Source organism: Mytilus trossulus, chromosome 14 (assembly GCF_036588685.1).
Source record: "Mytilus trossulus isolate FHL-02 chromosome 14, PNRI_Mtr1.1.1.hap1, whole genome shotgun sequence".
Lineage (NCBI taxonomy): Eukaryota > Metazoa > Mollusca > Bivalvia > Mytilida > Mytilidae > Mytilus > Mytilus trossulus.
In genome coordinates, this window is record NC_086386.1 from 73,219,974 (window position 1) to 73,508,331 (window position 288,358).

Consider the following 288,358-nt stretch of genomic DNA (forward strand, 5'->3'; position numbering starts at 1 on the left):
GTTTCTGGATCTTGAGTTTTACCTTGCTTTCTGGGATGGAACTTTCACAAATAAACAGAACTCTATATATTTTATGGCCAACAGGTCAAAGGTCACTGTTATTAAAAAGACAAAACAAAAGAAGACTGGTACATGGTTTCTGGGCTCTTTCTCAATTAGAATGTAAATAATTAATTTATACATATATGAAAAAGAAAGAAGCCTGTTAACTTTGGGTCAACAGTTCAAGGTCACTCTTAATAAAGTTCGATAAAACCAGTTGTTAAGGGTATGATACCAAATTATGAATTGTAACACATTTGTCAGGGTGGAAAAATAGCAATTACATGGCATAAATATAAGAAGTTGTGGTAGTAACGCCAATAAAACTACTATCCACCAGAGACAATGACGTAGATGTAAGCAACTTTAGATCACAGAACGGCATTCAACAATGAGAAAAGCATATGACTCGCAGTTAGCTAGAAATGACCCCGAAAGGACAACATATATAACTGTTCAAACTAGAAAATAAATCGTGTTTCCAAGACGATTAATTTTTTGTCAAATCATGATCAGTTTGATAAGTTTCACGGTAAATAAAAATACTTAATTTTTGAATCATTAATACCCTCTTAAAACTACAATAAATATTAGCGGAGGTTGGTGATTAACTGCATAGAATCAATGTGATTAGATATGAAGTGGACTCTTCCATACAGCTTTCATTTTGTTACTAATAACATGTGTTGCTGACCATTGTCCGACGACACCATCACCTGCCGGTGGTCATCTATCTTCTCTGTCCAGTTTTATTTATTGCACCAACGTCCCAGACGACTATCATAATGAAGATTATTGATTCGTGTTCCTTCAATGAGTCGTTATACAAATCATTCGATCGTTTAATACGTCTAATATTTTAAATAGCTTTAGTTACATTTATTGTCAAGAAAATGGCCGATATCGTCTGGACAGATAACTAATCTCTTCTTCCTCGTATCAATGAAGGAAAATATAATATTTATTTAAGACCACTTCACGTTAGGTTTTCTGATAGCGAAAGAAAGGACGTAATATACTGAACAGTATTATAAGTTGTTGGTATTTCTGCTAATCATTGGAATTTGAACTGTAGAACTTAATCATTAATTGATATTTCAACATTCATTTCACAATGTCCTTACAAGTGTAATTATTAAGTGTTTCTTCAAATTTCCTTCCTCAAATATTTGATATAATTTGTATGTAGTTCATTTATTCATCAAGTACGTATATCCTGTATATATTGTGGTGGAATAAAACTTGTCCAATATGCTTATACTTAGTTCTATAATTCTTTTAATTCTTTATTGAAAAGCACTTTACGCCCATATGGACCAATGGCTTAATATACAGTGAATCCTTGGAAATGACAGGGACATACGAGGCCCCTTTTATCAGCACACTCAATTTGAATTTCGAGGGAGTTACTGCATGAATGGTCTTACATTAATGTCTCAAATTGTCTTAATGGGTCATGGTAACTCATGATAAAGTACTCCTGAATCAGATCTGTCTTAATTGTACATGTAACTCATAATAAAGCACTCCTGAATCAGATCGGTCTTAATGGTACATGTAACTCATATTAAAGCACTCCTGAATCAGATCTGTCTTAATTGTACATGTAACTCATAATAAAGCACTCCTGAATCAGATCGGTCTTAATTGTACATGTAACTCATATTAAAGCACTCCTGAATCAGATCGGTCTTAATGGTACATGTAACTCATATTAAAGTACTCCTGAATCAGATCTGTCTTAATGGTACATGTAACTCATATTAAAGTACTCCTGAATCAGATCGGTCTTAATGGTACATGTAACTCATATTAAAGCACTCCTGAATCAGATCTGTCTTAATGGTACATGTAACTCATATTAAAGCACTCCTGAATCAGATCTGTCTTAATGGTACATGTAACTCATATTAAAGTACTCCTGAATCAGATCTGTCTTAATTGTACATGTAACTCATATTAAAGCACTCCTGAATCAGATCGGTCTTAATGGTACATGTAACTCATATTAAAGTACTCCTGAATCAGATCTGTCTTAATGGTACATGTAACTCATATTAAAGTACTCCTGAATCAGATCGGTCTTAATGGTACATGTAACTCATATTAAAGCACTCCTGAATCAGATCTGTCTTAATGGTACATGTAACTCATATTAAAGTACTCCTGAATCAGATCTGTCTTAATTGTACATGTAACTCATATTAAAGTACTCCTGAATCAGATCTGTCTTAATTGTACATGTAACTCATATTAAAGTACTCCTGAATCAGAACTGTCTTAATGGTACATGTAACTCATATTAAAGCACTCCTGAATCAGATCTGTCTTAATTGTACATGTAACTCATATTAAAGTACTCCTGAATCAGAACTGTCTTAATGGTACATGTAACTCATAATAAAGCACTCCTGAATCAGATCGGTCTTAATGGTACATGTAACTCATAATAAAGCACTCCTGAATCAGATCGGTCTTAATGGTACATGTAACTCATAATAAAGCACTCCTGAATCAGATCGGTCTTAATGGTACATGTAACTCATAATAAAGCACTCCTGAATCAGATCTGTCTTAATTGTACATGTAACTCATAATAAAGTACTCCTGAATCAGATCTGTCTTAATTGTACATGTAACTCATATTAAAGTACTCCTGAATCAGATCGGTCTTAATGGTACATGTAACTCATAATAAAGCACTCCTGAATCAGATCTGTCTTAATGGTACATGTAACTCATAATAAAGCACTCCTGAATCAGATCTGTCTTAATTGTACATGTAACTCATATTAAAGTACTCCTGAATCAGATCTGTCTTAATTGTACATGTAACTCATATTAAAGTACTCCTGAATCAGAACTGTCTTAATGGTACATGTAACTCATATTAAAGTACTCCTGAATCAGATCGGTCTTAATGGTACATGTAACTCATATTAAAGTAATCCTGAATCAGATCGGTGGTAATGTGATCGAGTGTTCAGCGGCTTCAAGTGTTGGGAGTGGATCTAGCAACTAGACTACACATTTTAGTTACCACTACGCAGATGTCCAGTCTTTGACTCACTCATTCTTTGTCACACAGGCTCTTGCAATGGGACTTGGTTCCGACCCGACTTAAGTATTAAATTGCAATGTCAAATGTTATATAGTATAGTAACTTGGGAGCAACCATAAGATAGCAGTCATTAAATTATAAGGTATTGCGAGTTATTTTTTTGCTTTTTGTAATCTTCATTTATTGATCCATTGCGTCGAATAAAATGGTGTCCAAAAAATCACATTTTTAGTTTTCAGCAGTTGGTCATTTAGCATTCATTTAAATTTCTGTTTATTTGTCTTAAACGTTTATATAAAATTATTGTTTTCTACGCGAGAAATCTTACAGCTCTTCTGTCCGTTTTCCAGATCAAAACTTACTTTAAAAGTAAACCATCGACCTTCAATATACAGATGTAACATGTAAATCTTGCTTTATTTTTCTGTAATAAATTATAAATTTATGATAAATGAATATATACTTTGGTAAGAGATTGATCGTCCGTTGGTTATCTTGTTCATATTTCCGTTATTTTTTATCCGAATGATATAAATTGTTCGCTATACGTTATCGCTTTAAACTAACGATAAACTTCCCTAATTATATTAATATTCATAAATAGGTCAACTCTGGAGGAATAATTTCGGGGAAATCTTTCTATCCATCAAAACTATTTGTTTGTGTGGGTTGGTGTGTGTGTCTTTTTGAAAGAATAGTACGTTTTCGTGTAATGCTACACGGATACAATTAATACATATGCCCAAATTATAAAGTGATTTTTTTTTTTGGAAAATCACATATTTGTTGAGATGATATATAAAATTGAGTTTTACTTTTGATATGAAATTGAAGTAGTTTTATGTGATGTAAAATCGACAAATAAATCGTAAGTGTCCTTTTCAGTTGTAGTTAAAGTATAGAGATAACACATATTGGTCTATAGTTTTGACAATCAGTAGAGAATGTCTGTCTCTATATATATTTGTCTATTTTTTTCCACCTAAATATAAGATCTGATCTGTATTAGTGTATGACAGAAACCTCAATATTTTTGACAATCAGTAGAGAATGTTCGTTTCTATATTTGTCTATTTTTTTTCACATAATTATAAGATCTGATCTGTATTCATTATAATAGTGTAAGACAGAAACCTCAATAGATTATTTAAATAGGATTATTGTATATAAACTATGTGAATTTTGTGATTCATTGATTTGTGTCTTGTTGAATTTGTTACTTTACTACAATATGTCTTTGTTCATGTTTAAAGGTTTAAAATCTACCTGAAGTTTAAAGGTTCTTATCAATAGTGACCACGTGACAATACAAACCAAATAAGATATTAAAATTGGATTTTAACTTTCACATTAGACCCTTAAATTATAGAAGTCGTCAGTGGACAAAAGAAAAGTGAAGTGCCTTTTAGACTATTTCTTGGCTAAATTCAATATACAAACTCCGCAAGGATAAAACGAAAAGGAGAGATGTATAAAGCTTTTATAAATCCTGCAAAAAAAAGTGGCACAGGGTATGAAATATTTTATTAGGTAGAAGAGTGGTAATTCTGGACAGTGAACATCAATGCAATGACACCATCACATGTATACATTTTCCTTTCTATCTCATTGATGTAACACCATGACGTCAATGAAACCGCGATTGTTTTGCTAGCAATGTATACTGACTTTGTGTCCTTTCTATTCTATTGCATTCACACTTTAATTTGAAAAAATAGATTCACCAGCATGTAAATTGAATTTGTACGATTAACAAAAAAAAAAGCTTATAATAAACCATGGTTCGTTCTAAACTTATCTTTTATTAGGTTATTCTAATTATGTAATACTATTTCAGTACACACAAATTGATGAGGTTTTGGCTCTGCGCGTTTTTGTTTCTGTGTTTTTGATTATTTTATTGTTTGTTGGTTGGATTATTGTGAAGTGAAACGGGGCTGTGGCTGGTGGTGGTGGTGTAATTCAATCGCAGCGAACTTATTAGAATTCTCCTCATAAATCAAGCATCCCCAAGGAAGAGACAATCCACATTCGTAGGAACACGTTTACATATTTTTTAATAACTATCAAGTTGTTTTTCTACTTCTGCATTTCATATAGATTATATGAGACTCTGTGTTGAAGACCGTACTTTGACCTATAATGGTTTACTTTTACAAATTGTGACTCGGATGGAGAGTTGCCGCATTGACACTAATACCACATCTTCTTATATCATCTATTTAGCTTATCTTACAACAGGTTCAAAGGTTGTCATGAGGTTAACAAACAGACAAATATCCTTTCCGGAGGTCTGCAAACAGACAACTATCCTTTCCGGAGGTCTGCAAACAGACAAATATCCTTTCAAGAGGTCTGTTAACAGACAAATATCCTTTCTGGAGGTCTGCAAACAGACAAATATCCTTTCCGGAGGTCTGCAAACAGACAAATATCCTTTCTGGAGGTCTGCAAACAGACAAATATCCTTTCCGGAGGTCTGCAAACAGACAAATATCCTTTCTGGATGTCTGCAAACAGACAAATATCCTTTCCGGAGGTCTGCAAACAGACAAATATCCTTTCTGGAAGTCTGCAAACAGACAAATATCCTTTCCGGAGGTCTCCAAACAGACAAATATCATTTCTGGAGGTCTGCAAACAGACAAATATCCTTTCCGGAGGACTGCAACCAGGAAAAAATATTCTTTCCGGAGGTCTGCAACCAGAAAAAAATATCCTTTCTGGAGGTCTGCAAACAGACACATATCCTTTCAAGAGGTCTGTTAACAGACAAATATCCTTTCTGGAGGTCTGCAAACAGACAAATATCCTTTCAAGAGGTCTGTTAACAGACAAATATCCTTTCTGGAGGTCTGCAAACAGACAAATATCCTTTCCGGAGGTCTGCAAACAGACAAATATCCTTTCTGGAGGTCTGCAAACAGACAAATATCCTTTCCGGAGGTCTGCAAACAGACAAATATCCTTTCTGGATGTCTGCAAACAGACAAATATCCTTTCTGGAGGTCTGCAAACAGACAAATATCCTTTCCGGAGGTCTGCAAACAGACAAATATCCTTTCTGGATGTCTGCAAACAGACAAATATCCTTTCCGGAGGTCTGCAAACAGACAAATATCCTTTCTGGAAGTCTGCAAACAGACAAATATCCTTTCCGGAGGTCTCCAAACAGACAAATATCCTTTCTGGAGGTCTGCAGACAGACAAATATCCTTTCCGAAGGACTGCAACCAGGAAAAAATATTCTTTCCGGAGGTCTGCAACCAGAAAAAAATATCCTTTCTGGAGGTCTGCAAACAGACACATATCCTTTCTGGAGGTATGTAAATAGACACATATCCTTTCTGGAGGTCTGCAAACAGACACATATCCTTTCTGGAGGTATGTAAATAGACACATATCCTTTCTGGAGGTCTGCAAACAGACACATATCCTTTCTGGAGGTCTTCAAACAGACAAATATCCTTTCTGGAGGTCTGCAAACAGACACATATCCTTTCTGGAGGTCTGTTAACAGACAAATATCCTCTCTGGAGGTCTGTAAACAGACACATATCCTTTCTGGAGGTCTGCAAACAGACACATATCCTTTCTGGAGGTCTGCAAACAGACACATATCCTTTCTGGAGGTCTGTTAACAGACAAATATCCTTTCTGGAGGTCTGTAAACAGACTAATATCCTTTCTGGAGGTCTGTAAACAGACAAATATCCTTTCCGGAGGTCTGCAACCAGAAAAAATATCCTTTCTAGGGATCTGCGAACAGACACATATCCTTTCTGAAGGTCTACAATAATACAAATATCCTTGACGGTTCTTATACTCTAGACTTAATAACATTAAACGCTTGACGTTTCTTATACCTTTGACGGTTCCATACTCTAGACTAAGTGACATTGGACGCCTGATAGTTCTTATACCTTTGATGGTTCCCATACTCTAGACAAAGTGACATTGGACGCCTGGCGGTTCCCATACCTCTCGACTTAGTGACATTGGACGCTTGACGGTTCTTATACTTTTGACGGTTCCCATACCTCTCGACTTAGTGACATCGGACGCTTGACGGTTCTTATACCTTTGATGGTTCCCATACTCTAGACAAAGTGACATTGGACGCCTGGCGGTTCCCATACCTCTCGACTTAGTAACATTGGAGGCTTGACGGTTCTTATACCTCTCGACTTAGTAACATTGGAGGCTTGACGGTTCCCATACCTCTCGACTTAGTAACATTGGAGGCTTGACGGTTCTTATACCTGTGATGGTTCCCATACTCTAGACAAAGTGACATTGGACGCCTGGCGGTTCCCATACCTCTCGACTTAGTGACATTGGACGCTTGACGGTTCTTATACCTTTGATGGTTCCCATACTCTAGACAAAGTGACATTGGACGCCTGGCGGTTCCCATACCTCTCGACTTAGTAACATTGGAGGCTTGACGGTTCTTATACCTCTCGACTTAGTAACATTGGAGGCTTGACGGTTCCCATACCTCTCGACTTAGTAACATTGGAGGCTTGACGGTTCTTATACCTTTGATGGTTCCCATACTCTAGACAAAGTGACATTGGACGCCTGGCGGTTCCAATACCTGTCGACTTAGTGACATCGGACGCTTGACGGTTCTTATACCTTTGATGGTTCCCATACTCTAGACAAAGTGACATTGGACGCCTGGCGGTTCCCATACCTCTCGACTTAGTAACATTGGAGGCTTGACGGTTCCCATACCTCTCGACTTAGTGACATCGGACGCTTGACGGTTCTTATACCTTTGATGGTTCCCATACTCTAGACAAAGTGACATTGGACGCCTGGCGGTTCCCATACCTCTCGACTTAGTAACATTGGAGGCTTGACGGTTCTTATACCTTTGATCGTTCCCATACTCTAGACAAAGTGACATTGGACGCCTGGCGGTTCCCATACCTCTCGACTTAGTGACAGTGGACGCTTGACGGTTCCCATACCTGTCGACTTAGTGACATCGGACGCTTGACGGTTCTTATACCTTTGATGGTTCCCATACTCTAGACAAAGTGACATTGGACGCCTGGCGGTTCCCATACCTCTCGACTTAGTAACAGTGGACGCGTGACGGTTCCCATACCTCTCGACTTAGTGACATCGGACGCTTGACTGTTCTTATACCTTTGATGGTTCCCATACTCTAGACAAAGTGACATTGGATGCCTGGCGGTTCCCATACCTCTCGACTTAGTGACATTGGACGCTTGACGGTTCTTATACCTTTGATGGTTCCCATACTCTAGACAAAGTGATATTGGACGCCTGGCGGTTCCCATACCTCTCGACTTAGTAACATTGGAGGCTTGACGGTTCTGATACCTCTAGACTTAGTAACATTGGAGGCTTGACGGTTCCCATACCTCTCGACTTAGAAACATTGGAGGCTTGACGGTTCTTATACCTTTGATGGTTCCCATACTCTAGACAAAGTGACATTGGACGCCTGGCGGTTCCCATACCTCTCGACTTAGTAACATTGGAGGCTTGACGGTTCCCATACCTCTCGACTTAGTGACATCGGACGCTTGACGGTTCTTATACCTTTGATGGTTCCCATACTCTAGACAAAGTGACATTGGACGCCTGGCGGTTCCCATACCTCTCGACTTAGTAACATTGGAGGCTTGACGGTTCTTATACCTTTGATCGTTCCCATACTCTAGACAAAGTGACATTGGACGCCTGGCGGTTCCCATACCTCTCGACTTAGTGACAGTGGACGCTTGACGGTTCCCATACCTGTCGACTTAGTGACATCGGACGCTTGACGGTTCTTATACCTTTGATGGTTCCCATACTCTAGACAAAGTGACATTGGACGCCTGGCGGTTCCCATACCTCTCGACTTAGTGACAGTGGACGCTTGACGGTTCCCATACCTCTCGACTTAGTGACATCGGACGCTTGACGGTTCTTATACCTTTGATGGTTCCCATACTCTAGACAAAGTGACATTGGACGCCTGGCGGTTCCCATACCTCTCGACTTAGTGACATTGGACGCTTGACGGTTCTTATACCTTTGATGGTTCCCATACTGTAGACAAAGTGACATTGGACGCCTGGCGGTTCCCATACCTCTCGACTTAGTGACATCGGACGCTTGACGGTTCCCATACCTCTCGACTTAGTGACATTGGACGCTTGACGGTTCTTATACCTTTGATGGTTCCCATACTCTAGACAAAGAGACATTGGACGCCTGGCGGTTCCCATACCTCTCGACTTAGTAACATTGGAGGCTTGACGGTTCTTATACTTTTGACGGTTCCCACACCACTAGACTTAGTGACGTCGGACGCTTGACGGTTCTTATACCTTTGACGGTTCCAATACCTCTCGACTTAGTGACGTCGGACGCTTGACGATTCTTATACCTTTGACGGTTCCAATACCTCTCGACTTAGTGACGTCGGACGCTTGACGGTTCTTATACTTTTGACGGTTCCAATACCTCTCGACTTAGTGACGTCGGACGCTTGACGGTTCCAATACCTCTCGACTTAGTGACGTTTGTACTGACGTTTACTTCAGACACCTGTGTGCATTATAGAAAGTGTATCAATCAAACCTCTTGCTTAAAAATAATCAGAAATAACAAATGTACGACGTAAACAGTGTTTTTTCAAAGGGATATATAACTCCGTTTGATTAAAATCATATTTACAACCAGAACATTTTCAGAATCTTTTATAGATTTGAGAAGATTTTATTAAAACTGACGACAGTGATTTTATGCTAATAAACATATCAGATACAGCTATTAATACCAGTTTTAAGCACAGGTAAATGATTCGCTAATAAAACATTTTCAATACACAATTCAAAATACATATTTGGTTTGTAAAGATTTAAATTGAATCAATTTACCTTTAAGATAAGGCTAACCAAGTGAAACTTAAATTGTTGAGAAACTGTAACAATTGAAAATCTACCTTAGATGTTTAACTTGTACATAATTTGACAATGAGTCAGGATTAGAAAGTCAACGGGAATCTTTGTATGACCAATACCATCAGAATGACAATCTAGGTCAACAAGTATAACTTATACATACGGTTATATATATTGAAACTATCTTTTGTCGGGGACAGTGGTTTATTCAGGACAATCTAACACAATAAAAAAAAATGGTACCAATTGTATGTTTGCACACTATCTTTTAATCAATGTTGTTTTGAGCTTTTCTATTAACAAGAACAACCCTTTTCACTACCTTTCTGAAAAAAAATTCATTAAGAAATTTAAAATATATAATTTTACACACCACCCAGCTTGGTTAATTTATATCAGAGAAATGAGCACGACAAGGACAACGAATAGGAAATGAGTTAGACAGAAACAAAGGTTGTTAATTCGAAGCATTTCAAACTTTAAATAACCATGGAATTAAACTTGCACAAATAAGTTTAGAAAATATTTATTAGGGTAAAAGGGTGTGAGAGAAGATGTCCTGTGTTGTTCAAGATTTCCTATTCTTGATTGAAGGACAAATAATTGACAAGCTGGTTTCTTCTTTTTCTTACTTTTTTAAAACCAAGAGCAAGGTATCAGAAATGAAACAAAGAAGTGCTATCCTCCCCTCTTTTGCATATATTTATTTATAATACAATGACGTAATACATAAGTTTTCGTACTACATCAACAATTTCCTTACGTTGTCTTTCACATAAGTATAGTCAGGCCCATGTCATTTCATAAATTTCTGATCTTTTGCTGGTATTTTGTTTTAGCTTTCCACAAGCCTCGCCTCTATCTGTACTATAAATTGCTATGGATGTCCATAAATCCTGCTGACTTATTCTCCATAATTATGTATAAATACGACTTTTCCCGTCAAGTATCGGCGATAGCACCCTTAAGCTATTTCCAATGTCACTAAATCGCTTTACATTTAAGTAATGGAAACACTTTATAGATCAAGATTTCGTAATCCGATAAATAACACGTGTTGTGAAAATTGTAAATTTTTCTAACAGCTCTAATAAACATTCATAATTTTAGGAAATTATAATTAAAAGATCGCTAAAATAAATGTTCACATTATTCTAGCATAACAAGACTTGACAGATACTACTCTAGGAAGATTAGTCTTCATAGGTATACTGTTTTGGCAACCAAGACTTAGTGCTCCCGGAATATAAGACTCAAAAGATACAGTTCTAGCAACACAAGTCTTGACAAATACTTCCTTAGAAAGATAAGACTCCATGTTTACTGCTCTTGCAACACAAGACTCCAGAGATACTGTTATGACAAAACAATACATTAAATATTGATCTTGCAACGAAAGATTCAAAAGACATTGATCTGGCAACACAAGACTTGACAGACATTGTTCTGGTAACACAAGACTTGACAGACATTGTTCTGGCAACACAAGACTTAACAGATACTGTTTTTGGCAACACAAGACTTGAAAGACACTGTTCTGGCAACACAAGACTTGACAGATACTGTTTTGGCAACACAAGACTTGAAAGGCATTGTTCTGGCAACACAAGACTTGACAGATACTGTTTTGGCAACACAAGACTTGAAAGACATTGTTCTGGCAACAGAAGACATGAAAGACATTGTTCTGGCAACCCAAACCTGACAAAAACATTGTGATGTCAACACAAGACTACAGAGACATTGATCTGGCAACGCCATACTTGTCATTGATATGGCAACACCATACTTGACATTGATCTGGCAACGCCATACTTGACATTGATCTGGCAACACCATACTTGACATTGATCTGGCAACGCCATACTTGACATTGATCTGGATACACAAGACTCAACTGACATTGTTCTGGTAACACAAGACTCCACAGACATTGTTCTGGCAACACAAGACTTGACAAACATTGTTCTGCAATTGTTCTAGCAACAGAAGACTTAACAAACATTGTTCTTGAAACACCAGACTTGACATTGATCTCGCAACACCAGACTTGACATTGATCTGGCAACGCCATACTTGACATTGATCTGGCAACGCCATACTTGACATTGGTCTGGCAACGCCATACTTGACATATCTGGCAACGCCATGCTTGACATTGATCTGGCAACGCCATACTTGACATTGATCTGGAACACCATACTTGACATTGATCTGGCAACGCCATACTTGACATTGATCTGGCAACGCCACACTTGACATTGATCTGGCAACGCCATACTTGACATTGATCTGGTAACGCCATACTTGCCATTAATCTGGCAATGCCATACTTGACATTGATCTTGCAACACCATACTTGCCATTGATCTGGCAACACCATACTTGCCATTGATCTGGCAACGCTATACTTGACATTGATCTGGCAACGCCATGCTTGACATTGATCTGGCAACGCCATACTTGACATTGATCTGGCAACGCCATACTTGCCATTGATCTGACAATGCCATTCTTGACATTGATCTAGCAACGCCATACTTGACATTGATCTGGCAACGTCATACTTGACATTGATCTGGCAACGCCATACTTGCCATTGATCTGACAATGCCATACTTGACATTGATCTAACAACGCCATACTTGACATTGATCTGGCAACGCCATACTTGACATTGATCTGGCAACGCCATACTTGACATTGATCTGCCATACTTGACATTGATCTGGATACACAAAACTAAACAGACAAGGTTCTGGCAGCACATGACTTCACATCCAAGCCAACATAGACCCCCCTAAAGATAGTTTTGAAATTGACATATTTTAGTTTTTTAGTTTTCTTTGACCGTTCCGTTATTGTTTTCTTTTCTATTATTGTTAAAAAAAATAACGCATATTCTTAGTCTAATGTGCTTATCCTTTCAAAATGATTTTTAACCTTTTTTTTTATGTTGGGTTGCTACGCAACTTTCATATAGATACAAGGAGGGTTGGACTATCACAGGAATATTTCCTCCAAGACATTCTTGAAGTTGTTATCTGTTTCCGCCAAGACATTCTTATATAGTTATAAACCTCCTAGGATAGGAGTTTTTTAATCAGGGATTGTCGTACGTTTGTTTATGTCTGCTTTTATACTTTTTTGCTTATTGTTGTAGTATAAATTATGCCGCTGATTTTTCTTTTGACTAGTTTCCAATTGTATTACTCCGATGCCTTTTATAGCTATATTGTTTGTTAATTTTGGAAGGCCACACGGTGACCTATGATTTGCTACATCTTTGTAATTTGGTCGTTTGTGGATGGTTATCTTACGGGAGTAAACAAGATTGATTCTCCAATGGATGGTTATAAATGTAACTGTTTCAATCAACACTTAATCAGAATCTGGTATCAGATTCTCCTAAATTAGTACAAAAATGTGGATGTTTAGACTACACTGATGGACGTAAGGACAGAACGCCCTGGAGATCATTACCCCACACTGCTACTGCGCTGAACAAACGTTACAATATTATTCCTACTTACATGGTAGTTTAAACTTAACATGCCGAAAGGAAAAATATTGCATTTGATGAAAAGAATATTTACTGCAATAGTTTTTTTCTTCTAAAATTAAACATCTGAATTATGTCGTTTACGTGAAAGTTTGGTAAATATTTATAAACAGACGCTGCATGACGATGTTATTACTGTCACGACAGATATTTGTCATCATTAACAGCTAGGTATTTATTTAATAGGAATTAAATGACTCAAACCGCCATTTGTCATCAGTAACTGAAAGTTGGTGTTACAAGCAGAGAATGTATACAGCACGCAGAAAAAAATGTATCATAGAAGAAAATGTGGTAAAATTATGTGTCCTACAATAATGAGAGGAAATAGTGTTTTTATATCGCAGATAAGTAGAAGAAAGATGTGGCCCGATGGTCCCTCATAATACGTCAGAAGGCACATAGTGGCACGATATCGTTTAACGAATACAATATAACGAATAGCGAAAAGTGAGCAAAAACCATAAAGAATAGAGAAAAATGGGTTTGCAAAATTTATAGAATTATTGTGAAAACATTAGGTAATGCAGTATTCGTTAAATACAGAAAAAAAGGAAAATCGTTTTCCTGAGAATTGCGATTTTAAGAGTATTAAAAAATAAAATAATCTTAAAATCTAAAGAATGCAACAATTTAGTCCGGACCCTATACCCTTATATATGGTGTGAGATACAATATTTGTACAGTGTAGGAAAAAAATATTTGACATGCTTTAGAAACAGGGAGAAAAGCGAGGCTCACCGAGTAATTATACCAGTGTACTTTTTCACCATTTCAATCTTAAAGTTTGTTGAAAACGAAAAACAGAAGAAAAAAAAATGAATAAGGGAATTATCTTAGTCCTTTTAAGTAAAGCAAATATATGAACTGTGGAAATTAATTATTATACCTAAATTTGTTTGCTTTGTGATTCTGTGTTGTTTTTTTTCCTCTACGTCTCCTTGATTTTAACTCAAGGCGAGTATGTAAAAGTCGAGTTACATTCCCCGTCGATTAACAAGACGTGTATGTAAAAGTCGAGACACTTTCCCTATCGATTAACAAGACGTTTATGCAAAAGTCGAGACACTTTCCCTATCGATTAACAAGACGTTTATGCAAAAGTCGAGACACGTTCCCTGTCGAGTAACAAGACGTGTATGTAAAAGTCGAGACACTTTCCCTATCGATTAACAAGACGTTTATGCAAAAGTCGAGTTACGTTCCCCGTCGATCAACAGGACGTGTAGGCAAAAGTCGAGACACTTTCCCTATCGATTAACAAGACGTTTATGCAAAAGTCGAGTTACGTTCCCCGTCGATCAACAGGACGTGTAGGCAAAAGTCGAGACACTTTCCCTATCGATTAACAAGACGTTTATGCAAAAGTCGAGACATGTTCCCTGTCGATTAACAATACGTTTATGCAAAAGTCAATACACTTTCCCTATCGATTAACAAGACGTTTATGCAAAAGTCGAGTTACGTTCCCCGTCGATCAACAGGACGTGTAGGCAAAAGTCGAGACACTTTCCCTATCGATTAACAAGACGTTTATGCAAAAGCCGAGACACTTTCCCTATCGATTAACAAGACGTTTATGCAAAAGTCGAGACACTTTCCCTGTCGATTAACAAGACGTTTATGCAAAAGTCTAGACACGTTCCCTGTCGATTAACAAGACGTGTAGGCAAAAGTCGAGACACTTTCCCTGTCGATTAACAAGACGTTAATGCAAAAGTCGAAACACTTTCCCTATCGATTAACAAGACGTTTATGCAAAGGTCGAGACACTTTCACTGTCGATTAACAAGACGTATATGCAAAAGTCGAGACACGTTCCCTGTCGATTAACAAGACGTGTAGGCAAAAGTCGAGACCTTTCCCTATCGATTAACAAGACGTGTAGGCAAAAGTCGAGACACGTTCCCTATCGATTAACAAGACGTTTATGCTAAAGTCGAGACACTTTCCCTATCGATTAACAAGACGTGTAGGCAAAAGTCGAGACACGTTCCCTATCGATTAACAAGACGTGTAGGCAAAAGTCGAGACACTTTCCCTGTCGATTAACAAGATGTTTATGCAAAAGTCGAGACACGTTCACTGTCGATTAACAAGACGTGTATGCAAAAGTCGATACACTTTCCCTATCGATTAACAAGACGTTTATGCAAAAGTCGAGACACGTTCACTGTCGATTAACAAGACGTGTAGGCAAAAGTCGATACACTTTCCCTATCGATTAACAAGACGTTTATGCAAAAGTCGAGACACTTTCCCTATCGATTAACAAGACGTGTAGGCAAAAGTCGAGACACTTTCCCTGTCGATTCAGCGATCGATCAGCAGTTCGCTTTGGTGATATATCTAATAATATGAGTTATCGGTAAACTTCTGTTGCTTGGTATTTATTCAATATTTGTCGATGTTTGTTTACTAAACATTCTGAAAAAGAAGTTCAAAGACAGGAAACCTTGTTGATTTAATGTATTCATGTACTTTTCATTCAGCATCATTAGAATGTTTGAGACAATGGTAGTTGTACCTTTAGATAATTAATCTGTAAAAGAAAGTCGATATGTCTGGATTTCAAACATCATTAGTTAAAACGTGGAAAATAACGAGCAAATTCAAAGAACAACAGTTTTTTTCACTGCAATATATTTACACTAATTTAAAAGTCTGGAAACAACTATTCGTGTTCTATTTTGAACTTTTAAGCATTAAATTCGTTGTCGTTACTTTTTCAGTTATATGTTCTTATTTTGAGATACATTATCATATATGAAAAATCATATTGACAACAGTCAGATATAAGAAAGGAAGTGACTGGTCGATTGGTTGGTGTTTAACGCCACTTCCAACACTGTTGTGTTAGTTTGTGGAGTCGAGTGCGCCACAATCATATTATAAATTGATTAACAAAAATCATATGCTTGAACAATTGATTGATAAAAATCATATATAATAAATCGATTGATAAAAATCATATGTAATAAATCGATTGATAATATTTATATGTAATAAATCGTTTGAAAACGATCATAAAAAACCTGAAAATAAATCGATTGGTAACAATTCTATAATATGATAGATTGATTAACTGCCAGCTTGAGTCTGGTACATCCTTATACCAACGTAATTAAATGCCTCCCCCCCTCCATCAAAGAAATATCCTTATACCAACGTAATCAAATGCCTTCCCCTCCCCCTCCATCAAAGAAATATCCTTATACCAACGTAATCAAATGCCTTCCCCTCCTCCTCCATCAAAGAAATATCCTTATACCAACGTAATCAAATGTCTTCCCCTCCCCCTCCATCAAAGAAATATCCTTATACCAACATAATCAAATGCCTTCCCCTCCCCCTCCATCAAAGAAATATCCTTATACCAACGTAATCAAATGCCTTCCCCTCCCCTCCATCAAAGGAATATCCTTATACCAACGTAATTAAATGCCTTCCCCTCCCCCTCCATCAAAGAAATATCCTTATACCAACGTAATCAAATGCCTTCCCCTTCCCCTCCATCAAAGAGATATCCTTATACCAACGTAATTAAATGCCTTCCCCTCCTCTCCCCTCCACCAACAAAAACGATTACACCCCCCCCCCCCCCCCCCCCCCCCGCCTTCCATCAAAGAAAAGATGACCCCTCCTACTCCACCAAAGAAAAACCTGACCCCTCCACCTCCACCAAAGAAAAAGATTACCCTCCCCCTCCACTAAAGAAAAAGAAGATCGATAATAACACGTACATAAACATCATAAATAAAAGATTTTTGCCAAAGCGAATCATTTTAAAATCTTGACAAATAAATATTAAACAGACTAATAACATCTCTTAAAAAGATAAATAAATAAAAAGGAAGTAACATTAAACGTTGTAATCATTTCCTAATATTGAATTAGGAGTTACTACTTTCCATTTTTTTTTTATTATTATTATTATTCATGTATCTTGTGTTATAAAAAGTTGCACATCATTTCAATTTATTGTCATATGACTGTATTTTTTTCCGCATTGTACGTTTATTTTCAAATGTTTTAACTTTGCAGAGTTGCATACTGTTATTTGAATAACATGTTTTCAGTAGTCTTGGAATATCATTCCACTTAATTCCTTTGCCGTAATTGTTTTTTCTATAAGATGGCTAACGCACCAAGAAATTAGATTTTTAATATGCAATACTGAAATATAATACATCATGGCCCATAAAATCCGGGAAATTGATTAAGTACATGAAAACAATAAATATCTTGATATTAGAGAGCCATATCATTTTGTTTATCCGCTTCTGTGGTTCAGCATATCAATCTAATTATAAAAATCATTTGTTTTAAACGTCAACTGATTTCATCAATTATGAAATCGACAGGCTTGCATAACAATGAAAAATCTAGATACAGCTAAATACCGCAATTTCTCAAATCTGTCTCTATTTGTGTTACGTGAATCTGTGTGTTTAATTTACATAATATAAGATAGTGAAATATTTGATTTTTTATAAGACAAGTTATCCAATTAAGATATAAATATAGGAGAGGGGACATGATGTACTTATATGGGTCACCGTACTGCATTGTGACTCAGAGATCTCAATAAAATGCACCAAGAAAGAAAAACTTTCTAAAACGCATACTGTATATTACGCTAAGCATAACATAAACGTTCTAGATAATTTTGATCTGGAACAGGATTTCAGAAATAATTTTGACACAAAAATTAAGAAAAACACTTATTTCGAGGATGATGATAACATTAAAAAGAATATCAATATTCAATTATTATATAAAAAAAAACAAAAAAAACTGATGCTTCAACAAAAGCTAACATGAATTACAGAGACAATATAGTGAATGTATATAGAGGGGTAACTATTTATGGTCAATATCAAAGTATATTAGGTAAATTCTTTTCAAAGACCACAGTTAACTGAAAATGATTAATTGGGAGATAATATTATTGATTACTAATTATTGACAGATGAATAATATGCTACAACTATTTGCGTTAGTCAGTTGCGACTATAGTAAACTGCTGTACAGTGACAATACTCCCCGCCAATACTATATGACGGTCTGACAGTGACAATACTCCCCGCCAATACTATATGACGGTCTGACAGTGAAAATACTCCCCGCCAATACTATATGACGTTCTGACAGTGACAATACTCCCCGCCAATACTATATGACGGTCTGACAGTGACAATACTCCCCTCCAATACTATATGACGGTCTGACATTGACAATACTTCCCGCCAATACTATATGACGGTCTGACAGTGACAATACTCCCCGCCAATACTATATGACGGTCTGACAGTGAAAATACTCCCCGCCAATACTATATGACGTTCTGACAGTGACAATACTCCCCGCCTATACTATATGACGGTCTGACAGTGACAATACTCCCCGCCAATACTATATGACGGCCTGACAGTGACAATACCAACCGCCAATAGTATATGACGGTCTGCATAGTACCATCAACCAATTACACAGTGACTATACCATCATCGAATACTATACGACGGTCTGAAAAGTACCATCAACCAATACTATATGACGGTCTGAATAGTACCATCAACCAATACTATATGACGGTCTGAATAGTACCATCAACAAATACTATATGACTGTCTGAATAGTACTATCATCCAATACTATATGACGGTCTGAATAGTACCATCAACCAATACTATATATGACGGTCTGAATAGTACCATCAACCAATACTATATGACTGTCTGAATAGTACCACCAACCAATACTATATGACGGTCTGAATAGTACCATCAACCAACACTATATGACGGTCTGAATAGTACCATCAACCAATACTATATGACGGTCTGAATAGTACCATCAACCAATACTATATATGACGGTCTGAAAAGTACCATCAACAAATAATATATGACGGTCTGAATAGTACCATTAACCAATTATATATGACGGTCTGAATAGTACCATCAACCAATACTATATGACGGTCTGAATAGTACCATCAACCAATACTATATGACGGTCTGAATAGTACCACCAACCAATACTGTATGACTGTCTGAATAGTACCATCAACCAATACTATATGATGGTCTGAATAGTACCACCTGCCAATACTTTATGATGGTCTGAATAGTACCACCTGCCAATACTTTATGACTGTCTGAATAGTACTATCAACCAATACTATATGACTGTCTGAATAGTACCATCAACCAATACTATATGACGGTCTGAATAGTACCACCAACCAATACTATATGACGGTCTGAATAGTACCACCTGCCAATACTATATGACGGTCTGAATAGTACCATCATCCAATACTATATGATGTTCTGAATAGTACCATCAACCAATACTATATGATGGTCTGAATAGTACATCCAACCAATATTATATGACGGTCTGAATAGTACCATCAACCAATACTATATAACGGTCTGAATAATACCACCTGCCAATACTATATGACGGTCTGAATGGTACCACCTGCCAATACTTTATGACGGTCTGAATAGTACCACCAACCAATACTATATGACGGTCTGAATAGTACCACCTGCCAATACTTTATGACGGTCTGAATAGTACCATCAACCAATTCACACATCAAGTAAACGAAGGCTTGGGTGTTTAAGCCAAATGAATTCAAGATGCGATGTATACATTTTACATAGAACTCGTCTTGCTTAATATATGTCACATCAATTGATTTATTATCGCTTAAAATGATTATTATAAATTAAAGGAAATGACATTTTATGATAGTTATAAAAGTAACCCTATGGTCGAATTGTATATGTATTAATCGTATACCATTATATTTGTATATGTATTAATCGTATACCATTGTATTTGTATATGTATTAATCGTATACCATTATATTTGTATATGTATTAATCGCATACCATTATATTTGTATATATATTAATCGTATACCATTATATTTTTTGTATATGTATTAATCGTATACCATTATATTTGTATATGTATTAATCGTATACCATTATATTTGTATATGTATTAATCGCATACCATTATATTTGTATATTTATTAATCGTATACCATTATATTTTTTGTATATGTATTAATCGTATACCATTATATTTGTATATGTATTAATCGTATACCATTATATTTGTATATGTACTAATCGTATACCATTACATTTTTACATATCCTATTGTTAGTTGAACTTCGAACATTAGTTGATCTAAAAACAGAAGCGTAAGTTTCTAGAATAAATGGACGTTATTGCACTCAGTTGTATTAGGATCGTAATTCTTCTTCAGACAGATTCCATAGATCACTCAAGGAAAAGCAATTTAAGTATTGCATTTGACAAAGTTATTGCAGCATATTAATAAAAGATATGAATTACATGCCTCATATATGGTCAAATCTCATTAATGAAGAAAAATAGTAATTTGTAAATGACTGTTCGTTTTATGTTCAGTCTAAAGAAATTTATCACGGCTACGTCACTGGGCTACGTGTTGAAAATAATGCAAAATTATGCTTTATGCTGGCGAGTTTGAGTTTTTTTTTTATTTCAATTAACTATTTGTCTTTCTTTGTGTATTTTTTATACCAAATATAAAACGAGGAGATGTGGTGTGATGGCTAATGAGACAACTATTCAACATAGACCAAATGAAGCAGATTTAAGCAACTAAAGGTCATCGTACAAACTTCAACAATGACCAAAATCAATATTATATAGACATCTATAAAAGCCTCAATATGGTAGACGGCAACCAACATATAAAGTTCAAATATAATTGTTAACTTCTGTGTCATTTTGGTCTCTTGGGAAGAGTTGTCTTATCGGCAATCATACCACATCTTCTTTTTTATATTAACAAAAAAAAAATCTATGTATCGCTTCACCAACTTATATATAACTATGAGTTATATCTACTAACAAAAACCTTTGAAAAAGGAGGAACAATATTTCAATGTTCAGATGATATATTTTACAAGTTGTAGTCATTATAGGAAACTGGTTAATAAACAGTCCGTATGGTTGTTACTAATGGCTTTATACGCTCTGATAACAACGGCAATATATCATCAAGCTAGGTGTTTGTTTAAAGCTTTTGGTAAAGATACAGATTAATTGGTAGCTCTTTGTGATATAAATGGTTCTTATAGTTTTCAAGGCTTTTTATCTGTGTTTGAGAACATTATAATGCGATTTTTTTTCAAACATTTACAAAAGCGAAATAAGGAAATAATATTGTGCTTATAGTAGTCCGTTTGGTTCAATAAGGTCATAAATACCGAAACCTCGCAAATGTATAGTTTGCTTCCAGGTCAATAATCCAACCTCATTTAAATCTGTGTTCATGTAACCCTAAGGCAGCAACCATTTGATTTTCTGTGGGAGGGTAGAAAAAAATAATTTGTTTTTGACCCTGAGAAAAAAAAAATGTTTGTTTCACCCTCAGCTGCCACTATATGTAAAAAAAGTTTGTCCGGAAAAAAATCCATAGCCCCCCCCCCCCCCCCCCCCCACGAAAATCAAATGGTTGCTGCCTAACATGACCGTTACCTGAAGATGGGTTACACATGCCCTAAGCGTATTCAGTTATTAAAAAAAGATATTTCCGTAATAATGATATTACAGGGGATGTTTACTTATTAGTGATATGTAACTGGATATTCCCTAACTAATGATATTATATACACGGGATGTTTCCTTATTTATATTGATATCTACTTACAAGTCACATTTCGCTGTTATAGATTGTAGGATGTCACTCTTTATAGGAGTGACTGTCCAGACCCCAAAATTATGGTTTTATTTTGTGTTTTGAGTAAAAACTTTAAAAAGAAGATAGCGAGAAACACCCAAGTGAGCGACACTGGCTCTTTAGAGCCTCTAGTTGTATTTCTGTATATTAATTTGCAAACATTTTATTTGAAAATCTATAAAACATTGTTACTGACCAAGAAACAGATAGCGACAATATTATATAATATATTACTGTTTAAGAAGTATTAAATATATGTTCTCTTTTTTAGTTCCACAGATTAACCCATACTGGTATCGATTTGTACTTGGTTATTGGTATAGATTTGTACTTGGTTACCGGTATTTGGTTATTGATATATGTTTGTTCTATCTATTCATTGTGTTGTTTTTTTTTATCATGCATTTGGTTTTGCTGTCATACCATTTCAAATTTAATTATTACAAAATTTTCAACAATAGAATGACAATCAAAGGTCCTAGAGGTTTCTACATCTGAAAATGCTTGTACCAAGTCAGGAATATGACAGTTGTTGTCCATCCATGATGTGTTTTGTCATTTGATTTTGTCATTTGATTTTGAACTTTCCGTTATGAATTTTCCTCGGAGTTCAGTATTTTTGGGACTTTACTTTTACCAATATAATTAAATGTTGCTTGTCCATTATCAAGCCTGAAGGTTCCGAAAGGTATAAAACCTAGAGTATTTTCTTCTGTTAGCATCATTACGAACACCTGGGATTAATAGTCGAAATAACCTTATTCCATTAAGTACTAGTACTAACACTTTTACATGGTGGACACTTTTTTGTGACGTTTATTGTTGTCTTAGTGTTGTATGACTAATATTACTGTCTTGTTCATCATGTTTCACACTTTGTAATGCAATCAATCATTCCAACAATGAAATTGTTTATTTTTAAAGAAGAAATGCTGAATGTCCAGTCAAAAACTACCGATAATATATAACTATATTTTTGTTACTTTTAGGACTTTTTACATTCGAAATGAGAGTATGCTATCCGTATTGTCTGTCCAATTGTTGTCTCGAGTTTAGAGGTCTTTAGTGCAATCACTGGATAGATTCAACCACAGACTTGGAAGTTTGTATTTTATGCTTTTTCACTTACAAATCATCATTTATGAGTAAAAACTGAGACTCGAAGGAAGAAGAAAATTGTGTTTCCATGCATGTAAGGTGACATATCATCCGGTGGACTTACTTGGTCAGACATCAGCGTAATCCCTGATATGAATGTCACATCAACGTAATATCGTCCTAAAGGAGTATGTTCGGTAAGGGCCATATTTGGCCCCAATTATAAAGTTCATAGTTACAAGACAATAAATGTTTTAAGTTGCCTTAAAGACACGTTAGAAAGTTAAACAGAACTGTTTTTGTCAAAGTTTAATTCTAACACGTTGATTTTTACATCCAAAAAAGGTCAAAATAAGGGATTTTGGTGAAATTTGACAAAATCAGCTAGATTTCAACCAAATGAAGGACCAGGAAACATAGAGCGTAGGCGTCGACAAGCTTAAGATTCAAATAAGACATGTGAAATGTCTTCACAAACATTATTTCAAAAGATCTTTGTTGTCGACGCATGCGCTCTATGTTTCCTGTCCAATTATCTATGGAAATTTACCCATTTTCATTGATTTTTTCGTGAAAAATCAATATGAGTACAACTAGTGACGTCATAATGAAACGCAGAAACGTAAAATTTTCAACAAAATGGTTTATATCCTAGCTAGTCAATGTATTAGCTGTAATTTATCGTGATATTGGTCGATAAATCTGAATTTGAAATTTTCGCTAAAAAAGGGGGCCATTTTAGGACCTTATCGAACATACTCAATGACAATAATCAAATCATACCAGGACGATATTACGTTAATGTGATATGAAAATTCTAGAAAATACTGCTGGAGTCTGACCAAGTCCACAGTAAGATGTGTCACCATACCTCCATTGAAACATAATTTTCTTCTTCAATAGAGTCTAATGATTAGACAAAGTATTTTTAGCAAAAACGAAAGATAAGAATACAAAACATATCCTAGAATAATGTCCGGATGTATAGGTACAGAGCCATGTCATTGTTATAATGAAACACTAAAAGACATTTAGGCAATGTATATTAGCAAATATTAAAGACAAGTATACACAACTTATCATAGAACAATAACAAAATGACGGGATGTATAAGTACACAGTCACGTCAAATGGATACAACAAAAGTAATATTCATAAAGACAAAACAATGATTAATATAACATATAATTAAGATGATAAACATTGACAGAACCAAGAAACTATACTCTAAGACCATCGTGAATTATTTGTAAACGGAATATTTATCAACAAGGTCTTGGTATTTTCCGATGAACCTTTTAAGAAAAAGGACGAGGAAACGATTTTTGGCATACCTCTGGTTCATGAACTTTCTGCTCAGACACTTGTGATGTTTCAAAAAGTCTGTAATCCATCCTTAACAGACCGATATATCCTTTCCATGTTAACATTATTTTTATCAACGCAGTAATTCTTCAGAACTCTGTGCTGATATTTCTTATTTAAGAAATCACTTCATCATCCATCATCATCATGTTGAATTGTTTTTGTCATCTGATTTGTCATCCTCTTCTTGTTGGGGATATTTCTAAAAAGAGTGTTAACATTCATAATCGTAACGTATTAACAAGGATATGTAAACGCGATAAGACAGATAAGACGGTATGTAACTGCTGAGATATGGGAAATTGACAATTTGAAAGTTGAACTCATCACGTTTGTCATATGTTTATAGTAAAGTTTGAAGTCATCCATATGTTTGAGTATCGATGAAAGATCGAGATTATGAATAAGACTTTTAACGTTCAGTGTATTCCAATATATCAAGTTCCTGGAATATATGAGATGTACGCGCTCATTGAAATATGGGTCTTTGATTCTCATCTAAAACATGTATCAAAGTGCAGAGGAGTGCTCCACAAACAGGTTATCATAAAAAAAAGTGCCACATTTTGATAATATCATATTCTGTGCATTAGTTGTAGAAATCAGTGTGGTTCTTCAAAAAGGAAGATCATTCATGACTCAAAGGAATTGCATCTACATTTTCCTTTTTTGTATATAAACCTGACAAGTAGGAAAACCAGAACACATTAAACTGATTATATAATGTCCAGAGCAGACAAACCAGAAAAAAATACACTTATCTATCAACAGATGGATCGATCAGACAAACAAGAACTCGCTGAACATACCAACCAGTGGACATAGAAGACACAATGAGCATATCAACTGAAGGACACATAGTACAAGCGGAAAACACTGAGCATAGGCATACCAACTAGTAGTCAGAGAAAACAAGCGAGAACACAGTCAATATATCAATTGATGATCACATTACATATTAATTGATAAATAGTGAAGACAAAACGAGAAAATAATGAATATATCAACTAATGGACAGAGAAGATAATCAGAATAACATTTAACATATCAAATGATGGACAACGCAAAATATCGGGAAGACATTTAATATATCAACTTATTAAGAGAGCAGAAAAACGAGAAAACATAAACTTATCAATTAATGGAGAGAGTAGCGGACGATATAAATAGTTTTAAATTCATCAACTGACTGAGAGACCACAAACAAAATGATAAAAAAACGATTGATGGACATAATAGACAAATTAGTAAACATTCAACTTATCAACCAACGATCAAAGCAGAAAAAATTGTTAACACTGAACGTTTTAACTTAAAGATATATTGGAGAGTAAGATTTCTTCATTTGTGGATAAAACGGATTACACGGAGAGAGAAAAACTACAATCATATTTTTAAAAATAGAGAATAAAAGGGCTGTTCTGACTTTGCTCAAACATTTCAAATAAAAGTACATTTTTATTAAAATAAATGGTCAATCTTCTACTAGATTTTTCAATCAATCAAAGTGATGACGAACAATAAAGCAAATAGAAAGGCAACTGACGGAATTCCTGGCATCTTATTTCTGTATAATGTCTGCTACTGTGACATATAGCATGTTGTCAGAATTGTTTACCAGGAAAAAAATTAAGAAAAAAATCGATGGAGACATTTAATTAGGCGGATGATAAGTCCATTTAAAAAGACGACTAGTAACTAACTGGTACGATTACTTGTTTATAAAATATATCAACATGTTGACCCTCAGTTCCACCTCATCAGTAATCCAGACTAATTGGCCAGAATGTGTTCTAATAGGTAAACATGTATTGGGAATAGAAATGAATTGAAAATCAAACGAGTGATCAATCTTTGAGCGAAAATTGAAAACCAGGTTCTTAATTTCCCACAGGGTTTAAATAATCAAACATTCACTGAACTCGTGGGGAAAGAAATTGGGCAATTGGTTTTTTAATACATCTGTAACTTTCGAGTATAGATCTTATTATATGATTTTCAATTTACTCAACATTTTTTGTATTTGAATACAGGAGACACAATTCATTGTAAGATAGGGATTTATTTTTTTATCATCTGATTAGACTGTGAATATGAATCATTTTAAAGCATTAACAACCTGATTTTTTTACTGAATATGTGAACCAAGTTACCAACTTTTTTTTTGCTACAATCACTCATTAAAAGTACCATTATCAATTAGGAAAAACTGCTTGAAAAGTAAAGTTTTTACTTGGTCAGTATATGCAACAACTGGTGTGATGCTGTTATACCAATTCCTGTGTCAGAAAAGTAAAAAATACAAAAACATACGGTGCATTGCATTTGGGGCAATACACGCAACAGAAAAGTAAAGATTTTTTACTTGGTTAGAAATGAAACAAGCGGTGTGTATATGTAGCTTTTGTGACACTTGGGTCAAGTATTGCGTCAGAACAGTTTGTGTATTAAATTATTTTCACGACTGATAGTTTAATTCATGAACAAATATTATTATTGGTACCTTTTGTTAGCTATTATTCGTGTGATTCCCTGTCCTATATGTTCTCCCATTCATTTGTATTGTAGTCCTGTCATGTAATGTTGTCATTTTAATGTTATATTTAACATTGCCATAAAAGCGGGAGGTTTGGTATGCCACAAAACCAGGATCAACCCACCATTTTTATTTTAAAATGCCCTGTACCAAGTCAGGGAAATGACCATAGTTATATTATAGTTTGTTTCTCTGTGTGCTACATTTTTATGTTGTGTTTCTGTTGTGTCGTAGTTCTCTTATATTTGATGCGTTTCCCTCAGTTTTAGTTTGTAACCCGGATTTGTTTTTTTCTCTATCGAATTTATTAATTTCGAACAGCGGTATACTACTGTTGTCTTTATTTGTTACAGACGTTTAGATAAAATTATAAAAAAAGCCTCATGTGTAAAACAAAAACCAAAACAACAACAGATGTTAAAATCCAAACTCTATTTGGTTTTTTTTTCTAAAAAATATAATATTGATTGAATGTGGATAACTCAAATTATAATAAGCTTTCACAAAAGTTTGCAATATAATTATTTAGATTTAAAAAAAAACAAAAACAATTGGCAGTCATCGATTGTAACTTAATTCGTCGTATTCTAATTTCATTAAAATCCTTTGAATAAAACTTGTGCTGTTTTATTTACATTTTTTTTCCTTTATGTAGATAATGAAAAATAAGAACGCCAAGAATTTTTTAATGTTATATTTCATTTTGTCACATTAGATCTATGTGGTCATGTCCATTTTGAATAGTTTATGTGGACACGAATATAATTATTGTCTCATAAAAATAAAACCTTCTACTTTAACAAGATATATATTGTATTTAGCTTAAGGTGAATTATAAAATATATAGTGAAAGATATTAATTTTACTAGCAATTTGTCACATGTAACAACTTTGGAATGTTTTGTAATTATTACATTGTTGTTAATTTACAGAATGCTGACTTACGAAAATATTCTTTTTTTCCTCTCAAATGAACAGCAAATTTAATAATAATAATAATAATAATAATAATAATAATAATAATAATAATAATAATAATAATAATAATAATAATAATGTTTCGATTATTATTACATGGTTTCGGTAATAAAAATATTAATATTGATAATGTTTCAATTATTAATGATCTTTCAATATTGCTAATTAATATAACTGTTTGAAATGACCTTGTCAGATTGAAATGACCTTGTCAGATAAATCAAATACATGAAATTATTGGTGGTCTGTTTTGATAATGTCACAAAAAAAACTGAACTCCGAGGAAAATTTAAAACGGAAACGACAAAATCAAGACCTCAAACACATCAAAATATTGAAATTGTGTTTGTTATTTTAAATAAAAAGATACTGAGATAAAAACACTATCTCACTATTTAGGTTATGCTGAGACATCAAAGGAATGTAGCGTTTAAATTAAATTATACATTCTAAATTTCGATCTTAAGAAAAGAGAGGTAAATGAGTGCAGTAATTCCTTTGAATGTCACATGACTAAATAAGTTATACAGTGATGTTTAGTAAACCTGCTAATGATACCCTGGTCCATCACTGGCGTATACAAAGTTACCAGAGACTTCTAGGGTTTCATTTTAATGATTTAATTACATCATATATAATAGCATGCTATAATTACGTGGTTATTTTGAAATTAGCTCTATCTTTAATAAATCTTCACACACAAAATCAATGCATTGCACTCTAGTCTGTACAGAAGTGATAAAAATATGGATTGAATGAAGTTTACAGAATATAGTACAATGGACCATAAACATAAAGAACCGAGAAAAAGCCTTAAAATACCCTACATAATCCAGACCCTTCGACAGACCCTTTGTTTTAAGAGGAAGCATGCACATATTTTACATTGTTATTTGACTGTATTCGTGAATAAACTCATCATAGATACCAGTACTTAATTTAGTAAATACGCCAGACGCGGGTTTCGTCTTAAAAAGATGCATCAGTGACGCTCGAATCCACAAAAAAAAAGCCAAATAAAGTACGAAGTTGAAAAGCATTGAGGACCGAAATGGACAAAGCAATTTAGTAAAACAACAGGACACACGACCCTTTTAATTTTTGTTCATTATAGATAACTCCTGGCTTCTTTTCCATTTTCTATCTTTTTATCTAATTGGTGGATAAGGGTGTATGTTTTTTCTTTTAATTTCATTTTTCTAGCTCAAATACTAGATCACTTTCATTTCATAACAGTACTTTAGTTTTTTTTATTAAGTTCCAAGTTCGGTATTTTTTTCTACCAAATATGCTGTAGGCTTGTTATTATTAAAAAAAATAAAATAAAACACACTTTGAAAATAATCAGGCGTGTAAAATAAATGTATAAAATCATTACATAAGACATGTATTACTGGGATAATTTCATAAACGTGGTCATATCGTGAGTTAGAAAATAAAAAGCCTATGACTACAAAAACACGCCCAATGATAAGTTAATAAATTCCAACACTTGTGATTCGTTTACTTGTTTCATCGTATTAAAACTGTCATACTTTATAAACAATTTAACCATATATAGTATAGCTAGCAACTATTAACTGCTGTACCCTATTTTTTACATTTTACATATCTTTTTTCTGTTTTTTCCTGCTTACACATTGTTGTCAATATCTTATAATTCAATACAACTGTCATACAAGTGAGATGTTTAGCTAGTTATAAAACCTGGTTTTAACCATAATTTTCGACATAATAAAATGTCTGCTCCAGTTATAACCTATTAGTTTGATGTGTTTGAGATGTGTTTGAGCTTTGATTTTGCTATTTGATTAGGGTATTCCGTTTTGGAATTTTCTTGCGAATTCGGTATTTTGTTATTTTACTTGTCAATAATGAACACAAAGTTAAGGTCTTCTGTCATATTTTTCAGTTTCTCCTTATAAGATACTCGTAGGAATATGACAGTTGTTTTCCATTCGTTTGATGTGTTTAAGGTTTTGCAGTTTTATAAATGACATTCCGTTAGAAATTCTCCTTTGAGTTTGGTATTTTATTATTGTACTTTTTACAATACTCAATAGTTATGTTACAATGAGACCACTGCCTTCCAATCATTCTAAAATTTCAATAGTCATGTTACAATGAGACCTCTGCCTTCCAATAATTCTAACATTTCAATAGTCATGTTACAATGTGACCTCTGCCTTCCAATCATTCTAACATTTCAATAGTCATGTATCAATGAGACCTCTGCCTTCCAATAATTCTAACATTTCAATAGTCATGTTACAATGAGACCTCTGCCTTCCAATAATTCTAACATTTCAAAAAAAAGCGGGCTCAAAATTTTTTTCGTCTGGGAAATGAATGTAATGTTCACCTTCTAATTGTAAATTATTTTAAAACAGATTTATTATGGTTCACCTTGCAATTCGGAATATTTGGCTGTAATTAGATGTTCAACTGGAAGTCTACCTAGTTCCAATCTATTGAGGTCTTCTTAGTTCCAATCTAACACCTGTATCTGATGAGGTCATCTTGGTTCTAAGATGGGTCATTTTCAATATTTTAATAGGCAACCTAAATGAAATAATTATAAATGTCCATGCGATATTATGTCGTAATGAGGTATTAGTGATACCAAAAGAATATGTTAGGGAGGAACTATATGTAATAAATTCGGGTCTGTGTTCTTATTCCAGGACCAGATTACCTTAGCCGTATTTGGCACAACTTTTTGGAATTTTAGATCCTCAATGCTCTTCAACTTTGTACTTGTTTTGCTTTATAAATATTTTGATATGAGCGTCACTGATTAGTCTTTTGTGTAGACGAAACGCGCGTCTGGCGTACTTAATTATAATCCTGGAACCTTTGATAACTATTCTTAATAGAATCTGAAAAAATCGGATTGTTTAAATAATAAGTTGTTGTATTATGTTATTTATAAACAAATTCTTCAAAGAAAATTAATCTGTTTCAGATAAGAAAGGGAAAATAGTTTCTATTCAAAATTAAATCAAAAAGTGAATACAAAATTGAGTTTCAAAGAATACTCTTATTCTTGTTTATCTAGTCTAACATTCAAGTAATTTTTTTGAAAAGTCATGTCTGGGTTGCTTTTATCCATAATTTTTGGCCTTTCCTTTGGTAAATTTAATTCTCAAATAGTGTTACATGTTCGTGGAGGTTTTTATTGTTATTTGGGATGAAGAATTTCCTGAGTGTATACTTTTTCTAAACTTCCATCCTGTAAAATTGTTGTGTTATTCGTGGAAGAGAATTTCACGTGAATGATTCCTTTTATATGTTTAGTTGTAGACGCTTTAACTGTTGTAAATCATCAGTTAGAATTTGATTAACTTAAAATATGTATTTTATAAAAATATGACAAGACAAAGTGTTTGAGTCAGATAATCAAGTAAATTTACAGAAACAATATATCTACAACGTTACAGATGCTATATTTCATCCAAATTTACAAGCATGATGGATACCGATAATAGTCATGAAAATATAATAAAAAAAATAGATAAGTAGTGCATATCATCATTTAAACAGGTATGAGGGATATTAATCAGTGAACACCTGTATAAAATAATAAATATTTAGTACTTAATTTTTCACTCTTATAATGTAAGCTATAATCCATGAATTATTTTATAATTATTTAGTTTCTACAATTCAACTTCTTGTCTGTGTTATTTTTATAAGATTTACTGCAAAACAATATTTTTAAATGATTAATGTTCAAATTTCGTTAAAAAGTATGTAGATGAGAAACTACCAATTTTCAGACATAATATAGAAAAAATGCCTTTAATTTCGTATTATCCAAAATAAAAGATTTTTGACAAAATGAAGATGAAACACTTTAAACATAGAAAAAACAGAAGCCTTAAACTGACATAGGAAAATATATGACAGTTGTTGTCCATTCGTTTGATGTGTTTGAGCTTTTGATAGGGACTTTTCGTTTTGAAATTTCCTCGGACTTCCATATTTTTTGTGATTTTACTTTTTTTTTTAAGCAAAACATGTACTTAGACACGGTATCAATAAATAGACTACCCCGTCCTCAGTTCTAATAATCAAATCAATTCTACTACTTGTGATGTTGGTGGGGCGGAAGAAGACTTTATTTTCTCATTTTCTTTTCATGTATCAACCCCTAGCTGTTATATGTTATATTTTGTAAATAGAATATATTTCACTCTCCAATGTTTAAGGTGGTACCTAACACTACAGGGAGATAACTCTGTTAAGTCACCTCAACGTTTTAGTTACGCTGTGTTGTAAAGGAATATTAAGCTTCTCAATGATCAAAATTGGTGTTCGCCAAACTACTATATAACCAGTGTAATTTTTCTGACAAAACGGTTGGTTCAAAATTTTTGAAATTTTTTTATATTTGTTAAAGGGTCAAGGTAAATACTTTGAAAAAAATTTATGAAAATTAAACGAGCCAAATTAATTTTAGTGAAAGTGTTGGGTACCACCTTAATAGAATAAACCATATTCGTTTCTCTCTACGAAAAATCTGGGTTTCGCTTACCATAATATCTTATATCAATGTATTGTTACTATAACTTGTCAAACATGCGTTTTAAGGATAATTGTATCAATGTAACAATGCGATAATGGACTCTTGATTAAAAGATAAAAATATGTTTAACAAACTTCCAGATTGTAAAAGAGGGACGAAAGATACCAAAGGGACAGTCAAACTCGTAAATCTAAAACAAACTGACAACGCCATGGCTAAAAATGAAAAAGACAAACAGAAAAACAATAGTACACATGACACAACATAGAACAGTGGTGTATCCGGGATTGTTACAATGGAGGATACGGTATGAACAAAAGAACAGGGGCGACAATCAAAATCAGTATACATGGTATAGTAATAATCAAATATACCAATTTATTGTTATAATGGAGGATACGGTATGAACAAAAGAACAGGGGCGACAATCAAAATCAGTATAGTAATAATCAAATTTACCAATTTATTGTTATAATGGAGGATACGATATGGACAAAAGAACAGGGGCGACAATCAAAATCAGTATAGTAATAATCAAATATACAAATTTAGAACCATGAGGAGTTACTGTATATTGTACGAACGAATACCTAGGTCATGTTCTGAATTAACGAAAACGAATCACCTTTTTTTTCATTAACGATGTATGCGGACTAATATACATGTTTCGAAATCAATTTATTCACTATCAAAATAATACAATTTAGTGGTCTATAATGGTCAAGTCAAATACAAGTATGTGATCAATCATTGGTTATCTTTATGATCTACTGTCAACAACAGTATCTTTAAAGATAAAAATAGATTCTTCTCCAAAATGCTTGAAAACAAGTTTTTTTCTACTGAATAAACGCATTATCCTAAACCTTTGGCAGTCAGTGATGTAAAAGTACTACGAAGTTTCTAAAGAATAAGATCAGAGCTAAAAAGGACATACAAGAATGGTCAAATTCATCTAAGGTCAGTTTTAAATAGAATACAAAGAAAAGTTGTACTCCAATACAAGAAACTGAATCGTAGTATTAATCTGTCATAAAAAAACATTTTGAATTTAGAAAAACCGTAACATGATTTAAACGAATCACGAGGAAATGAAAACATTGTGATTCTGGGCCGTGGCATTGATTAATAATAATAATAAATAAATACAATATTTATAGAGCGTATTATATAATAACAAAAATTACTCTAAGCGCTTCACATTAAAAAATATATAAAATACAAAAATACATAAATCATAGATTACAAAGCACTATCTTAAAAGAACCAAACAAGCAAATAAAAATGTATAAGATACTTATAAAAGAAATGAAAAATGCATGTACTCTAAAATATATAAAACTGTCTAAAACTAATGCAGTCGATTAAAAGTATATAAAAACTACAAGAAATTCTTAAAAGCAGTCTGAAATATATGAGTCTTGAGTTGCTTTTTAAAAACATCTAAGGAATTTACACTCCGTAAAGACGATGGCAAATTGTCCCAGAGTGTAGGCACAGCCTTGTCAAAACGCCTTTCACCGTAGCTTTTCGTTCGAACGTCATTTGGAAGATGTAGGAGCATACTATTTTCCGACCTAAGGGATCTACTTGGCTTGAATGGCGTAATTAAATTTTGAAGGTAACTAGGAGCCTTGCCATGCTGTGCTTTGCACACATATAAAATAAGTTTGTATTGGCAACGGTAATGTATGGGTAGCCAGTGTAACGAAATTAAAACAGGCGTAATTGAGTCAAATTTCCTTTTTGTTATCAAACGTGCTGCTGTGTTTTGTACCCGCTGCAATTTACTGATAATGTTGGTGTTAGTACCGTACAACAATGCATTGCCATAGTCCAGCCTTGATGTTACTAGGGAGCATACTAGTGTCTTACAGGCTTCAACTGAAATAAGAGATCGAATTCTACCAATATTCCGAATTTGGTAAAAACAGGCCTTAGTGATCGCACTGGCTTGATGTTCCATACTGATGGTTTTATCAAAGTACATTCCCAGATTTTTCACACAAGAAACGTCGCTCAACACTGTTCCATCAAATGTCAGACGAAAATCTGAAAGATGCTTCAATTGATGTTTTGGTGCAAAGATAATTAATTCTGTCTTGTCTTCATTAAGTTTAAGCATATTGGCACTCATCCAATCACCAATGTCAGACAAACATTTTTCTAGGCGTTTGGACAGATCGCTCCAGTCTCCTTTCGGTCTTATAATTTGATACACCTGAGTATCGTCTGCGTACGAATGGTATGACATTCCGTGGCGCCTACAAATTTCGCCTACTGGTTTTGAAAAATACAATATAGTTTCGGCCCCAAGACCGAGCCCTGCGGTACACCAAAGTCGAGTTTGATATCGTCAGATTGTACTGATCCTATAGCAACACGTTGAGTTCTGTTTATAAGATACGATTTTAACCATAGCAAAGCATCTCCAGTAACGCCAAAAGAATATTCCAAACGATCAAAAAGAATCTGATGGTCGATGGCATTAAAAGCGGCCGATAGATCGAGCATGAGCAAAACGGCACAACAGTTATTATCTAATGCATAGGCAATATCGTGATGAACACGTAAGAGTGCAGTTTCCGTGGAATGACATGTACGGTAGGCTGACAGAACACTATCATGTAGAGAATGTGAACTCATTTGATTTTCTAGTCGAATGTCGACAACCTTCTCCAGGGTCTTTGAAATGAAAGGTAAGTTGGAGACTGGTCTGTAGTTTTTGAGTACCTCTTTATCTAGATTTGGTTTCTTAAGTAATGGTCTCACAACAGCTTGTTTGAACGACAAAGGTACACATTGTTCTGATAGGGACTTGTTGACTATATCTGTGATTGACGGCAACAAATGATCCACACAAGGCTTAAGAAGTTTTGTTGGTTACGGATTAAGTTCGCAAGACTTTGTAGGAGCAGCCAAGAAAATTTTACGAAGTTCGTCATTTGAAACTGGCGATAACGATCTTAATGGTTTACCTTCGAATTTTATATCAGCTCTCATTGGATCACGGTTGTAATTTGCAGGTAAAAAGTAAAATAACAAAAATACCGAACTCCGAGGAGCATTCAAATCGGAAGGTCCCTCATCAAATGGCAAAATCAAAAACTCAAACACTTGAGACGATTTACTCGGTAAACATTACACTTATACAGTTATGATATAGTTACAGGAGAACATCTAGTTGTTTATTGGTGTTCTCATCAATCATGTATCGATTCTATAAAAGACAGCTTAATTTGTCGTCTTAATCATTCTGTATAATGATTTATCTCCAGTATAGGAATTCAATATAAGTAGTCACATCAGTCTGTTAATAGATAATGCGGTTACCCACAAAGTAAAGATTATTATGAAATATGATAGTGTGAACAAACAAATAGAAGTATGTCGCAAGGCTAGAATGTTGGAAAATGTAACCCTAACAAATAGAAGTATGTCGCAAGGCTAGAATGTTGGAAAATGTTACCCTAACAAATAGAAGTATGTGGCAAGGCTCGAATGTTGGGAAATGTTACCCTAACATATAGAAGTATGTCGCAAGGCTAGAATGTTGGGAAATGTTACCCTAACAAATAGAAGTATGTCGCAAGGCTCGAATGTTGGAAAATGTTACCCTAACAAATAGAAGTATGTGGCAAGGCTCGAATGTTGGAAAATGTTACCCTAACAAATAGAAGTATGTGGCAAGGCTCGAATGTTGGGAAATGTTACCCTAACATATAGAAGTATGTCGCAAGGCTAGAATGTTGTCAATGTTCCCCAAATAAATAGAAGTATGTCGCAAGGCTCGAATGTTGGAAAATGTTACCCTAACAAACAGAAGTATGTCGCAAGGCTAGAATGTTGGGAAATGTTACCCTAACAAATAGAAGTATGTCGCAAGGCTCGAATGTTGGAAAATGTTACCCTAACAAATAGAAGTATGTCGCAAGGCTAGAATGTTGGGAAATGTTACCCTAACAAATAGAAGTATGTCGCAAGGCTCGAATGTTGGAAAATGTTACCCTAACAAATAAAAGTATGTCGCAAGGCTAGAATGTTGGAAAATGTTACCCTAACAAACAGAAGTATGTCGCAAGGCTAGAATGTTGTCAATGTTACCCTAACAAACAGAAGTATGTCGCAAGGCTAGAATGTTGGAAAATGTTCCCCAAACAAATAAAAGTATGTCGCAAGGCTAGAATGTTGGAAAATGTTACCCTAACAAACAGAAGTATGTGGCAAGACTAGAATGTTGGAAAATGTTACCCTAACAAATAGAAGTATGTCGCAAGACTAGAATGTTGTCAATGTTACCCTAACAAACAGAAGTATGTCGCAAGGCTAGAATGTTGGAAAATGTTCCCCAAACAAATAAAAGTATGTCGCAAGGCTAGAATGTTGGAAAATGTTCCCCAAACAAATAGAAGTATGTCGCAAGGCTAGAATGTTGGAAAATGTTACCCTAACAAACAGAAGTATGTGGCAAGACTAGAATGTTGGAAAATGTTACCCTAACAAATAGAAGTATGTCGCAAGACTAGAATGTTGGAAAATGTTACCCTAACAAATAGAAGTATGTCGCAAGGCTCGAATGTTGGAAAATGTTACCCTAACAAACAGAAGTATGTCGCAAGACTAGAATGTTGGAAAATGTTACCCTAACAAATAGAAGTATGTCGCAAGGCTAGAATGTTGGAAAATGTTACCCTAACAAATAGAAGTATGTCGCAAGGCTAGAATGTTGGAAAATGTTACCCTAACAAATAGAAGTATGTCGCAAGGCTAGAATGTTGGAAAATGATACCCTAACAAATAGAAGTATGTCGCAAGGCTAGAATGTTGGAAAATGTTACCCTAACAAATAGAAGTATGTCGCAAGGCTAGAATGTTGGAAAATGATACCCTAACAAATAGAAGTATGTTGCAAGGCTAGAATGTTGGAAAATGTTACCCTTACAAATAGAAGTATGTCGCAAGGCTAGAATGTTGGAAAATGTTACCCTTACAAATAGAAGTATGTCGCAAGGCTAGAATGTTGGAAAATGTTACCCTAACAAATAGAAGTATGTCGCAAGGCTAGAATGTTGGAAAATGATACCCTAACAAATAGAAGTATGTCACAAGGCTAGAATGTTGGAAAATGTTACCCAAACAAATAGAAGTATGTCGCAAGGCTAGAATGTTGGAAAATGTTACCCTAACAAATAGAAGTATGTCGCAAGGCTAGAATGTTGGAAAATGTTACCCTAACAAATAGAAGTATGTCACAAGGCTAGAATGTTGGAAAATGTTACCCTAACAAATAGAAGTATGTCGCAAGGCTAGAATGTTGGAAAATGTTACCCAAACAAATAGAAGTATGTCGCAAGGCTAGAATGTTGGAAAATGTTACCCTAACAAATAGAAGTATGTCGCAAGGCTAGAATGTTGGAAAATGTTACCCTAACAAATAGAAGTATGTCACAAGGCTAGAATGTTGGAAAATGTTACCCAAACAAATAGAAGTATGTCGCAAGGCTAGAATGTTGGAAAATGTTACCCTAACAAATAGAAGTATGTCGCAAGGCTAGAATGTTGGAAAATGTTACCCTAACAAATAGAAGTATGTCACAAGGCTAGAATGTTGGAAAATGTTACCCTAACAAATAGAAGTATGTCGCAAGGCTAGAATGTTGGAAAATGTTACCCAAACAAATAGAAGTATGTCGCAAGGCTAGAATGTTGGAAAATGTTACCCTAACAAATAGAAGTATGTCGCAAGGCTAGAATGTTGGAAAATGTTACCCTAACAAATAGAAGTATGTCACAAGGCTAGAATGTTGGAAAATGTTACCCTAACAAATAGAAGTATGTCGCAAGGCTCGAATGTTGGAAAATGTTACCCTAACAAATAGAAGTATGTCACAAGGCTCGAATGTTGGAAAATGTTACCCTAACAAATAGAAGTATGTCACAAGGCTAGAATGTTGGAAAATGTTACCCTAACAAATAGAAGTATGTCGCAAGGCTCGAATGTTGGAAAATGTTACCCTAACAAATAGAAGTATGTCGCAAGGCTCGAATGTTGGAAAATGTTACCCTAACAAATAGAAGTATGTCGCAAGGCAAGAATGTTTGAAAATGTTACCCTAACAAATAGAAGTATGTCGCAAGGCTAGAATGTTTGAAAATGTTACCCTAACAAATAGAAGTATGTCGCAAGGCTAGAATGTTGGAAAATGTTACCCTAACAAATAGAAGTATGTCGCAAGGCAAGAATGTTTGAAAATGTTACCCTAACAAATAGAAGTATGTCGCAAGGCTAGAATGTTTGAAAATGTTACCCTAACAAATAGAAGTATGTCGCAAGGCTCGAATGTTTGAAAATGTTACCCTAACAAATAGAAGTATGTCGCAAGGCTAGAATGTTGGAAAATGATACCCTAACAAATAGAAGTATGTCACAAGGCTAGAATGTTGGAAAATGTTACCCTAACAAATAGAAGTATGTCGCAAGGCAAGAATGTTTGAAAATGTTACCCTAACAAATAGAAGTATGTCGCAAGGCTAGAATGTTTGAAAATGTTACCCTAACAAATAGAAGTATGTCGCAAGGCTAGAATGTTGGAAAATGATACCCTAACAAATAGAAGTATGTTGCAAGGCTCGAATGTTGGAAAATGATACCCTAACAAATAGAAGTATGTCGCAAGGCTCGAATGTTGGAAAATGTTACCCTAACAAATAGAAGTATGTCACAAGGCTAGAATGTTGGAAAATGTTACCCTAACAAATAGAAGTATGTCGCAAGGCTCGAATGTTGGAAAATGTTACCCTAACAAATAGAAGTATGTCACAAGGCTCGAATGTTGGAAAATGTTACCCTAACAAATAGAAGTATGTCACAAGGCTAGAATGTTGGAAAATGTTACCCTAACAAATAGAAGTATGTCGCAAGGCTCGAATGTTGGAAAATGTTACCCTAACAAATAGAAGTATGTCGCAAGGCTCGAATGTTGGAAAATGTTACCCTAACAAATAGAAGTATGTCAAGGCTAGAATGTTGGAAAATGTTACCCTAACAAATAGAAGTATGTCGCAAGGGTCGAATGTTGGAAAATGTTACCCTAACAAATAGAAGTATGTCAAGGCTAGAATGTTGGAAAATGTTACCCTAACAAATAGAAGTATGTCGCAAGGGTCGAATGTTGGAAAATGTTACCCTAACAAATAGAAGTATGTCGCAAGGCTCGAATGTTGGAAAATGTTACCCTAACAAATAGAAGTATGTCACAAGGCTCGAATGTTGTCAATGTTACCCAAACAAATAGAAGTATGTCACAAGGCTAGAATGTTGTCAATGTTACCCTAACAAATAGAAGTATGTCGCAAGGCTAGAATGTTGGAAAATGTTACCCTAACAAATAGAAGTATGTCGCAGGGCTGGTTGTTTGAAAATGTTACCCTAACAAATAGAAGTATGTCGCAGGGCTGGTTGTTTGAAAATGTTACCCTAACAAATAGAAGTATGTCGCAAGGCTAGAATGTTGGAAAATGTTACCCTAACAAATAGAAGTATGTCGCAAGGCTCGAATGTTGGAAAATGTTACCCTAACAAATAGAAGTATGTCACAAGGCTAGAATGTTGGAAAATGTTACCCTAACAAATAGAAGTATGTCGCAAGGCTCGAATGTTGGAAAATGTTACCCTAACAAATAGAAGTATGTCGCAAGGCTCGAATGTTGGAAAATGTTACCCTAACAAATAGAAGTATGTCAAGGCTAGAATGTTGGAAAATGTTACCCTAACAAATAGAAGTATGTCGCAAGGGTCGAATGTTGGAAAATGTTACCCTAACAAATAGAAGTATGTCAAGGCTAGAATGTTGGAAAATGTTACCCTAACAAATAGAAGTATGTCGCAAGGGTCGAATGTTGGAAAATGTTACCCTAACAAATAGAAGTATGTCGCAAGGCTCGAATGTTGGAAAATGTTACCCTAACAAATAGAAGTATGTCACAAGGCTCGAATGTTGTCAATGTTACCCAAACAAATAGAAGTATGTCACAAGGCTAGAATGTTGTCAATGTTACCCTAACAAATAGAAGTATGTCGCAAGGCTAGAATGTTGGAAAATGTTACCCTAACAAATAGAAGTATGTCGCAGGGCTGGTTGTTTGAAAATGTTACCCTAACAAATAGAAGTATGTCGCAGGGCTGGTTGTTTGAAAATGTTACCCTAACAAATAGAAGTATGTCGCAAGGCTAGAATGTTGGAAAATGTTACCCTAACAAATAGAAGTATGTCGCAAGGCTCGAATGTTGGAAAATGTTACCCTAACAAATAGAAGTATGTCGCAAGGCTCGAATGTTGGAAAATGTTACCCTAACAAATAGAAGTATGTCGCAAGGCTCGAATGTTGGAAAATGTTACCCTAACAAATAGAAGTATGTCAAGGCTAGAATGTTGGAAAATGTTACCCTAACAAATAGAAGTATGTCGCAAGGGTCGAATGTTGGAAAATGTTACCCTAACAAATAGAAGTATGTCAAGGCTAGAATGTTGGAAAATGTTACCCTAACAAATAGAAGTATGTCGCAAGGGTCGAATGTTGGAAAATGTTACCCTAACAAATAGAAGTATGTCGCAAGGCTCGAATGTTGGAAAATGTTACCCTAACAAATAGAAGTATGTCACAAGGCTCGAATGTTGTCAATGTTACCCAAACAAATAGAAGTATGTCACAAGGCTAGAATGTTGTCAATGTTACCCTAACAAATAGAAGTATGTCGCAAGGCTAGAATGTTGGAAAATGTAACCCTAACAAATAGAAGTATGTCGCAGGGCTGGTTGTTTGAAAATGTTACCCTAACAAATAGAAGTATGTCGCAGGGCTGGTTGTTTGAAAATGTTACCCTAACAAATAGAAGTATGTCGCAAGGGTCGAATGTTGGAAAATGTTACCCTAACAAATAGAAGTATGTCGCAAGGCTAGAATGTTGGAAAATGTTACCCTAACAAATAGAAGTATGTCGCAAGGCTAGAATGTTGGAAAATGTTACCCTAACAAATAGAAGTATGTCGCAAGGCTCGAATGTTGGAAAATGTTACCCTAACAAATAGAAGTATGTCGCAAGGCTAGAATGTTGGAAAATGTTACCCAAACAAATAGAAGTATGTCGCAAGGCTAGAATGTTGGAAATGTTACCCAAACAAATAGAAGTATGTCACAAGGCTAGAATGTTGGAAAATGTTACCCTAACAAACAGAAGTATGTCGCAAGGGTCGAATGTTGGAAAAGGTTACCCTAACAAATAAAAGTATGTCGCAAGGCTAGAATGTTGGGAAATGTTACCCTAACAAATAGAAGTATGTCGCAAGGCTAGAATGTTGGAAAATGTTACCCAAACAAATAGAAGTATGTCGCAAGGCTAGAATGTTGGAAAATGTTACCCTAACAAATAGAAGTATGTCGCAAGGCTAGAATGTTGGAAAGTGTTACCCTAACATATAGAAGTATGTCGTAAGGCTAGAATGTTGGAAAATGTTACCCAAACAAATAGAAGTATGTCGCAAGGCTAGAATGTTGGAAAATGTTACCCAAACAAATAGAAGTATGTCGCAAGGCTAGAATGTTGGAAAATGTTACCCAAACAAATAGAAGTATGTCACAAGGCTAGAATGTTGGAAAGTGTTACCGTAACAAATAGAAGCATGTCGCAAGGCTAGAATGTTGGAAAATATTACCCAAACAAATAGAAGTATGTCGCAAGGCTCGAATTTTGTCAATTTTCCCCAAACAAATAGAAGTATGTCGCAAGGCTAGAATGTTGGGAAATGTCACCCAAATAAGTAGAAGTATGTCGCAAGGCTCGAATTTTGTCAATTTTCCCCAAACAAATAGAAGTATGTCGCAAGGCTAGAATGTTGGGAAATGTCACCCAAATAAGTAGAAGTATGTTGCAAGGCTAGAATGTTGTCAATGTTCCCCAAGTAAGTAGAAGTATGTCGCAAGGCTCGAATGTTGTCAATGTTCCCCCAAGTAAGTAGAAGTATGTCGCAAGGCTCGAATTTTGTCAATTTTCCCCAAACAAATAGAAGTATGTCGCAAGGCTAGAATGTTGGGAAATGTCACCCAAATAAGTAGAAGTATGTCGCAAGGCTAGAATGTTGTCAATGTTCCCCCAAGTAAGTAGAAGTATGTCGCAAGGCTAGAATGTTGTCAATGTTCCCCAAGTAAGTAGAAGTATGTCACAAGGCTCGAATGTTGTCAATGTTCCCCAAATAAATTGAAGTATGTCGCAAGGCTAGAATGTTGGAAAATGTTCCCCAAATGAGTAGAAGTATGTCGCAAGGCTAGAATGTTTGAAAATGGTATCCAAATAAGTAGAAGTATGTCGCAAGGCTCGAATGTTGTAAAATGTTATCAAAATAAATTGATTATAAAAGAACAGACATATCTGTTTAATGTCAATAACTAAAAAAAATGTTGTTTTCAACATAAAAAAATAGATGTGGTATGATTGCAAATAAAGTAACTCTCTTCACACAGAAAAAAAACAGCTTTTGGTCACTGTAAGCTTATACAATGTAGTCAGTTATAAAAGACCCCAAAATCACAATTGTAAAACAAACGATCGTGCTAGAGCTGTAAAGTCAGCCAAGGTCGTTAAACACTTTCATCATCATGTAAATCAATTCAAACGACAACCAGTTGCTTCGCAGGGCGCAGCATTATACGACCGCAGATGTAGAACCCTGAACAGATGGGACAAGTATGGACACAACTTTTAAGTTTGATACAGCTTTAAATGTGGATTGTGATTAAAAAGTTGACACAACATAGGTTTATGTCACATTATGATTTTGGACCCTTTGGACCTTAATGTAGACCAATTTGAAAACTGGACCAAAAATTAATAAATAGTTGACACAGCATAGGTTTCTGACACAGAATAAATGTATTCAAATGAACTTAAAATTTTTGTTTTCTCTTAGAGCAATTCACTATGCTGTTGAATATTAATCCTCTCAAAAAAATGTTTGAAGAAATTTTCTTTTTATTTATGAAATTTCAAATGAGAAAAATTTAACCCAATTTTTTAATCACATCCCCCTTTCCCTTATTCCAAAACTAATTTCAATTAAAATATTCTAATGGAGTTTGCAACAATTACTACTCATTTAAATACATCATAAAATATTACGATGTAAAAAAACTGCTTGTTATCACTGAATGGTAAAGATTATTTAAATTTATCAGTTGGTAGTAAAAAGTGAATATACATTGTATATTGTATATAACAAAGATTTAAGTTGATTCTGGACAAAGAAAGATAACTCCAATTAAAAAAAGTTCTTGCAGATATTTCTTGCTTACTATACTGGACAAAGAAAGATAACTCTTAATTAAAAACAATTTGCTATTTCACAATATTGTGAAATTAGATATTTCTTGCCATTGCACAATACTGTGCAATTGAAAAGACTTGCTATTGCACAATACTTAATATAATAATTTTAGATCCTGATTTGGACCAACTTGAAAACTGGGCCCATAATCAAAAATCTAAGTACATGTTTAGATTCAGCATATCAAAGAGGCCCAAGAATTTAATTTTTGTTAAAATCAAACTTAGTTTAATTTTGGACCCTTTGCACTTTAATTTAGACCAATTTTAAAACTGGACCAAAAATTAAGAATCTACATACACAGTTAGATTTCGCATATCAAAGAATCCCAATTATTCAATTTTTGATGAAATCAAACAATGTTTAATTTTGGACCTCAATTTGGGCCAACTTGAAAACTGGGCCAATAATCAAAAATCTAAGTACATTTTTAGATTCAGCATATCAAAGAAACCCAAGGTTTCAATTTTTGTTCAAATCAAACTAAGTTTAATTTTGGACCCTTTGGACCTTAATGTAGACCAATTTGAAAACGGGACCAAAAATTAAGAATCTACATACACAGTTAGATTCGGCATATTAAAGAACCCCAATTATTCAATTTTGATGAAATCAAACAAAGTTTAATTTTGGACCCTTTGGGCCCCTTTTTCCTTAACTGTTGGAACCAAAACTCCCAAAATCCATACCAACCTTCTTTTTATAGTCATAAACCTTGTGTTTAAATTTCATAGATTTCTATTTACTTATTCTAACGCTATGGTGCGAAAACCAAGAAAAATGCTTATTTGGGTCCCTTTTTGGCCCCTAATTCCTAAACTGTTGGGACCGAAACTCCCAAAATCAATACCAACCTTCCTTTTGTGGTCATAAACCTTGTGTTTAAATTTCATTGATTTCTATATACTTTAACTAAAGTTATTGTGCGAAAACCAAGAATAATGCTTATTTGTGCCCTTTTTTGGCCCCTAATTCCTAAACTGTTGAAACCAAAACTCCCAAAATCAATCCCAACCTTTCTTTTGTGGTCATAAACCTTGTGTCAAAATTTCATAGATTTCTATTAACTTAAACTAAAGTTATAGTGCGAAAACCAAGAAAATGCTTATTTGGGCCCTTTTTGGCCCCTAATTCCTAAAATGTTGGGACCAAAACTCCCAAAATCAATACCAGCCTTCCTTTTATGGTCATAAACCTTGTGTTAAAATTTCATAGATTTCTATTCACTTTTACTAAAGTTAGAGTGCGAAAACTAAAAGTATTCGGACGACGACGACGACGACGACGACGACGACGCCAACGTGATAGCAATATACGACGAAATTTTTTTCAAAATTTGCGGTCGTATAAAAAGTAACGACCTTATTGAGTTTATCTTAAGAGTTGAAGACTTGAAAACACTTTCTGATATATTCAATATTTCAAGGGGCATATCTCATAAAAAAAATATTTGCTGGGCAATTATTTTCGAAATGGTCAGTGAAATTCCTGATTTTAACCTTTGATATGACTTTGATAAAAAAAAAAATGGCAGAAATTGAACATGTGAGACAGCTTACAATGCATATTTCCATATAATTGATATTTATAGGTGCATTATCCTTTTTCAAATAATTAATAGGCACTGGTTTCCAAATTCGTCCGTGATATTGCTGATAAAAACGTACAATATAAGTTACTATAAAAAAATCTGGCAAGAATTATACACATGAGACCCTTTCCATAAAAATTCCCATACACTAAATATTTCCCAGAGGTATCAGTCTTAAACCTTATAAAAAAGCATTGACACTGAATTCCGAACTCACCTGAGTTTTCTGTAATTAGTTAATACTTCAGTTTCATTATGTTATCTGTTTTATATTCATTTGATAAAATTTACTGTTTGCAATAGCTGTAATTGTTCTAAATAATAAGGATGTTCTTATCCCAAGCATAAAAACACATTTGACACAACCTTTTTCAACTTTTGATCTTCAGTGCTGTACAACTTTGTACTTTTTTTCAATTTCGATATTTTATATCTGGGCGTCTTGTGTCGTCTAGTCTTGTGTGGACGAGGCGCGTTTTTTGGCGTATTGAATTTTAAACCTGATGCTTTTTGTTATCTTTTAATCATGTGTTTCTTTGTCTAATATGTTCTTCTTTTCATTTGTATTGTAGTCCTGTTATATTATGTTGTCATTTCAATGTTATATTTAACATTGCCATTAAAGTGCGAGGTTTGGCATGCCACAAAATCAGGTTCAACCCACCATTGTTTCCTTTAAAAATGTCCTGTACCAAGTCAGGAAGATAGCCATTGTTAAATTATTGTTCGTTTCTGTGTGTGTTACATTTTAACGTTGCGTCGTTTGTTTTCTCTTATTTTTGAGTGTAAATTCACATTGCGAGTGTCACGGTACTTGTCTATCCCAAATTCATGTATTTGGTTTTGATGTTATATTTGTTATTCTCGTGGGATTTTGTCTGATGCTTTGTCCGTTTCTGTGTGTGTTACATTTCAGTGTTGTGTCGTTGTTCTCCTCTTATATTTAATGCGTTTCCCTCGGTTTTAGTGTGTTACCCCGATTTTGTTTTTTGTCCATGGATTTATGAGTTTTGAACAGCGGTATACTACTGTTGCCTTTATCTGAGATACTTTTAATATAAACCTTTAATATGTTTCATAAAGATTTGGCAGTAAATGCATACTTGAATGCACTATAACAATACAATTTTCCATATATTCAATGTTTCCGATGGACATAACTCTTTATAAAATATTGAACGGCACTGGTTGTATAAATCGTCCGAGATACTGCTGGTATATACATATAATATGGAAATTTTGACAAGAACTGTACATGTGAGAGCGCTAATAATATGGGACCTACAGACGTAATGACGAACAGACGGACATAGGGATGAAGGGAGGGAGGAAGGGACGTTTTTCATGTCCCCTGCAAGTTTGATTTGAATTTGTTTTCTTTTGTAGTGCTTATTAATGTTTGTTACCTTCATGAAGACTTTTTTTATTAATCTAAAGTGTATTTCATTCTACGCAATGTTTCCCTATAACCCCTACCCTAATTACTATGTGTGAACGGTATCTGATTTGCATGTCTCTTTACCTTTGACTGTATTGTTTTTTTCTTTTTAGAGATTACAGTATTTTTGTCCATTGTAATGTTTCTAGATAACATATCTGGATCCTAATAAAGTCTTTTAAAAAGCCTTAAATATAATAGAAAAAATGTAAGTAGATGTTGTCTGATCAAATTGAGACAACTATTCGTCAGATACCAAATGGAAAATCGACAATATTTGTTGGTTATATAAAAGCATAAAATTAAACAAATATCTTGTGTACGAAAACTTTCCTCGTATACACTATTAGAAAGTATGAGTATGGGTCTGTTTTGTCAAGTTTTTCAGGCCTTTTCATACGATAAAGAATAAAATTAAGACAAGAATTAATATAAACTTTTTAAACAAAATAATAACTTATAAAATTATTGCCAAATAAAAACCGCAATTTAAAAAAAAACATATTTTAAAATATGGTAATTGTCCTTCAAACCTTTAATATCCTTTAAGAAGTCAGTCAAATCGCGTTTGTAGTACAAATTGTAGGTTTCAGATTCACTCTTAACAATTTAAACTTGTTATTTGGCAATAAAGTTACGTTGATACGTAAATGCTTCTGCCGACAACGAATCAAAACCATAAAGAGGCAAAAATAAATGTTCCCGTTACAAAAGGTGATACAAGCACTAGACATAGATTGTTGTATTGAGGATCAGTTTACAATAATTATCTATAATTAGATCACAAATAAGATTAGACATTTTTTTGTGAAATGTGATATAACAATAAGTTTATTGATTGTTAAACATGCAACACAAAATATATTATTACATACTATGAAACCAATCAAAGGTTCAGAAACACAAGATTATTAATTATCATATACTGTGAAACCTATGTAAAGTTAAGAGTTTTGACAGCATGTACACTCCATATACAATTGTAACTGAGGTTCACTTTGGTATGTGGTCAATTATTACCCATCACTCCTTTGTTCATAAAAAGTCGTCCAAGATATTTACAACATATTTTATAATATTTTGAGAGTCACCAACTTAGCAATCTTTGTGAAATGCAGACCTTACAATCAATCAATCTAGAAAAGGCGTACGAACAAGTAAGGAAGACTTGTCAAACAACGACCAACTTAAAATGACTACATTGGTTACTTAAATGCTATCCTGCAGAAGGGTATATATCGATAAAACTACTACTTTCGGTAACTTTGTCATTTATGTTATGCTGTGTTACGAACGGGAACATATATTCGACACACATGATTTTACTGCGTTTTTCTGAATAAACATGATAAATCATAAATAAATGCCTACTCAATTAAGATCGACTTTTAGAATTTCAATTTGAACAAACTTATTAAGACAGAACAACTCATTGCATGTGTAGTTTTCTATTTCAAATATGAACGTATGACAAATTTGATGGTTTTTTTCTAACATTTCACAGCGGTTTTATACATTTACTTTAATTATTTGAAAAATAGGTCTGTATCATTTAATTCCTTTTACGAACGTTGATGTTCATTCGGTCTTTATCTCAGGCTAACTCGTTTGCTATGCCCGTGACGGTGTCTGTGAATTAAAATAAAACCGAAAGATATTTTTCACAAACAATGAAAAACATGGCAATATTTCCTGCCGTTACAGTATATCTATATGGTGATTTGACACTCCTGTTAACTTCATAGAGTTTATACATCTTATTATATTATGTACTTAAACATAAAAAGATGTGGTATGATTTCCAAATAGACAACTCTCCACAAGAGACCATATGACAGAAAGTAACAACTATAGGTCACTGTAAATCCTTTAATAATGAGTAAAATATTGAAAACAACACGTTATTAATTTCTTGCGTCCGAAGCGCTTTTCTGGATTTACCTTCATCAGGAACGCTCAAAGCCAAACATTTGAAATCCGAAGATGTATAAGTACCGAAACCGTTGAAGAGCTGTATGTCAAAAAATACCGAAAATAAATAGCCAAATTCATCTAAAGCCAACTTTGCCTGAGGGAGTTGAAACATTAGTTTCTTAATAATTTATAAATTTATAAACAGACAATTTAAGTAAAGTTTGTTAAATCATGTCAGTACCGAAATACTGACTACCGAGCTGATGATACCCTCGGTAAAACCTATACTGCATATTCAGCTAGTAATATGCCCCGAAAAGACAAATATGAAACAATTCAAACTAGATACATTTTGTTTTGTAACTAACGTCCTGATCTATATAAAAAAAAACAAGAATGTGTCCACAGTGCACGGATGCCCCACTCGCACTATCATTTTCTATGTTTAGTGGACCCTGAAATTGGAATAAATTCTCTAATTTGGCATTTAAATTAGAATGGTCTTATCAAAGGGAACATGTATACTAGTAGTATACATATAGTTTCAAGTTGATTGGACTTCAACTTCATCAAAAACTACCTAACCAAAACTTTAACCTAAAGCGGGACAGACGGACGAACGAACAGACGAACGGACACACAGACCAGAAAACAAAATGCCCCTCTACTATCGTAGGTGGGGCATAATAATGAACGAAAAACAAACAAGTATCATAGCAGCAAACGACAACCACTGAATTACAGGATACATACTATATTTCTATTTAGTCATGTTTAATGATCCAACAAGGACAACCACTGAATTACAGGCGACTGACTATATTTCTATTTAGTCATGTTTAATGATCCAACAAGGACAACCACTGAATTACAGGCGACTGACTATATTTCTATTTAGTCATGTTTAATGATCCAACAAGGACAACCACTGAATTACAGGCGACTGACTATATTTCTATTTAGTCATGTTTAATGATCCAACAATTTAACGGTAAAATTTATTAATTTACTGTTTCTTGGTTAAAGTCCATTGTTTAATCATTAAAAAGACATACTATTTTATGGTTTTAATATGTTGATATATTATTGTATTTGCTTGTTTTTCTTTCTTTTTTATAATTTATAAAACTCGACAGGCAAAGAGCAAATTTATTCTTTAAATAGACTTTTACTTCGATCAGCAGGTAAAGAAAGATAACTTTGATTTGCTCTCATTCCTAACCTTAGATGAACATATATCTGGGTTTTTATATTTGTTAAATTAAATCTCGACACCATTTAAATAATATATTTGGAGATATAACACTAGTTTATTATTTAATTAAAGCATTAAGATATGCAATTAATTTTTCCTGGAAACCTGTATACATTTATTAATACCATTTTCTTGCGACATACACTGAAACTTTATAGAGGAACTTTCACACCAGTTTCTTGTGACATACACTGAAACTTTATAGAGGAGCTTTTACACCAGTTTCTTGTGACATACACTGAAACTTTATAGAGGAACTTTCACACCAGTTTCTTGTGACATACACTGAAACTTTATAGAGGAGCTTTTACACCAGTTTCTTGTGACATACACTGAAACTTTATAGAGGAACTTTCACACCAGTTTCTTGTGACATACACTGAAACTTTATAGAGGAGCTTTTACACCAGTTTCTTGTGACATACACTGAAACTTTATAGAGGAGCTTTTACACCAGTTTCTTGTGACATACACTGAAACTTTATAGAGGAGCTTTTACACCAGTTTCTTGTGACATACACTGAAACTTTATAGAGGAGCTTTTACACCAGTTTCTTGTGACATACACTGAAACTTTATAGAGGAGCTTTTACACCAGTTTCTTGTGACATACACTGAAACTTTATAGAGGAGCTTTCACACCAGTTTCTTGTGACATACACTGAAACTTTATAGAGATTCTTTTATAACAAGTTCTTGTGGCATACACTGTAACTTTATAGAGGAGCTTTTACACCAGTTTCTTGTGACATACTGAAACTTTATAGAGGAGCTTTTACACCAGTTTCTTGTGACATACACTGAAACTTTATAGAGGAGCTTTTACACCAGTTTCTTGTGACATACTGAAACTTTATAGAGGAGCTTTTACACCAGTTTCTTGTGACATACACTGAAACTTTATAGAGGAGCTTTTAAACCAGTTTCTTGTGACATACACCGAAACTTTATAGAGGAGCTTTCACACCAGTTTCTTGTGACATACACTGAAACTTTATAGAGATTCCTTTATAACAAGTTCTTGTGGCATACACTGTAACTTTATAGAGGAGCTTTTACACCAGTTTCTTGTGACATACACTGAATCTTTATAGAGGAGCTTTTAAACCAGTTTCTTGTGACATACACTGAAACTTTATAGAGGAGCTTTCACACCAGTTTCTTGTGACATACACTGAAACTTTATAGAGATTCCTTTATAACAAGTTCTTGTGGCATACACTGTAACTTTATAGAGGAGCTTTTACACCAGTTTCTTGTGACATACACTGTAACTCTATAGAGGAGCTTTTATACCAGTTTCTTGTGGCATACACTGTAACTTTATAGAGGAGCTTTTACACCAGTTTCTTGTGACATACATTGAAACTTTATAGAGGAGCTTTTACACCAGTTTCTTGTGGCATACACTGAAACTTTATAGAGGAGCTTTTATACCAGTTTCTTGTGGCATACACTGAAACTTTATAGAGGAGCTTTTACACCAGTTTCTTGTGACATACACTGAAACTTTATAGAGGAGCTTTTATACCAGTTTCTTTAATCCATTTCCCCTTTGCAGGCACTGGAACCTGATAGAGGTGTTTTTTTTACCAGTTTCTTGTGACATACACTGAAACTTTAAAATGATGATTTTATTCTAGTTTCTCGTGACATACACGGAAATTTAAGAGGTGATTTTATACCAGTTTCTTGAGACATACACTGTTGCTTTATAGAAACGCTTTTGTGATATACACTGAAACATTTAAGAGACCTGTGCTTTTATACTAGTTTGTTGTGATATACACTATAACATTTAAGAGACCTGTGCTTTTATACCAGTTTTTTGTGACATACACCGAAACTTTATAGAGGTGCTTTCACACCAGTTTCTTGTGACATACACCGAAACTTTATAGAGATTCCTTTATAACAAGTTCTTGTGGCATACACTGTAACTTTATAGAGCAGCTTTTACACCAGTTTCTTGTGACATACACTGAATCTTTATAGAGGAGCTTTTAAACCAGTTTCTTGTGACATACACTGAAACTTTATAGAGGAGCTTTCACACCAGTTTCTTGTGACATACACTGAAACTTTATAGAGGAGCTTTTACACCAGTTTCTTGTGGCATACACTGTAACTTTATAGAGGAGCTTTTACACCAGTTTCTTGTGGCATACACTGTAACTTTATAGAGGAGCTTTTACACCAGTTTCTTGTGGCATACACTGTAACTTTATAGAGGAGCTTTTACACCAGTTTCTTGTGGCATACACTGTAACTTTATAGAGGAGCTTTTACACCAGTTTCTTGTGACATACATTGAAACTTTATAGAGGAGCTTTTACACCAGTTTCTTGTGGCATACACTGAAACTTTATAGAGGAGCTTTTATACCAGTTTCTTGTGGCATACACTGAAACTTTATAGAGGAGCTTTTACACCAGTTTCTTGTGACATACACTGAAACTTTATAGAGGAGCTTTTATACCAGTTTCTTTAATCCATTTCCCCTTTGCAGGTACTGGAACCTGATAGAGGTGTTTTTCTACCAGTTTCTTGTGACATACACCGAAACTTTATAGAGATTCCTTTATAACAAGTTCTTGTGGCATACACTGTAACTTTATAGAGGAGCTTTTACACCAGTTTCTTGTGACATACACTGTAACTTTATAGAGGAGCTTTTACACCAGTTTCTTGTGGCATACACTGTAACTTTATAGAGGAGCTTTTACACCAGTTTCTTGTGACATACATTGAAACTTTATAGAGGAGCTTTTACACCAGTTTCTTGTGGCATACACTGAAACTTTATAGAGGAGCTTTTATACCAGTTTCTTGTGGCATACACTGAAACTTTATAGAGGAGCTTTTACACCAGTTTCTTGTGACATACACTGAAACTTTATAGAGGAGCTTTTATACCAGTTTCTTTAATCCATTTCCCCTTTGCAGGCACTGGAACCTGATAGAGGTGTTTTTTTACCAGTTTCTTGTGACATACACTGAAACTTTAAAATGATGATTTTATTCTAGTTTCTCGTGACATACACGGAAATTTAAGAGGTGATTTTATACCAGTTTCTTGAGACATACACTGTTGCTTTATAGAAACGCTTTTGTGATATACACTGAAACATTTAAGAGACCTGTGCTTTTACACCAGTTTCTTGTGATATACACTGAAACTTTAAAGTGATGCTTTTACACTAGTTTTAAAAATACCAATGAGATTTATACTTGTGTGCATAAACAACAGGAACCTGACAAGCTCATTTATGAATAAACAAGCATCCTTAGAGAACTGCATGGCAAATACATAGTACCCTAACTGTTAAAAATTCACTGTACTGGAACAGAATGCCAATTTGCTCTATTACTTGTCATGGTATAAACTATATATCAAATATCAAATCAATATCTTCAAGCATGACGAAAAAAAGTGTGGAAAACGGATTATCTGAGTGAACTTTCAGTACAAGGACCAATTATCTGCACAAACTCAGCAGATCATTTCCAAATTCAAATTTGATCTGCAATTTGCTATGATAAATATATTTATACCCAAATTTTAAATCAATATCTTCATGCACGAAGAAAAAATAAGTATAGAAAACTGATTTGACAGACCGACGGGTGGACTAAGACAGACAGAAGCAGAGCAAACCTAAATTCCCCTTTGACTTTGTCCAACAAGAAACATATATAAATCATCATAATTATCCTGGTGATAAATAACACTCTTAACTCAAAGCAAAATCTTTCCCCCAAAAAAATCATCCAAATTTTAACAATATTAACATTATTTTACAGTATTTGTACAATAAACCATAAAGTTTATGCACACTTTCCTCATTCTTATTCGCACTAAACAAACAACATATTCACTGTGCTTAAACGGCCGTGGGTAACTTAAGTTACCCACAGCCCAAGATGGCGGACTCTTAACTTGTTGAGATGATAGTTGATACGAAATCTACTTTTTGCAACGTTTTTTATGATCTATGTAAATATTGATAGGACTTTTGAATAAAGAAATCACTTACCATCACTTCAAATTTGTTAATGTTGACTTCATTTTAGCGCAAGGCCAACTTTTGAAAAATGCATAAGATGTCCGTAACTTATAAGTAAAAAATAATCAGACTGTCCGTAACTTTATTTTCGGATGTGGGTAACTTTTTTTCAAAATTATAAAAATTAACAATTTCAACACTTGAAGGACAATAAACACTATCAAACCCCTTATATTATTACATAGATTTATACAATAACAATATGCTTCAAACTAAACAAGAGAAAAAGCATAACAGAGTGTCATGGATTTTCCGTTAAATTTTTAAAAAAATATTCCCGGGATAAAATGGAATCTTACGGTACGGCGAAATTTATCTAAAATTCTTCTAGCTTCATAGATTGTTCACTGATGAGTCCTTGGTCGGTATAGCCGCGGAAAAATTGATATCCTTTCCTTTAAATAATTTCTGAATTGTTAGCCAAAATAGTATGGTCTCTTCACTACTGTATATCTAGTGTGATGTGTTGTTGATTGTGAGAAAAAAAAGTGCCAATATCTAGGAATAGATGGAAAGCTATATTGCTGAACAGGATTCAGTTTATTATAGCAATAAAAGTAGATTTAAAATATTAATAAAGTTTCATTGACCTCAGGGATTTAATAAGATCGGGTATCAAATCATACACATCTTCTTGAGAGGTTTGGACTGATTCATCTAGATCTATGTATTTCTGCTAAGGATTGACCTCCGAACTTGTTCTCCTAAGGTCATTTTCATATGTTCACTATTAATGTAATTTCTACAGTTGGAAATGGTGAGATTTATAACCTGTCATGATTTACCATCTAAAACTTAAGCAGTTAACAATCTATAAAGCCAGTAGAATGTAAGATGCATTAATTTTGCTGTACACTTTTCTTCATAAGAAAATGCCTGTACCAAGTCAGGAAAATGGCAGTTGTTATCCATTCGGTTGAGCTTTGGATTTTTCCATTTTATAAGGGACTTTCCTTTATGAATTTTCTTCAGTGTTCAGTATTTTTGTAATTTTACTTTTTAATGCCTGTACCAAGGCAGGAATATGACCGTTGTTTTCCATTCGTTTGGTGTGTTAACTTGAGGTTTTGGCTTTGCCATTCTATAAAGGACTTCCCGTTTGAATATTCCTAGGAGTTCGTCTTTTTTTATAATTACATCTACGAATAAAGATTCTTTGAAAGTTTCCGACATCATGCTAAAGTTACGGACATCCCTATTAGTACAAGGAAAAAAGTTACGGACAAATTGTTTTGAAGTTACGGACATCATAAGTGTTTTGGAAAATCGTGCTGTAATCGTTTATTTTGTAGTAACAAACCACGTTTTACATTGCAAAGTTTCCCTAAAAGATTTATATAACTTTTTAATTACTGAACATTTCTTTTGTATGCATGGTATTGTAATTATATAGGAGCAAACTTCCTAACCGTAGCCAGGTGGCTCCATCTTGGGCTGTGGGTAACTTAAGTTACCCACGGTCGTTTAAGCACAGTGATCTTGACTAAGTCATAGACTTTTAAAAAGACAACAGAAAAGTATTCACATCTATCAAATATCATAAATTATGTCTGAGAATTGGAATAGAATAACTAATCCATGAAAATATAAAATGATTAAGAACAGGTATTTCATATCAACTTGAAATAAGATGACTGTCTTGTACTTATTAAGAAAACATTAGGATAAAGTGCCTTTAATAAAAAAATGTTCATATACAAAATAAATGATTACACACATAGATATTTAAACAAATAATTGTCAATAGCTCTATCCTGAAAGTCATTTATTTGTATTCTATTTAAATTCAAGTGTAATGTGTTCTAAAATTAATAGTGGTATTGTTACAGGTATTCCTTAGTCAAGAGGACTATGTTCTTGGATCAAAATGGTTTTCCAAACAGTCTAGTCTTATCATCCGTGATTCAAATTGCATCCTTTTCCTGACACTGAATGTGGATTTGGATGGAGGTTGATGGGTGCATAGCATGAGATGCATATCCTGTCAACAAAACCTCTTTCGTTCCTTTTACGGTTCATGAAATTCCTAAGTCTCTAATTGGAATATCAAAATATAGTATAAGCTTCTCAGCAACACAGATTATTAAATTCTATTTCACATGAGTGCTTAAAGAGTATTGATGATACCAACTATAACAAACACATCACTGATTAAAATAATAAACCTAACAAACATTAACAGGGCCCAGCTTAATATCTCAAAAAGTCACAATTGCAATAAGTCGACACATCCTCCTCTGAAGAATGTGATTTGATGATTAGGGTATTGAAAATTAAATTAAGGATGAGATGTCCTGTACAGTCTAAATAAGCTATAATTATAAATATATAATAAAGTTATTGTAATATCATTGTAATAATACACAGATAATTCCCCCATGTCCATCTCTCATGTAGATCCTCCATCCTGCCTTCCCATGGTCAGGGTCACTGAAGTCATGTTCACTATTCTCAGGTAGATAAACGGTCAGAAATGACCTTGGTCCACGTCCTAAACACAGGAGAACCTGTTTAAGCTGACCTTCATGGAGGTAGTGATACAAGTTTTCTCTGTAATTGTGGTTTGTTTGAAAGTGTTGGGTTACTGTCAGTAAAAATCCAACTACATATAAAAAGAGAAAACAATTATACTGTGAGTCTTATTTTGACAAAAATAAATGGGGAATGTGTTCCTAGGGACATAGATGATGCCCCTGCTAGCATGTAACGTTATAAAGGGACATAACTCAAGAACTGTAAAGCTGCCAGAACTTGAACTTAAACTGAGTTTAGGGGTAATAAGCATTATATTATTATACATTTTATTAAATTAAGTTGAGACAAACATAACTTTAGAGAACAGAAATGAAAACAAATCAACTATTTTCCCATTTGTAAAGGGGCATAACCCTAGAATGGTAATCAAACTGCTTGTAAGCACTAAATTTTAAATATTGCTTTAATTTATCAGTTGGTAGTAAAATGTATGAAGCATTGGTTTTTGATTCAACTACTATTCTCGACAAAGAAAGATAACTCTAATTTAAAAAATATTCATCAATTTTTTTATTTGTAAAGGGCATAAACCTAGAACAGTAAAAGTGACGGCAGAAAAATTCAATCTTTAACTGTATATTGTAGAAATAAGCATTGTGTATAAGTTTCATAAAATTTGGTTGAAGCAAACTTAAGTTAGAGAACAGAAACAAAAAAAATCGTAATTTTACAATTTGTTAAGGGGCATAACTCTTGAATGGTAAAAGTGACACCACCAAAATTTAAACCTGATCTGTATTTAGGGTAACAAGCATTATGTACAAGTTTCATAACATTTGGTCGAGGCAAACTAAAGTCACAGAACAGAAACCAACTTTGGGATGTATGTGCATCTGTACACAAGGGTGAAGTCAAATGCCCCCTTCACTCAAGCAAGGGCATACAAAAGGAATAAATACATATTAATATTTACTCTTAACACTGCTCAATACTATTTAATTATTTCATGATTCTTAAAGGAGCATTAGTTGTCAAATTCCTAGTCATTGACTTGACTCAAATTCTCATATTTGATTGATAATTTAAAAAAGGTTTATCTTCATGATAAAATGTATTCAATAAACCATTTACACTGCATAGGGGTTGATAATATGTATCAACATTTCATCAGTAATACACCTGATATAAAAATAAAATATATATAAAGATAGAGAACACATGCAATTGATTTTTTCTAGATCTGTTTGATTTCATATTATAGCTTAACCAGGTGCTCCACAGTGGTTGAACAGTTGGGGAAAATTTGGTCACAATATTCAAGCTTGATTCTTTGAATTTTGAAAAAAAGAGGAAGCCCTTCAAAAATTGGTCAACTAAAAATCCTCCCCCCCCTACTTTTTGAAACCCCCTTGGAGCAATAACCATTAAACTCAATCCCATACTTTCAAATGCAGTATTGAACCTTGTGGTAAAATTTCAGAGAGATCCATACACTTAAACACAAGTTATTGTCATGATTGTTTGGAAACTAGAAACATGCTTCTTTTTTTGCCCCTGATTCCTACATATTTTGGTCAATTAACCCAAAACTTAATCCCAGCCTCCCCTTTGTTATATGGTACATTGTGGTAAAATTTCAGAGAGATCCATACAATTACACATAAGTTAATGTCTTGAAACTAGAAAAATGCTTGTTTTGACCCTTATTGGCCCTTAATTTCTCAACTTTGGCCCAAAAACCCCTAAAATGAATTCAAACCTTCTAATTGTGGTTTTAAACATTTCGGTATGATTTCAGAGCAATTGAAATACTTCTACACAAGTGATTATCCTGAAACTAGAAAAATGCTTGTTTTGGACCCCTTTTTGGTCCTTCCTTTTGTGGTATTGAACCTTCTGAAAAAATTTCATGAAGATCTATTTACTTAAACTAAAGTTATTTTCCGAAAAAAAATGTGTCTTCCGACGACGACATCATACCATTATACAATCCCAAAAAAATTTTGAGGTTGTATAAAAATGTATGTTAATCAACTTATTTACCTGTATAAGAATGAGTTTTTATGAATCAAAAAAGTCAATCAAATGATTAACCCTTGTTTCAATACCAATGTGGACATCCTTATATTTAATAACTGAAAATTTCTAATTTATGTAAAACCCAAATCTAGCAAAGGGTTTAAATTGACGGTCACAGGAATAAGGATTCAATGAGGTAGAATCATCAGCAATTTTTCTAAGCTTATTTTGACAAAATTGAACCAAACTGGCTGCTAAATGCAAATTATCATTTCCCTTCTTTCATTAATGATTAAACAAGTAAAAAAATCATAATTGTTTTTTAATATCTCATAGCTTATGCCCCTGTAAAGGGGGGGGGGGGGGGGGGGGGGGGGGGGTCTGATATATTTTTTGCACTCTCAATCAATCAGTAATATTGCATTATTTGAAAAAAGAAATTAAAATATTTCTTGTTGTCCCACCAGTGTACATACCTGTTTCGTTGATAAAGTGTATTTCTTTAGGATGTCCTGCCAGTGTTATTGACTGTGTTATAGTGACCACTGCATCAGAATCTATTGTCTCCCTGTAATAATAGGATTTGTATAATTTTAAACCACATGGAATATTTTCCTGACCCTTTAGGGAAAGCAATATTTTATTATGAATTATACAAATTACATAATATATATGAACATTTACAAATAGGATTAACAAACAAGTATCAAGTGATTATGTTAATCTTTCTTCTTACAGATTATTTGCTTTGGCCTGTATCACATTAATAACATTAACGGTACCAATTTTCCTGCAACAGATGTGCATTTTTACAATACATGTAACTTCATGATACTCTTGGCAAAAAATATTTGAAATCCAAAGCTTATATAAAAGATGAAGAGCTATAATCCTAAAAAAAAGGTCAAAAATCCGTGAAAGGAATCAGAGCTTTGCATGAGGGAGATACATTCCTTAATTTATAATAATTTTTAACTTTGAAACTTGAATGATGATAAGGTACCTGTGAATCTTTAAAACAAGCAGTAGATTATCCACAGCAATGGCAGCTCTTGTATAGGTCCTGCCAATGTCATCAGTGAAACTGCCTTCTCCAACAACTTTAAATGTCGTGAATTTTATTTTGTCTAGAATTTTTAAGTCGTCTTTCTCCCAAAAGTTGTTATCAAGAGGCCTAAAATGTAAAAAAGATGTTTTAATAATAAGATTTTTCAAGCCCCATATATTTTAAAAAGATTTTAAGGATTTTTTTGTCCTTAATTTTATTTCTATAAGCTTGGGCACAGGCCCCATATGCTCAAGGTCAGGGAATAAAACTTCACTCGCCCAAAGTTTATAATGACATTTTACTAGTCCAACAGGTACAAGTGCTTGCCTGATACTTTTAGGCTTCACAGATCAGAGTATGCTGATTCATAGTGTCTTTTATTTTAAATCGGCCAATACTTATTACCAACAATGTTTAACATACGGGTAGCCAGCATAATCACTTATTGATAAATATTAAAATGCTACAATAAATATTGCAGTGTAAGCAAACTCAGAGGCCAGATATATTAAAGTTTTATCATGGTATTTATTGTAACACATTTAAGTGAGGAAATTATTGGAAATGCTTTGGGTTGATAAACTTAATGGTAGTAATGAGGGGCGATCACAAATTTAACCTCCCCTGAGGTTGTCAGGAGAACCAATACTTACTTGTTCAGTATAGGACTTAATGGTAGTGAAGAAGGAAGATCAACAAAGGAGTAAGTTTGGTAAGGGCCATATTTGGCCCCAATTATAAAGTTCATAGTTACAAGGTAATAAATGTTTAAAGTTGCCTTAAAGACATGTTAGAAAGTTAAACAGAACTATTTTTGTCAAAGTTTAATTCTAACACGTTGATTTTTACATCCAAAAAAGGTCAAGCTAAGGGATTTTTGTGAAATGTGACAAAATCAGCTAGATTTCAACCAAATAAAGGACCAGGAAACAAAGAGCACAGGCGTCAACAAGCTTAAGATTCCAATAAGACATGTGAAATGTCTTCACAAACATTATTTTAAAAGATCTTTGTTGTCGAAGTAAGCGCTCTATGTTTCCTGTCCAATAATCTATGGAATTTCGACCATTTTCGTTGATTTTTTCGAAAATAATCAATTTGAATACAACTTGTGACGTCATAATGAAACGCAGAAACGTAAAATTTTCAACAAAATGGGTTATATCCTAGCTAGTCAATGTATTAGCTATAATTTATCGTGATATTGGTTGATAAATACTAATTTTAAATTTACGCTAAAAAAGGGGGCCATTTTGGGACCTTATCGAACATACTCCTTTAACCTTCCCTGAGGTTGTCAAGATAATCAATACTTACTTGTTCAGTATAGGACTTAGTGGTAGTAACGAGGGAAGATCAACAAATTTAACCTCCCCTGAGGTTGTCAGGAGAACCAATATATCTGCCACAGAACCCATGCTGAAAATTTCTCCTAAGTAATCTACTTCATTCTGGAAACCATTGCAAGAACTTAACAACCTGTATAATAAAAAATAACACTTACAATGTATGCTGTTTTTAGAGTTATCATGTGATATCAACATGACTAAAGACTAACTGTGTGTGTGTGTTGTCCAGTATTTAGGTCAATCAGTAAAAGTTTCCAACTGATAAATTGATAACAAGCAACCCTTTTTTTTCACAAAATTTCTACTTATGGGGAAAAAAATTTGGTTTGTGTTAATGTGGAAGTTGATCTGTATTTTATAAGCAAATTACACGCTACATTGATTAAAATTAATATTCTAATAGTTTCTAATAGTTTGCTCATAAAACAATAAGGTTTTTGGGTATTAAGAATATAATTTAATCAAAGTACTGACACACTGTTTACTCAGAAGACTATGAGATATGTATGTATTTTTTTTTATCTAAACCAAAGTACTGACACAACTAAGAATCTTATTATCCTCTATTGGAAGAAAACTTACATATTACTCATGGTCAGACTATACATTGTACTCTCATGAGTTATAGGATCAAACTTACATATTACTCATGGTCAGACTATACATTGTACTCTCATGAGTTATAGGATCAAACTTACATATTACTCATGGTCAGACTATACATTGTACTCTCATGAGTTATAGGATCCATCTGTTTTGTATCAGTCAGAAGTTTGGTATGTAACTTATCATTAATCATTTCACCATGTCTGTCATATGTAATATACATCCTGTAAATAACATCAAACATGCAATACAAATAACAATTATACATCATAAAAGAACAGTTCAAAAGATTTCCTAGTTTATGAAAAAGCTAATTTTTTCAATAGATTAAATAAAAAATTATCAGCTCAATTTTTAAGGACTCATTGTCATTAAAACTATGCATACAAATTCTAAGCCATACGTTGACAGCAGAGTGGATTTAAAGTCTTATAGAACTTTATATTTCATTTCTTTACTTTAATGCCTTGACTTAGACTTATGTCCCTTTGGTATCTCCAACTTCTCTTTTACAGTTTCATTCCTTTACTTTGCAGTTGGTAAACATTTCTTATAAGTTTGATAAAACAATTAAGAATTGGGTCAGAATTTTGAATGACATGTAATGGTGGAGAAAAAAACTTCTATATCAAGTCTCAGTAAAAATGTAATTCCTGAATGATATGTTTAACATATAAAACCAACTAACCCATCTGCAGACCCAGTAACATTGGCACTATAGATACAGAAACAATCTGATCTCTTCATCATCATTGGTGTTTGTTTGGCAAAATGTATAAATTGATGGCTCAGATTTACAAAGGATGGTTTCATAAATAATTCTCTCGTTGTTGTATTCAATATCTGAAATATAAAACTTAATTTCAGACTGTTCTGCAACAAACCCTGAGTATATTGTACACAGTTTCAACACAAAAAGGCCTTAAAGAGTCATGTAAACACTATTCAAGTAAACGATAGTTACAATATAAAGAGTCATGTAAACACTATACATGTAAACGATAGTTACAATATAAAGAGTCATGTAAACACTATACATGTAAACGATAGTTACAATATAAAGAGTCATGTAAATACTATACAAGTAAACGATAGTTACAATATAAAGAGTCATGTAAACACTATACATGTAAACGATAGTTACAATATAAAGAGTCATGTAAACACCATACATGTAAACGATAGTTACAATATAAAGAGTCATGTAAACACTATACATGTAAACGATAGTTACAATATAAAGAGTCATGTAAACACCATACATGTAAATGATAGTTACAATATAAAGAATAACATTCTGCTTGATACGACTGCAGAGGTCGAACTCTGAACAATTGGGGCCAATATGGACACAACATTATCTTACCTCCTATGCATTTCTAGGAGTATGATTGGTTAAAAGCGTCCACGTGGAGACCCTGTATATTCAATATTAGGTTAGTAGGGAGGTAGGGCTTAATTCACTACACGGATAGTACTGGAGTTACGGCTTTGGCACTGTTTGATTATTTAAAAGTATTGAAAGGTCTGTTTAATATTGTTATATCAAGGTTTTTGATAATAAATAGTTATTGTTTGCATTATTCTTTTTATAGCAGACCAATTGAAGAAGCTTCTTAAAATTGAACACTTTAATATAGAAATAAGAAGATGTGTTATGATAGCAAATGAGACAAATCTAGTCTAAATTCAACAAATAAAGATAGTTGGTAAGATAAATTCGTTATATAGTGTGCTAGTGTGGAATTTAATGACCCCGTATATATCATATTAACACACTATCTTACTAATATTATTTCAAGCTTCATACAGCTCTGAATTTGGATTGTGATTAAATATTCAAGACAGCATAGGTTTCTGACACAGAATGAATGTGGTCTAATGAACTTATTTTTTCTTAATTTACCTATTATGGTCCAATATCCAAAATCTAAATACATGCATTGATTCAGCATATCAAAGAATCCCACGCAATCAATTTTTGATAAAATCAAACAAAGTTTAGTTTTGGACCCCAATTTGGACCAACTTGAAAACTTGACATAATCCAAAATCTAAATATGTGCTTAGATTCAGCATATCAAAGAACTCCAAGAATTCAATTTTTTGTCAAAATCAAACACTTATTCTGGTCTCTTGTGGACAGTTGTCTCATTGGCAATCATACCACATCTTCTTTTTTATGAGTAGATGTTGATTGTCATAACTCAAAGCTAACACAAGTCCTCTATTAAATACACAGACATCGATGACAGAGAACCCATCAAATGATAACAGTGGTTTATTTTCTTTATATTTACCATGAGTAGATGTTGATTGTCATAACTCAAAGCCAACACAAGTCCTCTATTAAATACACAGACATCGATGACAGAGAACACATCGAATGATGACAGAGGTTTATTTTCTTTCTTTATTTGTTTCTTCTTGCCTTTTTTATCAGTCTGCTTTTTGTCCTTTTGTTTTTTCTGGAGTTTATATTTAATATACTGCTCCAGGTTACCAGTAGATGTTAGGTCTCCAGTCTGTAAATATATAAAACAATGAGCACACTGTCTGATCTCACAATTGTTGACAGGGACCCAGAATAACAATGAGCACACTGTCTGATCTCACAATTGTTGACAGGGACCCAGAATAACAATGAGCACACTGTCTGATCTCACAATTGTTGACAGGGACCCAGAATAACAATCAGTATTGAAAATATCATGGCAGCATCATACTACGTCTACTTTTGGAAGATCTTGATGATAAAGATACATTTGATAAAAGTTTCAAATAAGTTCAGAGTGCTAAGAAACAAAGTTATTTAATTTACATTTCAAAGGGACATAATTCCTGTTAAAATAGTTGAAAGGGACTGAATTTGCCTTGTACATGTTGTATTCAGGTATTTTTGGTAAACTTTTTAGAATTGGCCTTGTAATTGGGTATTTTTGTTATATATATTTGAATTTGCCTTGTAATTGGGTATTTATGTTATAATTACACCTTATGTAAGAATCTTGGATTTTGATTGGTTGATAGCCAGTGTATTTGTCACCAATTTGCTGTTATCAAATGAATATCATTATTTTTTTAACGCTGCCCGGGTATTTGTCAAAATGATATGACTTTTTTTCCCTCTCTGCCGTGGTATTTGCCAAGAAATACTCTATCCCACTGGACCATTGTGATATCATGATCATCAATGTGGTTTTGAACATTAACATTCAGGGTAATTAAACAGATATAGCATGTTCTTGAGGGGTATTCACGAAATTTAACATTCTCTCGACTGGTATTTTTCGCAAATACCCCCCCTTAACATGATATATCTGTTTATAATTTTTTGAATTTGCCTTATAATTGGGTATTTTTGTTATTGAATTTGCTTTGTAATTGGGTATTTTTGTAATTGAATTTTGAATTTGCCTTGTAATTAGGTATTTTTGTTATTGAATTGCTTTGTAATTGGGTATTTTTGTAATTGAATTTGCCTTGCATTTGGGTATTTTTGTTATTGAATATGCCTTGTAATTGGGTATTTTTGTTATTGAATTTGCCTTGTAATTGGGTATTTTTGTCATTGAAAATGCCTTGTAATTGGATACTATTGAACAGATTGTTACCAGAGGATGAAAAGCTGGTTCAGTAAACGACCATCCTCTGTTGATAAACTTTCTCATTGCTCTCAGAACCTCAGCTTTCTGATCCTTATCCATACTGGTGAACTCTTTCAACTTGGTTTGTACATTCTGTAACAGTGGAAATAACAAAAACTTTAAAAAGGTTTATTCATATGTTCATAATTCTATGGTAATATAACATATGTTTATAATTCTATGGTAATATATCATATGTTTATAATTCTATGGTAATATAACATATGTTTATAATTCTATGGTAATATAACATATGTTTATAATTCTATGGTAATATAACATATGTTTATAATTCTACGGTAATATAACCTATGTTTATAATTCTACGGTAATATAACATATGTTTATAATTCTACGGTAATATAACATATGTTTATAATTCTACGGTAATATAACATATGTTTATAATTCTATGGTAATATAACATATGTAACATATGTTTATAATTCTATGGTAATATAACATATGTTTATAATTCTATGGTAATATAACATATGTTTATAATTCTATGGTAATATAACATATGTTTATAATTCTACGGTAATATAACATATGTTTATAATTCTACGGTAATATAACATATGTTTATAATTCTATGGTAATATAACATATGTTTATAATTCTATGGTAATATAACATATGTTTATTATAATTCTATTGTATATAACATATGTTTATAATTCTATGGTAATATAACATATGTTTATAATTCTATGGTTATATAACATATGTTTATAATTCTAGGGTAATATAACATATGTTTATAATTCTAGGGTAATATAACATATGTTTATAATTCTAGGGTAATATAACATATGTTTATAATTCTAGGGTAATATAACATATGTTTATAATTCTAGGGTAATATAACATATGTTTATAATTCTATGGTAATATAACATATGTTTATAATTCTATGGTAATATAACATATGTTTATAATTCTATGTTAATATAACATATGTTTATAATTCTATGTTAATATAACATATGTTCATATATCTATGGTTATATAACATATGTTTATAATTCTATGGTAATATAACATATGTTTATAATTCTATGGTAATATAACATATGTTTATTATTCTATGGTAATATAACATATGTTTATAATTCTATGTTAATATAACATATGTTTATAATTCTATGGTTATATAACATATGTTTATAATTCTATGTTAATATAACATATGTTTATAATTCTATGGTAATATAACATATGTTTATAATTCTATGTTAATATAACATATGTTTATAATTCTATGGTAATATAACATATGTTTATAATTCTATGTTAATATAACATATGTTTATAATTCTATGTTAATATAACATATGTTCATATATCTATGGTTATATAACATATGTTTATAATTCTATGGTAATATAACATATGTTTATAATTCTATGGTAATATAACATATGTTTATAATTCTATGTTAATATAACATATGTTTATAATTCTATGGTTATATAACATATGTTTATAATTCTATGGTTATATAACATATGTTTATAATTCTATGTTAATATAACATATGTTTATAATTCTATGTTAATATAACATATGTTTATAATTCTATGTTAATATAACATATGTTCATATATCTATGGTTATATAACATATGTTTATAATTCTATGTTAATATAACATATGTTTATAATTCTATGGTAATATAACATATGTTTATAATTCTATGGTAATATAACATATGTTTATAATTCTATGGTAATATAACATATGTTTATAATTCTATGGTAATATAACATGTTTATAATTCTATGGTAATATAACATATGTTTTCCTATGGTAATATAACATATGTTTATAATTCTATGTTAATATAACATATGTTTATAATTCTATGGTAATATAACATATGTTTATAATTCTATGTTAATATAACATATGTTCATATATCTATGGTTATATAACATATGTTTATAATTCTATGGTAATATAACATATGTTTATAATTCTATGGTAATATAACATATGTTTATAATTCTATGGTAATATAACATATGTTTATAATTCTATGGTAATATAACATATGTTTATAATTCTATGGTAATATAACATATGTTTATAATTCTATGGTAATATAACATATGTTTATAATTCTATGGTAATATAACATATGTTTATAATTCTATGGTAATATAAATTCTATGGTAATATAACATATGTTTATAATTGTTAATATAACATATATTTATAATTCTATGGTAATATAACATATGTTTATAATTCTATGGTAATATAACATATGTTCAGAATTCTATGGTAATATAACATATGTTCAGAATTCTATGGTAATATAACATATGTTCATAATTCTATGGATAAATAACATATGTTCATAATTCTATGTTAATATAACATATATTTATAATTCTATGGTAATATAACATATGTTCAGAATTCTATGGTAATATAACATATGTTTACAATTCTATGTTAATATAACATATGTTTATAATTCTATGTTAATATAACATATGTTTATAATTCTATGTTAATATAACATATGTTTATAATTCTATGGTAATATAACATATGTTTATAATTCTATGTTAATATAACATATGTTTATAATTATATGGTAATATAACATATATTTATAATTCTATGTTAATATAACATATATTTATAATTCTATGGTAATATAACATATGTTCAGAATTCTATGGTAATATAACATATGTTCAGAATTCTATGGTAATATAACATATGTTCATAATTCTATGGTAATATAACATATGTTTATAATTCTATGTTAATATAACATATGTTCATAATTCTATGTTAATATAACATATATTTATAATTCTATGGTAATATAACATATGCTCATAATTCTATAGTATAACATATGTTTATAATTCTATGGTAATATAACATATGTTCATAATTCTATGGTAATATAACATATGTTTACAATTCTATGGTAATATAACATATGTTTACAATTCTATGGTAATATAACATATGTATATAATTCTATGGTAATATAACATATGTTTATAATTCTATGGTAATATAACATATGTTTATAATTCTATGTTAATATAACATATGTTCATAATTCTATTGTAATACATGTATAACATATGTTTATAATTCTATGGTAATACATGTATAACATATGTTTATAATTCTATGGTAACATAACATATGTTTATTATTCTTTAGTAATATAACATATATTTATAATTCTATGGTAATATAACATATGTTCATAATTCTATGGTAATATAACATATGTTTAAAATTCTATGGTAATATAACATATGTTTATTATTCTATGGTAATATAACATATGTTCATAATTCTATGTTAATATAACATATGTTTATAATTCTATGTTAATATAACATATGTTTATTATTCTATGGTAATATAACATATGTTCATAATTCTATGTTAATATAACATATGTTTATTATTCTATGGTAATATAACATATGTTCATAATTCTATGGTAATATAACATATGTTTAAAATTCTATGGTAATATAACATATGTTTATTATTCTATGGTAATATAACATATGTTCATAATTCTATGTTAATATAACATATGTTTATAATTCTATGGTAATATAACATATGTTTATAATTCTATGTTAATATAACATATGTTTATTATTCTATGGTAATATAACTTATGTTTATAATTCCAGGTTAATATAACATATGTTTATAATTCTATGGTATAACATATGTTTATAATTCTATGTTAATATAACATATGTTTAAAATTCTATGGTAATATAACATATGTTTATTATTCTATGGTAATATAACATATGTTCATAATTCTATGTTAATATAACATATGTTTATTATTCTATGGTAATATAACTTATGTTTATAATTCCAGGTTAATATAACATATGTTTATAATTCTATGGTATAACATATGTTTATAATTCTATGGTATAACATATGTTTATAATTCTATGTTAATATAACATATGTTTAAAATTCTATGGTAATATAACATATGTTTATTATTCTATGGTAATATAACATATGTTCATAATTCTATGTTAATATAACATATGTTTATTATTCTATGGTAATATAACTTATGTTTATAATTCCAGGTTAATATAACATATGTTTATAATTCTATGGTAATATAACATATGTTTATTATTCTATGTTAATATAACATATGTTTATTATTCTATGGTAATATAACTTATGTTTATAATTCCAGGTTAATATAACATATGTTTATAATTCTATGGTAATATAACATATGTTTATTATTCTATGTTAATATAACATATGTTTATTATTCTATGGTAATATAACTTATGTTTATAATTCCAGGTTAATATAACATATGTTTATAATTCTATGGTAATATAACATATGTTTATTATTCTATGTTAATATAACATATGTTTATAATTCTATGTTAATATAACACATGTTTATAGTTCTATGGTAATATAAAATATGTTTATAATTCTATGTTAATATAACACATGTTTATAGTTCTATGGTAATATAACATATGTTTATAATTCTATGGTAATATAACATATGTTAATAATTCTATGGTAATATAACATATGTTTATAATTCTATGGTAATATAACATATGTTTATAATTCTATGGTAATATAACATATGTTTATAATTCTATGGTAATATAACTTATGTTTATAATTCCAGGTTAATATAACATATGTTTATAATTCTATGGTAATATAACATATGTTTATTATTCTATGTTAATATAACATATGTTTATAATTCTATGTTAATATAACATATGTTTATTATTCTATGGTAATATAACATATGTTTATAATTCTATGGTAATATAACATATGTTAATAATTCTATGGTAATATAACTTATGTTTATAATTCCAGGTTAATATAACATATGTTTATAATTCTATGGTAATATAACATATGTTTATAATTCTATGGTAATATAACATATGTTTACAATTCTATGGTAATATAACATATGTTCATAATTCTATGTTAATATAACATATGTTTATAATTCTATGTTAATATAACACATGTTTATAGTTCTATGGTAATATAACATATGTTTATAATTCTATGGTAATATAACATATGTTAATAATTCTATGGTAATATAACATATGTTTATAATTCTATGTTAATATAACATATGTTTATAGTTCTATGGTAATATAACATATGTTAATAATTCTATGGTAATATAACATATGTTCATATATCTATGGTTATATAACATATGTTCATAATTCTATGGTAATATTACATATATTTATAATTCTATGGTAATATAACATATGTTTATAATTCTATGTTATATAGTAATAAACCATATGTTCATAATTCTAGTACAGACAGTCTACAAAAGATTCATCAATGACGCTCGAATCCAAAAAAGTTAAAAAGGCCAATAAAGTACGAAGTTGAAGAGCATTGAGGACCAAAATTCCTAAAAGTTTTGCCACATACAGCTAAGGTAATCTATGCCTGAAGTAGAAAAGCCTTAGTTTTTTAAAAATATTTCAAAATTTTGGAAAGGGGACTAGACCATAACCCTTGGTTAGCTAAATGAGATGCAGCATGACATGATAATGACAAAAAATACCCTGTAAATATTGTAATCGTTAAAAGTTAAAGGTTAAATGATAGTACCTCACATTTGAACCACCTTAGTCGATGGTAAACATTCATTTTTGTTTTTTGTCCATCTGTACCTGTCCACACAAGATGACAAAGGTTTGGGTTACTGCTAAAATCACTTGGTATCCTTGATACACATCCATACATGTTGGTATGAATCAGGTGAACAGTTTCACCAAAAGGCCCTCTGTACACCTCTGTCATGGTTGGTAGGAGTGATGTTGTAGCTGAAAAATAAAATAAATCTTGAACTGTATACAGTATAACTCTGTCAGGGTCAGTAGGAGTGATGTTGTAGCTGAAAAGTTAAAAAAATCTTGAACTGTATACAGTATAACTCTATCATGGTCAGTAGGATTGATGCTGTAGCTGAAAGTAAAATAAATCTTGAACTGTATACAGTTTAACTCTATCAAGGTCAGTAGGATTGATGCTGTAGCTGAAGGTAAAATAAATCTTGAACTGTATACAGTATAACTCTATCATGGTCAGTAGGATTGATGCTGTAGCTGAAAGTAAAATAAATCTTGAACTGTATACAGTTTAACTCTATCATGGTCAGTAGGATTGATGCTGTAGCTGAAAGTAAAATAAATCTTGAACTGTATACAGTATAACTCTATCATGGTCAGTAGGATTGATGCTGTAGCTGAAAGTAAAATAAATCTTGAACTGTATACAGTTTAACTTTATCATGGTCAGTAGGATTGATGTTGTAGCTGAAAGTAAAATAAATCTTGAACTGTATACAGGTTAACTCTATCATGGTCAGTAGAATTTATGTTGTAACTGCATGTTAAATAGACAATAATTGTTTAGTGTCTTTAAATATCAGATGTGTTTGTACGAGGCTAGGAAACAAGGTGTATGCGAGCTTTTAGCAAGCTTCTACACCTGTTTCGCGCCAAGTACAAATACAGCTGATATTTAAAGACACTAAACAGTTATTGTCTTAATCATGCAATTAATTTTGCATATTATTTGTGTTTTGAAAGACACAAAAACACATGTTTTGCATTTATTTTCGATTTGAAATCCCTTGAGGCCCATGTAGTAATATGATACAGTAATCACACATTCAGCTGAAGACAGGTTCGCCAAAAAAGAATCTCAAATGGTCAACAATAATACATCGCTCAAGGTGAATAATTATCTATTTTAACATAACAACTAATTTCAACAGTAAAAACAAATAACAATGTCCAATTTGAAACACTCAGGAGTGTACGAGTTTTCCTACGCTTCAGACTCTACACTAAACATGCATGCTGAAATTGACATGGTTGTTTTTGTTACACAATCATACACAATCAAGTAATGAAATCAATAGTTGTCATCTTAGAAAAGACTGCTGTTCATGTGTGTATGTTATCAGAAAATTGGAGTGATTCTTATTGCTCTTCAGAAATGATTGAAAACAAACAGTACATATAAAAGTAATCATAAATTCGCAAAATAAAACGTCATTGGAATGCGACTGCCATACACATTCTGAGGTCACGCAGGTTCATACAATACTCAGTCCGGCAATGGGCGGAGCTTTAAATCGATATCTGTATAGTATAGAGATACAGCATAGTGATATCTGTAGGGCTGTATCTGTATAGTAGAATACCCAATTGCAGGATAAATAAATATATATTGTAAATGACATTTTGCTTGAAATAAGGGAGATAAATCTGTACTTCAGTAGCTATTTAAACAAAAACTGGAATTTGAAAGTTATTTTGATATTTTAGAAACCAACGAAAAAGTAGAACTCTGCAAGTTTAGGACAACAAATCATCTATTGAACAAGCTAAATGGCAAAATATACAACATGAAAAATGAATGTGCACATATGCGACTTGAATGAAATTAGTGATGAATTTTATTACATTATTTCAAGCAGGATTTGCCAACATCCGAAATTTATTTATTCAAGAAAATTTTTCAAAACTTCCAAATACACTTCAATTTAGTAATCTTATGACCTGCAAAAGAAAATCGATACTTCCAAGAAACTCTGCAAATTTATAAAAATTGTTAATAAAGGGTTGTGTGATCTGGGATGACATCTCTCTCATACATGTTGATTTGTTATTGATGTTATGTGTTCTCTGTACCATTCAAATGTAAATGATTTATTGAGGAATAAAGATATATAGTGTCCTTATTAATTTGCTTTAAGCTGATTTCAAAAAAATAATGCTTACTATGTACTTTTTATGAAATAAGCTCTGAATTTGAATTGTGATTAAATAGTTGACACAATGAATATGGTCTAAGAACTTTGAAAAATTAAATAGGACATTTACCTATTTATATTATGGTCCAATATCCAAAATCTAAATACATGGTTAGATTCAGCATATCAAAGAACCCCAAGAATTAAATTTTCGATGAAATCAAATAAAGTTCAATTTTGTACCCTTTAGGACTCAATGTGGATCAATTTGATAAAGGGACCCAAAAAAATCTAAATGCAAAGTTAGATTCAGCATATCAAAGAACCCCATACATTCATTTTTTTACATATCACTCAAAAAGTTTTATTTTGGACCCTGATTTGGACCAACTTGAAAACTGGGCCCATAATCCAAAATCTAGGTACATGTTTAGATTCAGCATATCTAAGAACCCCAAGAATTCAATTTTTTGTTAAACTCAAACTCAAGTTTAATTTTGGACTTTTTGGACCTTAATGTAGACCAATTTGAAAACTCAGAATCTAAATACACAGTTAGATTCAGCATATCAAAGAACCCCAATATTTCAATTTTTGATGAAATCAAACAAAGTTTAATTTTGGACCCACTTTGCCCCTGATTCCTATACTATTGGGAACAAAACCCTCAAAATCAATCCCCACCTTCCTGCAGTGATTATAAACCTTGTGTTGAAGTTTTATTGATTTCTGTCCACCTAGACTAAAGTTATTACCAGGAAATCATCCATCTTCGGATGACACTGACGACAACGACAAAGACGACAAAAATGTGATACCAATATACAACAATTTTATTTAAATTTTTGTGGTCCTATAAAAATTGCTTCCTCTGGTTAACAGTAATGCAAAATGACCTCATGGCTTTATCCAATTTCAGTATAAAGCTATAACCAATAAAAGAACAGTGCCCTGCCCAGCACATTATTTATCCATCCAAGGGAAATAACTATAAAAACTTTTTTCTTTTAGTTTTATCATATCTAACAAAATACTATTGTATCAATCTAAATAACACATATCTAACCTTGTATTAACTGAGGATTATCATGTTTATTTAAGTAACACATCTTAAATGTCTGGTACTGTCATCTAAATAACACATATCTAACCTTGTATTAACTGAGGATTATCCTGTTTATTTAAGTAACACATCTTAAATGTCTGGTACTGTCATCTAAATAACACATATCTAACCTTGTATTAACTGAGGATTATCGTGTTTATTTAAGTAACACATCTTAAATGTCTGGTACTGTCATCTAAATAACACATATCTAACCTTGTATTAACTGAGGATTATCGTGTTTATTTAAGTAACACATCTTAAATGGCTGGTACTGTCATCTAAATAACACATATCTAACCTTGTATTAACTGAGGATTATCGTGTTTATTTAAGTAGCACATCTTAAATGTCTGGTACTGTCATCTAAATAACACATATCTAACCTTGTATTAACTGAGGATTATCGTGTTTATTTAAGTAACACATATCTAACCTTGTATTAACTGAGGATTAACGTGTTTATTTAAGTAACACATATTAAATGTCTGGTACTGTCATCTAAATAACACATATCTAACCTTGTATTAACTGAGGATTATCGTGTTTATTTAAGTAACACATATCTAACCTTGTATTAACTGAGGATTATCGTGTTTATTTAAGTAACACATATTAAATGTCTGGTACTGTCATCTAAATAACACATATCTAACCTTGTATTAACTGAGGATTATCGTGTTTATTTAAGTAACACATATTAAATGTCTGGTACTGTCATCTAAATAACACATATCTAACCTTGTATTAACTGAGGATTATCGTGTTTATTTAAGTAACACATATTAAATGTCTGGTACTGTCATCTAAATAACACATATCTAACCTTGTATTAACTGAGGATTATCGTGTTTATTTAAGTAACACATCTTAAATGTCTGGTACTGTCATCTAATTAACACATATCTAACCTTGTATTAACTGAGGATTATCGTGTTTATTTAAGTAGCACATCTTAAATGTCTGGTACTGTCATCTAAATAACACATATCTAACCTTGTATTAACTGAGGATTATCGTGTTTATTTAAGTAACACATCTTAAATGTCTGGTACTGTCATCTAAATACCACATATCTAACCTTGTATTAACTGAGGATTATCGTGTTTATTTAAGTAGCACATCTTAAATGTCTGGTACTGTCATCTAAATAACACATATCTAACCTTGTATTAACTGAGGATTATCGTGTTTATTTAAGTAACACATCTTAAATGTCTGGTACTGTCATCTAAATAACACATATCTAACCTTGTATTAACTGAGGATTATGGTGTTTATTAAGTAGCACATCTTAAATGTCTGGTACTGTCATCTAAATAACACATATCTAACCTTGTATTAACTGAGGATTATCGTGTTTATTTAAGTAGCACATCTTAAATGTCTGGTACTGTCATCTAAATAACACATATCTAACCTTGTATTAACTGAGGATTATCGTGTTTATTTAAGTAACACATCTTAAATGGCTGGTACTGTCATCTAAATAACACATATCTAACCTTGTATTAACTGAGGATTATCGTGTTTATTTAAGTAGCACATCTTAAATGTCTGGTACTGTCATCTAAATAACACATATCTAACCTTGTATTAACTGAGGATTATCGTGTTTATTTAAGTAGCACATCTTAAATGTCTGGTACTGTCATCTAAATAACACATATCTAACCTTGTATTAACTGAGGATTATCGTGTTTATTTAAGTAACACATCTTAAATGTCTGGTACTGTCATCTAAATACCACATATCTAACCTTGTATTAACTGAGGATTATCGTGTTTATTTAAGTAGCACATCTTAAATGTCTGGTACTGTCATCTAAATAACACATATCTAACCTTGTATTAACTGAGGATTATCGTGTTTATTTAAGTAGCACATCTTAAATGTCTGGTACTGTCATCTAAATAACACATATCTAACCTTGTATTAACTGAGGATTATCGTGTTTATTTAAGTAACACATATTAAATGTCTGGCACTGTCATCTAAATAACACATATCTAACCTTGTATTAACTGAGGATTATCGTGTTTATTTAAGTAGCACATCTTAAATGTCTGGTACTGTCATCTAAATAACACATATCTAACCTTGTATTAACTGAGGATTATCGTGTTTATTTAAGTAACACATATTAAATGTCTGGTACTGTCATCTAAATAACACATATCTAACCTTGTATTAACTGAGGATTATCGTGTTTATTTAAGTAACACATCTTAAATGTCTGGTACTGTCATCTAAATAACACATATCTAACCTTGTATTAACTGAGGATTATCGTGTTTATTTAAGTAACACATCTTAAATGTCTGGTACTGTCATCTAAATAACACATATCTAACCTTGTATTAACTGAGGATTATCGTGTTTATTTAAGTAACACATATTAAATGTCTGGTACTGTCATCTAATTAACACATATCTAACCTTGTATTAACTGAGGATTATCGTGTTTATTTAAGTAACACATATTAAATGTCTGGTACTGTCATCTAAATACCACATATCTAACCTTGTATTAACTGAGGATTATCGTGTTTATTTAAGTAGCACATCTTAAATGTCTGGAACTGTCATCTAAATAACACATATCTAACCTTGTATTAACTGAGGATTATCGTGTTTATTTAAGTAACACATCTTAAATGTCTGGTACTGTCATCTAAATAACACATATCTAACCTTGTATTAACTGAGGATTATCGTGTTTATTTAAGTAGCACATCTTAAATGTCTGGTACTGTCATCTAAATAACACATATCTAACCTTGTATTAACTGAGGATTATCGTGTTTATTTAAGTAACACATCTTAAATGTCTGGTACTGTCATCTAAATAACACATATCTAACCTTGTATTAACTGAGGATTATCGTGTTTATTTAAGTAACACATATTAAATGTCTGGTACTGTCATCTAAATAACACATATCTAACCTTGTATTAACTGAGGATTATCGTGTTTATTTAAGTAACACATCTTAAATGTCTGGTACTGTCATCTAAATAACACATATCTAACCTTGTATTAACTGAGGATTATCGTGTTTATTTAAGTAGCACATCTTAAATGTCTGGTACTGTCATCTAAATAACACATATCTAACCTTGTATTAACTGAGGATTATCGTGTTTATTTAAGTAACACATATCTAACCTTGTATTAACTGAGGATTATCGTGTTTATTTAAGTAACACATCTTAAATGTCTGGTACTGTCATCTAAATAACACATATCTAACCTTGTATTAACTGAGGATTATCGTGTTTATTTAAGTAACACATATCTAACCTTGTATTAACTGAGGATTATCGTGTTTATTTAAGTAGCACATCTTAAATGTCTGGTACTGTCATCTAAATAACACATATCTAACCTTGTATTAACTGAGGATTATCGTGTTTATTTAAGTAACACATGTTAAATGTCTGGTACTGTCATCTAAATAACACATATCTAACCTTGTATTAACTGAGGATTATCGTGTTTATTTAAGTAGCACATCTTAAATGTCTGGTACTGTCATCTAAATAACACATATCTAACCTTGTATTAACTGAGGATTATCGTGTTTATTTAAGTAACACATATTAAATGTCTGGTACTGTCATCTAAATAACACATATCTAACCTTGTATTAACTGAGGATTATCGTGTTTATTTAAGTAACACATCTTAAATGTCTGGTACTGTCATCTAAATAACACATATCTAACCTTGTATTAACTGAGGATTATCGTGTTTATTTAAGTAACACATCTTAAATGTCTGGTACTGTCATCTAAATAACACATATCTAACCTTGTATTAACTGAGGATTATCGTGTTTATTTAAGTAACACATATCTAACCTTGTATTAACTGAGGATTATCGTGTTTATTTAAGTAACACATCTTAAATGTCTGGTACTGTCATCTAATTAACACATATCTAACCTTGTATTAACTGAGGATTATCGTGTTTATTTAAGTAACACATCTTAAATGTCTGGTACTGTCATCTAAATAACACATATCTAACCTTGTATTAACTGAGGATTATCGTGTTTATTTAAGTAACACATCTTAAATGTCTGGTACTGTCATCTAAGTAACACATATCTAACCTTGTATTAACTGAGGATTATCGTGTTTATTTAAGTAACACATATTAAATGTCTGGTACTGTCATCTAAGTAACACATATCTAACCTTGTATTAACTGAGGATTATCGTGTTTATTTAAGTAACACATATTAAATGTCTGGTACTGTCTCCAAACTTCTGTTGAGGATGGAATTGAAGTCAGATGTATTTTTCTACAAAATAAATAACATATTAATAAATAATAAACCACACATTCATTTTCTCGGTATAAAATCTAACAAAGGAGAAGGTCCAGTAAGACCCCTTTTTGGCCCCAAATTATAGCAGTTTTAGAAAATTGTTCAAATTAAACTTTTAGTTATTTAATGGACAGTAGAATGCTTCTGCTTCATAAATATGGGCTGTTTTTGACAATACAATGTACATATATCAATAAGTCATGTTAAATTTTTTAAATCTTCATAATTATAGCATTTTAGTAAAATTTAGATGGTTTCCATGTAAAACTAAAGTGGCTGCATTCATGTTCATCCTAAATATTGAAATGTAAGTTGTATTTGATGATAATACATAACATATATAAAGGTTGAAGATGAATATGGATGCGGCGTGGCCACTTTCATTTTTGAAAAAAACATCTGAAAAGTGACATTTTTCAGCATATTTGGTAGATTTTTAATATTTGAGCTTGAATCGGTACCTTTTTAATGACTAAATTAGTTAAAATCTTTCACATAAATTAATTAAATCAAATGAAATAGACACTTAAGTGTTTAAAAAGTGGTCAAAATCTTTCGTCAGATGAATCTGAAATTTTAGGCCAAAATCAGTCCTTCCTGGACCTACTCCTTTTCAAAGGTTAATAATAACTAAACTTGAACTATACAAACTATTCAAAACTATGAACAATGATGAGGGGGCAGGGCCATACTATTCCTAAATAATTCAATTTTCAATTAATGTGATTGGCTGACATTGCTTTGCCTATCAGCTCATAGACATAATTTTGTCATGTGACTGTGACATCATCAATGTTTTTTCATAATTTACTACCGCTTATGGTGGATCCGGACTATTCGACTGCGCATAATTTCACGCATGATTACCATGCACATGAAAATTTTTTGTCGTACATTCATTATACTTTTTTTAAACCCCGCCGCATTTTAGCGCTTTTTATTTGGTCCGGTTGTTGTCTCTTTGACACATTCTCAATTTTATTTTTTACAGAGTTTGTCTTTAGTGCCGTGTGGAGGCAGTAGAGTGCCTCCCCTTGCTTCAGGTTTATGCTCTTATAATATACTAGATTATGGAATGTGTGTCCGAGCGAGAACTGCTCTAGTTCATTACTTGAGGAATATTTATCAAAAAGTAGTATTTCAATATTTAGCCCCATTCTACTATTTAGTCAGCCAACAGTCCTACCCTGATATACCCTATCTTTTTTGGGGTAATTAATACTGGTAGCGTTTGACATTTTTAGCTGAACAAATTTATCAATTTTACATAACTTAAAATTATTGTATGCTGGTTCATATTCTGGACGCCAATCTTTGCTCCTTTATTATATAATTCACTAACAAAACAATTATGAAGCTTAGAAATGGAAAAATACTAAATACTAAACTTGTTCAAAGGGTATCTACACGTCTCAATCTTCAAAATTGGTTATCTAAAAATACTACCATCGGTAACATTTTTAACAATAAAAATCGTGGTTACCCTTCTATCGATAAGTGTCATGCCAAAAAATGATTTACATGTCCCCGTCTTTCCACCAACAATATGGTAAGGTCCACGTTTAATAGTCGCACATTTTCTTTAAATTTTGAAACTGATATTACTTGAAAAACAAACAGTATTATTTATTTACTCACATGAAACAATCCGGGGTGTGGTATTCAGTACGTAGGAGAAACTGGTCGATATTTATCTAAACGCACTCAAGAACATCTGTATCGTTTTAAAAGACCCAATAAATTCAAAAGTATCATTTACCAACACCTTAAGAAGCACAACCATCCTTTTAAAAATTTGGCAGTTCAACCTTTAGAAGTAGTAATTAAGCAGCCTGGTGAATCGCATTCAAAGTTTGTACGATCACGGAAAATAATTGAATTAAATTGGATTAAAAAATTACAGACAGTTTACCCTCTCGGTCTTAATGATAATATCATGGAAATTGGTAATATATCTAGAACCAATTCCGTTAACATTTTGGTTATAGTTTCTAAAACTGTTCGTAAAAACCGTTCTCACTGTCGAAGATCAAATCGCAATCATAGAAAATGTTGGGCCAATCATACCAATATTTCGGACCTAATTTCTATTTCAAAAAACAACAGCAGACATTATCTGTTAACAAAACTCTGTTCGTTACCGGTTAATAAGTTAAATAAAATTTTGGAGGATTGCAACACAATTACATATAGCAGTCCTAAGTATGAAATTGTTCAAATTATTATGGCATGTTGTTATTCTAAATTATTTCCCCAAATTGATCGCCCTGAAGATCATAAGAAACATTTTATTAAAATTAAGTATGTCAATAAAGGCTTTGATTTTGTAAATATTGCCGGTATATTTAATGACCATTCTGTTAAAGAACATATTCCTGGATATTTTGACAATACTGAGCTACCTCTTATTTGTTATATTTACAAGAAATCTACCCGGAAATTTGTGTTTAGTTATAGTCAATTGTGTAAAGATGTTAATATCAGTGAAAATACACCTAGTGACCTACTTTATGTAATTGCAGTAATTCCGAATATATTTATGGACCCATTTCCCATGTTATAACAGGAGATCTTAACATCGTTCAAGACCGAGAGTTAAAATCATCCCTCAGTAAAGGACCTAAATATCGTCTCCCGTCAATTATTAATTGGAATGAGTGTCGTAATATCATCCACGACTCACTCCATACTTACCGTATAAAATGGATAAAACGGGAAAAACCTGACAATAAATCTCTGGACTCTTTTTTTAATTCAGTAATGAAAGTAGTTGATATACGTATTCAACATTTTAAAGAACATTTTACTATTAACAATAACCACAATAAACCTATTTCTCGTATCAAACATAAACGAAAAGAACTAGCCAAGGAATTTGTTTTTGTCCCAGCCCATAAAGCTGCTAATAATATTATTATTGTTTGACGAAAATTTTACATTGAGGTTCTGAAAAAGGAAATCACCAATTCACCAACATTCCAACTGACTCCATTTTCAGAAAACAAAATCTGTAACAAACATAAACTTTTAGCTACCGCTTTACAAGCAGAGCCAAATACAATGAAAGTCCCAACTATGTATTGGCTTCCGAAGCTACACAAAACCCCTTACAAATATAGATTTATTTCGTCTTCAAGCCATTTTTCAACTACTAAATTGTCTATTCTTCTTACCAGCACACTTGGTACAATTAAAAACCTGATAATAAATTGTTCAAATAAGGCCTTCGAAAATAGTGGAATAAATTACTTTTGGAGTGTCAAGAACTCGTTGGAAGTACTTGATAAATTGCATGCTTATATTGGTGATTTTGAATCTGTTCAAAGTTTTGATTTTTCTACCCGGTATACCACTTTGCCTCACATTCTCATTAAGAAAAAATTCACACATCTAATTAAATGGGCATTTAGAAAATCAGAATGTGAATATATATGTTCAAACTCTTTTAGGTCATTTTTTAGTAGCAATAAACAAAAAAACTATGTTAATTGGACATGCTTTGATACTATATATGCCCTTGAATTTTTACTAGATAACATTTTTGTTCGCTTTGGGGATTCCGTGTATCTTCAAATTATCGGAATTCCAATGGGGACTAACTGTGCACCACTTATTGCGGACCTGTTTTTGTATTGTTATGAGTTACAATTAATGACAAAAATAAGCAAAGACCCATCGAAACAACATCTGATAAACAAATTTAATAATACTTTTAGATATTTGGATGATATTTTGGCTCTCAATAATGACGACTTCAGTATGTATAAATAAAGCTAATACTAACAATGACCACTGCTCTTTCCTTGATCTTGATATCTATAACACTAACGGAAAGCTGAATACTAAAATTTATGATAAAAGGGGTGATTTTTCATTTCCTATCGTTAATTATCCGTTTTTAGATGGTGACGTTCCCTTGTCACCATCTTACTGTGTTTATATATCTCAACTTGTACGATTCGCTCGTGTATGTAACAATGTTTTAGATTTTAACGAGAGAAATTTATGTATTGCTGAAAAATTATTACACCAGGGTTTTCGATATCACAAACTAGTCAAAACATTTACTAAATTTTATCATCGGTATAAAGACATCATTCGTAAATATAGCTCAACATGCAGACTTCTTATACGTTCAGGTATTTCACATCCAATTTTTTATGGAAATATTCTTTATAAAGCACAAAGGTGTCAGTATTCACCTCAGAAACTTACAAAACCTTTGAATAGACTTATTAAGAAGGGATATAATTACGATACTGTTGTAAAGTCATTAAAGATTGCATATTTTGTCGTTAATATTGAGTCACTGATAAGGTCTTTGCGTCGGAACTAAACACATTTATTCTAAAAACAGTTATTGGCATGACACGGGTTATGTTCTTCTCATATTTGTTATGATGGTATGATACTAAACCCCTAACAGGAAGGATTGTGCCTGATGTTCATATGATGAAATCATAATCTTTCAGTCAGTTTAATTGAAGTCTGGAGCTGGCATGTCAGTTAACTGCTCGTAGTCTGTTGTTATTTATGTATTATTGTCATTTTGTTATTTTCTTTGGTTACATCTTCTGACATCAGACTCGGACTTCCCTTGAACTGAATTTTAATGTACGTATTGATATGCGTTTACTTTTCTACATTGGTTAGAGGTATACGGGGAGGGTTGAGATCTCACAAACATGTTTAACCCCGCAGCATTTTAGCGCCTTTCCCAAGTCAGGAGCCTCTGGCCTTTGTTAGTCTTGTTTTATTTTAATTTTAGTTTCTTGTGTACAATTTGGAAATTAGTATGGCGTTCATTATCACTGAACTAGTATATATTTGTTTAGGTGCCAGCTGAAGGACGCCAAATTTTGGGTTTAAGGCTAAAAATTTTTTTTCATTATCAGTGACCTATGTTTTTATTTGCTCATTCTTTAAAGCTATATTTCAGCTTTTTATATTACAGCTTGCAACAAGTGTCACAGAACGTTTTTTTGATATTCTGATAAAAACATGTCATCACCTCTACTTTCCCTATCATTTCATTGAAAAACAGTTCCTTTTACATACTTATTCAAAAGTAATATTCTGAGCTTAAATGGTCTGGAGCCCCCTATTTTTTTCAACCAATTTGATTCACTCTCTATCAAGATTAAAATAACAATGAATACAGCACTTCTGACTGAAGATTGAGCCACCTTAAAATGGAATTTTATAGAATTAAATTATTAGGAATGACTGTTATATTTTTTCTGTCTATTCAAAATAACATAAACCAGATGCTCCGCAGGGCGTAGCTTTATACGACCGCAGAGGTTGAACCCTGAACAGTTGGGGCAAGTATGGACACAACATTCAAGCTGGATTCAGCTCTAAATTTGGATTGTGATTAAATAGTTGACACAGCATAGGTTTCTGACACAGAATGAATGTATTCAAATGAACTGAAAATTTTTGTTTTCTCTTAGAGCAATTCACTATGCTGTTGAATATTAATCCTTTCAAAAAAATGTTTGAAGAAATTTTCTTTTTATTTATGAAATTTCAAATGAGAAAAATTGAACCCAATTTTTTAATAAAATCCCACTTTCCCTTATTCCAAAACTAATTTCAATTAAAATATTCTAATGGAGTTTGCTACAATTACTACTCATTTAAATACATCATAAAATATTAAGATGTAAAACCAGATGCTCCGCAGGGCGTAGCTTTATACGACCGCAGAGGTTGAACCCTGAACGGTTGGGGCAAGTATGGACACAACATTCAAGCTGGATTCAACTCTAAATTTGGATTGTGATTAAATAGTTGACACAGCATAGGTTTTTGACACAGAATGAATGTGTTCTAATGAACTTAAAATTTTGGTTTTCTCTTAGAGCAATTCACTATGCTGTTGAATATTAATCCTCTCAAAAAAATGTTTGAAGAAATTTTTCTTTTTATTTATGAAATTTCAAATGAGACCAGATGCTCCGCAGGGCGTAGCTTTATACGACCGCAGAGGTTGAACCCTGAACGGTTGGGGCAAGTATGGACACAACATTCAAGCTGGATTCAGCTCTAAATTTGGATTGTGATTAAATAGTTGACACAGCATAGGTTTCTGACACAGAATGAATGTATTCAAATGAACTTAAAATTTTTGTTTTCTCTTAGAGCAATTCACTATGCTGTTGAATATTAATCCTCTCAAAAAAATGTTTGAAGAAATTTTCTTTTTATTTATGAAATTTCAAATGAGAAAAATTGAACCCAATTTTTTAATCACATCCCCCTTTCCCTTATTCCAAAACTAATTTCAATTAAAATATTCTAATGGAGTTTGCAACAATTACTACTCATTTAAATACATCATAAAATATTAAGATGTAAAAAAACTGCTTGTTATCACTGAATGGTAAAGATTATTTAAATTTATCAGTTGGTAGTAAAAAGTGAATATTTACTAAATTTTATCATCGGTATAAAGACATCATTCGTAAATATAGCTCAACATGCAGATTTTTTATACGTTCAGGTATTTCACATCCAATTTTTTATGGAAATATTCTTTATAAAGCACAAAGGTGTCAGTATTCACCTCTTAAACTTACAAAACCTTTGAATAGACTTATTAAGAAGGGATATAATTACGATACTGTTGTCAAGTCATTAAAGATTGCATATTTTGGAGTTAATATTGAGTCACTGATAAGGTCTTTGCGTCGGAACTAAACACATTTATTCTAAAAACAGTTGTTGGCATGACACGGGTTATGTTCTTCTCATATATGTTATGATGGTATGATACTAAACCCCTTACGGGAAGGATTGTGCCTGATGTTCATATGATGAAATCATAATCTTTCAGTCAGTTTAATTGAAGTCTGGAGCTGGCATGTCAGTTAACTGCTAGTAGTCTGTTGTTATTTATGTATTATTGTCATTTTATTTATTTTCTTTGGTTACATCTTCTGACATCAGACTCGGACTTCTCTTGAACTGAATTTTAATGTGCGTATTGTTATGCTTTTACTTTTCTACACTGGTTAGAGGTATAGGGGGAGGGTTGAGATCTCACAAACATGTTTAACCCCGCCGCATTTTTGCGCCTGTCCCAAGTCAGGAGCCTCTAGCCTTTGTTAGTCTTGTATTTTTTAAATTTTAGTTTCTTGTGTACAATTTGGAAATTAGTATGGCGTTCATTATCACTGAACTAGTATATATTTGTTTAGGGGCCAGCTGAAGGACGCCTCCGGGTGCGGGAATTTCTCGCTACATTGAAGACCTGTTGGTGACCTTCTGCTGTTGTGTTTTTTTATTTTGGTCGGGTTGTTGTCTCTTTGACACATTCCCCATTTCCATTCTCAATTTTATACATTGAATTTTGTATATAACAAAGATTTAAGTTGATTCTGGACAAAGAAAGATAACTCCAATTAAAAAAAATTCTTGCAGATATTTCTTGCTTACTATACTGGACAAAGAAAGATAACTCTTAATTAAAAAAAAATTTGCTATTTCACAATATTGTGAAATTAGATATTTCTTGCCATTGCACAATACTGTGCAATTGAAAAGGCTTGCTACTGAACAATACTTAATATAATAATTTTAGATCCTGATTTGGACCAACTTGAAAACTGGGCCCATAATCAAAAATCTAAGTACATGTTTAGATTCAGCATATCAAAAAGGCCCAAGAATTTAATTTTTGTTAAAATCAAACTTAGTTTAATTTTGGACCCTTTGCACTTTAATTTAGACCAATTTTAAAACTGGACCACAAATAAAGAATCTACATACACAGTTAGATTTGGCATATCAAAGAACCCCAATTATTCAATTTTTGATGAAATCAAACAATGTTTAATTTTGGACCTCGATTTGGGCCAACTTGAAAACTGGGCCAATAATAAAAAATCTAAGTACATTTTTAGATTCAGCATATCAAAGAACCCCAAGGTTTCAATTTTTGTTAAAATCAAACTAAGTTTAATTTTGGACCCTTTGGACCTTAATGTAGACCAATTTGAAAACGGGACCAAAAATTAAGAATCTACATACACAGTTAGATTCGGCATATTAAAGACCCCCAATTATTCAATTTTGATGAAATCAAACAAAGTTTAATTTTGGACCCTTTGGGCCCCTTTTTCCTTAACTGTTGGGACCAAAACTCCCAAAATCAATACCAACCTTCCTTTTATAGTCATAAACCTTGTGTTTAAATTTCATAGATTTCTATTTACTTATACTAACGCTATGGTGCGAAAACCAAGAAAAATGCTTATTTGGGTCCCTTTTTGGCCCCTAATTCCTTAACTGTTGAGACCGAAACTCCCAAAATCAATACCAACCTTCCTTTTGTGGTCATAAACATTGTGTTAAAATTTCATTGATTTCTATTTACTTTAACTAAAGTCATTGTGCGAAAACCAAGAATAATGCTTATTTGGCCCCTTTTTTGGCCCCTAATTCCTAAACTGTTTAAACCAAAACTCCCAAAATCAATCCCAACCTTTCTTTTGTGGTCATAAACCTTGTGTCAAAATTTCATAGATTTCTATTAACTTAAACTAAAGTCATAGTGCGAAAACCAAGAAAATGCTTATTTGGGCCCTTTTTGGCCCCTAATTCCTAAAATATTGGGACCAAAACTCCCAAAATCAATACCAGCCTTCCTTTTATGGTCATAAACCTTGTGTTAAAATTTCATAGATTTCTATTCATTTTTACTAAAGTTAGAGTGCGAAAACTAAAAGTATTCGGACGACGACGACGACGACGGCGCCAACGTGATAGCAATATACGAGGAAATTTTTTTCAAAATTTGCGGTCGTATAAAAATTCTTGCAGATATTTCTTGCTTACTATACTGGACAAAGAAAGATAACTCTTAATTAAAAAAAAATTTGCTATTTCACAATATTGTGAAATTAGATATTTCTTGCCATTGCACAATACTGTGCAATTGAAAAGACTTGCTATTGCACAATACTTAATATAATAATTTTAGATCCTGATTTGGACCAACTTGAAAACTGGGCCCATAATCAAAAATCTTAGTACATGTTTAGATTCAGCATATCAAAGAGGCCCAAGAATTTAATTTTTGTTAAAATCAAACTTAGTTTAATTTTGGACCCTTTGCACTTTAATTTAGACCAATTTCAAAACTGGACCAAAAATTAAGAATCTACATACACAGTTAGATTTGGCATATTAAAGAACCCCAATTATTAAATTTTTGATGAAATCAAACAATGTTTAATTTTGGACCCCGATTTGGGCCAACTTGAAAACTGGGCCAATAATCAACCAGTTGCTCCGCAGGGCGCAGCTTTATACGACCGCAGAGGTTGAACCCTGAACAGTTGGGGCAAGTATGGACACAACATTCAAGCTGGATTCAGCTATAAATTTGGATTGTGATTAAATAGTTGACACAGCATAGGTTTCTGACACAGAATGAATGTGGTCTAATGAACTTTAAAATTTTTGTTTTCTCTTAGAGCAATTCACTATGCTGTTGAATATTAATCCTCTCAAAAAAATGTTTGAAGAAATTTTCTTTTTATTTATGAAATTTCAAATGAGAAAAATTGAACCCAATTTTTTAATCACATCCCCCTTTCCCTTATTCCAAAACTAATTTCAATTAAAATATTCTAATGGAGTTTGCAACAATTACTACTCATTTAAATACATCATAAAATATTAAGATGTAAAAAAACTGCTTGTTATCACTGAATGGTAAAGATTATTTAAATTTATCAGTTGGTAGTAAAAAGTGAATATACATTGTATATTGTATATAACAAAGATTTAAGTTGATTCTGGACAAAGAAAGATAACTCCAATTAAAAAAAATTCTTGCAGATATTTCTTGCTTACTATACTGGACAAAGAAAGATAACTCTTAATTAAAAAAAAATTTGCTATTTCACAATATTGTGAAATTAGATATTTCTTGCCATTTCACAATACTGTGCAATTGAAAAGACTTGCTATTGCACAATACTTAATATAATAATTTAAGATCCTGATTTGGACCAACTTGAAAACTGGGCCATAATCAAAAATCTAAGTACATGTTTAGATTCAGCATATCAAAGAGGCCCAAGAATTTAATTTTTGTTAAAATCAAACTTAGTTTAATTTTGGACCCTTTGCACTTTAATTTAGACCAATTTTAAAACTGGACCAAAAATTAAGAATCTACATACACAGTTAGATTTGGCATATCAAAGAACCCCAATTATTCAATTTTTGATGAAATCAAACAATGTTTAATTTTGGACCTCGATTTGGGCCAACTTGAAAACTGGGCCAATAATCAAAAATCTAAATACATTTTTAGATTCAGCATATCAAAGAACTCCAAGGTTTCAATTTTTGTTAAAATCAAACTAAGTTTAATTTTGGACCCTTTGGACCTAAATGTAGACCAATTTGAAAACTGGACCAAAATTTAGGAATCTACATACACAGTTAGATTCGGCATATTAAAGAACCCCAATTATTCAATTTTGATGAAATCAAACAAAGTTTAATTTTGGACCCTTTGGGCCCCTTTTTCCTTAACTGTTGGGACCAAAACTCCCAAAATCAATACCAACCTTCCTTTTATAGTCATAAACCTTGTGTTTAAATTTCATAGATTTCTATTTACTTATACTAACGCTATGGTGCAAAAACCAAGAAAAATGCTTATTTGGGTCCCTTTTTGGCCCCTAATTCCTAAACTGTTGGGACCGAAACTCCCAAAATCAATACCAACCTTCCTTTTGTGGTCATAAACATTGTGTTTAAATTTCATTGATTGCTATTAACTTTAACTAAAGTTATTGTGCGAAAACCAAGAATAATGCTTATTTGGGCCCTTTTTTGGCCCCTAATTCCTAAACTGTTAAAACCAAAACTCCCAAAATCAATCCCAACCTTTCTTTTGTGGTCATAAACCTTGTGTCAAAATTTCATAGATTTCTATTCACTTAAACTAAAGTTATAGTGCGAAAACCAAGAAAATGCTTATTTGGGCCCTTTTTGGCCCCTAATTCCTAAAATGTTGGGACCAAAACTCCCAAAATCAATACCAGCCTTCCTTTTATGGTCATAAACCTTGTGGTAAAATTTCATAGATTTCTATTCACTTTTACTAAAGTTAGAGTGCGAAAACTAAAAGTATTCGGACGACGACGACGACGACGACGACGACGACGAAGACGACGACGACGACGACGACGCCAACGTGATAGCAATATACGACGAAAATTTTTTCAAAATTTGCGGTCGTATAAAAATCTAAGTACATTTTTAGATTCAGCATATCAAAGAACCCCAAGGTTTCAATTTTTGTTAAAATCAAACTAAGTTTAATTTTGGACCCTTTGGACCTTAATGTAGACCAATTTGAAAACAGGACCAAAAATTAAGAATCTACATACACAGTTAGATTCCGCATATTAAAGAACCCCAATTATTCAATTTTGATGAAATCAAACAAAGTTTAATTTTGGACCCTTTGGGCCCCTTTTTCCTTAACTGTTGGGACCAAAACTTCCAAAATCAATACCAACCTTCCTTTTATAGTCATAAACCTTGTGTTTAAATTTCATAGATTTCTATTTACTTATACTAACGCTATGGTGCGAAAACCAAGAAAAATGCTTATTTGGGTCCCTTTTTGGCCCCTAATTCCTAAACTGTTGGGACCTAAACTCCCAAAATCAATACCAACCTTCCTTTGTGGTCATAAACATTGTGTTTAAATTTCATTGATTTCTATTTACTTTAACTAAAGTTATTGTGCGAAAACCAAGAATAATGCTTATTTGGGCCCTTTTTTGGCCCCTTATTCCTAAACTGTTGAATATAAAACTCCCAAAATCAATCCCAACCTTTATTTTGTGGTTATAAACCTTGTGTCAAAATTTCATAGATTTCTATTAACTTAAACTAAAGTTATAGTGCGAAAACCAAGAAAATGCTTATTTGGGCCCTTTTTGGCCCCTAATTCCTAAAATATTGGGACCAAAACTCCCAAAATCAATACCAGCCTTCCTTTTATGGTCATAAACCTTGTGTTAAAATTTCATAGATTTCTATTCACTTTTACTAAAGTTAGAGTGCAAAAACAAGTATTCAGACGACGACGACGACGACACCGACGACGACGACGCCAACGTGATAGCAATATACGAAGAAAATTTTTTCAAAATTTGCGGTCGTATAAAAACTGCTTGTTATCACTGAATGGTAAAGATTATTTAAATTTATCAGTTGGTAGTAAAAAGTGAATATACATTGTATATTGTATATAACAAAGATTTAAGTTGATTCTGGACAAAGAAAGATAACTCTAATTAAAAAAAATTCTTGCAGATATTTCTTGCTTACTATACTGGACAAAGAAAGATAACTCTTAATTAAAAAAAAATTTGCTATTTCACAATATTGTGAAATTAGATATTTCTTGCTATTGCACAATACTATGCAATTGAAAGGACTTGCTATTGCACAATACTTAATATAATAATTTTAGATCCTGATTTGGAACAACTTGAAAACTGGGCCCATAATCAAAAATCTAAGTACATGTTTAGATTCAGCATATCAAAGAGGCCCAAGAATTTAATTTTTGTTAAAATCAAACTTAGTTTAATTTTGGACCCTTTGCACTTTAATTTAGACCAATTTTAAAACTGGACCAAAAATTAAGAATCTACATACACAGTTAGATTTGGCATATCAAAGAACCCCAATTATTCAATTTTTGATGAAATCAAACAATGTTTAATTTTGGACCCTCGATTTGGGCCAACTTAAAAACTGGGCCAATAATCAAAAATCTAAGTACATTTTTAGATTCAGCATATCAAAGAACCCCAAGGTTTCAATTTTTGTTAAAATCAAACTAAGTTTAATTTTGGACCCTTTGGACCTTAATGTAGACCAATTTAAAAACGGGACCAAAAATTAAGAATCTACATACTCAGTAAGATTCGGCATATTAAAGAACCCCAATTATTCAATTTTGATGAAATCAAACAAAGTTTAATTTTGGACCCTTTGGGCTCTTTTTCCTTAACTGTTGGGACCAAAACTCCCAAAATCAATACCAACCTTCCTTTTATAATCATAAACCTTGTGTTTAAATTACATAGATTTCTATTTACTTATACTAACGCTATGGTGCGAAAACCAAGAAAAATGCTTATTTGGGTCCCTTTTTGGCCCCTAATTCCTAAACTGTTGGGATCGAAACTCCCAAAATCAATACCAACCTTCCTTTTGTGGTCATAAACATTGTGTTTAAATTTCTTTGATTTCTATTTATTTTAACTAAAGTTATTGTGCGAAAACCAAGAATAATGCTTATTTAGGCCCTTTTTTGGCCCCTTATTCCTGAACTGTTGAAACCAAAACTCCCAAAATCAATCCCAACCTTTCTTTTGTGGTCATAAACCTTGTGTCAAAATTTCATAGATTTCTATGAACTTAAACTAAAGTTATAGTGCGAAAACCAAGAAAATGCTTATTTGGGCCTTTTTTGGCCCCTAATTCCTAAAATGTTGGGACCAAAACTCCCAAAATCAATACCAGCCTTCCTTTTATGGTCATAAACCTTGTGTTAAAATTTCATAGATTTCTATTCACTTTTACTAAAGTTAGAGTGCCAAAACTAAAAGTATTCGAATGATGACGACGACGACGCTACCGACGACGACGACAACGACGACGCAGACGACGACGCCAACGTGATAGCAATATACGACGAAAATTTTTTCAAAATTTGCGGTCGTATAAAAACGTGGTGCACACTTTAAAATAACGTGCTGTGTTAGGACAACAACCCCCAAAATAAATCACAACCTTGTGGAAGTACACCACTAATTCATGGTCCCATTACTTTCTATGTTAAATTCCTCCATTTCAACCAGGCACACCTCTTTCATTTTAAGTTCAAATAAAGTGGCAATCATTGCATGTCAAAGCAACACTTTATGGTGTCTTCTACTGAAAAAATCAACATACCTTACATGGCATATAAGAAAGAACTGGTTTCCGGAACTTCGGATGTACCAAAACAGGTACTTCAGATCTGACAAACAGACAAAATGTACCCTCTTTTTTAAATTTGGTGCAGTTTTTTTAATATTTAAAATTAAAAGTCCAAAAGTGTTCTACAATGATCACCAGTCCTTCAGCTTTTATTTGATACCAAAAACATCTAAATATCCTACATATTTTGAAAGTTACACTCATGTGTAGGAACTATTTTGCGTTAAATATGTACTACTTTCTGGTATGTGCTTTCTGGCCGGGCCTGAATTAGTGGTGTTACACCTATAACAGAACCAAACTTGCTATATTGACTTGAGCATTACTTTATTTCATTCTATGACCTATTTCAAGCAATAAAAAATATATAAAGCTTTACTCCAAATCCTATTTTACTAATTTTAAGCTCAAATTGGACTGGTAGTAATATATGGGTTATTCAAAGAAAACTGCATATGAATATCAGATTTTGGCCAATATATTTTTTTATTCTCAATATTATTGTTTTACTTATTAATATCTTTTAGGAAGGCTATGTGCTTACCAATAGTCATATTGTTATCAGAGATTCTTCATTAAATAAAATATATTAGTCCAAAGTTTAGACATAATTAAGAATAGTGTCCCCCCTTTTTTCTTCAAATTGGAAAAAGGCATTTTTGTGGGTATTAACCATAGTTCTGTGGTTAAACATAGATTATTAAGAGCAATTTATATATCCCTCAGCTAAATAACTTGCTAAACTAGTTCATAATTGCATGTACAGTTAGGTTTTGCAATTCTTATATGAGTATATACCATTTGCCTAGATTGTAAAAGGCTACTATAAGAAAACCAATAAAACTTAAGATATCATAGGATTTTTTTACCAAAAGCCTTTTTTTACCATACACAAGTCATAATATACATGTTTTATTGATTTCAATAAAAAAATAATGCAAAAATATGAACTTGGAGTCAAGTCTTAACTGCATGCATGTTGTATGACCATAAAAGGCTAAACTACCTTAGTATGCCAATTTAAGAGCTGAAATTTCCCTTTAACAAAATTGTTAACCAAAAAAAGATGACTGAACATGATTACTAACATCAAATTTGACTTATTTTCATTGGAATAGGTACAACTTCTAAAAAATGGATTTCTGATGATTCTCTGTAATAGGAAGTACACCACTAATTCATGGTCCCATTACTTTCTATGTTAAATTCCTCCATTTCAACCAGGCACACCTCTTTCATTTTAAGTTCAAATAAAGTGGCAATCATTGCATGTCAAAGCAACACTTTATGGTGTCTTCTACTGAAAAAATCAACATACCTTACATGGCATATAAGAAAGAACTGGTTTCCGGAACTTCGGATGTACCAAAACAGGTACTTCAGATCTGACAAACAGACAAAATGTACCCTCTTTTTTAAATTTGGTGCAGTTCTTTTAATATTTAAAATTAAAAGTCCAAAAGTGTTCTACAATGATCACCAGTCCTTCAGCTTTTATTTGATACCAAAAACATCTAAATATCCTACATATTTTGAAAGTTACACTCATGTGTAGGAACTATTTTGCGTTAAATATGTACTACTTTCTGGTATGTGCTTTCTGGCCGGGCCTGAATTAGTGGTGTTACACCTTGTGCTTTACATTAGAAATACTTTAAAAAGACTTTTGTTCAATTTATTCAACTATTTGTTGAATAAGAAAAAAAAAAGTTGTTTTTTTATTACAGTTGTTGATGATGGCTATATGTTTACCCTGTGTACAAATCAAGATAGATTCCCCTCATAGGTGGCAGCACCATCTGTAAATCACCAGTCAAGTAACCATCTCCACTAATCCGTAAGTTCAGGTCACTGCTTCTTCTATCAGCTTCGTGTGGATATCTAAGAATTATAGGACAAACTGTATCAATAAGCCTAACTCTTAGGATATCTGAGTATAAATAGTACAAACTGTAACATTTGGCCAAAATCTTGGGATACCTAAGAATAAATAGTACAAACTGTATGATTTGGCCAAAATCTTGGGAAATCTAAGAATAAATAGTAAGGAATGCATCATTTAGCCAAAATCTTGGGATATCTAAGAATAAATAGTAAGAAATGCATCATTTAGCCACAATCTTGGGAAATTTAAGAATAAATAGTACAAACGGTATCATTTGGCCAAAATCTTGGGATATCTGAGTATAAATAGTACAAACTGTATCAATTTGCCTAACTCTAAGTATATCTGAGTATAAATAGTACAAACTGTATCAATTAGCCCAACTCTGAAGGATATCTGAGTATAAATAGTACAAACTGTATCAATTAGCCTAACTCTGATGGATATCTGAGTATAAATAGTACAAACTTTATCAATTAGCCCAACTCTGAAGGATATCTGAGTATAAATAGTACAAACTGTATCAATTAGCCTAACTCTGAAGGATATCTGAGTATAAATAGGACAAACTGTATCAATTAGCGGAACTCTGAAGGATATCTGAGTATAAATAGTACAAACTGTATCAATTAGCCCAACTCTGAAGGATATCTGAGTATAAATAGTACAAACAGTATTAATTAGCAAAACTCTGAAGGATATCTGAGTATAAATAGTACAAACGGTATCAATTAGCCTAACTCTGATGGATATCTATGAATAAATAGTACAAACTGTATCAATTAGCCTAACTCTAAGTATATCTGAGTATAAATAGTACAAACTGTATCAATTAGCCGAACTCTGAAGGATATCTGAGTATAAATAGTACAATCTGTATCAATAAGCCTAACTCTAAAGGATATCTAAGAATAAATAGTACAAACTGTATTGTTTCACTAAACTCTTTGGATATCTACGTAAATACCATGCTAACTGTATCATTTAAAGTCTTATTTATTTATCAGTAGAACATATACTTTACTTACTGATCATACAACTGTGCATGCTCCTTCTGAGGCTCAGAACATTTAGGTAGTAACAGTTGTATCCTCCAGACGACCTTCAATGGTGTAAGTAGTGTCCCCTGGTCTATGACCTTATCTATCAGTGGTTGCCATGGTTTTTTAATGTTGTGTCTAAAACTGGTTGATCCTGGGTGAGGACTTTTTGATGATACACTACAAAGGAGTAGGTCCGGTAAGATCCCTTTTTGGCCCCAAAATATAGCAGTTTTACAAAATTGTTAAAATGTAAACTTTTTGTTATTTATTGGACAGTAGAATGCTTCTGCTACATAAAAATTGCCTGTTTTTGACAAAAAAATGCACACATATCGGGTACTAGCATCATTAAGTTATGCTAAATTACTGAAATATTCACTAATCTAGCATTTAAGTTAAAGTTTAGACGTTTTTTTTGTGTAAAACGAAAGTGGCCACATTTGTTTTCATCCCTAATGTTAAAATGTGAGTTGTATTTGATGATAATAAATAACTTTTATAAAGGTTGAGGATGAACACGAATGTGGCCACTCTCATTGTTGACATTTTCCAGGATATTTGGTAGATTTTTCTTATTTGAGCTTAAATGGATTGTTTCTAATTACTTTATCAGTTAAAAATCTTTCACATAAACTAATGGATTCAAATAAAATAGACACTTAAGTGTTAAAAACAGTGGTTAAAATCTAATGTCAGATGAACCTGAAATTTGAGGCAGAAAAAGGTCCTTACTGGACCTACTACTCCTTTACATTTTATATCAGAATGACATGGATGTTTCCCCTATAGCTATCTCAAAAAGTGTTGCCCAACCTGAACAAACTCAATCTGTAATCATCCTAATACCCTTAAAATACTTGATGTACTAACAACTAGAGGCTCTAAAGAGCCTGTGTCACTCACCTTGGTCTATGTGAATATTAAACAAAGGAAGCAGATGGATTCATGACAAAATTGTGTTTTGGTGATGGTGATGTGATGTACATCTTACTTTACTAAACAGTCTTGCTGCTTACAGTTATCACTATCTATAATGAACTTGGCCCAGTAGTTTCAGTGGATAATGTTAATAAAAATTTACAAATTTTATGAAGATTGTTAAAAATTGACTATAAAGAACAATAACTCCTTAGGGGGTCAAATTGACCATTTTGGTCATGTTGACTTATTTGTAAATCTTACTTTGCTGACTGAACATTATTGCTGTTTACAGTTTATCTCTATCTATAATAATATTCAAGATAATAACCAAAAACCTAAAAATTTCCTTAAAATTACCAATTCAGGGGCAGCAACCCAACAACGGGTTGTCCTATTCAACTTAAAATTTAAGGGCAGATAGATCTTCACCTGATGAACAATTTTACTCAGTCAGATTTGCTCTAAATGCTTTGGTTTTTGAGTTATAAGCCAAAAACTGCATTTTACCCCTATGTTCTATTTTTAGCTGTGGCGGCCATCTTGATTTGATGGTCGGGTCATCGGACACATTTTTTGAACTAGATACCCCAAAGATGATTGTGGATAAGTTTGGAATAATTTGGCCCAGTTTCAGAGGAGAAGATTTTTGTAAAAGATAACTAAGATTTAAGAAAAATGGTTTAAAATTTACTATAAAGGGCAATAACTCCTAAAGGGGTCAATTGACCATTTCGGTCACGTTGACTTATTGGTAAATCTTACTTTGCTGAACATTATTGCTGTTTACAGTTTATCTCTATCTATAATAATATTCAAGATAATAAGCAAAAACAGCAAAATATCCTTAAAATTACCAATTCAGGGGCAGCAACCCAACAACGGGTTGTGTGATTCATCTGAAAGTTTCAGGGCAGATAGATCTTGACCTGATAAACAACTGACCCCATAACTGACCCCATGTCAGATTTGCTCTAAAGAGGAGAAGATTTTTGTAAAAGTTAACAACGACGACGGTCGACGACGGACGACGGACGCAAAGTGATGAGCCAGGTGAGCTAAAAGATGCCCAACCTGAACAAACTCAATCTGTAATCATCCTAATACCCTTAAAATACTTGATGTACTTACAAAAAGTGGGGGACTAATCTTTAATATTTATTCAATGTTCACTTTTCTACCTTCTTAGTTCAGTCATTGGTTGCCGTCTGTTATATCTACTTTTAGTTTATTGTTTTGTTATAAATCAGTCTGTGAATTTTTTTTTTAATTGATTAACATTTTGTATATCTTCGCTAGCCAAGGGTTACAATCTACTTCCCTCCTCTCACCCTTAGCCGAGTGAAATGGAATATCCGAGACATAAGGTAATGATTTTCAATGGTTGCAGTCGTAACTCGCTGCATCCAATCAAAAAGCGAATATAACATGATCACATGTAAAGGTAGAAAGTTTATGTAAACAATTGCCACGTGCTAATATTGTGCAACAAGTCTTTACATACCTAAACATACAATTATATTTAGTGACAATTTGAATGTTTTTAATCGATTAATAGAAGTTCTTATGTATGTTTCTACCACAGTCAAATGCATGAATGTCAACGTATATTCATTTTACCAAGTGTGCAGAATCTAGAGTCCTAGACGCTACCGTGTTTTTGCCTCCAAAGAGTTCAAGTGCTACCATTGGTCAAAAATAATGTCTTCAGAATGAGTGTGACTTTAATCTACTGATAGATGGCGCAACATTGTTATCACAAATGTTGACTTAATCTGCCAAGGGTGGAGAGGAGGGAAGTGAATCATAACCCTTGGCTAGCAAAGATACATTTTGTAATGTTAGAACCTTTTATTGATTCCTACATCAAGTTTGGCTCATTGTTATAGCCTATTATCAATATTGCCTATTTATCATATGTCATCGCCTCATTAGCGTCTATGTCTGAACCATTTCTGTGTTGTTAAAAGGTATGACAAGTATCATGATTAGCCATTTCAAAATACAGATCCTAATTAAATATGCATATTATGCACAAACGACTAATTTTCCTAGGAATATAAATTCCCATTAGGGTGAAAAACTTTTATAATTAATTTTATGTATACTTGATAATTTAAAACAGGATAATGTATGAAACCTTGACACAGCGATACATCTTTGGGAAATTTATGATAGGTTAATATTTCATGTTTTCTTTAATGTTGTAAAAAAAGCAAAATTAAACACAAGCAAAAACCTGATATAGAGTATAGATACTCTTTATAAGTACAATTCTTACTCCATTAGCAATTAATCTATATGTTTCTTTTAAGGTGGTACCCAACACTTTTACTAAAATTAATTTGGCTCGTTTAATTTTCATAAAATTTTGCCAAAGTATTTACTTTGACCCTCTAACAAAAATATTAAAATGTAAAATGTTTTGAACCAACCGTTTTTTCAGAAAAATTACACTGGTTATATAGCTTTTTGACAAACACCAATTTTGATCATTGAGAAGCTTAAAATTCCTTTTACAACACAAGGTAAGATAAACGTTTAGCTGACTTTATAGAGTTATCTCCCTGTAGTGTTAGGTACCACCTTAACAAATGTTTGACTCACTTAGCAGTAAATCTGCGATACATTTTTGATGACTCCTCGGCTTTACCCTGTAATGCATACACCATGGATAGATAATAGTACAGATATTTTTCTTTCTCTGTCAGAGTCTGTAAACGTTTAATAGCCTCATCATACAGGGAACCAGTCGCCTCTGAATACAAATAAATATTTATTGTTATCTATGATATTTTCACAGGACAATAAATCACAAAATGTTATTATATCCTATAAATAAGCAGGCGAAAACCCTGTTTAAATAGAACAAAAGAATCGAAGCTCTTTGTTAGAGAAGGCGATAAATGCTCACTGAAATGTTTACTATGTTGACAAAAAATTTAAAAGTTAATAGAAACAAATAAAATGACAATTTTCTTCTCAATTAGAAGTGTTTCATTTTAAAAACACCATTTTCATAAGTTTTCAATTTATCTAGAACATAGTTAAGCAGAACAATTAGATATCAAGTTGACGACATGGGTATCTTTCAAGTCGGATGTAGAAAATGCATAACCTCCAACCTAAAAAAAAAAAATTACCACGGACAGAAAACATATCAATCTATTAGTTCAGTAATTTTTGTGTCTGCCCTTCCATTTATATGTTACTCAAGAAAAAATTCCAAAAAATGGGTAACAATTGTTTCGAAAAGAGAAAATTGAGTGCACCTTTTTATGTTGGGGTGTGTTTGAGTTGAGTCTTTCGTCTTGATATGGCACAAAGCAAGAATATTTCATACATTGTCTCGCTTCAGATTCTATCATTTTTATTATATCAAAGCTACAGGTTGACTTTATAATATAAAAAAATCACAGTTCTAAAAGATGAAATATATGGGTCAAGTGAAATACCTATCTTATGAATCACAAAAACAGAGAAGGTGTGTTCGAATAGCTATTTTTTTTACTACAAGTACTTGACAACAGTCTTTCAAGTTGGATGATGAAAATGCATATCTTCGAAAATTATAACTTTTTGTGTGTGATAACAAGGGTTTATAGTCTCCAACCACTAAGAAATTCTAGTCTGCCCTTCCACGAAATATTTAATTATAAATTTTTTAAAAGTTTATGAATTTTGAAAATTCCACCTGACAACTGATCAGACAATAGTTTTAAGTTGAATCAATGCAGACAAGATAATAAACTGATGCTCATTAGCTAGTTGATACATTTGTCTTTTAAAATATAACTGACAAATAAGGATCGTAATGGTGCAATGTGGATAAATTCATAGGTTTCCAAGAGCAAATTTGGCAGCGCATCTTCCCTACAATGGCTTCCATTTCTACAATTGTGAAAATGGACTGGCGTAATGGGGAGATAATTTTGACGAAGTAGAATCCTGACTGAAGGTTTTAAATCACATGACAGTATTCTGATAATGTTTAGGACATCTATTTAGACCAATTAGAATTAACTTGGCACTTGTTATAAAAATACTTTAATTTTAAAGATATTAAAGGTCTATACAAACCATGCCAATAACTTCCAAAATAACACAAGAATGCATCAAAAGCAGAAAGGGGACCAGCACACTCTATAGATTCTGGTAATTGTGTAGATATGGCTGACATCCAAGCTGCCAATGATCGATCTGCTTTCTGGTAACTTAATAAACTACAATATAGAGGAGTAAAAAATGAGTTTCTGGTAACTCAATAACCTACAATATAGAGGAGTACAAAATGAGTTTCTGGTCATTAAATAACCTACAATATAGAGAAGTACAAAATGAGTTTCTTGTAACTCAATGACACAGAACTATATAAAATTGGTAAGGGTTTTGCGGAACCCAGTGTCTTACCTACTTTTGCTGTTAATCGAAACTCAACAAAAATTAGGAAAAAAATTCAATAAAAATTTTCCTCTCTAAACTATTTTTTTATTTCTAGAAGCTCCTGTTCAAATTTGGTAAAAATCCAGGATGGTTTATGAAACTAGTAAATTATTAAAAACTTTAAAATAAAATGCTTCACTTAGGGAAGCCTGATATGACTGCAGGGTTGGAACCATGAATAGTTGGTGCAAGTTTGGACCCAATATTCAACTTGAAACTGTCTAATTTTGGATTGTGATCTAATTTTTGACATGGTATAGTACTGTGCAATACTATGCTAATATGCAACACTATGTAATTGGTAATTTCTTGCTATTGCGCAATATTGTTTAATTGAAGATTTCTTGCTTTTGGACAATGCTGCACTATTGCGCCATTCTGTGCAATTGAAGATTTCTTGCTAATGCACAATACTGTGCTATGGTGCAATACTATGCAACTTAAGATTTTTTGCTATTGCATAATACTGTGCTATGGTGCAATACTATGCAACTGAAGATTTCTTGCTATTGCACTATACTGTATTGTTAATAAAAGTAAAAAAGGGCCAAATAATGAAAAAAATCCCTCAAAAATATGCCCCCACAAGATTGCATCCTTAATCAAGTGTTTTACCCAACATCATTAGAGGCAGCACATAGCATCCTAGTTTGTCTGTCAATTTCTGCCACAATGTCTTGTTTGTTGTGTTTTTGTTTTGTTGCTAACGCATCTTTGGCTAAATGGAAATATCTAACAGCAGAATCACTGTCTCCAAACTGTAGAAACATCCTTCCTGCTTCAGATAGATACATTGCTTTTACCCTCACTGAAAATATAATAAATGATAAAACTATTATTCTGTGAGTATTGCATTGTAATACATAGTCCCCTATCAGTTAAAGGACCATAACTCTTCACAAAATCATCACACTGAACCAAATTTGACCTATATCTATCTATAACCTGTTATGATAAAACTATATACCTATTATCAAATTAATATCTTCAAGCATGACAAACAAGTGTTGAAAACTGATCATTTGAGTGAATTTATTCCAAGGACCATAAGTCTGCACAAAATATTTAGACCTGAACAAAATTAGAACTTGATATGAAGCTTGTTATATGTACACCTATTATCAAACTAATAACTTCAAGCATGAAGGGAACAAGAATAAGTGAATAGTACATGGATGTTCACCTCACACTATCATGTTTTATATTCCATTGACTGTGAAATTGGGGTCAAAACTGACATTAAAATTAGAAAAATCATATCATAGGGACATGTGTACTAAGTTTCAACTGTACTTCACTAACTTCTTCAACAACTACCTTGACCAAAACTTTAACCTGAAGTGGGACAGATGGACAGACACACAAACCAATGAATAAATGGACACACAGATACAAACATATAATGCCCATTACTTCAGCATAAAAAGTGTGGAAAACTTTAATAATTACTTTAATATGCTGGATTTCAGACTTAACTTTATTGATAACTTTATCATACTTGATCTCAGATGAACTTACCTTTATTAATTACATTATCATGCTGGATCTCAGATAAACCTACCTATAATGATGACTTTATCATGCTGGATCTCAGATAAACTTACCTATAATGATGACTTTATCATGCTGAATCTTAGATGAACTGACCTTTAATGATTACTTTATCATGCTGGATCTCAGATGAACTTACCTGTAATGATTACTTTATCATGCTGAATCTTAGATGAACTGACCTTTAATGATTACTTTATCATGCTGGATCTCAGATGAACTTACCTGTAATGATTACTTTATCATGCTGGATCTCAGATGAACTGACCTTTAATGATTACTTTATCATGCTGGATCTCAGATGACTTACCTGTAATGATTACTTTATCATGCTGGATCATAGACGAACTTACCTTTAATGATTACTTTATCATGCTGGATCTCAGATGACTTACCTTTAATGATTACTTTATCATGCTGGATCTCAGATGAACTTACCTGTAATGATTACTTTATCATGCTGGATCTCAGATGAACTGACCTTTAATGATTACTTTATCATGCTGGATCTCAGATGACTTACCTGTAATGATTACTTTATCATGCTGGATCATAGACGAACTTACCTTTAATGATTACTTTATCATGCTGGATCTCAGATGACTTACCTTTAATGATTACTTTATCATGCTTGATCTCAGATGACTTTCCTTTAATGATTACTTTATCATGCTGGATCATAGACGAACTTACCTTTAATGATTACTTTATCATGCTGGATCTCAGATGACTTACCTGTAATGATTACTTTATCATGCTGGATCTCAGATGACTTTCCTTTAATGATTACTTTATCATGCTGGATCATAGACGAACTTACCTATAATGATTACTTTATCATGCTGGATCTCAGATGACTTACCTTTGATGATTACTTTATCATGCTGGACCTTAGATGAACTGACCTTTAATGATTACTTTATCATGCTGGATCTCAGATGAACTTACCTGTAATGATTACTTTATCATGCTGGATCTCAGATGACTTTCCTTTAATGATTACTTTATCATGCTGGATCATAGACGAACTTACCTTTAATGATGACTTTATCATGCTGGGTCTCAGATGACTTTCCTTTAATGATTACTTTATCATGCTGGATCATAGACGAACTTACCTTTAATGATTACTTTATCATGCCTGATCTCAGATAAACTTACCTTTAACAATGACTTTATCATGCTGGATCTCAGATGAACTTACCTTTAGACTCATTGTCAACTAATTTTAGGAAGGCTTGGGAGGCCTGCCTAAGATCACCTCTTGCCCACAGCACGTAAGGAAAAACTAGGTCAAAAGATTTGTCAGCAAATACAATGTCATTTTCCTTTGAATCCCTTGAACATCTGAAAAATAAAGATAAGCGTTCTGTGAGTATAGCATGGCAATAAATAGTACCCTGTCAGTTAAAAGTTAATTGTAATGGAATGAAATTCTAACTTAATCTTTAACTTGTTATGGTGTAAACTTCATAAAAATCAAGTCGATATCTTCAGGCATGAAATACATTGCTTCACTGAGCACAGCTGGATATACCTGCAGAGGTTCAACCCTGAACAGTTGGGGCAAAAATGGACACTATATTCAACTTGATACAGGTCTGAATTTGGATTGTCATTAGATATTTGACATATTGTGGGTTAATGAATGAATGTAGTCACAGAACTTGAAATTCAGGTTATTGAATTGAATTGAATCTATATTCAATTCAACATTTCTTCCTGTTGTGCAATACACTGTGCTGTTGTGAAATACTTAGTAAATCTGTTATCAGACTATAAACAAATAAAGTTCAATTTCTTCTCTATGTCATATTTGAAATTTATGAAAATTAATAGGGAGATTACATCAATAGCTATAAATAATTCAACAAAGTTTCATGAGAACTGCTGAAAGCATTTTTGAGTTATTGTCCAAAAACTGTACATATCCCTCTTTTTTAAATGAATAAAACCCCGTAACTCAGAAGCATAAAATTTTAAAAAATACAAATTCTAAAGGAATTTTGCATCAAGAGATATGAAAAATTCACCAAGGATTCATGAGAACTGCTGAAAGCACTTTTTAGTTATTATCCAAAATATGGAAAATCCCCCTTTTTTAATAAAACCCTGCACTTCTGAAAAATATATAAAAATTGAAAAGGGAGCTCTTGTAAATAGATATAAACAATTTACCAAAATGTCTCGCAAGTTGGTGAAAGCATTCTTGAGTTGTTGTCTAAAAACTGGAAAAGCTCCCCTTTTCAAATGAAGAAAAACCCAAAACTCAGAAACAGTAAATCTGAAATTTATATTAAAACAAAAGGGAGCTTACATCAATAGATATAAACAATTCACCAAAGTTTCAAAATTATTTGTTAAATAGTTTTTTAGTTAATGTCCAACATGTTGACGACAGTAGGACAGACAGATGGATTGACAGACGGACAGACAAACAGACAGATGGATTGACAGACAGACAGACGAACAGACGGTCAACAGTATACCATAATATGTCCCGTTGATTATTCAAGTTAAATCCATCCCTCAGGATGAAATTTGAATTTCTTGGCCTAGGGCCTGTGTAAATTCCAGGAGTTATTTCTTAAATGAAATGTATATCAAGCAAGACAAACATCTTTTAAAAAAATGAGTTATTTCCCTTTTAACAGAAATTAAGTAATTAATTAGTATTTTGTCGAAACTTAATTCTAGGAATGAAAGGCTTTAACTGAACAAGGAGAAAAGCTTTTATCGTGAAAATTTAAATGTGACTTACAACCTGTCATGATAAAACAATACACAAAATATCAAATCAATATCTTCAAGCATGAAGAAACCAGATGCTCCGCAGGGCGTAGCTTTATACGACCGCAGAGGTTGAACCCTGAACGGTTGGGGCAAGTATGGACACAACATTCAAGCTGGATTCAGCTCTAAATTTGGATTGTGATTAAATAGTTGACACAGCATAGGTTTGTGACACAGAATGAATGTGTTCTAATGAATTTAAATTTTTTGTTTTCTCTCAGAGCAATTCACTATGCTGTTGAATACTAATCCTCTCAAAAAAATTGTATTGAAGAAATTTTCTTTTTATTCATGAAATTTCAAATGAGAAAATTGAACCCAATTTTTTTAATCACATCCCCTTTCCCTTATTCCAAAACTAATCTCAACTAAAATTTCTAATGGAGTTTGCAACAATAACTACTCATTTAAATACATCATAAAATATTAAGATGTAAAAAAAACTGCTTGTTATCACTGAATGGTAAAGATTATTTTAATTTATCAGTTGGTAGTAAAAAGTGAATATGCATTGTATATTGTATTTAACAAAGATTTAAGTTGATTCTGGACAAAGAAAGATAACTCCAATTAAAAAAAAATTCTTGCAATTGCACAATATTTTGCAATTAGATATTTCTTGCTTACTATTCTGGACAAAGAAAGATAACTCTAATGAAATTTTTTTTTGCTATTTCACAATATTGTGCAATGAGATATTTCTTGCTATTGTGCAATACTGTGCAATGGAAAATTTCTTGCTATTGCACAATACTTAATATAATAATTTAAGATCCTGATTTTGACCAACTTGAAAACTGGGCCCATAATCAAAAATCTAAGTACATGTTTGGATTCAGCATATCAAAGAACCCCAAGATTTCAATTTTTGTTTAAATCAAACTAAGTTTAATTTTGGACCCTTTGGACTTTAATGTAGACCAATTTGAAAACAGGACAAAAAATGTAGAATCTACATACACAGCATGCACAGTTAGATTTGGCATATCAAAGAACCCCATTTATTCAATTTTTGATGAAATCAAACAAAGTTTAATTTAGGACCCCGATTTGGACCAACTTGAAAACTGGGCCAATAATCAAGAATCTTAGTACATTTTTAGATTCAGCATATCAAAGAACCCAACCGATTCATTTTTTGTCAAAATCAAACTAAGTTTAATTTTGGACCCTTTGGACCTTAATGTAGACCAATTTGAAAACGGGACCAAAGTTAAGAATCTACATAAACAGTCAGATTCGGCATATCAAAGAACCCCAATTATTCAATTTTGATGAAATCAAACAAAGTTTAATTTTGGACCCTTTGGGCCCCTTATTCCTAAACTGTTGGGACCAAAACTCCCAAAATCAATACCAACCTTCCTTTTATGGTCATAAACCTTGTGTTTAAATTTCATAGATTTCTATTTACTTATACTAACGTTATGGTGCGAAAACAAAGAAAAATCCTTATTTGGTCCCTTTTTGGCCCCTAATTCCTAAACTGTTGGGACCTTAACTACCAAAATCAATACCAATCTTCCTTTTGTGGTCATAAACATTGTGTTCAAATTTCATAGATTTCTATTCACTTAAACTAAAGTTATTGTGCGAAAACCAAAAATAATGCTTATTTGGGCCCTTTTTTGGCCCCTAATTCCTAAACTGTTGAAACCAAAACTCCCAAAATCAATCCCAACCTTTCTTTTGTGGTCATAAACCTTGAGTTAAAATTTCATAGATTTCTATTTACTTAAACTAAAGTTATAGTGCGAAAACCAAGAAAATGCTTATTTGGGCCCTTTTTGGCCCCTTATTCCTAAAATGTTGGGACCAAAACTCCCAAATTCAATACGAACCTTTCTTTTGTGGTCATAAACCTTGTGTTAAAATTTCATAGATTTTTATTCACTTTTACTAAAGTTAGAGTGCGAAAACTAAAAGTATTCAGACGATGACGACGACAACGACGACGACGATGATGACGACGACGCCAACATGATAGCAATATACGACGAAAATTTTTTCAAATTTTGCGGTCGTATAAAAAAAGTATAAAAACTGATTTGCCCTACTGACAGACAGACAGATGGACAGAGAGACGGACAGATAAATGGACGGACAGACAGATGGAGAGCAAACTGATATAGATATGGATTATTGTGACCTGGACATACCTATTCCTGATATAGATATGGATTATTGTGACCTGGACATACCTATTCCTGATATAGATATGGATTATTGTGACCTGGACATACCTATTCCTGATATAGATATGGATTATTGTGACCTGGACATACCTATTCCTGATATAGATATGGATTATTGTGACCTGGACATACCTATTCCTGATATAGATATGGATTATTGTGACCTGGACATACCTATTCCTGATATAGATCTGGATTATTGTGACCTGGACATACCTATGGACATACCTATTCCTGATATACTGCTGGATTATTGTGACCTGGACATACCTATTCCTGATATACTGCTGGATTATTGTGACCTGGACATACCTATTCCTGATATACTGCTGGATTATTGTGACCTGGACATACCTATTCCTGATATACTGCTGGATTATTGTGACCTGGACATACCTATTCCTGATATACTGCTGGATTATTGTGACCTGGACATACCTATTCCTGATATACTGCTGGATTATTGTGACCTGGACATACCTATTCCTGATATAGATATGGATTATTGTGACCTGGACATACCTATTCCTGATATACTGCTGGATTCTTTTCAGATTTTGCTCCATTTCTGCAGACTGACAGTTTGTGTCTGATTTGTGACGTCTCCTCATATGTTTATTTCCTGCTAATCTGGCTGGCAACATCAGATCAATGATATGGGCCAATGCTAAGAAAAAATTATAAAATGTTGATACAGACATATCTAGCTTCTTAAGTGTATTGCAAATGGGGAAATTAAAACGACAAAATACATTGATATACATGTACTTCAACATGTAAACTTTACTAAATATTCAAATTCAATAAACCATGAGTGAAAGTGTAGAGCCAATTAACATTCCAATGCAAATGCAATATCAAATATCATTTAAGAAATAATTCATGGAAGCCATAGATTATTGGAAATTTACACATGGCCTCGGCCGTGATATTCAAATTTTATCCTGAGGGTTAGGGAGGGATAAAATTAACGTATATCACAGCACAGACTACATGTATGTGTAAATTTCCAATCATCTATGGCTTCCATGAATAATTTCGATTCTAATAGGACAAATACGATCATTAAAAAAACTGAAGTTAGGGTGGGTATATGCTGTGTGTGTGGCTTTTCTTTTTTACTCCCCGTTAGATAAAGCTAAAATATTCTTATAAATCAGTAGCTTGCATGGATTATTTCGTGAACAACCGTCAAAAAAAATCTTTTTCATTCTCAAAACCAACAATTGCCATTTTGATTTACATGTTTTTCTCGTAAGCTACTGAATAAAAGTGTCTTTTTTAAATTGCAATTTTTAAAATAATAAAAACTGCAAAGGGTTTGCAAATAGGTTTCAATACATGTGGATTTACATGGGAAGTTTATTGTAACAGCCATTATTATTAGTCTGCGATAAGTATAGATATATATAGAGAATTTTATTACAGTGTTGTTTACAAAGCGAAAGAAGCACTTCATATTAGAATGACTAATAACATACCAGATATCACTGACTAACAACACACCAGATATCACTGACTAACAACATATTAGATATCACTGACTTACAATATATTAGATATCATTGACTAACAACATACTAGATATCACTGACTAACAACATACCAGATATCACTGACTAACAACACACCAGATATCACTGACTAGAAACATACCAGATATCATTGACTTACAACATACCTGATATCATTGACTTACAACACACCAGATATCATTGACTTACAACACACCAGATATCACTGACTAACAACATACCAGATATCACTGACTAACAACATACCAGATATCACTGACTAACAACATACCAGATATCACTGACTAACAACATACCAGATATCACTGACTAACAACATACCAGATATCATTGACTAACAACACACCAGATATCATTGACTAACAACACACCAGATATCATTGACTAACAACACACCAGATATTATTGACTAACAACACACCAGATATCATTGACTAACAACACACCAGATATCATTGATTAACAACATACCTGATATCATTGACTTACAACATACCAGATATCATTGACTTACAACACACCAGATATCATTGACTAACAACATACCAGATATCATTGACTAACAACATACCAGATATCACTGACTAACAACATACCAGATATCACTGACTAACAACATACCAGATATCACTGACTAACAACATACCAGATATCATTGACTAACAACACACCAGATATCATTGACTAACAACACACCAGATATCATTGACTAACAACACACCAGATAGCATTGACTAACAACACACCAGATAGCATTGACTAACAACACACCAGATATCATTGACTAACAACATACCAGATATCATTGACTTACAACATACCAGATATCATTGACTTACAACATACCAGATATCATTGACTTACAACATACCAGATATCACTGACTAACAACATACCAGATATCACTGACTAACAACACACCAGATATCATTGACTAACAACACACCAGATATCATTGACTAACAACACACCAGATATCATTGACTAACAACATACCAGACATCATTGACTTACAACATACCAGATATCATTGACTTACAACATACCAGATATCACTGACTAACAACATACCAGATATCACTGACTAACAACATACCAGATATCACTGACTAGAAACATACCAGATATCACTGACTTACAACATACCAGATATCATTGACTAACAACATACCTGATATCATTGACTAACAACATACCAGATATCATTGACTAACAACATACCAGATATCACTGACTTACAACATACCAGATATCATTGACTAACAACATACCAGATATCACTGACTAACAACATACCAGATATCATTGACTAACAACACACCAGATATCACTGACTAACAACATACCAGATATCACTGACTAGAAACATACCAGATATCATTGACTTACAACATACCTGATATCATTGACTTACAACACACCAGATATCATTGACTTACAACATACCAGATATCACTGATTAGAAACATACCAGATATCATTGACTTACAACATACCTGATATCATTGACTTACAACACACCAGATATCATTGACTTACAACATTCCAGATAACATTGACTTACAACATACCAGATATCATTGATTAACAACATACCTGATATCATTGACTTACAACATACCAGATATCATTGACTTACAACATACCAGATATCACTGACTTACAACATACCAGATATCACTGACTTACAACATACCAGATATCACTGACTAACAACATACCAGATATCATTGACTAACAACATACCAGATATCAGTGATTAACAACATACCAGATATCAGTGATTAACAACATACCTGATATCATTGACTTACAACATACCAGATATCACTGACTTACAACATACCAGATATCACTGACTTACAACATACCAGATATCATTGACTTACAACATACCAGATATCATTGATTAACAACATACCTGATATCATTGACTTACAACATACCAGATATCACTGACTAACAACATACCAGATATCATTGACTAACAACATACCAGATATCATTGACTTACAACATACCAGATATCACTGACTAACAACATACCAGATATCATTGATTAACAACATACCAGATATCATTGACTAACAACATACCAGATATCATTGACTTACAACATACCAGATATCACTGACTAACAACATACCAGATATCATTGACTAACAACATACCAGATATCACTGACTTACAACATACCAGATATCATTGACTTACAACATACCAGATATCACTGACTAACAACATACCAGATATCATTGACTTATATATAATTTCTTGATTATTTTTCTATTTATTTATTCTGTACATTGTCAGGTTGCAGTCTGCGCCAAAAACTTTTTCATCTACTAGTCCGGACACTCAATAACAAGAGTTGTCCCTATATGACTATATAAAATTTTGAAATTTTTCACTAGTCCAATCGATATTTACGAGTCTGTGGCTAATGGTGCAGACTGTGGTTAGTACATATTTAAATGTTTAAACCTACTGCATCTGTTTTTGCCTGTCCTTATTCAGGAACCTTTCGGTGGTTGTCGTTTGTTGATTTGAGTCTCCTTTCTTGTTTTCTATATAAATAAGACCATAGGCTTTCCCTTTTGAATGATTATACACTAGTAATTTTTTAAGCCCTTTATAGCTTGCTGTTTGGTGTGAGCCAAGGCTCAAATGTTGGACTCTACTTTGACCTATAATCATAATCTGATAATAATGGTTTTACTTAAAATTACAAATTGTGAATTGGATGGAGAGTTGTCTCATTGGCATTCATACACTCATCATCTTATATCTAATGAAATCCTTTATGTGTTCAGTATCTTATTTTCTTTTTTCTTTTTTACAGCTACATGTATTCTTTAAATTTTAATCTAAAAAGTGGATTTTTTTTTATTGGTTCAAGTAAATTATGATTCAAATATTATGATGCTTTTCTTTCAATTTGGTCCTATATACTAATACGCACCTGAAATCTGTTTGCATCGATTGTACCTATTAAGATAGATCGTGCTCCCTGTGAAATTATTCCAGCATTGGTAGTCATAGCAACACAGGAAGTAGGATGATGATTTACTACCTTGAACTATATCATCGAAAAAAGATTCGTCTACACCACAGCCAATACTCCAAATGTTACGATGAGGCAATAGGTTTACAGACTTGTCTTTATCATAGACATGAATGATACTTGTATGTGATGCTTCTAACACATTAAATAAATAATCTAACTGAAGCTGACGGAAGGAATGAGAAGAACTGCCAAGTTGTAATATTCTCTTTATTGACTTTGGTACGTTTATAAAAGAATGTGTTTTTGCCAGGCGTTTTGAGGCTGATATACAAAGTTCTACAAGTGAAGGAACTGGTTTTAGAATATTTGTTTCAAGGTCAACTATTTCCTCTCTTAATTCACTTAGTTCTATGTCAAAGCTTTCAATATTGCAAAAGGGTAAAAAACCAAAACCTGACTGACCACCTGTAGCATTCCCTGATTGTTTTCTCTTCCGTTTTTGTTTCTTACTTGGAGCTCTTTGTCTTTCTTGAGTTGATTTGATTTGAGAATGAGGACTTTCTGCTTGAGAAAAATTTGAACTACAACTTGATTGTAAAGAGTCAAAGACAGAATCACTACTTTGATCTAAAGTCTCCACTGATTCATCGTCTGTTGAGATACTAGAGGAGGACGATGTAAACAGGAACTCTTCTTCTGCAGAATAATATTCACTACCATCAGAATCATCAGAATCCTTATCCAGATTCGCTACCATCTGGTTTGAATGACCCCTACTTCTATGTTTCTTTCTCGACTCAGATGTTTGGTGGAGTTCATTCTTACTGAACTCCATTGAAATGATACGAGCATATTTTGGTCGAGATTTTTTCTGCTTAATTAAGCTGTCTAGTCCTTCTGCATCTTCCTCCATATTTTATACCTAAAACGTAGAAAATATGAAATAATTGTAAAAATCAAAACCACCATATTAACATTATTTCTGGGATTCTGATATAGTATTTATACGATATATAACTCCAGCATTTGTCTGGTCTCATGCCCAGGCTGCCAAATAAGGAAGGTTGTATGTTGTGAGGCTAGAAACCTCAGCATGCCACTATGCCATGTATGCTAAAGGAGGAGGGTTATATGTTGTGAGGCTAGAAACCCCAGCATGCCCACTATGACATGTACGCTAAAGGAGGAGGGTTGTATGTTGTGAGACTAGAGACCTCAGCATGTCCACTATGCCATGTATGCTAAAGGAGGAGGGTTGTCTGTTGTGAGGCTAGAGACCTCAGCATGTCCACTATGCCATGTACGCTAAAGGAGGAGGGTTATATGTTGTGAGACTAGAAACCGCAGCATGCCCACTATGCCATGTACGATTAAGGAGGAGGGTTGTATGTTGTGAGACTAGAAACCTCAGCATGCCCACTATGCCATGTATGCTAAAGGAGGAGGGTTGTATGTTGTGAGGCTAGAAACCTCAGCATGCCCACTATGCCATGTATGATTAAGGAGGAGGGTTGTATGTTGTGAGACTAGAAACCTCAGCATGCCCACTATGCCATGTATGCTAAAGGAGGAGGGTTGTATGTTGTGAGGCTAGAAACCTCAGCATGCCCACTATGCCATGTACGCTAAAGGAGGAGGGTTGTATGTTGTGAGACTAGAAACCTCAGCATGCCCACTATGCCATGTATGCTAAAGGAGGAGGGTTGTATGTTGTGAGGCTAGAAACCTCAGCATGCCCACTATGCCATGTATGCTAAAGGAGGAGGGTTGTATGTTGTGAGGCTAGAAACCTCAGCATGCCCACTATGCCATGTACGCTAAAGGAGGAGGGTTGTATGTTGTGAGACTAGAAACCGCAGCATGCCCACTATGCCATGTATGCTAAAGGAGGAGGGTTGTATGTTGTGAGGCTAGAAACCTCAGCATGCCCACTATGCCATGTACGATTAAGGAGGAGGGTTGTATGTTGTGAGACTAGAAACCTCAGCATGCCCACTATGCCATGTATGCTAAAGGAGGAGGGTTGTATGTTGTGAGGCTAGAAACCTCAGCATGCCCACTATGCCATGTACGCTAAAGGAGGAGGGTTGTATGTTGTGAGACTAGAAACCTCAGCATGCCCACTATGCCATGTATGCTAAAGGAGGAGGGTTGTATGTTGTGAGGCTAGAAACCCCAGCATGCCCACTATGACATGTACGCTAAAGGAGGAGGGTTGTATGTTGTGAGACTAGAGACCTCAGCATGCCCACTATGCCATGTACGCTAAAGGAGGAGGGTTGTATGTTGTGAGACTAGAAACCGCAGCATGCCCACTATGCCATGTACGCTAAAGGAGGAGGGTTGTATGTTGTGAGACTAGAAACCTCAGCATGCCCACTATGCCATGTACGCTAAAGGAGGAGGGTTGTATGTTGTGAGACTAGAGACCTCAGCATGCCCACTATGCCATGTACGCTAAAGGAGGAGGGTTGTATGTTGTGAGACTAGAAACCGCAGCATGCCCACTATGCCATGTACGCTAAAGGAGGAGAGTTGTATGTTGTGAGACTAGAAACCTCAGCATGCCCACTATGCCATGTACGCTAAAGGAGGAGGGTTGTATGTTGTGAGACTAGAGACCTCAGCATGCCCACTATGCCATGTACGCTAAAGGAGGAGGGTTGTATGTTGTGAGACTAGAGACCTCAGCATGCCCACTATGCCATGTACGCTAAAGGAGGAGGGTTGTATGTTGTGAGACTAGAAACCGCAGCATGCCCACTATGCCATGTACGCTAAAGGAGGAGGGTTGTATGTTGTGAAACTAGAAACTGCAGCATGCCCACTATGCCATGTATGATTAAGGAGGAGGGTTTAGAAACCTCAGCATGCCCACTATGCCATGTATGCCAAATGAGGAGGGTTGTATGTTGTGAGACTAGAAACCGCAGCATGCCCACTATGCCATGTATGCTAAAGGAGGAGGGTTGTATGTTGTGAGGCTAGAAACATTAGCATGCCCACTATGCCATGTATGCTAAAGGAGGAGAGTTGTATGTTGTGAGACTAGAAACCTCAGCATGCCCACTATGCCATGTATGCCAAATGAGGAGGGTTGTATGTTGTGAGACTAGAAACCTTAGCATGCCCACTATGCCATGTATGCTAAAGGAGGAGAGTTGTATGTTGTGAGACTAGAAACCTTAGCATGCCCACTATGCCATGTATGCTAAAGGAGGAGAGTTGTATGTTGTGAGACTAGAAACCTCAGCATGCCCACTATGCCATGTACAATTAAGGAGGAGGGTTTAGAAACCTCAGCATGCCCACTATGCCATGTACGCTAAAGGAGGAGGGTTGAATGTTGTGAGGCTAGAAACCCCAGTATGCCCACTATGCAATGTACGCTAAAGGAGGAGGGTTGAATGTTGTGAGACTAGAAACCTCAGCATGCCCACTATGCCATGTACGCTAAAGGAGGAGGGTTGTTTGTTGTGAGACTAGAGACCTCAGCATGTCCACTATGCCATGTACGCTAAAGGAGGAGGGTTGTATGTTGTGAGACTAGAAACCTCAGCATGTCCACTATGCCATGTATGCTAAAGGAGGAGGGTTGTATGTTGTGAGACTAGAAACCTCAGCATGCCCACTATGCCATGTATGCTAAAGGAGGAGGGTTTTATGTTGTGAGACTAGAAACCTCAGCATGCCCACTATGCCATGTACGCTAAAGGAGGAGGGTTGTATGTTGTGAGACTAGAGACCTCAGCATGCCCACTATGCAATGTACGCTAAAGGAGGAGGGTTGTATGTTGTGAGACTAGAAACCTCAGCATGTCCACTATGCCATGTACGCTAAATGAGGAGGGTTGTATGCTGTGAGGCTAGAAACCTCAGCATGCCCACTATGCCATGTACGCTAAATGAGGAGGGTTGTATGTTGTGAGGCTAGAGACCTCAGCATGCCCACTATGCCATGTACGCTAAAGGAGGAGGGTTGTATGTTGTGAGACTAGAAACAACAGCATGCCCACTATGCCATGTACGCTAAAGGAGGAGGGTTGTATGTTGTGAGACTAGAGACCTCAGCATGCCCACTATGCCATGTACGCTAAAGGAGGAGGGTTGTATGTTGTGAGGCTAGAGACCTCAGCATGCCCACTATGCCATGTACGCTAAAGGAGGAGGGTTGTATGTTGTGAGACTAGAAACCGCAGCATGCCCACTATGCCATGTACGCTAAAGGAGGAGGGTTGTATGTCAGGAGGCTAGAAACCCCAGCATGCCCACTATGCCATGTATGCTAAAGGAGGAGGGTTGTATGTTGTGAGACTAGAGACCTCAGCATGCCCACTATGCCATGTACGCTAAAGGAGGAGGGTTGTATGTTGTGAGACTAGAGACCTCAGCATGTCCACTATGCCATGTACGCTAAAGGAGGAGGGTTGTATGTTGTGAGACTAGAAACCTCAGCATGCCCACTATGCCATGTACGCTAAAGGAGGAGGGTTGTTTGTTGTGAGACTAGAAACCTCAGCATGCCCACTATGCCATGTACGCTAAAGGAGGAGGGTTGTATGTTGTGAGGCTAGAAACCCCAGCATGCCCACTATGCCATGTACGCTAAAGGAGGAGGATTGTATGTTGTGAGGCTAGAAACCTCAGCATGCCCACTATGCCATGTACGCTAAAGGAGGAGGGTTGTATGTTGTGAGGCTAGAAACCTCAGCATGCCCACTATGCCATGTATGCTAAAGGAGGAGGGTTGTTTGTTGTGAGACTAGAGACCTCAGCATGCCCACTATGCCATGTATGCTTAAGGAGGAGGGTTGTATGTCGTGATGCTAGAAACCCCAGCATGCCCACTATGCCATGTATGCTAAAGGAGGAGGGTTGTATGTTGTGAGGCTAGAAACCTCAGCATGCCCACTATGCCATGTACGCTAAAGGAGGAGGGTTGTATGTTGTGAGACTAGAAACCACAGCATGCCCACTATGCCATGTATGCTTAAGGAGGAGGGTTGTATGTCGTGATGCTAGAAACCGCAGCATGCCCACTATGCCATGTATGCCAAATGAGGAGGGTTGTATGTCGTGATGCTAGAAACCTCAGCATGCCCACTATGCCATGTACGCTAAAGGAGGAGGGTTGTATGTTGTGAGACTAGAAACCGCAGCATGCCCACTATGCCATGTATGCTTAAGGAGGAGGGTTGTATGTCGTGATGCTAGAAACCGCAGCATGCCCACTATGCCATGTATGCCAAATGAGGAGGGTTGTATGTCGTGATGCTAGAAACCTCAGCATGCCCACTATGCCATGTACACTAAAGGAGAAGGGTTGTTTGTTGTGAGACTAGAAACCTCAGCATGCCCACTATGCCATACATGCTGAAGGAGGAGGGTTGTACATGTATGTCATGAGACTAGAAACCTCAGCATGCCAAGTATGTAAACAAATGCTACACTTAGAAACCTGACAAAGGAAACAAAAGATTGTTGGAGATGACCTCATGACTAAAATGCAATGAACTTTGCTTTAATTTCTGTTAATCACTTTAAACATGTAAAATTCACAGTGACCTCTTCAACGTGGATCAAAATGTATCCTGCATTTCTTTTAAATTCTGTTAAAATTATGAATTCCATTACAGTTAAAAGTAGAACGCCAATCTCACCTCCTAGAAATTTAAAGTGCCAGAATGTTTGAAAATATGTATTGACATTTTATAAGTATTCATTGAAAAATTATGATAAAAGTTGAAAATTGCACATAAGACATTAAATATTATGGTTTCTAAATTAGTATAGATTGATGCGACTTCTCGAAAATGAATTGATGGAATTCTCAGAAAATTGCACTTATATATTGGACCTGCTCATTTAATTTTAATCTTATTTAAGTACGGGGAGGGGTTCATACATACATGCTCCAAAACAAAAGAATTGACTTTGCCATTTTTTAAATACATTTTGTTCTACATTCATACATTCATGACATTTGTACTAGTATATTTATTGGAGAGGGTAATTAATAGACATGTCCCTTAGGAAAATCTCACGTTTTTCTCAGCAAAAAAGGTGTTCCAAAAAAGACTACAGAGGTTGTCCACTATACACCGTTTGAACCCTCAAGTTTAATTTAATAAATTTTGTAATATATAATTATTAAATATTTGGGAAATCAAAATCTAATAAGATTGTCACCCAGCTCCCTCACTCAGTCGTCCAGGATATTTCCTTACTACCACATAGAATGACGATTATTAGATTATCAATGTGCTGAAAACTTAAATAAAGCGGGGATACAGGTGCGCTTCTATCAACCTTCTATCTGGTAAATGACATCATAAAGCAGTGCAAAATTGAAGATCATTTCTAATTCTGGCGAAAGACATAATTCCAGAAATGATGTAAAGTTCAAGGTCCTATTTTAAAACATTTTTACTTTTGAATACATGAACGTCTATGTATCAAAAGAATATATATACTTCTGGCAGAGCCAGAGGCAGATTTAGGATCATTTAGGAGGGGGCAAAATTGGTTGATTATATACATGATATAGGGAATCACTGGCCCATGACAGAAGCAGGCCCCATCATAGGCAAGCAGTGGGCCCCCACTTATGAAAATTTATAGATCCGACACTGTACTTCAATGTTACACTACCAAATCACAACACATCTCATTATTGTTTATTTGACATGACTCCCCTTTTTTATACAACTAATATTTCGGGCATTTTACCTGTTTGTCACTTCAGGAAATGTTTCCTACCTTCTGAAAGATGACCTTACCTAGCGTATAGTTTGACGGTCAACTATTGATTTTATGTGGAAATAGTAAATCTAGCAAAGTTGTTGCACAACAATTCTGAAAGAGTATCTAATGACGCCTTTTCCGGGAACCGTAATTGTTTTCGATTTTCAACCTTATCTAAACTTCCGTCAAAAATCTACAATTTATTTTGCACAATGCCAAGACGATATTATTGTGATTTTTGCGATAAATCGTTTGCTGATAACCCAGTAGCAAGAAAAAATCACATGAATGGCACCACTCACCAAAGAAACAGAAAACAGCATTACGATTCATTCCGGGACCCAGAAATACTTCTGTTTGAAGAAATAAACAAGAAGCCATGTAAACATTTCTTGCAAAGTGGGACATGCACTTTCTATGACAATTGCAGATTTTCTCATCTTCGCGAAGATGAAAAGGAACAACTGAGAACTCAAGCAACAGAAATGAAAACAAAAAAATATAAGAGACAAGACACGAAGATGGATAAAAATGATGAGGATTTAAAAACTTTTCTACAGAAGATTGAGAGGGGCCAAAAGTTTGATCAAAAAGAAGGAAAAAATATACATTCAGGAGTAGTGATTCCAAAATATAGCATACCAACATTCTTACAAGCTGTTACAAACTTGCCACCATCCCTCATACCGCCCCCACCAGATAGTTTCCTAGATCTTGAACTCAAAGAATGGGGATAATCTTGTACACTATATATACATTTTGTAATATGTTTTTACATTATAATAAATTTGAAGTCTTTTTTATGTATTATTTATGTGATTTTTGATATTTAATATTTACTAGTCAAGATTGTATATACTATAATCAGATCAAAGTATCATTAGAAGTCAATGGAAGTTGGAACTAAAGAACAATACAATGTCAATGTGTTTTTGGTGCACATGTACAATATGTACATTTTACAGGACTGTAATGCCACCCAATTGCACCAAGAACCCAATGTGTACATTTTCCTAGAGAGTGACAGATATCTTTTTAAGAGACTGTTTATTCTTATCTTTTAAAGACATATATTGTCTTTCAAAAAAGATGGTGTTTTTTATTATATAGATCTAATACAAAACCGCCATATCAAATATATGCATAATCAATGTGGAGCTATTAACTTAGACATTTACCTACAGAATGTGGAGCTTTTGATTTGGACAGTTACATGTACATACATGACATACATAATGTGGATCTGCTGACTTTGGACAAGTACATACATAATGTAGACTGCTGACTTTGGACAAGTACATGGAGAATGTAGACTTGCTGACTTGGACAGGTACATAAAAAATGTTGACCTGCTGACTTGGACAGGTACATAGAGCTGCTGACTTGAACAAGTACATACAGAATGTAGACTGCTGACTTGGACACATCCATACATAATGTGGACCTATTGACCCTGACAGGCACATGCAGAATGTAGACCTGCTGACTTGGACAAGTACATTTGTACATACAGAATGTGGACCTTCTGACTTGGACAAGTACATGCAGAATGTAGACCTGCTGACTTGGACAGGAACATATGGAATGTGGAGCTGCTAACATGGAGATATATACAGAATGTAGACCTCCTGACTTGGACATGTATATAAAGAATGTGGAGCTCCTGACTTGGACAAGTATATAAAGAATGTGGAGCTCCTGACTTGGACATGTATATGTATACATAATGTAGACCTCCTGACTTGGACAGGTATATAAAAAATATGCTCCTGACATGGACAGACACAAACAAAATTCATAACAAGCATATATAGGGAATCTGGTCCATTATGTGGAGCTGTTGACAAGGTCAGGTATATCATACGTGCATAATGAGTAGCTCTTGACTTGGACAGATACACACAGAATGTGGAGCTCCTGACTTTTACAGCTAGGCACATACATAATGTTGAGCTCCTGGCTAGGACAGGCACATACATAATGTTGAGCTCCTGGCTAGGACAGGCATATACATAATGTGGAGCTCCTGGCTTGGACAGGCATAGACAGAATTTGGAGCTCCTGGCTTGGACAGGCATATACAGAACGCGGAGCTCCTGACTTGGACAGACATGAACAGAATGTGGAGCTCCTGGCTTGGACAGGCATATACAGAATGTGGAGATCTGGGCTTGGACAGCTACAAACAGAATATGAAGCACCTGTCTTGGACAGGCACATTCATAATGTTGAGCTCCTGGCTAGGACAGGCATTTACAGAATGTGGAGCTCCTGGCTTGGAACATATTCAGAATATGGAGCTCCTGGCTTGGACAGGTATATACAGAATATGGAGCTCCTGGCTTGGACAGGCATAAACAGAATGTGAAGCTCCTTGCTTGGACAGGCATAAACAGAATGTGGAGCTGAACTAGTATATATTTGTTTAGGGGCCAGCTGAAGGACGCCTCGGGTTGCGGGAATTTCTCGCTACATTGAAGACCTGTTGGTGACCTTCTGCTGTTGTTTTTTCAGGTTATTGTCGTCTCTTAGACTCATTCCCAATTTCCATTCTCAATTTAACACAATGGAATAATAGAATAATTGCTATATACATACTTGAAACTTTGTTTGTAGGTATTATAAAAAAGAAATCTTGAGTCATCATCCAGCATCCTCCTTTTTCTGCACTAATTTGTGTCAATATAAAGTATTTCTTACCTTAAGCTTAACCATAAAATTAAGACTTTTTTTATAGAGACATTTGACCATAAATCTTAGTGAGTCATGACTTGTCTCTTGTGTGGTTTCATTTCGGTCCCTAAATAATATACAGCATATTTATGGCAAAATGTTTTGGCCTTATGTTCCCTGTGGATGATTATTAATCAGTCTGTATTTTTATCTGTGCCTGTCTGAAGCCTGATTAATCAGTCTGTATTTTTATCTGTGCCTGACCCAAGCCTGATTAATCAGGCTGTATTTTTATCTGTGCCTGTCCCAAGCTTGATTAATCAGTCTGTATTTTTATCTGTGCCTGTCCCAAGCCTGATTTATCAGTCTGTATTTTTATCTGTGCCTGTCCCAAGCCTGATTCATCAGTCTGTATTGTTATCTGCGCCTGTCCCGATCCTGATTAATACAATATGTCCAAAATGTGTTAGTCCAAAATATTATCTATCAAGAAACAGGCAGTAGGAGTCTGTCAGATCTGAAAAGGGTTTTTAGGTTATATAAAGTCATCATTACTAAACTACTGATAAAATATGAGTTCATGATGTTTAGTACAGTAGTATAATACACTCTCTTTTTTGAAAGACCATTAATTATTTATAAAGATTTCCAGATTTTTATTCTTTACACAACTCAACTCAACTCCAGAATTTGGCACATTCTTTACTTTAACTTTATGCAGGAAAGGAGTCTGTATAAAGTGCTAACAATTGATCCCTATTAAAGGGGGCAGTACTTTGGGATTATGTGATCTCTGTTAAGCTGCTATCCATCTGAGAAAAGTATGACATAATTTGTTTGCTGGCGGGATCGTTTATAACTGACTATACAGTTTTATTTTTCTTATTGTTAAAGCCTGTAAGATTGATAACTTCTTTAACTATGGTGAATAGTTGTCTCATTGACAATCATACGACATCTCCTTATTTTCATAGACATAGGAAACTGATGAATGCAATATAGCCCACTACTTGTAAATTTGGTACTGTAAATTCAGATATTAATGCATACATTTATTATTGCGATTTATCAAGAATGGAAAAAAAAACCGAGTTTAATTATTGCAATTTCGAAAAAAATGCTTACGGATCTATGTTTCAGTTATCAGAATGTGAGTTCTTAACATTGCGATACCCATCCAGTCGCATTACTCGCAATAATAAAAATCTTTTTTTTGAATTTACAGTATATGATGATTACAAGAGACAATAAAAAAACTGTCAGAAATTCTTTATTATGCTTCAGTGATATAAATATCAAGTATAAAATAATGTCAAAAGTAATGGTCCCAGTATTGCAAAATAATTTCCAAAATGAAAATTGTTTATAAGTGAGAAATTTGAAGACATTAAGCTGGATTTCATAATGATTTAGTTAGAAGACAACACAACATAGAAATATAATCATTTGGCAGTGTCATAAACAATAATCACTTAACAAAATCACAATTCATTAGATCTGCTCTAAAAAACACTTGTTTTTAATTGTTAAATATATTTCAATTGTGATGTCAAATTTTACCAGAACTTGTGTAATTTTGCGTAATGTTTGATAAATTTCATACAAGTGTAAATACTTCTATTAATTAAACAAATTGAACTCAATTTATTGTATCATAGTTATATACATTGATTGTAAAAAGTTTCATCCTCTTTATAATTTGATCAGTCACATTTTTCTAGAAATAGGATATTTGTAAATATAGACATAAATACATGTGTTTGATGATGTAAATGCAATTAAAAAAAATATTAACAAAATAAACCTAACTATTAAAGAGAATGAAAGAACACATTAAAATAACATAAAAATCTTTAAAACTATACCTCCTTGTCACATTGTTAGAATTCATTTTTCAAGGATTGAAAATTAAAACACTAATACTTATATATCCAAACATTTTTAAATAATTACTTAAGGGGAAAACATTATCTCAGCATATACCATTAATTCATATCACAAAATTATGCTACTTCTTGAAAAATTAAAAAAGCTAACAATTAATTATCAAATTGCCCAACATTTCAAATATGAATGAAAAATTATGAGTAAGTTCATTTTTTATCTACCTCTATCACAGCCAACCTTCTCTATTTTTATCAGGACATTACTGCAAAACATCAAGACAGAAAATGTCACTAAAACAAGAGATTCACAAATAAAGGGAAAGTAACTTTTGTCAATTCCTTAAAATTATCTCCCTTTAACACATGGGATATAAAGTGATGATTATGTTTGAAGTATGTTAGAACTAAGTGCCTTTTACCTTGACACTTCCTCAACACTAAAAGCTTCCTAGTACAGTTTCCCACAACACTAAAACCTAGCATACAATGTAATGTTTTTTTTTTTATAAATATGAAAATGTAAAATACTGGTATAATATAAATCTATTTCTCGATAAAGCATGCCACAAAGCACTACATATCCGACATTCTTAGAATTAATAGGAAATGTTTATCTATGATTCATTACAAACAAATCTACAGTAACATTAATCAGTATGACTATTTTCTTTTCATTAAATTAGAATGTTCCTCAGTTAATTAGGTCAAATTCATTGAGTAAATAAATGCTGTACACTCTAAGGATTTCAACATGAAAACAATAAAAATATTTTACATTCATTTTGGATATTTGTTATTCATTTTCATTTGTCAGACATTTGTTTATGAACTGATTGATTCATGAAAAATCTCTGTGGTTTAAATCAAATAAATCTAAACAGAATGATAAGAAATTGAATGGTATTCAATTCTTTCAGATACATTCTCCTATTATCAAGAAATAGACCTAACTATTACCATGGTTACACAGAATGTAACAAATTTATTCATGCTTTTGATCTATCAAAATGGAAACATGATTGTCAAAATAAATTCCCTCTCAATATAAAACAACAAGATAACAACCCGACATGAACAACTATTGTGCTGGAGCTTGTGCATAAGGTCTATGAACATTTGGTCGCTGTAATCTTTTGCCGATTGTTATCACATTAAAACCTAAACCCATCAACTTCTGATGATCAAGTATGATTCTACCATCAAATAAGAAAGCTGGCTTCAACATACTGCCATAAATCTTCTCGTAATCGTAATTCTGAAAATACAAGACAAGTTCTTATTAATTATAAATGTGAGCTTAAAAGCTTTATTTGAAAATAAACAGAAAATACCAGTTTCAATGATTTAACATTATATTTATAGCTTGCTGTTTGGTGTGAAACAAAGCTCTGTGTTGAAGACATACTTTGACCTATATTGGTTTACTTTTACAAATTGTGACTTGGATGGAAAGTTTTCTCATTGGCACTCATACCACATCTTCTTAAACATATAAACAGTGATCATGACTGGACAACAGATTTAAATTGTCTTCAATTTTAACTGTTTAATTACTTAATACTTTTTACATAAGTTTTTGTTGCTTTCAGAACAAAAATAGTTTTTAAATCAGTACCTTAACTGTTTTATTTTAAGTCTCTGAATACAAGTATCTTATCACACACACACTAATTACTGCATTACATATAACCAAGCCAGTCATTAAATACAGGCCGCCGATTTCATCGATACATGTTATTTCAATTTTTTTTCTCTTATATGTAAAAGTATGAAGAAACACTCCAATTTCTGTAACTTCAAAAATATTATAATGAAAATCTCCTTAGTTTGATGTTCCCAACTTAATTATGGGAAAATATGCTGTCCTCTAAATCTGTGCCTTGTTTAATAACTTACTATGAATTCATCCCATTCTGTACAGACAACGAGAGCATGTGTATTATTGGCAGCCTCGTAAGGATCTTTATGTATGGTAACCAGTTCCTTGACTCTGCTGGGGTCGTCAGAGATAGCTGGATGTGTTAGTTCCCTGTAATTCACAAAGGACAAATTGTTCAAATGTCATATATGAATTCCATAAATTTTTTAATCAAATGTGGATATTTCCAGAGCTTTATTTTTATAATTTCAATGTACAAGTTTTTTGTGTAGGATGGTTTAAGTTTGCACATTGAACAATAAGTGTGTCCTTCAAAACAGTATAAAAACATTAACAGCACTGCCTTACGCAAAAAAAATGAATATATTCCTACTTGACAAATTACAACCATTGACGATTTCTGATACATTGCAGAGTTGATACTGTGCTTTCAGGCAATCTTTGATTTAATCAATTTAACAAGTACATGTCATCCAACACTCTTACTGAGCATGTCAAATTTTCTGATGACAACATTATTTGACAGGAGTTTCATTTGAGGATATTTCCCAGAATGCATTACATTCTCATAAATTAAAATTAACACATATATATTTTTTTTCTTTTCAGGATTTAAAGTTTATTAAAAACTAAATGTCACAAAACAGGGTAAAAGTTATCAATATCTTTCATGGGTTGACTATAAAAACTTATCAATAAAAAGTTCATTGTATTTGGAGGACAGAGTTAATACATTGAAGATACATATAAGACTTACGTAATTAACTGTTTTTCCTCCACTTTAGGATCGTAGATATGTAATTTAGCTCCTTCATCCATTAAATATTTACATATATAAATAGCAGCTGATTCTCTGTAAATATAACATAAAGGGTTTTTAAATGAAGGTAGTTTGATATACTTGAGATATTTTCAAAAGTGAAAATTGAAGTTTACAAAAAAGGAACTGTAAAAAATAACTTTTCTGTAGCTTTTATATCAAGGAACTAGTTGGTGTCTCTACTATAATTTAAAAGGCCTGTTGACTAAATTTAGTTTTCTTGTTTGAACTGTTTCACATTTTTATAGCCAACTATATGGTATGATTTTTTTTACTCATTGTTGAAAGCTGTATGCTATCATATAATTGCTTACAATAACTTCATTAGACCTCTGATCTAAGTTGGCTCATTCTCCTTATCTTTATATTTTAGAATTGAATGCTTCTTTTTGTAACTTCATTGGGAAGTAAAAGCATTGACCAAAGTACATTTTGTATGAAGCGCGGAAGCTCTTCATTCTTGAACTGTGTGCATGGTCAATGCTTTTGCATACCCTATGAAGTTACAAAAAGAAGCATTCAAAACTTACATTTTTTAGCTAGGATCATGAAAACAAGATTTGTATAAAATTTTATTTAATTTACCTGTGCACTTTATTGTGGGGCCTCATGTCATCATGAATGATAAATTTTATTGTGTAATGAAGTTGATTAACCCTTTCCTCCATAATGACGCCTTTTGACGCCTGTATATTACCTCAGTTGAAAGGCTTTGACTATACAGTGTCGGCAGTAGACTAAATAAAATTTGTATCCAATATGAAAAGGAATATCATAGGAATATTTGACTTAAATTCATTTGATGAAATATTTGTTTTTCACAATGCATTATAAACTTGAAAGCATAATTTCAGAATTTTATTGAAAAATCCTATGCAAATCAAGTATGCAAAAAAACAAATCCAATGGAGGAAAGGGTCAAGGAATAACATGAGATTGCAGTGTAGCCAATCAGAATAATGTATTATAATGAAACATACATCTAATTTAATTATTACCTTGTATCACCAGTGTCCTTCTTGAACGATTGTAATTATTACCTTGTATCACCAGTGTCCTTCTTGAACTAATGTAATTATTACCTTGTATCACCAGTGTCCTTCTTGAACTAATGTAATTATTACCTTGTATAACCAGTGTCCTTCTTGAACTAATGTAAGTATTACCTTGTATCGCCAGTGTCCTTCTTGAACTAATGTAATTATTACCTTGTATCACCAGTGTCCTTCTTGAACTAATGTAATTATTACCTTGTATCACCAGTGTCCTTCTTGAACTAATGTAATTATTACCTTGTATCACCAGTGTCCTTCTTGAACTAATGTAATTATTACCTTGTATCACCAGTGTCCTTCTTGAACTAATGTAATTATTACCTTGTATCGCAGGGTCCTTCTTGAACTAATGTAATTATTACCTTGTATCACCAGTGTCCTTCTTGAACTAATGTAATTATTACCTTGTATCACCAGTGTCCTTGAACTAATGTAATTATTACCTTGTATCACCAGTGTCCTTGAACTAATGTAATTATTACCTTGTATCACCAGTGTCCTTCTTGAACTGTTGTTATTATTACCTTGTATCACCAGTGTCCTTGAACTAATGTAATTATTACCTTGTATCACCAGTGTCCTTCTTGAAAGCAAAACCAAAGATTGCAATATTTTTGTTGGTGACTGTATTAAACAAAGATTCTATAATCTTATTGGCAAATCTTCTTCTTTGGTAGTCATTTATGTTAATCACCTGTATTGAAAGATGCATTGAATGTTAATAACCTGTGAAGAAAGATACTGTGGATTTATTATTATTTGTTGGATACCAATTTTTGTGGAGTTCATGGGTACAGGTGAACCATGAATTCAAATGTTCCAACGAATTACATATTTTCTATAGTCTTTGTACACGGAAACCAGTGCAACCATGAATTGATTATCCATGAAAGTTTTCCTCATTCCATGAAAATTGATACCCACGAAAATGAATGAATCCACAGTACATCAAATGTTAATAACCTGAGTGAAACAGAGATTCTATTATCTTATTGGCAAATCGTCTTCTCTGTGAAGGAAGATGCATCAAATGAGCTGAGACAGATAGAAATCGACCTTATTCATGTTAAGGCAAATAGTCATATATTTTATATTTTTATATGTACATGTACAATACTCTAATTTATTTTGGAGCATTCATTTATTTAATACAATGAAATAAAAGATGAAGTTTTATCCATTTTGTAGCATTCGATTAACAATTCAACTTGCAAACAGTTCCAGACCTTCCGTTGAATTTATTTTCAAAACATAAATAGGTTAACAGATGTATTGATGTCTCGCCTACTTTTGCTGTTCATCGCAGGCTCAACAAAAATGAGGAAAAAAATATATAAAAATATTCCTCTGAATAGTATCTTTAGATTATAAGAAGCTTCTGTCCAAGTTTGGTTCAAATCAAGGATAGTTTATGAATCTTGTAAATGTTTTAAAAACTTTAACTGCAGCCTGTGCAGGCTATGTAATGTTAACTGGAAGAAAAACTAAGTCCATTTATAAGTAAAATATGGGAAAAAAACACAACAAAAAATATAAAATTTACTTCTGGATACTATCTTATGATCATGATCAAGCTTCTGTACAACTTTGGTAGAAATCCAGGATAGATTAAGAAAGTCATTAAAATTTCAAAAACTTTATCCACAGAGTGAATATTTGTGGACGAAGCCAACGACGACGGAATGTAGAATCGCTATCTTTCACTTTTTCAACTAAAGTCAAAGGCTCGACAAAAATCAATAATATAGATTGCCACCAAATCAGAAATATTTGATATACAGTTGTCTTCTCTCAAAATTCATGGATTGTACTAACTTCAATAGGGAATATTTGGAAACCCCATCTGGCCATCATTTTAACAGCTTGACATATTCAGACCCATTATGTTTATTGAGCATACATACATTATATCATTAACTAATTGATAAGTAATTGTTCAGATTTCAGCACAGATTTGTTTATAAATAATTATTTATTTTTTTAGAATATTGCCCACCAGTCCTCAACTCTGCCCCTACCTGGAACACTGATATTCCACCACAAGAAAAAAATCTGTTTGAATAAGGGCTTTTTAACTTATATTGGTACACATGGGAAACAGATGGTGCCCCTCCTTGATTATAATGCTATAAAGCGACATAACTCAAGAACAATAAAAGTAACACTGTCCAAACTTGTACTTGATCTGAGTTTTATAGTGATGAGCATTATATACAAATTTCATGAGAATTGTTTGTAGCAAACTAAAGTTTAAGAACACAAAACAATTTAGGAACGTACAAGCGGACAAGGGTAGAACATATTATATGCCCCCTTGGCTACTGTAGGGCATAAAAACCTTACTTTACAGAAAGACAGAAAGATACTCTGATTAGACTTGTTACCTGTTGCCAGTATTCTGCCACCTCAGGTAAGTTGAGACATTCACACAGGTAAACAAGGTTCAGTACGTCTTTCTGGAAACAGCTGCCACCAAATCCTGAAATACCACCATAACCTGCAATTAACAACCAGCTGGTTGTCAGGAGGAGGAGCCAAAGGTTAAAGGTTAAAGACGTGCAAAAAGCAGCATAACAGGGATTCAAACATTTATATATGAACATATTTATCAGAATATATCTGTATTTTTTGAATATCTAAAAGTTCATATAATATTTTTTCCCTAAATGTCTTTAAATTGATTTTTATAGCAGTTTAACATTTTTTTTAGTATGCTGTAACATGTGTTGACAACTTATTTGTCCAATTTAATGAACTTCTATTGCATTTACTGTAAATTAAGAAATTATTGCGAGCATTTATTTTTCCAATTTGTCGTTTTAGACTAAAATGCAATTTTAATTTTTGCTATATTGTGAAAAATCTGGTTTATTTCAAATAAAAATAAAATAAAAGTTTAAATTTTTGCAATTATAACCCTGTCACATTTTGCGCAATAATTTATGAATTTAAAGTAGATGTTTTGCGTAAAATTCAAAGCCAGACTGTCATTTGTTATGTAATTTTACAAGGGACAATATTTCTTTTTATTAATAACAATTAATATATTCACATTTTTTTTTTCTGGAAATTTGCAATAATTTGTATATCAATAGGAATATCAGCTGGTTTACAGTATTTTGTAATATTCTTTTTATAAACAAAATGTTTTTTTGAATTCATTTGTAAATATTTTCAGAAATTTCTTGTATATTTTGAATCCCTGCTGAAATGGAAAAGGATAACATGCAAAGATAATCAATGGTATAATGATAATGGAGATTGAATAAAGAAAAGAAATCTATAAAAACATTCTCCTGCTTTGTAATCTTATACATATATATTGTAGATCATTAGTCATTAATAACGAAAGTGTGCAGCAGGATGAATAAATATTTCTTTTCAAAATTCAAGTTTTTTAGTTTTCAGTTTTTCAGTTTTCTAGCTCTATAATTCAGGTTTTTTTTGTTAAAACTTTCTAGCTCTAATTGTGAATATACATTTTCTAGTTCAAATCATTAATTCAGTTCTCCACATTTCTAGCTCTAATAATAAATTCAGCTCTTCACATTGTCTAGCTCTAATTATCAATTCAGTTCTTCACATTTCTATTTCTAATTATCAATTCAATTTTTCACATTTCTAGCTCTAATTGTCCATTCAGTTAACATTTTTTAGCTCTAATTATTAATACAGCTCTTCATATTTTCTAGCTCTAATGATCATTTCTGTTTTCACATTTTCTTTTTTTTTTTTTAAATAATTGTTCTTTTTTATAAAATCCAACTTTTACTTTTTGAATAGATTAAACTTTTTGAAAGAAGATATAATTTTCTGAAATCTTACATTAAAATTTACTAGGTATTTCAATGCCACTTTTAATCAGTAAAAACAAACCATCCAAGAGGAAAACTTAATGCTGGATGAGGACCAATCATCCATCTTACAGCTAATTTCCTAATGCATGTAAAGTAAACCTTTTGGTTGGCTTGCTTGCTTTGTTTGTATTGTTGTTAATACAAGCTTTGTAAATAAGATTGACATCTTTAAACAATATATATAGTCATAGTTTAACCTGTATATATAATATTTGAATTTAATTGGGTGTTATCCTAATGATTGTACAATATAAAAACAAAGCAAGCAAGCTAACTTAAGTCTTGCTCTACATGCTTTAGGAAATTAGCTGTAAAACTTTATGAATTGTTTTACTAGAAATGTGCATGATGTAAGACAATAACTGGTACTCAATTCATGCAAAAATATGGATAACAGAAAAATCAGAGGGAATTTCCGTACAATACATGCACATCTTTTGAAAATTCTGAGCAAAACCTAATTTAGGGTAGTACCAATAAATCTTTTTGATATTTATATTAAAATTTACAAATACCATAATTGGTCCACAGTACTTACCAACACTAACAAGTAACCATAATTGTTCTAATATGTAAAATATTTTACTTTTACTGCTTTTTTCTACATCAAATTTTGACATATCAACCATATTGTTAAAGGTGTGTTTATATTATTAGAAGGGTGTTCATATTATTAGAGGTATGGTTATATAAGTAGGTTGTGAAATTATTGTCACTGTGTTTCAGTCATCATGGTGAACTGTTAAATCTACAGGCCCAAAGCTCAAGAATTGAAATTTTTGAGTTAGACTCTTTTGGCCTGTAGATATGATTTTTACAGGCCTGAGGGCAATTTTACCAGCCTGGGCTGCCACTCAGGGTGAAGACTGGTGTTTTCATTTTGTTAAAGGCGTGTATTTATTACATTAGAGAGTGTTCATATCATATAGGTTCACATTGTATGGTGGTTTCATTTATGTTCGTTGGTACCAATTTTCATGGATTAAGGAAAACTTGCATGTTCGTGGATATTTTATTTTGTAGTTTTGCTCAAGTCTGCATACAAGCCTATAGAAAGTTTGTATTCATTAAACATTTAATTTCTTTGTTCACCTGTACCCTTGAAATCCACAAAAATTGGTATCCAACAAATAATAGTGAATCCACACACAGTATAATATTAGGGATAGGGTCAAATTGTATGACGGTACACGTATTTATATTATTAGGGATAGGTTCAAGTTGTATTGGGGGTGTTTATATTGTAAGGGGTATGAACATATTGTTAATGGCATGTACTTTTTGTAAAATACAGGTTTGTTCATTTTGTTTAAGTTGTGTTAATATTGCAACTTAGGGGGAACATCATATTGTTAGAGGTGTGTATGTTATGTAAGGACAGTGTTTATATTGATAGGATACTAGTGTTCACAATGTTATTGGAGTGTTCATACTGTAAGTGGGGTGTTCATACTGATAATGGGATGTTCACAATGTAAGGGGAGTGTTCACAATGTAAGGGGAGTGTTATAATGTTAGGGGTGTGTTCACATTGTAAGAGGCATGTTCATTGCCAAACCAGTGTAATATTTTATCAGAATCACCAAAAGTTACAGCAAGGTACCTAGAGAAGGATTAAAATTACCAATACTCAAGAGAGTTTAATAATACCAATACCCTTTGACTATTATATTTAAATCCCTAATGCATAATTTTATCATCAGGGAGTTTAAATGAAAAATTTGCAATGTTATTGAAAACTGAGATACTTTAAGAAAATTTAATTGCATCAAATAACATGACTGCATTCTACCTTGTGATAAATTTTAAACTTATTCTGAATTACAATAATTTGGCAATGAACAGCAACTGTGTTCTTTGTCTCAATAACAAAACAGTAAACATGCTCTCTCTCAGTGCCGTGTGTAAGGTAATGCAAGGTAGTTAACCTAACGTAACATGTAGGTTCGTCTTTATAACTTAATGTTGTGCATCTACCACCCAAGAACTTTGTTTAATCTAGTTTCCATAACAACAACATTACACTTTTAAAAGAGGTATTGTATCCATATCAACTTGCAATTGTTTTACTAACACAATTTTTCTGAATTTACTGTATTCTTGACAACGACACTTACCCACACTAGCTTTAAGGAATTTATTGCCTATTCTGGTATCCATGCCTACAGCATGTGCTACTTCTGTAACATCTGCTCCAGTTGATTCACAAATTGCTGACATGGCATTTATTGAGGAGATTCTCTGTGCTAAGAATGCATTGGCTGCCTGTAAACAAACATATCAATAAAAAAGTGTTCAAGATGTGTAACTTTAATTACCTGCCATAGTTTCACAACACTGACCGATTGAAAAAAAAATTATGATTATACGAAATTTACACGAAAAAAATGATAAATTCATGCACAGAAGACTAAGTTTATGATGTTTGTATGCATTGGTTCAAGAATTGAACTTTCACCAGCCACTTGTTTCTTATGACTTTAAGTATTAGTGGAAAAACTGATTTGTTAGCTTTCAAGTCTTTCTTTTTAAAAAAAATAATCAAGTTACAATTATTGACTGCAGTTCTTATATTTCAATTTTTTGGGTTTTTAAAGATAACCAACCATTTCATTTCTGAATACCATGTATTAATCATTGTATATATTGCTATTTTTAGGTAGTTCTTCAGTTTTCCTAGTCAAATAAACTAATTTGTTCAGATATGATTCATGGTTTATCTTTTACAAAATGAGACTTGGATGGAGAGTTATCTCATTGGCACTCATACTACATCTTTTTATATCTACAGCTATATAAACTAACCAGTTTCGACAGTTCTGAAGACCATGTGTTCATAGTTATAATTCTATCTTTAGATACCCAATGTCCATACACCCAACATAATGCCTGGATGGCCTCGTGACCTTCAGGAGTTTGGTCTCCACCAATCAAAACTCTGTCTGGTTGTAACAGATCCTTCACAGCTGTACCCTCAGCTAAGAATTCGGGGTTGGACAAAATCTGTAACAATATCAATATATAACAGAAACAATGTCACCCAAAATCAAAACTCTGTCTGGTTGTAACAGATCCTTCACAGCTGTACCCTCAGCTAAAAATTCAGGGTTGGACAAAATCTGTAACAATATCAAAATGTAACAGAAACAATGTCACCCAAAATCAACACTTGTTACACTGACTACTTTGTTAGCATGAGCCTCTACACTGATAATGATAATTGTGTTTGAAACTAACTAATGCAATCACAGCACTAAATTTATAGAGTTATCTCCCCTAACAAGGTCTTTCACTTTCTGTCAAACTTTAACTTCTCTGTTTATGTTAATATCTGACACTTGACCCTTAATTCTGCTTACTGTAAACCAACTTATTTTCACAGATACTTTATTTCCCGTTTTACCCTTTTAAGTCAACTGCGGCTATTTAATTTCGCAATTTTGGAATTTAGCTGTTGTAGTTTAATAAGGAATGATCCACCTTTAACACATTCGCGACAATTTATATTCGTGTTATTATTCTACTCGTGAAAGTCCCGAAAATAGATCGCTCACGAGAAATAAGTTGGTTTACAGTATTCACATCTAACAGCACTCACACATTGGCATCAGATATTTTCTTATGTGATCATATGTAAACATTTTCCCTTACTGTCTGTGCTATCTAATAATTAGAAAAATAAGGACAAGCTGTATAACTTTACCTTGAGAGACAATAAATGTTTCTTGGCTGTACTATATCCTTGTCCCCATACCTTAAGGTTGACCAATTTTCATGATTATCTGACTACTTTAGTATTTTTTACATTAGCTTACAAGATACTAATGATACTCTAAGCAGCTTTGACCCTTACTCAGTACTAAAATCTTTCCCTATAACCTAAGGATTGACCCCTTACCTGATATTTGACCCCAGGTATCACATTTGCCTTCAGGATTGACCCCTTACCTGATATTTGACCCCAGGTTTCACATTTGCCTTTAGGATTGGCCCCTTACCTGATATTTGACCCCAGGTTTCACATTTGACTTCAGGATTGACCCCTTACCTGATATTTGACCCCATGTTTCACATTAGCCTTCAGGATTGACCCCTTACCTGATATTTGACCCCAGGTTTCACATTTGCCTTCAGTATATTTGCTATACTCTCTGCAGCTTTGACTGGTACTGTACTTTTCTCCACCACAATTTTAGACTTGGTAGAGACAGTGGCAATCATTCTAGCAGCTGATTCTATATACTTTAAATCTGCTGCTCTTCCCTAAAACAATAATCAAACAATCAATTTAAAAAAGAACCTGAAAATCTAACAAAAGAATTCAAAATAAATGGCTTCAAATTGGTAACCTTCAAAATTGAACAGCATCATTCGTTTCAGACATATTTATTTTGTTCAATGTAACAATTTTAACTAGATCACAATTTCATGATACAATAAGTTCCAGTTTGACAGCATAATTGTCATTTTAAGTTTGAGTGTGGACACAGATCAATGACTTACTTCCCTACACCAGATGTTTAAGTGTGGACACAGATTGATGACTTACTTTCCCTACACCAGATGTTTAAGTGATGTTAGTGGGTGTATTAACACAGATAAAAATAAGGTCAGCCTCTTTGAAACTATTTCTTTTTTAATGTCTGTACTGAACACTAAGTTCTTGCCTAGAATTACCATTTTAATGCATGTTTTGACACTGAATCTTTATATGGGAGTGTTAAACAACATAAATTACGTGGGAATGTAGACACCATTAGGTAACTTAAAGTTGGAGTGTGGACACAAATGAATGACTTACTTTCCCTACACCATAATTTTTAGTTGGTGTATTAACACAGATAAATATAAGGTCAGCCTCTACTATTTCTTTTTTCACATCTGTACTGAAGAATAAGTTTTTGCCTCGACATCCTTTCACTATATCATCCAATCCAGGCTAAAAAACAAACACATCAATATATGAAGATTCTCTATCATTCAAAGGAGTTTTATCTATTATTTGTATTCATCGGTAATTCATATATTTTCCCTATGATCTTACTGCCTAATATTTTCGAGTATCAACATACTGGCTGTATCACTGAAAATATTAGGCAATACATTGTGTGACGTCATAATTTCCGATAAATAGAATAATAGGTAGTTTCGTTTTTGATACTCACTATATCATGTGGAATATCTTCTCGTCTAGATATTCCATATGATATAGTCAGTATCAAAAACAAAACTACCTATTATTCTATAGATATAAAGGCATTATCATGTCATAATCTTTGATTTGATCATATTCAGTTTTTACTGATTGTTTTAGATGAGATAATGTGACATGCTGATATAATAATGATTATTTTTATGCATTCCTACAAAAGCTTTACATTTCTCATCATTTACTATATTTATTGAGTATATGTAAGCATATGCATGATAATGCCAAATTAACAAAGCTGACAACAGACTAAAGTGTCTTCTAATTCATAATTATGTAGCTCTGTCTTTACAGCAAGACTTATTTAACACCAAGGATTTTGCCAGTCAAAAACTTTTTATGTGGCAAATAAGCTTTGACAATTTAACTATGATCTAGATCTAGAGCAAAATATAATTGATCTATCTCAAGTTATTTTTACCAACTAATATTAGTAGAAAACTTAATAATTATTGTTTGCCATCATGGCTGAAGCTTTTGCTGAAAAAAATAATCCCTTTGCCCTGCTTTCCACAACTTTTGTTTCTATGGTATATGACTCTATCAACCAGAATGGTAAAGTTTATAATGAAATAATCCATACAATATCATTTTTTCATCTTTTTAACTTGTTTTTATGTTATAGCAATAGTTCACGGACATTTGTCGTGTTATTTTTTTTTCAAGTATTAAAACATTACTTTCTTCAAACATATCAAAAATTACTTTAAGTACTATTGATTATTTTCAAGGACAAATAAGAATTTTTCACCCTTTGCCACATGTACATGATGTATGTAAACTCACTTACATATTAAACCCCGCCACATTATGTATATATGTGCCTGTCCCAAGTCAGGAGCCTGTAACTCAGTGGTTGTCGTTTGTTAATGTGTTACTTATTTGTTTTTCATTCATTTTTTGTACATAAAATAAGGCCGTTAGTTTTCTGGTTTGAATTGTTTTACATTGTCATTTCGTGGCCTTTTTGTAGCTGAATAAGTGTAAAATGATGCGGTATGGGCTTTGCTCATTATTGAAGGCCATATGGTGGGTGACCTATAGATGTTAATTTTTGTGTCATTTTGATCTATTGTGGGGAGTTGTCTCATTGGAATCATTACCAAATATTCTAAAATTTCACAGATTATGTATTAGTCATAATTAAATCTGGTCGTTGGTATAATAACCAATCAGTCTTGATTACCAATGATTACAGTTTGCAATAACAGATCTATGGCATATTATAAAAAATCACAAATCATTGCCTGCATTAAGTATTGCAATTTTGTCATTTTACAACAAACATTAACTCTGGTTCTTATCAAATATCAAATCTATTGTTGGTTAGGGGTATATATGTATGTCAATTGATGAGATAGCAACCCAAAAATTCTAGTTCTTTTTTTAATAAGTAATGTGCTGCTTGTAGTTTATCTGTGGTTCTAAAACTTTTTCTATTGTATATATCTATTTTCCCTCGGAATCCTTGTTTATGGCTTATGATATAAATATACCATCCTGTTCTTACTTTACCCATTCTAAGATGCTTCAGATGGAAAAAGATCACCAAGATTAAAGCAAAAATGAAGAAAACAGAATTTTACATGATTTTTTTCTAACCAAAGTAGCAATGACAAATTTTATGAAAATGATCAAAGATTCAAACCTCAAATATGGGTAATCTGTCTGAATTCCACTGTGCTATTCTCTCTTCACTGAGGTCCACCACTGTCACTTGGATACTGGGACAATTGTGAGCAATGATTGCACATGTCGGTCCCCCGACATAGCCGGCTCCTATACAACAAATCTTCCCGATTGTCATGTCAAGTTTGCTACAATAAAATAATTTCTCCATTGTTAAATTCTCTTTTCACAATCATGTGAGTCACTATAACACACTGAAGATCCTAGAAATCTTTATAACTATACAGGACTTCCTTCTAATATCAAACTTATTAAACTGAAGAAAATAGTTAATGTCTTGCTATCCTACGTCAAATGATGTAATTTTGTATAGCTAACAAAAATTTGTTTTTACAAATTCTGTTTTGTACACATGTTGCTTTATAAAAGATTTTGTGCTATGCTAATGTACATGTAACATGTGTTGATATATATCTATATACATGTACATCTAAGAAATGAAAATCATTTAAATTTTTATACTTAAATTCATTTTATGATCATTTACAAATCAAATTTATCTAGATCTTCAGAAAATGTAACGCACGATAAATCCCTTTAATTCTAAAAGTAAATAATTAAATAAGGAAATCCTATTTTGTGACAGTCTCAAGTAATTTGGTTTTATCTTGTTGATTATTTTACTTAAGACTCTGATGTCAATGGTCAAAATAAGGATTTATTCATTTTATAACATTGTAAATAATCATCAGGACTTATATCTTCAACTCATGTATATGTGTAACAATTAAATGGACATGTCCTATCCAAAAAGTTCATCGGTCTATTTAAATATATATATTGTGTATTGATTAAAATTGTCTGTTTATATAACCATAAAGCAAAGATTTCTCCATTATCATGATAATAAATGTAAGATTTGTCACCAATGAGAGTTATAAAACTTCATCTTGTGCAAAAGTACAATTATTTATATGAACTTTTTGGAAATCAAAAATCATGTATCATCCAAAAAAAAAGACATCATCATGGACAAAAGATAGACAGTGTCATGGCTAAAATCAAAATAGGACAAGTCTGCAAAACATATGTAAACAAAAGTTTAAGTTAATTTATATGTAAATCCAGAGTTTTAAAAGGTGAAGTGGGGGAGGACTGAGGCTTGTATTAAGACTGCATTTATCAATTCATTTATATTAAATCTTCTTCTAATTAATAAACAAAAACACAAATATATTTACATATCAAATGTTGTACAGTAATGAATTAAAAACAATTATAATTGCCCTATCAAAATAATGTATTATCAATAAATCATAATCTCAAAAGTTCCAACTGTGTTGTTTTTTAGAATCACATTTTTTCCCACATACAAGTTATTCAACATAAAAATTATTATCAGTTACTTAATGCAGATTCTCTAGCTCTTTATAAAAGTTTTCTGCAGTCATAATCACTAATTTTCTTCTTAACCTTACATATTGTTAAATTATAAAATATTTACCAAAGCTTCATTATTGTTCAATAAATCCAATCACAAAATATAAAATTCTTATCATGCAAATAGAAAATCTTTAAAATAAACTACAAATATTGTTTTTCCTATTTGTAAAACTTGACGTATTTATAATAAATTTTCACATGGCAGTCATGGCAGAATGATCTTAGATTTAAATGATTACGTAGACATAAGTGTTTCGTCATGAAATCCTACTTATATAATTCTGTTAAAGAAAGTTTCCCTACGATACTTGTAAACGTGGCTAATATAAAGGGGAAAATAGAGGACAAATTTTCAAACATCACCTCAAACACATCATGTTATTTTATTTTTTCATATGCGAAAGGCTATTGTGTTATTTATACTTGGAATTGTTTTAAATTATAGAATTTGCACAATTTCTTGTGCTTGAAATATAAAAAAAAATCCATGTTGGTTTTTTTTGTTTTCATGGTATTATAATGTTTTGATTTGCAAATTTTTTATTGGCAAATTACACTTCCCATATATATAACATGTATTTTGTATAGATTGTATTCACTCACTCTGAATGGCAGTGCACTGCATAGTACATACTATTGAAAATGTGCTTTCTCCTTTGTAATAGAACTTTGGCACAGAACAATAAAATACAGAATAAACAATGAATTTATTAAAAACTTCAAGCACAAGAAATTATGCAAATTCCATAATTAAATATATTTACAAGTTGAAATAATAAGGAAGTTTGCTACTCAGTTTCAAAGTAATTAGCTTACCATAACACTAGTATATCATGTATATATATTGATAGGGGATTAATTAAGAAAGCAAAAAAGCAAAAACATATAGAGGTCAATAGGCTTGTTTTCAAGATATTAGGCATAAAATATATTGGTGGGAAAATGTTCTTTTTTGATTTATTCATAGATTTATAAATATCATGAACATTGACTAGTTAAAGTTCTCAAAAACTATTAAAGTAAATAAGATTTTTTATGACTTTTACAAATGGCTTACAATTATACATGTTCAAGATTTATATTTTAAAGAAAAATTAACTAAATAGGCAAAACTTTTTAAGGCATTCAAATGGATAAAACCAGAGAATTTCGAAAATCTGACAAAAAATCCAAAACATGACAAGAAAACATACCTAACTATAGTGAAACAACCCACCAAAAAAAAGATCCTGCAAAAAATATAGCTCTACATCAGATGTTTTATTATTCAAATTATATATTTCTGCTTTTTGGAATTTAGAGATTTTTTTTACACTCTGAGCCTGCCTAAATTTTTCTAAAAATTCTTTAGTTTGAAAAAATCCTGTAGATACACTTATGGTACACAGAAGAAGATATAGACGTTATACACTAACACATATGCAGCAGAAATAAGCAATACATACAACAGATCATCTTTGCTAGCCAAGGGTTACGAATCACTACCGTTCTCCCTCTCCATAGAGAGAACTGGAGTGGATTGTAACCCTTGGCTAGCAAAGATGACGACAGATATGAAGAGAAGAATTGCCTCCAGTGGCTTTACTCATCAGATTAATATGAATTACAAAAAAACAAGTAAAATTAATACAAAAGACAGGAAAGTTCAAAATGTACTTCTCACAGCTGTTATCACTAAAATCAAAGTTTTTCAACTAATATTAATCTTGCTCTCTTTAAGACTTTGTTTTTTTAACTACAGACTACACATGCATAGTTGCATTTTTGTATTGCTAGTAAAAGAAATAACTCCAATATATATAAAGTCAGGGGACTTATTGAAATAAATATTTTTTTTAAGTAGCAAATTTGAAGTTTTGTCACAAATTGCGATTTTGTACATTATTTTAAACAAATAGGTTGAGATAAAATCTTTTCAATAGTTGAATTGAAAACAAACGAACCTTTTGCTTCTTTTAACATGTTTAAGTAGCAACGTCTTTAATGCAATCAGTCAATTAGATACCTACCAAAGTGACCAATTTGCCCAATCAAAGGCAACCTTGTCAAAACATGATCGCCTGACTGAAAAGGACATTCCTACCCTAAGTACCCTTTATATAACCAGATGCTCCACTGGGGCTAGTATGGACACAACATTCAAACTGGATACAGCTCTGAATATGGATTGTGATTAAATAATTGACACAGCATAGGTTTCTGACACAGAATGAATGTGGTCTTATGAACTTAAAATGTTTTTCTTTTGCTTTTGAGCAATTCAGTATGCTGTTGAATATTAATCCTTTGATAATTGAAGAAATTTACTTTTTTATTTCTGAAATCTGAAATAAGAAAAATTGAACCCAACAATTTTTTAACCTCCCCCTTTCCCTTATTCCAAAAATGATCTCAATTCAAATTTCTTATGGAATTTTCAACAATAACTACTCATTTTTTAAAAATACATCATAAAACATAAAATGTCATACAGTCAACATTAAAGTTAATTCAACTACTATTCTGGACAAAGAAAGATAACTTAAATGCAACATTTTATATTGGCAAATTTCCAATAAAGTTTATTAACCTAAAGTTTTAGGAAAATTTCCAATGGAATTTATTGATAATAAAGTTTTGGGCTAATTTCCAATATACAAAATTTAAGAACAGTTTAGGTGAGATATTATCAATTACCAACCTTACACTGCTTTAAAATTATGTTTTGTACTTAATTAATTGTCCATTAACCTGGAAACCCTTTTCCCCCTTTTTTGCACCTTATTCCTTTACAGACTTAGAGCCATAACTCCAAAAGACAATTCTTACCATCCCTTTGTGGTATTCCAATATCCAAAATCTAAATACATCACAGGTTAGATTCATCATATCAAATTAATTTTATATGAAATCAAATAAAGTTCAATTATGGACCCTTTAGTTTAAACATATTTGTTTATAGTGGATTGTAAAACAAGTTTTGCAACGTATATTAATCCCTTTCCACTTTGTGGGTGCTAGCGCTGCCTTGAAGCGGCATTAGCCTACTCTTTTTCAAATCTACAAGGGTGTCTTTAATGTGCAAGATATATGGCTCTCTCTTAACACCAGTCTGCCATATATCGTCCCCTTCCGACCGACTATCATCGTTTCCTCAAGACCATATTCGCAAATGGTGTCAAGGGAGAGCTGAAAATTGAATTCCTGAAATTTTCATCCTGAACAGGAATCAAACCAGGAATCTTTTGTGTAAGTAGTCCGATGCACTAACCACTACACCACAGCTCTCTTTTGACCTCAATGTGAATCAATTTGATTACCAGTCCTAAATGTTAACAAGAGGCTGTCACAACAACAGCAAACCGGATTTATTAGCATTTATTTGTGTCCTGGCAATATCACAAGAACCATTACTGATGATTGGTGAATGTGAAAATCGTCAATATCAAATTTGACCTCTATTTTGTCATCAGTATCAACATATTAAAATTTGAAAAGCTTAGATTGAATGGTTTCGTGAGTAAATGCAACAACGTGAATGGAAACACCATTTTACGATCTTTCAAGAACCATAACTCCTGAAAGTTAAAAGTCAAAATTGTCATTATTGAACTTGACCTCCATTTAGTCATCAGTAACAACATATTAAAACTTGGGAAGCTTTAATAGAACAGTTCATGTGTAAATGCAGGGACACGACTGGAAACGCCATTTTACGATCTTTCAAGAACCATAACTACCGAACGGTAAAAGTCAAAATCATCATTATTGAACTTGACCTCTATTTTATCATCAGTAACAACATAGTAGAATTTGAACAGCTTTGGTTGAATGGTTCATGAGAAAAAGCACAGACACGACTGGAAACATTATTTTTCAATCTTTCAAGAACCATAACTCCTGAACGGTAAAAGTCAAAATCGTCATTATTAAACTTGACCTCCATTTTGTCACAAGTAACAACATATTAAAATTTGGGCAGCTTTGGTAGAACAGTTCATGCGTAAATGCACAGACACGACTGGAAACGCCATTTTTCAAACTTATCAAGAACCATAACTCCTGAACGGTAAAAGTCAAAATCGCCATTATTAAACTTGACCTTCATTTAGTTGTCAGTAACAACATATTAAAATTTTAAAAGCTTCGGTTGAACGGTTCATGAGTTAATGCATGGACAACATTTGATTGCCGCCCGCCCGACAGCCCGACCGCCCGCCCATGCACCACCTGCTCGCCCGCCGAGCATCCCCAAATCAATAACCGACATTTTTGTCACAAAAATCCGGTTAAAAATCTAAATGCATGGTTAGATTCAGCATATTGGAGAACCCCATATATTGATTTTTTGTTGAAATCAAACAAAGTTTAATTTTGGACCAACTTGAAAACTGGGTCCATAATGGAAAAACTTTAGTACATTTGTACATGTTTAGATTCAGCATAATCAAAGAACCCCAAGAATTATTTTTTTGTTAAAATCAAACTAAGTGTAATTTTGGACCTTAATGTAGACCAATTTGAAAACGGTACCAAAAATTAATAATCTAATTACATGGTTAGATTCGGTATGTCAGAGAACCCCAATACATTTTTGTAGTTCAATTTTTGATGAAATCAAACAAAGTTTAATTTTGGCCCCTTTTTCCCCCTAATTCATTGGGACAAAAACTCCTGAAATCAATCCCAACCTTCCTCTCTTATGGTCATAAACCTTGTGTTTAAATTTCATAGATTTCTATTTACACATGTACTTATACTAAAGATATGGTGTGAAAACTAGAAAATGCTTATTTGGGACCATTTTTAGCCCCTAATTTCTAAACTGTTTGGACTTCAACTCCCAAAATCAATCTCAACCTTCCTTCTATGTCCATAAACCTTGTGTTTAAATTTCATTGATTTCAATTGACTTATACTTAAGCTATTGTGCGAAAACCAAGAATAATGCTTATTTGGACCCTTTTTTGACCCCTTATTCCTAAACTGTTGGGAAAAAAACTCCCAAAATCGATCCCAACCTTTCTTTTGTAGTCATAAACCTTGTGTCAAAATTTCATACTTTTCTATTTCTTAACACTAATTAATAAAGTAATAGTGTGAAAACCAAGAAAATGCTAATTTAGGCCCTTTTTGGCCCCTAATTCCTAAACTGTTGGGGACAAAAACTTCCAAAATCATTCCCAACCTTCCTTTTGTGGTCATAAACCTTGTGTTCAAATTTCATAAATTGCTATTGACTTAAAGTCATAAGAAACCTCAAATAAAAAAAAATAATGCATATGTTTTTTATAACTCAATGGATAGTTTTCATTATAAAACTTATGTACATATACTTTTTTCTGAAGAAATTCTTTAATTTATTCATATTTAGAAGAAGTTTACTTCATTTGAATTGCTTCCTTCCAGCAAGCTATTCCCTCCGACATATTTTCCGTATGCAAGGTGACCTCAGTGTGACCCATCTCGTAAAAATCCGGTGACCACAATACGCATGGATGTCCTTAAAATAAACTATTATCTGAATTTACATGTTAAACATGTGCTCAATTTCCATGCTGTTTTGTTTATTTTTGGTCAATTGTTGACAAACAGGTGACAATCGTTAAACTTCGGCTTCAAACACGAACTTTAATTACCTGCCATATTTTCAGTCAGAGCTCAGACATAAACAAGTCGGTTTTTGTTTTTGACTCAAAGAAGTCAAAACATGTATTTATCATTAAAATGTGTTTTCAATTTTAGATGTATCTAAGTCAGAAAATGACAGACTCGTTTAGGTCTATTTATGTTAATGAAAAAATGTAATTTCACTTGGTGGCCAAACTACTCCACCTATAACAGCAAAAACCTGTCTGAGAGTTCACAAGGACTTGAGCTATCTATATTTAATTATCTAATTGAACATCCCTACTTAACACAGATGTTTCACCTCATTTAGTGTGGTTCCAGGTGGTTGCATTGTAAGGCTAATTAACATTATCTCCGATTTTTTAGACTCTCATTCATATTTTTCTTTACAAGACTAAGCATTGTCCTTCAATGAAGTCATTATTTGATTTAGATGCATGACCTCCTTATAAATATGCGTGGGTCTTGAAGTTAACCAATTTTGATCACTTATCGACTTGTAAGAGTTGATATTTGCAACATTTTGACTCTGGTCAATTATTTCTTGCTTAACAATATTTGACTTTTTTTTTGTCTTGATTTAAAGGGAGACAAATCCTAAAACTAACAGATTTAGACTTATTTCTGTCTGAGCTCTGACTGATTTTCACAACAATACTGACCGATAGAAAAAACATTTGACGAAATTTACACGAAAAAAATGATAACTTCGAGCACAGAAGACTAAGTTTATGCTGTTTGTATTGCATTGGTTCAAGAATTGGAAGAATCTTATTTTTCACCCGTCACTCGTTTCTTATGACTTTAAACTAAAGTCAGAAAATGACAGACTCGTTTAGGTCTATTTATGTTAATGAAAAAACGTAATTTCACTTGGTGGCCAAACTACTCCACCTATAACAGCAAAAACCTGTCTGAGAGTTCACAAGGACTTGAGCTATCTATATTTAATTATCTAATTGAACATCCCTACTTAACACAGATGTTTCACCTCATTAAGTGTGGTTCCAGGTGGTTGCATTGTAAGGCTAATTAACATTATCTCCGATTTTTTAGACTCTCATTCATATTTTTCTTTACAAGACTAAGCATTGTCCTTCAATGAAGTCATTATTTGATTTAGATGCATGACCTCCTTATAAATATGCGTGGGTCTTGAAGTTAACCAATTTTGATCACTTATCGACTTGTAAGAGTTGATATTTGCAACATTTTGACTCTGGTCAATTATTTCTTGCTTAACAATATTTGACTTTTTTTTTGTCTTGATTTAAAGGGAGACAAATCATAAAACAACAGATTTAGACTTATTTCTGTCTGAGCTCTGACTGATTTTCACAACAATACTGACCGATAGAAAAAACATTTGACGAAATTTACACGAAAAAAATGATAACTTCGAGCACAGAAGACTAAGTTTATGCTGTTTGTATTGCATTGGTTCAAGAATTGGAAGAATCTTATTTTTCACCCGTCACTCGTTTCTTATGACTTTAAACTAAAGTTAGAGTGGGAAAACTAAAAGTATTTGGACAACGAAGACGATGCCAACGTGTTACCAATATTTCAATTTTCATGGTCGTATAAAAAGGGGGGGGGGGGGGGGGGGGGGGGGGGGGGGGGGGGGCAAGGGGTTTTACTGTTATGCTGTTATGGGGATATTTAATTCTTTGTTATCTGTTGTTGTGAGATTGTATTGAAAATTTGAACGTTAACATTGACTTAATGACTTAGATTGAGAGTTGTCTCATTGGCCCTCATACCACATCTTCATATATCCACAAATGTATTGGGGTCTTTTCACTGGTGATATGGAGGTCATGTATTTGCAGAAGCTTTTTAGTATAAACAAATATCAAATAAACATAAATCATTCCAGTACATATAAATATTATTATTATTCTCAAGTTGTAATAAATTCTATTTTCTGCATGTGAACATATATTTAGATGTATAACTTGGTAAACATATTATTATAATTTGTACAAAACATGTGTACAAATCTAAGTTTGTATTTCGACTTTGTACACACATGACACAGTTTTTCTACAAATTATAATTTGTATTTTGACTGTGTACATGTTTTTTGTACAAACAACAATTTCAATTTGTACTTATTGACTAAAATTCACCTTTACAATAACTTACATGTATCTAACACATACAACATGTACTTGTTTACAAAAAACAAAAATACATCTGTTGCTTTTATCATTCGCATTATTAAAGAAGTGCTACTCCTCCTCTTTGTATATACAATGTACATGAATTGATGAAAAAGAACCCTGATTAACCAAATTTTTCTAAAACTTTTTAACTGCTTCGTGGATATTCACATACATGACAAAGTGAAAGTTAAAGCTCAAAATTAGAACCATTGCTAAAATATTAATAAAGATGTGTCTTTCAATTTAATTTCTTGACAAATATATCCTTTTGAAAATCTAACAGTTGTTCCAATGCGGTACCCAAATTTTCCATATTCAATAGATGTACACAGGCATGACAGGGACTCAGTTAGTACATGTAGATAAACAAAATAATCTATGACTAATCTTTTTTCAATCTCTTTTTCATATTTCTTTTCTCTGACATACCTGCCAACTGTCACTTCATATCTTGGTAAAGTTGGTCTTTTATTAAATACACCTTTCATAAAACGACAAATTAACCCCTTCCTGTTCCCATCGGTACTCTGGTACCGATGGGCTATATTTTTGGGTAACTAACTTGCGCAAAGTATTGAATCTTTGACATTTGCTGACGTACAGAAGTGGTTGATGGCTCAAATCAATCCCCTATATCCATTGATATCACAGCTGTGTGATTAGTGGTGCCTAAAACTTCTTCCGAGTACGGTTTGGTATCAAATCGTCCCTAACGGACAACGTTTTCTCCTGTAAAAACCGTGTTGTTTTTTTTTATTTGAACTTAATATTTCCGTCGAGTATGGGAAAATAAACTGTTGATTTTAGAGGCAATATGACTTTTTTTATTAACTTCGCCGTGTATTTTTGAGGGAAACTATTCAAAGTATGATTAAAACTTGTACTTAAGTGAAAAAAGTGATTGAAAGTGTACCAACGCAATCATTTACTTGAAATGCACTCTCAATTTGTGGTCATTTCTTTCCAAATTAATTGAAAAAAAGACAAAAAAGACAAAAAGTCATGAATTTTTTTTTTCGAAGTTGAAATAGATGTAACAGAACATTGTTTCTGATGTGCCTGGTTATGGAAATGTCGAAAACACTTTTGTTCAAATAAAGAAACCGGTAAAAGTCTAGAAAAAAATGGCAGACTAAAGTATGATATCATCCTATATTTGCTCAAAATAATGGGTTTTACAACAATTATATGTTATATCGAGACTTAATTTCTAAACGAAAACAGTAAACAGGCTGATTATTTGATTACTTTCACTTCGTTGCTTTATGAAAGAGTTAAGTATTAAAATTTCGATATATTAAACTGGAACTCCCGTGGTCCAGTGGGAAGCTGCACTAGCCCATAGCAGGAAGATTGCATGTTCGAACCTCAAAGCCGGAGATGAAAAAATAATTTCCTATATTAAATGAAACTTAACTTAACTTTACTTTCAATTTCAAAAAGAGGGTCATGAATACATACAAAAGTCAACTTAAAAACAATTTTTTGTATGTTTTTAAAGAATGTGTGTCCTACATTTGTAATTGCACCCCCCCCCCCCCCCCCTTTAAACTAAAACCTCATAGGCCCAAAACACCAAAGTAATTATTGGTAATTCATTGAATCTTTACTTTCAAAGTCAAAATTCTATATGCTGCTTGGAAAAACATAATTTAAGCTAAAATTTGTGTCAAGTATAAGATTTTGACGAAAAAACGGCTGAAAACCGTTATTTTGCATGTTGCGGGCATCCACGTTTGGGGGGCATATAGCACGTATTTCCTCCAACTATACCATAATGGTAACTTTCCTGTGTCTATCAGACTTAGGACATTGCTTTGACACTTAAACTTTATCCTATTAGCCCTTATAAAAGTCTCCACACGACCTTTTTCGGAAGACTTTTGTATTTTTTTACTTTTTTTTCGCAAGTCACGTGACTTTTGGACAGATAACACGTGACTTCAAAAGACAAAATTTCTGATATATTATATTTTTTGAAATATTTTATCATTTATCTCTCAAATGGACCTAAAACGACCTTTATGTAAGCCTCAGTGCGAATGCTATATGCGATTGAACTTTGATAGTGTCTTTCCATAAGTTTACGTCCAATTTGGCGGAACGTGAAAGGGTTAAAGGATCATTCCCAATAGGATTGACTTTCCCACAATCCAACACTGATGATAAAGCTGATCGAGCTGTATTAATAGCACTGTATCCAAGACCTTTTTGAAATAGTTCTGTCAGAAATTGTAAAACTATAGAATTAGATGCTTTAAATGAATTAATTTGTCTTTTAACACAAAATTGCACCCATTTGTTGAGATAACTCCCATATTGCTTTTTTGTGGAATTTCTCCATGAGTCATATAAAATGTTTGTAGTGTCTGTTGGTAAGCCAAAACTGTTAAGTCTTGTCCTGATAAAGGAAACACTGCTAACTGCATTTTCTTTAACAGATGCTGCCTTGAAGGATCTGATGGATGAATCAACAGATTTTTCTTTGGTAGTATGTAAGATTGTCCGGCTATCAGATGAAGAATTTTTGCAAACCATGGTTGAGTCGTGAACATTGGTGCTATCAATATCAATGTTGCCTTGTCTTCTTCCACTTTCTGGAGTACTCTTCCAATTATACTGAAAGGAGGAAAAGCATAGCCATTATACATATTCCAAGAAAAAGAAAATGCATCAATTGCACACGCATCTGGATCCGGAATATATGAAACATACTTGTTCAATTGACAATTAAGTCGTGACGCAAAGAGGTCTATATTAATTGGACCAAATAGTTTTTGAATTTTCATGAAAATGTTTTCATTTAACTTCCACTCCATATCATCACTTAAATGTCTTGAAAGTTTGTCTGCCTCTACGTTAGTTTTCCCCGGCAAATGGCATGCACTTAACCAAATGCTTCTATTGATACACCAATTCCAAATATCTCTTGTTAACTCATTCAACTCATCCTTCCTTCCTCCCATATTATTTATATACTGAACCGCTACTGTATTATCCAAATATATTTTTATATGAATATTGTTTTTTGTAGCACAGAAACTTTTAAGAGTTAAAAAGGCTGCAAGAAGCTCTAACACATTTATATGTTTATCTTGTTCATGGTAAGACCAATGTTCAAAAGATTCACATTCCATGTCAACAGGATTTAATGTCTGTCTTTCTTCTTGAAGTTGTTCCTCATGACTGGTCTTTTCCCTAAAAAATGATCATTACCATGAGAGAAAGATGGTCTGAAGCTGTTATTCTGCGATTTGAATCTGAACCGATTCTCTGGTATTATATAGGGAGCAGAGAACCTGTTAGCTGTGAAACCAGTGTTTATTCTATGATCCTTATTATCTGTTGAGGTTGCTGGTAGGAAGGACTTCACCTTCCCTAGTTTTCTACCCATTCTATTGGCTATATCAACTTCTTTGACTTTGTCAACAAGACTATCACCGAATAGTTTATCAGATATTGGTGCATTATCGGGGCAGAGTGATCTATAACACGGCCTCAAATTGGTTTTAATTAATTGTCTGCGTTTAACATTTAAATCTGAATACGCCATCTGACTAAACACAAATGAATCTTTTACCAGACTTAGTAACTCTCCAACTTCAGTTGGCTCGATGCCTTTGTTTGCCTTACTTGAATTAAGGAGCTTGTCCATCAATGTTAGTTGTGGGACCATTCCTTTGCATAAGATGCCCTGATTTTTCTGTATCATAATATCTACATTTTTTGTCTGCCTATTTAAGGTTTTCCATATTGGCAAATTGACATGTACTGGTGTCAATGCCTCACAGTTTTCTGGCCTCAAATACTTTTTAAGCATTGACTTAATTTTGTCCTCTGAAACTTTCTGTTTCATACCAGTGTTGACAATACCTGCCAAGGAATTTGAAACTTTCGGCCCTAGTTTGTCTTCCGATGACAAGAAATCTCCGAGAGATTGCATGAAATCGTCCTCATCATCTACCGGCATGTCCGTAGTACATGCATCTGGCTGCACCTTGTCTGCATCATCACATAATTTGCCTAACGCCATGCCAACATCTTCATGTTCGGATTCATCTCCTGATTCACTATGATCAGTATTATCAACTACTTCTCTGTTTTTCATAGTTTCTTGCATCATAATTTGTGTTTGTATCATCATTTGATAGAGGTCCGGTTGACCGGAAGTATCATTGTTTTCATCTCGTGATGAACGAGAAGTGTTCTCCATGTTTACGTCTCGCGAGGTGCGAGATTTCACGCTCTTTGCACTTGAGCTATGTTGAATCATATGTCTATCATTATAAACTCCGCCCTCTTCGTCAACGAGAACGTTTTCAATCATTCCTGGCACTAAAAAGTTCCCAGTGTCAGTTTCAATCATAACTATTTGTTCTTTAGACGAGCTGAGCTCAGATGAACTAGATTTTCGGGTTATACCGGCTGAGCCGTGCTGAGCAAACCCATTATTGTCACTGTCCGAATTGGACACCATGTTGACCACACGGGTCGAACAGAAGCTGGAAAACTCTGAGAGTTTATGAAAGTGTTACCATCTAATTTTAGCAATAAATGCAATGCCAACGTTTGATATATATTCGAAATTAGTTCTTCAACAAGTTATATTAATCCATAAACTCTCCAACAATCGTAATCACACTTATATCCCTTTCACTTACAAAAACAATCCGTCTCTTTCATTGACCTAAATACGCACTGACATCACCTGACCTAATACGTCATCTCATGGGATACTTCAGCAGCATTGATTTTGTAAAATTATATAAACATGTATTAATTATATGGCCGACTCATGATGGTAACATAACAATGAACTAAGTAATCAATTCATGTAAGGGGAATTCTAGTCAAATCGACACCTGGTCAAATCAGCACCTGTAAAGTCAAATTTGCACCTAGTCAAATCGTCACCTGGTTTAATCTGCACTCATATAAAATATGTGGAATAACCAGTTAATACAGCTGTCATCTGACATTGTGATAGTGATGAGGGGGGCTCATAGTTTTCTCTTTTATTGGTTACTTTAAATGGATGCCGATTTGACTATAACTAGGTGCCGATTTCACTGGGTGCCGATTTGACTTTTCCTTTAGGTGCCGATTAAACTTGTACCCTGTAATGGAGCTGTAAGATTTCATTTGTCATGTTTGTAAACAAAGCCCTGTCTCAGCTTCGACTTCATTCGCGTCTGTAGTGTAGTGTAGATTAGTGTTGAGTCTGGACTACAGACGAATATAAAATTATTGGACAAACTTATAATGTCGTGTAATTTTTCTTACCCAAAGCGACTTCTAAGAGGGTCTAAACAGGTAAGAAAGTCGTTCGTTGTCGAGTTGGCGATTCCACAAACCGGAAGTGCCGGAAGTTCAATAAAAATCAAAACATTGCAAAATGTCTGGAAAAGGCAAACAACGTGGAGCCGACATAAAACAAGAAGATATTCTACAAGCTGTTGTCATTGCAGATACTTTCAATGTTCGCTTTGCACCAATTACAGAAAAGAAACCCAGAGTAATATTCAAATTTGTACTGCATCTGGAATTCACTTGTTCACAGCATGATGCAACTTTTTTCTTTGCTCATCATCCTTTATAGTTTTATTCTTGTATTCGTCATGTTCATTGATTGTCAACAAATGTAAATAATGATTTGCTTCAAGTTAAAAGTGTACCATGTATTGTTCCCTTATTTTAAGAAGTACCCATGGAAAGATCTCTATGACCAGTTTTATGACAGCGCACTGCCTAGTCCAAATAATACACCTTATCGCTAATCCCGGTCGACCCGGCGACTTGAACTTTTGACACATACAACAATCACTTTTTCCATTGCGGCGTCAGATATTTTGTGTTATGAATCAAAATATTACGGGAACCTACAAGTGTGATATCCGGCAACGGCGGACAATTAGCAAGAAGGTGTATTATGATGTCTGGCAAGGCTTTTTCAGGAAGGCATCGCCGAAAAAAATAAAATAGCCTTGCCAGACGTCATAATTATTTGGACTACGCACAGCCATGGCATATTAAATCATGATTATATGTCAATTTGATATTGTCATGTGACATGTCTTCATACCAGGGTAACACGAATTACAGAATAACACTGTTATTATCGAAATAACACTTGTAATGACTGAATATATAACACTTGAAATTTTACTAACAGTTCATATTGGTAACTTTAAAGAATTTGATCATGTTGATTGTTAAATAATAAAATTGAGAAAGGAAATGGGGAATGTATCAAAGAGACAACAACCCGACCATAGAAAAAACAACAGCAGAAGGTCACCAACAGGTCTTCAATGTAGTGAGAAATTCACACACCTGGAGGCGTCCTTCAGCTGGCCCCTAAACTAATATATACTAGTTCAGTGATAATGAACGCCATACTAATTTCCAAAGACATTTAGAAGATCAACAATAATCTTTAAGGAATTTTATGTATTTTATTTTGATTGTTGCAGACATTACTTCCTGTGGTTAATGTCCCTATGTTGGATTATACCTTGGAATTTCTGGCAGCCGGAGGAATCCAAGAAATCTTTGTCTTCTGTTGTCATCTAGCTGATCAGATCAGAACACATATCAGGTATGTTCAGTTAGAACACATATCAGGTATATTTAGTTAGAACACATCAGGTATGTCCAATCAAAACACATATAAGGTATACCTAAATCTGAACACATATACATGTATCAGAAAAACCCAGTCAAACCCCAGTCACCTATATGTTATTACAGAAAAAATATGCCTCTAATAACTAAAGGGTGTTATCACAGCTTCTCTATATCACTTCAAAGCATTTGCTCAGACATACATCATGCTTAATTACAATGTATTTTAATTTATTGTAAGAAATAATGACCAGAGCATGTAATGAGGTTCTGCGCTAGTTTCTTAGTAATTCCCAAGTGTCTTATATAATAAGTTACATTCCTTTAATAACTAAGCCTTGTTATCACAGCTAAGTTTATTCTTTAATAGCCTCGTCTCATTGATTAACCATGGTTAATCAAAAATGTATTAGTTTAATTAAAGAATAAGTTATCAAGGCTGTGCATTTAGTTTCTGCGCAAAGTCTCAAGAGTTCCCTAGAGCCCACTATAAATGAAATAATTTTACAATTAACAAACATATGTTATTACAGATTTAGAAAATTTAAGGAATAAAGAGTAGACTCATGAAAGTATCTGTAATAACACACGCAAGTTATTTTCTGTAATAACCCTATAGAGTTATGTCTTTGACTGGACATAGCAGGTTTACATGTACATAAGTATATCTATTCTACTTTGAGAATATAAATTCATGGTTCTTTAAACGTTAGGGTCTTTAATTTAACAATGTAATTGATGAGCAACAGCTTTGAGATGTATCAGAGAAACGTCTGAAAGACTATTGATAATCTGTTTAATGCACATTCTTTTTCTATCAAGAGAGAAAGTTCACATTTTCAATAGCATTTTGATTGTAGCCTTTTTATCTTGAAATCTTTGATTGCCTATAACACATAAAAATAATGAATTTGAAGAGTCAACACAAATAAATGGATTTAAAGATAATTCATCAATAGTCTGTATAACCAGTTGCTTTGATTGACCTCACCTATACTATACACAATCAGTATTATTCATGTTATTAAAAACTCAATTTTTACCGAAAATCTTATTTAGACAATGTTGTCATGGTTGTAGGAAAAAAACTTTCCATTTTGAAAAATATCTCAAAGATACATTTAAATATATAGCCTTAAAAGATAAACTATGTTTTACAATTTTTTTTTTTAATACCTGAGATTGACATTTGTTTTACAGAAATTCTAAATGGAATGACAGTAGCTCCCCGTGTACAGTGACACCTATACTCTCTGAGGGATGTTTATCCATGGGAGATGCTATGAGGGAGATTGAGGATAAATCACTGATCCGTAGTGACTTCATCCTGGTGTATGGTGACATTGTCTCAAACCTGGACCTCAGGTCTATTATACAGGAACACAAGTAAGTTAGTGGACCAATGATTGTCTCTAATCTGGACCTCAGGTCTATTATACAGGAACACAAGTAAGTTAGTGGACCAATGATTGTCTCTAATCTGGACCTCAGGTCTATTATACAGGGACACAAGTAAGTTAGTGGACCAATGATTGTCTCTAATCTGGACCTCAGGTCTATTATACAGGAACACAAGTAAGTTAGTGGACCAATGATTGTCTCTAATATGGACCTCAGGTCTATTATACAGGGACACAAGTAAGTTAGTGGACCTCAGGTCTATTATACAGGAACACAAGTAAGTTAGTGGACCAATGATTGTCTCTAATCTGGACCTCAGGTCTATTATACAGGAACACAAGTAAGTTAGTGGACCAATGATTGTCTCTAATCTGGACCTCAGGTCTATTATACAGGGACACAAGTAAGTTAGTGGACCAATGATTGTCTCTAATCTGGACCTCAGGTCTATTATACAGGAACACAAGTAAGTTAGTGGACCAATGATTGTCTCTAATCTGGACCTCAGGTCTATTATACAGGGACACAAGTAAGTTAGTGGACCAATGATTGTCTCTAATCTGGACCTCAGGTCTATTATACAGGAACACAAGTAAGTTAGTGGACCAATGATTGTCTCTAATCTGGACCTCAGGTCTATTATACAGGAACACAAGTAAGTTAGTGGACCAATGATTGTCTCTAATCTGGACCTAAGGTCCATTATACAGGAACACAAGTAAGTTAGTGGACCTCAGGTCTATTATACAGGAACACAAGTAAGTTAGTGGACCAATGATTGGCTCTAATTTGGACCTCAGGTCCATTATACAGGGACACAAGTAAGTTAGTGGACCAATGATTGTCTCTAATCTGGACCTAAGGTCCATTATACAGGAACACAAGTAAGTTAGTGGACCTCAGGTCTATTATACAGGAACACAAGTAAGTTAGTGGACCTCAGGTCTATTATACAGGAACACAAGTAAGTTAGTGGACCAATGATTGTCTCTAATCTGGACCTCAGGTCTATTATACAGGAACACAAGTAAGTTAGTGGACCAATGATTGTCTCTAATCTGGACCTCAGGTCTATAATACAGGAACACAAGTAAGTTAGTGGACCAATGATTGTCTCTAACCTGGACCTAAGGTCTATTATACAGGGACACAAGTAAGTTAGTGGACCTCAGGTCTATTATACAGGAACTCAAGTAAGTTAGTGGACCAATGATTGTCTCTAATCTGGACCTAAGGTCCATTATACAGGAACACAAGTAAGTTAGTGGACCTCAGGTCTATTTTACAGGAGCACAAGTAAGTTAGTGGACCAATGATTGGCTCTAATCTGGACCTCAGTTCCATTATACAGGGACACAAGTAAGTTAGTGGACCTCAGGTCTATTATACAGGGACACAAGTAAGTTAGTGGACCAATGATTGTCTCTAATCTGGACCTCAGGTCTATTATACAGGAACACAAGTAAGTTAGTAGACCAATGATTGTCTCTAACCTGGACCTCAGGTCTATTATACAGGGACACAAGTAAGTTAGTGGACCAATGATTGTCTCTAATCTGGACCTCAGGTCTATTATACAGTGACACAAGTAAGTTAGTGGACCAATGATTGTCTCTAATCTGGACCTCAGGTCTATTATACAGGGACACAAGTAAGTTAGTGGACCAATGATTGGCTCTCATCTGGACCTCAGGTCTATTATACAGGAACACAAGTAAGTTAGTGGACCAATGATTGTCTCTAATCTGGACCTCAGGTCTATTATACAGGGACACAAGTAAGTTAGTGGACCAATGATTGGCTCTCATCTGGACCTCATGTCTATTATACAGGGACACAAGTAAGTTAGTGGACCAATGATTGGCTCTCATCTGGACCTCATGTCTATTATACAGGGACACAAGTAAGTTAGTGGACCAATGATTGGCTCTAATCTGGACCTCAGGTCTATTATACAGGGACACAAGTAAGTTAGTGGACCAATGATTGGCTCTCATCTGGACCTCATGTCTATTATACAGGGACACAAGTAAGTTAGTGGACCAATGATTGTCTCTAATCTGGACCTCAGGTCTATTATACAGGAACACAAGTAAGTTAGTGGACCAATGATTGTCTCTAATCTGGACCTCAGGTCTATTATACAGGGACACAAGTAAGTTAGTGGACCAATGATTGTCTCTAATCTGGACCTCAGGTCTATTATACAGGAACACAAGTAAGTTAGTGGACCAATGATTGTCTCTAATCTGGACCTCAGGTCTATTATACAGGAACACAAGTAAGTTAGTGGACCAATGATTGTCTCTAATCTGGACCTAAGGTCCATTATACAGGAACACAAGTAAGTTAGTGGACCTCAGGTCTATTAAACAGGAACACAAGTAAGTTAGTGGACCAATGATTGGCTCTAATTTGGACCTCAGGTCCATTATACAGGGACACAAGTAAGTTAGTGGACCAATGATTGTCTCTAATCTGGACCTAAGGTCCATTATACAGGAACACAAGTAAGTTAGTGGACCTCAGGTCTATTATACAGGAACACAAGTAAGTTAGTGGACCTCAGGTCTATTATACAGGAACACAAGTAAGTTAGTGGACCAATGATTGTCTCTAATCTGGACCTCAGGTCTATTATACAGGAACACAAGTAAGTTAGTGGACCAATGATTGTCTCTAATCTGGACCTCAGGTCTATAATACAGGAACACAAGTAAGTTAGTGGACCAATGATTGTCTCTAACCTGGACCTAAGGTCTATTATACAGGGACACAAGTAAGTTAGTGGACCTCAGGTCTATTATACAGGAACTCAAGTAAGTTAGTGGACCAATGATTGTCTCTAATCTGGACCTAAGGTCCATTATACAGGAACACAAGTAAGTTAGTGGACCTCAGGTCTATTTTACAGGAACACAAGTAAGTTAGTGGACCAATGATTGGCTCTAATCTGGACCTCAGTTCCATTATACAGGGACACAAGTAAGTTAGTGGACCTCAGGTCTATTATACAGGGACACAAGTAAGTTAGTGGACCAATGATTGTCTCTAATCTGGACCTCAGGTCTATTATACAGGAACACAAGTAAGTTAGTAGACCAATGATTGTCTCTAACCTGGACCTCAGGTCTATTATACAGGGACACAAGTAAGTTAGTGGACCAATGATTGTCTCTAATCTGGACCTCAGGTCTATTATACAGTGACACAAGTAAGTTAGTGGACCAATGATTGTCTCTAATCTGGACCTCAGGTCTATTATACAGGGACACAAGTAAGTTAGTGGACCAATGATTGGCTCTCATCTGGACCTCAGGTCTATTATACAGGAACACAAGTAAGTTAGTGGACCAATGATTGTCTCTAATCTGGACCTCAGGTCTATTATACAGGGACACAAGTAAGTTAGTGGACCAATGATTGGCTCTCATCTGGACCTCATGTCTATTATACAGGGACACAAGTAAGTTAGTGGACCAATGATTGGCTCTCATCTGGACCTCATGTCTATTATACAGGGACACAAGTAAGTTAGTGGACCAATGATTGGCTCTAATCTGGACCTCAGGTCTATTATACAGGGACACAAGTAAGTTAGTGGACCAATGATTGGCTCTCATCTGGACCTCATGTCTATTATACAGGGACACAAGTAAGTTAGTGGACCAATGATTGGCTCTCATCTGGACCTCAGGTCTATTATACAGGGACACAAGTAAGTTACTTTAAATTCAGAAATTATTATGTGCATTTATTAATGTGATTTTGTCATTTTAGACTTACTGTGGATTCATCATTATTCGTTGGATACCAATTTTTGTGGATTTTGTGGGTACCGGTGAACCACGAATTCAAATGTTCAACAAAGAACATATTTTCAATAGGCTTTGCATACAGAGATGGAAAAAACCACGAAATCAAATGTCCACTAATATGCAAGTTTTCAGCAATCCATGAAAATTGATACTCACGAAAATAAATGAATCCACAGGTAATGCAATTTTAATTTTTAAGATTTTGAGAAAAATACTGTTAAAATCATATAAAATATTTCAAATGCAAGTTTAAATTATTGTTTTTACAACTCTGTCGCATTTTTCGCAATAATAAAAACCTGTCAATATTTTCTGACTTTACAGTAGTAGAATACTAGATAAAACCAATGATGACTTTTTTAATTGACATTTGTCCATCATCTTTAATTCAAATTCTTTAGAAAATCCACATATCACCATTAATAATCCACATATCACCATTAAAAAACCACATCACCATTAATAATCCATATATCACCATTAATAAATCAAAACAAGGATCATTAGAAGGTAGTTTATTTATTATAGATGTTAACTCTTTAGATATTGATGGTCGCCCTCCAATATTTTAGTAAAACCAATAAGAATTTAGTTCTCCTCTCAACCAAGAAGGTCTAGTCTTTCTTTATGGAGATAAATGGTCTCTACATCTATTGCTATTCTTTATCAAAAGTTGTTGTTAGTCTTATAAAACTAATTATCGCCAAAACCTTTTTAGTAGTTCTAATATTGGTTCACCTTTTAATGTTTATATTACATGTATTATGAAAACAAATATGAAAATAGATTTTTATCAAATAATCTTTCAGAATTTTATTCAATAAATACTCATTAGAATGATGTCCATTATCACTGTACTAGTATACATATTTTTAAGGGGCCAGCTGAAGGACGGCTACTGGTGCGGAAATTTCTCGCTTCATTGAAGACCCATTGGTGGCCTTCGGCTGTTGTCTGCTCTATGGTCCAGTTGTTGTTGCTTTGACACATTCCCCATTTCCTTTCTATATATCATCTCCTCTATATATATCATTATACGACCGCAAATTTTGAAAAAATTTTCGTCGTATATTGCTATCACGTTGTCGTCGTCGTCGTCGTCGTCCGAATACTTTTAGTTTTCGCACTCTAACTTTAGTAAAAGTGAATATAAATCTATAAAATTTTATCACAAGGTTTATGACCACAAAAGGAAGGTTGGTATTGATTTTGGGAGTTTTGGTCTCAACATTTTAGGAATTAGGGGCCAAAAAGGGCCCAAATAAGCATTTTCTTGGTTTTCGCACTATAACTTTAGTTTAAGTTAATAGAAATCTATGAAATTTTTACACAAGGTTTATGACCACAAAAGAAAGGTTGGGATTGATTTTGGGAGTTTTGGTTTCAACAGTGTAGGAATTAGGGGCCACAAAAGGGCCCAAATAAGCATTATTTTTGGTTTTCGCACAATAACTTTAGTTTAAGTAAATAGAAAATAATGAAATTTAAACACAATGTTTATGACCACAAAAGGAAGGTTATTATTGATTTTGGGAGTTTTGGTCACAACAGTTTAGGAATAAGGGGCCAAAAAGGGACCCAAATAAGCATTTTTCTTGGTTTTCGCACCATAACTTTAGTATAAGTAAATAGAAATCTATGAAATTTAAACACAGGGTTTATGACCATAAAAGGAAGGTTGGTAATGATTTTGGAGTTTTGGTCCCAACAGTTTAGGAATAAGGGGCCCAAAGGGTCCAAAATTAAACTTTGTTTGATTTCATCAAAATTGAATAATTGGGGTTCTTTGATATGCCGAATCTAACTGTGTATGCAGATTTTTAACTTTTGTCCCTTTTTCAAATTGGTCTACATTTAAAATAAGGTCCAAAGGGTCCAAAATTAAACTTCGTTTGATTTTGACAAAAAATTAATCGTTTGGGTTCTTTGATATGCTGAATCTAAAAATGTACTTAGATTCTTGATTATCGGCCCAGTTTTCAAGTTGGTCCAAATCGGGGTCCAAAATTAAACTTTGTTTGATTTCATCAAAAATTGAATAAATGGGGTTCTTTGATATGCCAAATCTTACTGTGTATGTAGATTCCTCATTTTTGGTCTTGTTTTCAAATTGGTCTACATTAAAGTCCAAAGGGTCCAAAATTAAACTTAGTTTGATTTTAACAAAAATTGAAATCTTGGGGTTCTTTGATATGCTGAATCCAGACATGTACTTAGATTTTTGATTATGGGCCCAGTTTTCAAGTTGGTCCAAATCAGGATCTAAAATTATTATATTAAGTTTTGTGCAATAGCAAGTCTTTTCAATTGCACAGTATTGCGCAATGGCAAGAAATATCTTATTGCAAAATATTGTGAAATAGCAATTTTGTTTTTAATTAGAGTTATCTTTCTTTGTCCAGAATAGTAAGCTAGAAATATCTAATTGTAAGAATTTTTTTTATTTGGAGTTATCTTTCTTTGTCCAGAATCAACTTAAATCTTTGTTATATATACAATATACAATGTATATTCACTTTTTACTACCAACTGATAAATTAGAATAATCTTTACCATTCAGTGATAACAAGCAGTTTTTTTACATCTTAATATTTTATGATGTATTTAAATGAGTAGTTATTGTTGCAAACTCCCTTAGAAATTTTAATTGAGATTAGTTTTGGAATAAGGGAAAGGGGGATGTGATTAAAAAAAATGGGTTCAATGATCTCATTTGAAATTTCATAAATAAAAAGAAAATTTCTTCAAACATTTTTTTGAGAGGATTAATATTCAACAGCATAGTGAATTGCTCTAAGAGTAAACAAAAAAATTAAGTTCATTAGAACACATTCATTCTGTGTCAGAAACCTATGCTGTGTCAACTATTTAATCACAATCCAAATTTAGAGCTGAATCCAGCTTGAATGTTGTGTCCATACTTGCCCCAACCGTTCAGGGTTCAACATCTGCGGTCGTATAAAGCTTCGCCCTGCGGAGCATCTGGTTTAATTCTGGTATCACCTAAGTTGGACATCTTAGGTATACAGAAGAACTCATTTTCAATTTTATCTTGTGTTCTTTTCTGCAAACTTTACATGCACTGTGTTTTCAGAAGACGTAGAGAGAAAGATAAGAATGCAGTTATGACAGTTATAATGAAGAAAGCTCCTCCTGGTCATTGTTCACGTTGTAGAGAGGATGATTCACTGGTAGCCATTGACAGTACAAATGACCGCATTCTTCATTACCTCAAAACAGGGAACCAGAAGAAGTTACAACTTCCTGTGGTTTGTTTTGCTTTGTTGGTTTTAATTCATTTTAAAATCAAGAAATTTGTTAGATATATCAAATATGTCAACAAATAATAGGATAAAAAATTTGTAAGGGTTCCGCGGAACCCAGAGTCTCGCCTATTTTTGCTGTAAATTGCAGGCTCAACAAAAATGAGGAAAAAAATCAATAAAAATATTCCTCTTGTTACTGTTTTATGATTGTAAGAAAATCTAAGTCCATTTAAAAGTAAAATATGGAAAAAATGGATTTATTTATTTACAAAATTTACTTCTGGATATTATCTTATGATCATAAACAAGCTTCTGTCCAAGTTTGGTACAAACCCAGGATAGTTTGAGAAAGTTATTAAAATTCTAAAAACTTTAACCACAGAGTGAATGTAATGTTTCCCCGCAGAAAAAACTAAGTCCATTTGTAAGTAAAATACGGAAAAAATGGAATTTTATTTTTACAAAATTCACTTCTGGATATTATCTTATGATCATAAACAAGCTTCTGTCCAAGTTTGGTACAAACCCAGGATAGTTTGAGAAAGTTATTAAAATTCTAAAAACTTTAACCACAGAGTGAATGTAATGTTTCCCCGCAGAAAAAACTAAGTCCATTTGTAAGTAAATTACGGAAAAAATGGAATTTTATTTTTACAAAATTTACTTCTGGATATTATCTTATGATCATAAACAAGCTTCTGTCCAAGTTTGGTACAAACCCAGGATAGTTTGAGAAAGTTATTAAAATTCTAAAAACTTTAACCACAGAGTGAATGTTTTGTTTCCCTGCAGAAAAAACTAAGTCCATTTATAGTAAAATATGGAAAAAATGGAATTTTATTTTTACAAAATTTACTTCTGGATACTATCTTATGATCATAAACAAGCTTCTGTCAAAGTTTGGTAGAAATCCAGTATAGTTTAAGAAAGTTATTAAAATTTCAAAAACTTTAACCACAGAGTGAATATTTGTCGACGACGACGACTGAATGTAGGATCGCTTAGTCTGGCTTTTTCGACTAAAGTCGAAGGCTCGACAAAAAGGATATAAACAAAACAGATATTATATAAGATAAACAATAAATGATAAAATCACTTCAAAGTTTGCCACCAACTTACATTAGGCATTAGGGAGCAAGAGTTATGTTTTACAAGTTTGCCCAACAAATCAGTTACTTATATATCTTGTTTATTTATTTATTTTTTATTTGTAGGCTAGACAAGTTTATTAATACATTCAGGCATACAGAAGACCTATTGGTGACCTTCTGCTGTTGTTTTTTCTATGGTCGGGTTGTTGTCTCTTTGACACATTCCCCATTTCCATTCTCAATTTTATTGTGTGCACCAAAAGCAGCACGATACAGTATTCTAAACTAAATTGGTCAATAAATATGACAAAGAAAATAAAATGCAATACATGTATTAAAATGAAGTATGTTTTCTTTTGTCTATAAAAAGGACAGCTAACATTTGAGTTTAAAAAAAGCAAAAATTTTAAGCATAGAATTGGAGTTAAATTTTTCAAGATTTCTATAGCTGAGGTGAAAATTAGACACACTTGAAAAACCTATAAGCAATAATTGTTTGTTCTCTTTAAAGGAAGTTTTAACAGACAATAAGAATGTTCAGTTACGGTACGACCTCCTGGATTGTCAGATTAGTGTGTGTTCTCCACAAGTACCTGCTTTATTTAAAGACAACTTTGACTATCTTAGTCGAGATGATTTTATAAGAGGCATCCTCATGAATGAAGAGGTAATTTATACATAGAATGAAAAGTTATGAAAACACAACTAAGTAGTACCAGCACACTTAGTTCACCTTGAATGGTATTTCTATTGCAATGACATTGTGTCCAAGATATTTTTCATCATTTTCCTTCATTGAAAATTATTTATCAACAGAATTTTCAGTGTTAAATTGAGAAATGCACAGCATACTGGGTAGGGTTAATTAAAATGCTAACCAATGTCAATGCTATTTGTTTTATTCCACCATTTAACAGATTGTTATACCCCACCTACAAAGATAGAGGAGCATTATGTTTCCCTGACAATGACAAGTTTGTCCTATAAACAAATATTCTGCATATTTTTCTTAAGAGTTCCTTAATTTTCAAAAAATTTGATATGCGGATCACAATAAGTTTATTCAGCCAGAATACCTAGTAGAATATTGTCTGACTTGAGTTGACTTTCCATACTTTTCAGGTTATGGGTAACATTATATTTGGTATGATTGTAAGAGATGAATATGCAGCCAGAATATCTAATAGAATATTGTTTAACTTGGCTTTCCATACTTTTCAGGTTATGAGTAACACCATATTTGGTAAGATTGTATGAGATGAATATGCAGCCAGAATATCTAATAGAATATTGTTTAACTTGGCTTTCCATACTTTTCAGGTTATGGGTAACACCATATTTGGTAAGATTGTAAGAGATGAATATGCAGCCAGAATATCTAATAGAATATTGTTTAACTTGGCTTTCCATACTTTTCAGGTTATGGGTAACACCATATTTGGTAAGATTGTAAGAGATGAATATGCAGCCAGAATATCTAATAGAATATTGTTTAACTTGGCTTTCCATACTTTTCAGGTTATGGGTAACACCATATTTGGTAAGATTGTAAGAGATGAATATGCAGCCAGAATATCTAATAGAATATTGTTTAACTTGGCTTTCCATACTTTTCAGGTTATGGGTAACACCATATTTGGTAAGATTGTAAGAGATGAATATGCAGCCAGAATATCTAATAGTATATTGTTTAACTTGGCTTTCCATACTTTTCAGGTTATGGGTAACACCATATTTGGTAAGATTGTAAGAGATGAATATGCAGCCAGAATATCTAATAGAATATTGTTTAACTTGGCTTTCCATACTTTTCAGGTTATGGGTAACACCTTATTTGGTAAGATTGTATGAGATGAATATGCAGCCAGAATATCTAATAGAATATTGTTTAACTTGGCTTTCCATACTTTTCAGGTTATGGGTAACACCTTATTTGGTAAGATTGTATGAGATGAATATGCAGCCAGAATATCTAATAGAATATTGTTTAACTTGGCTTTCCATACTTTTCAGGTTATGGGTAACACCATATTTGGTAAGATTGTATGAGATGAATATGCAGCCAGAATATCTAATAGTATATTGTTTAACTTGGCTTTCCATACTTTTCAGGTTATGGGTAACACCATATTTGGTAAGATTGTATGAGATGAATATGCAGCCAGAATATCTAATAGTATATTGTTTAACTTGGCTTTCCATACTTTTCAGGTTATGGGTAACACCATATTTGGTAAGATTGTAAGAGATGAATATGCAGCCAGAATATCTAATAGAATATTGTTTAACTTGGCTTTCCATACTTTTCAGGTTATGGGTAACACCATATTTGGTAAGATTGTATGAGATGAATATGCAGCCAGAATATCTAATAGAATATTGTTTAACTTGGCTTTCCATACTTTTCAGGTTATGGGTAACACCATATTTGGTAAGATTGTAAGAGATGAATATGCAGCCAGAATATCTAATCTTCAAATGTATGATATAATTAGGTATGTATATCTCTGTCATCTATATGAAGATGCTAAAGTAGATGGTCACCCTAAAGTTTGATGGTCTTCCCTAAATTGTAGTATGAGTGCTAATTAGAAAATTCTCTATTCAGGTCACAATTTGATAAAAGTAAACTATTATAAATCAAAGTAAGGCCTTCAACTTGGAGCCTTGGCTTACACTGAACAGCAGGCTCTAAAGGACCCCAAAAATTACTAGTGTAAAACCATTCAAACAGTGAAACCAACAGTCTAATCTATATAGAAAACTAGCAAAGTGAAACACTTATGAACCATATAAACAAATGCCAACCACTGAACATCAGGTTCCCTTCTTAGAACCGATGTAAACATTTGCAGCTGTTTGATAATCTGTTTTTTTTTATCAATAAAACAAATATTTCAGTAACATATATGTCATATATATAGTTCTACAATGTATATTTTTTAACGGTCCAGCTAGTCATCATGCCCAACGTGATTTTTTTCCCCAACAATTACAACATATACATGACATACATACAATAAAATACATATAAGATAAATACAATGTCATTTTTATAAATAAATCTTAATTGGGAATATGTGAATTTATATTCTAAGTTTCATTAAGTTTTTTTATGAGGTTGTTCAATTGTTTAAAAAATATACATGTACTAGAAATGTTCAAATTACTCTCAAGATAATATCTTTTCTTTATTTAATATTCAGTCGTGATATAATGAGTAGATGGACCTACCCACTGGTTCCAGATAACAGTATAAATAACCATGACAACAGTTTATCATATGGTCGTCATAATGTTTATCTCAGTAAAGATGTCACACTAGCAAGGTAAGGTTTCTGAGTAATATGTTTATCTAAGAATTTCAATCAGTCTGGAGATTATTAAATAGAGAAATAATTTACAGTCCTTTAAATAGCATTAATTATCATAAACAATTGGTTGTTTTAAAAAATGTGACCAGTTGCTTACAAAAGAGGGACGAAAGATACCAGAGGGACAGTCAAACTCATAAATCAAAAACAAACTGACAACGCCATGGCTAAAACTGAAAAAGACAAACAGACAAACAATAGTTCACATGATACAACATAGAAAACTAAAGAATAAGCAACATGAACCCCACCAAAAACAAAAACTGGGTTGATCTCAGGTGCTCATGAAGGGTAGGCAGATCCTGCTCCACATGTGGCAACCGTCTACAACTTAGAATATTTGGTGTAGAAGGAGTTGGACAGTTACAACTATTTAAAGCTTCTAAATAAGTTTCTTTTTATACGGATGTTATAGGTGATGAATGCAGGTTGACTTGATATATAACACCTGTTAATGTTTTTGTTTTGATACTGACAATTAAAAATTAATGAGAAATTTTAAAAGGCAAAACTAACTACTTTATGAGTTAACTGTTTGTTTACAAAATGTTTTATAGTGCTATAGAAAAGAAGATGCGGTATGATTGCTAATAAGACAAATGTCCACAAGACTGACAAGAGAATGTATATTAACAGTCCAGTCCTATAATAGATATAAAAGTATCACTACTGTTTTAATGCCACTGTTGGATAGAAAGGCATGCATTTTGAGGAGAGAGAAAGGCTATATACATTTTGAGGAGAGAGAAAGGCTATATACATTTTGAGGAGAGAGAAAGGCTATATACATTTTGATGAGAAAGGCTATATACATTTTGAGGAGAGAGAAAGGCTATATACATTTTGAGGAGAGAGAAAGGCTATATACATTTTGAGGAGAGAGAAAGGCTATATACATTTTGAGGAGAGAGAAAGGCTATATGCATTTTGAGTAGAGAGTAAGGCTATATACATTTTGAGGAGAGAGAAAGGCTATATACATTTTGAGGAGAGAGAAAGGCTATATGCATTTTGAGGAGAGAGAAAAGCTACATACATTTTGAGGAGAGAGAAAGGCTATATACATTTTGAGGAGAGAGAAAGGCTACATGCATTTTGAGGAGAGAGAAAGGCTACATACATTTTGAGGAGAGGAGAAAGAAAGGCTATATACATTTTGAGGAGAGAGAAAAGCTACATACATTTTGAGGAGAGAGAAAGGCTATATACATTTTGAGGAGAGAGAAAGGCTATATGCATTTTGAGGAGAGAGTAAGGCTATATACATTTTGAGGAGAGAGAAAGGCTATATACATTTTGAGGAGAGAGAAAGGCTATATGCATTTTGAGGAGAGAGAAAAGCTACATACATTTTGAGGAGAGAGAAAGGCTATATACATTTTGAGGAGAGAGAAAGGCTACATGCATTTTGAGGAGAGAGAAAGGCTACATACATTTTGAGGAGAGAGAAAGGCTATATGCATTTTGAGGAGAGACAAAGGCTATATACATTTTGAGGAGAGAGAAAGGCTATATACATTTTGAGGAGAGAGAAAGGCTATATTCATTTTGAGGAGAGAGAAAAGCTACATACATTTTGAGGAGAGAGAAAGGCTATATACATTTTGAGGAGAGAGAAAGGCTACATGCATTTTGAGGAGAGGGAAAGGCTACATACATTTTGAGGAGAGAGAAAGGCTATATACATTTTGAGGAGAGAGAAAGGCTATATACATTTTGAGGAGAGAGAAAGGCTACATACATTGAGGAGAGAGAAAGGCTATATACATTTTGAGGAGAGAGAAAGGCTATATACATTTTGAGGAGAGAGAAAGGCTATATGCATTTTAAGGAGAGAGAATGGCTATATACATTTTAAGGAGAGAGAAAGGCTATATACATTTTGAGGAGAGAGAAAGGCTATATACATTTTGAGGATAGAGAAAGGCTATATGCATTTTAAGGAGAGAGAAAGGCTATATACATTTTAAGGAGAGAGAAAGGCTATATACATTTTGAGGAGAGAGAAAGGCTATATACATTTTGAGGAGAGAGAAAGGCTATATACATTTTGAGGAGAGAGAAAGGCTATATACATTTTGAGGAGAGAGAAAGGCTATATGCATTTTGAAGAGAGGGAAAAGCTACATACATTTTGAGGAGAGAGAAAGGCTACTTGCATTTTGAGGAGAGAGAAAGGCTACATACATTTTAAGGAGAGAGAAAGGCTATATACATTTTGAGGAGAGGAGAAAGAAAGGCTATATACATTTTGAGGAGAGAGAAAGGCTACATACATTTTAAGGAGAGAGAAAGGCTATATACATTTTGAGGAGAGGAGAAAGAAAGGCTATATACATTTTGAGGAGAGAGAAAGGCTATATACATTTTGAGGAGAGAAAAAGGCTGTATACATTTTGAGGAGGGAGAAATGCTATGAGCATTTTGAGGAGAATTTTCTCATTAAAAACTGCATTGATAGTTAGACTGTTTGTTTTGTAATCTTATTTTATAGCGAACCCTATTGAACCTTTCTATAGATTCACCTGCAAGTTACCTGTCCATTTAAACTTTTGGCAGTTCTATTGTCCCATCTAACAAATACAACAGGTATTGTTCTCTGTATAGTTTATTCACTCAGACCTTTAAATTTCTTCTAAGAGAAATATATCACTCATTGACTAATCTACCTCAGTAGATAATTTATCTGCTAAATTGATAGAAATTACATGTTTCACATAAAAAAAAATGCCTATGATTTCGTGTTTATTAAACATTTATAATATTTTTTTCAATATGTTCAAAATAAATAATAACTTAATCATAAACAGTTTTTTTTTTAAATAAAAAGTATTGTTCGTATGAAAATTTGCATTTTTTAGTTTTTGTTTAGTTATAGAATACTTATAAGAAGGCCTTAATATGTAAACATCAACATTTTTAGGTTTTTTTTATCAATTTGTTTTTGGAAATAGGAATAATGTTATTTTTTTTTAGGAATCAACTTTTATTAATGTTTGAATCAGTGTTTACATTCAACAGATTGAAAATATAATACATTCAAACTCATATACAGTTTTTTATAAATAGTACACATGTTATTTCCATCTAATTTAGCAGATAAATTTTTTACTCAGGTAAATTAATCAATGAGTGATATATTTCTCTTAGAAGAAATTTAAAGGTCCTGGTGAATAAACTATACAGAGAACAATACCTGTTGTATTTGTTAGATGGGACAATAGAACTTACAAAAGTTTAAATGGACAGGTAACTTGCAGGTGAATCTATAGAAAGGTTCAATAGGGTTCGCTATAAAATGTATTTTATTGTGTAACACTTACCAAAGTTCAATAGATATAGAATACCATTATGAAAAAAAGACAATTACAGTGAAAATGATAACATACCAATGATTGACCTATTTAATCCATTGATGTGTATTTATAAATTACAGAGGATGTATTTTGGAAGAAAATGTAGTGGTAGGAAGTGGATCATCTATTGGCTGTAATACAGTTATATCTCAGTCTGTTATAGGCAATAATTGTAAAATAGGTAAGTTTGTAATCCATTATATCTCAGTCCGTTATAGGCAATAATTGTAAAATAGGTAAGCTTGTAATCTGTTGTAGGCAACAATTGTAAAATGGATAAGTTTGTAATCAGTTATAGGCAATACTGTGGATTCACTAATATTCGTTGGATACCAATTTTCGTGGTTTTCGTGGGCACAGGTGAACCACGAAATTAAATGCTCAACGAATACTAGATTTTCTACAGACTTGTATGCAGACTTCTGCAAAACCACGAAATTAAATATCCACGAACATGCAAGTGTTCCTTAATCCACGAAAATTGGTACCCACGAAAATAAATGAATTCACAGTAGTTGTAAAATAGTAAAGTTTGTGATCAGTAATAGGCAAACAAAGTAATTAGTTAAAGGCAACAATTGTAAATTAGGTAAGTTTGTAATCAGTTTATTAAAGGCAACAGTTGTAAAATAGGTAAGTTTGTAATAATTTATAGGCAACAATTGTAAAATAGATAAGTTTTATAAACAGATATCGGCTTATTGGCAACAATTGTAAAATAGGTAAGTTTGTAATCTGTTATAGGCAATAATTATAAAATATATATTTTTTTTTGTAATCAGTCATAAGCAATCATTGATAAATAGGTAGGTTTGTAATCAGTTATAGGCAACAATTATAGAACCAAATTTAGAACATGAAAAGTAGCTAGTAAGGTGGTCAAAATTTACTAAAAAAAAATAATTATGATAGCTAAAAAATACACATGAAATGTTTAACAATTGATCGGTTCTGTGAAAAATAAAAAAAATATAATAACATCTTCGTAAAGAAACCAATTGCATTTCCCTATTTTATGTGTTTTTGACAGGTGAGAATGTAAAGATAACAGGATCTTATGTCTGGGATGATGTTACAATAGAAGATAACTGTGTTATACAAACCTCTGTTATCTGTGATAATGTTACTGTGTACGATGGTGTTACAGTTAACCCGGGATCAGTCATTGCTTGGGATGTAAGTCAGTAATGTTAGAAGTTAGAACAATTTCAGTATTTCACCATTTTAGGAACAATGACTTTACAGAATATTACAGCATCAATGATATTTCATACAAGTGCAGAAGCACTTATTTACTAACTGGTGATACCATGTAAACATCTAACAGCAGTCATAGCATCAACAAGTGATGTAAACTCAAAAGTGGCCTATGATTAAATAAAATTGAGAATGGAAATGGGGAATGTGTCAAAGAGACAACAACCCGACCAAATAAAAAAACAACAGCAGAAGGCCACCAACAGGTCTTCAATGTAGCGAGAAATTCCTGCACCCAGAGGCGTCCTTCAGCTGGCCCCTAAACAAATATATACTAGTTCAGTGATAATGAACGCCATACTAATTTCCAAATTGTACACAAGAAACTAAAATTAAAATAATACAAGACTAACAAAGGCCAGAGGCTCCTGACTTGGGACAGGCGCAAAAATGCGGCGGGGTTAAACATGTTTGTGAGATCTCAACCCTCCCCCTATCCCTCTAACTTTTATAATGGCATATCCTTAATTAAAAATTTTGTACTCAAAAATGGACCATAGTATACCTTTGAAAGGCAGCCATTTTGATTATATAATTCAAATCATAAAGAAAGTTATCCGTTTCACAATGACAAAAAAGTGAATGGAAGAATGTCAACATACAAAAAAAGATTTTATTTCATTTTCTAACAAGCAAGATCAACACAAATGTTGATTTTGATCATCATCCTTGTTAAAAGTACTGATGTTGCAATTGAAAAAAGAAAGAACTCAATATTAAAATTCACTATGAAAAACATGCATAGGTTTGAATAGCAAACTAAATAATTCTGTGCACCGGTATATATGAACTTGCTTCTTATTAATTAGGTAAAAGTTGGTCCTGGGGTACGTCTGCCGCAAGGTTGTATGTTACAGTCACATCCTGTGGATGATGATGATGATTTTGGTGATGACCTTCCCGAGGCTGATCAAGGTCAACAGGTCACAGGTATATATATATGTCAACATAAATTTTTCCTGAATTTGCAAACAATAGACAGTCATCATTACAATGTTATGTTTTATTTTGTAAAAAGACTTAAAAGGAAAGAATAAATAAGCACAGAAAATCAAAGATACATTCAAACTGATACATTGTAAGATAAGCTGATGATGCCATGGCAAATGATAAAAAAGACCATATAACAAAAAAAAACAGATAACTAAATGCTAAGCAACAAGAACGCCACCCAAAACCAGGGGTGATATCTGGGAACAACATCAAATTCCCTAAACTGCCGAAAGACAAAAACATTTTGATTTAACAAAAGATAACCACTAACTACTAAATTAAATCTTGTTTTCAGAATCTTCTCCAGACTATGGTGCCAAAAGTAAAGCCTATGAATACAGGGCCCCTTGTGATAGCGATGAAGAAGATGAAGAACTTAGACAGGACATATGGGGCCTTACACTTCATTCAGATGATGATATGAGTAGTGTAGATTCACATAAAAGTGACGAATTCTCTGATGAGGAGGAGGAGATGCAGGATGAAATTTCTAGTAAGTTATATAACAGACTGGCTTCCTGTTTATACAGTAAAACAATAGACAGGTTTATGTAGCAAATAATTTAATACACTGGTTGCCTGTTAAGGTGTAATACCACCAATTCATAGTACATCACATCCAGTTAGATACGAAAATAGGTAGAATGTTGTCTCTTTGACACATTCCCCATTTCCATTCTCAATTTTGTTTTAGAAAAATATATTCCCTTCAGTTTGACAGTTGTGGGTAATAAATCCTACATTTCATTGCAGTAAAACATTTCTGAGTCATCAACATATATCTTGGATATTTCAAATCACCATTATTTTTTATTAGGGGTTTTCTAAAGCTTGTATACAGGTAAAAAAAAGAGGTGAAAATTTGAGTGGTTAACTTCCAGTGATGTTTTTTCTTATATGCAATGAATGTTATGTGAATTGTTTTCTGTAGGACAGGATAAACCTTTACTCATGCCAAGTATTTCAAATTTTTTTATTTGTTATAAAAATAAATTCTTTTAGAAGTGCAAATTTAACAAAGACTATTAGGGGGAAATCAATCTTGATGTTTCACCATAAGTAATAGAATTGATCTCTGAAATATTAATAAAAAGACAAATTCTCCATATCTAATTTCAAATAAGGTTTTAAATTTTGAAAAACAGAGCTGGATACCTTTAACATATTTTTAAAACAATACTATATTTTATTTAATATTCTTCCTTGTAGTGTTTTATACAGAAATGATAGACCAACTGAGAAGATCAGAAGAAGAAAACATTAGCAATGAGAACATGATTCTAGAAATTAATTCTCTAAAGTAAGTCTTTCAAACATTAGCAATGAGAACATGATTCTAGAAATTAATTCTCTAAGTAAGTCAATCAAATAAAAAAGGCTCAACAAATGTTAAATAACTTAAGATCAAACAAGACAAAAGTCACAGCAATAAAACAACAACAGCAACACAAAATCAATAAACTGTTAAAACGAAAAATGTAAAAGTAAATCAAAGCAAAAAATGTAAAACAATGGGTTTGTGTTGATATGAATGGTCTATCTATATGCAGTTGTAAAAAGAGATAAAACCTGATTATAGCAAAAGTTGTTTACCTCAGCAAATTCTCTCAATAAAGTTGTTTACCTCAAAAAATTCTCTCAATAAAGTTGTTTACCTCAGCAAATTCTCTCAATAAAGTTGTTTACCTCAGCAAATTCTCTCAATAAAGTTGTTTACCTCAGCAAATTCTCTCAATAAAGTTGTTTACCTCAGCAAATACTCTCAATAAAGTTGTTTACCTCAGCAAATTCTCTCAATAAAGTTGTTTACCTCAGCAAATTCTCTCAATAAAGTTATGGCATACATCAATAAAATATCAAACAATTGCAAATCATTATGGTTATGTTTGATAATGTAACACATTGAAACAATGTATTAAACATCAAGGATTTGCCTTTCAATTAAATTTCATTGGTATTAATTTTCTTGTATTTCAGTATCAAAGTAATATTTTTTTTATTGGTAAAAATTTCATTGGGGTTTTATTTCCATTAATGAAATCATTGATCTTTGAAATATGCAACAATATCTGCTATAACAATCCGCAAATGGACCATACATAAAAAAGATTCAGCATCAACCTTGGTCATGTGGTTTGTGAAATATGTTACTCATAGCCTACCTAGTTTTGATAACTTTATTTAGAGGATTCACTGATACATTTAGAAGGTTATAATATATACGCAGAAACACATACTGTGGATTCATTTTTGTTTGTGGGATTTCAATTTTCGTGGATTTCGTGGGTATAGATGAACCACAAATTAAAATGTTTAACAAACTACAATTGTTCAATAGGCTGGTATGCAGACTTTGGCAAAACCACAAAATTAAATAGCCAAGAAAATGCAATGTTTACTGAATCCATGAAAAATGATAACCACAAAATAAATGAATCCACAGTACTTTGGACACATTATTCTCATTGATTGTCTTTTTAGGCATGCCTATAATATAGCTATAAAAGATCTTCATGGAATGGTACTGAAGTCTCTGATAGATCTTCCATTCAGACAAAACACAGATGGACAGAAATTGGTAGTTGATATTAAAAAGGTGAGACTGAAGCACAATGAATATTCCTCAAAACAGTCAACCCAAATTATTCATTTTGCAGTCTGGGACGTTAAGCGGTAGCCCGAAGCCCCGGTCTAGTTTAAATAAGCTCGGACTAGTTAATGTACACTGCCGATATTTCCGACCGGTTTGTACATATCTGTGTGCACTTTTTTAGCTCACCTGGCCTAAAAGGCCATGTGAGCTTTTCTCATCACTTGCGTCCGTCGTCGTCGTCGACGTCGTCATCGTCTGTCGTCGTTAACAATTTTTCAAACATCTTCTCCTCTGAAACTACTGAATGGATTTAAATGAAACTTAACATGATTGTTCCTTAGTATATCCTGCACAAAACGTGCGCTTCGATTTTTGATCCGTCAAAAAACATGGCCGCCGTTACTTAAAATAGAACATAGGGGTCAAATGCAGTTTTTGGCTTATATCTCAAAAACGAAAGCATTTAGAGCAAATCTGACATGGGGTAAAAATGTTCATTAGGTCAAGATCTATCAGTCCTGAAATTTTCAGATGAATCAAACAAACCATTGTTGGGTTGCTGCCACTTAATTGGTAATTTTAAGGAAATTTTGCAGTTTTTGGTCATTATCTTGAATATTATTATAGATAAAGATAAACTGTAAACAGCAAAAAAGATCAGCAAAGTAAGATCTACAAATAAGTTAATATGACCAAAATTGTCAATTGACCCCTTAAGGAGTTATTGTCCTTTAATGACAATTTTTCACAATTTGTTCATCATATTTGCTAACTTTAAAAAATCTTCTCCTCTGAAACTACTGAATGGATTTGGTTAAAACTTAGCATGATTGTTCCTTAGATTATCCTGCACAAAGTGTGTGCTTTGATTTTTGATCCGTCAAAAAACATGGCCGCCGTTACTTAAAATAGAACATAGGGGTCAAATGCAGTTTTTGGCTTATATCTCAAAAACGAAAGCATTAAGAGCAAATCTGACATGGAGTAAAAATGTTCATTAGGTCAATATCTATCAGCCCTGAAATTTTCAGATGAATCAAACATCCAATTGTTGGGTTGCTGCCACTTAATTGGTAATTTTAAGGAAATTTTGCAGTTTTTGGTCATTATCTTGAATATTATTATAGATAAAGATAAACTGTAAACAGCCAAAATGATCAGCAAAGTAAGATCTACAAATAAGTCAATTTGACCAAAATTGTCAATTGACCTCTTTAGGAGTTATTGCCCTTTAAAGACTTTTTTCACAATTTGTTTGTCATGTTGACTTACTTTTAAAAATCTTCTCTTTTGAAACTGCTGTATCAATTTCAGCCAAACTTATGCTAAATGAGTTTCAGAGTTTCAGAGTATCTAGTATAAATTTTATATTTTATTTCCTTGTATGTCAAGAAATATAGCTCCTATGGCTAAAATAGAACATAGGAGAAAATGATTTTTTTTTGCTTTTGAAGAAAATAGGACGATTCAAAGAACATTTAAATAAATTGGAAAGCCAAAATAATCATTGATGAGAGATTAAACCAAAAAAATTCAGGTGAGCGATTCAGGCTCTTGAGAGCCTCTTGTTTATCGTTACCGTAAGTTAACGCAGAATGTCACTCAATGCAAACTATATTAATAAACTGATACTCTCTTCCTTGCAAAAAATTCTGTAAACCAGTTTTGACGGTCTCCCTAATAACCGATTGTTCAAAATTCTAAAAAAAACGCGAAAACACTCAGTACCACGTGTTTTGAAAATGTCATATTTTGGTAATTATTGATTGATTTATGTTGAAAAGACCGAATAAAATATAACCATAACAAAAAATAACCAACAACATTAAACATTTTTGCGTCGGAAGATATTAATTCGTAACTGCCCGCTTGACATCTTGTGTATTTTAGACGAATGGTTATTAGGACGACTTCAGTGACTGGTTACCTTTAATTTTATGAAGAAATGGAACCAGTTTTCTTTTCTTTTTGGAAGTGTACACATAATTTTGGTCACAAACATCGTTTGATATACATGGCTTCACTGTTGGAAAGTGCGAGACCATGACAGGCATCAAAAAGGCCGTCTCGCAAGTCCAACCAAGTTACGGAGGCTAGAAAAAATACGAGGATAAACGGGTCCGAGAATTTATAACTCATTGGACGGACGGTCGTCCCTGACCCTGGCTCCAGTACGAGAATCTAGTTATGTTGTGTAGCTACTGTAAGGAGCCGGGAAAAGGAGGCAAATTTGTATTTGAGCAGGAGATGTTCAGCAAATTGAAAAATAATATGAAAAATTATGAAGAATAAAATTTTAATTGATTGATTTTTTTTCTTCTTGGTCTGCATCAGAAAGGATGATCTCTTTAACTTCCAAAGTCAAATATGAATGAGAAATTTATTTAAACAAAATGTGATAGTAAGGGGTTTATATCTACATTTATTTTACATGTATGTCTTGAATTCTTGTCAACAGTTTTGAGAAGGTTTTTTTGAAGGAGAGTAAAAAAAATTGTATTACATGGAGAAAAAACTCTATATTTTTGTAAGTTATATACACTTCCAGATACAAAAATGTAACCTCAGAATGCAGGATTTTACATCTAATATTCCAAAATTTAAAAAAAAAAAGGCTGCAAATTTTTTTTGCCTCAGACCATTAGATAATATCTACACACAGTGGCGGATTTACCAGGGGGTTACAGGGGGCACTTGCCCCCCAAGTTCAGGTCACCAAATAAAAATTCCAACATTATTGTATTGCTACTGAAACTTCTTTTCTAGTGCGGAAATTGTCACAGCTTGATTAGACTTCTTAAACTAGCCATGAATTAATACTAGCGTCCACATGCGTGATTTATGACAACTTATTGGTGGGTGTGTAAATATTGGCACCTGTGTGTAATTTCTCTATGCAAAAGCTTTAATGTAAAATACATTTACATATTGATTGGAATAGTACAAATTTGTATTGGTTTATAATACAATACCGATTAAGATCGATTACCAGGTGAAACTTCTGATCTGTGTATTTGAAGAATAGGTATAGATATATGTTTAATGTCGATAATGTTGCTTTACATTTATATTTGGGTATCTCTTCATTCCAAAATACAGTACTCACAATAACATTTCCTATAAAAGTATCTTTTTTCCAAACTGTCTTTTAGTGAATTTATTCAGCAACAAATTAAACTATTTTTTTTTTTATAACTTAAAAGACATTTTTTTAAAGGGAATGATATATTTCATTCCCCTCTTATTTTAAAGGGAAATCAACAGTTCGATCTTCTCCCCCTTTCCCCTAACATGCCTAATGCTTTCCCCAGTCCAGGAAAATGAATTAACATCTCTTAATAAATAATCTTAATAAAATGTTATTTGATTTTCGTTAAAATTTATTTTGTTACAGAATCTAGCACATTTCTTTAGAAGTCCAATGGCATGCAGTTATATTTGTGTTTATTTTTCTTGTTTCCACTGTGTACATGTATGAGGCTATGCAAAAGCCCCCCTTTATAAAGATATATAGAGGTGATGAAATATAAAGAAAATAGTGATTGCCTGCTTGTTGCATGAATGTTAAACATCCAGTGGCAAATATTTGATGCATGCTAAGGTTGAATATAATAAAGATCAATTGACAGGAAAGTGAGAATAAAGAATAAATGTAAAAAAAAATTAAAACATAGAAATATGATGATCTGACCCCCCCCCCAAACAAAAAAAAACAACAAAAAACAAACCAACCAAACAAACCTAAAACAAACCTATCAAGCATTCACATTCGCACATATATACATTGTATCTCTAAAAAAAAAATTGGTTCATGGTGCACCCACACCCCAACCCCCACCACCGACATCAAGGTCCTGGATCCGCCCCTTACACATCATAAACCACTTAACATGCTAAAATGCTAACATTACAAAAAATTGAAAATAATCGTTATGTTATCTCCCTTTGTTTGAATGTTTCTCATGTTTCATTGAAGTTAGTTGGGGCAATTGGTGCAATAGATTTTCCATGAAAATGGTAATGTTTTCTACTGTACTCATATTGTAAACTTGGTTATGTATGATGGCTAGTTTTGGAGCTGAGACATTTTAATGTATGTGGTTAAAGCATTCCTTGTGGTAAAAAAAACTTCATTTTTTCGCCCTACATGTTTTATGAAAATTTTATACTTTGAAAACATTTTAAAACTCCCTAGTTGTTACACATTTATGCTATGGTCCTCTACTTTCCAAAATCAACACAAATGGTTAATCTCAGTCACTTATTTAAAAAAAAAAACATGTACAATTTCACATCACAGAGATTTTTTGTTTACACAACTTTTGTATTCCTCAATTAGAAGGACATTTAGGCCTAGCGATATTGACCAAGTTGTTTAACCATCTAGAAAATATCTCATATCTGAGCAGGTCTTCACTGTTAAATTAAAGTGAGCTTAAACAATATTGTTAAGATAAAATTGAATGGAGAACCTGTATGATAATATGTTTTTGTATGACTTTTTAAAAGAAGATATAAATGTGTCAAATATTTCAACACAGTTACTTTTCTTTTCATTTTGTTTCAGAATTTAACCAAACATTTACCACTTTTAAAAAATTATATAAAGCCGAATTCCACCGAGCCTCAAATGGATGGATTAATGGCCTTAGAGGTATGTACATGTAGGTTTTGTTATACATACACACAAATTATCATATTATTATTATTGATGTTGTATGGATCATGTGGAAAAAGATTTAAACTCTTTGCAAAATTTGCAAAAATAACCCCACTGTAACTTCATTATAGTTTAACCTAGATTGTTATACTGTAACTTCATTAAAATTTAACCCCTTTGTAATACTGTAACTTCATTATAATGTAACTTATTGTAATACTGTAACTTCATTATAATGTAACTTATTGTAATACTGTAACTTCATTATAATTTAACCTATTGTAATACTGTAACTTCATTATAATATAACCCCTTTGTAATACTGTAACTTCATTATAATTTAACCCCTTTGTAATACTGTAACTTCATTATAATTTAACCTAGATTGTAATACTGTAACTTCATTAAAATTTAACGCCTTTATAATACTGTAACTTCATTATAATTTAACCTATTGTAATACTGTAACTTCACTATAATTTAACCCCTTTGAAATACTGTAACTTCATTATAATTTAACCCTTTTGTAATACTAATTTAATCCCTATAATTTAACTCCTTTGTAATACTGTAACTTCATTATAATGTAACTTATTGTAATACTGTAACTTCATTATAATTTAACCTATTGTAATACTGTAACTTCATTATAATTTAACCTTTTGTAATACTGTAACTTCATTATAATTTAACCTTTTGTAATACTGTAACTTCATTATAATTTAACCTTTTGTAATACTGTAACTTCATTATAATTTAACCTTTTGTAATACTGTAACTTCATTATGATTTAACCCCTTTGTAATACTTTAACTTCATTATAATTATAACCCCTTTGTAATACTGTAACTTCATTATAATTTAACCCTTTTGTAATACTGTAACTTCATTATAATTTAATCCCTTTGTAATACTGTAACTTCATTATGATTTAACCCCTTTGTAATACTGTAACTTCATTATTATTATAACCCCTTTGTAATACTGTAACTTCATTATAATTGAAGGACTAACTTTATAATATTATTTTATTAAATTGTTCAACAAAATATAGAATGTCTGAGTCTTGTCAAAATCATAAAATTAGATATCTATGACTCCTAACAAATGTTCATATGTTTATATCAAAATAGAGATATGTACAAGTCCTATTTGTTACACAATTCTGTCATATTTTTCTAAAAGTGCAGGTCATAGCTTTTTAAATATTTAGTACAAAGATTCATTTTCATATATTTGACTTTTTTTTTTAAAAGATTGATTAAAAATGTCCTGAACATACCGTTACATGAATTTTTTATGATTTCTTTTAGCAAGTGTTAGTGATGTTTTGCACTATATTTATCTGGTTATGCCATACCATTGGACATATTGTCAGTTATCATTTACTTTTATTTCTACTTCTTCTTGCTAACAATTTTGCATGGCGGTATGATAAGCAATAGTTCATCTGGTTTGTAGCAATGACCTTGGCAGGGTTGCTGACACTTATAAGTGATTTGCAGAAACATTTGACATTGTTTAAGAAATTAAGTCTACATACTAAGAATAAATATATGTTGTATTATAAAAAGTAACAGTTCTAATGATTACAGTACTCATGTTAAATGATTATTTTAGGAGTTTAGTCTACAAGAACCAAGAATTAACACAGTTCTAGTCAAGATATTACACATATTGTATGATATGGATGTTTTAGAGGAACAAGTATTGTTTAGATGGCATAAGTCTATACCTCAAGGGGAGGAGGTACCTGAGAGGGAAAGGTTAAGAAAACAGGTCAGTGAAAAGAATTAAGTAACAGAAGAGCTTGGGGTTCAGAAAGAGGGTGAGTATTCAACGTAGTCAAAGGTTCATTAACGTAGCAGCAATATGGCATTTGCTATTTGGTTGTGTTATTTTCACTTTGACACATTCCCCCTTTCTATTCTCAATTCTATTTGTATTGTAATGTCAACTAAATGACTTGTTATCTAATGTTGGTTATGGATTTTTAATAAATTCACTCAGAAGTGAGGTATATTATTGATAACATGACTGAACTTTGCCCTGTAAATAATTAACTCTTACTTCTGACATTCCTGGACATGCTGTCCAATGTTTATTGATGAGACATTTTTGTTGTTTGCACACCTTTGAAACTCTGTTTGAATTTAATATTATATATGATATACAATGTGCAGTATCTGCTATATTTTAGAAAGAATAACTAACATGATTATATCAATTAGCCAGGTTGAGATTTAGTTAAACATAGCCTTATAATATGAGGTGCATCTGATAGATATCAACCTCATGCAAATAAATATTTGTTCATCAGTTTTTTTAGGGGTATTGAAAAATTTCTATGCAAAGAATGCAACTGTTTGAAAATTAGATAAAAGAATCCTACAAAACATTTTTAATTTCAATATGAATATTCAAAAAACGTTCAAAGTCTTAATCATGTATAATGTCAAAGTGATTTCTGCCTGATGCAGCTCATAAGATGAATGGTTTCCATCATTTTTATGCCCCACCTACGATAGTAGAGGGGCATTATGTTTTCTGGTATGTGCTTCTGTTTGTTAGTCTGTTCGTCTGTTCGTTCATCCGTCTGTTACACTTCAGGTTAAAGTTTTTGGTCAAGGTAGTTTTTGATGGAGTTGAAGTCCAATCAACTTGAAACTTAGTACCGGTATACATGTTCCCTTAGATAAGATCATTCTAATTTTAATGCCAAATTAGAGAATTTATTCCAATTTCACGGTCCAGTAAACATAGAAAATGAAAGTGTGAGTGGGGCATCCGTGTACTGTGGACACATTCTTGTTTTAAACCAAATACAATGTCTCTATATAAAGATAAGGAGATTAGGTGTGTTGACTAATGAGACTATTGGGACAACTATTCACCAGTCATAATGAAGTGGAGATAGGCAATAATATGTCACTCTAAGGTATTCAGAAATTAGGAAAACCCATACTGCATAGTTTTCTATAAAAGGCTTGTATGTTAAGAATATGACACATTTTAATGAAAAAACTCAACAGCCAAATTTTATATAAAAATAAAATTTACAATAAAACATGTTACCGACTTGAACCATCAACAACCAATGAATATCAGCTATTGATTTGTATCCACACTTAAATAATGTAGCAAGGTTGAAAATATTTCTCAGTGCTTCAATGAAAAACAAATACTGTTTTTTGCATGTAACAATCCTATGTTATTTGATATCTTCGTTAATAAATATATGATTTATGTGTTTTTGTAGGTGGAGCCACTTATAAAATGGTTACAGGAAGCAGAAGAAGAATCATCTGATGATGAATAACTGTTAACTTGAGATAATTGTGAAGTGTACTGGATGGAACAATATATTTAATGAAATGTGAAAATAAATACTATTAATTGAATCATGTCTTCTATCTTTGGCTCCTCACTATTGTATCAACATAATGACTAAGCTAGCTTTTTCTACATCAGTTTGGTAAAATTTCTGTCTTGTTGAACATTATGATTTGATAAAACAAATTGCATATGGGTCAGAATTGAATAGAATGAATCACATTTTAAGGAGGAGAGCAACACTAGACATCAAGTCACTGTAATTGTGTCAACAAGAATATATAATATTGTAGCACTGTCTATAACATTTCTTCATTAACCTTTTAATAAAACTCAGGTCACGTAATGAAATAAGAAAACCTTCAATCTGATATGGGTATCTCAAGCAGTTGAAAAGTCCAAGACTGACAGCTTTTTTTTGATTTATGAGCTGTTGAAGCCATTTCACACAGTGCACCTGTCCTAAAAAGGCTTCCACATGACTATATCTCACAAGCAAAAGAGTGGCCAATTGTTATACAAAAAAGGCCTCTCTGAGGTCTGTTATCTGCTTTGCAAATCATGTTGGGTCTGTTGACTTAAAATTTCTACAATTCTGCATCAACACATTTTTATTAGTCTTCAAATACTAAATTCTTATATAGAAGATCAAGATAGGAATATAACACATATACAATATAACTAAAATAAAATTGAGAATGAAAATGAGGATATGTCAAAGAGTTAACAATCCGACCAAAGAGCTGAAAAAACAATTACCTAATTTCACAATTTGGAAATAATTGAACTAACCTAAACACCTTAAAAATTGAAAAAAAATGTAAATATAAAATTGTGAATGGAAATGGAGAATGTGTCAAAAATACAACATCCCAACCATAGAGCAGACAACAGCTGAAGGCCATCAATAATGGTGTGCTTCAGCTGGCCCCTTAACAAAAATGTGTATTAGTTCAGTGATAATGAACGTCACACTAAACTAGGAAATATACACAAGAATTAAAAATCATACTAGACTAACAAAAGCATGGGGCTCCTGACTTGGAACAGGCACAAAAATGTATTTTTTTCTGTCTGGCTGGTTTTATTTAACCTTGACCTCATTTTCATGGTTCATTGTTTAGTGGTTTTGTATACTATGGACAGATGGTCAACTGTAATTTGTGTATTGAAAGATTACTGTTGGACAGGGTTCACCTAACCTTGACCTCAGTTTCATGGTTCATATGTCAAAGTTAAAGTCATAAGAAACAAGTGACCAGGGAAAAATAATGTTTATTCAATTCTTGGTCCAATGCATGAATATAACATAAACTTAGTCTTCTGTGCATGATTTTATCATTTTTTATGCAACCATATTGTTTAATCGTCATGGTTTTCTCTCTCTCTTTCTGTTATGAGAGTGAGAATATGGCAGCTACTTAAATGTTGTGTTTAGAAGCCAAAGTTATCTGATTGACATCCTAAAGTAAACAATCAACAAATAAATGTGGATATTGAGAACATGTTTACATGTACAATCAGATAATAGTTTATTTTAAGGTCAGATCCATGTGTGTTGTGATCACCAGATTTTTAGGAGTGGGTTATTCAAATTAAGTTAACTCTTTCTAAATATGAACAAATTAAAGAATTTACTTCAGAATAAAGTATATGTACATAAGTTTTATAATGAAAACTATCCATTTAGTTATAAAAAAACATATGCATTATTTTTTAATGTGAGGTTTCATATATATGACTTTATTATAAGTTTTTATACGACCGCAAATTTTGAAAAAAATTTCGTCGTATATTGCTATCACGTTGGCGTCGTCGTCTGTGTCGTCGTCGTCCGAATACTTTTAGTTTTCGCACTCTAACTTTAGTAAAAGTGAATAGAAATCTATGAAATTTTAACACAAGGTTAATGACCATAAAAGGAAGGTTGGTATTGATTTTGGGAGTATTGGTCCCAACATTTTAGGAATTAGGGGCCAAAAAGGGCCCAAATAAGCATTTTCTTGGTTTTCGCACTATAACTTTTAAGTTTAAGGTAATAGAAATCTATGAAATTTTGACACAAGGTTTATGACCACAAAAGAAAGGTTGGGATTGATTTTGGGAGTTTTGGTTACAACAGTTTAGGAATTAGGGGCCAAAAAAGGGCCCAAATAAGCATTATTCTTGGTTTTCGCACAATAACTTTAGTTTCAGTAAATAGAAATCAATGAAATTTAAACACAATGTTTATGACCACAAAAGAAAGGTTGGTATTGATTTTGGGAGTTAAGGTCCCAACAGTTTAGGAAGAAGGGACCCAAATAATCATTTTTCTTGGTTTTCGCACCATAACGTTAGTATAAGTAAATAGAAATCTATGAAATTTAAACACAAGGTTTATGACCATAAAAGGAAGGTTGGTATTGATTTTGGGAGTTTTGGTCCCAACAGTTTAGGAAAAAGGGGCCCAAAGGGTCCAAAATTAAACGTTTGATTTCATCAAAATTGAATAATTGGGGTTCTTTGATATGCAGAATCTAACTGTGTAAGTAGATTCTTAACTTTTGGTCCCGTTTTCAAACTGGTCTACATTAAGGTCCAAAGGGTCCAAAATTAAACTTAGTTTGATTTTGACAAAAAATGAATCGGTTGGGTTCTTTGAAATGTTGAATCTAAAAATGTACTTAGATTCTTGATTATTGGCCCAGTTTTCAAGTTGGTCCAAATCGGGGTCCAAAATTAAACTTTGTTTGATTTCATCAAAAATTGAAAAAATGGGGTTCTTTGATATGCCAAATCTTACTGTGTATGTAGATTCTTCATTTTTGGTCCTGTTTTCAAATTGGTCTAAATTAAAGTCCAAAGGGTCCAAAATTAAACTTAGTTTGATTTTAACAAAAATTAAATTCTTGGGCCTCTTTGATATGCTGAATCTAAACATGTACTTAGATTTTTGATTATGGGCCCAGTTTTCAAGTTGGTCCAAATCAGGATCTAAAACTATTTTATTAAGTATTGTGCAATAGCAAGTCTTTTCAATTGCACAGTATTGTGCAATGGCAAGAAATATCTAATTGCACAATACTTTTTACTACCAACTGATAAATTTAAATAAACATTACCATTCAGTGATAACAGGCAGTTTTTTTACATCTTAATATTTTATGATGTATTTAAATGAGTAGTTATTGTTGCAAACTCCATTAGAATATTTTAATTGAGATTAGTTTTGGAATAAGGGAAAGGGTGATGTGATTAAAAAATTGGGTTCAATTTTTCTCATTTGAAATTTCATAAATAAAAAGAAAATTTCTTCAAAATTTTTTTGAGAGGATTAATATTCAACAGCATAGTGAATTGCTCTAAGAGAAAACAAAAAATTTAATTTCATTAGAACACATTCATTCTGTGTCAGAAACCTATGCTGTGTCAACTATTTAATCACAATCCAAATTTAGAGCTGAATCCAGCTTGAATGTTGTGTCCATACTTGCCCCAACCGTTCAGGGTTCAACCTCTGCGGTCGTATAAAGCTAAGCCTTGCGGAGCATCTGGTTGTGATTTGGTCTTTTCTCAGATCTATTACTGTTATTTAAAATAAAAGGTCCACTTTATTTGGTGAATGGAATGTGTGTAATGTGTACATATCCAATATGTCTTGCATCATTCATCTGACCTTGACCACACTTATGGATTATTGATATAAAGACTGGTGTGTGATACTTGAACCTTCATATACAGACTTTCAAAATTGATTCAATGGTGACAAGTAAAGCAGGGGAAATATATCAACGTGTGGTCTCAGTTCTTAGACAACACTCACTGTTCAGATACCAAACTGAATGCATATGTGGCATAAGAACTGGTTTCTTTAATAGATACTATTTAAGAATATGTGGTACAAGCGACTATAAGACAACTCTCCATCCAAATCACAATTTTTAAAAGTAAACCATTATAGTTCAAAGTACAACCTTCATGTTCAACGTAGACAAAAACAGATAACCCCTTAGTGTGTATCATTAGAGAATTCAAATTACTAAAAGCCAGCCAAATAACAAGATTCCATTAACTGTTTGCTCAATATTAAGTGGCAAAATATATCACCATTCAATTAAGAGGTTCAGCCAAGAGCTCAGCAGAACAAGGTCAAACCAAGATAAGGAAGAAATTCCCACTTTTACTGAAAAGGTTTTTGTTGAGCCTCCAATTTTCGACACAGAAAGCTTTTAAAGCCTTTACATAGGGATAATGATCCAGCAGCATTAGCTAATCTTAAAACCTTTATATTTTAGAAGATGGTCGACCTGGATGCATCATACTTTGTATATAGATGCCTCATGTTACAAAGTTCCCTCAGTCACATGTCCAATGTCATTGACCTCATTTTCATTGTTCAGGGACAAATTGATGGATTTTTTGTAATGTTAAATTCTCTCTTATTATGAGTAATAGGATAACTATATTTCGTATGTGCCTACCCTGCAAGGTCCTCATGCCCATCCAAAAGTTTTACTTGACCTTAACTTCCTTTCATGGATCAGTGAAGGTCAAGGTCCATATCTCAGATACTATTTGCAAAAGGTCTAGTATATTCCGTGTATGGAAGGACTGCAAGGTGTACATGTCCAACTGGCAGGTGTCATCTGGCCTTGACCTCATTTTCATGGTTCAGTGGTTTTAGTTATGTTTTTTGTGTTTTGGTTTGCTTTCTTACTGAAAGCATTAGGTCTACTACATTTGGTGTATGGAATGATTGTAAGGTGTACATGTCCAGCGGAGTGTCGACCTTATTTTCTTAGTTCAGTGGTGAAAGTTGTTTTTGATATTTTGTCTTTTTTCTAATTCTTTATGCAATAGGTCACCTATATATATGGTGTAAGGAAATATTTTCTCTTCTATGTGTCAGTTGCACGGGTTTTATTTGACCTTGACCTCATTTTCACGGTTCATTGCTCAGTATTAAGTTTTTGTGTTTTGGTCTGTATTTCATAAACTATAAGCAATAGGTCAACTATTTTTGTTGTATGGAAGAATTGATAGCTGTACAGGTCTGCCTGGCATGGTTCATTGGCCAATGATTAGTTTTCTTGGTTAATGTAAGTTTATATGACAGTTGTAATAAATCTTTATATTAAGGTAGATTGATGGTATACCGCCATCTTGGATTGTACAATCACAGTACAAAATCGGTCTAGTTATTTGCCTAAATCTGCCAATTTAGAGACAGAATTTTCAACCACTTGTTGCTTGAAAAATAGCACGGTGACCCATACTTTTTTTATTAAATTTTTGAAAAGAGCATAGTAAAATCTTCATTTTGGCAAATTATAAAAAAAAAATCTGTCTCAAAAAATATATACTGGTGATCTACCTTAAGGACTGTCAACAATGGTCAACATAACATCAATAATTAGTAAAGAAGGCAAGACATTTCAGTGTGTGTGAAGTAGAAGTTCTGCTTATACCATTGTATACAGGAGATTGAGTCAATTTTTCTTAATACAATAATTCCACTTGAACACAAAACAGGCCTTTGACACTGAGATCACTTTGTAAATTTGATGAAGTATAAAATGAAATTAAAAAAAAAATCAACACAATGAATATGGCTGAAGGTAAAGCTACAAATCACTTAGTTTAATTATAAAATAAGAATGCTTATGTTCTGCATTTCTTTTATACTTGAATTGCCATCAGGTGATCTCTTTTTATCTGACCCAAACATATACCCTAGTTTAACATGCATGTATTAACTGGTCAGCTTGTTGTTAAATTGAAGTAACCCTACTACTACCAATTCAGATGCCTCATGCCCTGATAAAACCTTTGTTATAAACACTATAAAAGTACAACTTAACCATTTTAAAAGAGGACAAGACTTCTATATAAATGGTTTAAAAAAAAAGAAGTTAATCAACATGAACATAATAAATTTATTGCAATGCTTGCACAATTTTAAAAGATAAAATGAACAGCTTTAAAGTCACTTTGCAAAAGTACGAGACTAAACTGTCCCAGAAAAGTTTATTGTCCTCCACGGAGACGCAAAACCAAATGAAGTGTTGATTCTTTCTGAATATTGTAATCGGACAATGTACGGCCATCTTCCAGCTGTTTACCGGCAAAGATGAGACGCTGTTGATCTGGGGGAATTCCTTCCTTGTCCTGGATTTTAGCTTTTACATTTTCAATAGTGTCTGAAGGCTCAACTTCTAGTGTAATAGTTTTGCCTGTCAATGTTTTGACGAAAATCTGCATACCTCCTCTCAATCTCAATACCAAATGAAGTGTTGACTCTTTCTGAATATTGTAATCGGACAATGTACGGCCATCTTCTAGCTGTTTACCGGCAAAGATGAGACGCTGTTGATCTGGGGGAATTCCTTCTTTGTCCTGGATTTTAGCCTTTACATTTTCAATAGTGTCTGAAGGCTCAACTTCTAGTGTAATAGTTTTGCCTGTCAATGTTTTGACGAAAATCTGCATACCTCCTCTCAATCTCAATACCAAATGAAGTGTTGACTCTTTCTGAATATTGTAATCGGACAATGTACGACCATCTTCTAGCTGTTTACCGGCAAAGATGAGACGCTGTTGATCTGGGGGAATTCCTTCTTTGTCCTGGATTTTAGCCTTTACATTTTCAATAGTGTCTGAAGGCTCAACTTCTAGTGTAATAGTTTTGCCTGTCAATGTTTTGACGAAAATCTGCATACCTCCTCTCAATCTCAATACCAAATGAAGTGTTGACTCTTTCTGAATATTGTAATCGGACAATGTACGACCATCTTCTAGCTGTTTACCGGCAAAGATGAGACGCTGTTGATCTGGGGGAATTCCTTCTTTGTCCTGGATTTTAGCCTTTACATTTTCAATAGTGTCTGAAGGCTCAACTTCTAGTGTAATAGTTTTGCCTGTCAATGTTTTGACGAAAATCTGCATACCTCCTCTCAATCTCAATACCAAATGAAGTGTTGACTCTTTCTGAATATTGTAATCGGACAATGTACGGCCATCTTCTAGCTGTTTACCGGCAAAGATGAGACGCTGTTGATCTGGGGGAATACCTTCCTTGTCCTGGATTTTAGCTTTTACATTTTCAATAGTGTCTGAAGGCTCAACTTCTAGTGTAATAGTTTTGCCTGTCAATGTTTTGACGAAAATCTGCATACCTCCTCTCAATCTCAATACCAAATGAAGTGTGGACTCTTTCTGAATATTGTAATCGGACAATGTACGGCCATCTTCTAGCTGTTTACCGGCAAAGATGAGACGCTGTTGATCTGGGGGAATTCCTTCTTTGTCCTGGATTTTAGCCTTTACATTTTCAATAGTGTCTGAAGGCTCAACTTCTAGTGTAATAGTTTTGCCTGTCAATGTTTTGACGAAAATCTGCATACCTCCTCTCAATCTCAATACCAAATGAAGTGTCGACTCTTTCTGAATATTGTAATCTGACAATGTACGGCCATCTTCTAGCTGTTTACCGGCAAAGATGAGACGCTGTTGATCTGGGGGAATTCCTTCTTTGTCCTGGATTTTAGCCTTTACATTTTCAATAGTGTCTGAAGGCTCAACTTCTAGTGTAATAGTTTTGCCTGTCAATGTTTTGACGAAAATCTGCATACCTCCTCTCAATCTCAATACCAAATGAAGTGTTGACTCTTTCTGGATATTGTAATCGGACAATGTACGGCCATCTTCTAGCTGTTTACCGGCAAAGATGAGACGCTGTTGATCTGGGGGAATTCCTTCTTTGTCCTGGATTTTAGCCTTTACATTTTCAATAGTGTCTGAAGGCTCAACTTCAAGGGTAATGGTCTTTCCTGTCAGAGTTTTGACGAAAATCTGCATCTGAAAAAGAAATACACATTTATTATTGCTGAACATAATTTTGATCCATTGTTTTATCTTACTGTTAATCAAAAATGTTTGGTTTTACTTCCTGTTATCTTGTAAACTTAAATTTTCACAAAACAAGGATAGAGAAACTAGAAAACTTCCTTCTACTATTAATCATGTCCATGAAAATAGCAAATACATTACGTTTCAAGGGGGATCTCATTTGGGGGTTACGATCCCCGATCCCGATTACTGTTTTGTCAGATTCTTGTATACCACTTACACTATGGTTACGTTGTAGCTACCAATTCTGAAGTCTATTACACTAAAAACTCAATACCACTATGAGTCTATGTACTTATTAAAGCAATTCTCTTTTCTCGGGTCCCGCAAGACCTCGTTTCCCGTTTTCCCGACACAATTACTCCAATGAGACCCACTTAAGGTGTACCCCAACTACTGTTTTAGTGTAAGTGTTAAGTTATCTGTGATCACAAGTAAGATTGAAGTGTTAAGATAAGTTTCATCATCACATGATCTCATTTAAATTATGTTTTGAATATTTTTCCGGTATATTTATTACTGTAACCCCTCTTTAAAAAGTTATTTAACCTTTATGTCTCACAGCCATTATATCAATTTTAAATAACCAACCATCCCCCTTTTTTTTATCAAATGCGTCATAACCTTTCCTTTTAAACATTTTTGAGAAAAAGTCAACCACATCGAATATGATATCAATATTTCAATTGCCGATGTTAAAATTGTAGCGTAGCTCACAAAATAAATCGAAAGTGAAATCATTAGATGAAAATTTTCAAGATGGCGACAAGCCTTTGTCAACAAAGAAATGGATAAAATTTAAAACTAAACGCATTTGAACATCAACCATAACCAATAACTTGAATATAAACATCTGTAGTTGATATTTCTTCATTTTACTGCCTTAACTAAAGACTTACCTTTAATGCTTTGTGATTCTATTCAATAATATAAGTTCTTCTGTCTGTTTAACAATCTGTTTGCGCTGTATACTAAAGTAATTTGCGCAGGTCAGAATTATTTATACAAGTCCTGTCACGTGATGTTGTCATAGTTATTTTCAGATTTGTGATACATGTGTTGTCTACGTGTACATGTACATACATAATACACGCTAATTATAGGAAAGTTCGAGAAAGGACGTAGATACTGTTGTGAAACGTACATTAGTTTATTCACCGTAAACGAATAAACAAAGATAATCTATCAAAATAAAAGTAGATAGAAAGAGTTCTATTTTTAGACGTTTTAATATTCAATATTTTATTGGAAAGAGCACAATAGAGGTGATCCAAATACAGACAATTATAATATTAAAACAACATATAAATGAAATAAAGATTCATGTAACAAGCCATGAGCCAATTCTATGTATACACATACATTATAGACTGAATAACTTCGATATTTTTTTGGTGGGTGTGTGCCATTTTTGCCTCAAAAAACGTTAACCCATTTAAATATAACATACACTGAAATTGAATTCAGTACCTATAGTTTATAAATATTTAAGAAAGAATGACCTATACTTATATACAATATTTAAAATATGACCCATCATAAGTCATAAATATACCAGCAGATATATATGTCTCTGATACCAGCTACCCTTAAGTTTTTATATATCAATGAATTGATATCATTTGGTGCACATATATATCATCGTTATATATGCGCATGGATTGTTATATTGGTGTGTACATCATACCCCAAATCAAAAAGGAGGGCCATTTTAATATAAAATCTCGCAAAATTATGACCCATATTTTTGGCACATCCCCGTATACCGAATAATAGGAAGTTAACCCCCCCCCCCCCCCCCCCCGTGGATTATAGTACCATGGTACAGTCTGCTAAAATCTTTGATAATTAAATAAATAATAAAAATATGTAGGAAGATGCACAAAAGAGTGAAGATGTGGTGTGAGTGCCAATGAGACAACTCTACATCCAAATAACAATATATAACTTGAAGTAAACCATTATAGGTCAAGGACTGGTATGGCCTTCAACACCGTAGCCTTGGCTAGCTATATATAAAGGGCCTAAAAAATAATTTCTAGTGTAAAAACATTCAAACGGGAAAACCAACGGTTTAAAAGATCCATATAGCAACGGAAATCAACTTTGTTAAAGTAAATTCTGTAACCATGGACTTTTTACCCTAGTAATATTTGTCCGCAAAATCAGTTTATAGTACAATATACTAATCTTCCCTGATGCCCTCTGGGTAATTCAAAATATACAATAATATAATATAATTATACATTTAAAGATAATCAGGGGCAAGATTATGTATACACTTATCAAAAAATCATGTTGTTTTCTTATATAAGCCCCCCCCCCCCCTTTCTTATATATGTCCATAATTTATGTCCATTCTTATGTACTGTTTTATAAAAGCTCTTTTAATTAATTGGAAATAAAATATTCTTATTCTTATCAAAAACTCAGTATCATTATAATGATCTTCTACAACTACTTCTAACTTAACATAGTATGAATAAGGTATAATGGAAATTTGGTTTTTAACAGATTTTTTTGGGCATCTGCTTGACCACAATATATTTAATCTTTTCCACAACAAATTGGGGATAAAAAAAATCGTTAAGAACATACACACTCCTTTTATTAAATTAAATAGTCGTTCCCTACAGGATTATTTTTTTTATAAAAAAAATAAAGAACAAGTATCTTGGTCTAATTTTTTGGCAAGATTTTGAAACTTTTAACAGAAAGGATGATATTTTTATATATATATATATATATAAGAGATAAGAAATAAAACAATGTAAAGTTTAAAGTGTTAAAGAAATGCAGAAGACATAATTTATCATAGATATTTTGTATTTATAAAGCCATTTTACCGGCATAACTTTACAGTATACAGAGGAATCTTTTTTAACTAGACATAAGTCTTTTTTTTCAGAAGACGATATCAAGTTTTACTCCAGCAACAACAAACAATTTAAAGTGATGAATTTGCAAAAATCTGTCAAAAACGGCGATCTTAAATTTATTTTAAAATACTTGGTGCATCTGTTCATTAGCAATCACTAATTAGATGTAGCTCTAGTCAATATTTAAAACTTTGTAAACGCATGAGTCAAGTACAGATTATATATGTACGCAGTTTTAGACGATCACCAATCTAATTATATAAAAAACGATCTCTCAACGCTCCCGTTTTCTGATATGTCGCGTGAGAAATAGGTTTTTAATTAGATTGGACGAACACTATAAACATAAATAACTTTTTATCTTCTATAAAACTGTATATAATGGACACTAGCCGACGTGAATGTCTTCCACAAGACCTTAACAGAGCCGGACTTTAGGGGGAGCCCGCCCCCCTTTTGGGGACAAAATTTGGTTGCTTATAAAGGGAATCTGAAAACTGAAGTATAACTGGAGCGGCCCCCCTCTTAGGTCAGTCAGTGGACCCCGACTTATGAACATTTCTGGATCCGCCACTGCTTAACATTTTTTGACGAACACCGCTATGGTCATAAGCTTTTCATCTTCTATAGATAACTTATTTGACGGACACAGCTGACATCAATAGCTTTTCATCTTCTATATAAAGATAACTTATTTGACAGACTCAGCTGACATCAATAGCTTTTCATCTTCCATAGATAACTTATTTGACGGACACAGCTGACATCAATAGCTTTTCATCTTCTATAGATAACTTATTTGACGGACACAGCTGACATCAACGGACACTTACGTAACTAGCTTTTTGTCTTCTATACATAACAGTATTTGACATACACTGACGACGTCAACCAGCTTTTATTCTTGTACAACTATGGCTTTTCATCTTCAGAAGTTCTACAATAACTTATTTGACAATCACTCAGTGGCGGATCCAGGGGAAAGTTCCGGGGACCCCCTTTTTTTGACAATCAATGCATTTGAATGGGAACATATAGTTGGACCCCCCCCCTTTTTAAAATGGCTTGATCAGCCCTTGCGCTGACGTCAACAGAGGCGGATTTAGGGAGTGGGCAGTTGGCCCGCCCCCCCCTTTTCTCGGAAAAAATTGTTGATCATATAGGGAATCTCTGGAGCGTGACCGGAGCGGACCCCTCTTAGGCAGTCAGTGGGCCCCCACTTATCAAAATTTCTGGATCCGCCACTGGGTAATAGCTTTTCATCTTCTAGAAAAACTTATTTGACAAACACTAACGTCATTAGCATTTTAACTTCAAGACTGAAATAAACTTATTTGACAGACACTGACGTTCACAGCTCTTCACGTCTTCTATAGAAAATTTTATATGGCACTAGAACACACCCGTGATATCACGGGTCCGTGAATGAATTAAAGTATATACCTATGTGCAAGCCTTATTTTAGTAGTCATCTGATAAAGTCGTGCCGATTATAAGATACGCCGTTTTTTTCTGCTATCAAATCTTTCTGTTTGAACCCGTCGAATTGGATTGGAACTTAAAACAATAGGTCCTGGAATGGAGTATTTTTTTAATCAACAGCATTGTCCTATATTAGTAATAAATAAAGTTGAATTCTTTGATTCGCTGGTTTACGTTATGCCCACTAACAAATTGAAAACTGTACCTATACGCCTTATTTTTAGTCCAGATTTTAAGTATTCGTATTGTTATCTTAGAAAGTTTTACTAATTAAAATACTACAATAAGCAGCAATTTGACAATTTAATAGTGTCAACCCTGTGATTATGATTGACCCGTGTATATAGCATATTAATCCTGAAAACACCGTTTGGTGGTGCGCCTGTCAGATGCGGAACGTACAGATAAGGTAATAGGTAACAGGTGAATATACTATTGGTATCGGTAGCAGACTCGACCCGGAACTTCTTAATTATTGGCAATATTAATTATGTGGAAAACAAAAGGGCCTGGAGGGGTGTAATTTTTAATCTACATCTTTGTACTATTTTAGTTATATATAATATTAAATTCTGCGATTCGTCGTTTTTACGTGATGACGGCTGACAAATTGGACCTCGTAATTTTAGTATTATATAGATAGATACACTGACGTCGATAGCTTTATAATTCATCTTTTACAAAAACTTATTTGACAAACACTGACGTCAATAGCTTTACATCTTCTAGAAAGAAAAAAACTTATTTAACAAAAAATAACATGTTAGATTCAGGTATATAGAAATAAAAACAAATCTGGGACAAATGCCTTTGCTGGTATACAGTAAACATTTCATGCCAGTTAAAAAATATCCAATGTGAATATGTGAATTGGTTTAAAAAAAAACTTTTTTTAAAGCTATCTTAACATCTCACTTGTATACCATTAGTGAGATGTTAAGATAGCTTTAAAAAAGTTTTTTTAAACCAAGTCGCCTCTGGCCTTTGTTAGTCTTGTATGATTTTGAATTTTAGTTTCTTGTGTATAATTCGGAGTTTAGTATGACGTCCATTATCACTGTACTAGTATACATATTTTCAAAGGGACCAGCTGAAGGACGCCTACGGATGTGGGAGTTTCTCGCTTCATTGAAGACCCATTGGTGCCCTTCGGTTGTTGTCTGCTCTATGGTCGGATTGTTGTGGCTTGGACACATTCCCCATTTCCTTTCTCAATTTCATTAAAGCACCATTTTCTACATAAGAAAATGCCTGTACCAAGTGAGGAATGTGGCAGTTGTTATTCATATGTTTAATGTGTTTGAGCTTTTGATTTTGCCATTGGATTAAGGACTTTCCGTTTTGAATGTTAATTCCTCAGTCAGATCTCAGTATTTTTGAGATTTTACTTTTTTTTCAAAACATGCATAGGCAGACCAAGGAGAGGGGCTGTGTGTCCGTTCCCCGTCTTGTGAGAATAAATGTGGTTGGTTATTTATAGGGAATCACTGACGACACGTATGACTGAAGCGGCCCCCTTTTAGGTTAGTCAGTGCCCCCTTTAACAAAAATATCTGGATCCACCACTAGCATGCATGCCATGATGGACATACACTCATCAAAAACCAGTATTCACTCTTTCACACAATTTGATCGAAATATATATAAAAAATATCTTCATTGCTGGAAGGAATATAGAAATAAAGAACTATCAAGGTATAACTATATAAAGGCTAAATAATTTACATTTTCTTTAAAACTCTATTTTGTTTTGGAACATATATATATATTAATCTAAAAGATATTTGATGGAGGCAATTAATTTGTAAGATAAAAATAAGCGCTCATGGCTGTCATACATTTACTAGGATTGTAATTTGAGACTGATAGATATATATGTAAAAAATTGTGCCGTAAATCAGGAACATATATATATATATATATATATACAACTCGTCTAAACATCAACCCAACAATGTTAGACCTGTAAATTTGCTTTCGCAAATTTTTGGTTCTTCCCTCGCCGGGATTCGAACCCATGCTACTGTGATATCGTGACACCAAATCGCCTGCACTGCAGCCGTCCCGCTAGACCACACGACCACCTGGGCTCTCAAATAAAAGAGCTTTCGGTGGCCATATGTTACCTTTCCACGTCAGTTTTAATCTAGCGGCGTACTACAGTACATGATATATAAGGCATGAAGATGTTATTGTTACAGATCAGCTAAATTATCTATAGTAAAGGATCCTACAAATTAATGTAAGATACAGTCACAGAAAATAATTATATTCATATATATATATATATTAGATATACGGTTCCCAGTGTAAATAGATCTCAATACAACACTTTAATAAAAATGATTATACTGCATTACACCATTTTTTGGCTTAATGCCCACCTTATGTGTTGATAATAAAAATAATTCTTTTGCTGAATTTCAGGTAACATGCAATAATTTCCAATCTTTATAGACAATCTCTTTTTAACTTTTCATATAATTACTATTAAGTATAATTCAAGAGGTTTAATTTATGCCGATAAATTAAGGAGAAGTTCAAAAATGATCATTTCAAATTAGCCACAAGTAGACATGTTTTGAAACTTTATATTTCAGTGAAAGTTAGTACCAGCAGTCTGCTAGGCTTGTGCTGCTAGGATTATAATTAAATCGTGACGCCAGATCAACGCGCGAATTTCGTCTACGTAAGACCAGGGACTTTCTATACTAAGAAATAAGAAATAGTATAGAAAATCCCTGATAAAACTCATCAGTGACGCTCACAATGACATCAAAATAGTTATAAGGCATAACAAATACCATATATGTGCGAAGCTGAAGCCGTTGTCAAAGAGCCGCATTGAGTCCGCGGGACCCAAAAAGATGTGCCAAATACGACTAGGAGGTAATCTGTATTCCTGGGATAAGGCAATATGTCTGTTGAGTTTAATAATTACTTTTAAAAATCTACGGATTGGTCAGTATAGTCTGAGGTTCTAGTATTTAATTCAAATGCAATTTAAAAATACGCGCTTTTTAACTTTTGAAGTATACAGTATCCAATCAAATATGTCGTTACAAATTTCCTTGGTATAATTTGCATAACCAATCAAACATCTCCACGTTTATGAACTTCATCTGTTGACCGGCGTGAGGGATTTGGAACGCTTTTAACTTGGAACACCAGAATTACTGGTAAAATGTCTTATAATGATTCAAATTTGAAATACTTTAATACCTTATTCCCACGATCACTTCTGTTTGAAACACCAGCTCACTTTGAAAATGCACAAATCCTTCATTATTTGTAAAGAAACGATTAAACAGAAAAAAGGGGGAGGACGAATAATCATGACATGCCTGATTTTTCAGATCATACTGTAACATTAGGCCCTTATCAGTATTAAAACTTTGACACATTTTCTAAAGCCCAGTCTTGCTTATTTTTATTTGGCCTGAAGGATTTTTTACAGCCCTTTAGAAACTGCAAAAATTATGTCCCCTTATAAAATGTCTATTTTGGTGACTGGCTTTGAGCGAATTGCGAGTATAAGGTTGTTGCAAGGGTTATCTTGAAGACTACATAAATCTTGACCAAGGATAAGATATTTACTTCATATCTTACATACAGCATATATGGGGGGTGGAAGGTGTCCTGATACCGAAATCCCGGACGTAAAAACACCAGATCCTGTAATCCCGGGCTGAAAATCACAAAATCTTGAGGTCCAAAAATTTGGAAAAAAAAGAATACCCGGATCTAAAAAGGGTAAATCCTGAAACCCTGAGCTTAAAAACACCTGATCCCGGAGTCCCGATAAAGGTCATATCCCCCCTCACATATTGTCTATTGAAAGAGAAATGATCAGACATAATAGGCTTACTGGCTAATAAATAGACCGAATTTGGTCTAGCTAAAGTAATTAAAATAAAATATCAAACTGTTCTTTTTTGGTATTCACCTATATTATGTATATGAGAGTATGTAAACCATTAACCGTCAGTCTTCATTTTTGGAAGCCAGCCTTACCAAAAGGCTTCATTTTCGGCTTCTATTCTTCGAAACTAGCCTTTCCGATCAAAATCATTGCTGCTTATGTTTATATAAGGTAACAAGACAGTTGGGCAAGGAAACCATCACCTCCATGTTTAATGCAATAATTGAACCAAAACACTGGCAGATCCAGAAATTTTCATAACTGGGGGCCCACTGATTGCCTATGAAGAGGGGGCCGCTCCAGTTACGCTTCAGTGATTCCCTATATAAGCAACCAAATTTTTTTCCCCAAAAGAAGGGGGTGGCCCTGGCCCCCCTAAATCTGCCTCTGCAAAAGAAACCAGTACCTGTTTCCCTACATGATTGAGGGTGGTAAAGGGGGTCTAAACATGGAAAATTATAAGGGTAAATCCTGAAACCCTGAGCTTAAAAACACCTGATCCCGGAGTCCCGATAAAGGTCATATCCCCCCTCACATATTGTCTATTGAAAGAGAAATGATAAGACATAATAGGCTTACTGGCTAATAAATAGACCGAATTTGGTCTAGCTAAAGTAATTAAAATAAAATATCAAACTGTTCTTTTTTGGTATCAAAATGCTCCTGTATTCACCTATATTATGTATATGAGAGTATGTAAACCATTAACCGTCAGTCTTCATTTTTGGAAGCCAGCCTTACCAAAAGGCTTCATTTTCGGCTTCTATTCTTCGAAACTAGCCTTTCCGATCAAAATCATTGCTGCTTATGTTTATATAAGGTAACAAGACAGTTGGGCAAGGAAACCATCACCTCCATGTTTAATGCAATAATTGAACCAAAACACTGGCAGATCCAGAAATTTTCATAACTGGGGGCCCACTGATTGCCTATGAAGAGGGGGCCGCTCCAGTTACGCTTCAGTGATTCCCTATATAAGCAACCAAATTTTTTTCCCCAAAAGAAGGGGGTGGCCCTGGCCCCCCTAAATCTGCCTCTGCAAAAGAAACCAGTACCTGTTTCCCTACATGATTGAGGGTGGTAAAGGGGGTCTAAACATGGAAAATTATAAGGGTAAATCCTGAAACCCTGAGCTTAAAAACACCTGATCCCGGAGTCCCGATAAAGGTCATATCCCCCCTCACATATTGTCTATTGAAAGAGAAATGATAAGACATAATAGGCTTACTGGCTAATAAATAGACCGAATTTGGTCTAGCTAAAGTAATTAAAATAAAATATCAAACTGTTCTTTTTTGGTATCAAAATGCTCCTGTATTCACCTATATTATGTATATGAGAGTATGTAAACCATTAACCGTCAGTCTTCATTTTTGGAAGCCAGCCTTACCAAAAGGCTTCATTTTCGGCTTCTATTCTTCGAAACTAGCCTTTCCGATCAAAATCATTGCTGCTTATGTTTATATAAGGTAACAAGACAGTTGGGCAAGGAAACCATCACCTCCATGTTTAATGCAATAATTGAACCAAAACACTGGCAGATCCAGAAATTTTCATAACTGGGGGCCCACTGATTGCCTATGAAGAGGGGGCCGCTCCAGTTACGCTTCAGTGATTCCCTATATAAGCAACCAAATTTTTTTCCCCAAAAGAAGGGGGTGGCCCTGGCCCCCCTAAATCTGCCTCTGCAAAAGAAACCAGTACCTGTTTCCCTACATGATTGAGGGTGGTAAAGGGGGTCTAAACATGGAAAATTATGAAATAGAAATCACAAAAACTTTGCTCAGAAAACAAAAATCAGGAAAAATGAAGCATGAGAAATAAAATCCAAAGTATTAAGGAAAAAAGTAGTAGATTTAAAAATATCAAGTACTTTTTTCCTTAATACTATATTATTCAATTGTTTTGGGAGATCATGTAGTCATTATTATTGGGCAAGAAGACAGTTACCTTAATTATGAGAATCCACACGAAACATGGAAAATATATAAGGGGAAAGTCAAACCATATAAAAAGATGTTGTATACAGTATAATTGCCAATAAGACAACTCTCCACAATAAACTAAAATGACACAGAAATAAGTCATCATACGGCCTTCAACCATGAGCAAAGCCCATACCACCTAGTCAGCTATAAAAGTGTATTCAAATAGAAATAAGAAGATGTGGTATGAGTGCCATTGAGACAAATCTCCATCCAAGTCTCAATTTGTAAAAGTAAATCGTCAACATGGAGCCTTGGCTCACATCGAACAGCAAGCTATAAAGGGAACCAAAATTAACTAGTGTAAAAACATTCAAACAGGGAAAATCTAATCTATACAAAAAATTATTAGTATTCATTATAAATATGTTTCTTTTTTGCAGAATGATGAAGCTTAAGAGTATCTTCCTGTTATTTTTATCCCTTGGACTTCTCCATGTCAGCATCTGTGATACAGAAGAGGAAGACGATGACGATGATACAACTGTTGAAGTAGAAGAGGAACCTCCTGCTGTTGTAGAAAAAGTAAAATAATACGTTTGTTTTCTAGCATAATGTCTTATGATCATGATGATACCATAATGTTTTAGGGCAGACTAAAAATTCTTACCTTTGCAATTTCACGTAAAGTGGCAGCCCAGGCTAGTGAAATTGCTCTCTGGCCTGTAAAAATCATATCTTTGTTTTCTCTTATTACTCTAACATGTTAAAAAAAAGATGGGTTGGTATGAACATGTAAGCAAATTTTTTAAACAAATTTTACAACAGTGGAAAAAGATTGACTTTAATCTTTTTAGAAATGACCCAATAAATCTTTATGGTATGCACTGACAATTAATTTTAAATTGGGTTAGCAACAACTCATTTTATTTGTCCTTTTGTATTATAATTTACTAGCAATAGCTCACAGTTCTATTTGTTTCATTTTGTTTATTAAAACCCCATGACTTTTTTGTGAAGTCTACAATACTATTTGTATGTCATCATTTGAATATAGAATGCAATAGTAATTAGTATGTTTTGTTATTTGAAGGTTAATTATGTACCTCCAGTAGTGAAAGGAAATACATTCTTTACAGAAACATTTGATAAACCAGCAGATTTTGAAAAAAGGTTTGTTGAAAATGATTTCTATATTTATAGATCATTTCTATAGATCAATGAAATGACCAAGAAAGAATAAATTTCATTTTTTGTCAATATTCATCATGAATTACATGCACACATACAACTGGGAATAAGGAAAAAGATGTCCTAACATGGCTAATTATCCTTCATACACACATACAACTGGGAATAAGGAAAAAGATGTTCTAACATGGCTAATTATCCTTCATGTACACATACAACTGGGAATAAGGAAAAAGATGTCCTAACATGGCTAATTATCCTTCATACACACATACAACTGGGAATAAGGAAAAAGATGTCCTAACATGGCTAATTATCCTTCATGTACACATACAACTGGGAATAAGGAAAAAGATGTCCTAACATGGCTAATTATCCTTCATACACACATACAACTGGGAATAAGGAAAAAGATGTCCTAACATGGCTAATTATCCTTCATGTACACATACAACTGGGAATAAGGAAAAAGATGTCCTAACATGGCTAATTATCCTTCATTAACCAAAATGATGTTCATACTGAGTAAAGTTCATATGTTGGAAGGTTTATCATGATGTAAACTATTAATTTCATGAAAAGTCCCAAGAAGACACAATATCTGCAATAATTTGTTATGACGGAACAAAAAAAAACAACACATCAGATATATATTATGTTCAAATTATAAAATTTGAGAATAATCAGCATTATCAAATTATTGTATGACAAGATTTTGAACACTATTCTGTCCTAAAAATAAAACTGATATCAAAATAAAGGAGATTTATCAAATTGGCTGTGTTTTAAATCCCAGAAAGTGGCATACAAATCCAATACTAGAATGAAAGTTATATTCACATAGTATTTTTGCTGTTGAAATTACAACTGATTAAAATTGAATTTTTACATTCCACAGATGGACCAAGTCACAGACTAAGAAAGATGGTGCTGAAGAAACTATTGCCAAATATGATGGTGAGTGGTGAGGCTATACCCAAATTATGATGATGATTTATGATAAAACTAATGGTGAAATCATTTTATAAAATTTTGATTCCATTTTTGCTTCTTTGTCACCAAAACTATTTAATAGTGTTTTTTTTAGTGAAAAATCCTTGGCATTCCATGCTGAGATATTTGGATAACCAATTGTTACTTTTGTGTTGGTTCAGTAGAAATTAAAAAGTAGTATATATTGATAGGACATTAACATGTAATCATACTGAATTAGCTGTTGACCATTACACAATTTACATGCTTTAATTAGCAAATCATACTGCATCTACGTAATTTAATGTAATTGCTTGACTTTGTCTACTTTTAGGTAAATGGTCAGTAGAAGAACCTAAAGACAGTGCTCTGAAAGGTGATCATGGCTTAGTGTTAAAGGTTTGTAGTATTTAGTATCCTGTTAACCCTTTCCTCCATAATGACACCTTTTGACGCCACCCCCCTTACTCCATAATGACGCCTTTTGACGCCTGTGTAGTACCTCAGTTGAAACACTTTAACTGCAAAGTGTCTGCAGTTGACTTAATAACATTTATATCCAATATGAAAAGGAATATCATAGGATTATCTGACTTACATTTATTTGATAAAATAGTTGTTTTTCGCAATGCCTTAATACTTTAAAGCATATATATGTTCAGCAATTTATCAAAAAAATCCTATGCGAATCAAGTATGCAAAAAAAAAATTTCAATGGAGGAAAGGGTTAATCTTTCATCATACTTATAGATACAGTAGACGTTATCAACTACATTTTACATGCATTGTTTAATATTGTCATTCAGTGTGAGGTGATTAATAAGAGAGTCAGAGCCCACAGATTAATTTTAATGACAGAATAACTAAAAAAAATATTTACTTTTGTAAATTCAATTCTGCGGTGTTTTTTTGGTAAAAATTATTTGCTCTTGTAAATTAAGATTGAGGTAATATCAATAGAGGGGCAGAAGGACGTTTTATTTTAAAAATTCAGGATTGATCTGTTATTGACTGGAATTCTTGAAAGTGGAATCATCTGGAGTTTGATTTAATTATTTTTTTATGAGAGGACAGATACTTTCCCTCCACTCTGATGCTTACAACAGAACACAATTTGCTTATTGTCAACAATACTTGAACAAATGAAATTCACCTAATAAGAAACATTTTATGATTTGTATAATTTTTTTTTCAGTCTAAAGCTAAACATCACGCCATCTCATCTAAGTTAAACAAACCATTCAGATTTGATGGAAAACCATTTGTAGTCCAGTAAGTACAGACATTAAATCAGGTGTAATATTAAGTTGCAGAGGAAGCATTTAAATGGTTTGCTTGTCTTCAGCCAGTGTGACACTCTGATTTATAACATACATTTCTAACATACTGTGTGAATTGTATAATTTTATTTAAGAAAACAATAACTCACCCATACTCTGAGTTCTTGAAAAGAGGTGGTCTGAATTTTTGCCACCATATTGGCCAAATTTTGGTATTTTGTAATAGAAATAATAGTGTGTACCAGCAGATTTCTTCAAGGACCACCAGGAAATGAGAGATTTTGAGAACCCTGCCCTTAGTAAAAATAAATGGTTTCGGGATTATGTGTATCTTTATGAAATTGTCTTTAAATCTCTTTCTTCCTTGTCTCATACATTTTATACGACCGCAAATTTTGAAAAAATTTTCGTCGTATATTGCTATCACGTTGGCGTCGTCGTCGTTGTCGTTGTTGTCGTCGTCGTCGTCGTCCGAATACTTTTAGTAAAAGTGAATAGAAATCTATGAAATTTTAACGCAAGGTTTATGACCATAAAAGGAAGGCTGGTATTGATTTTGGGAGTTTTGGTCCCAACATTTTAGGAATTAGGGGCCAAAAAGGGCCCAAATAAGCATTTTCTTGGTTTTCGCACTATAACTTTAGTTTAAGTTAATAGAAATCTATGAAATTTTGACACAAGGTTCATGACCACAAAAGAAAGGTTGGGATTGATTTTGGGAGTTTCGGTTTCAACAGTTTAGGAATTAGGGGCCAAAAAAGGGCCCAAATAAGCATTATTCTTGGTTTTCGCACAATAACTTTAGTTAAAGTAAATAGAAATCAATGAAATTTAAACATAATGTTTATGACCACAAAAGGAAGGTTGGTATTGATTTTGGGAGTTTTGGTCCCAACAGTTTAGGAATTAGGGGCCAAAAAGGGACCCAAATAAGCATTTTTCTTGGTTTTCGCACCATAGCGTTAGTATAAGTAAATAGAAATCTATGAAATTTAAACACAAGGTTTATGACTATAAAAGGAAGGTTGGTATTGATTTTGGGAGTTTTGGTCCTAACAGTTAAGGAAAAAGGGGCCCAAAGGGTCCAAAATTAAACTTTGTTTGATTTCATCAAAATTGAATAATTGGGGTTCTTTAATATGCCGAATCTAACTGTGTATGTAGATTCTTAATTTTTGGTCCCGTTTTCAAATTGGTCTACATTAAGGTCCAAAGGGTCCAAAATTAAACTTAGTTTGATTTTAACAAAAATTGAAACCTTTGGGTTCTTTGATATGCTGAATCTAAAAATGTACTTAGATTTTTGATTATTGGCCCAGTTTTCAAGTTGGCCCAAATCGAGGTCCAAAATTAAACATTGTTTGATTTCATCAAAAATTGAATAACTGGGGTTCTTTGATGTGCCAAATCTAACTGTGTATGTAGATTCTTAATTTTTGGTCCAGTTTTAAAATTGGTCTAAATTAAAGTGCAAAGGGTCCAAAATTAAACTAAGTTTGATTTTAACAAAAATTAAATTCTTGGGCCTCTTTGATATGCTGAATCTAAACATGTACTTAGATTTTTGATTATGGGCCCAGTTTTCAAGTTGGTCCAAATCAGGATCTAAAATTATTATATTAAGTATTGTTGATAGCAAGTCTTTTCAATTGCACAGTATTGTGCAATGGCAAGAAATATCTAATTTCACAATATTGTGAAATAGCAAAATTTTTTTTAATTAAGAGTTATCTTTCTTTCTCCAGTATAGTAAGCAAGAAATATCTGCAAGAATTTTTTTTAATTGGAGTTATCTTTCTTTGTCCAGAATCAACTTAAATCTTTGTTATATACAATATACAATGTATATTCACTTTTTACTACCAACTGATAAATTTAAATAATCTTTACCATTCAGTGATAACAAGCAGTTTTTTTACATCTTAATATTTTATGATGTTTTTAAATGAGTAGTAATTGTTGCAAACTCCATTAGAATATTTTAATTGAAATTAGTTTTGGAATAAGGGAAAGGGGGATGTGATTAAAAAATTGGGTTCAATTTTTCTCATTTGAAATTTCATAAATAAAAAGAAAATTTCTTCAAACATTTTTTTGAGAGGATTAATATTCAACAGCATAGTGAATTTCTCTAAGAGAAAACAAAAATTTTAAGTTCATTTGAATACATTCATTCTGTGTCAGAAACCTATGCTGTGTCAACTATTTAATCACAATCCAAATTTAGAGCGGAATCCAGCTTGAATGTTGTGTCCATACTTGCCCCAACCGTTCAGGGTTCAAACTCTGCGGTCGTATAAAGCTACGCCCTGCGGAGCATCTGGTTAACATTAAAAGGATGTTTTGAAAATTCATGTAAGGAATTCTAATTTCCATTTTTTAAATTTTACTTTTTTTTTCTTCGCAGATATGAAGTCAAGTTTCAGAATGGATTAGAATGTGGTGGTGCTTATGTTAAACTTCTCTCCATGGATAAACAGTTAGAGTTGGTGAGTCATGAACGAAATATATGTACTTAATCAGTAGTTTTAGATTTTTATAGAAATTATTTCTTAACATTGTTCTTATACACTAAAATTACGCTGATGGACTTAAACTTTTCAAAGTAAAAAAATATTTCTACTTGAACTCTCAAAAAAATCTAAATCAGAACCAGGGAACAGAAGCTTTAGTTACTGAAATCGTATTTAATTATTTTGAAATGAAAATGGGTTGTTGTAAGTTGTTAATTTAAACAGGGAAGGCACTTTCAAAATGAGGTAATCGTCTATAAAGAGACACATTTAAATTTCTTTAACAGCAACAACACATAGTTGAGATTTAGTAGTGCCAAACAAGAGCACCATGTATGCTGTTTATTCACAGCCCTTCCAAGAATTTTAAAGAGTATTTTTTGGTGGCAAAATAATGGTAAACAGGGATACTTGCAGTTACATGAAATCTCAGAATTCTGGGTTTGATTCTGTAACCATTGCTATAATAAATGGTTGTATTTTGCTAAATTTTTTTAACTTATGTATATATTGCTTTTACCTGAATTAATATTACTATTATTAATTATTATTCTTATTTTTTGTAGAAACAATTTCAAGATAAGACCCCTTACACTATAATGTTTGGTCCAGATAAATGTGGTATGGATCACAAGGTTAGTATGACATTTACAAAGAGATAACTATTGTTGTAGAATTTTTGCTACACTTATTGACTATGCCTTTTCAAAAGAGAAATAATTTGATTGTGCTTCAATCTTTCAGTAATGTTTTGATATGTGTACAGAATTTGTAATAAGTGAAATGTGCTCTATAAAGATAAACAAATGTGCTATGAATGCCAATGGGACAACTATTCATTAAAAAAAAAAATTGCAAAATCCGTACCATATAATAAGCTATAATAGAATCCAGTATTTCAAGTGTACAATACATCAGAAAAAAACAGATTGTGACCAGGTTAAACATGTTAAAAGTGCTCAATCCTCCTTTAACTCGGACCTTGGTGTAACAATACAACATAAGGACATACTATAAAAATTAAAATTGAATCATCATGTCAATACTAAGCACAAAAAGAAATAACTAAAGGCAAAATACACAAAGTACACTGATCTTGTTAAAAAAAAGTTATAAAAAAAGAACATCACTGTTTCAATTTCAATGTTAAAAAATAATAATGTCATAGAAAAAAGTACATTTAATATTCATTTATTATAGCATTCTAACTTTGTATATATTTTGATCAGTTGACAATATTCTCAATTTTATTTTGATTTTTTTCCAGTTACATTTTATATTCAGACACAAAAATCCTAAAACAGGAGAGTTTGAGGTAAGTTTATGGTAATTTATTCTTAGCTGAAATATACTTTCTTGACCAGTTGGTTATTTTATAAATCCATGTATGGTTTATTGGATCTCAGTTCTTCAACTATTATTTCAAATATTCATGCTCTCCTCTGAATTTCCTACTGCAACATCATTAAAAAGGCAACAATATCTGATGATGTCATACAGAGAGAACACATCTTTTTGCAGATCATTGATAAAAAAAGGATTAAGTTTGCCTTCATATCTTTAAAAAATTTAAGAGTAACATAACTGAATGTGTCTGATGTTTTAAACTGACAACACTTTGAATTTTATGTCCTGAAATTGGTATTTAATGGATAACTATAAAACTTGTTATTGTCTTTTGATTTAAACATAACCTTTCATCTGTGCTTGTAGGAGAAGCATGCTAAGAAGCCTACAGCCAACCTTGATAGCTACTTCACAGATAAGAAGACACATTTATACAAACTGGGTCAGTATACTTTATATGAAGTTCTCTCTCTCTTTATGCAGATGCTTATTTAAATTTTGTAAAAAAAACCTTTAAATTTCACTATTCACTTTTCAAACAATCACTTGCATAATGTAATAGTTTTCAGCCTTCAAAGATTGGTCTTTTGTTTATTTTGGACAGGATAGGGTTAAATTAATTTTTTAAGTGCCTTACTGATGTTGGTGAGTACAAAGCCCAGAAAAAAAGCCTGCAAATTAAGTTTTATATGAATAGAAATAACAAAAAAATATAAAATCCAGTTTATTATTATTTATAACTAAAAATATTTAACCACGTTTTTCACACATGTCAATTATGTTTACTTTCAGTTGTTAATCCTGACAACAGTTTTGAGATATTTGTGGACAATACCTTAGTAAATGAAGGAAGCTTATTAGAAGATATGAGGTATTTATACAAAGCAGACATTTTATATATAATTAGAATACATAACTGGTTTTCTGTTGTCAAATAGATACATGTAAAGTTTGGGTCAGAATTTTTGCCTCTGTATTCTGGTCTGAATGCCTAACGGCTGTTCAAGATTTAAGTTCATGTTGGAAGAGAGATACTTTATTTGGACCCCAATCATAGCCACCTATGTAATAAATTTTCATTTTACTTCTTATTCTTTAAATATTCTAAAGAAAATACAACCACCATATTTGAGTGCCTCCCCATGCATTGGAATTGTCTTAACAATTCTTTAAGGTGTACAGAGGAATTGTTACTACTAAAATTTCTTAATTTGTATTCTTCTTTCGTTAAATTGCTCTTTATCCTTACTAACAATGATCTTTTATATTTCAGTCCTCCTGTGAATCCACCCAAGGAAATAGATGATCCTAATGACAAGAAATCTGATGACTGGGACGAGAGAGAAAAGTAAATACATTTTATTATTGTCTTTACCACTTAATAGGCTGTTTAACTTAATGGTCTGTTTAACTTAAGGGCATACGATACAGTTACAGGGGAGGTAATGACGTTGCTAACGTAAAATGTTGTTTTCGCGACGTCAAACTGTGACATATCGGGGAAAAATGCGATTTTCGTCTGATTTTTATCATTCAAACTGATTTAATTTGAAAACGAGTTCATGGACCCCTATTTTTCAAAACAGCAATTTGTTTCATTTTGCAGGGAGATTATGTGACCCAAATTTTATAAAACTGTAAATATAGGATTTTTTTTAATTTTGATAAACATGCAGCTAAAAATGACGTATTTTCCTCAATTCATGAACATTTGATAAATATGAGTTATTTCTGAATAAAAAATGCATAATTTTTTAGAGTATGTATAAATTACTGAAATTACCGATTATTTAACAAAAAACAATTTGCGTTTATCTTTTATAACAAAAAATTTATGTCTTTCTTTCGAAAAAACAAATTATGGCCACAAATCTGAATTTTGAGCAAATATACAAAATTTCGATCTCATTTTACTCAAAAAGTAGCACATGAAGGTATATTTTTTATAACATATTTGATTTAATCAGGTAAAAAATAGACTATATGCAAATTTTCACGAACTTGTAAATACAGGATCAAAACTGTATCGTATGCCCTTAATAGGCTGTTTAACTTAATAGTCTGTTTAACTTAATAGTCTGTTTGACTTAATAGGGTTTCATGAATTTGCTCTTCACAACCACTATTTATATTATTTAACTTCTTTCTTTTATAAGGCCATTCTTTCAAGGATATATTTTGGGCTTCAAAGGCAAATTTGTTGAAGTAATTTAGTTACTGTAAATTCAGAAATTATTGCGTGCATTTATTATTGTGATTTTTGTCGAGCCTGCGACTTTTGTCGCAGAAAGCTCGACATAGGGATAGTGATCCCGCGGCGGCGGTGTTAGCTCACTTCTTAAAAGCTCTATATTTTAGAAGGTGGGAGACCTGGATGCTTCATACTTTGTATATGGATGCCTCATGTTACGAAGTTTCCGTCAGTCACATGTCCAATGTCCTTGACCTCATTTTCATGGTTCAGTGACTACTTGAAAAAAAAGTTAAAATTTTTTGTAATGTTAAATTCTCTCTTATTATAAGTAATAGGATAACTATATTTGGTATGTGCGTACCTTGCAAGGTCCTCTTGCCTGTCAGACCGTTTTCACTTGTCCTCGACCTCATTTCATGGATCAGTGAACAAGGTTAAGTTTTGGTGGTCAAGTTCATATCTGAGATACTATAAGCAATAGGTCTAGTATATTCGGTGTATGGAAGCACTGTAAGGTATACTTGTCCAACTGGCAGGTGTCATCTGACCTTGACCTCATTTTCATGGTTCAGTGATTATAGTTAAGTTTTTGTGTTTTGGTCTGTTTTTCTAATACTGTATACAATAGGTCTTCTATATTTTGTGTATGGAGTGGTTGTAAGGTGTACAGGTCTACCTGGCAGGTGTCATATGACCTTGACCTCATTTTCATGGTTCAGTGGTCAAAGTTAAGTTTTTGAGTTTTGGCCTTTTTTTCTAATACTATATGCAATAGGTCAACTATATTTGGTGTATGGAAATATTTCATAATCTTCATGTCAGTCGCGCAGGTTTTATTTGACCTTGAATTCTTTTTTTACGGTTCATAGCTAAGTGTTAAGCTTTTGTGTTTTGGTCTGTTTTTCTTAAACTATAAGCAATAAGTCAATTTTATTTGTTGTAAGAAAGAATTGCTAGCTGTACATGCCTACCTGGCATGGTTCATCTGACCTTGACCTCATTTTCATGGTTCAAAGGTCAATGTTTAGTTTTCTTGGTTTATGTTAAGTTTATGTGACAGTTGTAATAACGCTTTATTATTAGGACTATCAACATAATATCAATGATTAGTAAAGAAGGCGACACATTTCAGTGTGTGCACTCTTGTGTCATTTTAGACTGAAATGCGATTTGAATTTTTATGATGTTTGAGAATAATCCTGTTTAATGCATAAAAAATATTTCAAAATGCGACTTTAAGTTATTGTGTGTACAACTCTGGTGCATTTTTCACAATAATTTCTGAATTTACTGAGTTTAATGATATGTGACCACTAGCCTGTCAACACAATTTTTGACATAAGAGTAAACTGCTGCTTAATACAATGTAATATATGTCAATGTTTAATGTCATTGAACTAAGACTGTTGTATCTTTACTTGATAGGATTCCTGATCCAGATGCAGTTAAACCAGAAGATTGGTGAGTCTTTATAATTTCTTCTTTAATTTTCATTAAAATCTTTGGGAATTCTCACATGTGTGCAAAGTAGAAAATAATATAACCTGTCAATGATCTTGGGTTCTTCAATATTGATTTTAATGTTCATGCATATATAGCAAGTTGACATGGTTACAAAACAAATCATGGATTTTCTGATATACAACCTAATGAATTAAGAACCTTTCTCGTTTTGTTTATATAGATTAGACCGTTGTTTTTCCCGTTTGAATGGTTTTACACTAGTAATTTTGGGGCCCTTTATAGCTTGTTGTTCGGTGTGAGCCAAGGCTCTGTGTTGAAGGCCGTACTTTAACCTATAATGGTTTAATTTTTAAATTGTTATTTGGATGGAGAGTTGTCTCATTGGCACTCACACCACATCTTCCTATATCTACTTATGAAATAAACAGTTATGCCTGAAATATAAACGGTGGTTGAAATCCTACATCAAAGTGATTTTGTGGTAAACAACAAAAAATCTAGATGACAGTTATATATATATATATGGAATATGAAAACACAACTGAATTCAAACCAAACTTTTAAATAGAAAAAAAAAGAAGATGTGGTATGATTGCCAATGAGAACATCCTCCACAAGAGAACATATGACACAGAAATTAACAACTATAGATCACTGTATGACCTTCAACAATGAACAAAGCCCATACTGTAAAGTTAGCTAAAAAAAAAACATTTTAAAATAGAAAAAATATTAACCTGGTTGTAATTTGTACAGGGATGAGAGTGAACCTGAATACATTATTGATGAGGCAGCTACAATGCCTGATGGATGGTTAGAAGATGAACCAGAACTTATCCCTGACCCAGATGCTGAAAAACCAGAAGATTGGTTAGTATTGTAATAATGTTCAGCTGATTATACAGAGTTATCTCCTTGTAGTGTTATGTACCACCTTAATGGTTGAAAAGCATCACAAACTATATTTAATTAAGAAGATTCATAAAACTATCCACAAGATACCAAATGATGTAATATTAGCACTAACACTGAGTTCTCTAAATTTATTCCTGTATAATATCATTAGGACCAGAACACAGTGACGAAGGCCATTTGTTGCCCTGAAGTATTTGTTTCTATAAATGATATTATTTTTATTCTCTTCCATTTCTTTTTTTTCATAGTATTGTAGCACAAATTTATTTTTTATATAAAATGTATGTATTCAAAAAGTATTTACTTTTTATACGACCGCAAATTTTGAAAAAAATTTCGTCGTATATTGCTATCACGTTGGCGTCGTCCGAATACTTTTAGTTTTCGCACTCTAACTTTAGTAAAAGTGAATAGAAATCTATGAAATTTTAACACAAGGTTTATGACCATAAAAGGAAGGCTGGTATTGATTTTGGGAGTTTTGGTCCCAACATTTTAGGAATAAGGGGCCAAAAAGGGCCCAAATAAGCAATTTCTTGGTTTTCGCACTATAACTTTAGTTTAAGTTAATAGAAATCTATGAAATTTTGACACAAGGTTTATGACCACAAAAGAAAGGTTGGGATTGATTTTGGGAGTTTTGGTTTCAACAGTTTAGGAATTAGGGGCCAAAAAAGGGCCCAAATAAGCATTATTCTTGGTTTTCGCACAATAACTTTAGTTAAAGTAAATAGAAATCAATGAAATTTAAACACAATGTTTATGGCCACAAAAGGAAGGTTGGTATTGATTTTGGGAGTTTTGGTCCCAACAGTTAAGGAAAAAGGGGCCCAAAGGGTCCAAAATTAAACTTTGTTTGATTTCATCAAAATTGAATAATTGGGGTTCTTTAATATGCCGAATCTAACTGTGTATGTAGGTTCTTAATTTTTGGTCCAGTTTTAAAATTGGTCTAAATTAAAGTGCAAAGGGTCCAAAATTAAACTAAGTTTGATTTTAACAAAAATTAAATTCTTGGGCCTCTTTGATATGCTGAATCTAAACATGTACTTATATTTTTGATTATGGGCCCAGTTTTCAAGTTGGTCCAAATCAGGATCTTAAATTATTATATTAAGTATTGTGCAATAGCAAGTCTTTTCAATTGCACAGTATTGTGCAATGGCAAGAAATATCTAATTTCACAATAATGTGAAATTGCAAATTTTTTTTTAATTAAGAGTTATCTTTCTTTGTCCAGTATAGTAAGCAAGAAATATCTGCAAGAATTTTTTTTAATTGGAGTTATCTTTCTTTGCCCAGAATCAACTTAAATCTTTGTTATATACAATATACAATGTATATTCACTTTTTACTACCAACTGATAAATTTAAATAATCTTTACCATTCAGTGATAACAAGCAGTTTTTTTACATCTTAATATTTTATGATGTATTTAAATGAGTAGTAATTGTTGCAATCTCCATTAGAATATTTTAATTGAAATTAGTTTTGGAATAAGGGAAAGGGGGATGTGATTAAAAAATTGGGTTCAATTTTTCTCATTTGAAATTTCATAAATAAAAGAAAATTTCTTCAAACATTTTTTTGAGAGGATTAATATTCAACAGCATAGTGAATTGCTCTAAGAGAAAACAAAAAATTTTAAGTTCATTTGAATACATTCATTCTGTGTCAGAAACCTATGCTGTGTCAACTATTTAATCACAATCCAAATTTAGAGCGGAATCCAGCTTGAATGTTGTGTCCATACTTGCCCCAACCGTTCAGGGTTCAACCTCTGCGGTCGTATAAAGCTACGCCCTGCGGAGCATCTGGTTAAAAATTATGGCTTGGATGGAGTGTTGCCTAATTGGCACTCTTACCACATCTTCTTATACTATATTATAATCAATTTGTATTTCCAGGGATGAAGATATGGATGGTGAATGGGAACCTCCACAAATAGGTCAGTACACATTAGTCTTATACAATCTTAGTTAACTTTTCATTCTATATTTGTTCATACCTAAAATAAAAATCAGCAAAAAACAGATAGTTTGTCAGGTGAAATAAAAGATCATAGGTGATTATCATGACCAGAAATTTGTGAATTCAGTAGTACAAAGATAATAATATTTGTAGGCACATTAAAATGTAAAAAAAATAACCTTCCTTAAGTTCCTTGCTACCTTAGGAACTATTTTAGCTGTATGGACAATAACACAGAGCATCCACACATTATACAGTGTTCTCCCCAGGCCGTTTTAGCGCTGCGATGTTCAGTGCTATTTGAATTCACCGCGGTGGTATTTGGGCAGACCGCGGCGCTATCCAATCAAAAATCAGCGCTATTGTTTTTGAATACACCCTGTATTATTTTGTACACATTCCTATCACGTGATCGACTTGTTTATTTATCCGAGAGATCGTTAATTCACCCAACGATGTCAAATATCGTGGGGACCAGTTCAATAAATGATCAAAATGGCGCCATTTGCAAAACTTTTACTGCCTAATTAACCTTTCCTTCCTCAAGTTTTTCGCTTTTCAAAGATACCGAAACTTATGAAAGGAATGGACAGAGACATTTAATGCATGTCTCGGGTGCTGAAAAGTTAATTTCTGAAAAATATAAGGGAAGTGTTACTCCCCTTCTCTGACAAAGTGGTCTCGACCATTGCTTGAACCATTTACGATTATATCATTTCTTTTTCGTGTTTTAATACTACCGAACTGTCGAACCTGAATTGTTTGAAGGAGGCAACCCTGTTATCAAGGGATTCGTTATCAGCCCGTATATTACAATTACTTGTCCATCCGTGGCTCTTTTTCAAATGGATAAGGGAATAAGACAAAACGAAAATTTTGTGTAAAAATATATGAAATATAGATATTTGTCAACCAATCATCAATATATATTATTTAAATATTGCTTTAAATTTAATGTAAACAGATGGTTATTGCTTCAATTGGCATATATAATGTATTTGATTGGTAATTTACCTTTAAAATAAAAAAATCTTTAAAATATTTTTATAGGATTTTTTTCATACATGTTATATTCATAATTCATAATTGGAATATTTTAGCCTTTTTTTAAGCAAATCTTTGATAACATTTGAATATTATTGAAAGGGCAAGTTCGTTTCTTCCTTTGAAATACTATACTCATTTTTATTGCAAAGTTGCACTTTGCTAGAAATGTTTATAAAAGTAAATGTAAAAAATACCAATCTTGTCATTTAAAACTTTCTCACAGAAGCTGACAATGACTTTATTGTTGGTCCTAAATGTTCTGCAACATCACCCGTTAGTAATAAGAAATCTTCACATAGGCAGTCTGGTATAGACCCACCATGGAAAAGACTTCTCCTTGGGTTTTACAGACAGATAATAATATGAGGATTATATGAATTTACAATGGAGAAAAAGAATTTTCTTCTATCATGTCTATATCCAGACAATAACATTAGCAAACAAAGGGTAACTTCCATGGGCATGATGAGGACATCATAACAAGATAAAACATCAATAGCATAATATAGGAAAAACACAAAAATCAATTGCAAACCAACCTCGCGACGCGACTAAGTTACTGAGAATTGTGGAAAATCACACGCTTACCACAGTGCTATCCAAAAATCCTGGGGAGAACACTGCACATACATCTATAAACTGGTTAATTACTGAGGATTCATTATTATTTGTTGGATATACATTTTTGTGGATTTCCTTGCTACAGGAGAACCATGATTTCAAATAGTCATTGAATAAAAAATCTATGTAGGCTTTGTATTCAGTGATTGTCCATGAAATCTAATATCCACAAAAACGCAAGTTTTCATTAATCCATGAACATTGGTACCCACGAAAATAAATGAATTCAATTGCCATCTCATTTTTAGACAAAAATGTCGGTTATTGATTTGGGGATGTACAGCGGGCTGTCGGCAATCAAATGTTTTCTGTGCATTAACTCATGAACCGTTCAACCAAAGCTTTTGAAATTTTAATATGTTGTTACTGACAACTAAATAAAGGTCAAGGTCAATAATGGCGATTTTGACTTTTACCGTTCAGGAGTTATGGTTTTTGAAAGATTGAAAAATGGTGTTTCCAGTTGTGTCCATGCATTTTCTCATGAACCATTCAACCAAAGCTTTTGAAATTTTTATTTGTTGTTACTAATGACAAAATAGAGGTCAAGTTCAATAATGACGATTTTGACTTTGACTGTTCAGGAGTTATGGTTCTTGAAAGATAGTAAAATGGCGCTTCCATTCACGTTGTTGCATTTACTCATGAATAGCTTTTCAAATTTTAGTATGTTGATACTGATAAAAAAATGGAGGTCAAATTTGATATTGACGATTTTCACTTTCACCATTCATCAGTAATGGGTCTTGTGATATTGCCAGGACACAAATAAATGTTAATAAATCCGGTTTGCTGTTGTTGTGACAGCCTCTTGTTCTCAACTAGTGCATGAGTTTAAATGAAATACACTGTCAAGGAAAGAACGGAGGAAAACTAATTTTATTTATTATTTTTATAGATAATACAAAATGTAAAGACGCTATTGGTTGTGGCAAATGGGAAAGACCACAAGTTAAAAACCCTAAATATAAAGGAAAATGGAGGCCAGCAATGATTGATAACCCAGATTATAAGGTTTGTAGTGGGGTTATGGTTTAGGTTTAAACCAGGTTTGTAAGGCTGTAAACATTTAGGCTGTTCCAGACTTGGATTGTTAAGTTCAGTTGGCATTTAAAAAAACAATGATAATTGAAGCAAATTACATGTATATATCTTTAATATATACTACTACTTCTAAAAATATTTACTTCTGATATCAAGGACATCAGTGGACAAGTTTTATTTATAGGAAAGAGCATCTTAATTCTAAACAGAGTATGCTATAAGTTGGATTCTGGAAGCACTGTATTGTCTGTCTGAATGACAAATCTGAGGAAACAACCAAAGTTCTCTTTATCTATAGGTTGCTGTCTCATTGAAGTGAAAAACACAATTTCCATTTATCATATTTAGTGTGACATTTCAATGTGTTGTCAGTATGTCAGAAACTTTACAAATCATTCTAACTAAGGTAACTAGAATGTGGAATATAAGATTCATCATTAGCATGTATTGTTTTATTTCAGGGAATATGGGCTCCAAGAAAGATCACCAATCCTGACTTCTTTGAGGATTCAGAACCTTATAAAATGACCCCTATTGTAAGTATTGGTGGATTTTGGTATGCTGCGAATAGAGGTTTAATATAATAAACATTGTTTCGTTTAAAAAAAATCCTATTAATTATTTACATACTTATTCAGGACAGTTATAAAGTGAGTACTGTAAAGATGTTAAATGCAGCATATTTTAAGGGTCAGATTTTGTTATTATAACATGCTAAATCCAGTCATTATTGAGACAAATATTGAATTTTTTGGCAACTCTTGGAAAATGGAAAGGGAAGAAACAATTGTGTTTCAATCATAAGACAAACTTTCTTTTGCCAGTAAACACGAAAAGGAAATATCAATGAAAAAAAAAAAGAAAGAGAGCTTTTACCATTAAACGGATCTCAACCTAAGACACATATTTTGACCTTTAAAAAATAGATTAATACATTTGATTTCAAAGTAACCTAACATGTAATTGTTTATTTTCCAGCATGCTTTAGGATTAGAGTTATGGTCAATGACAGATGATATTGTTTTTGATAATTTCCTGATCACAGATGACAAAGCCGTCTCCAGTTCTTACACAGCACAGACCTGGGAGATTAAATCTGCACAAGAGAAAGTTGTCTCTGGAGGGGTAAATTACTTTTCAAACGTTTGAACTCTTACAATATAGAAATTGATTTTGTTACATTTTAGGGCATACGATACAGATTATACTTAGAATTGGTCACACAAAGTCAAAATGTTATAACCACTTTTGAAATATATGTACTTGATCTTTTGAGGTATTTTTTTTTTATTTTGGCATTTTTTAGATTTAACAAAAATTTCATATCATTTCAATCATTTTCGGAACTTCAGAAAATAGGATATAACAAAAAAAATTAAAAAGAAACCTGAATAACATCTCAACCTTAAACCAATTACTGTCATTTATTGATTGAGAAGAAACTAGTTCAAGTTTGTCTTGAACATCATATTCTATTCCTTTACAACTTCTTTTGACTTCATTCACTGTATGTAATTCAGTCAGTATATTTATTTCAAATTATGGATATCTATTATTAACAATGTCCTGTTATTTAAATTTTGATGTATATTATTAACCCTTGTTTCTGAATTGTATGCCCTTGGCTAGCTAATTAAAAAAAAATGTAACTGTAACCGTAGCCGTCAACTATAATCTGTTGGAGACTTAAAATGATATAATCTGTTTATTACATATTTTAACACCATCAATAGTAAAACTGCTTTTATTTGTTTCCAATATATATTTTCAAAAAACAACATATATTTCTAAACAACATAACATGACATTGATTGATTGATTATTACTTAATTTTCTCTGTTTATGAAATATAAGCCAGAGACATAAGGAAAAATGTGATAAACAAAATTATGAATCTATAAATACTTTGGAAATTGCCATTATAATTCTTGACTTGGTTCAGGCACATTTAGGCATGCTTTACGATTGTTTCAATGACCAATGCTTTAAGTGAGCAAAGATTGGTTGATTGTTGTTTGCTCTTAAAGCCTACATTAAGTGTGACTATTTCAGAGAAGTGTAGTTGATGCTATATTAGATGCCACAAGAGATCGACCCTGGCTTTGGGCAGTATTCCTAGTCGTAGTTGTATTGCCCATTGTCCTTATTATTGCCTATTGCTGTTTTTCTAAATCGCAGGTAAGGGACAAATTGAATGTTGTTTATATGAGTACACACTGGGTAACTTTTAATACACTGTTTCGTTATTTAATAACTTTCACAATTTAATAGCAATCTAAATACAAATTAAAAGGAAATTCAGGCCAAATTCTTCCTACCAACAAAAAACCATTATTTTGGTAGTTTGATTTTTTTGAAAAATTATAATTAAGACTACAAAAAAAATGTCTACTTTGGTATTTACAGTAACATTCATTAGAATAAAGAAATGCTTTTTTTCTTTATTTTTTAAGAGGAATTAAATTGACAAGTAGTTGTCAAATTGATGTACTAAAAGTTCTGGTGTGTACTCAGTTTTCTAGTCAACATGAAAATGCAGTCAGACTTGGGAATAAATGATTGATTTGTCAACATTTCGCCATGTGTTTGACACTGTCATGAGTTAATCAACAAAATTTCAAAAGCTAAAGTCAAAACTGTGTTTTCATGTTGAATATTTATATGTTTAGACATCAAAGGACTTCAGAATTTCTGTTTATTAGCCATGAATTATGATATTTTGAATATCCGTCATAATATTTGGTTACTTATTTATTTAAATAGACGAACAAAAATCCATTAATTCATGGTTTATAATTGACTTCTGAAGTGACCTGTCTGATTAGATATATGCCATGCTGTGTGTTTATCTAGATGTTATTTGCATTGACAGAAGGGTGTTTGGGCGTCTATACGAGGAGCAGCAGACGATAGACCATGGCTGTGGGCGGTTTATGTTGTTGTTCTATTACTTCCAGTTTTACTACTCTCCATCTGTCTCTGTCCAAGAAGTGGACCAATCAAGGTGCAGTTCTTATTCTCTGCTGTAAATTCTTTAAAGTTTTGTTTAAAATTCCTTTGTAAATCAGTGTGCTTGCTACCTTTATCTCTGGTTCATGCAATAAAGCAATAAGGGCTTTTATTAAAATTTGATGGGTGGTGGTTATTTAAGAAAGATTGCTTGAACATTTAAATGAAAGATCCAATTTAAAATGTATGCATGGTGGGGTCAAACAAAAAGTGCCCCCCCCCCCTTCCCCCAAACATTTATTTTTGGAACAGCCCAAAGTAGGTCAAAGATCAGAGGAAGAAGGTGTACATCTTCTGAGAAACACTAGGGATTTACATACTGTAGATTCATTATTTTATATTGGGTACCGATTATTCAAGGATTTTTTAGGTACAGATGAACTACAAGTTCAAATGATTAACATATAAAACTTAAATATCATTCAGGCCTGTATGCAAATTTTGGCAAAACCAGTAAAATGCAACTTTTATTCGATCCTCAAAAATAAAAAAAACACAATACATGTAATTTATGATAACACAATGGAACACATACATTTGATTTAAACAATAACATGAGTGCTTTCTTAAATAAAGTTCAGTATAAGATGGAAAGAAGAATAGAAAAGAAAGAAGAAGAAAAAAAGGCAACACCATGGCAAAAAATAATATAAACAGGCAAAAGCAAAATCACAAAAATACTGAACTCTGAGGAAAATTCATTTGGAAAGTCCCTAATCACACGGCAAAATCAAATGACAAAACACATCAAAGAAATGGACAACAACTGTCATATTCCTGACAAACAATCCACATAAAAAATTCACAGTGTATTTAGTATTCAAACTTTTTCATGGTTGAACAATAGTGCTCTGGAAAGGGTCAGCTTTATCAGTTAACAAGTCAAATGAAGTTTTATTTCAGTTTTTTGTTTTAACTTATTTCATAACATTAACTTTCATTGAACTTTACAGCCAGAGGTATTAGAAGCACAACGTAAGAAAACTGACGAGCCTTCACCAGATGATAAAGAGGCTGAAAATAAAGAAGAGGAAGTTGGGCCAAAGGGAGATAATCAAGCAAAGAAAACTAAAAAGTCTGATTTAGACGTAAAAGAGGTATGTTGAAACCTGCATATAATTAGGAGTTGTAGAAACATTGGAACTGTTCGTAAGCAACCATATTTGTATTAACCTCGGCTTTGGAGTGGGAAAGTGAAGCACAGTGATCCTACATTTTGTCATCATCATCAAAAATGGTTTATCTAACTTGAGGATGTTTCCTGGCTATGTCTCATCTCAGGGCTCAGCTCTTCAATGAAATTGTAACTCAAACACTTCCTCTCATTAGAAAGACCATCAATAATCTTTAAATAGTAGTGAGAGTCAAATTTTGCCAGTATTTTCCATATTTAACTGATAACAGCTTGATTTATTTTATTTGGCATTTATGTCAAACAACAGCTGTTGATATTAAAAAAATACTGGACAAAATCCTAACTGTATAAGTTGTAAATTTCCGTGGCATGATATAATGTTATAGAAACACAATTCTGATGCAATTAGTTTGTTTCAATGGTTCTGATTGGATGACAGTTATCTCCTTGTCTGTAACTAAGGTAGCCGATATTTTGAATTGCTGAATGTATTGACATGTAATTTTTACAATAATAAGCCATAAAACTCGCATGTTGCACCTAAAAATCCTCTTTTTATCAAATTTTATACCATTTTGAAGCGGCACAGAAGCCAGAAAACGCCCGGTATTTATGTTTGATGCCGGAAGCATACCTATGACGTCATCTAGTGTTGGGACCAAAGAAGATAACATCTTTTCGCAAAAATTTCTTTAATGAAGATTTTACACTGAATTAATTATTGAAATTTAATTATGAACTAGTTTTGCATTAGAATAGAGATAAATGTATTGTATTTTAAGTTTTTCAGACGTCCATAGGTAGTTTTACTGTCGCAAATACCTGTTTACCTGTCTCCGCTATGTGTCGCCAGGTAAACTAAATTTGCGACAGTAAAACTACCGATGGACGTCCTTAAAGTTTCATATACAATACAGTTATCTCTTAAATATAGCATACAGTAACTATGATGACCATTTAGTTTGTTAAGAGGGTGTATTTTGTGTTAGTGAATGAATCTGTACAATTTTTCTGAAACCAAGAAATTGTTCTCTGTGCTGTAGATTTATGTATTAAACGTGATAATTAATTTTTGTGTATGATTTTTGTTTCTCAGGAAAGCAGCCAAGAGGAAGAGGGGGATGATGAAGGAGAAGAAGAAGAAAAAACAGAGGAAAAATCAGAAGATTCTAGCAGACGTACATCACCAAGGAAACGAAAAGCCAGGAAAGAATGATGAAGTGCAAGATTAGTTTAGGAAACAAATTATCATTTGTATGAAGATCAAGATTATAATATGAAAAAATTATCAATTTATGAAGATCAAGATGAGTACAATTGTATATGAAAAAATTATAAATCCGTATGAAGATCAAGATTAGTAGTTTGATATTAAAGGATATGAAGAGGAAATCATTCAACTATTTACGATGTTAAAACATCAAGATTATCACATCTGTCATTTGTAAAATAAAGCTTTACATTCATTTTATCATGTTTATAATAAAATCAATGGTTGATGATAGTGAAACTTGTTGTGTTAGATATTCTTTATGGGGATTATTATTTAAATCATTGTAAAATTTTTGTATTACTGGTGTCTTAGAATGCAAATATATTTAGCTGGACACTTTGATATAAATTGTTACTCTACAAATCAGTTTTAAATAGGATAGATGCCAAAATATGATGAAAGATTTATATTATTCAATTTTTGAAATCAAATTCATGTTTTTTTGTGTTTTAAACTTATAAAAAGTTGTGTAGAGAAAAATCTTGCACTTTTTAAATAAAATACAAAATTATTTAGAACACATACTGATGAGTGATCTATTACAGAGAACACGAAGCGATCATTGTGACTTCATTCATTCCACTCATTTATTCATTTATCTGCAATTTCTTCAATACTAGTTTATAGGCCCTATGGAAATTTCAGAACATTAAGAAAGGGGAAATGCCTATCCATTATCAAACTATTTTTGATGTTTTACCATAGGGAACATACAAATGATATATTAAATGGAAATGTGAGTAAAGCTTTAAGGGTTATTCCAAATTAATTGGGTGGGGTTGGCAGGCACTCAAATTAAGTAAATATGGGTGGTTGCACTTTCCTTAGAATTTTGTAAGAATTATAAGTAAAATGGAAAAAAAATATTATTGGTGATGAATGCCTTCCAAGAGCCATGAATAATTCTGGTACAACCTTTCAAGTTGTCTATTTGTCAAGATAGATTTATAGATTTGAGCAATGTGGTTAAAGGTAGATAATACAGGAGCATAATAGCTTTTTTGTATGTTTTTTCAGCTTTAAAATTAGTCTCTTTTTTTGTAATTGCGACAAGAATTATAAATGAATAATTTTTAGATTATTTATTGTCCCCAAATTTCTGTAAAAGTATAATTTTTGGTGGCAAAAATGAATAGGTTAATATTTGTTATTGGATTCTAATCAATGCTGTTCTGTTTAGATCTATTGTAATATGTGGTTTTGTTGAGGTGTTTTAAGTGTTCAGAATTGTAATAATCAATGTTATACTGAAGCTTAGAATAGATGAATATATATATATGACACAAACGTACAAGAGATTTATTGAGTTATGTCCCTTGATTATTTGATAACAAATGAAGATTTATTGAATGTTAGTTATATGTTTAGATGTCTGAATGATTTGTTTTGTCTGCCTGAATATTAAAATTGGTTAAATAACACAAAGTTGACATTCTGAGACTATTTAACGTTTTGTTATGACCTATTGATGTATGAAAAGCAATTGTTTTTCATCTGTTTTCTAAACAAATTTTAATGGTAAAATACTATTTTTTGTAAATGTTGACAAGCTTGAGATTAATCTTAGAGAATGATAAGTATTATGCTGTTAATGGCTATTCTACTTAACATACATGCTACCTAAAGATGGCCTCTTCAAAATTATAAGGAGCCATTTTTAATCCAGGGCAAAATCATAATATGATACTTTAATGTTAAGGATTACATGTTTTGATGGAGTACCCTCTGGTTATGAGCTTAATAACACCTAATATATATATAAAACTTGTGATTTTTGTGAAGAAATAAATGAAATCCAGATGTTCTTACAATCATAACCAGTATGCATGTTATTATTATTTAGATAATCAGTGTTACAGTTTATATGCTTTATTTCAATGGCACAGTTTAATCAAACAGTGCTTTTTGATATATTTTAAAATTTTTAGATTGATTTCTGCATTTCCAATATGATGGTTTCATAACATATTCAGATTGGAACATGAAAAAAACATTGTGATTGGTTAGAAATGCCCAAATGAGGTAGACAAAATATTAATATTTGATTTTTTTTAATCAGTGCCATAAACATTCCAAAAAATAATGTTGAAAGATATCATGTTTGATGTTTTTTCTGTAAATCTTTTGTACATCCTCTCTTCAACTCCTATAGAATATTATCTTTTAATTTGGGTATTTATTTGCCATAGATCAAGGGAGATTATTGTATTTAATTACCAATTTTAATTAATATCTATTGAAACAATTTTGATTTGTGGAATTTAATATAGCTCATGTGGCAGCTCCTTTCAGGTGACAACACATTTTTCTAAATTTCTGTTTAAGCAAATAAACTTTCAATTTTTATAAATAACTCAAGATATGGTGTAATTACTTTTTGATAGATCAATAAATGTATATTTGAGTTCTTCAATGGAAATAACTATTCTTTTAAAGATTATATATTATCTAATTAATTAACATTTCTGTATTTATTTATGTTAACCTGAAAGTTTAAAAAAAACACTGATTTTGTTTGGAAGGGGTTATTAAATATTTGCCCTGTTCATCATTCTTATTTCACAGCCTTGTAAATTCAAAGCCTACCACAAACATGCCAAAAATTAGACACACAGATTTCCAACAATATTTTCAAAGCATCTTTTAGAAAATAGAAAATGTTAAAATGATTAGGAGGCTTAAGATTATTTTATGAACTTATATTATTTATGTATTGATTTGATTTCTTAGATTATATGCCACACATGTGTGATAAAGTGTTTGTTTGTTTGTTTGATACATGTGTTTATGTAAGGTCAACATTTTTATATTGGGATAATCATATTTAGATATTGGTAGTGACTCATGGTTTATTGCGTAATTTTATTTCTTAAATTTGCTTTGTTTCAACCGTAAATTACAAAGTTTTGAAGCAGATATCCATGGTAAATGAAAGTTTGTGTTCTACCACCTTATTTACGGTTCATTTATACTGCTTGTTTGTATATTCTTCAGCAGACCTGCAGCTTTATGTGAACAGAGTTGTTCTTTATAAATCAACAAACATGAATCATCACTTAAAAATACATAGTGAATAAAAACCAAAAGGCCAAAAGTATGCTAGCTTTGTCTTAGAAGGAAATATAAACCAAACTTAGCATAATTCTTAAGTTTTTAGTTCACCAATCATGTGTAGATCTAGTGAGTTCTTGTAAAATTGTGGCCTGTTGACATTAAATGTATCTTGTAAATCTGGTTTCTTACCAGATGTTTAGTCTAAAGATTATCTATAGTCCTGAAAACAAGACCGAGTTTCTCTGCAACATGGAAGATGAGATGAAGCTGAGAAACTTTGGAGTTGAAAGACTATAGATCTGTTTATCCTACTTTTCCTAGGCAGCATCAATAAAGTTATCTCATAACATCATCATGTTCTCACTCTCTTCCACGGAGATAATCACAAGCTAAGCAATAAGATTTAGATGAAAAATTATATCTCAGAAAGATTTGACACTAGAAAATTGAAGAAAACAAAAGCTTTTAAAAACGATCTTATTTCCGAAGCTCACAATTTTTATAAAGAATCTTCAAGTCATAAAAGAATTGAGCATGCAAAAGTTTTACACTAACACTTCAAACCATAGTATTGGTTTCAAGGTGCATATATTATTTTATTATTTATTTTAGATAGAGTAAACAAAACCAGAACTTGTATATGCAATGTGAGTGTTGTTGAGAAAATGTTATTTGTGGAATCATAACTAGACTTGTATTTGTACATTGTTACTTTAATGAATAATAAACAGCTAATATCTATACAAACAAGATCTTATGTTGCACCATATTGGAAATGTCACAAGACATAAAAGGGGCACACACCAATCAGACCTCAACAAAACTACATAAATAATTAGAGGTCTATAATCTTCAACAATAAAACAAAACCATTCAGTCTTGGATCTCCTAATGTATGTAGAGTAAAACTTTGGTTGTGTTGTCTGCTTTGTTTGTAAACTTTGGTTGTGTTGTCTGCTTTGTTTGTAAACTTTGGTTGTGTTGTCTGCTTTGTTTGTAAACTTTGGTTGTGTTGTCTGCTTTGTTAGTTGGTTGGGTTGTCTGCTTTGTTTGTAAACTTTGGTTGTGTTGTCTGCTTTGTTTGTAAACTTTGGTTGTGTTGTCTGCTTTGTTTGTAAACTTTGGTTGTGTTGTCTGCTTTGTTTGTAAACTTTGGTTGTGTTGTCAGCTTTGTTAGTAAACTTTGGTTGTGTTGTCAGCTTTGTTAGTTGGTTGGGTTGTCTGCTTTGTTTGTAAACTTTGGTTGTGTTGTCTGCTTTGTTTGTAAACTTTGGTTGTGTTGTCTGCTTTGTTTGTAAACTTTGGTTGTGTTGTCTGCTTTGTTTGTAAACTTTGGTTGTGTTGTCAGCTTTGTTAGTAAACTTTGGTTGTGTTGTCAGCTTTGTTAGTTGGTTGGGTTGTCTGCTTTGTTTGTAAACTTTGGTTGTGTTGTCTGCTTTGTTTGTAAACTTTGGTTGTGTTGTCTGCTTTGTTTGTAAACTTTGGTTGTGTTGTCTGCTTTGTTTGTAAACTTTGGTTGTGTTGTCAGCTTTGTTAGTTGGTTGTGTTGTCTGCTTTGTTTGTAAACTTTGGTTGTGTTGTCTGCTTTGTTAGTTGGTTGTGTTGTCTGCTTTGTTAGTTGGTTGGGTTGTCTGCTTTGTTTGTAAACTTTGGTTGTGTTGTCTGCTTTGTTAGTTGGTTGGGTTGTCTGCTTTGTTTGTAAACTTTGGTTGTGTTGTCTGCTTTGTTTGTAAACTTTGGTTGTGTTGTCTGCTTTGTTTGTAAACTTTGGTTGGGTTGTCTGCTTTGTTTGTAAACTTTGGTTGTGTTGTCTGCTTTGTTTGTAAACTTTGGTTGTGTTGTCAGCTTTGTTAGTTGGTTGGGTTGTCTGCTTTGTTTGTAAACTTTGGTTGGGTTGTCTGCTTTGTTTGTAAACTTTGGTTGTGTTGTCTGCTTTGTTTGTAAACTTTGGTTGTGTTGTCTGCTTTGTTTGTAAACTTTGGTTGTGTTGTCTGCTTTGTTAGTTGGTTGTGTTGTCTGCTTTGTTAGTTGGTTGGGTTGTCTGCTTTGTTTGTAAACTTTGGTTGTGTTGTCTGCTTTGTTAGTTGGTTGTGTTGTCTGCTTTGTTAGTTGGTTGGGTTGTCTGCTTTGTTTGTAAACTTTGGTTGTGTTGTCAGCTTTGTTAGTTGGTTGGGTTGTCTGCTTTGTTTGTAAACTTTGGTTGTGTTGTCTGCTTTGTTTGTAAACTTTGGTTGTGTTGTCTGCTTTGTTTGTAAACTTTGGTTGGGTTGTCTGCTTTGTTTGTAAACTTTGGTTGTGTTGTCTGCTTTGTTTGTAAACTTTGGTTGTGTTGTCAGCTTTGTTAGTTGGTTGGGTTGTCTGCTTTGTTTGTAAACTTTGGTTGGGTTGTCTGCTTTGTTTGTAAACTTTGGTTGTGTTGTCAGCTTTGTTAGTTGGTTGGGTTGTCTGCTTTGTTTGTAAACTTTGGTTGTGTTGTCTGCTTTGTTTGTAAACTTTGGTTGTGTTGTCTGCTTTGTTTGTAAACTTTGGTTGTGTTGTCTGCTTTGTTTGTAAACTTTGGTTGTATTGTCTGCTTTGTTTGTAAACTTTGGTTGTGTTGTCTGCTTTCTTTGTAAACTTTGGTTGTGTTGTCAGCTTTGTTAGTTGGTTGTGTTGTCTGCTTTGTTTGTAAACTTTGGTTGTGTTGTCTGCTTTCTTTGTAAACTTTGGTTGTGTTGTCAGCTTTGTTAGTTGGTTGTGTTGTCAGCTTTGTTTGTAAACTTTGGTTGTGTTGTCAGCTTTGTTAGTTGGTTGTGTTGTCTGCTTTGTTTGTAAACTTTGGTTGTGTTGTCAGCTTTGTTAGTTGGTTGTGTTGTCTGCTTTGTTTGTAAACTTTGGTTGTGTTGTCTGCTTTGTTTGTAAACTTTGGTTGTGTTGTCTGCTTTGTTTGTAAACTTTGGTTGTGTTGTCTGCTTTGTTAGTTGGTTGGGTTGTCTGCTTTGTTTGTAAACTTTGGTTGTGTTGTCTGCTTTGTTTGTAAACTTTGGTTGTGTTGTCTGCTTTGTTAGTTGGTTGTGTTGTCTGCTTTGTTTGTAAACTTTGGTTGTGTTGTCAGCTTTGTTAGTTGGTTGGGTTGTCAGCTTTGTTTGTAAACTTTGGTTGTGTTGTCTGCTTTGTTTGTAAACTTTGGTTGTGTTGTCAGCTTTGTTAGTTGGTTGGGTTGTCAGCTTTGTTAGTTGGTTGTGTTGTCTGCTTTGTTTGTAAACTTTGGTTGTGTTGTCTGCTTTGTTTGTAAACTTTGGTTGTGTTGTCAGCTTTGTTAGTTGGTTGGGTTGTCAGCTTTGTTAGTTGGTTGTGTTGTCTGCTTTGTTTGTAAACTTTGGTTGTGTTGTCTGCTTTTTTTGTAAACTTTGGTTGTGTTGTCTGCTTTGTTTGTAAACTTTGGTTGTGTTGTCTGCTTTGTTTGTAAACTTTGGTTGTGTTGTCTGCTTTGTTTGTAAACTTTGGTTGTGTTGTCAGCTTTGTTAGTTGGTTTGGTTGTCTGCTTTGTTTGTAAACTTTGGTTGTGTTGTCAGCTTTGTTAGTTGGTTGGGTTGTCTGCTTTGTTTGTAAACTTTGGTTGTGTTGTCTGCTTTGTTTGTAAACTTTGGTTGTGTTGTCTGCTTTCTTTGTAAACTTTGGTTGTGTTGTCAGCTTTGTTAGTTGGTTGTGTTGTCTGCTTTGTTTGTAAACTTTGGTTGTGTTGTCTGCTTTGTTTGTAAACTTTGGTTGTGTTGTCTGCTTTGTTTGTAAACTTTGGTTGTGTTGTCAGCTTTGTTAGTTGGTTGTGTTGTCTGCTTTGTTTGTAAACTTTGGTTGTGTTGTCTGCTTTGTTTGTAAACTTTGGTTGTGTTGTCTGCTTTGTTTGTAAACTTTGGTTGTGTTGTCTGCTTTGTTTGTAAACTTTGGTTGTGTTGTCAGCTTTGTTAGTTGGTTGTGTTGTCTGCTTTGTTTGTAAACTTTGGTTGTGTTGTCTGCTTTGTTTGTAAACTTTGGTTGTGTTGTCTGCTTTGTTTGTAAACTTTGGTTGTGTTGTCTGCTTTGTTTGTAAACTTTGGTTGTGTTGTCAGCTTTGTTAGTTGGTTGTGTTGTCTGCTTTGTTTGTAAACTTTGGTTGTGTTGTCTGCTTTGTTTGTAAACTTTGGTTGTGTTGTCTGCTTTGTTTGTAAACTTTGGTTGTGTTGTCAGCTTTGTTAGTTGGTTGTGTTGTCTGCTTTGTTTGTAAACTTTGGTTGTGTTGTCTGCTTTGTTTGTAAACTTTGGTTGTGTTGTCTGCTTTGTTTGTAAACTTTGGTTGTGTTGTCAGCTTTGTTAGTTGGTTGTGTTGTCTGCTTTGTTTGTAAACTTTGGTTGTGTTGTCTGCTTTGTTTGTAAACTTTGGTTGTGTTGTCTGCTTTGTTTGTAAACTTTGGTTGTGTTGTCTGCTTTGTTTGTAAACTTTGGTTGTGTTGTCAGCTTTGTTAGTTGGTTGGGTTGTCTGCTTTGTTAGTTGGTTGTGTTGTCAGCTTTGTTAGTTGGTTGTGTTGTCTGCTTTGTTTGTAAACTTTGGTTGTGTTGTCTGCTTTGTTTGTAAACTTTGGTTGTGTTGTCTGCTTTGTTTGTAAACTTTGGTTGTGTTGTCAGCTTTGTTAGTTGGTTGTGTTGTCTGCTTTGTTTGTAAACTTTGGTTGTGTTGTCTGCTTTGTTTGTAAACTTTGGTTGTGTTGTCTGCTTTGTTTGTAAACTTTGGTTGTGTTGTCAGCTTTGTTAGTTGGTTGGGTTGTCAGCTTTGTTAGTTGGTTGTGTTGTCAGCTTTGTTAGTTGGTTGGGTTGTCTGCTTTGTTAGTTGGTTGTGTTGTCTGCTTTGTTTGTAAACTTTGGTTGTGTTGTCTGCTTTGTTTGTAAACTTTGGTTGTGTTGTCAGCTTTGTTAGTTGGTTGTGTTGTCTGCTTTGTTTGTAAACTTTGGTTGTGTTGTCTGCTTTGTTAGTTGGTTGTGTTGTCAGCTTTGTTAGTTGGTTGTGTTGTCAGCTTTGTTAGTTGGTTGGGTTGTCTGCTTTGTTAGTTGGTTGTGTTGTCTGCTTTGTTAGTTGGTTGGGTTGTCTGCTTTGTTAGTTGGTTGGGTTGTCTGCTTTGTTAGTTGGTTGTGTTGTCAGCTTTGTTAGTTGGTTGGGTTGTCTGCTTTGCTTTTTGTCACCCTTTTATTCACAAACTGTCCCCTTGGCACTGGTGTAATGTCTGCAGGTATCTATCTTTCATAGGCACTACATGAGTTGAATGCAAATATATGCATCATAAGCTTAATGCTACAATGATCCTTGCTTTGACAGATTTAACACGATTATATGTTAGCAGAAACCATCTAGCCTGAATATCCGTTTTTTAGTTAAGTTGGGGCACTAGAATACATTAAATTGGTGAATATGTCAAAGAGACAACAGAGAAAGGCCACCACTGGGTCTTCAACTTTGTGAGAAAAATCATGCATCTGGATGTGGTCCTCAGCTGGCCACTAAAACAATATGTACTAGTTCAGTGAAAATGGATGACATTCTAATCTCCAAAACATATAAATCAACTAAAATTAAAAAATATCCAAGACTAACTTAGGCCAGGTGCAAAAAATGGTCACGGTTAAACATGTTTAGTGAAATCTCATTCCTCCTGTTATACCTCTAGCCAATGTAGAATAAAGAATCGCAAATCGCATAGAAATGTGCACAGTAAAACTCAGTTTAAAAGAAGTCCAGTCCAAAGTCAGAATAGGTAACAAAAGAAACTCTGCAAAATCACAATGATACATAAACTAACAAAGTACCACTAGCAGTTACTGACATGCCAGCTCCAGACCTCAATTAAACTATTTGAAAATTATACATCACCATATGAAAATCAAGTACAATCCCTCCCGTTACCATCATAAAAATATGAAAAGAACTTACAGTAACCCAGATCACATGTACACCATATGCAAGTGCTGCTTGAGTTTTATTACATAAAATGGAATGTTTACCAATCGTAAAAAAATTATACCTGGTTTTTGGTCGAGGAATGAATTTGAATAAGCTGTATCTGCTGTATACTTTGTTTTCACAATCTTTCCAGGGAAAGTAAGTGGTTAACAAATTCAAAAATAAAATTTGTCATCTGCTTAGCCTTGTAGAATGAGTAGTTAAATAAATTAAACCGACTGCTTTGGAGTGTAATTGAGAGACCCTTTAAATATCAACAAAGGAAAGAACACGGTAGTGAGTGTATTTTAAACTGTTCAAATAAACTCATCATAGACACCAGGACTAAATTTAGTATATACGCAAGACACGCGTTTCGTCTACAGAAGACTCATCAGTGATGCTCAAATCCAAAAAAGTTTAAAAGGCCAAATAAAGTACGAAGTTGAAGAGCATTGAGAACCAAAATTTCTAAAAGTTTTGCCAAATACAGCTAAGGTAATCTATGCATGAGGTAGAAAAGCCTTAGTATTTCAAAAAAATTTAAAACAGTAAATTTATAAATTTAACCATATCAATGATAATTCATGTCAGCACAATAAGTGCAAGACGTAGTGTTCAGATTTTGTTGTTGAAGTGAGTTTTTGTACTAATTGGTGCAAGTAGTGTTGTGGAACAAGTCAACTGTTTGGGTCTATAATATTCCTTGATTTTGCACAACTATTGTTTCACTTTTTGATGTTTCTGCTAATTTCTAGTGAGTTCTTTTGAAAGTTGTCTTGGAAAGCCCAAGATCTTGTTAGTTTTGTATGGATATGAGATACCAAGATATTTGGCAGACTCAAGGGACAGTCAAACGCATAAATCTAAAATAAACTTACACACCATGGCTAAAAATGAAAAAGACAAGCAGACAAACAATAGTACACATGACACAACATATAAAACTAAAGAATAAGCAACACGAACCCCACCAAAAACTAGGGGTGATCTAAGGTGCTACGGAAGGGTTAGCAGATCCTGCTCACATGTGACACCCGTCGTGTTGTTATATCAAATCCGCAAAATAGTCTAATTCGGTAAGTCACATTCATGAAAGGGAAGGGAATGGTAGTTACGACGTAAGGAACATATCAGATATCATCTTTGAAACGGTTATTCCATAACGGTCAACCAACTCGTGATGGCGTCTGTAAAATTTACGAAGGAATGAATTCAACTTCAACATTTGGAACTTATGGTTCAGTAGCTTCTTTGTGAGCAGCAAATGTTGCCTTTCAGTGTGTAGGTGTCTTTGCATGGTGCCTAGGGTCTTGTTACTGTAAAGGAGTTATTTTTTTTGTTGAAAGTGCATTCACCAAGTTACTTCCCCATTTGCTAGAAGGTCCAGATGGTTTTGTAAGATACTAAAATATTGTTATGTAAGGAATACATTCATCTACAGTGCAAGTAAGTGGGGTGTATGATGTAACTGCGACAGGAAAAAAATTTGATAAATTACCTTTAACAACCATAGGGCATTTAATGGTTACAGGCATTTTACTATATATCTATGATGAGTTTATTTACAACCATCTGCTGGTAAAGTTTTAATTCCCCGAGGGTATCACCAGGCCAGTAGTCAATACTTCTATGTTGACTTTAGATACATGTATCAATTAATATATGTTCATAAATATAAATCAACTGTTAACAAAACTTTGAATTTTGAAATCTTAAGGCGTTTCACCCTCAGGAATAGATGTACACCTTAGCTGTATTTGGCAATTTGTGGTCGTCAATACTCTTCAACTTCGTACTTTATTTGGCTTTTATAACATTTTTAGTAGACGAAACGCGCAAAATATAAAATTCCAAGTTTATCTCCTCATCAAGTACAACCTTTTGCAGTCTGGTAGTAAGGAATCATGAAATCCATTTTCAGATATATGTCCCTTACATCAGAATTGTCCAGTTTAATAATTTAATGTGATGAACTTGTCAAATGCCTCTGAAAAATATGATATGAAGGGATATGTGTGTGCGCCATTGTTAAAAATGCTTAGTAATTCGTGATTTAATGTTAAGTTGTGCTTCGTAGATACTTTTCACTCTAAATCTATATTGATTGTCCACTAAAATATTATGATTATCCAGATGTTTCAGGGTGTAACTGACTACAGTATGGTCTAAAAGTTTGCAGTATATACAAGTTAGAGATACAGCTCTGTGATTATTGGCTACCTATTTTTGAGTTTCGGTATAATATTTGCCTGCCAACAGGCTAGCGGCACCTCCCCTATCTGAATAAAGGTATTAAAAAGTCATCATAGATACCAGGTTGAAACTTTGTACGCCTGACATGTCTTTCGTCTTCAAAGGAATTACCAGTGACGCTAAAAAAAAGAGGCAAACAAATCTTAATAAAGGACGGAGTTGAGGAGTTTTCTGGACCCCAAATTTCGAAGGGTTATGTCAAATACAGCTAATGTAATGTATTCCTTAGGTGAAATGAGAATGCAGTTTGAATCATATTGTTTGAAAATGCGTACCGGGATTTCATCTTGTTCTGTAGATTATTAGAAGGCCGTATGATGAACTATAATTGTTAATGTTTGTGTCATTTTGGTCTTTTGTGGATAGTTGTCTCATTGGCAAACATATCACATCTTCTTTTTTATATTTGATGGATCAACTTTTTTGAAAATTTGTTCTGTACCATTTTTATGAAATATATTTCTGATATAGATAGTTAGTTGTTTGAAAGAGTTGGTACATGGTCTTTTTATCTTCGGTTTAAAAAGAGACAGAACTTGTTGAGTATTTCTGCTTCTTTTTTGTCATATATATATAATAAGCACGCCTTTAGATTTTAAGGTAAAACCCGTCTTTTGTAGTCGTCCTGGTGTAATTCCAATAAAGGCAACAGTACTATACCGCTGTTTGATAGTCATAATTCGAGTTAGCAAAAAAACAAATCCAGGTCACAAACTAAAACCGAGGGAAACACACCGACAATAAGATGGAAACAACGGAACAATAGAAACACTGAACTACAACAAAAGCAATCGCCAATATACATAGAAACGAACTGTTGATAACAAATTCCATGGTGCAGATTTTTTTCTTCCGTTTTTGTGCACGCAGTGTCTAAATTTTCGTCATATCATATGATGTTTTCTTAGTGTGTCCAATAGACTTTTCTTATTCCATTTGAAGAATTCTCTATGTTTCCCTGTACTGTTTATTTCGACAGTATGTAATGTAGTCAATAGCTTCCAATTGCTTCTATGCTAAAGTCAATGTGTGTTTCGGATTAGCGAGAATTCTAATTCTAAGAATTTTAATAGGCGACGTTTTTATTATATAATATCAACGCAATAAGGTATTTTAACATATGCAAGCCACATTTCTTCCTTTAATAAACATCATGTGTTCACTTTGCAGTAGTTATTTATTTATGTAAGTTTGGACAAATAGAATAAATTCCCGAATTCTTACAGTTAAGCTAAGGAATACAAGATCGACAATATACATATAAACAGAAATTAATAATAATCGAATTTGGATAGAAGACCTAATACACAATACCAAGGAGTTAAAACTGTTCTTATCCAAATTTGGATAAGAAGAATACAAGCTCTACCTCACAGGATCTCACAGAGTTTAATGACTTTCTTATGAAATTCCTGACGATGTTCCTGATTTGGAACAGGAACACGTTGTGACTACTGACGCAATAAACACAATAATAATGTAAATCGTACTATAGGTGACCTTCTGCTGTTGTTTTTTATTTGGTCGGGTTGTTGTCTCTTTGACACATTCCCCATTTCCATTCTCAATTTTATATATCTTCAACAATTCAGTTAGATTAATGTATACATTTATTATACAATAACATTAGAAAATCTTATATAGCTGAGGATAGCTTGTAGATATATCCTTACATATTGTTGAAGTAAATAGTGGACACGATTTTAATGTTTCTACTTTTAAATAACTGGTAAGCGAAATTTAAGATTTAAAATTTTCTTACCGAATGCAATTTTTCAACGTATTTTTACTTATTATATATGTGGGAAAAGGTGACCTGGGGGATATGTGGGTGAAAAGAAAGGTGACCCGGAGGGATATAAAATTTACCATAGGCTTCTACCGACCCTGCATTTTCAAACTGTCCAAGCGGGAATTTCTGCTCGCTTAATATTATTAGTATGGATTTTGTTTATTCGTAATGAACATATCAATATAAAATTTTCATTTTCTTGGCGAAGTTTCCCTTTTAATGTTGTAGTTTTGTTATTGTGTTATACCCCTTTTTGTCGAATTGTCTGTTTTTATTGAACATATAGTTGCCCCTTGCTATGTTCTATGTCTGTTTGCTTCATGTTTTAACCTTGTTAGTTTCACATCAAATATGTTAACGATTATTCTTTTACTTCTGAAAAGCAAACCCATAACAGTCCAAGATTAAATGTAAGCTATACAATATCTTGTAATCCTAAAATGTATTTGTTATAGTGAAAACGACATTGAACATATGTTGAAAGATTAAAAGGCTTGCAGAACCTATGTTTTCGGATATTTAGAGATCAATGGTCATAACATTAAAATTAAATTACTTTTTTTCGATATACAATAACTGTTCAATTTATGTATCGCGTGTTTCTTTTGATTAATTTTGGAAATAAAAAGTTTGTATTCGTAATTTAAGAATTTATGAGCTAAAATTTATATTAGCATGAGAAATATCTATTTTACTATGCTGCTATTCGGTAAAGCAAAACATTCAAACTTCCCAAGAAATGATTTCATAATTCACACCAACAAAACTGACAGAAGGCTATCAATGAAACAAACATAATAAGAAACTAACCACACGTCCTGTTAACACCACCCGGATACAATTGCATACACATACAAAGAACTGACAACATTATGATTTCCCCGGATTACCCTACTAACAAACATCGAAAATGTAAACCATATACAAACTCATAAACGGATCTGACAAAGTTGAGAATTTTCCTGGATTTTCCTACTAACAAACACCGAAAATGTAAACCATATACAAACGCATACTCATAAACGGATCTGACAAAGCTGAGAATTTTCCTGGATTTCCCTTCTAACAAACAGCAAAAGTTTAAACCCGAACTTTTTTTGTTTGTTATCTTTTATTTGTTCAAACGTTTGTCCCTTATCAACATTAATCGTCGTCGATTCGTCGCTATAAATGTTTGGCATTCAGTTTATGTTTATATTCATATTATTTATTCTTGTTGTTGCAGATAAAAATGCCGGGAGAACAGTTGATTTGTGTTTGGCAAGCTATATATTCCCTAGATAGTCCCACCAGTGTTCATATAAATAGGAAATATTACAACTTTTTCTGAATAATGCGTCGATATACGAGTCAATCACGTTTTCCGAGCGCAAATGTTGTGACACTTTCTTAGAGCCTAATGTAAAATTCTATGATTTTAAAGAATACGTAAGAAAACATCTGCGAGAAAACGGAGTAACTTATTCGAAAACTTGCAGTGATTTGGAGGAAATGAGTTGGAACAACATTAAATCTAGGGTGATTAGTAAGCTTGAAGTGGAAGACGTTTACAAATTATGGAGCATATCGAATCGTCTGGTTAAGGAAGACACGTACCCACCTGTAATTTACCTCGAGGAGGCAAACTGGCTATTAGATAAAATTTTGTCTTATCTAGGACAAAATCTCAAATCTTCAGATGATGCCTTTAGAAAAGACAAATTAACATTCCAAGAAATGCTATTGATAATAGAAGATATTACCTTTTCGTACACGTCAAAGCAAAAAATACAAACCTGTATCGACGAAGAGGAAATGGAAAAAGGAAAAGTGTACAAACGCACAAAGAAGCAGGCAAATTGGACACACTGGGTAAAACGTTGCTGTATTTTGACACCTCAGTGTATCCGATACTATGGTACTGATTCTATAGCTGCAACCTTAGTATCTGCAACAGTCGGGTCCAAACAAAAGGGCGAGTTTACGATCACCAAAAATACTAAACTAGAAAGCCTGAAGGGATATAGTGGCGTACTGAGACATCTTCAAGGCAGGTTGAGGCTCGCCAAAATCCCAATGTTAAAAAATGATGAAAATGAGAAACGATCATGATTATCTTATCTTGAAGAGATCATTCTGTGCTTGAGGGATAATACAACACCAGTTCAAAAACTTCTAGAGTAGCGGCATATAAAAAGTATGGCAGCAAGGGATAAGAAAAATGGAGCATCTAAACAAGTAGAGGAAATTCAATCAGCTCTAAATAAAACAAAACTATGAGCTGAAAGAGTTTCTAACAAGAATGTGTGCATAGTACACGGATGCCCCACTCGCACTATCATTTTCTATGTTTAGTAGACCGTGAAATTGGGGTCAAAACTTTAATTTTGAATTAAAATTAGAAAGATCATATCATAGGAAACATGTGTACTAAGTTTCAAGTTGATTGGACTTTAACTTCATCAAAAACTACCTTGACCAAAAACTTTAACCAAACTTCACACTATCATTCTCTATGTTCAGTGGACCACAGAATTGGGGTCAAAACTATGATTTGTCATTAAAATTAGAAAGATAATATCATGGGAAACATGTGTACTAAGTTTCAAGTTGATTGGACTTCAACTTCTTTAAAAACTACCTTGACCAAAAATTTTAACCTGAAGCGAACGGACGCACGGACGGAGGCACATACCAGAACACCTAATGCTCCTCTACAACGTAGGTGGGGCATAAAAAGCGATTTGACGATAGCCCACAGAAGAAGTAGAGTGTTGTGACGGGATTTAGTGTCCCTCGTCCCAACGACTCTCCATCCTATCCATTTGACCAATACCAATAAATGTTGAACTTAATGCCCTTCAACCAAATAACCCTTCAGACTGTCATTGACAACTACCCCTAATGCTGCAGCATACCTTTTGTTGTTCTGGAAAAAAGCTCGGTAGTGCTAGGTTGGAATCTGCCTAACGACCTTTGTAAAAGAATAAACAACGAGAACTCAGTTTTGCTGGGAGGAAAATGATGTTTCCTTTTATATGTCCCGATGAATACCTGCATGACATCATTTTTCCCCATTCAAAACCGAGCCTCTCTGCAAATAATGTAATTTGATGTTAAAATACTTGTTATTTTATAATATGCAAAATGCACTTATTTATTTTTGAAAAGCATTTGGATTATTATTTCTTTAATTAAATAAAATAATATTTCGTTTAAACTCCTAATTTTGATCGTTATAATAAAAGTGATTTAAGTTGTATTAAATTCTAAATTTTATTTTGTGTATGTCTTCATCGTAATCCAGCTTTTTGATTGGTTGTTAATAACATTCTCGTGTGCCGTAATGCATTACTGAATATTAATGATGCTGCACTATCTACAAATTCTGTGAATATGGTTATAAGCTATGATGTAGTAGCAATTTGCTCTGTATCTGTCTGTCGACCTAGCAACCTTCTAAAACGTGTTAAGATTCTTGACTGATGACTCTTTTCTTTGTATTTTCTTCATGTTATATTTTCTTATGCCAATAAATTATTTGATCTTTATTTTCTCCTTTACTTTTAATGACTTAATAAATTTGAAATATACAATTTTTATTTTAATAAGCTCTATTTTATTTCAATTTTTAATTATTTCTAAAAGTGTTCTAAATTCTTTCATAACAAAAGCCTTTCAAGACAGAAAAACCAAAACTACAAGCAAAGCGTCCTTCATTGGAAAAAGAAAATAGAGAAATGATAAAAGTAATGTCTATGAAAATCCTCAATGATGGAAACGGAATGTTGGATAAAAATGAATTTGCCAACTTTTTGAGAAGTCTTGGATTAAACATGTCAGAAAAAGAAAGTAATTTAAATTTAAAACTATTGATAAAAATAAAATTGAACAGATTACCTTTGAACAATTCGACAATTATTTTTGTAATTGTATCTTGAATGAATATGAACCTACATTATGCCTCAATGCAATGCGAAGGGCTTTTTTGGAGGCTGATCGTAATGGATCAGTAACTTTAAATTTTCGGGAATTTACGGAATTTGTCTGGGAAAAGAACAGATCTGCAAGAATGACAAAAATTGGGAAATCATTCGCAAACATAACCACCGACGAGATTTTGAAAAAAATGTTGCGGGAAGTGGATCAGAAATTCTAATGCCAATATTAGACGATGAAATAGAAAAAGGTACTGATTCGATTCTAGATGATTTCGATTAGCTATTAGAGAGCGTTGGGATAAATTCGCTACATTCCGAAGAATTGGGCAGGCAGGTTCTGTCAACATTGTCCATGTTGATGGATAGATAATACCACCTATTTTTTTTCTTCATATTTATCAAATTGAAAAGATGTCAAGGACTTTTCTTTTCCTCATATATTAGTTTGCGAAAACTTGGTTAATGTGTTGTCTGTTGTTATGACTGGTGGACACGGGATGGTAGCAGATATTGATCCAGGTCAGTATAGCGTGATTGACCTTGCTCTTTTCAGTGACTTGCCTCCATTGGTACCAAAGTATACTGTAATAAAAGATACACATTGGTTATCCAGTACTATACCAGGGAAATCTGGAAAGATCTTATTTCCATCTGATTTTGACAGGAAAATAGCAATCGAGCAGGCTTCATCAGAACATCTGCGGTACTATCACTGCAGTTTTACTGATGCTCAGCTAGAAAAAGTATCTTTGCTCTTCCGCCACGGAATCCAGGATTTACCTATGAAAACGGATACTTGGAAAAGTATGTGACGACTGGAAATGGCGGGTCAGGGCTCGAAAAACATGATTTTCCCCACTTAGATTTTCCCTTGACAGAAGATTTAGGCCTTTTAATTCTTGCAAAGTACATGGACAATGGCGAGTTCCACATAACAGCGTTTCGACTTCTTGTACGTCATACACTGTATGTACCAGGAGGAGTAATTCATTCAAACGACTACCTGAAAGGAACATGGAGGACAATGTTGTCAGATGAAACAGACATTGACCACGTGCATTTCACACAGGTTGCAGCAGAAGGGATCGAACAAAAGTTTAATTTCCGGTTTACATGATTACATATTCCGATCAACATATTATGATTTGGCATTGATCAGGATCCTATGTTTGAAAACTGTTCGATTTTTATGGCTGAAAGATTTTGCAAATTGCAAATAACACATTTGAAAATTGATTAGGTAAAATAATTCTTTAAATGCTATATAACTACTTATTCTGCCAACCTACCTAACATTTCTAATTTAAATTCTAACAGTATATATTATGAGAACCACATGATATTTGGTTTTGGTCATCAACATGTACCAGATGGGAAAAAATATGTTTAAAATGAAATGCACATGATTGCATCCTTGTTCTTTGATTAGTGATGGATAGATAATACCACCTATTTTTTTCATATTTATCAAATTGAAAAGATGTGAAGGAATTTTCTTTTCCTCATATATATATATATTAACTTGCTTAAACTTGGTTAATGTGTTGTTTGTACGTTGTGTATAGTTGTAATTAATGTACTGTCTATTTAATATGTTTTGCTTAACCATTTTTCTTTTTAGTGTAATAAAGTTATTAGGTCTGGGTTTAACATGTTTAATGTTTATGCATAACATGTATAAGTTGATATATAACTAGATTTAATAATATTTTGATTTTAGCTAATGTATTACCAAGACAAAACTATGGAAGGGGACGAAAGATAACAGAGGGACAGTCAAACCCATAAATCGATAATAAAGTGACAACGCCATGGCTAAAAATGAAAAGGACTAATAGACAAACAATAGTACACTAACACAACATTGAAAACTAAAGAAGCTGGAAGCTGTCCTATTGAACTACTTTATTGAAACATCGGGCCACACTGATAAACTATTCTCTTTGTAGAATATAAACTGTTCTGAATTAATGAAAAGAAACTCGAATAAAATATATTTTCCCTATCTACAGTTACTCTGGTACACAGCAACAAGACATTTTGAATTTTGACAATAGGGCACTAAATCTATATTTTTATAACTTTATAGATATGGTGCGCCCGAAAAGCTTTTCTTGATTAACCTTCATCACGAACACCAAGAACACAGACTAAAACCCTGTTGAAATCAAACAAAACAAATGGAACTCTTTGTTAGAAATGGAAAAAAGCCAAATTAGTATATTTGAATTGTTTACATCTGTTTTTTATGAGCTTTAAAATAAAATAAATTAAATTGCATAATTGATAATCGAGTATAAGTGCTTTTGCTTGAATTATAGTATGGAGGTTCGAGATATTTGTAAATGTTTAAATTATAGACAATTTTTTTTTATAAAACAGTCGATTGTGGTAAGTTCAAATCCAAGAGGATCTTTTTTGTGCATAAGCATAAACTGCGCCGAAAACGTTTTCCACAGATAGATAATAGATTGATCTTTCTAAAGCATTAATTTGCATCTCTGTCCCCGCCGGTAGTTGTTTTGGAAAAATACCCTAAATGGCCAATAATTGCATCGATAACCGAAAGACGAGTGCACCTTTTTATGTTCGGGCGTGTTTGAGTTGAATGTTATATCTTGAAAACGTTTAGAGCAAAATTATTTGTTATCATCATCTGATTCTAGTGTTTTCTTTTTACATATTCAAGCTACATGTTGATTTAATAACATTAAAGATTCGCAGTACTAAGGAATGAAACGTATGGGTCAAGTGAAATATCTTTCTAATGAGTCATAACAACAGAGAAATTTTACTCAAAGTAAGTAGTTGACGACAGACTTTACAACTGGATCTTAAAAATGCATAGCTTCAAAAAACCTTCATATTGTGTGTGTGTGTTACTCAGTGTTATTACTCTTCATCCTCTGCAAAGTTTTGTCTGCCCTTTCACGAAATATTTGATAGAATTTTATAAATGTTTTTGAACTTTCGAAAATTCCACCTGACAACCGATCAGACAATAGTTTGGAATTGACTGAGTGCAGAAAAGTACAGATAATGATGCGCATTAGCTAATAGATACATTAGTTTTTTTTAAATACACCTAACATATAAGGATCGGAATAGTGCTATGTGGATAAATTATTGGGTTTCAAGACACTACATACCAGTACAAGTCTGAAATGGCCTTTATCTGTACTCTACTATACTGTTTTTTACTCGACCAGTCTGAATTGGTCTGAAATTTACTTGATCAAACTCAACTGTAGTCTTAACCATATTTAACAGTCTGAACTTGTAATAAACCAGGGCTTTGCCATTTTATACCAGTCTGAACCATGCTCGACCTAGATTTAACCATACTCGACATAGTCTGAACAATACTCGACCTAGTTTGAACCATACTCGACCAATAATTAACCAACATAGACATATTCTTTGTATCTATTAACTGAATTTTATCAATTTAGGAAATGTTTTAAAACAAAAATGAAATCCGAGCAACAACTTGAATTAAAATTATATTCAATATAGTACTGAAATTGAAATTGTATTCAATATAGTATTGAAATTAAAATTGTATTCAATATAATATTGAAATTAAAATTGTATTCAATATAGTATTGAAATTAAAATTGTATTCAATATATTATTGAAATTAAAATTTCACAATAATCAATCATAATATAACTTCAACACAATATTCACCAATACTTACATAATTATATATATCAATATAAAATATGCTGATCAAATAATCTCAAAAATGAATTGTGACTAATATATATTTTCAATGTTATTCAGAATTTTTCAGTATTTTATGGTACCTCGATTATTTGCACCATTAACTTAAGCCTAGTATATATTTATTGTGTCAGTTGAGTTTAGTTAATAATGTAGTGGATATCTTTGTTTGTTATTAATATATTAAAGCAGCTTAATAAATTAAAAAAAATGATACCTTTTCTTTTGTTAAAACAAGAATTTAATATAATCATGATAATAGAATTTCCATAGCAATCCCTGATAATCTTTTTAAATAAAGGAAATGTGTTCTAAAGTAACAGTCAAACTTTATTTCAATTAAATTTTAATCGTTTTTGACAAATTAAAGAAATGGCATACAAAAACACTTTAGTATGGTTTAATAACCTCAGTACAGAAGGTTAAATATAGTACATGATCATCATCATTGTATGGTATAGTTAAACATGTACAGTTATGTCTAATATAGCTAAAAATATTTACAGGTAAATGTGGCGCAATTTCATTTCATTTATTGGCGCAATTAATACCATCAAAATAAAAAAGAGTGACGCATTACGTACCTTTTCTAAACTGCAATTGGCGCAAATTGATTCTGCCTATGTGTGTTTTACAGGTGAAAAGAAAGCACTATTCTCTAAAATTCGGGTATTACTTCTCTAGTATATTCAAAAGGCCTTGTTACTTAAGTTAAACAGGATGTTACAATTTTGAATAAATGGTATTCAGAATTTAATACCTCTGACCAGTTGTGATCTTATTAATGAGTTTGCCCCAAACAGAGGTAATACTTGATACTTCACCATTAATCAGAAGGACAATTTTATCAATTTTTTTAACGTTATCCCATTTTGATATAAATTATTTATAATATAAAACCAATTATTTCAAATTATGATAATAGATATATTTTTTATATAAGGTTAAACAATTCATTGATTTTGTTGGCTGTTGTTATCATGGTTATATTTGTCAGTTAAAATGAAAGTTATTTTTAACAGTTAAAAAAGTAGAGGTTATTTGATCCAGTATAGTTCAGACTGGTCGAGTATTGTTTTGATTGTGGTTAAGTATGGTTTTGACTGGAAAAATAGGTCAAGTACAGCTCGAGTTTGGATTAAGACTGTTTCAGACTGGTCAAGTTTTAGTTCAGACTATTTTCAAAGGCAAAGGCTCAAGTACGATTCAGTACAGTCAGGTATGGTTCAGACTTGGTTCGAGTAATGTCAAGTAAAAGTCGAGTAAAAATCAGTCGATACAGATATAGACCATTTCAGACTTTTATTGGTTTGTAGTGAGAGCTAAATTGGCAGCGCGTCAACTCTACAATACTTCCATGTTACGATTGTTAAAAATGACTGGTGTACGTAATGGGGAGATAATTTTGACGAAGTAGAATCCTGACTGAACAGATAATTTAAAACCCGGCGATGTAAAAATACTTATCATTGAAAATTGAAACATGGGAGCCATCGAAAAGAACCATTGTGTTGACTAATTCCGTTCATAACAAAAAAAACCAGCAACCAACCATTACAATAGAAGTAAAACGATGATTTACGAATTTGTTAAATCTACTAGAACACACCCGTGATATTGCGGGTCCGTGACTTAATCAAAGTATATAACTATGCGTATGCCTTATTTTAGTATTGGTATTGTCATCTGATCAAGTCATGCCGATTATAAGATGCACAGTTTTCTGTTTTCAAAATCTTTCTGTTTGAACATGTTGAACCCGTCGACCTGGAACCTATCAATTATTGGTAATATTATTAATTTGCAAAACAAAAGGGCCGTGGAGTACTTTTTAACAGTATACAGCAAAATTCTAAATACACCGTTTGGTGGTGCGACTGTCAAATGCGGAACATACAGATCATGTAGGAATAGGTAACAGTTGAATAAACTATTGGTATCGGTGTCGGACTCGACTCGGAACTTCTTATTTATTGGCAGTATTAATTACGTGGAAAACAAATGGGCCTGGAGTGGTGTAATTTTTAATCAACACTATTGTACTATATTAGTTATATATAAGGTTGAATTCTTTGATTCATCGTTTTTACGTGATGACGGCTGACAAATTGGACCTCGTAATTTTAGTATTATAGATGACATGAATCAAACCGACCTACAAAAAGTCATTATTGCATGTCTGCGTCTGCGTCTGCCTCTGTGTATTTATATTTATATTTGTATCTATATTTATATTAGATCAAATGACCATGGACAATCCTCGGAGGTCATCTCGATGGTTGATTATAAGGTTTCTTATAAAAAATACACAGGAAATGCGGATACATTATGGGGAATTTGTTCGTTTTGATTTTTTGGCAATTTTGATATATGTTATAAATCAAATATTAGAAAATGAGTCAAATCGTTGAACATGAATTTGACAGTTCTTTAATAGTTTATTATTAGGAACGAGTGAAATAAATCATACCAGTGGCTTTTATGTTTTATATTATCTCATCTTCTTACGCAGTTTTCTGGTGTTCCCATGAGATACACAAGAGTAACGAGAAAAGTATAAAAATGGAAAAAATAGGCAGACGACACCAAAAGGGAAAATAAAATATCACTGATAAGTTGAAGAGAAAACAACAACACCATGGATAAAACGAGAAGACAAACTATTCAACTGAATACTACATAGCCACCCCAAAACTAAGCAACACAAAACCTAGGATGATTTCGGGTGCTCCGGATTATGATCAGATCCTGCTGCACATGTGGCATCCGTCGTGTTGTTCATGGCATGTGTAACAAATTCGGGGATGCCACAATCATTGAACAGAGGCCAGAATTGTGGCTACCAGACAATTGGAACATACCCGTCCGACAATAAATTCAGTTTCCGAGCGATAACTTAATTTTAATCTATGAAATTTTATTCTAAGGTTCAATACCACAAACAGAAAATTGGGATTGATAATAGGGTTTATGGTACCAACAGTTTAGGAATAAGGGGCACAAAAGGGGCCAATTTTTTTTTTGTAGTTTCCTTACAATAACGTGTGTGTAAGCGGATATATATGTCTCGATCTGGTGTAAGTATATATAGATCTCTGAAATGACCAAAAGGTTTCATATCTCAAAAGGAAGGCTTGGATTGATTTTGGAGGTGATTGCCCAAAACGTTCAAGATTTTTTTCAATTTTAATTGGGTCATATTGTTTCTTTTAGTTTTTTTTGTACAAAATATTTCAAATTTAAAGCACAAAAAATCATGTGTTTTGGGGATGGGTAATTTAAAAATTAACATTGATTATAGAGGGGGGATAGGAGGGGTCATGATCCCGAAATCCCGGGTTTAAAAACACGAAATCCCGTGGTCCTGAATTTAAATAGATAAAAATCTCGGATCCCGAAATTCGAAAAAAGGATCCCAAAGCCCGGGGTAAATCTCGAAATCCCGAGCTTAAAAACACCCGATCCCGGAGTCCCGATAAAGGTCCTACCCCCCCCCCCCCCCCTCATTATAGGCCTATCAGACAATACAAATGTTTATGATCTTCGATCACATTTATTTTGTGTCGGAAACCTACACTGAATTATTATGGCAAAAATTTGACCACAATCCAAATTCAGCCAGTATCAAGCTTGAATATTGACCATTGTGTCCAAACAAGGATTTGTATAGTGACTATACACTATACAAATCCTTGGTCCAAACTTGTCCCAACTTTTCAGAGTTCGAGGTCTGTGGTCGTATCAGGCCACGCTCAGCGAAGAATTCTATTTTATGATATCATTATGATTATGTATAGTACAAAACTTTGTTACACATAGTCAAAGTAAAATTTGAAAGTGAAAATCAAATTATCATCATGTCTTCTCCGACATTGACGAGATTTTATTTTTAAATTTGAACATCGGAAAGCAAGTTTCTGTCCCTATCCCATATTAGGACCAACGCCAACGATTGGAACTTTTCATCTTAGTTTTCATGGTTTTTATTAAATATAGGGAAAATAGAGATGGAAAAATTCATTGAGACTCATCTTAAACTGTTAGATCTAGAAAGAGAAACTGAAATAGAAGAAACAAGGTTAAACCGCTTGTCATTTTTAGCTTATATTACAAAATATCTGAAAATTTATGATTTGTCTATTGACAGTTGTCACATAATAGTGCTCTTCACGGTTAGTTCGGCCATGTTGGATAGGGGGCAGATTTTTTAGAAAGAGGTGGAAATAGTATGAAAGTATGGGAAATCCTATGTGTGTTTCCAAGCTACTGCTCTGTTTCTATGATGTTTTCCCATATTTTTGCCCCCTATCCAATATGGCCGAACTAACCATGAAGAACCCTATTTGAGGACATTGACGTTTTTGTTTACGTCAACAATATAGCAATCCAACAACACTAAAAATAACTTAAATTAGTTTATTTTTTATCAGGGACACTCGATTCTAGTAAAGACTGACCTTGTTTTTATTGATATAATACACCTTATCGCTAATCCCGGCTGACCCGGCCGCTTGGCCTTTTGACGCATACAACAATCACTTTTCCATTGTGCCGTCAGATATATTGTTTTATGACGTCAAAATTTTACAGGAACATGTGTGATATCAAGTACATGTAATGGGGGACAAATAGCGATAAGGTGTATATTCATAGCAACTATTTGATCTGTTCACGTTACAACCTATATATTAATTGTGACAGGAGCAATCATGGTTTTGACTTGGGTCTGTTCGTTCTCCCTATTCAGAAAATACATGTATAATATGTTGTTTACAGTACTTTGACATATATCATGTATATGATCTTGGCATTTACCAGGTCATGTTTTTCTCTGACTGTTCATGATGTCTTTACACTAAATCCATTGGATGTGTACTGATTGATTATTTAGACTTAGATGCATGCTTTTTTTATTAGTTTTTTTGTGGCTTTGAACTAGCTGTCTGACAGTAACTGTGAGTACTCTCAGATCTGTACTCTAACTTGGTGTCTTTTTGTTGTTGAGATATACATTTTACAAGTACCCGGCCACAGCCACTCTTTTTAGTATATGTATCTCTCTGATGAGTGAAGCCTTTTTCAACTGATTTTCATCATATTTATAGTTCCTTCTTATGTCATGTATGTTGTACTGTTGTAAACACCACTGTCCCAGATAAGGGCATGTACTGATGTAGGGGAAGGGTTGGGATCCAGCTAACATGTTTAACCCCGCCACAGTCTGTATATGTATGTGCCTGTCCCAATTAAGTCAGGAGCCTGTATTTCAGTGGTTGGCGTTTGTTGATGTGTTACATATTTGTTACTGGTTCATTTTTTTTACATTATGTCATAAATTAGGCAGTTAGTTTTCTTCTTTTACATTGTCATTTTGGTACCTATTACATTGTACATCTGACTTTGTTGTATGGGCTTTGCCAAAGGCTATACAATTACCTGTAGTTGTTAAATTCTGTGTTATTTGGTCTCTTGTTAACAGTTGTCTCCTTGGCAATTATACCTCATCTTCTTTCATATATTTATATACCTATTCAGGTATTTAGTTGGTTATATTCTTTTGAATATATTTCTCTGTAGCAACAAAGAAAAAAGTTGAGATGTAAAACTGTGCTTGAAACGTTAACATATTGCAATTGGTTGTCAAAATGGTTGTAAAGTACTGGTACCCACTAAAAAAAATGATAATTTCGATGAAAGAGAAAGGATAAATTTAAAGTCCGATTTTTCTTGCTTTTGATAGTTTTTGTCATAACAATAGTCATGATAGTTTTCTTTTCTGGACCATCCAAACAAGGAGACGTAAAATACACTGTCAAAAGCAACACTACGTTGCAAAGTTGTAAATTAAATGACCAGGAGTGACCCTGAGTTTCTAAATAATAATGTTTGATTGTTCTGTCTCTCTTTTAAATATATCTTCATGATTAACAAATCGCTTTATGCTTTTGGTAAGCTACAGGGCTCTGTCTGTACAAAGTTAATTAGGATCTATAGACAAAATACGCTTTTGGTTCAAGCCTCAAGACTTTTCCTGTACAAAGTAAAATAGAATCTAAAGACAAAATATGACAGATGTTAATAGAGTAAATCATTTGACAACTCACACTTTAAAAACAGGAACAATGTAAGATGAATGCACTGTTTATGAAAAATGCATACAAAATATTGGACAACATAATTTCAAACTTTCAGACCTCTTATTGAGACTAGTATAAAAGTCCTAAAATAAAACACACAATAAGAAACCTTCAAAGTACAATTCAAAGAGGAAAATCGCTAATTTTCAACAAGAAGATAGGAACATAAACATGAATTGTGAAATCTGAATAGTGAAAATTTTCTAGAATGACAAAATTATTCAAAAGCCTTGATAAATGCTCTTAATAACTGACTGAAACATTAGAGTGAAATATTAGTTATATCAACATGATCAATAAAAGTGGTAAAATTTGTTTATTTTTTTTTTATTTCAGAATTTTGACAGAAAAGTTACCACCAAAGGAATTACAAAGAAGGGGTGTTTGTCTGTTAAAGCTTAGAATCAGTGGACGTAAAACAGGATTGTATGGGAGAACTATCTTGTCTTTTGAGGCTTCTGGTGGTATAAAGGAATTTCCATCCCATAATATTACTTCAGGTACTTGCAAAATAAATACCATATAGTGGGTTATTTTCGCTGGGGTAAAATTTCAGGATTGAAGGGCAACTGAGTACATGAAAATTTTGGCGGTTTTTATTTTGGTGGATTTTTAACTGGATTTTTGTGACAAAAATGTCGGTTATTGATTTGGGGATGTACGGCGGGCGGGCGGCAATCAAATGTTGTCTGTGCATTAACTCATGAACCGTTCAACCAAAGCTTTTAAAATTTTAATATGTTGTTACTGACAACTAATGAAGGTCAAGTTCAAAAATGGCGGTTTTGACTTTTACCGTTCAGGAGTTATTGTTCTTGAAAGATTGAAAAATGGAGTTTCAAGTCGTGTCCATGCATTTACGCATGAACTGTTCTACTAAAGCTTCCCAAATTTTAATATGTTGTTACTGATGACAAAATGAAAGTCATGTTCAATAATGGCGGTTTTGACTTTTACCGTTCAGGAGTTATGGTTCTTTAAAGATTGAAAAATGGAGTTTCCAGTCGTGTCTGTGCATTTACACATGAACTGTTCTACTAAAGCTTCACAAATTTTAATATGTTGTTACTGATGACAAAATGGAGGTCAAGTTCAATAATGACGATTTTGACTTTTACCTTTTAGGAGTTATGGTTCTTGAAAGATTGAAAAATGGAGTTTTCAGTCGTGTCCGTTCGTTTACGCATGATCTTTTTCTACCAAAGCTTTCCAAATTTTAATAAGTTGTTACTGATGACAAAATGGAGGTCAAGTTCAATAATGACGATTTTCACTTTTACCATTCAGGAGTTATGGTTCTTGAAAGATTGAAAAATGGTGTTTCCAGTCGTGTCTGTGCATTTTCTCATGAACCATTCAACCAAAGCTTTTGAAATTTTTATATGTTGTTACTGATGACAAAATAGAGGTCAAGTTTAATAATGCCGAATTTGACTTACATGTATACCGTTCATGAGTTATGGTTCTTGAAAGATCGTAAAATGGCGTTTCCATTCACGTTGTTGCTTTTACTCATGAACCATTCAATCTAAGCTTTTCAAATTTTAATATGTTGATACTGATGACAAAATGAAGGTCAAATTTAATATTGACAATTTTCACTTTCACCATTCATCAGTAATGGTTCTCTTGATATTGCCAGGACACAAATAAATGTCAATAAATTTCGGTTTGCTGTTGTTGTGACAGCCTCTTGTTCAACCTGGTTTAATTTACAACCATTATGTAGTTTGACAGTTATTAATAAGATTGATTACCTGATAGAGTATCCTACTCTCATAATCTATTTAATACTAATTGATAAGGATATACACACTTGACAAGCAATTTTATCCTCATAAGGCTCAGTACCAGTTAGATTAAAGAAATTTATAATCTGAGGCGGATTAACAGAGAGCAGGGGGTTCAGCTACATATAGCTATAGGTTATCCAGGGACTATTATACTAACTTAGTATAATAGTCCCAGGGTTAAAACATAGACTTTTTACATGCCCACCCCTAATGTTGCCTCCCCTTTCTTTTAAATCATTGATTCACATCTATAGTCATAAATGTATTAATCAGTGGAGTATAGATTTAAGACTTTTTTTTTTAAAGTTGCAGGAAATTTTTTTTTTCTTAAAATTAGAGGAAGATTACATTGATGTCTAATTGAATCATGGATATCATGTGTATTTTCCTAATAATGTAGCAATCCCAAGAGTCTAATGAGTATAGAAATATGGTCACCTGGTCTTCTCCTGTGGGCAGTTAAACGCATGTATTGGTGCTACTGTTTGGAAGTACAATATGTATGAATACCCAGCCATGTCCAGTGAAATGGGCAGTTAAGTTTGTATTAAGAGTCAAAAGCAGATATATTGCAAAATACAATTTAAAAAAAAATTATTTCACAAATTTCAGGTGATATAGTAGGATTGTGTCCGTCATCAAGTGATCAACAGACAGACAGTTCCGGGTCTGGAATCATCACAAGAGTTAGTCAGACTGAGATCAATGTGGCATTTGATGACAGCCAGGACTTGTTCTCATTGGACGATGATTCTCTGTACAAGCTGACCAAATTGGCCAATGATGTCACATATAAAAGAATCAAAAAGTAAGTAAAGGATTGGACCAAAAATAATGGATTTTTTTCAATGGTTTTACACTTATTATTTGGGGCCCTTAATAGCTTGCTGTTCGATGTGAACCAAGACTCTGTGTTGAAGACCGTAATTTGACCTATAATGTTTTACTTTTACAAATTGTGACTTGGATGGACAGTTGTCTCATTGGCACTCAAACCACATCTTCCTATATAGATCTACTAAATGAAGGTATGCTGACCTGAGTGCTTTACCAATATGTATGATCATAGTTGATTTATTACATCTCTTTTGGCTCTATTTAGCTTTGATGGCAGATATATTGTTATTATGGTTGAAATCTGTTACAATAAAGCCAAGACTGTTGGACATTTAGAACTTGTTATATGTATTGAAGTTTGTCAATCAAAAAAGAATTTATGTTTCAAATAATTTTGTTGTTGGGTAAATGTTTCATTGATAGTCATCTCTCAATTGTCAAGCATGGCCATGAAAGTGCAGAGTTCAAATCAGAAAGAAAGGACTTTTAAAAAGTCTTCAATCTCATTCATAAATTTGCTTCATCTAAAATCCATCTTAAAAACATTTACAATTTCTGTGATACAGGTACAATGTGGCAATATTAATCATATAATAATAATTATTTTTAACATTTTTCACAGAATTTGAAAATAAATAAATAAAATCTGAAGATAAAAGTTGTTTGTGTTTTATCTTTAGTGCTTTGAACCGACTAAGTCAAGGTCATTCTCAGCCATGCAGCCACCTAGCATCTGTCTTATTCCAGGAATCAGAATTGTCCTCTCCTTTAGAAAGCAAAGGTAACATTATTCTCTTTACGTATATATATATGGCATGAAATTTTTTTAATTGAGATTTGACGTGACCATACATTTAACCAATCCAAAAAAACCCATTCATTCTGGGTAATATTTTCAAAAGCGTGCACCAAAATGTTGTGATTGGTGAAAAACGTCTAAACAATTGAAATTCAACCAATGACGTAACATTATTTTCATTTTGGTGTACGAACAATGATATTACCTCAAGTTCTTTAGATTCTGAATAGGCAAATTACAGCAGCATAGTGTATTTCACAAAATCTAAAAAAAAAGGGGGGTTGTATTCTTTTTTTTTTTAGGGAAGGAGGAAGTACACCACTAATTCATGGTCCCATTGCTTTCTATGTTAAATTCCTCCTTTTCATGCAGGCACACCTCTTTTATTTTAAGTTCAAATAAAGTGGCAATCATTGCATTTCAAAGCAACACCTTCTGGTATCCTGTACTGAAAAAATCAACATACCTTTAATTGCATATAAGAAAGAACTGGTTCCTGGAGCTTCGGATGTACCAAAACAGGTACTTCCGATCTGACAAAAAGGCAAAATGTACCCTCTTTTTTAAATTTCATGCCATTTTTTTATTATTCAAATTTATCAGTCAAAAATTGTTCTACAATGATCACCAGTCATGCAGCTTTCATTTAATACCAAAATTAATAAAATATTCTACATATTTTGAAAGATATGTCCATGTGTAGGAACTATTTTGTGTTAAATATGTACTACTTTCTGGTATGTGCTTTCTGGCCGGGCCTGAATTAGTGGTGTTACACCAGGAGGGGTCAATTAGCAACAGCTAAGTGTTTTGCACAAAAGCAAAACATTGAATATAAAATCTAACTCTATAACTAATTTTAAGTTCTTTGGCTACAGTTAATCTGTGTCAGAAACTTATAATGTGTCAAATACTTAATTACAATCCAAATTCAGACCTGTATCAAGCATCAATATTGTGTCCATTTTTGCCCCAACTGTTAAGGGTTGGACCTCTGCCGTTGAATTCAGCTGTGCTCAGAGAAGCAATTTATTTCAATACAAAATGATTTATAGTGTAAAATATCAGCTTCAAATCACAATATGGACTTTTTTTAGCAAGCATACCACTTTGTAAAAGATATGGTTCACTTTGCTGGTGACTCTTGTTGTTAGAATATTAACAAAAACTATGTTGCATCGTTAAATTAAATAACTTCTAATATAGATTTGTAATAGATTTCCATTTCCAAAATACCTTTTTTCAATACTTTTTAGAGATATATTATATAAATAGTAACTTAGATGAATCTCAGAAAGAGGCTGTTAGATTTGCTTTGGGTCAGCCAGAGATTGCTGTCGTCCACGGACCTCCAGGTACTGGCAAAACTACAACTATCATAGAAATCATAATCCAGGCAGTCAAACAGGGTAAAAAGGTAAGGCACCTGGATTTTTGAAAATTTGTAATAAGAAAAAAAATGATCAGTATTTTTTTTTGGATGCTCAAAGATCATATAAATTGTGGATTTTGTTTGTGCAATCAAAGGGTACACTATATATGCTCTATCCTGGATCTATCAAAGTAGAGTTTTGATTAGTTTTTAGACACCAACTTCGATATGACCTATTCATCAAACAATATTGGTGATTTTCCTGTGTGTTTAAAGTGGTAGACCTTGGTTCAGGGAGATAACTCTTTAAATCAGTTATGTGTTTGTAAAAGTCAAGTTTCATCAACGTATTTTAAGCATTTACCTGAAACAGATTGAAAATAATCTATGTAACATAGAAGCTTAGAATATATTTATGAAAATGGTTGACACAAACGTACTGATGATTTTGAGAGTTATTTCCCTTAACCTAGGTCTACCTCCTTAACCTAAGAATTTAAAGATTCTGTTCTCTATTGTCATCCACTCAAGCTGTTCAAACAGTGGTGCTGATGGTTAAAGTGGATCAGTATCTTAATAAGCATTGGGTATCTCATTAGTTTGTGATTATGTCAGTTTAAGGGGAACCACTAGTGGTAGGTCAATTATAATTATAACGCAGTTGTATTAGAATTGGCACATCTCATTCCCATGGCGATTATTTGACCCCTCCCATTCAGTCATAGAATGTTGAATTTTAAATTTTTGCTTAGTTAACATTTTAATTATTATTTTGTGATGAGGTCAGTATAAACATTAAACTTATTTTATTTTCCAAATTGGAGTATAAGATGAACCACTAATGGTGAGTCAATAATATTTGGTATGCAGTTGTATAAGAATTTGTATGTCCCACCCCCTAATTATTTGTGGTTGACTTTGAAACATTTGTATTATAAGTTTACAAGGCAATTTTGAATTTAGGTCATTTAAATGGAAACCACTGATATAATTGATAAGTCAATGGTATTAGGTATGTAGTTTTATTAGCATTGACATTTCTCTTTTCCTTGGAGGTTATTTGGGCCGGCACCTTTAGTCATAGTTCATTGACTTTGGATGCTTTGCATAGATAACATGTCAAAGTATTGCTAATACAACTTCAACATTTACATTATACTATTGAAAATACATAAAGGCCAGACATATCTCTGGGTCAAAACATTTTTTGTCATTGCATGAAAAACAAAAATTTGTGTGGGGAAGTATTTACATATTTTTGTTAATGGCAAAATTAGCAGACATACATTGACATAAATTGTTAGCGAAAATTTCCAATTTTACAGTATCCAGAAGGAAGATGCTGTCAGTAATATTGTAAAAGTGATTTCATTTTGACAGATTTTAGCCTGTGCTCCTTCCAACATAGCAGTAGATAACTTAGTAGAAAGATTAGCAGCTAATAAACAGAAGATTGTTAGACTTGGTCACCCTGCCAGAGTATTGAAACATATTCAGAAGTATTCCCTGGACGCCATATTATCTACCAGCGATGATACAAGACTGGTTGAGGATGTCAGAAGTGATATGGATAAAGCCATGGTAAGGGGCAAAATTTTGATTGCCAGATTTCAGACATTATTAACTCCGACTGACTATATTTTGAGAAAACTAATTAAGGTTGTCTTTCAGTACACCAGAAAACCAGATTCCATACAAATTGTCTGTGAAGTGAAGATTGAAGTGTTCTCATTACTAATTTCTAGTTCTACACATGTATCTAATTTCAACAGAGACCAGGGATCATAGATTTATCCTTACAAGAAGCTCCCAGCATGCTTGGGGGATGCTCAGAACTTTTAAAGTATGTTCTTCTCAGCAGTTTATGTGACAATCATTGTCATGATCCATTAAGATGTCAATCAAATCTTTAGCACTTCTATAAAAAGGAAAGTAAAGCATTACAGAGGACACTCAACTAACCCCTGTGTAAACATCTGGTCTATTCAAACAAATCTTGACAACTACATGTATAAAAAAAAAGATAAGAAATTCTTCAATATTACTGTGTAAAGGTAGGAAAGAAATATCAGGTCTCCACAAACAAAAATGTCTTTTACCATTTCGTTTTAATAATCCGTCTTACATTTTGTATAAGTTCATGTGATGTTTAATTTATATTATATTAGTCCAAACTAAAGAAAACTAGAGACAAAGGTGAGAGACAGAGGTTAAGACAAGATATGAAATCTCTTAGAAAAGAACTAGTCCAGAGAGAGCAGACGGCCATTAAACAAATCCTGAAGAAAGCTGATGTTGTCTTAGCAACCATGACTGGAGCGTCTGCTGATGGGCCACTGAAGCTGTTAGATGATAAACACTTTGACCTTGGAGTCATTGACGAATGTTCACAGGTTAGTTGGGAAATGTACTGCAATGTGAGGAAACTGCTTTCTGTCTAATGAAATCTATGATTGGGTTTATTGAAAATGATATCTTCCTTTTAAAGGGGAATTAGCTACGATGTAAACAAACATGTGTAATATCATTCTTTTTTGTTTGAAGTATTGATAAAAGTGGAATTTTGTACTACTATTTCATTATAAGCAGAGATCCCTGGTGTATTATTGACTTGCAAGTCAATAATTTGACCTCATTGAATCTCATTCATGTGAACTTCAATTTAACCCTTTCGTTTGAGATGGAGTACACTTGTTCAGCTATTAAAAGGAAAAGAATGTCAACATTGAAAAGTGAAACATTTGGGTAAACCATTTGGTTTTATTTATCTCATACTTTTAGATTAGAAATTAAATTCCTAGGAAATCATATGCTCCTTTAAGATAATTATCTACTACCATGTTTTTCACTCTCATGGTTAGGTCTTTCAGCACATATTACCAAAATAGATCCTTAAATATGTCAAGATGTAGAGAAAGCTAAATTAGTAATGATATTTCACTCTTTTGGTCCCATGTTTACTTGATGAAGGTTTTATATCATTAAAATCTGTTCCTACATGGATAATTCTTCTTTGGAAGAAAAGACTCAATTGAATTTGAGGTCAATAAGTGGAATGTCTTCATGCATGTCACAGCTGTTAAAATACACTGACATTTGGCCAAAATTTGGGTTTTAAGGAAATTGATGGAAGTTTTCTTCATATGAAACCTTAAGTCAATCACATTGCAATCCTGTAAATATACAAATTATTGTGTGCATTTATTATTGCGATTTTGGAAGAATGTACAAGAATGCTAGACTATTTAATGCATTTTATGCTTTATTAATATATATTTGTCAGATATTAAAAGAGGGATGAAAGATACCAGAGGGACAATCAGATTCATAAATCAAAAATAAACTGACAACGCCATGGCTAAAAATGAAAAGGACAAAAAGACAAACAATAGTACACATGACACAACATAGAAAACTAAAGAATAAACAACACAAACATTAAAGTTTGAGTTCTTATTATTGCGATACTCATCAAGTCGCAATATTTGCATTAGTTAAAATCTCACAATAATTTCTGAATTTACGGTATACATAATATATATATATATACAAATTATGAAATCTTTTTTCTATTAAAATTATTTATATTGTGGTTTGTCCCTAATCCCAATGTCAGCAGTTATCTTCATTTAACATCACAAAAACAACATGAACAAACACAAAAAAAAACACCAGATTCTGATACAAACAAATCTTTCTCCTAAAAATATATACTGTGGATTCATTATTATTGGTTGGATACCAATTTGTGTCGATTTTGTGGTTACCTCGGAATAGAATTGTATGCAGACTTTGACTAAACCAGGAAATCAAATATCCATGTAAATGAAAATTTTCCTCAATCCATGAAAATTGGTAGCAACAAAAATAATTGAATCCACAGTAAACAACTTGGCTTATTCACTAATGGTTCTTTTGTTCTTCTATTTACCAGGCAATAGAAGCAGCCTGTTGGATTCCACTGTTGAAAGTACCCCGATGTATACTGGCTGGTGACCATCTACAGTTACCTCCTACTATACTGAGTAAAGAGTAAGTACACAGATGTATACTGGCTGGTGACCATCTACAGTTACCTCCTACTATACTGAGTAACGAGTAAGTACACAGATGTATACTGGCTGGTGACCATCTACAGTTACCTCCTACTATACTGAGTAAAGAGTAAGTACACAGATGTATACTGGCTGGTGACCATCTACAGTTACCTTCTACTATACTGAGTAACGAGTAAGTACACAGATGTATACTGGCTGGTGACCATCTACAGTTACCTCCTACTATACTGAGTAACAAGTAAGTCATGAAAATCTAAGCAGACCTGTACCCATGAAATCCACAAAATCTGGTACTCCATTAATGATAATTATTCCTCTGTATTTGTCTTATAAGCCAGCTCTCCAGGATGTTATATCCAAAGCAAACTGCGTTCAGAGCCAAGATTTTCCCTAAACAGTGCAAATTCCCTAATCTGACTTCTGATAATTCCAACATCCTGCTTCAACTGACATATTTTAATGGTCCCAAAAGTATGCCTATCCTTGCAGAAAAACTGAGTATTCCAACACCCTGCTTAATCCAACATTTTTTTCTGGTCCCTCAGTGTGTCAAAACTGTAGATGTCTACTCAGAAGTTATCCTAAACTAAATACTCTATTATTGTTTTATGAGTTGTTTATGCTTCATTTTTCTACTTTCTGTATCACAGGGCTGCTAAGAGTGGATTGGAGATGACCTTGATGGAACGTGTCCTTGGTCTCTATGACAACCAGATAATGAGGATGTTGACAACACAATACAGAATGAATCAGGTCATCATGCAGTGGTCATCAGATCAGTTATATGATGGTAAACTGGTGGCTCACCCTTCAGTCTCAGATCATCTGCTAAGGTATCATGTTAATCCTAATGACGGGCCCCAAGACCTAGTGGTTTAAGTAGTTACTCCTATAATCACTATCCAGTCAACACTGAGGTTGTGAGTTTCAAACCCTGAACATGTTGGTGCACTCAACTCCAATTTCAATCGACTAGGGTTGTCAGTTTTCATGACAAATGGTCAGTTGTTTTCTCTGGCATTCTAGCTTCCTCAACCAAAACTGGCAGCCAAGAAATACCCCAAAAACGTTTCTTAAAAGAGGTGTTAAAACACAAAAAAAATAAACAATAAAACACCTAATCCTATTACACTGGGTAGGCCATCCTCCCCTATTGTTTTCCCTACATTGTGAAGTAGCATTTCTATATTATAGAGTTGAAGGCTATGTAGGCATCCTTAGCTACTTATAAATGATTTTTTTTTTTTGACAGAAAGGTATCTCATTATTTCAGTATTTCCCATGAAATTTATCATATGCAATCCTTTCAGGGTCAATTTGAATGCATTGCACTAGGCTGTGAAGCACCAATATATGAATACAGCAAAGATTTAATTGCCTTTCTAAGGCCCAAACTGTGAACACAACCAGGCAAATAAATATTTTAATACTGGGAATGCAGAAGTGTATATTATAATTGCCATTGTTAACAATTGACAAAAATTGGGATTACTTTTTATTTGATGAATATGAAATTTAAAGTATCTTCCTATGAGGTCACTTATAACAACGTTACTGGTGATAGAAAAATCAACAGAAGTGAAGCAAGTTTTTTTTTATTTATACAGTCTGTGAAAAAGTTCTGAGCCAAAATGTAGAAATTAAGTATTTTCTTTAATTATTTGATATAAACAGCGTTCATTATCACTGAACTAGTATATATTTGTTTAGGGGCCAGCTGAAGGACGCCTCCGGGTGCGGGAATTTCTCGTTGCATTTAAGACCTGTTGGTGACCTTCTGCTGTTGTCTGCTCTATGGTCGGGTTGTTGTCTCTTTGGCACATTCCCCATTTCCATTCTCAATCTTATCAATTCATTTCCCTTTATATTTTTTTGATTTTTGATTGTTCTGGACGACAGGGTGACATTCAAAACATTGCTTCCTGCTTAGCCATGGGATAGAGTAGCCAATCAAAGTCTGACATTTTAACGTGATAAATTAAATTATTTCTATTTTACAAAATTTTCCTTTGATCTTACTGACTGATAATTTCCTTTTTCAGTACAGTAGAGTGATATGAAAAATTATGGCACCGATCCCAATTTCAATAAAATTCACACATCATCATATGTAAAATAGCAATAAGTAGATTATCATTGGTCATCTCAACTAATTACTTTACTAACTTTCTTCGTACTGGCTCAAGAGAGAATCAATCTCGTTGAGATGATCAACAATGATTTATAAATATTATAATGTCATATCAATGTTTATATTTATATTGTAGAGACATCCCAGGTATAACAGATAATGAGGAAACATCCGAGCCTCTGTTACTGATTGATACAGCAGGATGTGAAATGTATGAATTAGATCTACCAGAAGAAATATCTAAGGGAAATGAAGGTTTGGCTTGAATACAAAGTACTCATTATAAAGCATTCAGCAAGAAATATTACAGTTTCTTTTGTTTCCTCTTTGCAAGGAAAGGATTCCAACTAAATTGTTTGTTATTTTTTTTTACATTGTTTAGAAAAGAAAGCCAAAAATTAATTTTAATGATTTTCACCTTTTCAGCTTAAGGATGACATGGATCAAGTTCAGAGTCTCTTGTTTGGTGATTTTCTTTTTTTTATATGTAAAGTTTGGAAAACATTTTTTTTTTAAGAACTTAATTTCTGTTAATAATTTTGAGAGACATCCTTTTGTTTTAGGTGTCACCAATTAAATATCCCTGTCTGTTCAACCAAATTTTGCAATTTTCACAGTTTTCATAATATTTTACCTTAAGTTTAACTTCATAGAAACCAGGTATATCCCAAATGTTTTAGTTAAGGTAAACAAGGACATCAAAAGCACTATTTCGTGTCAAGAGTAGGGCTACTTTTACATACTTTCTAAATTGGAGGGAGTAATTGGTGGTCTGACACCTTTAATAAAGGTAAATTGATATTTAGGTATAGAAACTAATTATATTGATTCCTGGTGTAAAAAATCACCTTCACCTCCTTTTTCTAAAATAGACAGAGGAAATGTTTTAGCTGCAATATTAATTTAATGTTTAACAGGTGAAGCTGATATTGTGGCTACTCATGTTGAAAAACTAATATCTTATGGACTGAAGCAGGATGATATAGCAGTTATTGCCCCTTACAATTTACAAGTAAGAGTTTTATATAGATACATTCAGAAAGATATAGCAGTTATTGCCCTTTTACAACCTGCAAGTAAGATTCTTTTAAAAACACATCTTTAGAAAGATATATTAGTTATTGCCCCTTACAATCAACAAGTACAACCTTTATATAGACATCTTCAGAAAGATATAAAAGTTACTGCCCCTTACAATCGACAAGTACAACCTTTATATAGACATTTTCAGAAAGATATAGCAGTTGTTGCCCCTTAGGAATCTACAAGTACAACCTTTATATAGACATTTTTAGAAAGATATAGCAGTTATTACCCCTTAGAATCTACAAGTAAGATCTTTATAAACACATCTTTAGAAACTATATAGTAGTTATTGCCCCTTACAATCAACAGGTAATATATTTATATAGACATCTTCAAAAGAATTTAGCAGTTATTGCCACTTAAATTGTCAGGAAATGTGTTCATCTTGCACTTGCTCCTTTTAGCAGCAAGAATGGGAATATTTCACATTTTAATCTATCTTAGAGCTGAGTTCATTCATTTCATTGTTACCATTAGGAGACTCTGATAAATATTGCTTGAAGAAAATTAATTATAAAACACTACAGTAAGGATTTGTTAATTGATAACTTTGGACTTTCATTTTATAGGGTACATAGAAAATTATTACCTTAATCAGAGGCCACACTTTTTGTAAGATTACATTTAATCTGGGTATGGGGGAGCTTCAGTATAATGCAGAAAAATGTTCAACAAAGATAACATAAATTATGTTTTACAGGTTGAGCTTTTGAGACTGAGATTATCTTCTAATTACCCCAAAGTAGAGGTTAAATCAGTGGATGGATTCCAGGGTAGAGAAAAGGAAGCAGTAGTTATATCTCTTGTTAGAAGTAATCCTAAAGGTGATTTAACAATTTTAAGGAGTAATCAGAAAAATGTAAAAAAAATGTCAAACAGGTTTAGCATTAGAAATATTGTGATTTAATCTCCAAAAATAAACCACTTTAATATGGTATTGAGTGTCTGCATTAATTGTCCATACAAGTAAGGGCTTCAATGGTCAAGTGGTCTGAGTGGTCATCTACTGTAGCACTAACCTGTCATCAAGGTTGTGTTACAACCATACAAGTAAGGGCCTCAATGGTCAAGTGGCTTGAGTGGTCATCTAATGTAGCACTAGCCTGTCATCAAGGTTGTGTTACAACCGTACATGTGGCAGGTGCCTTAAACACCAATCTTAATTGACCAGGATTGCCAGTTTGCATGCCAAAGGTCTGGTTTTATCCAGGCAGTCTTGCTTCATCCATCAATAAAAACTTGCAGCAAGGGTACAGCTTATAGTGTTGAAAATGGTGTTTAACAACAACAACCAATCATTCAATATGTAAAGTAAATGTGTGATCAATAACAGAAATATAGCAATCAAACAACAAGTTATTTAAAATAGTCATTGAAAGGTTACCAAAGTAAAACTCATCGCTAAAAATAAAAAGACTAAAAGACAAATAATAGTAGAGAAGACACAAAATAGAAAACTAAAGACATTAAGAAATAAGTACCTCTCAAAAATACACATAGACAATAAAAAAAAATCCCTAGCCTTCCATTCTTTTTTTGTATACCTGGACTTTAACTTCCAAAAAATTCCCCCTGTGATATACAATTAAACGTCAGATGTGATTTGATTATTTAAGCAAATACTTTGGTATACACATTAAATAGCTCATTTTTGAACTTATGTCACTTGAATCAACTTGAGGAACTGATATCTAAGCTCTGTGCGGACACGAATACTTCAACTAAATATTTTATATGGAAAGTTACTTTATTGAATATTTTACATGTTTTACATGGATTGCTATTCTATAGAATATTTCACATGGATTGTTATTGAATATATTACATAAATAGTTTTATTGTTGTTGTTATTGGTTTTGGAAGGCGGCTTACTTATGTAGTAATTGCGCCTTAAATTCATATGACATAATTTAAGATATTATGTATATAATTATACTTTCAGTCTTTAATTTATTTTTAGTATTACGTTTTGGCGAGTAATCTTATGAAACTTTGACGAACATGGTTGTTGAATTACTAGAAAATAAATATATGTTGAGAGACAAAAAAAAAACAAAAAAAAAAAAACAAAACCACACATATCAGAAGGTATACATGTACTATGAAAATGAATAAAAATCAAGAGCAAATGATAGTCCCTAATGAAATGTACATTATTAATTGATAGGTGTCATAAAATTGTTCAGAAAATTTATATATATATTTAAATAGTTTTATAAAAAGTTTAACATGAAAATTTACATATTAAAATACTATTGAATGAAAACTTTGCATTTACATTTTTTTTGGTCTCCACAGGTGAGGTTGGATTCCTTGCAGAGAAGAGGAGAATTAATGTAGCCATTACCCGAGCCAGGAGACATCTAATGGTAGTATGTGATAGTGAGACAGTCGGACATGACAAGTTCCTTAAGTCTCTAGTGGAGTATATGACTTGTAATGGAGAAGTACAGACGGCACATCAGTATATAGAAGGTATTTAAAAGTTAATCTTTGGATGACTTTCTATAATCATATAAATGTATATAAAAAAAGAACTCTGTGTTGAAATTCATATCAATTTATACTGTGCATGTGAGTATGTGTTTGGTGGTGTGAAGTAGTTTTCTCATCCACTCCTCATCCACTTCCTGTTTAAAGTGATGTAACAGTATCCTAAGAAAGGGTATGAATGGGGTCAAATCCACTTCCTGTTTAAAGTGATGTAACAGTATCCTAAGAAAGGGTATGGATGGGTTCAAATCTACTTCCTGTTTAAAGTGATGTAACAGTATCCTAAGAAAGGGTATAGATGGGGTCAAATCCACTTCCTGTTTAAAGTGATGTAACAGTATCATAAGAAAGGGTATGGATGGGGTCAAATCCACTTCCTGTTTAAAGTGATGTAACAGTATCCTAAGAAAGGGTATGGATGGGTTCAAATCCACTTCATGTTTAAAATTGTTTAAAGTGATGTAACAGTATCCTAAGAAAGGGTATAGATGGGGTCAAATCCACTTCCTGTTTAAAGTGATGTAACAGTATCATAAGAAAGGGTATGGATGGGGTCAAATCCACTTCCTGTTTAAAGTGATGTAACAGTATCCTAAGAAAGGGTATGGATGGGTTCAAATCCACTTCCTGTTTAAAGTGATGTAACAGTATCCTAAGAAAGGGTATAGATGGGGTCAAATCCACTTCCTGTTTAAAGTGATGTAACAGTATCCTAAGAAAGGGTATAGATGGGTTCAAATCCACTTCCTGTTTAAAGTGATGTAACAGTATCCTAAGAAAGGGTATAGATGGGGTCAAATCCACTTCCTGTTTAAAGTGATGTAACAGTATCATAAGAAAGGGTATGGATGGGTTCAAATCCACTTCCTGTTTAAAGTGATGTAACAGTATCCTAAGAAAGGGTATAGATGGGTTCAAATCCACTTCCTGTTTAAAGTGATGTAACAGTATCCTAAGAAAGGGTATAGATGGGGTCAAATCCACTTCCTGTTTAAAGTGATGTAACAGTATCCTAAGAAAGGGTATAGATGGGGTCAAATCCACTTCCTGTTTAAAGTGATGTAACAGTATCCAAAGAAAGGGTATAGATGGGGTCAAATCCACTTCCTGTTTAAAGTGATGTAACAGTATCCTAAGAAAGGGTATAGATGGGGTCAAATCCACTTCCTGTTTAAAGTGATGTAACAGTATCATAAGAAAGGGTATGGATGGGGTCAAATCCACTTCCTGTTTAAAGTGATGTAACAGTATCCTAAGAAAGGGTATGGATGGGTTCAAATCCACTTCCTGTTTAAAGTGATGTAACAGTATCCTAAGAAAGGGTATAGATGGGTTCAAATCCACTTCCTGTTTAAAGTGATGTAACAGTATCCTAAGAAAGGGTATAGATGGGTTCAAATCCACTTCCTGTTTAAAGTGATGTAACAGTATCCTAAGAAAGGGTATAGATGGGGTCAAATCCACTTCCTGTTTAAAGTGATGTAACAGTATCCTAAGAAAGGGTATAGATGGGGTCAAATCCACTTCCTGTTTAAAGTGATGTAACAGTATCCTAAGAAAGGGTATAGATGGGGTCAAATCCACTTCCTGTTTAAAGTGATGTAACAGTATCCTAAGAAAGGGTATAGATGGGGTCAAATCCACTTCCTGTTTAAAGTGATGTAACAGTATCCTAAGAAAGGGTATAGATGGGGTCAAATCCACTTCCTGTTTAAAGTGATGTAACAGTATCCTAAGAAAGGGTATAGATGGGGTCAAATCCACTTCCTGTTTAAAGTGATGTAACAGTATCATAAGAAAGGGTATGGATGGGGTCAAATCCACTTCCTGTTTAAAGTGATGTAACAGTATCCTAAGAAAGGGTATGGATGGGTTCAAATCCACTTCCTGTTTAAAGTGATGTAACAGTATCCTAAGAAAGGGTATAGATGGGGTCAAATCCACTTCCTGTTTAAAGTGATGTAACAGTATCCTAAGAAAGGGTATAGATGGGGTCAAATCCACTTCCTGTTTAAAGTGATGTAACAGTATCATAAGAAAGGGTATGGATGGGGTCAAATCCACTTCCTGTTTAAAGTGATGTAACAGTATCCTAAGAAAGGGTATGGATGGGTTCAAATCCACTTCCTGTTTAAAGTGATGTAACAGTATCCTAAGAAAGGGTATAGATGGGGTCAAATCCACTTCCTGTTTAAAGTGATGTAACAGTATCCTAAGAAAGGGTATAGATGGGTTCAAATCCACTTCCTGTTTAAAGTGATGTAACAGTATCCTAAGAAAGGGTATAGATGGGGTCAAATCCACTTCCTGTTTAAAGTGATGTAACAGTATCATAAGAAAGGGTATGGATGGGTTCAAATCCACTTCCTGTTTAAAGTGATGTAACAGTATCCTAAGAAAGGGTATAGATGGGTTCAAATCCACTTCCTGTTTAAAGTGATGTAACAGTATCCTAAGAAAGGGTATAGATGGGGTCAAATCCACTTCCTGTTTAAAGTGATGTAACAGTATCCTAAGAAAGGGTATAGATGGGGTCAAATCCACTTCCTGTTTAAAGTGATGTAACAGTATCCAAAGAAAGGGTATAGATGGGGTCAAATCCACTTCCTGTTTAAAGTGATGTAACAGTATCCTAAGAAAGGGTATAGATGGGGTCAAATCCACTTCCTGTTTAAAGTGATGTAACAGTATCATAAGAAAGGGTATGGATGGGGTCAAATCCACTTCCTGTTTAAAGTGATGTAACAGTATCCTAAGAAAGGGTATGGATGGGTTCAAATCCACTTCCTGTTTAAAGTGATGTAACAGTATCCTAAGAAAGGGTATAGATGGGTTCAAATCCACTTCCTGTTTAAAGTGATGTAACAGTATCCTAAGAAAGGGTATAGATGGGTTCAAATCCACTTCCTGTTTAAAGTGATGTAACAGTATCCTAAGAAAGGGTATAGATGGGGTCAAATCCACTTCCTGTTTAAAGTGATGTAACAGTATCCTAAGAAAGGGTATAGATGGGGTCAAATCCACTTCCTGTTTAAAGTGATGTAACAGTATCCTAAGAAAGGGTATAGATGGGGTCAAATCCACTTCCTGTTTAAAGTGATGTAACAGTATCCTAAGAAAGGGTATAGATGGGGTCAAATCCACTTCCTGTTTAAAGTGATGTAACAGTATCCTAAGAAAGGGTATAGATGGGGTCAAATCCACTTCCTGTTTAAAGTGATGTAACAGTATCATAAGAAAGGGTATGGATGGGGTCAAATCCACTTCCTGTTTAAAGTGATGTAACAGTATCCTAAGAAAGGGTATGGATGGGGTCAAATCCACTTCCTGTTTAAAGTGATGTAACAGTATCCTAAGAAAGGGTATAGATGGGTTCAAATCCACTTCCTGTTTAAAGTGATGTAACAGTATCCTAAGAAAGGGTATAGATGGGGTCAAATCCACTTCCTGTTTAAAGTGATGTAACAGTATCCTAAGAAAGGGTATAGATGGGGTCAAATCCACTTCCTGTTTAAAGTGATGTAACAGTATCCTAAGAAAGGGTATAGATGGGGTCAAATCCACTTCCTGTTTAAAGTGATGTAACAGTATCCTAAGAAAGGGTATAGATGGGGTCAAATCCACTTCCTGTTTAAAGTGATGTAACAGTATCCTAAGAAAGGGTATAGATGGGGTCAAATCCACTTCCTGTTTAAAGTGATGTAACAGTATCCTAAGAAAGGGTATAGATGGGGTCAAATCCACTTCCTGTTTAAAGTGATGTAACAGTATCCTAAGAAAGGGTATAGATGGGGTCAAAACCACTTCCTGTTTAAAGTGATGTAACAGTATCCTAAGAAAGGGTATGGATGGGTTCAAATCCACTTCCTGTTTAAAGTGATGTAACAGTATCCTAAGAAAGGGTATGGATGGGTTCAAATCCACTTCCTGTTTAAAGTGATGTAACAGTATCCTAAGAAAGGGTATAGATGGGGTCAAATCCACTTCCTGTTTAAAGTGATGTAACAGTATCCTAAGAAAGGGTATAGATGGGGTCAAATCCACTTCCTGTTTAAAGTGATGTAACAGTATCCTAAGAAAGGGTATAGATGGGGTCAAATCCACTTCCTGTTTAAAGTGATGTAACAGTATCCTAAGAAAGGGTATAGATGGGGTCAAATCCACTTCCTGTTTAAAGTGATGTAACAGTATCCTAAGAAAGGGTATAGATGGGGTCAAAACCACTTCCTGTTTAAAGTGATGTAACAGTATCCTAAGAAAGGGTATGGATGGGTTCAAATCCACTTCCTGTTTAAAGTGATGTAACAGTATCCTAAGAAAGGGTATGGATGGGTTCAAATCCACTTCCTGTTTAAAGTGATGTAACAGTATCCTAAGAAAGGGTATAGATGGGGTCAAATCCACTTCCTGTTTAAAGTGATGTAACAGTATCCTAAGAAAGGGTATAGATGGGGTCAAATCCACTTCCTGTTTAAAGTGATGTAACAGTATCCTAAGAAAGGGTATAGATGGGGTCAAATCCACTTCCTGTTTAAAGTGATGTAACAGTATCCTAAGAAAGGGTATAGATGGGGTCAAATCCACTTCCTGTTTAAAGTGATGTAACAGTATCCTAAGAAAGGGTATAGATGGGGTCAAATCCACTTCCTGTTTAAAGTGATGTAACAGTATCCTAAGAAAGGGTATAGATGGGGTCAAATCCACTTCCTGTTTAAAGTGATGTAACAGTATCCTAAGAAAGGGTATGGATGGGTTCAAATCCACTTCCTGTTTAAAGTGATGTAACAGTATCCTAAGAAAGGGTATGGATGGGTTCAAATCCACTTCCTGTTTAAAGTGATGTAACAGTATCCTAAGAAAGGGTATAGATGGGGTCAAATCCACTTCCTGTTTAAAGTGATGTAACAGTATCCTAAGAAAGGGTATAGATGGGGTCAAATCCACTTCCTGTTTAAAGTGATGTAACAGTATCCTAAGAAAGGGTATAGATGGGGTCAAATCCACTTCCTGTTTAAAGTGATGTAACAGTATCCTAAGAAAGGGTATAGACGGGATCAAATCTACACAAAAATGGGTAAAAAAAATTAAGAATAGAGAAAATATGGAGAAAAAAAAGAAATAGAAAAAAAATACCTAAAAAATTACTGAATACAGAAATAAAGGACCCCTCATAATGAATACAGAAATAATGGACCCCTCATAATGAATACAGAAATAAAGGACCCCTCATAATGAATACAGAAATAAAGGACCCCTCATAATGAATACAGAAATAAAGGACCCCTCATAATGAATACAGAAATAAAGGACCCCTCATAATGAAGTATCTTGTTTTTGTTTTTATAGTATTTGTTTATGACGTAATTAAATAAAAAGAAACCAAACCCGAAGATTATAAAAGGTTAAACTGACACTAATTAACTCAAGATCAATCCCATTTTAAATTTCATTTCAGAGGGAGTAGTCAATGCCAAACTATTAAGACCTGATCATTTGAGTGACCTCCTGTCTGTGAAGATAACCAGTCAGAAAGGTCAGAAAGACCAAGGGGCAAAACCAAAACAGAAACAGAAACCAAAACAGAATGAGAAACCAGCACCTAGAGGTCAACTGAAAGGTCATGGAGATAATGAAGTGTCAAAAAGAACTGTTGAGAGGTTTTTACAAATTTTTCCTTTTCAATTGAATAAAGAAACAAGGAAATATGATATAATTGCCAATGAGACAAATATCTACCAGAGTTCAAATGAAGTGGATGCAATCAATTATAGCTATATACGTTACTGTAAGACTGTAAGCTTCAGGCCCGTAGCCAGGAATTTTCAAAGGGGGGGTTCGTTTGACTCACAAACTCGACTTTTACAGTCACAATTCGAACAGAACATTGACTTTAACAGTGCTTATTTGTTCCCCTGGCTACGGGTATGAGCTTTCAACAATGAGAAAATCCCACACTATGGTCGGCTATAAACCCAGATATGAAAAATATGAAAGACTTTAAACAAAAAAATTTGAAAGCCTAATTTATTACAAAATAATTTACTAAAAAACAAATCTGACAGACATGAACCAAAATAACCTCGGAACTACAGGTTTATTAATTACCAGGGACAGACACAAACAAAATTTTAAAATGTGGAGGGACATTAGTGTCTGAGTGTAACAGAAAAAACAAGAACAAACTAAATATCAGTTGGAAAGTGTTGGAGTCATCTGATAGTCAACCAGAAACCAAATGACGACGAATCACAGCCAATTTCAACTAACAAATAAATCATGTTTTTTAAGAATTTTAATATCAACCAGTAGACATCAAACTAATTTAGAGTAAACACAAAAACTTCAAAAACAGCAGAGAAAAGCTAAATCTGTTTAAAGCCAAAATATAATTATTGACAGGATGTAGGACCATAAGTGTTCATAACAATATAGCAAAACATTTTTAATTGATTAAGAAAACTGTCAAGATATGGATTGAGACAATATTTAATATTCGTAAGAGAAATCTATGACATATTTAATCTAAAAAATAATTCACTATTACATTAAAAATATATAGCTGTTATATAACCTTTTTTTATTCAAAGCATTATGCTCTTGTATTTTAAGATTTGTGAATGCTCTAATCCTCTTTATGTTGGGACATTAGTGTAACAGAACAAAATAATTTGCTGATTATAATCAATTTGAAAATATATAAACAGCATAATACTATAAGTATGATGGGTGAAATTTTCCCTCATTTCCTGATGCAAATGAAATCATAAAAACATCCCCTTTGATCTTATTTAAGGATGTTTGCTACTCTGTTGTAAATTAAATATTAAACATTAAATATAAGCACTTTTTTGTTTCAAAAACTAGGCAAAAAAATAACAAGATTTGATTTTGACAGGGATGAGGCCATTTTATTGAAGAAAACCCAGGAATATCAGGAACATTTAGACAAGTTTGTGAACGATCCAAATCAAGAAATAATGGAGTTTCCTGCATCATTAAACTCGTATGATCGACTTATAATACACGAGGTATGGTATAAACACGTATTAGTAGATACATGTTAGATAGATGTCTTATAATAAATATAAGAAGATGTGATATGATTGCTCATGTGACAAATATCAAACTGAAACAAGAGAAAAAGGATGTAAGCACCTGTAGGTCAAAACATTACCTTTAACAATGAGCAAAACCTTTTAAAGTGAGATATTTAAAAATTGTTCCAACATGAAAACATAAGAAACAATGCAAATGAGAAATCTAAACTTCTGATTTGTGGATAAGGAAAACAACCACTGAATTACAGGCTCCCGACTTAAGACAAAAAGAATAACAATAACAAATATCTTATTTTTAGCTCACCTGGCCCACAGGGCCAAGTGAGCTTTTCTCATCACTTGGCGTCTGGCGTCCAGCGTCCGGCGTCTGTCGTCTGTCGTCCCTCCGGCTTCCGTCGTTGATCGTCCGATCGTGGGGTAAAATTGTGTATCAGGTCAAGATCTATCTGCCCTGAAATTTTCAGATGAATCAGACAACTCGTTGTTAGGTTGCTGCCCCTAAATTGGTAATTTTAAAGAAATTTTGCTGTTTTGGGTTATTATCTTGAATATTATTATAGATAGAGATAAACTGTAAACAGCAATAATGTACAGCAATTTAAGACTAAAAAATAAGTCAAAATGACCAAAATGGTCAATTGACCCCCTAAGAAGTTATTGTCCTTTATAATCAATTTTTAACAATTTTCATAAAATTTGTAAATTTTTACTAACATTTTCCACTGAAACTACACGGACAAGTTCATTATAGATAGAGATAATTGTAATCAGCAAGAATGTTCAGTAAAGTAAGATGTACAAACACATCACAATCACCTAAACACAATTTTGTCATAAACTGTCTGCTTCCTTTGTTTAATTCACATATACCAAGGTGAGCGACACAGGCTCTTTAGAGCCTCTAGTTATATTTATCCTGTATCCATGTCACTAAAAGCTTTTCAACCCATATTGAATTTACTGACCCCATTTATACCTTGTTAGGTCACTAGCACACTACATAACTAATATTATTGTATAGCAATATAAGATTTCCCATAGAAAGCAACCAAAAGTTAGCGTGCAATAAATTCCAATATTGCACTAGTGCAATAAATCTTCAAAAATTTATGACGTCATCAACGTCAAAATTTAGTTTAAACCAATTTTAACTTTTAAATATTATACTGCTATACAATAAAAGGGTTATTGCATGAATATTGGGGAATATTGTCCCTCGTAGAACATATATTGCACTCGCAAGCTTGTGCAATATAAAATTCTACTCGGGACAATATTCCCCAATATTCATGCAATAACCCTATAATATTCCCTATATCAGGTTATTTTCCATGGATATGATTTTTATCTATATTTGTGCTAGACATTTAACTGGAAACTTACAATTTGCTTATACAAATATAAGAAGATGTGGTATGATGGCCTACAAACATAGAATTAAGCCACAAAAGTTTGACATGCCAAATAAATGCATTGTACAAAGTCATGAAACTATATAAATGCTTTATACAAGGCCGTTGGAAAGAACCAATAAACCTTTAAAAAAGATTTAAATGTCTTACTAAGAAAAATACTGCAGACACAACCCGATGCCAAAATAATCTATTCCAGTATAATGCAGTTCCTGTCAACTTTTTAATGTACTTTTTAAAAAGTAAACATTCCTTTCTTATTATAGTTGTCAGAGAAATTAGGACTTGTTCATGTCAGCAGGGGTATTGACAAAGAGAGACATCTTGTTGTTTCAAAACCAGGCATAAAATTTGTTGAGGAAAAAGATTTATCTGAAAAACAACAAACTAAGGAACAGGAAGAAATACTAACCTCAACCCATCTTAGTGAAATTAAATCACAAAGGGAATCAACTCCTACTAATAATGATAAGTTAATATGTCAGCATTGTAGTAAGGATGTCATCAGAGCTAATTATAGCCTTCATGAAATCCATTGTGCTAGAAGTCAGAAAGAGGCTACACAATCTGCTAGTAGTGTTAAAAATAGAAAAGAAAGTGCTAAAAATAGACCTGAAAATCAAAAGAAGCCACCAACCTCAACAAAAAATATGAAGACAAATGCTGAGAAAGAAGTGATTGCTAAATTACAAAATGTTGATCCAGATGACTTTGATGCACTCATTGCCTCAACAAAGGAACTCGATAGTAAATGTAACTTTACCAAATGTAAGGTTAAGACCTTGACCTTGGGTCATACATGTGAATTCTGTCAGAGACGATTCTGTCTGAATCATTCCATGGCAGAGGTTCATGGGTGTGGCGATGCTGTAAGAGCACATGCGAGAGCTACCATTATCAAAGAAGGGGTGTTATACAGGGGCAGTGGTGTACCAAGTAAATTGCCAGACGCTAAACAGAAAGCATTATTACAAAAGAAGATGGACAAGAAGCGATCAGAAATGGAAGCTGATCGACAAAAAAAGAAAAAATCAAAATAATGTTTGCTGTGATAATAAATTATTTGTGTTTCATTCATGTTTTTTGTGTTTCATTTGTGTTTTTTTGTGTTAGTCTGGGGAAAAAGTAATAGTACTAACAAAAATAGGAAGCTCATACAAACTGAACAAATCAACAGTTTGACCATATCACCATGATCACCCAACAGAATGAATGGAAAACAACTGTCATAGTCCTGACTTGGTACAGGCATTTCCCTATAATAATAGTAGGCTAAACTGGTGGCAGCATTAATATATTAGCCCTTGATATATAGTCATATAGTTCTTTCATGAATTGGAGAATTTAATATTAAGAATACGAGTGCCTTATTTTCTGATCATCCAACATTTTTCATTTATGAGTAATAGAACAACTGTATTTGGTATTTAGATTGCAAGGTAGGCCTGACTGTTAGACAGGGATTACCCGACCTTTACCTTGATACCTGGTTCTGTGGTCATTAAGTGGGAATTTTGGTTTCTCAATGCTCTTCAACTCAATACCTGCTGTTACTTTTTTTATTCGAGCGTCATTGATGAGTCTTTTGTAGACAAAACTCACTTTTGTCTTACAACATTTTAATCCTGGTATTTATGAGGAGTTTCCATGGTAGTAATATGGTTCAATATAAAGTCATTGATCAGATATTTTGGTGAAATAGACAGACTATGGTTTCAACAGGTTACATGTCCCTTCGATGTTAAATCTTTTAGATTATAGGTCTATGAGTAAAAGGTTAGCTATATTTGGTGTATAGAGACAGTATACTGTGTACATGATAATCTGAACTACCCATAATTTGCAAGGTTTACTGGCCAACACAAGTCTTTTATGTTTTCTGTCACCCAAATATAACTAAGCCCTAGCTGAAATTTAAAACTTTAATCAGATTCTATGCCAAAAAAAATTGGCGAAAAACATACAAAATCGTTTCATGAACATATTTTGTTAAATATGGATTTTTTTAAAAAGTAGATAAACTTCAGCTCGTAGAGATGAATTTACAGGTCTGACAGCATTTTTACAAGCCTGGGCTGTAGACTAGGTTGAGCGCGAGTACTGAGAAGCTGAAGCACTATATTTTGAACAAGAGTGCACACCCTGAAATGTTTGTCTTCTTTGCTAACCCTTGAAATTATCTTGATAGTCCTAAATATAAAGCTTTACTACATTTATCACATTAACTTAATATGATCCAAGAAAATAAGGTCAAGGTCATATAAACTAAGTAAGAAATACATGTTCACACCACAATAATCCAATACACTAAATATAGTTGACCTTTTGCTTTTACAATGTACAATGTAGTTCCTAAGAAACAGACAAACAAGAATACCAAGCATTCACCAATAAACCATAAAAATGAGGTCAAGGTTAGATGAACCAAGTCAGGCAGCCATGTACAGCTTACAATCCTTCCATAAAACAAATATAGTTGACCTATTGCCAAAAACACAAAAAATTAACGCTGAGCGAGGAACCATGAAAATCAAGTCAATGTCATATAAAACCTGCTAGACTGACATGTACATCATAAAACATTTCCATACACCAAATACAGACTTACAGGTGACCTATTGCATATAGTATTCGAAGAAAAAAAACAAACCCAAAAAACAAGCTCAAAACTCAAATATGACCACAGAACCATGAAAATGAGATCAAGGTCAGATGACACCTGCCAGTTAGACCTAACAATCATCCTATACACCAAATAAAGAAGACCTATTGCATACAGTATGAGAAAAACAGACCAAAACACAAAAACTTAACTTTTACCACTGAACCATGAAACTGAGGTCAAGGTCAGAAGACACCTGCCATTTGGACACCTTACAATTCTTCCATACACCAACTATACTAGACAAATTGCTTAAAGTATCTGGATATGGATTTGACCACCAAAACCTAACCTTGTTCACTGATCCATGAAATGAGGCCGAGGTCAAGGACAATGGACATGTGAAAGATGGAAACTCTATAACATAAGGCATCTGTATACAAAGTATGAAGCATCCAGGTCTTCCAACTTCTACAATATTATATATCTTTTTAAGACGTAAGCCGCTGTCACCAGATCACTATCCCTATGTTGAGCTTTCTGCAACAAAAGTTGCATGCTTGACAACATCTAAAAGCTTTATAAATCTACCAGGTAACATCTATCAATTGTACAAGACATCAGTATGACAGAAATAGTTTCTTACTGCATTGAAGACCCATTGGTGGCTGTTGCTGTTGTTTGCTCTATGGTCGAGTTGTTGTCTGTTTGACAAATTCCCCATTCCCATTCCCATTTTTAATTATATTATTTTTGAATTTTGTCTTACAATTTATATAAAGTCTCCAAACTTCTTAATGGCCACGTTGACCTACTATATTACTAGCCTGATAACAATGAGGTTGTGAGGTCAAAACTTGTATTTGTCAGGGTCTCTCTACTTCAATCTTAATTGACTCTGGACCGCCAGTTTTTTTTGCCAAAGATCAGTGGTTCTCTCCGCGTACTCTGGCTTTAAATCCACTGATAAAAGCTGACCTCCGTGCTATAGCCAAGAGCATTTAAAAGTGGCTTTTTGCAATTAAAATAAAATCAAAATCAAAATAGGCCTTTTGCAATTAAAATAAAATCAAAATCAAAATAGGCCTTTTGCAATTAAAATAAAATCAAAATCAAAATAGCATATTTTTACCAGACTCTTGGTTCTTGTTTCTTTGAAATTTTTAATTTTCGAGGCTGATTATAAACAATTTTTTGGAATTTCTAGACACAGATTTTATTGTGCATGTTGTGAAATAGAAGTGGGCTTCATCTAAATTCTTCTATTACAATTTAAATACCGGTAAATGACAATATTGACAAATCAAATTTTATTTTTAATCTTTTTATAATCACTATTTCCATTGATAATTGGTAAAATTAATTATCTCATTTAAAAAAAGTACATGATATCTCTCTCTCTCTCTCTCTCTCTCTCTCTCTACTTATTATATATAACACGTCTTTGTCTCAATACATTATTTATCACAGCTTTGAAGAAGAGTCTACAATATCTAACAGTCTCAGTCGACAGATCTTTTTAACTTCCTCGACCCCTGTTACTGCCTCAGTTTCACCAGAATTCTTCAATCTATTCTCAAGCCCAGTCAAAATGGCTTCCTTCTTGTTTTCTCGAGCACATATGACAAAAGGGAAGCCAAACTTTTGTTTATATTGTTGATTTAAATGATGCATGTTTTGTTTTTCTTGGTCAGTAAGTGTATTTAGACCTGCACTTTGTTGTTCCTTGGTGGATTCATTGGTCAGTCCACCAGACATGGCCAGTCTTCCTGCCAAGTCTGGATGTAGTCTTAAAATGCCTTCTTTTCCTGAAAAAAATATTTAGAATTAAAACTGCAGTTTGAATGGAATTTATAGCTGTGATGTATGATATTGGTATCTGATTCAACCTGGAACTTGTTAATTATTGGTAAGATTACTTATGTTGAAAACAAAAGGACTTAGAATGTTGTATTTTTTAAACAACATCCATTGTTCTACAAAGTTTATTCATTGTTTTACATCATGTTGACTAATGGAACTCCCTTTTTTATTAGTATAGATACTGAATAATTTAGGCTAAATAGTTGCATTAACAGTTTGTTTGGTTAGGCTACATACCTTGATGTCTTGTGAAACACAATCACCTGTTGTCTCTATCTTTCACAAAACTGAATGAATGCTCTTTTATAGTTTTATAGTGTGGAAGATACTAAAAGGAGATTCAAACTCATGTGAAAAACAAACTGTTGATACCTGTAACTTGGCATTGCACAAGGTCATGTTTTTCTCTGGCTGTTTATGACGTCTTTACACTAAATCCATTGTATGTTGGATGTGTACGGATTGATTGCTTAGTCTTAGAGGCATGATTTTTTTATTAGTTGTTAATGTCTTTAAACTAGCTGTCAGATAACTGTGAGTACTCTCAGATCTGTTCATTGTGTCTTTTTGTGTTGGGATGTATAAGTACCCAGCCATGTCCACTTTTATTTTTTGTCTATCTGATGAGTTAAGCCTTTTTCAACTGATTTTTATAGTTCATACTTATGTTGTACTGTGATACCACGGTCCCAGGTTAGGGGGAGGGTTGGGATCCCGCTAACATGTTTAACCACGCCACATTATTTATATATGTGTCTGTCCCAAGTCAGGAGCCTGTAATTCAGTGGTCGTCGTTTGTTTATGTGTTACATATTTGTTTTTCATTCATTTTTTTACATAAATAAGGCCGTTAGTTTTCTTGTTTGAATTGTTTTACATTGTCTTATTGGGGCCTTTTATAGCTGACTATATGCGGTATGGGCTTTGCTCATTGTTGAAGGCCGTACAGTGACAGGTCTATAATTGTTAATGTTTGTGTCATTTTGGTCTTTTGTGGATAGTTGTCTCATTGGCAATCATACCCCATCTTCTTTTTGATATTGACAACGTCATGGCATAAAAAGGAGAAAAAGACAAACAACAGTACACAAAACACAACATGGTAAAAATCACTTTTATTTATAGATTATCGTTGTTCATCTGAATGAGATTGATTTTCTCGCTTGAGCGGAGAAAGCGAGAAACGCATTGAGTTGAGATGACCAATGATAATCTGTTTATCCCTATTTTACCTATGACAACATTGTCAATTTAATGTTAATTTCAATAGCAACGCCACATGCCTCCTTAGTTTATAGGGATAATTTTCCATCTCAAGCGAGTAGCATGATATAAAAAATTATCACTAAAAAAGATCAAAGGAAAAATGCACAAAATAGCGATAAGAAATATTATCTTTGGTTTGGGTGTATAATGCTATATTATGCTTCAGGAGATAAGCAGGCAACTAAGGGAGATAACTAGTTTCATTGTCCTTCCCTACGCCTATACCACCTGACCACCCTGTTTAGTCCCTCTGTAATTCACTTGACAAGTCTGAGAAGAGAGCAGGCATTGTTAGTAAGTAAGGGAGATAAGCAGGTAACTAAGGGAGATAACTAGTTTCATTGTCCTTCCCTACGCCTATACCACCTGACCACCCTGTTCAGTCCCTCTGTAATTCACTTGACAAGTCTGAGAAGAGATCAGGCATTGTTAGTAAGTGAGGGAGATAATCAGGTAAATAAGGGAGATAATTGGGTAAATAAGGGAGATAGTCAGGTAATTATTTTGGTGAGATTTACAAGAAAAGAAAATACAAGTACCCCCTCCTGAGTTTTACACTTAATAACATTAGCAACATGACATATGTGGAACAGGATCTGACTACCCTTCCAGAGAAGCTGAGGTCACCCACAGTTTTGGTGGGTTTTTGGTTGCTTAGTTTTTTAGTTTACAATGTTGTGTCTTGTTTACTATTATTGGTCTGTTTTTCTTTTTCTTTTTTTAAATCCATGATGTTGTCATTTTTTTTTTTCGATCTATGAGTTTGAATGTCCCTCTGGTATCTTTTGCCCTCCCTTTCACAGGTAATACATACCTCCAATAGGAAGTTGATCAGCAAACTGACAGAAAGACTTGTGAAGACTGTTGACGTCAGAGAACGGACGATCTCTCCATGCTGCTGCAGCACATAAGGAGCAGTGCTCTATCACGTTACCAAATAAAGATATGAAATCTTCATAACTCATAGAGTTCACAACAGATATAGGTTTGAGTGACATTCTGAAAATAAATAAAATTTAAATAATTTATAAAGTTCACAAAGTTCTGAAAAAAATTCTGATATAAGTGACATTCTGAAAATAAAATAAAATTCATAATTCACTGTTTCACAGCTGTTTAAGTGCAACAAAAAATGTTTAAGTGACATTCTGAAAAAAAAATCTTCATAAGGGAGCTACCACTTGATTTTTATTGGTGGGAGGGGGAGGATATGATGAGATTTTTTTTTAATTCTACTCTCTGTCCTGCATTTTTATTTTTTAATATATTTGGTCCTGCCTTTATTTTATTAGTTCATCCTGACTTTTTTTTAACCTAAATGTCATCCTTCCTTTTTTGCAAAGTATCTCATCCTGCTTTTTTCCTCTCATAACTCCTGATGATTATTTTCAATTTTTTTCCTAGCAACATTAGCATTACTGTTTGTTAAATGTACCTAAAGTCACCTCATCCCAGACTAATGAAATGAGATAATATTTTTCAATAAGAACAAATATATTAATATTGCAACCTGTGTTGGCTGTGCATCAGAAAATGAATGAAGGCATCAGTAATTTATACCTTGGGTAATAAATTTATACCTTGAGTAATAATTAAATGTGTTTTTTTATACAGTTCTCAAATACTGTTGTGGTAGTAATCATTTTTCTATAGACATGATAGATATTACATTTGTAACTACTTGATTTGATAATTGTCTGCTTACATAATTATTACATTGAGTTTTAACTGGAGAGCACAAATTTCATTACAAAATTGCTTGTCTCCACCGGGACTCGAACCTGGGACCTCTGTGTTACAAGGCAGGCCGCTAACCGACTGAGCCAAAGAAGTACTTCCTTAGCTTAACCGCTTACGGCTGACTAAGTATCTACTAACAACTAAGTTTTTCTAAGGGAAGCAATCCCGCCACAGAGTAAAAATGTAAATGAGCTTTTAATGATATAAATTCCTTCGACATCTAGTCCTAGGCAATAACGTTGAGGGTTTACATGGTTAACTTAATCTTCATAGCCATAGGGCAAGGACCAACAATAAATAAAATGTGTTTAATTTTTTGTTTCCATTTGTTTTACTGAGCAAGTATAGATACTAGAGTATCTCTCAGTAAATCCAAGGAGTACCTTATCCAAGTTGATATTCCTAAGTACAAATAAAGATCCATAAGTCATAACTCCTAAATGTCACATCAGAAATTTACAAAAAAAACAAAACAACAGGTAAAATGATGTTACTTTATAGATTTAAACCATGCAGTCACCAAAGATTCAGGATAACTACTTAATGCACTTTTGAGTTATTGTACAAAAACTTAAAATCTACCCTTTTTATGAAATAATTCCCATTTCTCAGAAACCTTAACTGAAATTTATAAAAATCACCTTGGCTTTTTGTCATGTTTGGTCATACGATATGCAGGTGGCAGTTAGGTCCGCTGCTGTATGCCCTGAGGTAATCGGTGCCCTGAGGTAATTGGTGCCCTGAGGTAATCATTGTAATGCGTCATTGATTAAATACGCACGAAAATATAGTTCTTATTTAAATAGATCTTAATACCAAATTTTAATGTGACCAAATACCAAAGATGTCAACAAACTTCCCAAATGATTTTATTATTTGTATTCACCGATCATTCATTTCGTATGTATGTGTAGGGTGGTGATGACTGGTAAAATTATAAACTTTTTTTTTTTTTTTTTTTATAAAAGTTCAATTAATGATCTGAAGTATTCATTCATGACAGGAATACCTCAGGTAACCCCAATTATAACAACAAATACAACCATTAAACTCAAGTCAACTGAGGTAACTTTATATATACATAACATAAACAATACAAATTTATGAAGTCCTAAATTCTAAATTAAGAAATTGTGTAATTAAAATATAAATGTAAACACTAGCAAAGTATGAACTAAAAATTCTTTCATAACAGGGTAATCTGCGGTAACCCAAACAATAACAGCAAATACAACCTATTTAACTCAAGTTAATTCAGATCACCTTTACATATACATCACATAAACAATTTAATTTCAATGAATTCCTACGTAACAAAAGAAGAAAGTGGTTTATTACAGCATAACTGCATATACTAGCGAAGTATCTACTAAGTATTTTGTTATGACAGGGTTACCTCAGGTAACCCATAAAATAGCAACAAGTATTATCCATTGATATCAAGTTAACTAAAGTCGCTTTTCCGATATATCACATAAACAATTAATATCTATGAGGCCTACATGTAAAATAAAGAAATTGTTTGATTACAACATAAATGTTTTCACTAGCAAACCATCTTATAAGCATTCTTTATAACATGGGTACCTGAGGTAACCCCAGACATAATTACAAATATAACCCACTTAACTTAACTGAAGTAAATTGAGATCACCTTTACATGTACATCACATAAACAATACAACTTTCATGAAGTCCTACATTTAAAATATATAAGTTTGTTTATTACAACTAATGTAAACACTAGCAAAGTTTCTACGACGGATTCATTCATTACAGGGTTACCTCAGGTAACCATAACAATAATAACAAAGATAACCCATCTAACTCGAGTTAACTGAGGTCACCTTTATATATATACATCACATAAACAATACAACTTTCATGAAGTCCTACATTTGAAATAAAGAAGTTTGTTTATTACAATTAATGTAAACAATATATTATGCTATTGTTTCAGAAACAGGGAGAAGGTTTGGGCCCATTAAAACGTTTAATCCCGCTGCAAATGTTTGCACCTGTCCTAAGTCAGGAATCTGATGTACAGTAGTTGTCGTTTGTTTATGTAATATATACGTGTTTCTCGTTTCTCGTTTTGTTTATATAGATCAGACCGTTGGTTTTCCCGTTTGAATGGTTTTACACTAGTAATTTTGGGGCCCTTTATAGCTTGTTGTTCGGTGTGAGCCAAGGCTCCGTGTTGAAGGCCGTACTTTAACCTATAATGGTTTAATTTTTTAATTTTTTATTTGGATGGAGAGTTTTCTCATTGGCACTCACACCACATCTTCCTATATCTATCTATTAGCAAAGTATCTACAAAGAATTCATTCAATACAGGATTACCTCAGGTAACCCAATTATAACAACATATACAACCCATATAACTCAAGTAAACTCAGGTATCACCTTTAAATATATATGCATCACATAAACAATACAAATCTATGAAGTCCTACATTTCAAATTCAAAAATTGTGGAGTTACAATACAAAGGTATAAACTAGCAAAGTATCTACTAAGAATTCCTTCATAGCAGGGTTACCTGAGGTAACCAATACAATAACAACAAAACAACCTATTTAACTCAAGTTAATTCAAATCACCTTTACATATACATCACATAAACAATATAACTTTAATGAATTCCTACATTTAAAAAGAAGAAGTTGGTTTATTACACCATAAATGGATATACTAGCAAAGTATCTACTAAATATTCTGTCATGACAGGGTTACCTCAGGTAACCCATGAAATAGAAACAAGTATTATCCATTCATATCAAGTTAACTTCAATCGCCTTTCAGAAATATCACATAAACAATACACATCTATGAAGTCCTACATTTAAAATAAAGAAATTGTCCGATTACAACATAAATGTTTACACTAGCAAACTGTCTCAAAAGCATTCTTCATATTAAACATGGGTACCTGAGGTAACCCCAGACATAATTACAAATATAACCCACCTAACTGAAGTAAACTGAGGTCACCTTTGTATGTGCATCACATAAACAATACAACTTTCATGAAGTCCTACATTTAAAATATATACGTTTGTTTATTACAACTTATGTAAACACTAGCAAAGTTTCTACGACGGATTCATTCATTACAGGGTTACCTCAGGTAACCATAACAATAATAACAAAGATAACCCATCTAACTCAAGTTAACTAAGGTCACCTTTATATATATACATCACATAAACAATACAACTTTCATGAATTCCTACATTTGAAATAAAGAAGTTTGTTTATTACAATTAATGTAAACAATAGCAAAGTATCTACAAAGAATTCATTCAATACAGGGTTACCTCAGGTAACCCAATTATAACAACATATGCAACCCATATAACTCAAGTAAACTCAGGTATCACCTTTAAACATATATGCATCACATAAACAATACAAATCTATGAAGTCCTACTTTTCAAATTCAAAAATTGTGGAGTTACAATACAAAGGTATAGATTAGCAAAGTATCTACTAAGAATTCCTTCATAGCAGGGTTACCTGAGGTAACTAATACAATAACAACAAAACAACCTATTTAACTCAAGTTAATTCAAATCACCTTTACATATGCATCACATAAACCATATAACTTTAATGAATTCCTACATTTAAAAAGAAGAAGTTGGTTTATTACACCATAAATGGATATACTAGCAAAGTATCTACTAAATATTCTGTCATGACAGGGTTACCTCAGGTAACCCATGAAATAGAAACAAGTATTATCCATTCATATCAAGTTAACTTAAATCGCCTTTCAGAAATATCACATAAACAATACACATCTATGAAGTCCTACATTTAAAATAAAGAAATTGTCCGATTACAACATAAATGTTTACACTAGCAAACTATCTCAAAAGCATTCTTCATAACATGGGTACCTGAGGTAACCCCAGACATAATTACAAATATAACCCACTTAACTGAAGTTAACTAAGGTCACCTTTACATGTGCATCACATAAACAATACATTTTTCATGAAGTCCTACATTTAAAAAAAAGAAGTTTGTTTATTACAATTAATGTAAACACTAGCAAAGTGTCAACGAAGGATTCATTCATTACAGGGTTACCTCAGGTAACCATAACAATAATAACAAAGATAACCATCTAACTCAAGTAAACTGAGGTCACCTTTATATATATATATCACATAAACAATGCAAATCTATGAAGTCCTACATTTCAAATTAAAAAAATTGTCGAATTACAATATAAATGTATACACTAGCAAAGTATCTACTAAGAATTCTTTCATAGCAGGGTTACCTGAGGTAACCAATACAAAAACAACAAAAACAACCTATTTAACTCAACATAATTCAGATCACCTTTACATATACATCACATAAACAATATACCTTTAATGAATTCCTACATTAAAAATGAAGAAGTTGATTTATTACACCATAAATGGATATACTAGCAAAGTATCTACTAAATATTCTGTCATGACAGGGTTACCTCAGGTAACCCATGAAATAGAAACAAGTATTATCCATTCATATCAAGTTAACTTAAATCGCCTTTCAGAAATATCACATAAACAATACACATCTATGAAGTCCTGCATTTACATCACATAAACAATATAACTTCAATGAATTCCTACATTGAAAATGAAGAAGTTGGTTTATTACACCATAAATACATATACTAACAAAGTATCTACTAAGTATTTTGTCATGACAGGGTTAAATAGCTACAAGTATAATCCATTTAAATCGAGTTAAGACAGATCGCATTTTCTAAATATCGCGTAAGCAATTTACATCTGTGAAGTCCTACATGTAAAATAAAGAAATTATTTGATTACAACATAAAACTTTACACTACCAAAATATCTAATAAGCATTCTTTCATAACATTTGTACCTGAGGTAACCCAAATATAATTGCAAATATAACCCACTTAACTGACGTTATTTGAGATCACCTTTACATATATATCCCATAAACGTTATAACTTCAATGAAGTCCTACATTCAAAATGAATGAGTTGGTTTATTACAATTAATGTAAAGACTAGCAAAGTATCTACGAAGTATTCATTCATGACAGGGTTACCTCAGGTAACCCCAATTATAACACCAAATACAATCCATTTAACTCAAGTGAACTCATGTAACATTTTCATATAATCGCATAAACAATACAAATCCATGAAGTCTTACATTTTAAATTAAGACATTGTGTAATTACAGAATAAATGCATATACCAGCAAAGTATCTACGAAGTATTCTTTCATAACAGGATTACCTCAGGTAACCCAAAAAATAACAACAAGTATAATCGATTCAAATCAAATTAACATAAGGTTGCAGTCTTGTTATTGACTGCTCCATAGGCTTACATGCAAAACAGCTGATCTTAGAAACAAAATTCATGTTCATATCATGTATGTACCAAAGTGAAATTGTGATTTAATTGAAAAAAAAGGGGGTCTTAACGAAGAATAAAACGTTATGCAATCCAGAAGTCAACTCATTTTTTTCTACTTTCTGTTTGCTATTTTTACTAGACCTCACCACTTCAAGTAAACATGATATCCTTCCACTTTCCTGAAATGATATCCCCAAAAGATGCAAGATTTTTTAAAAAGTCTATATTTATGTTTTCATTCACCATAAACCTATAAACAAAATGAAAAAAAATGAGTTCAGAAAAAAATTCAGTCTACTTAATTATCTGTAAATCTCATTCCTGTCTATCTTTATGAATAACCTGACCATGCACAGTTGTACAGTTGTTCACTGAGGTAACCTGACCATGCACAAAAGTACAATGGTTCCCTGAGGTAACCTGACCATGCACAGTTGTACGGTGGTTCCCTGAGGTAACCTGACCATGCACATTAGTACAATGGTTCCCTGAGGAAACCTACCATGCACAGTAGTACAATGAATCCTGAAGTAATCTGACCAGGCACAGTAGTGCAATTGTTACCTGAGGTAACCTGACCATGCACAGTAGTTCAATGGTTCCCTGAGGAAACTTGTCCATGCACAGAAACACAATGGTTCCCTGGGGAAACCTGACCATGCACAGTAGAACAATGGTTCCTTGAGATAACATGACAATGCACAGTATTACAATGGTTCCCAGCTGAGGTAACCTGGCCATGCACAGTAGTACAGTGGTTCCCTGAGGTAACATGATCATGTACAGTAGTGCAATGGTTCCCTGAGGAAACCTGACAATGCACAGTAGTACAATGGTTCCCTGAGATAAACGTACCATGCACAGTAGTACAATGGTTCCCTGAGGTAACCTGGCAATGCACAGAAGTACAATGGTTCCCTGAAGTAACCTGACCATGTACAGTAGTACAATGATTCCCTTGGGAAACCTGACCATGCGCAGCATTACAATGGTCACCTGAGGTAACATGACAATGCACAGTAGTACAATGGTCACCTGAGGTAACCTTACCATGCACAGTAGTACTGTGGTTCCCTGAGGTAACATGACCATTTACAGTAGTACAATGGTTCCCTGAGGAAACCTGACCATGCACAGAAGCACAATGGTTCCCTCGGTAACCTGACCATGCACAGTAGTGCAATAGTTCTCAGAAGTAAACTGACCATGCACGGTATTGCAATGATTCCCTAATTACTTACCATGCACAGTAGTACAATTGTTCCCTGAACTAACCTGATCATGCAGAGTAATACAATGATTCCCTGAGGTTACCTACCATGCACAGTAATACATTGTTCCCTGAAGAAACCTGACCATGCACAGTAGTGCAATGGTTCCCTGAGGTAACCTGACCATGCACAGTAATACAATGATTCCTTGAGGTAAACTCACAATACACAACAGTACAATGGTTCCCTGAGGTACCATGACCATGCACAGTAGAACAACGTTTTCCTGAGGAGACTTGAACATGCACAATAGTATAATGGTACCCTGCACAGTAGTACAATGGTTCCCTGAGGTTACCTGACAATGCCCAGTTGTATAGTGGTTACCTGGTGTAACATGACCATGCACAGTAGTACAATGATTTCCTGAGGCTACCTACCATGCACAGTAGTACAATGGTTCACTTAAGTAACCTGACCATACACAGTACAATGGTTCCCTGCAGATTAGTATAATGGTTCCCTGGGGTTACCTGACCATGCCCAGTTCCATAGTGGTTCCCTGAGGTAACCTGACCATGCACAGTAGTACAATGGTTCCCTGAGGTAACCTGACCATGCACAGTAGAATAATGGTTCCTTGAGGTAACCTGACCATGCACAGTAGTAAAATGGTTCCCTGAGGTAACCTGACAATGCATAGTTGAACAGTGGTTCCTTGAGTAACCTGACAATGCATAGTATTACAATGTTTCCTGAGGTAACCTAACCATGCACAGTAGAACAGTGGTTCCCTGAGTAACCTGACCATGCACAGTAGTACAGTGGTTTCCTGAGGTAACCTGGCAATGCACAGTAGTACAATGCTTTCCTGAAGTTACCTGACCATTTATAGTTGTACAGTGGTTCCCTGAGTAACCTAACAATGCACTGTATTACAATGGTTTCCTGAGGTAACTTAAACATGTACAGTAGTACAATTGTACCCTGAGGTAACCTGACCATGTCGATAGTACAATGGTTCTCTGAGGTAACCTGACTATGTCAATAGTACAATGGTTCCCTGGGGAAACCTGACCATGCACAGTAGTACAAAGGTTCCCTGATGTAACATGACAATGCACAGTAGTGCAATGGTTCCCTCAGGTATCCTGACCATACACAGTAGTACAGTGGTTCCCTCAGGTAACCTGACCATGCACAGTAGTGCAATGGTTCCCTCGGTAACATGACCATGCACAGTTGAACAATGA

At 33.0% G+C, this 288,358-nt stretch overlaps 9 protein-coding genes across 16 annotated transcripts; 4 read left to right on the forward strand and 5 right to left on the reverse strand.

The window, feature by feature from the left end:
- Positions 1 to 56,165: 56,165 nt before the first annotated feature.
- Positions 56,166 to 119,246, reverse strand: LOC134696790 (uncharacterized). Of its 2 annotated transcripts, none has more exons than XM_063558734.1 (19): positions 119,108 to 119,246; positions 112,284 to 113,250; positions 108,309 to 108,453; positions 104,003 to 104,145; positions 101,863 to 102,055; positions 100,885 to 101,027; positions 99,412 to 99,562; positions 95,872 to 96,063; positions 94,711 to 94,839; positions 78,788 to 78,894; positions 71,323 to 71,537; positions 65,618 to 65,743; positions 64,304 to 64,528; positions 62,692 to 62,846; positions 62,096 to 62,227; positions 61,366 to 61,527; positions 60,004 to 60,174; positions 59,477 to 59,568; positions 56,166 to 57,108 (listed from the first exon to the last, which is right to left on the reverse strand). In XM_063558734.1, exons 2-19 carry the CDS (start codon positions 113,239 to 113,241, stop codon positions 56,855 to 56,857), a joined length of 3,693 nt encoding a protein of 1,230 aa, XP_063414804.1. In that variant the 5' UTR covers positions 113,242 to 113,250; positions 119,108 to 119,246; the 3' UTR covers positions 56,166 to 56,854. The 2 variants fall into 2 exon arrangements, with proteins under 2 accessions (XP_063414804.1, XP_063414805.1); XM_063558735.1 differs by having other exon boundaries at positions 119,058 to 119,246.
- LOC134696791 (zinc finger matrin-type protein 5-like) lies at positions 119,230 to 119,870 on the forward strand. The gene has a single exon (XM_063558737.1). It carries the CDS (start codon positions 119,285 to 119,287, stop codon positions 119,807 to 119,809), a length of 525 nt encoding a protein of 174 aa, XP_063414807.1. The 5' UTR covers positions 119,230 to 119,284; the 3' UTR covers positions 119,810 to 119,870.
- Positions 119,871 to 122,999: 3,129 nt separating this feature from the next.
- LOC134696257 (UDP-glucose 6-dehydrogenase-like) lies at positions 123,000 to 152,681 on the reverse strand. Of its 5 annotated transcripts, none has more exons than XM_063557953.1 (11): positions 152,585 to 152,681; positions 138,100 to 138,268; positions 136,044 to 136,181; positions 135,341 to 135,505; positions 134,048 to 134,245; positions 133,360 to 133,507; positions 129,770 to 129,882; positions 127,949 to 128,079; positions 126,268 to 126,363; positions 125,528 to 125,660; positions 123,000 to 124,886 (listed from the first exon to the last, which is right to left on the reverse strand). In XM_063557953.1, the coding sequence occupies exons 2-11, from the start codon at positions 138,256 to 138,258 to the stop codon at positions 124,710 to 124,712; spliced, it is 1,458 nt and encodes a 485-aa protein (XP_063414023.1). In that variant the 5' UTR covers positions 138,259 to 138,268; positions 152,585 to 152,681; the 3' UTR covers positions 123,000 to 124,709. The 5 variants fall into 5 exon arrangements, with proteins under 5 accessions (XP_063414023.1, XP_063414021.1, XP_063414025.1 ...); XM_063557951.1 differs by lacking the exon at positions 152,585 to 152,681 and adding an exon at positions 139,585 to 139,741; XM_063557955.1 differs by lacking the exon at positions 152,585 to 152,681 and adding an exon at positions 138,628 to 138,646.
- On the reverse strand, positions 150,420 to 151,983 carry LOC134696513 (uncharacterized). Its single transcript, XM_063558349.1, has one exon. It carries the CDS (start codon positions 151,776 to 151,778, stop codon positions 150,450 to 150,452), a length of 1,329 nt encoding a protein of 442 aa, XP_063414419.1. The 5' UTR covers positions 151,779 to 151,983; the 3' UTR covers positions 150,420 to 150,449.
- On the forward strand, positions 152,447 to 183,135 carry LOC134696256 (translation initiation factor eIF2B subunit epsilon-like). Of its 2 annotated transcripts, none has more exons than XM_063557950.1 (16): positions 152,447 to 152,614; positions 153,775 to 153,899; positions 155,126 to 155,311; positions 162,239 to 162,413; positions 164,013 to 164,168; positions 165,911 to 165,996; positions 166,708 to 166,830; positions 170,312 to 170,412; positions 171,262 to 171,407; positions 172,298 to 172,418; positions 172,777 to 172,974; positions 173,691 to 173,781; positions 174,963 to 175,077; positions 179,642 to 179,728; positions 181,355 to 181,513; positions 182,994 to 183,135. In XM_063557950.1, exons 1-16 carry the CDS (start codon positions 152,564 to 152,566, stop codon positions 183,051 to 183,053), a joined length of 1,980 nt encoding a protein of 659 aa, XP_063414020.1. In that variant the 5' UTR covers positions 152,447 to 152,563; the 3' UTR covers positions 183,054 to 183,135. The 2 variants fall into 2 exon arrangements, with proteins under 2 accessions (XP_063414020.1, XP_063414018.1); XM_063557948.1 differs by lacking the exon at positions 152,447 to 152,614 and adding an exon at positions 152,665 to 152,816.
- Positions 183,136 to 188,965: 5,830 nt separating this feature from the next.
- LOC134697412 (polyubiquitin-C) lies at positions 188,966 to 192,008 on the reverse strand. The gene is made up of 2 exons (XM_063559675.1): positions 191,857 to 192,008; positions 188,966 to 190,906 (listed from the first exon to the last, which is right to left on the reverse strand). Exon 2 carries the CDS (start codon positions 190,904 to 190,906, stop codon positions 189,077 to 189,079), a length of 1,830 nt encoding a protein of 609 aa, XP_063415745.1. The 5' UTR covers positions 191,857 to 192,008; the 3' UTR covers positions 188,966 to 189,076.
- Positions 192,009 to 198,410: 6,402 nt separating this feature from the next.
- Positions 198,411 to 223,379, forward strand: LOC134696006 (calnexin-like). Of its 2 annotated transcripts, none has more exons than XM_063557529.1 (21): positions 198,411 to 198,497; positions 201,609 to 201,750; positions 202,259 to 202,338; positions 203,255 to 203,313; positions 203,663 to 203,727; positions 204,524 to 204,600; positions 207,016 to 207,097; positions 207,688 to 207,756; positions 208,389 to 208,436; positions 208,835 to 208,910; positions 209,261 to 209,339; positions 209,742 to 209,816; positions 212,088 to 212,123; positions 212,883 to 212,996; positions 214,950 to 214,990; positions 217,580 to 217,695; positions 218,187 to 218,261; positions 218,704 to 218,850; positions 219,778 to 219,903; positions 221,688 to 221,831; positions 222,966 to 223,379. In XM_063557529.1, exons 2-21 carry the CDS (start codon positions 201,610 to 201,612, stop codon positions 223,083 to 223,085), a joined length of 1,770 nt encoding a protein of 589 aa, XP_063413599.1. In that variant the 5' UTR covers positions 198,411 to 198,497; position 201,609; the 3' UTR covers positions 223,086 to 223,379. The 2 variants fall into 2 exon arrangements, with proteins under 2 accessions (XP_063413599.1, XP_063413598.1); XM_063557528.1 differs by lacking the exon at positions 219,778 to 219,903 and adding an exon at positions 220,598 to 220,729.
- A 24,364-nt stretch (positions 223,380 to 247,743) lies between these two features.
- Positions 247,744 to 274,086, forward strand: LOC134695670 (DNA-binding protein SMUBP-2-like). Its single transcript, XM_063557017.1, has 16 exons — positions 247,744 to 247,915; positions 250,311 to 250,474; positions 252,380 to 252,575; positions 253,285 to 253,385; positions 254,660 to 254,820; positions 256,156 to 256,356; positions 256,944 to 257,168; positions 258,710 to 258,807; positions 259,484 to 259,666; positions 261,101 to 261,219; positions 261,882 to 261,976; positions 262,751 to 262,874; positions 264,349 to 264,525; positions 269,999 to 270,200; positions 271,439 to 271,571; positions 273,280 to 274,086. The coding sequence occupies exons 1-16, from the start codon at positions 247,845 to 247,847 to the stop codon at positions 274,051 to 274,053; spliced, it is 3,024 nt and encodes a 1,007-aa protein (XP_063413087.1). The 5' UTR covers positions 247,744 to 247,844; the 3' UTR covers positions 274,054 to 274,086.
- A 2,924-nt stretch (positions 274,087 to 277,010) lies between these two features.
- On the reverse strand, positions 277,011 to 281,152 carry LOC134695650 (2-oxo-4-hydroxy-4-carboxy-5-ureidoimidazoline decarboxylase-like). The gene is made up of 3 exons (XM_063556974.1): positions 281,126 to 281,152; positions 279,559 to 279,743; positions 277,011 to 277,423 (listed from the first exon to the last, which is right to left on the reverse strand). Exons 1-3 carry the CDS (start codon positions 281,149 to 281,151, stop codon positions 277,080 to 277,082), a joined length of 555 nt encoding a protein of 184 aa, XP_063413044.1. The 5' UTR covers position 281,152; the 3' UTR covers positions 277,011 to 277,079.
- Positions 281,153 to 288,358: the final 7,206 nt, after the last annotated feature.

What these genes read in the sequence shown, in the direction of transcription:
- LOC134696790 (XM_063558734.1), bottom strand. Translation starts at nt 113,241, where the DNA reads ATGGAGGAAGATGCAGAAGGACTAGACAGCTTAATTAAGCAGAAAAAA. An exon ending in CTTGTTTTAAAGATTCACAG is followed by an intron (nt 59,569 to 60,003) that starts GTACCTTATCAT and finishes CTATTATTACAG; the next exon opens with GGAGACAATAGATTCTGATG. An exon ending in ACACTTTATCAACGAAACAG is followed by an intron (nt 57,109 to 59,476) that starts GTATGTACACTG and finishes TTTTATATGTAG; the next exon opens with TTGGATTTTTACTGACAGTA.
- LOC134696791 (XM_063558737.1), top strand. Translation starts at nt 119,285, where the DNA reads ATGCCAAGACGATATTATTGTGATTTTTGCGATAAATCGTTTGCTGAT.
- LOC134696257 (XM_063557951.1), bottom strand. An exon ending in AACCTGGGGTCAAATATCAG is followed by an intron (nt 134,246 to 135,340) that starts GTAAGGGGTCAA and finishes ATATTGTTACAG; the next exon opens with ATTTTGTCCAACCCCGAATT. An exon ending in ATTCCTTAAAGCTAGTGTGG is followed by an intron (nt 129,883 to 133,359) that starts GTAAGTGTCGTT and finishes TGTTAATTGCAG; the next exon opens with GTTATGGTGGTATTTCAGGA.
- LOC134696513 (XM_063558349.1), bottom strand. Translation starts at nt 151,778, where the DNA reads ATGGTGTCCAATTCGGACAGTGACAATAATGGGTTTGCTCAGCACGGC.
- LOC134696256 (XM_063557948.1), top strand. Translation starts at nt 152,697, where the DNA reads ATGTCTGGAAAAGGCAAACAACGTGGAGCCGACATAAAACAAGAAGAT. An exon ending in AGGCAATAATTGTAAAATAG is followed by an intron (nt 170,413 to 171,261) that starts GTAAGTTTGTAA and finishes TGTTTTTGACAG; the next exon opens with GTGAGAATGTAAAGATAACA. An exon ending in CTAGAAATTAATTCTCTAAA is followed by an intron (nt 173,782 to 174,962) that starts GTAAGTCTTTCA and finishes TTGTCTTTTTAG; the next exon opens with GCATGCCTATAATATAGCTA.
- LOC134697412 (XM_063559675.1), bottom strand. Translation starts at nt 190,906, where the DNA reads ATGCAGATTTTCGTCAAAACTCTGACAGGAAAGACCATTACCCTTGAA.
- LOC134696006 (XM_063557528.1), top strand. Translation starts at nt 201,610, where the DNA reads ATGATGAAGCTTAAGAGTATCTTCCTGTTATTTTTATCCCTTGGACTT. An exon ending in AGCTTATTAGAAGATATGAG is followed by an intron (nt 209,340 to 209,741) that starts GTATTTATACAA and finishes TTTATATTTCAG; the next exon opens with TCCTCCTGTGAATCCACCCA. An exon ending in GCAGTTAAACCAGAAGATTG is followed by an intron (nt 212,124 to 212,882) that starts GTGAGTCTTTAT and finishes TAATTTGTACAG; the next exon opens with GGATGAGAGTGAACCTGAAT.
- LOC134695670 (XM_063557017.1), top strand. Translation starts at nt 247,845, where the DNA reads ATGGAAAAATTCATTGAGACTCATCTTAAACTGTTAGATCTAGAAAGA. An exon ending in GGCACATCAGTATATAGAAG is followed by an intron (nt 264,526 to 269,998) that starts GTATTTAAAAGT and finishes ATTTCATTTCAG; the next exon opens with AGGGAGTAGTCAATGCCAAA. An exon ending in ATCGACTTATAATACACGAG is followed by an intron (nt 271,572 to 273,279) that starts GTATGGTATAAA and finishes TTCTTATTATAG; the next exon opens with TTGTCAGAGAAATTAGGACT.
- LOC134695650 (XM_063556974.1), bottom strand. Translation starts at nt 281,151, where the DNA reads ATGACCAAACATGACAAAAAGCCAAG. An exon ending in AAACATGACAAAAAGCCAAG is followed by an intron (nt 279,744 to 281,125) that starts GTGATTTTTATA and finishes ATTTATTTTCAG; the next exon opens with AATGTCACTCAAACCTATAT. An exon ending in TGATCAACTTCCTATTGGAG is followed by an intron (nt 277,424 to 279,558) that starts GTATGTATTACC and finishes TATTTTTTTCAG; the next exon opens with GAAAAGAAGGCATTTTAAGA.